This window comes from Myodes glareolus, chromosome 1 (genome assembly GCF_982192425.1).
Source record: "Myodes glareolus chromosome 1, mMyoGla1.1, whole genome shotgun sequence".
Taxonomy (NCBI): Eukaryota; Metazoa; Chordata; class Mammalia; order Rodentia; family Cricetidae; genus Myodes; species Myodes glareolus.
This window is the reverse complement of record NC_142026.1, coordinates 120473306-120761663: the sequence shown is the minus strand read 5'-3', so window position 1 is coordinate 120761663 and position 288358 is coordinate 120473306. Positions and strand designations below refer to the sequence as shown.

Sequence of the window (288358 nt, the reverse complement as noted above, 5' to 3'; positions counted from 1 at the left end):
TGCACCCCTTACACTCTTTATCCAGAAAGGATAAGGCCTCTGATGAGGAGTCAGCAAAGCCTGGCATATCAAGTTGAGGCAGGACCAAGCTCCTTTCCCCTGCATCAAGGCCTAGCCAGGCATCCCACCATAGGGAATGGGCCCCGAGAAGCCAGCTCATGTGTCAGTGACAGATCCTGGTCCCACTGCTAGGGATCCTACAAACAGACCAAGCTGCATAACTTTCATCCACACACAGAGGGCCTAGTCTGGTCCTGTACAGGCTCCCCAGCTATTGGTCTAGAGCCCATGGACACCTGTGACCTCAGGTCCACTCTCCCTGTGGGTTTCCCCATCGTGTTCTTGACCCTCCTTGCTCATACAGTTCATTCTTCCTCTCTTCTATTGGATTCCCAGAGCTAAGCCCAATGCTTGGCTGTGGATCTCTGCATCTGCTTCCATCAGTTACTGGATGAAGGTTCTATGGTAAAATTAGGGTAGTCATCAATCTGATTACAGGAGAAGGCTAGTTCAAGCACCCTCTCCTCTGTTGCTAGGAGTCTTAACTGGGGTTACCCTTGTGGATTCCTGGGAGTTTCTTTGGTACCAGGTTTCTCCCTAACCCCATTGTGACCCCCTCTATCACGGTATCTCTTTCATTGCTCTCCCTCTCCATCCCTCCACCAACTCAACTGTCCCCATCCCACATTTATAACATTTCTGGTGTGCTTTTTTTTCTTTTACAATCTCAATTTCCTTTCTAAATGTTTCTTTCATGCAGCTGACTTTTCCATTCATATTACTGATTTTCTCAACCATTTTGCCCTTTTCCTCTGTGTTGCTATTTTTTCCTCTGTAAGTCCAGGTTTGAATTGCTCTAATTGTCTGTGTCTTCTTTGAGGTCATTGGTCCAAGTGCAAAAACAGTTGACTGCAAGATAGGGCAGAAATGAATGAAATAGATACCAAAAGAACATAAAGTCAATCAAATTAAAGAGGGCTGTTTAAAAAGACGAACAATATTGGCAACTTCCTATCCAAACTAACCAAATTAAAGAGAGAGAAGACCAAAATTGGTAAATCTAGAGATGAAAAGAGGATGTAATGTATTTTAGTAAAATGTAAGGTACATTGAAAAATAATCTGAAAAATTTTGCTTGCAAATCTCAAAAATTTAGAAGAAACAGATAAAATTCAAGGTACATATGACCTAAAAAGTTAAATCAAAGTAGACAGTGCTGTAGATAATACATACTTGAGTCATAGAACGTAGAGAAGTCAGCTGGTATTGATCTAAAAGCTTCATCCCTGCTAGGTGGCTTTCATAGTTCTCTAAGGTGCAATGCATGCTATAGGAGAAAAAGGTAATCGGAAATATTACCCAGCTATGAACCCCCTAAACTACAATAATACTTGCCTGCCAAGACATCCCAACTAATGCAAGAGAGCCACAAACACCAGGGCAGTAAATAATTGCTTTCAGATTGGATTGAAGTCCCATTCCCCAAGATGAAATCCATACCTGGTACCATTATTAGGCCAAGAACACATGGGCAAACATGTCACAGGCTCTACGCTGCCAAATGGATGTAGTATTAAAGACTCCTTATGATTTGTCTTTGTGCCCCAAACTCAATGTATCTCTCAGCCCTCGTCTGAGAACTTGTCTTTGCAATAGATGGTGCTTAATACAAAAGACTCACAAATGGCCGAGGTGCAGATGACAAGAGACTGCAGAATGATCAGCTAGAAAGGGAACTTATACCCTGCACCTCCTCCTCCCAAGGCTCAGGGATCACTGTGGAAGAAGCATTTCAAGAGCTGGAGGCAATGGATGATTATAAGGAAATAGTGTCCTTTGGACACAGTGACACAGCAGGGCAGCTGCACATGAGAATTCACAGTATGCACAATACCCATACAGATCCAAGACCGACCAAATCCCAGCATAGGGTTGGCGTGGGTTAGTGAATCCTGTCCATAACCATGTAGCTTTTGGAAGCTCCTAGCTTCTGAAAGAAGGAGAGCTAATCTTCTCTAAGTGTATGGTCCTGGTAAGTAGACATGCTCCTGCAAAAGACTACACATTGAAGATTATTTGGGCAATACAAATTTGGGTAGTCTTGGCTGATAAAGAATTTTAAAAAGGACACAAAGTTCTACGGATTGAGAAGAGAGGATGGCTCTGGAAAGAAACAGGGGGGGGTGTTATCAAAATACATTGTATGAAACTATTAAATAACCAATAAACATACATAAATAAAATAGTAATGGTTTAAAATATTCTCAATAAAATACTTGCAAATTGAATTTAAGAACATATTAAAATCATGACTCATGACCAAGTTAGTTTTATCTCAGAATTCAGAGTTAATTCAGCATATGTTAACTAATTAGTGTGATACAAAATTAGATATAAGCACAGAAGTCACATGATTATCATTAAAAACAGAGAAGACCTCTGACAAAGATCAACATCTTTTCACAAAGTCAAAGGGAGCTAGGAACAGAAGGCCCACATCTCAATAAAAGCTGTCCATGAGAAGTCTATGGTCAAAAATGGTAAAAAAACCCCCAAAAAACAACAATCTCTAGTCCTAAACATTTTCCTATAAATGTCATGATTTCACTTTCCTTTTTGGCTGAACAAACTTCTGTCATATATGTGTGCCATATTTCTTTATCTATTTGTCTGCTGATGGGCATTTAGACAGCTTTCATTTCTTAGTTATTGTAGATAATGTGGAGTTAGAGTCTTTCTTGCTATGATAGCTTAACCAATGGCTTAGGCTTATTTCTAAGCAGCTCTTATAACTAAAATTAGCCCATATCTTTTAACCTACGTTCTTTAATGTGGCTCGGTTACCTTTACTTTCTTATGCCCATGCTGCTTGCTCTGCTTCTTCTGGCATGTCCTCCTTCTTCCCAGCATTCTCTCTGGCCCCCCCCAATCCTGCTTGGCTATTGGCCGTCCAGCTTTTTATTAAACCAATCAGAGTGATACATATTCACAGTGTACACAAAGATTATTCCACAACAGTGTGACAATAACCTTGTGTGCACATTTATTTCTGTGCTCTGTTGGATGCATCCTTTGAATGTATCAGAAGTGGGCAGTGAGATCATGGGCTTACCTGCAGGGAATAAAGATTCCTTCTTCTCCACATGCTGCCATTCTGTTGTTGTTTGTTTTGTTTTGTCTATTTTGGCTTTAATTTGTTTTGTATGACTATACTGACCAGGGTAAAAACTTCACAGTTTGACTGTGTAAAAACTGATGTAGTTTTACTTTGCATTTTTCTGATGGCTAGGGATGTTGAATGCTTTTGCAAGTTTATTCACCATTTGTATGTCTTCTTGGGGAAATGCCAGTTCTGTTCATTAGCCAATTTGGAAGATTTCTTTTTTTCCTGTTTTTTTTTCTACAATACATCTTATAGTCTAGATGTTAACCCCCTACACACACACACAGATACACACACACAATATCTCGTTTTAGTTGGCAATGACTTTTTTCTCATTCTGTAGATCATCTTTTAACTTTGATGAATTGTTTTTCTGTGCAAAAGCTTTTTAATTTCATGTAGTATCACTTGTCAATTATCAGAAGTTGCTTCCTGTGTGATGAGAGTCCTTCTCAGAATGCCCACGATTGTGCCTATGTCTTCAAGTGTTTCCTCCGTGTTGTGCTGTTGTGTTTCAAGCTCTCATTAAGGTTTTTGATCCACTTTGAACTGATTTTTGTGCAGGGCTAGAGAGAAGGCTCTAACTTCATTCTTCTACATGTGGATATCTGTTTTTCTAGTACTATTTGCTGAAAAGACTCCTTTTGTCCAATCTAGGTTCTTGATATCCTTGTAAAAATTTAGTTTTTTTTTAAGCTGGGGGCATATTTCTGAGTCCTCTGTTCTCTTCTGGAGAACATGTTCATTTCTGTTTTGTGTTGGTATCATGTGATTTTGGTTACTATGACCCTATAGTATAATTTGAGGTTAGGTGTTGTAATGTATACAATATTTCTCTCACTGCTTAGAACTGTTTTAACCATTCAGGGTTTCCTGTTTTTCCATATGAATTTTAAAATTGTTTCCAGATCCGTGAAGAATGTAACTGTAATTTTGATGTCAGATGCATCAATTCCACAGATACCTGTTTCTATAATAATTCTGTCAATCCCCAAGCAGGAGTGCTCTCTCCATCTTCTAGAATCTTCATCAAATACTTCTTCAATCTCCAAGTTTTTAATCATAGAAGTCTTCCACCTGTTTGGTTATATTTATTCCTATGTATTTCTAAAGCTATCGTAGGTGACACATTTTTACTGGTTTCTTTCTCACCAAGATCACAATTAGTTTGTAGAAAGGCTACCAATTTTCATATGTTGGCACAAATGTGTGCTTATCTAAATTTACATTCTGCGTATGAAAGAAAATATGGTATTTGTGCTTCTGAGTTATACACATTTATATGTATCTGTTACATGAGTGTATGCACCAAAGGAGAGGCTGAGTCATGAGGATCTCAGGGACATTCTGACCAGACAGTCTTCAGTGAGAGAGCCTATCTCAAAAAAAAAAAAAAAAAAAAAGACAGTGAGTGATGTAGGAGGACATTTAGCATTGACCTCTGGTCTCCAAACAAGTGCTCACAGATACACATGTGCATACACTCACACCATCCCCCCAGAGGAAGGGGAAACACGACAGAGGGCAACTGTATCTATGTGGTATGAAAGCAGAAGAAAGGACTATTTGGTGGAGACTTGGGAGGATGGGGAAGGGAGATGTTTAAGAACAGTGCATAATGACATGACATGTATAAAAGTGCTGTAATGAAACCAGTCACACCACATGTGAATGTTAAAAAGTAAGAAAAAGTAGCCGGGCGGTGGAGGCTCACACCTTCAATCCCAGCACTCAGGAGGCAGAGGCAGGTGGATCTATGTGAGTTCGAGGCCAGCTTGGTCTACAAGAACTAGTTCCGGGACAGCTAGAACTGTCAAAGAAAGAAACCCTGTCTCAAATCAAAACAAAACAGAAAACTAAGAAAAATTAACAAAAAGAAAAAAAATAATATTCTTGGCTTCTACTACAGTTTGGATGTCCTCTCAAAGGTCATGTGTTGGCTAAACCCATGTAGTCATATGTAGGTGGCATTTGGAGAAGGGGATATTAGAAGTAATTAAGATTAGAGTACGATAGGGTGGGACCCCATCATAGCGCTGGTGGCTTTTCTTGAAGATGGTAACCTGAAGCAGCGTGATTTCATTCTCCCTAAACCTGGGTGGTATAGTCAGGTGCACCATCAGAGCCCCAAGCAAACACTAAACAAATGTTAGCACAATGGCCTTGCATCCCCAGTCTCCAGAACCATGACCTCAATACAACCATTCCTCATCAGTTCCTGTATTTCAGACGTTTCCTGATAGAAACAGCAAGCGAACTCTCTCCAAGTTACTTTAAATTATTTTTACTTTTATGGTTTTTCATCCACGTGGAACCACAGACACTTTTTTATTTTTATTTTAATCAAAACTACTTTTCATGAGGAGAAACTTTAGAACTGTAATGACACATTAACAGCAACCAAAAGCTCAGTATGGTCAGTGACAGTGTATAATAAAAAGAAATTCCTAGTAGAAACAAACCACTCTGCGAGGAGAGGGAGTTGAGAGCGCTGGCTCAGGGATGTTGAGTTTAGGAAGGACCTGGGAAAGAATCAGGCTTGACATGAAAGAGTGTCTAAATGGAGCTGTCATTGACGTGGGCGTGAGTTAAGTCTTCATAGCTTTGGCACTGTATTGAAGTTAAAATGGTCCCCAAGTGCTAGCAGCCTTGGAATGAAAGTGAGGAGCCAGCCCTGGGGGAGCTGTCTGCGGATGGATGCTCAGGGAACACCGTTCACATCTTCCCCGACAGGAGAGCTCCCGGGATTTCACTGAGGACAGATGTATTCTCGTCTGTGGGTGACAGTCTTGAGCCATGCAGTCTTAGCAGCTATGGCCTTGTTAATGAATAGTCGTGCCAATCTTGATAACATGTAACACAGTCTCTTCAAATCATGATGGACAAGATAAAGGCACCTCTTGTTGAATCAGGGATTCCTTTAACCTCAGTTGTGGCATTATGTTTTTGACCGAGTTTGCCAGGTCACAGAGCCTTGTTAACCAGCCTGAAAGGCTTTCTTTGGCATACTGCTTTTTGGGCTGTAGTAGCGGTTTGTTTAGCTCTGTGGCGGTATCCATGAGAATGGCCCCCATAGGCTCATATATATTGTAACTAAGCATTCGATATATAGTTGCATCAGGGAGTGCAACTGTTTGAAAGGATTATAAGGATTTAGGAGGTGTAGCCTTGTTGGAGTAGGATGTGTGTCACTGCTGGATGGGTTTTGAGGTTTCAAAAGCCCAGGTCTGGTCTCAATCTCTGTCTGCAGCCTGGGTATCAGGATGGAACACGCTGGGACATTCTTAGCTATTGTTCCAGTGCCATGCCTGTCTTTTTTCTGCCATAATGATCACGTCTAACCTCTGAAACTGTAAGCAAACTCTCAATTCAATGCTTTCTTTTATGAGTTGCCTTTGACTTGATCATGGCGTCTCTTCATAACAATCTAATAGTCACTAAGACTAGCCATGGCCAGTGGCTCCTAGCCCATAGGAATGTTGATTCCCTTTATTTCTTTGTAACTCTCTGTCCCCTTGGAGCTTGAAAACGCTTCAAACAAGCTTTCAGAGGTTATTAAACAGGAATTAGAAACTTAGTACTAACACCCACAGGGACTGCTATCAGCTCTCATGTGGGGTAGGAGCTGTGTTTGTATGTTTGGTGCTTTTTTTTCTCTAGCTTCCTGATGTCTAGCTGCATTTTGTGCAGCTTTCTGGAGGGTTTTGGAGAGTATACTTTAAACCAGAGGATGACCACAAAGAGCATGACCTTATTGTAATTTGCATTGGGGATCCCAATACACTGTAAGCATAGTGAGGGGCAATGTCCTCTGCCTTTTTCCCCCAAGTAGCTGAGCACTTGCATATTTGTGGTTGAGTCTTGGGGAGGGGGACATGTGACTGTGAAACCGATTTACTTGGGCGGCTCCAAATTGGGTGGAAACATAACTTCTTCTCCGGATTCTAGTGTGACCTCAAAAAGAATGGTCCACTTCCTTGAGTTTTTTTCTTGTTATTTTTAATAGATTGTACATTTGGAACAAAACATAAGATTTCTCTAGTTTAGCCAGGCAGGGTGATATATGAGGCTTAATCTACATAGTGAGTTCTAGGCCAGCCAGGGCTACCTATCACAACAACATTTGGGCAAGAAACTGCTCTTTTCTGGATATGCAGGACCCATAGAGAAATAGTTGCTAAACATGCCTAAAGGTGACATGATCCTTCAGGGTTCCTGTTTCATGAAAGAGTCTGTGAGACATTCTGCAGGATACAGAAGAAAATGACTTAACTGTCTTTAAAATTTCCTGCTTCATGAAAAAGTTTGCTGGATACTATGGGCCTGTAGACTGAAGATGGATACCCCAATGCTACAGAAAAACTTTGGGTGACTGTCCAGGCAGCGAGATGTCTCTGTCAATTCTAGAATTTTGGAAGTTGCCTGCAATGCACTTCCTGTTTACTTAGGATTATTATATCCTTCTGGAGTCTTTGATGGAGTTGAAGACTAGATAGTTATTATTATTATAGTTTTCATCAGTTATAAAAAGATAAAATAGATATAAATATTGTAATTGTAGTTTTTGCTTGATACCTGTTTTGTTATATGTAATTTTACTATGTTAAAGTTAAACCTTCCTTTTTGTTTAAACAGAAAAGGGGAAATGGTGTAGGAGTTCCTTCTGTTTGTGTGTTGCTTTCATTGGTTAATGAATAAAGAAACTTCCTTTGCCTAGTTGATAGGGCAAAACTTAGGTAGACAGGGAAGATATAACTGAATTCTGGGAGGAAGAAAGGCAGAAGCAGAGAGAAACACCATGGAGCCGTCAGAATCAGACATACCAAATCTTTCCTGGTAAGCCACGTGGTGATACATAGATTAATAGAAATGGGCTAAATCAAGGTGTAAGAGTTAGCCAATAAGATGTTAGAGCTAATGGACCAAGCAGTGATTTAATGAACACAGTTTCTGTGAGGTTATTTTGGGGCTAAGCTAGCTGGGCGACCGGGACGAAAAAGCGGCCCTCTCCTTTGCAACAAACAACAAAACAAACAAAAACTCATATTCTAGCATAACACTCTGAACTGTGAACTTCTGTTTAAAACACTTAAGATGCAGGACCTGTGACAGACGACCAACTGGTAGATACCAGATCCAGTGTGTACCTAGATCAGATGTCAGGACAAGAGAAGTCAAGTAAATTACCCGGCCCTCTCTCCTCAGCACCGATGTGACAGAATGAGACAGGTCAAGTTATCTCTAAGCACCACCTTCCTGGCCCCATAACCTTTCGTCCAGTCACTATGAGGCAGCTGAAGATGGGAGGGGGCAGCCTCTGCCGCAGCACAGAACGCCTCCGGACTGACCTCTGAAGAGAGTAATTGCAGTGCAGTCTCAGTCAGTCAGGCTCTGGTCGGCCTTGTGCTGTCTGGGCCTCACAGTCCCCTTCCTGGTCCGAGCACATTAAATACCATTCAGCACGCTCCCTGCCCCTTCAGACTCTGCCATCTGCACGTCGAGGCGTGACGGCATAGTTAACGCATCCTCCGAATCTTCAACAGATTTTGTTGTTAACAAAACTGACAATTCCATGCATTTTAAAAGGAAGAAGGGTGGGCGGGCAAGCATACATTTTACTTTCAACATTTTGTCGGAAATGAGTGTGATGCAGGCTGGAGATCAAATCCCGGCTGTGAAGAAATGACATGGTACCCAGGATTCTGTACTGTCACAGGGATGGAAAAAGCAGGCAGCTTCTTTCCAGAGCTCCAGGGCCTCTCAGTCTGACTGGATTGGAATAAATTTGAGATTCCCCCATCTCCTTTGGAGACTGTCTGCAGCATACACACACCAGACGTGGTATTTCAGGAGAAGCACCGAGAGTGTTGTATGCCATCTGGAGAATGCATTGCATCTGAAACTTGGCCATCGTTCATGACCACACACATGCTTAGGAAATGGAATATACACGCACGATTTGGATAGTCACGGCACAGCATTATGCTTAGGGAACTATATGTATAAAAGGTAGCAGTCTAAGGGAAGACCCCCAAATTCTCAGCTGGGTGTGTCCGTTTAAGAAATGCCAGCTACATACCTTGTTTTGATCAGAGCTTATCCAATAACTAATACCACAGGTGTTCTGAGACCTGGGAATCCCACCAGGATCTATCCCCTTTAAAGCTTATTTCATCTCAGTCCCTGCCTTGCTTTCCTATTAAATACATCAATAAAGTTCACTGTGAATTATAAGACTCCCTAATACTAGGTTATCCTACATCTGTAGAATGCCCTTTCTAACGTTTCTCTCCATGAAACAAATCATCACTGTTTTCTTTCTTTCTTTCTTTCTTTCTTTCTTTCTTTCTTTCTTTCTTTCTTTCTTTCTTTCCTTCCTTCCTTCCTTCCTTCCTTCCTTCCTTCCTTTCTTCCTTCCCTCCTTTCTTTCATTTGTTCATTCTTTTTTGTACACAAAGGACATATTTTACATATATTACAACAGACAAATTATGTTGTCCTTTTCTTCCTCTTTTGAGATTTTTGACTCCAACATTTCTCCCTTCCATTTTCTCCTGACAAACCTTTCATATACCTCTCTCTGCTTTCCTTCAAATTCATGCCCTTGGTTTTTTTTCATTGCTATTGCATGCATACATGTATATACATATGGACTCCTAAATATAATCTGCTCAGTCTGTATACGGTTACTTTATGTATGTTTTCAGGACTGGAGAGTCACGTGCTGTGCTCTTCCCTGGGGAAGCCCACGTCTCCCATTCCCAGCCGTCTGTAGTTCATTGTGTTACTCTCTTAGTTTGCTTCTGTCCCTAGACTGTGTCAATATCAGTTCCCCAGGACCTTCGCATTTTCTATTCTTTCTGCACGGACTGTGCCTCTCATATCCAAGCCTAGCAGTTCCTCCCTCTTTCGAACTTCTCTGTTTGCCGTCACAGCTCCCAAGTGGTCTTTCCTAATTCCCCATTGTGTGCTGCTCTCGCCTCACTGCCTCATCACCCCACTCTTCCATTTCTTTTTTCAAGTCACTTCTGTGTCATTTCACAGCCCAGCAAACCTCTTGCCCCTCCCCACAGCAACACGCAAGCCTCAAGGCTACAGAGACACGGCTGGGACTACTCAAGACCCCATACCAGCTAGGTCCATATTTGTAGACCCAGGGGCTACCAAGGTCCTGACTGCAAGTCCCGGTGTCTGTCTTGAGAGTCAGATCGACAAGAAACACTCAGCTACAAAAGTGCTCTGCCAAACAAGTGTCTCCCACCAAGTCCTGAATCTGCCCCCTCTAGGATCACTTGCTTTTTGGGAAGACGAGAAAGCAAAATGATTGTACCTCACAGAGTTTTCTATAAACAACTCATTTTCTCAGTTCCCCTGCTTGGTCCTTTTGGACCCACCATCAGCCTGATTAAGACCTCAGATGCCCTAGGAAGCTGCCCACAGCCCTCTCCTCCCTCTTCCCTGGACTCTCCTAGCTGCCAGGAGTAAGCATCCAATTTACCAAAGGTTGTAAACTTGAACCTGTAATATCATTCTCAAGAAAAGCTTTTGGGTGTATGTGTGTTGACAGGGAGGGTGTAGCAGGCATGTGTGTGTTTCTAGGTATTTAAGAATAAAACTTTATGAGTTTATTTTTCTTTAAATTTTTTCTCATTAACTGGTATGAGAGTCACCCATGATTTCCAGGGACTAGGCCTGCCATCAGATTTAGGGAGATAGTACTTGCTGAGAAAAGCAATGCAGTCTCATGTCTGTGGCCTTAAGTTTAAAATACCTAATGGATACGTACACTCAGAATGATCTGCTACTACAGTAGAGGACAATCCATTCTGTGACTCTGTATGAAGTCACATACTCTCGTGAACCCCAGGGTTGGATGACCATCTTGGTTGTCTGTGCCAGCCTGCTACCCTAGGATGGGCCTGAGGAGCCTTTCAACACAGTAACTGAGGCGGCAAGAGTTAGCTCACCCTTTCTCTGTCTCAGGAGGAGCAAAACTAAACAGCCCTAAGCAAGCCGAGGGTTTTGACAAGATGTCTATGGGCTCCGTTTGGCCTTTGCTGTGGTGTTGAGGCATCAACAGACAATACAGGAAGTCAGTGGTTGAACCAGCCCAGCCAGGATCCTCAAGGCCCCAAACCAGGCAACAAGAACTGTCTGCATTCCTGCTGATTCCATGGAGGCCCAACATTTGTGTGGGTCCTGTAATACCCAGCAGAAGCTCACACTGAGGTACTGTGGCAGTCAACTGGTGCCAGGAAAATACAGCCAGTGCACTCTCCTAGCAGGCTGCTGCTCCCCACGTTCTGGTGCTCTGAACCTGGAGATTTTCGCAATCAGCCTCACTCAGCCTGACCTGTTCTTTTTGATTATGTAATTAAGCAGGGATTTAGAGTCTGCTGTGTCCATACTTGTGGGGTGCTGAGCTGCACAGCACAGGAAAGAGGATGGAGTAGAGGCCAGCAAAACCCCCCTCCCCCCAGAGCATTAGTTCTCAACCTTCCTAATGCTGCGACCCTTTAATACAGTTCCTCATGTTGTGGTGACTCCTAACCATAAAGTTATTCTAGTTGCTACCTCAGAACTGTAATTTTGCTTCTGTTGTGAATCCTGATAGAAATATCTGTGTTTTCTCTAGTTCTTACGTTGACCCCTGTGAAAAAGATCATGAGATCCCCAAAGGGTGGCTACCGGCGGGTTGGGAACGGCCGCTCTCAACAGTCACTTCCTCCCTACGGCTCTCATATCTGTCTCAGCACACCCTTGCTTTGTCCTCACCAAGGATCCATAGCTTAAGGAGTAAACGTGAGGGCTCAGGAGAAAACGTGCCTGGGGTGTGGGATGCTGGACTGCCTTCGATCTCCTGGGTGGGACTCACGGAGTGATGAGGCCTCACAGCTGCCACCATGGGGACATCACCATACTTCGGTCAATGACAACATCTGGGCTGAGGCAGCCCACACCCGGGTTGGTGGGTTTACATGTGCATGTGCGGGTATGCGGGTGTAGGCAGGGAGGAGCATGTGGGGAAAAAGGCTGAAAACTCAACCTCCAAAGAGGATGTTTTAATTCAAGAGACTTCCCACTGAAGAATCCCTGTACAGAGCTAGAGACAAACACGTCGTTTTTGTCAAGAGCTGTTGCCAAGAAACATGTCAAATCCTCGTGCTTTTCATTCAGACTTAGCGTCAAGTTGCAGCTAATGCGCTCATTAAGGCTGTTAAATAAGATTCCAGTCAGGTCTACTACATTAAAAAAAAAAAATCTGCCAGGGTGGCCTGTCCCTGGCTTTGTGACCACTGTTTTGATGGCAATGTAATGATCCCTATCAACTCTGAGCTTGCTATTGCCTGTCCACTCCCTTCCCCAAACCATCTTATTTAAAGGGTATCTCGTGTCTTCCTAAAGAAGAGGGGTGGGGGTGGGGTTGGTGAGATGTCACCATTGTCACCGTGGCCCCTGGTGGAAAGTCACAGATGCACTTACAGTCGGGACACATACATAGCAGCATGACAGAGCCAAGGTTGTCTGCTTGGCTGAGTGACGGGTCAGAGGGAGCAGCCCCATTACCTGCAACCTCCAGCTGCCTGTCCTTTCATGCATTTCCAGCCAGACTTTGCAGCGTTATTATTTTATCGCACATTGCAAAAGTGATTGCCAGGTCATTCTTGAAAGCCTGGGTCTTCTTGCTCTTATTTGGTCAGCTCAGCTATTGACCGACCGGTTACATTTTCCAATGTGAGAAGAGGGGTAAATGAAATGGATCTCCAATTTACTTCCAAGAATAGATGGCATTTTAGAGTGATTTGGATCAATTTAGAAATGAACGCAGTTGCCTTTTCTGCTGCTTTGCTAGTTAAGAGAAAGAAGTATCTTTTGAACCAAGATAGCCCTAGATCCATGGTGTCTGGTCCAGTGCTGTGGCCTTGAGTCACTACAGACTTCTCTCAGTCCTTGGTCAAGGAAATGAAGTCACCGTGGTGACCTGACCCCAAATTCTCCTCCTTTCTTCTAACTGTCCTGGTCTCCCACGTGACTTCTGCACAGCAGAGACCTTGGTGTCCCGAAGGAGGAACAGCACCAGGCCTGGTGCTGGGGGTGAATTCAGGACAGGCTTTCCGTCATTGCTCTCAGTTTCCTAGGTCTTGTCGTTCTAAGCCAGATGCTTAATGCTATTTTAATGCAGTTGTTTTGTGTGTGAATAATATGTTTCTGCTGCCAAACCTCAAAGCCTTGGAACTAAGATCTCATAAAAATGCCGAGAGTCCAAAGCTAATAGCAGTTATTCATCTGTTATGGGGTAGAGCCTAAGTACTTTTGTGTTGATGCCCTTTCTCCTCTCCATGGAATCGGGTGACACAAACCTGTGAGGTTGAAGAGGTAGATGCCCACACACCTGCTGTGCCCCACCAGTCAGCCTCGGGTCACTGTTCTATCTCCATGACTCTCTGTCTTCAATCCTAAGGGGACGCTTCCTCTTTTGGGGTTCCCGACTCTGAGAACAACCTCCCCTCCTATCCACGTTAAAAGTTTTAGAAGTCATGGTTAACAACCCCCAACGCCATCTCTCCATCATTTCTGCTACCACTTACACACTCATCCAACAAGCCTTCCACGATGCGTGATAATAAAATCCCAGCGTGCTTGTGAGAGAGTGTAGGGGAGAGTCACAGTCAAGACTTAAGTCACATAAATGGCTGAACATTCTAAATGCAGCAGTGCCTGGCATCTGATAAAGGCCATAAGTATGTAAACAACAAAATAGCAAGGGGGAGAAAAATGAGAGACTTTACGTAGACTGGGGACATGGTTGTCTGAGTATAGCCACGTGAGCTTTGGGTCTGAGCTGAGGTCTGAGGACCGAAGCTCTCCGGAGCTCTCTTGTCCTTTTCCTAGGACCTCAGTTCCCCCTTGAAGTGTCTTCCTTCCCTGTTTTCCCCCAAAGAAGCCAGTGAGGTTTACCTAATGAGTTAGTTTGACTTCGTTTTCTACACGTCGTTCTTTAGTGCTCCCCGAGTTACCCCAGGCTTCTGTCCTGACTCCTCGGTGGCTTCTGCAGCCTGCATTATTTTTCTCCCAGTAGCATCTCGTTCCTCTTCCTCTTCACCTTCCCACTGGGAACACACTGACACAGACTGTATTCCAACCCAGAGACTCCTCCACATTTCTCTGTATGTGGCCCAATTTCTGGCCCCATTGTTCATTGTGTTTTCTGTCATTTCCTGTCTGTTTCACCTACCCGGTCCCTTGTGGATACCTATGATTCTCCAGACCTTATTCCCTCAGGGGAAGCCTCCTTGGGGTGTATGAGGGAACTTTTTCCTACCTGTGTTCATCAACAGCCTTCCCAGGGACAGAACCTGTTGTCACAATCATCACCTTATTGATCCTATAGTTTTCCTTCACAATCTATATACCTCTTAGAGGCCTGTAGGGAAACAGAAACTTATTTGGTCTTACGTCCATCATTGGGATTCAGACAGTGCCTGACCCATGACAGGCTTTCAAAAAAATATGTTAAGAATCGAACTGTGTTCCCCAACCCCTCATACATACCTCCGTATGTATGCTTGATCCCAGCATCTCAGAATATGACGTTCTTCAAACACTGAGTGGCTGCAGCAGAGGTAATTAGTGAGGATGAGGTCATATTGGAGTAGAATGGGTCCCTAATTCGATACGACTGAGGTGCTCAAAAAAGACACCATATAGAGAAACACACAGGGAGAGGGAACATGGCATGAAGTCACCATGGGGAGAATGAAGGAAATACCCAGTTCAGGGCCTCCAGTCACACCTTGCAGAAGAAACTAGCCCCCAGATGCTTGAATCTTGAACTTCCAGCCTTCATCGTGAACTGTGAAAGACTAACAGCAAATAACTATCCTTAAACCATCTAAGGCATGGGTCTCTGTAACAGCAGGCCAGCAAGCTCAGATAGCATTTCTTCAAATGCTGGGTTTCCAACACTTTTAAATGAGTTCCTATATGTAAGGACTTAGCTTGTACACAAACACACCCCAAACAGCTCCGTATTCCACAAATAGATGGAGCCACAAGAACAGCAGGCCAGGTGGCTGTTAGTCACTGTGGCAAGCAGCCAAGAGTAGCTTCCTACAATCCCCTTCTCCCTGGATATTCCAAGAACGTCACCCAACTGGGCAGGAGAGGCGCCCCTCTTGGCAAGCCTTCACAGTGGGGCGGAGTGAGTTGGTGGGCAAGCAGGTGCTTATTTTCCTCTCCCAGCTGAGAAGCAGCAGAAGAAGTGGAGGGGGGTCTGGGTGAGGAGCAGGGGAGAAGAGGAAGGAGAGCAGGAATGTGGAGCCAGAGTCATGCTTGTTCTGGACTCCAGGGCCACCCCACGGGATGTCAGAGCAGGCTGCACAGAAGCCAACGTGTCAGGCAGGAATTTCCCCCCTGCTTAAAAAAGTTCTCCTCCTCCATTTGATTGCGGCCCCTAATAAGCAGTTCTTTCACATTTCTTCTGACTTCAGAAGTTCAGAGTCTGTGGAGCTGAAGACACACCAGGCTCATAATTGTGGTTATTATAGGGAATGGTGTGCCCATCACCAGAGCATCTGGCTGTAATCACACACTTAATGGAAGGCAAGATGATCCGCTCTCATAATGGACAGTTTCCGAGTCAGGCAGCCACCAAGTGCCCACCCTCTCACTTGGAGGCCCAACAGAGCAGATGTTTGATGGAAGAGAAAATGCTATGTCTGGAGGGCCGGTGATCCCAGGGACAGAGCCAGGGAAAGCAAGTTCCACGGCCCTGTCAAGGACCATGTATGCTCTCTACCAATGAAGAAGCTTTCCCTCAGTGCTGGGTGCCTGGAAGGGTAGAGCAGGGTGAGTCCCATCTTACAGATGGTGCCATGGAGGGACACGACCCTGGGCATGGACCATCATTTACCCTTAGTAGCATCAAGCACTTGGCCCTGTTCTCCAGAAATGAAGACACCGACACACACTGGAGAAGTCAGAATGGAAACGTTTCCATCCAAACAGTTTCTCTGTAGCAGAACATGCTTAGTATGAAAAGTGATATGGGCTGGGTTCTCTGCAGTAGAAATTTACCCAACACTGTCCTTAAGACTGGGGAAGATAAGATCAAGTGTTGACAAATATGGTTCTTAATATGGTATTTCCCTCTGTATGCTGTAATTACCATTGATTAATAAAGAAACTGCTTTGGACCTATGGCAAGGCAGAACTTTTCAGCTATGTGGGGAAAACTAAACTGAATGCTGGGAGAAAGAAGGAGGAGTTAAAAGAAATCATGTAGCCCTGCCAGAGACAGATGCCAGAACTTTACCCAGTAAGCCACAGCCACGTGGTGAAACACAGATTACTAGAAATGGGTTAAATTAAGATGTAAGGGTTAGCCAGTAAGAAGTTAGAGCTAATGGGCCAAACAGTGATTTAATTAATACTGTTTCTGTGTGGTTATTTCAGTTCTGGGCGATCCTCCTACAACAGGTTCTTGGTGAGAACACAGTTCCTACTAGGCTCTCACACAGTGGAGCCTCTCCCATCATGGAAATGTTACCCTCATGACCTAACTAAAACCTAAAACCTTTCCAAAGGCCCATTTTCTAATCCTTTATATGAGGTATTAGAACTTCAAGATATGAATTTAGGGAAACATCGAGTTCTGAAAAGAACACTGATTAGATAGATTAGTTCTGTAAAAGTGTATGTCTGTGTCATTCTCACCTTCAGAGTGAAGGTTTGAGTCAAGAAACCTAATAGCTAAGCCGGCTTCTGCTGTGGAACAATGGTCTTTTATACTGTCACTTGTATTATTTTTAATAAACACCGATTGGCCAGTAGCCAGGCAGGAAGTAGAGGCAGAGCAATGAGAACAGGAGAATTCTGGGAAGAGGACCCAGACAGAGGGAAAGCAAGATGAGAATGCCTCACAGATAAAAGATAACAAGCCACATGGCTAACACAGACAAGAATACTGGGCTAATATAAGAAAGAGTTAATAAGAAGCCTGAGTTAATAGGCCAACCAGTTAATGATTAATGGAGACCTCTGCATGTTTCTTTGGGACTGAACGACTGTGGGACTGGGTGGGACAGAAATCTCAGTAAACAGGCTTCATTCCCTACAGATAGAAACCTTGAGACCTCATGCTCCAGACTGCAGGCCACCATGCTTCCTCTGAGCCCAATGCTTACTGTGCTGGGTTTTAACTGCTGGGGCCTCAGATGATGTCCCCAGTGAGTGTCTGTACACTGGCATTAAGAACCTCAAGGCCACTTGTTAACTATCTGCCAAACATCCAGCTTTGTCTGCAGTCAACTAACGTCCAGCATCCCTTGGTCTGTGGTCTCTGTGCTTCTTTTTACTATACTGATCTGCTCCTGCTGCCTTCCTTCTGGGGCTCCAGGGTAAAGGACCGACTCTATTTCCCCTACCAGTTTTTTTTCCTGTTCTATTAGTTTCTTGTTTTTTTCTTATTATTTTATTTTAAATTTTTTATTCATTTTAAATACCAATCACAGTTCCCCTCCTCTTTCCCCATCCTCCTGCTCTCCCCATCTCCTCCCCACTCCTCCCCCAGCCACTCCTCAGAAAGGACAAGGCCTCCCATGGGGAGTCAACAAAGCTTGGCACATCAGGTTGAGTCAGGACCAAGTCTCCCCTGCCTCAAGGCTGAACAAGGCATCCCACCATAGAGAATGGGTTCCAAAAAGCCAACTCATGCACCAGGATAGATCCTGGTCCCACTTCCAGGGCTCCCACGAACAGATCAAGCCAACACACCCACATGCAGAGGGCCTAGTTTGGTTCCATGCAGGTTCCCCAGCTGTTGGTCTAGAGTCCATTATCTCCCATGATCTAGGGTCAGCTGTTTCTGTGGGTTCCCCTCTCCTTCACCCCACCCTGTCATATCCTGATCCCCCTTGCTCATACAATTCATTCTCTTTCTCTTCAACTGGAGCCCAGGACCTTGGCCCAGGGCTTGGTTGTGGATCTCAGGATTTGCTTCCATCAGTCACTGAATGAAGGTTCTCTGATGACAATTAGGGTAGTCACCAATCTGATTACAGGAGAAGGCCAGTTCAGGCACCCTCTCCGCTATTGCTAGGAGTCTTAGCTTGTGGGAATTTTCCTAGTACCAGATTTCTCCCAAACCCCACAATGGCACCCTCCATAAATTATCTCTTTCAGTGCTCTTCCTTTCCATCCCTCCCCCAACTCAACACTCCCTCATGTTCCCAACCCCATCCCATCTCCTCTCACTCCCCCCACCTCTCCCACTCTGTCTCCAGTTAACCCAGGAGATCTATCTCATCTCTTTCCCCTTCCTAGGGCGATCCATGCATGTCCCTCTTAGAGTCTTCCTTGCTACCTAGCTTCTCTGTGGCTGTAGACTGTAGCCTGGTCTACATCTAATTTCCACTTTGCTTTACATCTAATATACACTGATGAGTGAGTACATAACCATTTGTCTTTCTGACTTTGGGTTTCCTCACTCAGGATAATTTTTTTTTCTAGTGTTTGCTTTAGTCAGAGTCTAACCTGATCCAGGCTATCCCAAAATTCACTATGTACTCTTTCACCAATTCTATATCCAAAATTATACTGTGTGACCCCACAGGTGCCTTAAAGCCAGCATGGTTAACAATAAACATTCACCAGCCCTTGGCCCATCTTACCTCATATAAACCTACGTCTTTTTCCATTGACTAGCTCAGGTAGCAATACCAATGGCCAATGGCCTGACTTTTGTCTGACATCCCACCTTCCCACTAAGTCCTGCAGTGTTTACCATAGGATAAGGCATAGAGGAGAACCCAGCATTAAGAGCAGATTCTTTCTTCAAGATCCAACTATTTTAGGGGGAGGGGTAACTGTCAAAACTCAAATATCTGCATTTTAAAAGATGCATATTTAAATTATTAATTTTACAATGCATGCATCTTTAAGTTCCACATAGTATATATGAGATTAAAATTTAAAGATATTTCCCTCACATTTCACAAGGCGATTGTATTGAAAATCGTGACTTGTAATTTTGACTTCGGGAGCTCCGTACCCCTCAGGACCTCCTGCAGCGTTCATCATTTTCTAGAGCAAATCACTGTCGGTTCTGTGGTGTTTAAGACACGGCAGTTTTAGAGTCCAGATGTGATTCTGTGTCCAGAAATATTTCCTAAAGTCACATGAAGCAATGGAACATCTGGCTTTCCCACTGTAAATTACAGTCCTGACTATGTAATCACATAATAGCTTCATCTTAACTCAGTCTTCCAAATACTTGTACATAACACCATCTAACACTCAGGAGATGTCATCCCGGAGCAAAGGAGGAAGGCTGCAGCGTGGATTTTGTCTGTCTACCTATCCCCCTCCTGCTGGAGACCAAACTCCTTCAGTTTTGTTTTACATATTTATTTTTGAAGCCAGATCTTGCTATGTAGCCTAAGCTAGCCCAGAACTTTCAGTCTTCTCTAGTCATGGGATTTACAGATGTGTGCCACCCTGCTCCTGGTGACTTTTGTAAATACCCGCGCTAGGACTGATTCAAGTCCTTCAGGTGAATGTACCTTTCCCAAGCATTCATCTACTGGGCCAGGAACACTGCTGTCATAGTTAGTGCCTAGTTTAGATCATTGATCTTTCCACCAATTAATTAAGTCTGTTACTCATGTAAGAGGACTGCCCTAAAAGGAATCTCTAAGAATTCAAACATAAGACGATGCCATCTCTTTTGTTGGATGATGTGGGGATGGGGGAGTCACGGATTAGTAGTGCTTTTCATTAAACCCCATGGTAGCATCCTAAGCACTTTCTGTGTCTCTTTCCTTCAGTTCTCCTTCTTCTGTGCTGTTTCTTCTTGCTCAGGACACCCCAGCGGCTGATGTCAGGCTCCTTACTACAGTTTATACTGTCCTCTTGGTCTGGATCTCTTGTTTTTCATAAAACCCACTTCCAGCCGTTCTTTATATCTTAACCTTTTAAAATGCTTTCACATCTCAATCTGTTGGAACCTCTGACTGTGACCTTACTTTAAAAATAACCCCTGAGCTACAGAGATGGCTCAGCAGCTAAAGCACACGCGACTTGTGGTGGTTTGGATGAAAACGACCTTCATAGGCTCACAGGGAGTGGTGTTGCTAGGAGGCGTTGCTTTATTGGAGTAGGTGTGGCCCTGTTGGATGGAATGTGTTACTAGGAGGGGGCTCTGAGGTTTCAGATGCTCAAGTCAGGCTTAGTGTCTCCCTCTTTTCTGAATGCCTGCGAATCTAGAAGTAGAACTTGTGGCTACTTCCCCAGTAGCAGCCATGTTTGCCCGTGCGCCACCAGGCTTCCTGCCGTGATGATAATGGACTAAACCTCGGAACCTATAAGGCAGCCCCAGTTAAATGTTTTCCTTTATAAGAGTTGCTGTGGTCATGATGTCTCTTCATAGCATTAGAAACCCTACCAAAAACACTGCTCTTTCAGAGGACCCGAGTTTGGGGACAAGCACCCATCTCAGGTGGTTTGCAATAATCTGCAACTACAGGATGACCCATCTGATACTTCTGGCTTCTGTGGGCACATATGCACATACATGTGCATGTGCACACACACACACACACACACACACACACACACACACGCACGCACACACACACACGTGCACACACACGAGGACAAAATTAAAAACAAACCCCACAAGTCTTTAAGTAAAAGCTAACCTCACTGAACTGTATTTTCTCGATATTCTGTGATTTTATTCACTTTTCTCTGTCTTTTGCTGTATTTTATGGATATTGTCTATACTACCACCTTTGGTTTGTCCAAGACACTTTGGTGGAAGGACACTATGTGATTTGTTCTCCTAATTTCATGTTTAGTTGGTGCTTAGCACTTGTTTAATTATTTTTTAAAATGTGCTTAAAGAACTTAATTTAGCCAATGTTTCTTGAATACCTACTTTTTTCTTCTCCATATCCAATGATTTGGAGAAGAAATTTCTATGTTCACTATTATATTTTACAATACACTGGGAAATGTCATTCCACTAACTGGAAAGACATGAGTCAACAACCAAAGAATTCTAGGTTTCGCTCTTTTCCTTTCAGTCTGGGTTTTAGGAACTTTGCCTCAGTGTGTCCTGAGGAGGGCCCCTTTTACCTGGACTCTTTCAGCAGAAATACCAGAATCCAGGTCCAACACTGATAAGGCTAAAGGGAAGCACCCATGGGAAGGGTCGTAAGCTGGAGAAACATCAGAGCAGAAGGTGGGTTGAGAAGAACACGCTGGACATAAGAAAACCACTTAGAAGGCTAACAGCAAACTGAATGAAAGGCTCCAGTTCTGTTCACAGGTAAAACAAGCTGGAAATGCCTCAGAGCCACTGCTGCCTCTGCTGTAGGTTGGACTTTTCCTCACTTTCAAAGGCCTCCCTGTCTTGACGTATCAGTTCACTCTGCTTCTTCCCCTGGCATACCATTCTATGTCATTCTGCCTGTTCTACACTTGAGCCCACACATCCCCTGAAGTTCAGATGTGGGCTAATCCTTTCACACTTGGGCAAGGGGATGAAAATAAGCCAGCCCAACCCTCCATTCCCATAATAGCATCTGCAGGTGAACTTCCTCCAAGGTGGAACCAACCACACTTTCCCCTACCTTCTCCAAAGAAAGCAGCCGCATCCTTAGAATGGTGATGGGTTCTCCTCCAGAGACCTGAGAACGTTCTCTTATTGACACACTATTTAAATTTGTTCTCTTTATATAAATGAGCAATTATAATGCTGTTCCCTAAGTATTATAATTTTCAGTCTATATGAGGCTTTGACTTGATGCTTTCAAATTATGGGCCAAGGGCTGAGCCTTTGATGTGTGAGTTGCTTCCATGTAAATCAGAAGAGAATGTATATATGAACTCAGTCTTGAGACTGAGAGTCTCTTTATCACCAACATTTAATATTTAACAACAAAATCACAGAAAAATATGAGGAGCAGCCCCTCTGTAAAGACAGAGAACTGATGTGAAGGACCGTCATGAAGGTTTCAGGAGCTGTAACAACCACACATTCATTGCACACATGGGAAAATGACTTTAAAGTTCTTCACAGGAAGGGGCAACGTTCCCACCACCTCTCTTCCTGCTCAGGAAGCATTTGTTCTGCATTTGGAAGTCCCTACAGGTAAGTGTTCATGAGCAATGAGGCATTTCAGGGAAAGACAAAGTTAAAATCACTGGACTGGGAAGATGGGGAAAGAATGATCTCTATCCAGGGAAATCACAGACTGTGGCCACCAGAGGACAGGATTTTCATATAGATTTTTTTTTTTTTTAGATCTAATTCAGATCTCATCAGGAGACAGAGTTTTTATGACTGAATTTATAGTAAATTGAGAGAGAATTTTCCCTGGAGTTGTAGAGACCTGGGCTATAAGTTTTATTTCAATTCCTGGGGACTTGGTCATCCTTTAACAGCAAGAATTGGTTTTTTTTCTGTTTTTTTTCTAAATCTATTTATCATGGAGAATATCTTAAGGTTCCTTCTGGATTTTATGTCCCAGTTCTGTTACCTGGTACTTGCTAGCATATGAGGTCTAGTTTAGTAGTTTCATGGTCTATAAACACCAAAGCAAGCTATTTACCTGGAGACTGTACTCCAGCACTGAGCTGTGCAAAAAGGTTGGTGGGATACCAAACCCAGAGCCTTTCAGCTGGCCCACCTCTGCTTTGTCATCATGGGCAAACTGCAAACTACTCTGCTTCTCAATTTTCAAGTTTTCCATAAAGTTAATTCTCTGTGGTTGAAGCTGTTTTTATAAAGGAGAGAGAGAGAGAGAGAGAGAGAGAGAGAGAGAGAGAGAGAGAGAGAGAGAGAGGAATGGAATCTGAGGGTGATTTGGGTGATTTGGGATCTGGGGATACTAACATTCAATTCATTGGAAGTAGCTAAACCTTTCATTCTATTAAGTGTTGTTCACTATATTTCAATACATTGCCTCCAGTATTTCACAACTATCTTCTAAACTGCAATACCCTTTAATAGAAGAGGAAACAGATGGATTATAGAATTCACTCAAGGTCATTCAAGAAGTGATAACGCCAAGACCAGAAGCCAGGGTCGCCTGCCTTCATAGCTTTTACTCTCTGCATGTCATGCTAATTCCGAATAGATCAAATAACTATAAAAAGAACAAATCCATAATTATCATTGCATACTGTTCTTATTATTATATTTTGTGTAAAATACATGTGGATCAAACCTCACAATAGCAAGTCTTGAGAAAACACAAGTTCCATTGTGCTTTAGAGTAAAAGATTTATAATTGTGTCGTTTACCATATTGCAATGAGCAGACAACCAATTGAAAATTGAAAAAAAAATAAAGTGAGTTTTTAGGTTAGCATAAAATGTGATGTGTTTCATCAGGACATCTTCATTTCATTTCTAATTTCTAAATAAATGACTTCATTTAGTGAATTTTATAGGCTCTGACATTGCTTTATTACACACAGGCTTTCTTTAACACAAGCATAGCCAGCATGTACAGAACAGATTCGTTTTTAGATTTGCTTTCGATTGTTGATGTCTTCCTATTGCCATTTTTCTGAGACCCAGTTTATAGTCACATTTTCACCTCTGCCCCTGAGTTTGTCTGATCCATGTATTTCCATATTCCATGTCACACCTCTGCAAGTGAAGATATCTCAAGACTCAGAGAGAGCCCTCACCAGAACTCAGCTGTGTTGGCAACTCCATCCTAGACTTCTGTTTGCCAGAATCATAAGAAATCCCAGAGGTTTATAAGCCAACAGACTGTGTTATTTTGTTACAACAGGTCAAATGGACCAAAACACTATTTAAAAATTGTAACTAACTTTATTCATTTCCTGTGTGTATATGTATGGGTAAATGGGTGTCATGGTGTGTGTGAGGAAGTCAGATGAAAACTTGTGAGAGTCAGAAATTTTTCCTCCTGCCAGGTGGGACTCAAGGACTTCCTCAGGTCTTCAGGCTTGGTAGGAAGTACTTTCTTTACTCCCTAAGTCACTTTATGGGCCGTTGAAACTACATGTTTTGTTGTAGTTTTCTTTTAAATCACGTTCAGTTGACCTGGATATAGCAGTACTTCCAGCTACTCATCAATATGGAAAATAAATGAGAACCTTTTATCCTTGTATAGACATGATAACAAGTTGTCTCGTCTTTGAGATGAAGAGAAGAAATACTGTTATTATGAACACTCAGTGCTATGATTCCACACGTGACTAGCAAAAGGAAACAACACCAATTCCTCATTCATTCTTTCTAAGGAAATTTTAGAAGCTTCTCTCATATTAACAAGGAATTAAATTGTTAAAGAAGACAGAGTCTGCACAACATGAACTCTGTTTTGGGAGAGGAGAAAGTACAATTCCCAGATCAATGGAGATAAAACACTTAGGATGTCACCCGAGGGACCGGCAAGTGATCAAGTGAAAGGGAAGGAAGTTGGGATCTTGGAGAGAACTTTCAAGAAAGGCATTGAAATGAAGAAAGATGAGCCCATGTATCTGATTGTATGTCCTTACTCAAGACTGGGTGTGCCTTCTGGTGATGAGTTAGTAATCACCAGAGAGAGAGAGAGAGAGAGAGAGAGAGAGAGAGAGAGAGAGAGAGGAGAAAAGAAAGGGAAAGAAAGTCAACCTGGATTCTATTAAGTTCAAAGAAGAATTTTCTTGGAAGGTCATTACAGATATCACCAGGTTCAACAATGAAAAGTGTGAGGATTGTCATTAAAATGTAATCATTAGATATGTAATAATTTAACAATGTTTTATTAAGATAGAAGATAGATATGAGGGGGAAGCTAGGCATAGGTCCTCACTGACCATGGAGAAAAGTAGTAAGTAGGAAAAAAGCAGGAATATCATGAAACTAAAATTTGAGCCTGCATTAGAAGCATGGTGCTGAATGTCAGAAGAAAGAATGAAGAGGTGAAGACCATTGCTCATACAGCAAAGCTTCAACAATAGGAGGGCTGGAGCCTTATAGTACACTTGATTTTAAAACTAAAATTTAACATTATCCTTTGTGATGGTTTTAATAAAAATGGTCCCATATGTCCATAGCAAGGGACACTATTAGGAAGTGTAGACATGTTGGAGTCGGTGTGGTTTTGTTGGAGGAAGTGTGTCACTTTCTCTTCCTGCTGCCTGTGAATCAAGAAGTAGAATCTCAGCTACCTTTCTAGCACTATGTCTGTCACCATGCCACCATACTTCCTGCCATGACAATAGTGGACTAAACTTATGAACTGTAAGCCAGCCCCAACTAAATGTTTTCCTTTGTAGGAGTTGCCATGCTCATGGTGTTTCTTCACAGCAATAAAACCCTCACTAAGACATCCTTACTTTACTTTGGGTCCAAAGTGTTTCCCCAAAGTCATGTGTTAAAAGCTGCATTCCTAGTCTATGACACTAGTGGGAGGTGGTAGAACCTTCATGATGTCATGGCTAGTGAAATCAAGTGAGTCTCCTGGATATGTGATCTTGAAGAAGACGGCATTGGGATTGGTGTCCCTCCATTTCTCTGTTTCCTTAACCACGAGGTGACTAGCTTCCCATACCATAACTTCCCACTAGTATTTTGTCAAAAGAATCAAGTGACCATGAACTGAAACTTTTGAAATTGAACTCTTCCTTTGAACTTGATTGTCTTAGGCATTTTGTCACAAGGATAGAAAATTGTTATAAGAGGTCCATTTGTTCATTACCCAGCCACCCAGACTTCCAAAATAATTACACAAAACCATATTATTTAAATCACTGTGTGGCCAATCATTTAAGTGTATTGCTAGCTAGCTCTTATATCTAGAATTTAACCCATTCCTACTAATCTGTGTATCTCCACGTAGATATGGCTTACCAGGTAAAGTTCCAGCGTCTGTCTCTGACAGGGCCACATGACTTCCTTTTACTCTGCCTTCTTTCTCCCAGCATCCAGTTTAGTTTTCCCCACAAAGATCTACTTTGTCCTATCAGGCCAAGCCAGTTTCTTTATTCATTAACCAATAAAAGCAACACATAGACGGAAGGATCTCCCACATAATTTCCTCTTTTCTATTTAAATAAAAGGAAGGTTTTAACTCTAACATAGTAAAATTACATATAACAAAATAGATATCAAGTAAGAATCACATTTGCAATATTTGTATCTACTTTGTCTCTTTTCATACCTAAGGAAAACTGTAGTAAGAGGAGCATGCTGCATCCTGCCTGGCTCCTGGACACCTGACTAGCTTAGCCCCCAAAATAACCACATGAAAATTGTATTAATTAGATTACTGCCTGGCCCATTAGTTCTAGCTTCTTATTGACTAACTCTCACATCTTGATTAATCCATTTCTATTAATTTATGTTCACCATGAGGTCATGGCTTACCGGCAAGAGTCTAACCAGCATCTGTCTTGGGCAAGAGAAGCATGGCATCTGCCATACTTCCCTTCTTCCCAGCATTCTGTTCTGTCTACTCCACCCACCTAAGGGCTGCCCTGTCAAAAGATCAAGACAGTTTTCTTTATTCAACCAATGAAAGCAACACATAGAAAGAAGACCCTCCTACACCATTTCCCCCTTTTCTGGTTAAACAAAAAAGAAAGGCTTTCATTTTAACATAGTAAAATTACACATAACAAAACAGTTATTAAGCAAGAGTTATAGACTCTCTGTGTGACTTTCTTTGGGGGCTTTCTGGAGGTGGGGTACCAGGAGAGACAGAAACACCAACAAGCTGGCCTTCATGTTACAGAATGTCACCCAACCTCATGTTACAGAATGGCACCCACGTGGATACCTGCATCCACAAAAAGCCTGAAAAAGCTTGGGAAAGAATAGAATAAAGCATGTTTGCTTGGTAGCAGCAATTTCTCAGGTCTGCTCTGCTTGCTAGAGGCAATCAAGTGCTCTCATCTAAGCGAGGCTTCCTGACTCAGCTTTAGTTGCAAAACCCTGCAGCTCTTTTAAGAGGTCCTGCCACGAAACACTTAAACAGAGTTGATGAAAAGCTGACTGTATGCTTTTTGGTTTTCAGCCATAGCAGGAAAAGAGCTGTGTTGTTTTAACATTCTAGCTCTCTGGACCATCCTGCCAGGGCAAACTTTTATTCTTTCAGGCAGGCAGTCCAACTATGAAGCACTCGAGTGTGGTCTGTGAGCAGAATGCTGAAGCTTGCTTGCTGGTAGGGACCTTGAAACGCCATAGAGTTGTGGCAATAAACATAGCCACGGCTGGTACCTCTGCCATGAGAAGGCTAAGGGATGGGCTGAATCCAGCCATCAAAGTCATGGCTTTAATCCTACTCATATTGGTTAGTAAATTAAAGGCTCATGTGGTCAGATAAAGAGAGAGAGATATACAGTAAAGATAGATTCAAAGATGAAGAAAACCTCTAAATGGTTTACTATGTGTTAAAATATATGCTGGCTAAAGATTAAAGTCCTTAAAAAAAGAAAGAAAGAGAGTAGTTGGGTGTGGTGGTACACACCTTTAACCCCAATGCCTGGGATACAGAGGCAGACAGATTTCTGTGAGTTCAAGGTGTGGTGGCACATGCCTTTAATCCCAAAGCTTGGGAGGCAGAGGCAGACAGACCTCTGTAAATTCAAGGTGTGGTGGCAGTCACCTTAAATCCCAGCACTGGGGAGGCAGGGACAGATGGGTCTCTGTGAGTTCAAGGATAGCCAGGTCTATAGAGGGAGTTCCAGGAAAAAGATACACAGAGAACCTGTCTCAAAAAGTCAAAAGTTAAAAGTAAAAATAAAAGAAATACAGGTAAAGCCACATAAAGATGAAAAACACACAGAGAATCTTGATACTGTATGCTATTATGCTCTCTTTGAATTGTTTAAATGCCAAGGAAGGAGCAACAGCTGCTAAAAGAGATTTGCTTATAAATGCTGGTGAATTAATCCAAGATAGGTATTTTGAAAAATACCTTGGCTTCAAAATATGTTACTTTGGAGAAGAGGATTTGCTTTTGTTTCCACAGGAAATGGGAGGCTCTAGATTCATTCTGAGCTAAGAAAAATCAAGTTTGATTAAGAAAGACCACCTGAAAAATCTCTGGTAAGAACAGATGGCCTAGATGTCTAAGTTCTACATCCAGAACAGATTCAAGACTGCTACCTGATATGATCAAGACTCACAGGATGCTCCAGTCAGGACTTGATGATAATTCTAAATTTTCTTTAGGTCCCCATAAGATTATTAGTGCCCCCAACCAGCCGGAAGTAGCCTGGAATACTATGCCCACATTCCCAACAAATGGACTATGAATATTTTCCTTTGTTTAAAAAAAGAGGGGAAAGTGGTGAGGGAGAATTGTCTGTATTCTGTCAATCATGTTTTAAAGAAATGCTGATTGGCCAGACAGAAAGTATAGGTGGGCCAACCAGACAGGAAGTAGAGGTGGGGTGATGAGAACAGGAGTATTCTGGAAAACAGGAAGTTCCCCCTGCAGTTCTGCCCAGAAAACCAAAGAAGCAAGATATGAGCTGCCCCTCTGAGAAAGGTACAGAGCCATGTGGCTAACATAGATAAGAATGGGTTAATATAAGCTACAAGAGCTAATAAGTAGCCTGAGATAATGGACCAATGGAGATCTCTGTGTGATTTTCTTTAGGGCTTGCCGGCTGTGGGCAGGACATAAATCCTAACAAGCAGGCCCCTTCATGTAAAAGAAAACTATAATTATAGATATCTATTCTTCAATTCCATCAAAGACTCCAGAAGGATATAATGTTACATAAGTAAACAGAACGTGTATTGTAAGCAGCTTCCAAAACTCTAGAATTGACAGAGACGTCTTGCTGCCTGGACAGTCACCCAAAGCTCTTCTGTAACATTGGGGCATCCATTTTCAACCTACAGGCCCATAGTATCCAGCAGACTATTCCATGAGGCAGGAAGTTTCAAAGACAGTTCTCTTTATTTTGGCAGTTAGTCAGTCGCTTTCTTCTGTGTCCTACAGAATGTCTGGCAGACTCTTTCATGAAGCAAGAACCCCTAAGGATTGTCTCAGCTTCTTAAGGCAACTTCAGGAGTGATTTCTCTGTGGGTCCTGCATGTCCAGTTCATACAGCAGACCATCAAGAAGTTCAGGCAAGAGCAGTTTCTTGTCCAAATGGCTAACAAACACCATACAGAGCCTTTTCAATGTCCATCTTCCTCTTGAAGTAATTGGTGCTGCCAGGAGCAGATGTATCTCATTGTCATGATAAGTCCTAAGTTCTTAAAACATTTAAATGCCATTTTCTGGAAGCCTTTGAAAGGTTTGAAGAATATCTGTCTATCTGAAATATATCTGTGTACATCTAGAAAACCCAACTAGCATGACTACTAGCTTGATGATTGCAGATGGCTATCTATTAACCTGTATTTCTTAATTATACATCACATTTTAAAATGAACTGGACAAACACAATACCTTAACCAAGATCAGAAATATATATATACTTAATATAACAAAATTGACCTTAAATTTGTATCAATAACCCAAGATCCATACCAATGCAAATATCTATAGCAGAAAATGAACACAATTTTGATGCATAAACCAAATAAACAAATGCATATAGATAGAAGCTATTCATTTAAGAGACAGTTCCTTTAAGAAAAATAAACTTACCTCTGAGTAATCCCACCACTTAAATTTAGCTGTAGTTAACATTTCAGTGTTTTGTCCCAATGTATGTTTTCTTCACAAAGTAAATATATTTGTATATACTATCTATACCTATATATTGAATAAAATATGTTCTTTTACTAACATCATAGGGATTTTATTTTATGTTATTAAAACCCTTTTCTGGCTTTTTTGCCAAATGTTCAGTCATATAAAGATAGTTTGGCAGTTTCTTGCTGATGGAAATTTCATTTTTGAAATGTATTGCCTCATTTATACATTTCAATAAACATTTGAGTAACTTCTCTTTATAAGTTTTGTTTGCCAAAAAGGAACCCTGAAAAGATCACAGAGTATTCTAAGATGAAACACTGTTTTAAGTTCTACAGAAGCATTGCATTGTTCCCTCAAAATTCATATGTTAAAGATTTAACCTGGCATCTCAAAATATGACTGAGTCTCCATATATGCTATTTAATGAGGCATTGTTTCAATTTGTTTATTTGTTTTGACACAGGGTTCTCTGTGTAGCTATTGTTGTCCTGGAACTTACTTTGTAGACCAGTCTGATCTCAGACTTACAGAGATCTGCCTCTCTGAGTGCTGGGTAACGACGTATTAATTAATGGAGTCTTTAGGATGAGCCTTAATCCAATAGAACTGCCATGAAACAGAGATTAAGGCTAGGGAGATGGTTCAGTGGGTAAAGTGCTTGCCATGCAGGGTGAGGACAGACGTTAAGATCTCTTAAACTTATATAAATGCCCAGGCAATTTCAGGACTCAGACATAGAGCCACAGGACCTCCTAGAACAAACTGTCTTGCTGAATTAGTCATATTGTTAAACTGTGGGTTCAATTGAGAGATCTCGCTTCAATAAAGAAGATGGAGAATAGCCAGGAAAAACACCCCAGTAAACAAGCTTGGGCCACCACTGCATGTGACCACACTTACACGTGCACTAAAACACACAGATGCGCCCATGCCTTCTCTCTCTCTCTCTCTCTCTCTCTCTCTCTCTCTCTCTCTCTCTCTCTCTCTTTCTCACACACACCACAGATCCACTTGTGAGAGAGGAAATTAAAAGAAAGCTACAGGGAGAAAAATTTAGGTGGTGCTTTGAATGAGACTCCCCTTGGTGTGGGAAGTCCTCCTGTATATATGTTGCTTTTATTGGTTAATGAATAAATCTGTTGGCCAGTGGCTTAGCGGAAGAGAACAAGGCCGGAATTCCAAGCAGATAGAGTAGGAAAGAAGACACGGAGTCATGGAAAAGTCATGTAGCAGCTGCTGGAGACAGACACTTCCGCTGGAGCCTGCCAAAACTTTGCCAGAGGCCACAGCCTTGTGGTGATGCACAAATTAATTGAAGATGGGTTAGTCTGGGATACAAGAACTAGTTAGGAACATGCTTAATCTATTGGCCAAACATTATTGCAAATAATACAGTTTCTGTGTGATTACTTGGGTCTAAGCTGCCAGGGAATGAATGAGCAGCCTCCAGCAACACCTCCTCCATAGGCTCATACAGATAAATCATTGGTCCCTGTTTATGGAACTGTTTGGGAAGGATTTGAGTGTGGCCTTGTTGGAAAAGATGTATTACTGGGGGTGGAGTTTGAGGTTTCCAAAGCCTACTCCATACCCAGTTAGAGCTTTTGCCTTGTGCTTGCTGATCAACATGTAAGTTCTCATCTCCTGCTCCAGCACCTTGCCTACCTTCCTGGTGCTACACTCCCTGCCACGACAGTCATAGAGTTTAAACCTATAACTGTAAGCTCCCAACAAACTATAAGTTACCTTGATCACAGTGTCTCATCAGAGCAATATAAAAATAACTAAGATGCCATGTGAAGATATAGGCAGAAGGCATGAAAGATCTCAGAAGTCAACCCCAGGGACATTTTTAAACATCCAGTCATCCGAACTGCGAGAAAATAATTTCTGTTGTTAAAGTCAGGTGCTCCAGGAAATTCTGTTATGGCAGCTCCAGAAAACCAACACATGCATCTGCTTCCATCAGTCACTGGATAAAGGCTCCATGTCAGGGTAGTCATCAAACTGTTTACAGGGGAAAGCCAGTTCAGGCATCCTCTTCACTACTGCTGGGGTCATTTTTGTGGATTCCTGGGAATTTCCCTAAGGACCAGGTTTCTTCCTAACCCTCTAATGGCTCCCTCTAGCAAGATATCTCTTTTATTGCTCTCCCACTCTGTCCTTCCCCTAACACAACCATCCCATTCTCTCATGTTCTCATCCCTCATCTCTTCCACTCCACCCTCTCCCTCCAGCCTGCAGTTTACTCAGGAGCACCAGGCTAAGCTCTGGGAGTTCATCCAGTCAAAGAGAGTGGGGAGGAATTATACGAGCAAGGGGAGGTCAAGATCACAACAGGAAACCCACAGATACAGTTGATCAGACCTCCTGGGAGCTCATGGACTCTGGACCCACAGCTGAGGAGCCTGCATGGGACCAAATTAGGCCCTGTGTATGTGGGCAACAATTGTGTTGCCTACTCTGTTTGTGGGACCCATGGCAGTGGGATTAGGATCTATCCCTGCTGGATTAGATAGCTTGTTGAAACCCATTTCCTGTGGTGGGATGCCATGTTTAGCCTTGATGCAGTGGGGAGGGACTTGGTCCTGCCTCAACTTAATGAGCCAGTTTTTGTTCACTCTGCATGGGAGGCCTTACCCTTTCTGAGGAGTAGATGGGAGGTTGGATTTGGGGGTGGGTAGCGAGGGGGAGTGGGAGAAGGGAAGGGAGGGAGAACTGTGCTTGGTATGTGAAATAAATAAAAAAAATTTAAAATGAAAAATAAACTAAAACAAAAAAACAAACAAAAAAGAAAAACATGTCTTTATGTTATATTGCCAGAAAGGAAAAAAAAATCTGAGACAAAATCCCTATCTTTTGAATTCAGATTTCAGATCCCACGCTCATTCTCTGATATTGTGCTCACACACACACACACACACAGACACACACACACACACACACACACACACACACACAGAGAGAGAGAGAGAGAGAGAGAGAGAGAGATTCTAAGAAAATAACCTATCTTTATTTAAACAAGACTTATTTTTTTGATGTTCTAATCACTTCCCTTTGCTTTTTCCTCCTCCGACCTGATTTCCAAACTCTTCTGCCTCTTTCCTTTCTTCTGTGTTTTCCATGGGGAAGATCTTCCAATCACAAACACATGTTTCAGACTGCCATTGGGTCTCCTCGATAGCATGATTTGTAAATAGTTTCCCTGCTGTTTCCTTAATTCAAGGCATACCTGGTGGAGACCATGCCACCGGGGCTCTCAGGTCCTGACCAGGATGTACACGACAACGCCACAGGATGCTGTTTTCTATACTATGGACCCACACAGATCATGACAGAAGAAAGCCAAGAGATGCAGACAGCTTTTAGCCTGAGATATCCTTGATTTGTAAGTCTCACAGTACTTAGCTTGTTTCCCTTGGGGCATTAGTGTTTTTCTCTTGACAAAATTCTGCCTTCTCCAATTTCTAAGATAGTTAAAAAAACACGACACTTTCTGCTTGGCACAACGCTTGCCTTTATTTCAGCAGATGCTAAATAATTATAGGCATGCTTAGCATTTCAAGAGTGTGTTTCCTTTTAAGTCCCTAGAACACATATTCACACTTACGTTTCCATTTCCATGAGGAGAAGAAACAAAATAATGAAAATTGAAAGCCCCTAGTCTTAACAAGCTGCTAAATAGATGTGGGGCAGGGGCTGAGGAGATGACTCAGCCATGAAGAACACTTGCTAGGCTTGCAGATGGCCCAGGTTTGTCCCGGCAGTTTTCAACTGTTCCTAATTCCAGTTCCAGAGAAGACAATGTCACCTTTTGACTTCTGTGGGCACCAGGTGCACACATGGTGCATAGACATACATGTAGGCAGTACTTATAAACATCAATCTAAAATAAGAAAAGGAAGTGGGACAGGTGATGGGTGAAGTTACCGTCCAGTGGTGATGAGGACTGGCCCCTCATAGCACAAAGCTCAGAGACTTTGTTGAACATCCTATGCTATTGGCAGATGTATTAATATCAGAAGATTGTCTACATCATGCTTCAATGTTCAAGGTTTGAGAATTTAAAATATATTAATAATGACAATGAGGGTCACTACACAGATTTTTTTGTGTGTGGGGGGGTAAAAGTTTTTATTCCTTTATGTTTTAGAATCTATCTGTTTTGAATGTCTTCAGAAATGTGATAGCTCCTCACAATTCTCCAGTGTTTCCTCCTAGAGCAAAATTGAAGAGTTCCACCTCACATGTGGAATTCTAATATGTTTGAATTTGCCACAAGTTCTACAGGGCATGAGAGGAGATCAACCGTTAACCAAAGGAAACTCTACAGGCCCATGGAAATAGTAATGAACAAGGTAGAACTTGAAATGACCTTGGGGTCTGATCACTTGATTTTTCTCCCCGATGCCTTGCAAGGATTCGACCTGTTAGAACTTAAATGAAGCATCTGCAAAGCAGTGGAGCGTCACAAGGGCTTGCCAGAGATGCCAAACTCCTATCATCTTTCCAGTCATCCATTGTTCAATGACAGGAAACCTGCGACGATTCCCTGGTGTGTTCTCCAGGTCTGTGACTTCGGAACTCTTACACCCTCTAATCTGGAATTTGGGCTGAAAAGCACCAACTAAATTTGGAGAATGACAATATTCGTTCTTTAAAAGCAGCAGATGGAGTGCAATCCTTGTTCAGCTTTTCTTAGACCCCATCTGGATGCCTGGGAGAAGAAATATGAAAGAAATGAAAATGTGCACAGGCATAGAAAATATAAACTAGTGAGCATGCTTCTTTGTCTCAATTCAGTAAAAACTTTCCACTCCAGGGGTTTAAAATATATGACCTGGAAAATATTTATATTTTTATTTTTCAGATAGAGTCACATCTTTAAAAAAACAAGACATAATTATATGAGGACAGGAAATTGAAGGTTTTCTGTACAGTCACAACATTTTTAATGATAAAATAATTTAAATTTACTTTTGTTAATTTGTTCATTCAACACTTACCGCTTGTGTTTGAGATTGTTTGGTCAATTAACTATATTGTCCAAATTTTGCTTTACTTTCCCACTGTCCTCTCTCACCTTAAAAGTCCTGGTAGTTGTATAGAGGGCCAACAGGATGACCCAGCATAAGTATCCCATCTCTCCAAATATATTTATCTGTAATTTTAATTCCCCTTTGCCACATGACAACAAATTCAGAAATTCGAGGGATGTTATGGTTTGAATCTGAAATATCTATATAAGGCTCATGTTTTGAGTGATTGGTTTCCAGCTGGTGGCACTATTTTATACACTTGCGAAACCGTGGAAGGTGGGATCTGGTTGGAGGTAATAGGCCACTATGGGTGTGTCCTTGAAGCACAGAATCTGCCCAGCCCTCTTCTTTGCCCTGGCTGCTCTTTTTCTACTGCAAAGAAGTGTTTCCAAGTTGTTGTTCATGCCACAGGATGTTCTGTGTCATGTCACATGCCCAGAAATGTTGGAATATGCCAGGACAGGTTAAACTCTGAAATCGTGAGCCAAATTAACTTATTTCCACCTTAAACTGTGCATGTCAGATATGTGGTTATAGAGATAAGGAACTAAGCCAAACAAAGGATTAGGACCAGTATATTATTCTAGCCTGCTTGGTTGAGTTCACTTTCACCATAGCAACTTCAGAAAAAGACGTGAAAAAGTACGGGTTAGATGACAACACAACCGTGTTCACAACGGTGTGATAAAAACCCTCATTTTGCTGTAACACAGTATAGAAACAATAACCTGCTGAGTCTGGTTTTGTTGTGAGTTTATATACGGTTTCAGGGCTGAGCACTCTGCATTGGAGAACCAACACGCAGGCACCCTCCCAAAAGAGGTTAATTCTGCTTCTTCCAGCTTTGGTCAGTGGTCTAGGGATGGGTTCCCTTGAGATTCTCCTCCTCCAGTGTTAACATGTCCATTGATACCCATTGATATTGCCGTGTTCTGGTATTGTTTATGTGGCCATTTCTAGGAGAGACTAGTTCACAGAAAACATCCTGATATTCTGTGTCTTACACTCTCTCCACCCCCTCTTTCATGGTGTTCCTTGAGTCATAGATGCAGGAGCTGTGCTGTAGATGCATCATTTGGTATTAAGCTCTCCCGCAAACCATTGATGTCTGTATTGTATCTAGCTGTGATTTTCTGTGCTGCTTTCCATTTGCTGGGAAGGGAAGCTTCTTTGATGAGGGGTGGTAGTTACACTTATCTCTGGGTATAAGGATAAGATTTAGAATGTAGTCATGACGTAGGCTGGTCTACCGAAGTGGCAGTAGTAGATTCTTTCCCAAGGTTCATGATCTCACCAGCCAGGAAGCTGGCTAGGTTTTCAGTATCAAGCATGATTTCCCTTTTGTTGAATGGGCCTAAACTACAATTAGACAGCTATTGGTTGCCCCAGGTTTGTAAGTGCCATTTTTACACCTTGACGCATATCTTGCAGGCTTCATAGTTGTTCAGCTGGGTTCATAGGTGAGTAATAGGTGTTGCAGCTGGGTAGGACCATATAATTGCTTCCCTCCACTGGTAACTTGCATAGTGTTTTCTAGATCTCTGTAAGTTAGACCCCAGGGAAGAGGCATTCAGATCAGATTCTGCTTGAATGATCTCAGTCCTATGTCCTAAGCATATAGTGTCTTCAGCAATCAGAGCCGAGGTTACCTTGGAGAGGAAACCGAGGAATAAATTCTTAATCTATATTTTTTGGGGAGACCTTTGGACTACCTATCATCCAAAGCATGTTTCTTGGGCCTTGTACTGGGGGTTTTGTTGGTCTGGTTCTTATGGGGAGCATTGTCGGCCCAGGTGGCTTAACTTCCTGGCTGAAGGAACAAGGCTGTGTTCCTTGAGGCAACCCAGACACAGAAAGACACACAGCACATGTTCTTTTTCATCTGCAGTTCCTAGCTCTCAGTCCTCAGATGTGAATACACATTGTGGTGTAACAACAGAAACCAAAAAAGCTATAAAGGTGGTAGTGGTGGTGGGGGTTGGGAAGGAAACAGAATAGAGTAGGCGTGATATGAAGTAGAAAATGGGATAAAGAGGAGTGGGTTCCAACTGAAGAGGAGGGATGGAGGTCAATACAGTAGGAGGAAGACCAGGGGACAATTAACAAAAAGATTGCTCAGTAAAGCTTAAGGAATCATATTATTTAATATTTATCTAAAATTGTACACAATACACATGTACATGTATGTTGATTAGGAGCGGCAGGCCGCTTTCTGTCGCCTGGCTCCCATTGTCCATCTAGCTTTACCCGAAATAATTACACAGAAACTGTATTCATTTAAACACCGCCTGGCCCATTAGTTCCAACCTCTTATTGTCTAACTCTCACATATTAGTTTAACCCATCTCCATTAATGTGTATTGCCATTTGACTGTGGCTTACCGGCATGAGTCTAACCAGCGTCCATCTTGGAGAGGAGAGCCATGGCATCTGCCTGACTCTGCTTTTTTTCTCCCAGAATTCTGTTCAGTCTACTCTAAATTCTGCCCTATTAAAAAGCCAAAGTAGTTTCTTTATTTGACCAATGAAAGCAACACATAGAAAGAAGACCGTCCTACACCATATGTATACACACATCTCTAATCTTTTCCTGAATTATATGATTTAATGTTCATGTTTATTTTCAGTTAAATTGTGAGTTACTAAAGAACAACAGATAACTTAGACACTTCCAATTAGTGTTCTGTGCCACACTGCACTGAGAACGGAGTGCTGTCTACACCCTTCCAATTCTTACTGTTGGACAGCTCAAACACGCAAGAGCCAGTCATGAAACGAACACTGAAGAGGAGATATCTCATTTCCAGACAGGAAAACTGAGGCAGGGTGGGGTCGATATTGGAATCCCCTTGTCAGTGATCAACAGCTGTGTCAAAGCTGCACCTGCTGGACTGTATAGACCATGCTCTCTGAACTTTGGTGGTTTTCTTTTCGTTTTAGACATAATAGTGTCCTGTCAAGCTTATCAAGGTGAACTTGAGCACTCATCGGTGAATAAATATATATATTCATTGTCTGTTTGTTTTCTGGCCTTTCAACCTTTTCTTGTCCCTGCACTTAATTATAATTGTCCCCTCTTACAATCTCAAAAGACCCTGACTGTGGCAGTGAGAGCAAGGAGGGGACTTCAGAGGATCTTGGGGAGCTCTCAGGTCCCTCGTAAACACTTAATGTGCTCATTCCCAGTCCTCAGGAAATTTAGCTTGTGATACGTGTAACAGTAAAAATCATTTCCACTTCAATTCCCACATGAAGGGCAGCAGGTTAGAATGTCGGCAAGGCTGGTTAGAGGCCTGGCAGGAGCCCAAGACCACCCTGTCTGCACACCCACGTCCTTGTCACTGGCACTGTTGCCTGTCATTTATCTACAGGAAAGAGGTCAAGGTTCTCAGCGGCAGGGAACACCCACCGCTCCCAGCGCCTCCTGGGAGCCTCACTCTCTCAAAGGAGGAAAATGAAAATTGTTCCGGAAGTGGTGTTGTGGACAGACCCAAGAAGCAGAGGCTAAAGGGTGATAAAAAGACCAAGAATAATGGGTTGAGATACTGGTGTGCTAGACAATTAGTGAGAGGACGGAGGAGGTTCCCACGGAGAATGGGAGAAGGCAAGAGAAAGAAGGAAGCCCAACTAAGGGACTGAATTGTGTGTGGTCCCCAACAATTCCCAATCTATCATGAGACTAGTTCCAAATAGATTTGCTTGTACTATAGTTTGAATTATAATGCAGTCAACAGTTGTCCGGCAATATCAATATTCCTCTTGACTCTATCAAGACTGAGAGCCCTCACTCACCTAACTTTTGTTAGCGTGTTGTAATAATCAAACTACTTCATTACTGATTATTGCTGCTAACCTTTTACTGTGCCTAATATATAAGTTAAATTTCATCATTGTTGGATATGTATACAAAATGTTATATATACTGATATCTATATATATAGATATTATATCCATATGTATGTACCATCCAGTTCAGATGTCTATCAAGGTTCTCAGAACCTCCTATTCTCTTGTGGACGAGGTAGACTACAGCAATGCCTAAAATTATGGAAGCATGAATATATAAATAAAACACAATTCAATTGATGTAAGAAACAAAAATCTATGTGAAGACATATTAAAATCAAAGCAAAACAGAGAAAATATTAGATTATGCTAGAGAAAAATAAATTACCTTTTGTATTTTATCTATTGAAAGTCACATACAAAAACAAAATACATGAAAAAGTATCACGAGAGGTGGCAAGATTGATTCTCATTCTCATGAATAAGAATATTTGTTTTTCTCCTGGATTTTATGGCTTTGGAAGTTCTTGGCTTTGCAATACTAATAATTTGTGCTGACCAAATGGTAGAGTTAGTGCTTATTTGTTTGAGTTTGTAATTTTTATTACATCCTTTTTATTTCAACAGAGGGCCCCAAAAGAGATTAATATTCTATGCTATTACACTGCATCGACTCCCGAATTGCTAACAGAAGGAAAATAATAATCTCTGTATATTGAATTCATGTCTCAAAAATATATTTCTGAACATCTCAATATGCAAAATAAATGTTCTTTTGTTGATAGTGGCAATAGCATTTCAAAAAAATTTTTTTAAACAGCACCGAACACAGTTCCACGGAATGAAACCAGCACCTCTGCATGTAGAGACACCTTTCTGTGGAGAAAAAAAATGCATGCTACAGAGACAAATAGGAAAACAGTTGAATCCTAGGGTCACCAGGGACCAGTGGTGGGTCCCAAAGAATGTTGCTGGTCCTCTCTCCTTTCTATTCTGGGATGATGGATGATGTGGATCAGACCCTTCTGTTCAGAGGACCCATCTGCTAGGCACAAAATGGATACTTCCATTTGTCAAATGATTTTTTCTTTATAGTTGAGATTTATTTCCCTTGTTTTTTCATTAAACCAATATGATAAATTGACTCATTTTATTAAACCTTGTACTATGGTGATGAATGATTTTTTTGTGGAATATAATCCTTTTTAGGAGATGCTGGCTCCACCTTGCTCTGTTTTATGAAGAATTCTGAGAGGGTGGTTTTGAGATTTGCTAGCACGTAGGCCTCTTTTTCATATGATGTATTTAGTTTGAGTGTTATCAGGAATGTCTTTAGAGCATATGAAATATAGAAAATATATTTCCATATTTGAGGAAAAACATGAACTGGGCACGGTGACACCTTGCCTGCAGCATCAACACTGAAAGTATGCAGCAGGAGAATTGCAAATTTGAGATTAGCTTGAGCTACGTAGAAATGCCACGTCACAAAACAAACCACATACTATAAAACTCAACATAGTCCTATGTTGAAGATTTGGAACGCAGCTAGGGAAAAAGAACTTTCTGTTTGTTTATTATCTAATGCAAGAACAAAACGTCTCTTTGCAGTGTTCGTCTCTTCCTAGTTAGGTCCAGGAACTACCGCTTCCAGGTCTTTATTGTCCAGAGTGCCACTTCTGGCTCATTTCCAGCCTCACACTTTAAGAAACCTCAGCGATGCTCATTTATACACAGTGTCAGAACTCAGCTGCACGGATGCAGTGAAGATCTTGCTACCTCCGCAGTTCCCTACCGCCGGTCACTTCAGTCCTCACCAGGCTCCTGCTGTCTGCTGCCCAGGAATGCTGGCTTTCAAAAAGGCATGTGGAAGGCACCTACTAGGTTCTGTTATGATGAGGCTATATAAGTAGGTATTTCCAGAATCTTCAGGAAACATGAATGATAATTTGGTTTTTCGTTTATGTTGAACTTGCTGATTAAAATTCTCTAGCCTCCATAGGGAACTTGCTTTGTCTTTTAAAATATTTATTTTATTCTATGCTGGTGCCAATGGAACCAGAAGAAGGCACTGAATCCTCTGGAACTACAGTTTTGGGTGGTTGTAGGACTGTTGTCCTGTGTACTGGGAACCAAACTTAGGTCATCTGGAAGAGCAGCAAATGGTCTTAGCTGCTCAGTCATATCTCCATCCCTTGTGTGGAACTCTTCAGACTGTAACAGTACATTCGTAGACTGTGTTCTCTATCTATGTTGACCCCACTGTTGCCTCTTCAAACACTCCTCTAACAAGGGAGAGATGGATGAGCCGTAAGTAGGGCAAGAAGGCAGTTTAACTTCTGCACAGATGTCTGTATCTTCCCTACAAAATTTAAAACTGTGCTCGGAAAGCACAAACACATAAGTCAGAGGCAAAAGAGAGTAATAACCTCAAAGGCTGCAGGAGTAGGGAGAGCCACTTTAAGTGAAGTGTAGAGGCAGTGGAAGGGATTGGGTACCAAACTAGCTTTAGATGCAAGAATATACAGGGTCAAATATGTTTGAGAATAGCACTGCAGTCAGAATATAGATAGACAAGAGTCAGGGCATGTGAACAACTGTGTGGCTCAAAATCAAGGCTGACAAGGAACTCTGGATAGCCCTGAGTCTTTCTCTTGTCTTGTGTTGACTTCAGAGAGCCACTTATTGCCTGCATGTCAGCACCATCTTGGAGAGCCAATGCCGTGCTTCCCATTCTGAGTACTACACATCATCTTAAGGTTCTTAGTAAGCAATCTGCTTCCCAGACCTCACTTCTGTAATAAGAACCTGGCCATGAGGTTCAGGGACAACACCAGAAGGGTAAACGCTTTGCCTTGTGAGGGAATCTGGTTGACCCAGTATGCAAGGTATACATTCAGAGACTGAAGAGTCTAGAGCAAGGGGCCATGAAAATCCTAGAACAAACTCAATGCACTCAAAATCTGGGAGATAGCTAGCCTTATTGACTTCTAGGTAACAAACGGTTTTTCTAAATGTTAAGTCTGTATCAAATGGAGTGACTTAGACTTATAGACCCAGAGATAGGGCCTAGTTTGCAGCTTTACAGAACAAGGGGGAGACATTATCATTCCTCTGTTGTTCTCTGTGTTTGTATGAGGCTAGGGTCAAAATTGAAATGACACAGAGTTGTTCCTAATATTCTTATTTTGCATTTAATATCTAATGTTTCTTGGATCATGCATGTAGGCATTCACTCTTCATTCTGGCATTTTGAAATGCTGTGATAAGGTGTGGGTACATTTATGATCATTATCTTCTGAAGGGGGAACCTTCTGTCTTGAGGACAAAAGCCTTTGTTGTGAAGTTATCTTGTCTAGTATTAAAACAAAGCACACTTGCACTTCCCCACTCCTATTCTTCGTGCAGGTTGACTGTTTGTTTGTTTCAAAAGCATCAAGGAAACTTTATACAAAGTAAAGGGATGCCATAGATTGGAAGGAAATATGCTGTCAAGAGTGGCAGTGGGTCATATGAATGAGAGTACGCAATGCTATCAAGAGTAATGGTAGTCCCCATGAATAAGAATACTCAAGGGCCATTATTATTATTATTATTGTTATTGTTGTTGTTTGAGGCTTATTTTTACTAATTTCAAGAGAAGGAGAAATTTGGGTGATAAAGGGTGTTATTTGTTTTGATTGACAGACGTAGACTATTTTCATCTATTTTAAACAACAGTAAATTGTCTTTTTTCTCTCAACATTCAAAAATTGTAGTTTTACCCCATTCCTGCATAAAATTATATGTATTTAAAGATTAGATGGGCTCCTATGTGAATTTTTGGGGTCCCTTCTCACCTTGAACTGTGTTTCACAGATTTAAGATCTCACTGAACATCATCGCGCCATGAGTCATTGTTACTGCCAGGTTCCTCCGTGCTACAATCTGGAAATTTCCACTAGGTAGAAACCCAAGGCTTACCGGTGTAATTCTCTTGCCTCAGTGTTCTTGTTTTAAGCAGCTGTTGATAAATTCTTACAATTATTGCTTTTAAAACATTTTCTACTTATTTATAGATGTATGTGTATATGTGGTGTGTGTGTGTGTATGTGTGTGTGTGTGTGTGTGTGTGTGTGTGTGTGTGTTGGTCCCATATCCATAATCTCAGAGTTTGTTCTCAGTGAAGCGTTTCCTCCAGCAAGGTTGCACCTCCTAGATTTCCCCAAATGGTGCCATCAACTAGAAACTGAGTGTTCAGAGTCTATCAAAGACATTTCTCATTTAAACCAGCACAGTTACTATCCAAAATTTATATATTAGGATAAAATATACAAATTGCCAATTGCCTCACCTTTGAAGCTCAGAGAAAGTCTTTTTGATGCTGGTTGTATGCTGTGAAATTACTCACAGAAAGCACCTGTCATAGACGGTTTCTTAAACCCCAAACTTTTGAATTATTCCTTTACAGAATTAATCATACATAGGGACAAGGATGTGTGATGTGGGATTCTCCTCTGTATGCTGTGAATACCATTGGTTAATAAAGGAACTGCTTTGGGCCTATAGCAGAGTTATAGGGGAACAGAGCTAGGTGGGGGAAACTAAGCTGAATGCTGGGAGAAAGGAGGCAGAGTCAGAGAGATACCATGTAGCCCTGCTGGAGACAGACACTGAAACTTTAGCTGGTAAGCCACAGCCACGTGGTGATACACAGATTAACAGAAATGGTTTGAATTAATATGTAAGAGTTAGCCAATAAGAAGCTAGAGCTAATGGGCCAAGCAGTGATTTAATTAATACAGTTTCTGTGTGATTACTTTGGGCCTAAGTGCAAAAGCAGTCTCTTACTACAGATGTGATTTTTTTAAAAAAAAAATAAAGAATTTATGAAGATTTCCCAAGGCCTTTTGCCTTGCTCTCCCATTGATTCCCTCAGTTGAGGGCTTGGAAGTCAGAGCTCAAGGAAGTTTCCCTTTGTCCCACTCTCTTCTCTTGGCCTCTGTCTCCTCCACTTCCAGAAAAAGCTGTGGGAAGGGTCTGTAGCTGGGGGAAGTGTTGCTGACAGAGCATTCAGTGGTTTTATAGGGGAGAGAAAAGACCCCATGAAGGCTGTGTTCCTTGGTTTGACCAGGCATGATGAAGGTCTATCAGGGAAAGTAGTTGGGACTTGTGTAAGTGGAGATTTCTGGGAGGATTTCCTGTTGCCATGGTAACGAGGGAAGAGGACTGGGTCCATGTGAGTCCTTATGGAGTCACAATCTCATCTCTTCTCAGAAGCCATCATAGTCTTAGTAACGGACCAAGAGTCAGAGAAGGCATTCATCACCTTCCATTCTTGGAAAGCCTAGACAGTTCCTCCTCTTTCCTAGGCATAGGGAATAGTGGGGGGACAAGAAGTTTTGATAGCTTGAGTTTCAAAGGCATTGGATGAATACTAAACCTGAGGGGTATGAAGAAATATTTCTGGCCTAGTCAAAATGCATAGTTGATGCTTCAAATTTTTGTGATGTTTGAAAGTGGATAAAGTTCATTCTTACATATATTTATGTTGAGCCTGCTTAATCAAACAATGTGCTTGTACAAATATGTAAAACCAAACACAGCACTGAAAGCTACTTCGACTGTGGTTTGCATTACATACTTTGAAAATTCTCTTGAGAGAAGTTCCCAGATTATTGTTTTGACTAAGACTTTAAAGATATATTTCCTGATGAAAGCTTGACCTGACCGTAGGATAGCTCCCTCTCTTCCTAGCAAAGCTCCCTTTAACAAGCATAGACATTTACAATTACTATAAAATGCCCTGAATTGTTCTCAAAATTAGGGTCATCTGTCTCAAAACTTTGCATTGCTTTGCTGGGGGGATGGACAGGAAAGCACTCATGTGCCCTTGAATGGCAAAGGCTGCTCAATAGGAATTCTTCAGTGATCTCAGAACTTCCTTTTAAAGATGATTCTCAGTGTGAATTATATAATTTGGCCTATGGATGACTAACAACATTGGCCACGCAGCAAGTAGGAAGTACGTACGTAATCAGTTTGGCCTATGGAAGGTTAAGAGCATGGGTCACTCAGTGAGTAGGAAGTTCATACACACAGGTTTTTAGATCTTAATCATGAGGCAACTATTACTATTTCAAATCTAAACATTTAAATCTAAACAAAACTAAACATTTTTAATGATATGAACACATTCTTTTCCTAGTGCTAATGTTAAAAACAGCAGTGGGACCTCATGAAGCTGAACATCTTTTGCATGACAAAGAACATCATCATTTGGATAAAGCAGCAGCCTACAGTCTGGAAAAAGGTTTTTACCAGCTACATATTCAAAAGTGGGCTAATAACAAAAATATGTAAAGAACTCAAAAAACTTGAGTTAAATAAAACAAATAACCCAATTTTAAAATGGGATTCAGCTCTAAACAGAGAATTATCAAAAGAAGAAACTCAAATGACTGAGACACCCTTAACAAATTGTTCAGCATCCTTAGTCATCAGGAGAATGCAAATCAAAGCTACCTTGAGATTTTATCTTGTACCTGTCTGAGTGGCGATGATCAGGAAAACAAATGACAGCTCATATTGACAAGGATGTGGAGTAAGGGGAACATCCACCTATTCCTGGTGGTCATGCGAACTTATAGAGCCCCTGTGGAAATCAGTGTGGCAGATACTGAGAAAGATGGGAATTCATATACTTCAAGATCCAGCTATGCCACTTTTGGGCATATACCCAACGTATACTTCATCTGATCACATGGATACTTGCTTAACCATGTTCACTGTTGCTCTACTCATAATAACCAGAAATTAAAAACAACATAGATGTTGTTTAATAAAAGAATGGAAGGAGAAAATATGGTACATTTGCACAATGGAGTACTATTCAGCTGTTAAAAAAATGAAATCCTGAAATTTTCAGGCAAAAGGATGGAACTAAAAAAATTTGTTGGCCAAAGGGGTTCTGTGGGAACCTCCAAATCACCAAGGCTGTTGCCAAAGACGGTAGGTTGCTCTCCACAAATGGATAGCAAGTCTCCACTGCTAAAGATAACACTTACAGAACTTTTGTTTGTTTTGTTCAATTCCAACCTGTTAGTGCTTTTTTTTAAAATCTTATCTTACTTTATTATTAACCCTTTGAAGCCTGTTTATTTTCTAATGATGGACCGTAAAGGGGTGGATTCACGTTAGAGGGGAGGTGGGATGGAACTGGAAGGAGTAGAGGGAAGGGAAATAGTAATTTGTTGTAAGGAGGCTGCGAGTTAGTTCCTGGCCACTTAGCCCCCAAATAATCACACAGAAACTATATTATTTAAATCACTGCTTGGCCCATTATCTCTAGCTTCTTATTGGATAACTCTTACATATTAATTAACTCAATTCTATTAATCTGTGTATCACCACATGATAGTGGCTTACCGGGTAAAGTTATAGTGTCTGTCTCCAGCAGAGCTAGATGGCTTCTCTCTGACTCTGCCTCCTGTCTCCCAGGATTCCGGTTAGTTTTTCCTGCCTACCTAAGTTCTGCCCTATCAACAGGACAAGGCAGTTTCTTTATTTGCCAATGGTATTCATAGCATACGAAGGGAAATCCCACATCAGTAATTAGGATATATTATGTTAGAAAAAATTCGTGTTCAATAAAAGGGAAACATTAAAACAAAGTAAGTAATCTAAAATGTGAATGTTTTTACCCAACAAGAGTCAGAACATGAACATATTTAGGGAATAGGAAGTATTAGCAGAGCATATTTACTCAAGTAAAAAGAATTAGTATGGGTTTCAAACATTTTTAAACCATGCAACATTTTTGAGCCCCCTCCCAACTTTTAGACCACTTTTGTTATGTCTCAATATTTATTGCTTGCTAAGTCCCCTCTAGATTTTCTGATTTGTTCTTTCAAAGACTGCAATTTAAACACTCCTTACTCAACATTCTTGTCTAGTGAAATTATTCTAAATTGAAATTTTAAATTGATATGTATTTTAAATACATTTTTATTAATTATTTGAAAATATACAATGTAGTTTTACCCTGCGCTCTTGCCTCTAATTCTTCCCAGATCTACTCTCCCCATTTGTCCATCTCTCTAAGTTTTTGTCTTTAAAAACCACCAAATCAAATTTGTATTGCTTATACATTTATGGATATGGGACCATCTTCTGGAGCATGGTTGACCTATCATGACTTAAAGAAAATTGACTTACTGTCCCTCAGAGACCATCAACTATTACTAGCTCCTCAGTTTGGAGCTTAATCAACTGTTAATAGTGACTCAGTAAAAGGTTTAATCAACCGTTAATAGTGCCTCAGTTAGGGGTCTGAGCTCCTATGTGAATATTGATGGGCTTTATCTTATTCAGAGACTGCGAACATAGTTGAGCAAATGTCCTTGGCATGATTGAGCATTCTTTGGGTATATGTGCAAGAGTGGTATTGCTGGGTCTTGTGGTAGAGTGAGTCCCAGTTTTCTGAGGAACCACTTTACTGACTTCCAAAGTGAGTGTACAAGTTTGCTATCCACCAGCAATGGAAGAGTGTTTCCCTTACATCACATCCTCTACAATATGAGCTCTCACTTGTGTTTTTTTTTATTTTAGTCATTCTGATAGATGTAAGATGGAATCTCAGAGTCATTTTGATTTGCTAATGCTAACCCTCATAGCCAAGGATGTTGAACATCTCCTTAAGTCTTTCTCGACCATTTGAACTTTTGATGAGAATTCTGTTTAGATATGCACCCCATTTTTAATGGATTATTTGGTTTGTTCTCATCTAGTTTTTTAAGTTCTTTATATATTTCAGAAATCAGCCCTCTATCTCATGTTGGGCTGGTGAAGATCCCTTCCCATTCTGTAGGCTGACATTTTATCTTATTGACAGCTTCCTTTGCCTTACAGAAACTTTCCAATTTCATGAGGTTCCATTTATTAATTTTTGATCTTAGTGCCTGTGCTACTGGTTTTCTCATAATCATTTCTGTTTTTTAAATGTTTTATTGTTATTTCTTTTTTTTATTTGTATGGTTTATTTAACTTTATTTTATGTGCACTGGTATGAAGGTGTCAGTTCCCCTATAACTGGATCTTCAGGCAGTTGTGAGCTGCCATGTGGGTGCTGGGAATTGAACCTGGGTCCTTTAGAAGAGCAGTCAGTGCTCTTAACCACTGAGCCATCTCTCCAGCCCCTCATAATCATTTCTGAAGTGTCTTTTTTCTTTTCATAAAATAGATTTTTTCACTTATTTCCACACCATTTATTGAATATTTTATTATAACCTTATTAATTCAAAATTCCATCTTTACTTATTTAGTACATTTTAATGTATGGAGGCCTGTGTCTGTATTTTCTATCTACTTTTATTAGTTTTCCTCTCTATTATTTACCCACACCAAACTCTTTCAATGACTGCATTTTATAATATATTATAAAATGTATCATAACAGCACAAATATACAAAAGTACTTGTCTTTTTTCAGGACCTTCTCCCTCAGGGTTACCTGTTTGTTCTTCTATTGAGCTTTTCAAAATTTATTATTTGGAAATTATAGTTATATATGGCATAGGTGTTTTGGTCATCCATTGGAGGATCACATATACAAAGGCGATTCTGTGAGATTGTCATTGAGGAACAAATTCCTCTTGCTTGGTAACATCAGAATGCAGTTATGTTATAGCATATTCTTCACATCTGTGATGATGCTCATGTAAGCAACCTGTCCATTGTGTAATGATGTATCTCATCAAGTTATGTATAGCCTGTGCCACTTGATAGTAATAATAAGTGATCACCACTAGTTTATTATTTTGTATATGTTTTATAATTATTATTGAAGATTGAACACTTTTTACTTGCCAATAAGCTTTCTTAGAAAGCAGTCTGTCATGTCGAGTCAGGACCAGCCTCAGACATCTGTCTCAAGTATAACTTTATTGGTCAGGATGCCATGTCTAGTAATTGATCACCACCATGCTGCTTTGAGGAAGTGCACACTTTGATGTATACACAGTGAAGAAATGGCTGAAGGAGGTATTTCTTAGAACTCATACCCTTCACTAAATGACATGTGGTTGTATCTGGAAGCAACAAAACCCACAACAAACAAACAAACCAACAAACAAAAATGATATTCTCAAGAAATGGACTCTTCTAGAATTCCATGTGTCTTTTTGTTTTATTAAATCTTTAAAAGCCTCTTAAGAAAAGACTATTTGGCTGTGGAAAATTAATTTTATTATAGAATTAATTTTGTGCTCCATATATATATATACTGTGGTTTGTTTAAAGGGGTATGTTAAGTCAGTGGTACAATCTAGAGAACTTTTTGTTGCTCTGCATCTTTGGTCCAATTTTTTTCTTAAATCAATTCTCATTAATCAATAATTCATTTTTTGTTTTCCAGGAGAGGAGCTAGAAGCTCTTTCTCTCCTGAATTGCGGCTTCTTGGCTAGTCTTCACACACACAGGTATAAACATCCTTCAGGAAGCAAGAGTCTCCAAAGCAAAGGGAGAGATTGCTAGTTGTTTGTTCTCCTCTCAGTCCTTGAAGCACAGCAGGTGAATTCATTCTCAGGGCTCTCTGCTCCTGGGCACCTTTAGATGGGCTGCACCTGCTGCAGGGCAGCACCAGCTACAGTGTGGGCGTGTCTTGGTGCATCCTGAACACCTGTAGAGACAGGTTGTGCAAGTCACAAAAAGTGTCCTTCAGGTTCAGGGGCTCTGGTTCTCAAAGCTAAAATAACCCTCTAAGAGAAAACGGAACACATCAAATCTAAGCCATAGGACATGCAGCTATGATGCACAAATGCCAGAGTCCTACTGTAAGGTCGATCAGCTCCATGCTCAAAGTTCACAGGGCTCTGGTTTTGTAGGTGTCAGTTTAGCCACTGAATCAGAAAATGTTTGCTGAATAAGATAGTAGCCACTGTTCCTAGTGTTCTCTCAGCACTGATCCTCAGCTCATTGGCCACTTATGTGTTTCTGTATTAATCACTATCTGTGCAGTAAGAAACCTCCCTGATGAAGCTGGGGCACAGCACCGCTTTTTTTTTCTTTCTTTTTTAAATGGCAGAATTTGTTCATCTTATTTTGCAAGTATTGTAGTTCAGTCCCAATTAAGAAGGGTTTTTCTACTTCAGAAAAAAATATGAAATTTGTTCTGATACATTATCTTAAATGTCAAATTCTTGATCAATTCAAAATTTATCAGGATTAAAGGAATATTTGTGGATTCAACATATTTTTACCCAGATGGCTTTCTAGTTGGTCTGATGATACTTGTCAAATAATCCATGTTTTTCTCACTGTCATGAAGTAAACTTTTATTGCATTTTAAGTTTCTTCATGTATTTGTTTTTTATTACCAATGTTTCTATTTTGCTTCCCCTGAAATCTGGTGCATTTATAGACAGTCCCACCTTGCTTTGCTAGCAGGATCTCAGTCTTTGGTTGCATTAGTCTTCTTTTACTTCATTACTTGTTTTTCTCCTCAGAAGTTGTAATTTTTTAACTTTTATTTTTATTTCTATGCATGGATGTGTTGCTTGCATGCATGCCTCTGCATGATGCAGATTGTGTTTCGAGAGGCCAGAGACTGTGATGGAACCCATGGGACTGTTTCAGACAATTGTGAGCCACCACGTGGGTGCTAATAATCAAACCCAGCACCTCTGGAAAAAGCAACCAATGCTCCTAATCACTGAGACATTTCTTAAAACCAGTGTACATATTTCACTAATAAACAAATAACATGGTTCATACTTTTATTGAGTTCATGCTGAATTTATAAAGCAACTTGAGGCTTGGCATGCTGATGAGTTCTCAGATGTTTCCACTTTTTAAAATCCTATTTTGCATTTGTTTCATAATTTTCATTATAAAGTTATTACTACTGCAAATGAGACTTCCCCCCACTATTTCCTATTACATCTTGTATGCCAATCATCATATATTAATTTAATGTTTAATTCTCTTTTAAATTATCTTAAATGTTTTATCTTTTTATTTTTGTTTTTTTTGAAAATAATTTTTTTCTTGCATAATATATCCTAATAATGTTTTTTCCCTCCCTCTACACCTCCCAGCTCCACTTGCCCTCCCATCTGGACCCATTCCCTTTCTGTCTCTCATTACAAAATCAACAGGCTTCTATGAGATAATAACAAAGTATAATAATATAATATATGATGTGATAAAACAAAAACTAACGCATCAGAATTGCACAAAACAAACAAACAGAAGGAAAAAATGCAAGAAAAGGCACAAGAAACAGACACCCACTTATTTTGCACACCCAGGTATTCTGTAAAATTACTAAGCTGGAAGCCAGACTATATATGCAGAGCACACTCCTCTTCAGCAGGGTTTCCTGAACCCTGAGAGGAGTGATTTGATGGAGATATTCTGGTTAGGGCTGAGCGTTCCAAAGACTCTCACTCTGTACATAGTATTTGGCCGTGAGGCTCTTTGCTATTTGTTCTCAACAGCTGCAGGAGGAAGCTTCTCTGATGACGACTGAGCAAGGCACTCATCTATGGAGAATGTCACTAGGAGTCATTTTATTGCTATTTTTTTGTTTTGTTTTTAGACCAGTAGTATTTGGTTTAACCCTGGGACCCTAGTCATGAAAGGAGTGTCAAGTAAGGTTTCCATCTCCCGGAGTGGGCCTTCAGCCAAATCCGATATTAGTTGATCACTCCCACAAGCTTTTTCCTTCATGACCCTCACACATATTTGCAGGCAGGACACCATTCTTAATCTCATGGTTTGAGGTTGGGTTGATGTTGATGTTGTGCTGTTCGTAGAGAGCAGAACACCTTCCTGGACCAAGGACGTCAGAATGTGAGGCTACATAGGGCTCCATGTAGACATGAGTTCAACTTCTCTCTGTTCATTGAGTTGTCTTCAGCAATGCAGTTTTACCTTCAATTTATAGAGAGCAACCCATAGTCTTGATGCCAGCCAGGCTCATTTCGGGGTTCCCATGGGGTTCCTTTGACCAACAACTCAATGAGATGTAACCTAGTCCTAGTGCTAGAAGCTTCATCTGGTGACAAGAGATGGCCAGGTGGAGCTCTGCTTCCCCTATTATTTGCTGATTTCATTTAGATCATATCCACATATGTATATATTTAGGAAGTTTCCACTGTATTAGGCTTTCATACTACCCCTCAAATAGTCTGAAATGTTAGCTGTCTTTCCTGATATTCCCTTCCTCATCTCCCTTTTCATTTGCCATCTCCACTTGATCCTCCTGCTCCAGACCTCCTCCATCTATAACTATCTATTATATTAAATTCCAACTTATCTTCCAGCTTGTCTTAGATGTGCGCAGCCATGTCCAAAGCTTGATGCTACTATGCCCTGATTACACATATTCTTTTTACCATGTCATATTTATGCGTCTCCATGAAGATGTGGGTTCTATGTTTCCATCACTTGTATCTGTGCAGGGATATGCGATTTCTGCTAAGTCATACTAGGAGATGTATTCTTAGCTTGGGTCTGTAGGGACCCAGCTGTCAAGTTGTTGCAAAGCCAATATAAATATGTCAGGCATGAAGGGAGAAGCGGTAAAGGAGTGTAAATCAGGTGGGCAAATATGAACAGAGTGCATGATATGTATTTAGGAAAATGTCATAATGAAACCCATTATTTTATAGCTAACTAAATTTAATATAAAGCAATGGTACAGATAAATATTGGAACAATTCTTCTAATTATATCATATGGGTGAGTAAAAGAATTATAAAATAAATATTCCAATTTTTAAAAAGGACATATTTGGGTTGGAGAGATAGACTTGTGGTTAGGAACACTGGCTGTTCTTCTAGAATTTCCTGGGTTTCATTCCTAGCACCCACACAGAAGCAGATAGCTGTCTGCACCTCCAGTTCTAGAGGCTCTAACACTTTCTGGCCACTGTAGACACAAGTCACAAGCATGATGTGCGAACATACATGCAGGCATAACAATCACACACATTATGTAAAAAAAATGACAGGTAACCATAGGATGAAATTGAGGAGTCACTTGGAAACTCGTAGCCTCAGAAGGTCACAGTTCATAGGCAGCAGCCATCTGTGGACATGTGTAGTGATAGGAGTGGCTGGCTGCAGCCCGGCTCCCTGCTAGCTTTACCCGAAGTAATTACACGGAAACTATATTCATTTAAACACTGCCTGGCCCATTAGTTTCATCCTCTTCTTGGATAATTCTCAGATCTTGCTTTAACCCATATTTAGTTATCTGTAAGCTAACTAAAGATCTTAACCTGCATCTGTCTCGGGTCAGAGAATCATGACATCTGCCTGCCTCTGCTTTCTTTCTCCCACAATTCTGTTCTGTCTTCCCCGTCTACCTATGTTCTAACCTATCAGGCAAAGCAGTTTTCTTTATTAATTAACCAATGAAAGCAACAGGTAGATAGAAGACCCTTCTACATCAGACATGCAAGTGTATCAGTCTCCAAATGGTTGTAGCCATCAGCTCTTAAGTCACTCGATCTGGTATCAGTGACTCATGGACAAGAGCATTCTACCAAAATCCTGTATGTTTGCGAGCCAAGTAAACACAAGTTGAACTCATTGGGGGTGATGTTTTATTGTGGCTGTTAGCGGTAAGGAATAACTGGTCCAGATTTTGTGTGTGTGTGTGTGAGGGTGTGTTAAGTCATAAATCAAAAATTCATGATCATTACTACTCTTCACATTTAGTTTATAGGCTTTTAAATTTCCTCTAACTTTATTAACAGGTAGGAACCCCACACTCAGTATTTCCTTCAAAATCCAGGAAGACACACCAATCAATATATCTCTTTCCTAGTGAGAATGCCTGGATAAAGCATTTAATTTCACTTGAGAAGATGTCTATTAAGATATATCATTTGATGACTGAGGCCTGGATATTTCATAAACATGAATGGTCTGATTATTTTAGTTTTGAAGGGGCATAATCAGTGTAACGGAAGCTTGATGCCCTATGGAGTATCAAACTATCAAGGCCACTGATATTGAGACACAATTGTCATCACCTTAAAAATGCTGTTGGCATTGCATAATTAAAGAAAATTTTAATAGCTTCATATCACATACCAGCATCTGTATTGGGTTACTCTGGCAAAACTAATCTTCTGGAACAATTCCCATTAAGTGTGGTCATCATCTAAATAAATTCATTATGTTGTTGTCTTCCTCCTCTTCTTCCTCCTCCTCTTCTAAACCCATCAATATTTTGCCCATAGGCAGAAGTAGTTTACTAGGAGTTGCATAAGAAAATACAGAGTGATGACTTCAACAAAGGACATTTAGCATCCTCAGCTCTGGAGGCTGAAGTCTAAGGCTGAGACCGTTAGAAGGTTTACATTCTCTCCATGGCTTGCAGTTCCTTAGCCCTCCTATGGTTTTTCCTATGCAAGTCTCTGATGTTTCCAAATTTCTACTTATGACAAATTTATCAGTGATGTTGAAATAAGGGCCTCTCAATGACCCTATTTTAATTTAGCCAATCTTTAAAGGTTATCTCCAAATACAGTCACACTCTGACTTACTAGACACCGAGACTTCAATATCTAGAGTTTAGGGAATATAATTCAATTCATACTTTGCTTGTTCTTTGTTCAAACAGCTGAGTTAAAGGCAGTTGTGATGGTAACCACCAACTAAGGATCCTTCTATCTTTGACAATTTATAGGAGCTACCCCAAGGATGTGGTATCTCCTTGCCTTTCTGTTTCAGAAGATTTTTTTGCATGATCTTTCCTATGAGGTAGAAAACCAATATAGTGATGCTTCTCAGGCCATCCATATTGCTGCCAAGCATACTTCTAGAGATGAGGCTTATAAATGAGTGAGTTCACCATCAAGGAAGTAGGTCTGGATTTCAGAATCCCTTGTTTCTTTTGGTTTGCTTCTTCCAGATGTCCTCTTTGCAGTCTTGCAGGATGAAGACACTTTGTGTCTACTTTGTGATGTACAGAATAGACTTGTGTTTTCCTTTGAAAACTGCTCTGAAATCTTTTTCTTTCAGTACATAAACTAAACTATTTTGTGGTTATCAATATTGATATGTTTGGAGTTCTTCCAAAATATTTAATGATACTTGGTAGATTTTTTTTGGAGAAATCAATGCATACATTTATTTATTTTTCTGTGATTTCTTTTCTTTTTTTGGTTTTTATCAAGCTATATATTTTTCTTCACTTCCCTCCCTTCTTCTCCCCTCCTCTTCAAACCCCTCCCATGGTCCCAGTTTACTCAGGAGATCTTGTCTTTTTCTACTTCCCATGTAGAATAGATCCATGAATGCTTCTCTTAGGGTCCTCTTTGTTGTCTAGGTTCCTTGAGATTGTAAATTGTAGGCTGGTTTTTCTTTATTTTATGTCTAAAAGCCACTTATGAACGAGTACATATTACATTTGTCTTTCTGGGTCTGGTTACCTCACTTAATATGATGTTTTCTAGATCCATCCATTTACCTGCAGATTTCAAGATATTATATTTTTCCATTGTGTAAATGTACTACATCTTATTTACAATTCTTTGGTCAAATATACCTAAAACTGCTAAATAAACAGAAACAGTCATCAAAAGTTTTCGTAAATATATTTTTTTAAAAAAAAATGAGTATAGTTATTAACCGAGTTTTTCCTTCTGGTTGAAATTTTTAATAAAATACTGTTTAAAACTGGATATACATTTTGTAATGTATGTATGAACATATTCAGTCCTAAAGCATACGTCTTTGAAAATCTATTAATAAATCACCAGGAGCCTCATAAAAACATTCTCTATTTAGGGAGTCCTGGCCCCTTTCCAGTAGTCAATGGGAATAAACAGGCTCTTTTATGAAGAGATGGCTGTAGATAAAACAAAAGAGAACACATTCAAAGGTGTCTATGGGGGGTGGATTTCCTAGCACTTCCTAAGTTGTATCACCAATTAAGTCATTTTTAGAATAAATGGTTTTGTATCACTTGATCTACTTTAGGATGTACAGCCAATATTTATACTAAGTATATAATTACTTTATGATTGATATGACACTGCTTTCTACCTTTCAAATAATTATGGTCAAGAGTTTATAAGTTAGATTTTAAAGTGTTCTTTCCAGAATGAAGACAACATACCACTGTTAAAATATGAAAGTTACAGGAATGAATGAAGTACAGTCAACAGGTCTGCTTCAATAGAAATAAGCACAGACACTTGGACCACGTGGTTGAGACTGAGATGAACCAGGCAGACATCAGGCTTGGTTGGTGGATCTTTATTAACAGTAATGTTTGCACATGGGAATTATTCACAGATTAAATAAGGGATTCAAGCACACTCAGGGTTTCGACAAAACTGGTACTATTTATTTCTAACAGTGCTCATTCGAGGCAACCATTGCTGTCACACAGGAACCACCTCTCCTGCCTCCTCTGGGGTCCATATTGTGTCCCAGAGTCATTACTCCAGCCACATTTAAGACTAAATATGAATATCTGGATCCACATCTGCCCCCTGCAACTTTATTATATTCCTTAACAAGAAACACGGTTGATTTTTCTTCAGTAAATGGAGTTATTATTGCGGAAATGGAGATTCGATGATTGACTTTAGTTTAAAACTAGAAAAGAGGGAAAATGTCATCAAGAATGAACTTGGAATAGAGTACTTCCATCAACAAGCGTGAGTTATTTTCAAAAGCAATGCCTCCTATTTTGCACATATTTGAATATAAAAGTTGTCTTCCCTCAGGGTCAGGGAGACAGGGTTGATGCCATGGCCCCTTTGAAGGTCTGTCTCCTCACTGCTGGTGCCCAGGGCCAAAGGGTAGCTTTCAAGGGTAGCTCCTTCCTGCTTTCCCTTTTAGACTTGGATCTCATTCTACCTTAGGCTTCTCTTTCTCTTCTTCCATACCTAGAACGACAAAAAGCTTTAGTTGAGCATCACATGCAGAGCTATGTGGGGGCTGCTCGTAGAATCTCTGACTCCCGTAGCTGACTTCTGTCCACTCCCCTCCCCTCCCCGTTTCTCCTAGCTAAGAAGAAAAGTAATTTACAACCATTTCTAGAAACGCCCTCAGTGACCTCTCTCCCCACACTTTCCTGACATCTCCGTGACACAGCCTGGTTCTCCTGCTTCTGGGAGTCGGACCCTGGGGCAGGATGACTCCTGACTCATTGGTTTGCATGATGGAAATTCCAGCAGGATTGCTTCTTAACCAGCCCCCAGCAGCAGGAGCCATGCAGCTGATGCATTTAAACAGCTTCATTTATTTTTCACTTCAGTCCTGTCCATTCTTAAGACCTGAATTTTGGTTTTCTAGATGCCTTAGAGTTGTTCTTTTTAAAATTTATTAATTTTAAAAAAGTTCACAGAGCTCTAATTAGCCACAGGAGCTATTTCTGCTAATTTGTAACACACACACACACACACACACACACACACACACACACACAACCCTGCCCCTTACCCCACGCTAGGGCATGAACCCAGAGCCGCAGGCATGCTAGAAATCACTGTAGCCGTGACTGTACTTCTGGCCCCAGAGTTATACGTGCTGAAACTCAAGTCCTGCCTGCAGGAGCCAACCCATCCAGATCGGCTTTTCCTGAAGGACATGCATGTACTGGATCAGCAAGGCTTTGTCTGTTGTCTGCAGTGAATGGTTGGTGATGGTTCGTTTTCCTGGAGATGAAATTGTTCAGACTACTCTTGCAAGTTATACTTAAATGCAGAAATTCCACCCGCTTCTTCCTTTTTTCCTTTTGTTTCTTGATAAACATTTTTTGAATCTTCCCCAAAGTCCTTGAATGCTTCTTGTGGTGTTTGTTTCAATCGCAATAATGAACAAAGGAATTTGAAATACTGCCTATCTGGTCCTGTTAGTATTCTTTCATAAATGTGTAGACCTCTAAGGGCAGAGATTTTACTAATCATAGCCCTAGTGTTTGATGGTGTCTATTATATGGTGGATACTCAGCTAATCTTCATTGTTAATAAATGTACTTAGGGGAAGTCTCTGAAAACTGAACTAGCAGAAAAGCAATGAACAACATATAAGACCCCACAGTGATCAGTATTAAGCCCAACCTCCAAGGGTTGCAATTATTCTAAAGGTAATGAGGGATCCCCTTCCTTCACCAGCTTTCACTCCCAGCTAGCTTCATGGAGTCCAGAAGAGGCAACACAATGTGAGTCAATACTCTGAGCAGGTATCCTCTCTAATGGTCAATTTCCACAGGCAAGGAACTGGCTAAGATATAAAATAGTTTCCAAAATACTTCCCATGGATCATGCGTGGGAAACATCACACCTAAGAACAAGGGCTCGAGGAGAGAGGAGCTGATTGAAAGGAAGTGTGTACACTGTGTCTCCATTGTTGGGTGTGTAACCAAGGCAAAGACATTTAACAATGCAGGCTCCCTTCAGACAGCCCTCTCCTAAGTCCCCTCTTCTGTCCTGTGTTCTCTACACAAGAGTAAAGATGCTGGGAGTGGATGGGATGAAAAATCTTTTTTTTTTTTAAATCTCTTTGTTCTCTTCTCTCTAGAACATTTTGTTGATGAGTTGATGCGGCAGCAATGGTGGAATCATCAAAAGAGGACAGAGGTGGAGGATCTGGGCTTCCCTGACTTGGAAGAGAAATGGCTCCTCATATATTGGTTTTGCAGCCATGAGGAAGAGGGCAAAAATCACACAGCTAATAATGGAAGAACTCAATGCATTTCCACAAAAACCAAACCAAACCAAGCCCAAAACCAGACAGAAACCCATCAGAAAGTTGAGGTAGGCTACACTTGTGGAACACAGAGGCCAAGACTGACCCCGCGGGAGGTATCCACAGATATTCTCAAGCAGGGAGACAGCTTCCACTAGGGAGTAGTGCTCAGAAAGTGAGAGCCTGTAGCTTCTGCCAGGGGCCAGGCAACCTGGATGGGCCTTATAGAGAATGGATCTATTCCTGCACATGGAGATCTGGGTCTAACTCCCTCCTCGGAGCCCCTCTTTCCAATTTTTTTTTCCTTTTCCCTGTCTTTCACTCTTAAGCACTGTTGTTTCTGGTCTTAAATTTCGCCTCTGGTGAGAGCAGATGCCCTAGTCAGGGTTGCTGGAGTTAGAGCAGTCTTAGCTGAAGGACAGACACGCTTCAGGTATCATGAGCTGAACACTACAATCCGATGCCAAAGTCCTGACCCACAGTACTTCAAAACGTGAGAGAATGTTCAGGGTGAGGCCAGACAATTGTTCCTTCAATAAATTAGGCTTCTGACTCATGGATCCAAGCAATCGCCGCCGGAGAAACCAGAATGAGCCACAGTCATCCAGGAAAACCTTCCAAAGGACCCTCTTCTGATGGTGTGGGTGGGTCTCCTTGAGATGCAGGAAGAGACCAGCATTGTTTTTGAGAGTTTTATGCCCAATGAAAGTACAAGATCAACTCCAAAAAATCAGTTTCCCTCCTATACACAAAGGATAAAGAAGCAGGGAGGGAAATCAGAGAAACTTCACCTTTCACGATAGCCACAAATAGCATAAAATATCTTGGGATAACTCTGACCAAGGAAGTGAAAGACCTATTTGACAAGAACTTTAAGTCTTTGAAGAAAGAAATTGAGGAGGATACCAGAAAATGGAAAGACCTCCCTTGCTCTTGGATTGGGAGAATCAACATAGTAAAAATGGCAATTCTACCAGGAGCAATCTATAGATTCAATGCAATCCCCATCAAAATCCCATCAAACTTCTTCACAGACCTTGAGAGAATAATAATTAATTTTATATGGAAAAACAAAAAACCCAGGATAGCCAAAACAATCTTATATAATAACAGAACGTCTGGAGGTATAACCATCCCTGACTTCAAACTCTATTACAGAGCTACAGTATTGAAAACAGCTTGGTACTGGCATAAGAACAGAGAAGTCGACCTATGGAATTGAATAGAAGACCCAGATATTAACCCACAAACCTATGAACACTTGATTTTCGACAAGGGGGCTAAAAGTATGCAATGGAAGAAGGAAAGCATCTTTAACAAATGGTGCTGGCATAACTGGATGTCAACCTGTAGAAGAATGAAAGTAGATCCATATCTATCACCATGCACAAAAATCAAGTCCAAATGGATTAAAGACCTCAACATTAATCTGACCACTTTGAACCAGATAGAAGAGAAAGTGGGAAGTAGTCTACAAGACATAGGCACAGGAGACCACTTCCTAGGTAGAACCCCAGTAGCACAGACAATAAGAGAATCAATGAATAAATGGGACCCCCTGAAACTGAGAAGCTTCTGTAAAGCAAAGGACACCGTCAGTAAGACAAAAAGGCTACCTTCTGACTGGGAGAAGATCTTCACCAACCCCTCATCAGATAAAGGCCTGATCTCCAAAATATACAAAGAACTCAAGAAACCAGACAATAAAACTCTAATTAACCCAATTAAAAAATGGGGTGCTGATCTGAACAGAGAATTCTCAACAGAAGAACTCTGAATGGCCAAAAGACACTTAAGGTCATGCTCAACATCCTTAGCGATTAATTAGCAAATCAATTAGCTATGATTAATAGCGATTAATATGATTGATAGCGATTAATTAGCAAATCAAAACAACTATGAGATACCATTTTACACCGGTCAGATTAGATAAACTCAAAAACACCAATGATAGCCTATGCTGGAGAGGATGTGGAGAGAGGGGAACTCTCATCCATTGTTGGTGGGAATGCAAACTTGTACAGCCACTGTGGAAATCAGTGTGGCGGTTTCTCAGGAAACTGGGAGTCAACCTCCCTCAGGACCCAGCAATTCCACTTTTGGGAATATACCCAAGAGATGCCCTATCATACTACAAAAGCATTTGTTCAATTATGTTCATAGCAGCACTATTTGTAATAGCCAGAACCTGGAAACAACCTAGGTGCCCCTCAATAGAAGAATGGTTAAAGAAGGTGTGGAACATATATACACTAGAGTTTTACTCAGCGGTAAAAAAACAATGACATCCTGAATTTTGCATGCAAATGGATGGACATAGAAAACGCTTTACTGAGTGAGGTAAGCCAGACCCAAAAAGAGGAATATGGTATGTATTCACTCATAAGTGGATTCTAGCCATAATTAAAGGTCTTAGAGCCTATTATTCGAGATCCTAGAGAAGCTAAATAAGAAGGTGAACCTGAAGAAAATCATGTACTTATCCTCCTGGAGATTGGAAATAGACAAGAGTCCCAGGTAACTCTTCCTCCTGGAGATTGGACTTATCCTCCTGGAGATTGGAAATAGACAAGAGTCCCAGGTAACTCTTCCGAGGACAAGAGTCCTCGGGTGCAAGGGGGGGGTGGGTGGGAGGGTTGTTGGAAGGGGAGAGGGTTAGAGAGAAGGGAGTAGGGGAGGAATGGGGAAAACTCGGGGGACTGAGATGCGGGGAGGGAGGAAGGATGGATATGGGACCAGGGAAGAATATATCTCAACTAAGGGAGTCATTTTAGGGTTTACAAGAGACTTGATTATAAATGGGATCCCAGGTCCAAGGAGAGATCCCCAGATTGTTCTCTAGACAGAGGAGAGGGTGCCTGAACCCGCCTTGGCCTATAACCATACTGATGAAGATTTTGCTTATCACCATAGATCCTTCATCCGACTATGGATGGCAATACAGACGGAGACCCACATTGGAGCACTGGACTGAGCCCCCCATGGTCCAGATGAGGGGCAGAAGGAGGAAGAACATGAAAAAAAAACTCAGGACCGCGAGGGGTGCGATCACCCACTGATACAAGGGGACTGATCTAATGAGAGTTCACCAAGGCCAGTTGGACTGGGATTGAACGAGCATGTGATCCAACCAGATTTTCTGAATGTGGCCGGATTCTCTGAATGTGGCTGGCCCGGAGCCTTTCTGAAAAGCCACTGACAATGACACTGGGACTTGTTTCCTCTGCATATACTGGATTTTTGGGATCCAGTCTGTTTGGATACTCACCTTCCTGGACCTGGAGGGAGGGGGGAGGAACTTGAACTTCCCACAGGGCTGGAAGCCCTGACTGCTCTTAGGGATGGAGAGGGAGGAGGAGGGGGAGGGGGGAGTGGGAGGGTATTGGGAGGAGGGGCGGAAATGGAAACTTTCATAATTTAATAAACTTTGAAAAAAAAGAGAAAGTTTTCCTGAATGAAGGGCTCAGACACAGCATGAAATGGAGGACTAATGAGACAAGAGCACCTCCTCCCACCCCACATGCCATGATCCCTATCCAGGATTTGGGGGAGGGCGGATCTTCTGTTCTCCAGGGCTTGGAAGGCAGGGCCCAACCCCTCCTTGTGAGCCTCAGGGCTACAGCATCTAGCCAAAGAGGATTATTCCCAAGCCTTTAAATAAAAGGAAATTTCTCCTGCTTGCTTTCAGACTTGCTTGCAAGCCGTGAGCCCTTCTGCCTATTTGTAAGGGGACTGTACACTCTAGGCCACCATGCTTTAGGAGGAGGTAACTTTTTGTCTACTTTTAGAGGTTAGCATGAACTTGAAGAACAATTTTGCTTTGGGATGAATTATGACCATATCCCACCCACAGTTGGTTTGTAGGTTTACATCATACTTCAGACTCTTCTGAAAATGAAAAAGAAAATCTTTTTCTTCCCTCCCTCCCTCCCTCCCTCCCTCCCTCCTCCTCCTCCTCCTCCTCCTCCTCCTCCTCTTCTTTCTTTCTTTCTTTCTTTCTTTCTTTCTTTCTTTCTTTCTTTCTTTCTTTCTTTCTTTCTCTCTTTCTTTCTCTCTTTCTTTCTGTTGATGCCAAAATGGCTTTTTGGGGATACTGGGGTGAGGGAGGAGAAGACATTTTACATGTGCCAAAGGCATTTATGGTAGAGGGACTATTACAGGATGGATTATATAGAGTCCGAGATCTGTGACGTCCAGTTCCTAATCCCCACTGTCTCAGAAATAACTTGAATTGGTTGAAGTCATCACAAAGTTAATACGAAGCCATTAGGGTGAATGCTGTCAAATATGACTGGTGTCATTCTAAAAGGGGTAAAAATGGAAGATCACATCACATACACGGAGCACATCTCTGCGCATAAAGATGAACAACTTCTAGCCCAGGCTAGGCCTGTGGTAGACTTTCCCTTAAATATCTCATGTGGAACCAATCTTGACACCATCTTGCTTTTGAACTTGTGGCATCTACATATGTCAGACAGTCTCTTCCTATTGTTTAAGATGCCCAGCTTGTGGTATTTTATCAGTGCAACCACAAACAGTTCTCACAGATCTACCTTTAGCCACTTTATTTTAAAAAGAGCAAATGCCGGACTATTAATTTAACTTATTTTAAGGGCTTGCATTTCCTAACAGGTGGGCCTGTTTTGTGTTTCTAAAACACCGAGACATTCTGATAGTTCACTAGAAGTGACAAAGGGCTGACGTTTGGGTGGAAGACATTGGCTTTGGTAGTGACTGTTTCAGAAGGTCCCTCACAGGCCTCAGCTGCCTTTGTAAAGTGGAGGATGCTTTCAGATAATTTCTAGGCCTTCCCTACCTCCAGCTGTCATAGTCTGCAAATTTCTTTTTCAACTTGAAGTTGTAGCATAAAAAAACCAGAGGATTTGAGTTATTGAAAACCATTAAGGAATTCAGGAAGGCATTTTATACCTTGCATGCATTATTCCTCACTGTGGAATTTTATAGTGACTGATTTGTAGCAAGAAATTTTATTTATTTATTTTATACCGTACTAAACAGTAGGCAACATGCACATGCAGATATACAAGCGTATGTTCAGGTGTGTGAGCACACACACACACACACACAGAGTTGTGGCAAGGCCAGCAGAGGGAAGATGCTGGTTTGTCACAAACATCAGCTCCTAGGGGCTCCACTAAATAAATGTAGACAAAATTAATCTCTAACCAGAAATAAGCTATAAATTGGTGACTGGTTTTCATGCACGCCATGGAAGAAAACAACAGGGACCAGCTAAGCTGCACAAACAGTTCAGAAAACTCAGTGTTGCTTTTCATCTTTAACTCCTTATTCAATGCTGCTGGTAAGCGACATTCTCTAGTCTGGATTGGGTATTTATCTCTTCTGTCACTCAGGACATCTTCTCAAGGCAGTAGCAGAGTCGTGGTCACATGTCTACTGGAAGTGAGCACATCCAGGGGATAGAGGAAGCCAGAACTTTTTTCCTGAACTGCACATCTTAGTTTAAATCTAACTATAGGCATTCTCTGAAGATGGCGAGGAAACAGTCTTGCATTTTATTTCAGGAACATTAAGGTACCAAATAAGTCTAAATTCAAAAGAGAAGGATTCCTGCTTCTGTTGAATGGAGGAAACGTCATGAAAAGATTACTGTCTGGTTCTCCAAGTCATGGTTGCAATGGATTAAAAGGGGGGCCACCTAGCATTGGCTGACGCGCTGACACACACAGTCTCAGAAGAAGCACGCACAAAGCAATCGGATGCAAGGACTATGCAAACACTGCTTTATTAGATGAGTGGACTGAGCTCCTGCAAAGCAACTGCCTTCAGCCAGGTGCTCAACATTGGTGGCTCACAGTCCATTTACAGATCATCTCTAGAGTAGCGGACCGTGTCCAAGGGAGATGTCCAGATCTCTCTGAAACCCCTACACCAGCCTCTGGGTGTGTTTTCATGCAGGATTCAGATCACTACATGGCCAATCCTTGCCTTTCCACCTTCCAGCGGTTATGTATTCTTACATAGATTTTGGACAGGGTTGCCACAGCTTAGATAAGATTGTGTGTCTTGCCAAGAAGGAGGCTTTGCTATAAATAGAAACAGAAGAGAAATCAAGTCAAAGGTTAAGGGAGCTTTAGCAGCAATGAAACATATCCTTTAATGACTGCATCTCTCTGTGACCTTCCATTCTGGCAAAGGGCGGCCACCTGGACCGTTTACAGTGCTGGCTTCGCGATCATGAGATTCCTCTGAGACTACTGCATCCATGAAAAGACGACATGAAGAATGAGATCTGGTGACTTTTAATGAGGCTCTTTCAATAACTTACTATTTAATTTAGGGCCCTTTCACTTTGGCAGAATTCTGTTAATCATAGCTGGCTTCACTTTTGTTTTCCTGTTAACACTGTATTTTTTTTTCTATATAATTTTATGAGCGTGCTTCTTTTATCTTCAGGTTTGGATGTTTTACTACCTAATAAGACCAAGTGAGAAATAAACCTTTCAGATAGCACTGCCAGCAGCTCTTAAATTAATACTGTAATAAAAAAAAATTAAGCTTCCGTGGAGAGCCTGGGTGGAAGGCTGAAGGGGAGGCTGCCGCAGAAGCCTCCCTCGGCCGTCGCAGAAGCCTCCCTTGGCCAAGGCTCTCATAGGCAGGGCTGTTGTATTTGCGCCCTCAACGATACTCACTCCTCTGTGTATCCCAAATGTAGCTGTTCAGGACTTCTCCCAGCAGGTACAGGAAATTCATGAGGATTGTTGTTGACCCAAAGAAGATGATCCTGGCTCCTGAGCCAATGTGTTCCAGGAAAGGGTACACCCACATGCCGGTGACATGATGTATCCAGCACACCCTGCATTGGAATCGGAGAGGACACAAAGATGGGGTCACGGCCATGGCAGATGTCAAAACTGGTGTGTTACAAAGGGAAGCCCATCACACTAACAAGGAGCTCCTGTATGACCCACCCTCACCCTGTTAACATCTTGTAAAATTCTAGGACAGTTACTCCAAGCAAGAAGTCATCACTGGCCCGTCAGTACCAAACACTGCTGCCTTCCTCTGTTACGTCCTTCCTCTGACCCACAAACAGTGTCAGGACCCCACACTGCACCGAGTGACACGTCTCCCTAGTCTCCTCCTTCCTGGCAGCGTCTTCTCGTCTTTAATGACACTTAAAAGGTTTGGGTCAGGTATTAGAAACTGCTGGGTGATTTAATACTGTTATACAATCCTGTTAATCTCTTCTTTATACAATGGAACAATGTAGCGTTAGGCAATCAGCCTGTAATAAAGCCTAGTGAATGTATGCCAGGTATCTTGCCACAGCGCCTTTCAGTGAGACGGGACAGGAACTGCGTGCGCTGGGGCCGCCACCCCATCACCCGGCAGATGCAGGTTTCCTGCTTCTCTGCTCTGCAGATCCTGCACTCACTTCCCTTCTGAACATCTGCGCATGCTTCCTCATAACCATCTTGTTTCTGGGGCGGACGTTTCTGGCTCGGCAGTAACAGCAGCACCAACCAGCACTGTTTCCCAGAGCTTAGTTGCAATGCCAGCCTCGCCGCCTCCACCCTGCCATGGCTGCTGGTAGTGGTTTTCTGGATTATTTGGGGTTTGCTCTTTTACCAAAGAGAACCAGTTTTGAAGAATGAATAAAATACAAATAACTATTATATTGGGAAGAAAGGTTATTTTCTACACTTTAGTGTCAAAGAATGTGGACACACCCATCCAAAGGCTTCAGTGGTGGCGGGAAGCCATGGAACTTCCCTTCAGAGTTTGTATTATCCATGTGGGCAAAGTCCCAGTCGCCATGGAGGTGAAACACTCTGGCGGTGATGCTAAAAGAATTTCACTTTTTAAATGAACGAAATACAAACACACAAAGCCCAAATCATAAATAAACACATTCACATGCCTGTAAACATACACGGCACATTTATAGCCTCAAAATTTTGTGGTTTAGAATTCTGTTTTATCTCTAGAATATTTAAAAGTTGAGACTGTAACACATCAATTCACTAGCACTCAGAGCAGCCAAATGTTTGAAACAACCCATGTCCATTCAGAGGTGAATTTAAGCACAATCAATAAAAACTCAGGGAGAAAAACTGGGGTTCAATATGAAGATCTGAAAAGCAAAACAGCCAGCCACTGGCTCTTAACTTGAACTCAGTCTGAACCAGTGATCCTGTCACCCAGAATCTCAGAATGAGACTGTCCCTGAGAGCTATCTTCCCCCATCTTATATTCCTCTTTAGGGCTTGGATTAAAGGCGTACACCACCAGGATTAAAGGCATGCACCACTTGATTTCTATGGCAACTAGGGTGGCTCCTCGGATTAAAGGTGTGTGTTACCATAACCTGGTCTGTAAGGCTGACCAGTGGGACTGTTTTACTTTCAGATTTTCAGGCAGCCTTTATTTATTAAAATATAATTGAAATGCCACTACAATAAATGAATACGCAAAGGGCTGAATATAATACACAATGGAATGCTGACTTGTACAAGGAAGACTAAAACTTTAGTACACACCACAACATACTGAACCTTGAAAACATGATAAATAAAGAAGTCAAATCACAGGGCAGTTCCTGACGATTCCATCTGCATGAGACACTAAAGCAGGCAAACGAAGAGACAAGGCACAATAGAGATCACCACATATTACATCTCTATCAAAAAGCTTTCCCCTCAGCCCATGGATTGAAGGCTCGGTTCTCAAAGCAGGAGTATCCTGTGCTGAGGTCCCTCAGAAGGGAACGAATCATGTGGACTTTGAGCTAATGAGAGGAAGAACCCACCCATCGATCAATTCTTAAGTCAACTGGGAAGTTGAAGAGGTTATAAGATGTGGAGTCTAGTTAGAGTAAGTAGGTTGTTTGGGCAAGATCTTTCTTCTCTCTCTCTCTCTCTCTCTCTCTCTCTCTCTCTCTCTCAGATTTATCTATCTATCTATCTATCTATCTATCTATCTATCTATCTATCTATCTATCTATCTATCTATCTATCTATCTATCTATTTAATATATACAGTGTTCTGCCTGCAGGCCACAAGAAAGCACCAGATCTCATTACCAATGGTTTTGAGCCACCATGTGGGTGCTGGAAATTAAACCCAGGAACACTGGCAAAGCAGCCATTGCTCTTAACTGCTGAGCCATCTCTCCAGCCCCTGGGACAGCTTTTGAAGGGTATACTCATCCCTGGCCCCTTCCCTTTCTCTTCCTTCCAGTTCCTATAAGATGAGAATTTTCTAGTTCTGTTTGTTCCCTCATGAGAGCTGTCTGTCAGGTGACCGTTTGGACCCTTTGGAACTGTGATGGACAACCGTTTCCTACTTTTAGACTGTTAATCTCACAGCAATGGAAAGCTGACCAATGCACAAGGGTCTGAGGGGACCAGAGGAGGAATAGAGCGTTTGTGTTGGAGATGATGACAAGTTTGAGGGCTACACATAGTAACTATGACATATAAGTGTACATCTAGAGATGGCTGTTTCCATGGCACTGACTTACTCAAACCAAAATAGATCTATTAAAAAATAATAAAAAGTTAGGAAAACAATTTTTTTCCTTAGGATGAAGCACTTGTGGAGACCAATAGAAATTAAATTGTTAGAGTGTGGAGTTTGATAGGACCTGTTCTGTTAGTTCATAAATCACTGGCAGTCAGATCTCCCTTGTCTAGTTTTAACTAAGGTAGGGAGGTAGTGTGGCAGCCACTAAGTGGCATCCATGTAGAAAATATGAAATATACCCCCAACGTAATGTCATCGGATAGTAAATTATTTTTACACATCAATTACAACACCGTGACCTGACTCACTGTAAATGCTTCCTCCATGAGGCAAACTGGGGGCGCGATTCAAGTATAAACGTTAATTATACCCTGCATCCCTGCTCCTGGCTCTCTGCTGGCTTTTGGTGGACCGGGCCTTTCATTTGCAGCTCATAAAGATCACTTCTGATGCCAGGCCTGAGCTCTGGTCCGCAGAATATGTAATGCACTTTTGATCTCCAAGCAACCAAAATACAATGCCAAGAGATATAACCACGGCTATATAGTATGTGTCGTTAGGTAAATCCTAAATCTGTCTCTCCAGACTGGATATTTCCTCAAACTTTGGAATTCCATAACTGTTTACCACATCCACATCACTTTGGACAAATGATAATTCCAACTCAAGGTTTTCATGCTTCATCCCTGTACTCTGGATCCTGTGCAATTAGGCTGCACATGGTGCCTTCGCAGGTTATATTTTTATTTTTTTACCTTATAAAGTCCCCTTTAAGAGATATTTATCCCCATTTCACAAGTAAAAAAATCTGAGGCCAAGTTAAATACCCCCCCCCCAAAAAAACTAGGAAAGTCAGGAAAGAAATATGTAATTGATTGCCCTTCAAAATATTTTAATTATTCTTTGATGAATCCATACATGTATAGAATGTATTACAACCATGTTTATACCCCACTAACTACCCTTCCTTATCGCCCTCTAGTTCCTTTGCACCCTTTCTTCCCCTGGTTCTACCTTCATGTCCCTCCTTCCCTTGAATGAGAATAATGAGGATTGTTTGCATGAGCATGGGTGCGGGGGGGGGATCTATGCTGGAGCATGGAGAACGGATCAGCGGCTACACTACTGAAGAAAGAGCATTCTCCAGCCCCCAGCAGTCTTCAATTGCAAATAGTTCCCCAATTAGGAGAGGGGCCCCAAGTGCCCTCTCCCATCCATGCTTGATTATTCTTTTGTTGTCTGGACTTATTTTCCTCAAGGCACGTGATATTGTCTTAAATATTCATATTTCTCCTCCCTTTCAGACTTTTTTTTTGACTTGTTAGGTCATCAAATTATCCAGGTATAGATGCAGAAGTTCTGTTATTTGGGGTTACACCTGGATTAGTGTGAATGATATACCCACTTGTCCTAACAGGCTGTGATTTCATCATTTGTTTCCTTGATATTATCACAGTTAAAGTCTCTGTGCAAAGATGACTCATGGCCTTGCTCATCTATGAGTGGAGAGTTCTTCGTTCTTGGGTTGCTTTCAATTGCTGCCTCACTTTTAAAGCTCTCTCATCTAAGTGCCCAAATGCCTATGCTTAAGGCAATGGCACTTTTGCTAAAAATTTTATCCTCAGAAATCAACAACCATGGTATATGTGTGCGTGCATTCATGTGTATACACATATGCACATATTAACTAGTATTATAAGGCTTCTGCATTATCTGCTTTATTAAGTATACTTCTCATCCATTTATTTGAAGTTCCAAGTTTTTAAAAAAATGACACTTATCCATGTCACCCATCTGAGCACTTTGCAGAGATCCAGCAGTAAACTTGTGAGTCCAGCCTGGTGGGCGACCAAGCTATTACAAGAGCACCTGCAGCGATGGGCACAATTGCAGAGGTCAGGTGCTGGAGCGGTGGCTTACAACAATTACAAAGGCCAGGATAGGAGTGCCGCCGGTGCATAGGGATTATTTCCTGCCTTTACAAGGATTGCTCATGTACAACTAGTCATCCTTGGATAGTCTCTTGTATATTCAGCTTTCTGTTAAGCTATTCTTTCATAGCTGAAATGTTCACACGATGTTCATCAATGTACAATAAAAATGTTTTCAATGATTTCACAACCATCGCTCTTTCTCTCTCCTCTCCAAGGCAAACTCTTACCTGGTGAATACTCACGGCCTCATCCTTACTTTGTATTGTTCTTCTGCCAACACACTTTAACTATCCTTAAATATATAATCTTTATTTTATTTTATGTTCTTGAGGATTTTGCCTGAACGTTTGTCTGTCTGTGCACTATATGTGTACAAAGCCTATGGATGCCAGAAGAGGGCACCAAATCCTTTGAAAGCAGAGTTACAGAGAGTTGTGAGTTGCCATGTGGGTGCTTGCAATCAAGTACAGGTCCTATAGAAAAAGGCTCTTGACTACTGAGCCATCTCTCCAGCTCCCCAGCTTCATTCTTGATGTCCCAATAAAGCATGCTGGCTGGTCTGAACCTCTCCTCCCCTCCCACCACTTTGACCACTCTTTGTTTTCCTTCTGTTAAATTACTCTACATTAAATGTGAATTTTATAGCTTGACTGTATGTCCAATCCTGGTTGGTCTGCATTCATGGAAGTGTACCATGTGTTTGTCTGAGGCCTTCAGAGGCCAGGAGAGATACCTTGGATTGGTGTTACAGAGGTTGTGAGTCACAAAGTGCATGCTGGGAACTGAACCTAGGTCCTCTGAGGGAGCCATAAGTACTTTCAACGCTCTACAGCCCTGGACTTTCCCCGAGGCTTAGTTTGTAAAGTCTCCCCCTTTTCAACATTCCCTGTTGATTCATCCATGGCCATGGCTTCACACCCACCACATACACAGATATTCCGCAAACTTGTATTCCTGTCCAGTTTTCTTCTATGGTCTAGAATATATTCTCAGTTCTGATTGCATCTCGTTTTACACATCTGAAATGCACTTCCAACTTAGTCTATCTGCAGCCAAAGCTATTTCTATTTCTCACCAGACCTCCCAAATTCCTCATCTCTGAGAATGGTTCAGTTGCAAATCCAACACCTGTCAACATTTTTCCCTTTCACCATACAAAACCCTGCCCTGTCTGATCAAGGTTACCGCAATTATCTCTGCAATACATTTTTTTTTTTTCAATTTCTACCATCATCTTAAGTTGTATGAAAATTATCTCAGCCCAGAAGACTGTGATAGTTTCTAGTTTGTGTCTTCTTCTCTTTTCCCCCTTTCCTGATGGTCACAACGGGCACAGTGAGTTTTCTCAACCAGAATAAGAACACATTGTTACCGCATGTCCATGCTCCTCCATTCATTTTTGTTATAGACAAGCAGGGTAAACACCTGCCTCTCACCAGCCTGCATCTGTCTGTCTGGCCTCATCTCGCTCCTTTCCCTTGCTGCTCTTTACCTCAAGTCATACTGACTTTCATGTGGTTCCCTGATTTTCCACGTTCCCTCTTGCCATGTGGATTTTTGTGTGCACCTCTTTCTACCTAAGCTGGTAGTTACCCTTCCTACAGACTAGCTGTATTCATCTTCAGACATCTTAGTTCTGCCGTGGTGATTGTACAGCAATCACTTACTCAGGAAAGTTTCCCCAATTCTGCCAGGTTAATTCAAATGGAGAAAGTTCTCGGAGAACCACATATCTTGATTTTTAGAGCTCTTTGATTAGTACTTAAATTTGAGTGATAACTTTACCTGAACTAGAGCACTCATTGTGTGAGGTAGCTTTACTTCTCTCTGTCTCCTTAGCACTTGCCACCATGTGTGTCACAGGGTAGGACAGTAAGTGATTGACTGGTTGAGAAAGAGTTTGCTGATTAAAGATGGGAGGAACAAATTTTCTAGCCAAAAGGAATATCCAAAAACCCAGGAAAAAGGAAAAACTCTAAGAGAGTCAAGGAGAAAACATTCTTGCTGAGATCAGGGACTGAGTACAGGAGGGGCTGATGTCAAACTGTGGGTGGTCTTTTTAATCATTCAAAAGTTAGACTACCGAGTGTGGAGAGAAAAAAGTCTTTGAAGCATATTAAATAAATGTGGGCAGATGGAATTGAAAACCAATTCTCTCTGAAAACAGTGGTGGCCTAGATAGAAGTGGTAGTTAACGAAAATAAAAATTAATGGATAGCTTTTCAGAAGATATGGAGACCAGTATCTATCAAAGTATAGGTCATAAGCAGTGACATGTTGGTGGTGGTATGAAGGCTGACTGGTACATATTTAGGAAGTTGGTTAGCTGGTTACATGGTAGCCTGGATTCAACCATAGTGAGACACAAGGACAAACACTATGCATCAGGTGTTCCTTCCGTTCCCTGAAGCACTGGTTGTTCAGTAACTGCCAGTAACCATGGGTTACAAACATTGAAAACAAAGCCAAGATAACAGAATAGAAAAAGTCAGAAGGACTTGCATATGATGAGCAAAACTGCTTTGCAAAATGGAAGTTTCAGTCATATGGAAATGCATGTGTGAGTACACACACACACACACACACACACACACACACACACTCCTGGATAGGTCATAACACAAAATGTGTTCTTTAAAAATACATAGTAAAAATTAAAAGATGAAAAAGTACTAATTTAAGAGAAAGAATTAGAGGACTTGGTGATTGACTGAGCTGATTTTGAGAGGCCACCGAGATGAGTTAAGGATTAATCATAGATTCCTGGCTTGATGAGCCAGGTAGGGAGAGCTGCCATTTCCGGAGATAGGAAATAATGCTCTCACCTAGCTGTCTTCAGGGGATGAGGAGTTCTGTTTGGACACGCTCAGTTTGAATCTTCAAATGATATCCAAGCGGACTTGTCCTGAAGGCTGTTAGTTACATAGGTCTGATGTAGCAACACAGGCCTCGAGCTCACTGGCAACAAGATGCTAGTGGGAGCTAACAGGACAGACTGTGACCATCCAGATGAGAGTGGATAGAAAGCATCAGGAAAATGGGTTCATAAAAGAGCTGCCCAGAGGGTAACGTTGGGGCAGACCAAGGAGACTGAGGCGAAACAGTGAAACTGTGGGATGTGAGCTAGTGATGTGGAAGCAAGAGAGGCAATGTGGTTTCCCAAAGCTAGGGAGTGGTTCAAAGAGTATGCCTACAACACAGAAACTGAAGAGCAAGAGTTACTAGAAAAATGGTTTCCACTAGGAGCACAGAAGCAATGTGTGTGTGTGTGTGTGTGTGTGTGTGTGTGTGTGTGTGTGTGTGTGATTGAAATCTACTTTGAATATTGACTGCTTATCACATTTTGATGAAGAGTTAAAACAAACCAACCTTCTCAAATTCCCTAGCTTATTTAGCTACATGGGCAAAGATCACCTTGTTAGAAAAGTCATGAGTTGGGGCAGTGAAAAGAGTCTGAGAGACCACGGTGAGGGCCACATGCCAACTTTTCCTTTTCTGGCTGGTACCCTTATTTATCCAGAATGGACACAAGTAGTTATTGTACCACCAGGAACCTTTCTATTTTCCTGATTATTTAAGAAGATTATAAGGTTACTATCCAAATTTAGATAAGGAGCTAGGCAGCTTAAAAGACACACAGGATATAGACCCATGTTCAATGGCAGCTTACAGTCAACTACATTTGTAAGGCCAGTGACAGGCTCCGTGTTTTACAGGACCCATTCTTGGGGGGAAGGTGTTATATTTATGTCACTTTACAGCTGAAGACACTGAGGCCCAGAGAGGTTGAGCAGTGGGGAAGCTGGGACACACGTCTCAGTAGTAAAACTCTCAGCTTGTGTAGCTAGTTCATCCACTGCTCCAGATGCTAGCCAGTGATAGATGGCAACGGGACCCCAGAAAGCCTTTAATATACGTAGACCCTAAAAGATGATTTAGGCATGAGATCTCTCCATAAAGTCTTTCCCCCCATCTGACTATAAAAGTAATTCACATGATCATTATGGAAAATGTGTGAGATGCAGAGATGTTGCAAAATGCAAGATGAATTACTTTTAGTGAAGTTTTAACACAAGATTGAATGTCTTATAAAAGTCAAGGACCAGATTTTATAGCTTTCTTTGAGGAGGGGAGAGCACTGCAGGGATGAAACACTCCTTCAGAAAAGGCAGTGACTTATCTCCTGAACAGTCACAGCATATTTAACCTGGGGGACTCACTACACTTGTCAGGCCGTGGTCTGTGTTCTGGGTAGGGCAGAGTCTGGATGTCAGCTTCTGGCTTACTGTTTCTCAACTCTCCGATGCTTCTGAAGGATGTTTCACAGGTAAATCTGGCTGTCAGCTCACATATTGACTGAACTGGATGTAGATATGTTCAATTTGAGAACTATTCTGAAGGTCCCATGGACTTTCTTCCCAGTACTGATTTCACCGGGACCTGTTTCACTGCATTTTGGAAAGTCTGGAAGTTTCATTGTTTGTTCCAAGGAGGTACTTGTTGGATCCTGGCCACTTAGCCCCAAAATAATCACACAGAAACTGTATTAATTAAATCACAGCTTGGCCCCTTAGCTCTAGCTTCCTACTGGCTAACTCTGACATATTAATTTACCCCATCTCTATTAATCTGTGTATCACCACATGGCTGTGGCTTACTGGGTAAAGTCCCAGCGTCTGCCTCCAGCAGGGAAATGTAGCCGCAGGGTGATTGGTAAAGAAAAGTCCCCAGACTATATTGATACAAAATATACAGCTTTAATAAACAGAAGTAAGACTTACAACAGCTTACACCAGAATCCAAACGATCCGTACGGATGCAGGAGCCAGGTGAAAAGAGAGCTAGCGGAGCACTTTTACTAGGTTTATAGGCAGGCTTTTGCCTGAGGACGGCACGCCCCCAAAACAGAATATGATTGGCTGAACTCCCCTATCATCTCCCCCTTTTTTCTAAAATAAGACAGAACCAAACCACTTCTCTCTGGCTCAGGCCTTCTTCCTCCCAGTATTCAGTTTAGTTTTTCCCGCCTAGTTTAAGTTCTGCCCTGCTATAGGTCCAAAGGAATTTCTTTATTCATTAGTGGTTATCACAGCATATAGAGGGGAATCTCACATCACCTCCCCTTTTCTCTTTAAATAAAAAGGAAGGTTTTAACTTTAACATAGAAAAATTACATAAAACAGTTATCAAGAAAGAATTACAGTTATATCTATTCTATCTTTTATCATAACTAAGGAAAACTATTTTATTATTATCTATTCTTCCCCTATGTATGCTGTGATTACCATTGATTAATAAAGAACCGCTTTGAGCCTACAGCAGAGTAGGGAAGAACAGAGCTAGGTAGGGAAAACTAAAGTGAATGCTGGGAGAAAGGAGGCAGAGTCAGAGAGAAACCATGTAGTCCTGCCAAAGCCAAACGGAACTTAACCCGGTAAACCACTGCCTCATGGCAATACACAGATTAATAGAGTTGGGTTAAATTAATATGTAAGCGTTAGCCCATAAGAAGTTAGAGCCAGTAGGCCAAGCAGTGATTTAAATAATACGGTTTCTGTGTGATTATTTTGTGAGTCTGGGCACTGGGAAAAGAACAAGCAGCCTCCTCCAACAGTTGTTGTTGTTGTTTTGTGTTTGGTTCATGGGTTCCTCCATTTGTTTAACACACGAGTCTCCACTTGAGGGTGAGCAGTAGTGGCATGTGTAGGTGTGGTTATGAGACTGTGGTGTGGTAAGTTTGCCAAGACTTGCTACTGAATAGGTAGAGACTTGGATAATGTGAATGGATGCTTTCTTAGATGGGAAAGTGGACTCAAAAGTTCTCTCAAGGGAGGTCTGAGCAGTGGTAGGAAATGCATCAGTTATAGACAGACACCAAGCAGAGAGAGTCACTCTGAGCAGTGTGGAAATACCATTTAGTTTACAAATACAATGGCAGAAGCCTGTTTTTGCACATTAGGCGTATTTTCCAAGGAAATACCTTAAGACAGAATCATAATGTAATACTCATTAAAGATTTCTTGATTACTTTCAATGAAGCTAGTCCCACAGACCCTGGGAAAGCTTCCTGGGTGTATGTGCCATGTAGTTTAGTTACACAGGACTCAGTGCTCAGAAGGTCCTAGACTTAAATTAATGATCTAGGATCATCAGTTGGCAATTTTTAATAATTCTTTTTTTAAAATTACATAGTCCTGTGTGAGTAGCTTTGCCCTCTACACTGTGGAACAACTTCTAGCTTATTTATGTATTTTCGGGTCACCTTGAACACTATGGAATGTCTGTGATCCTGTTTCCAGGTTACTAAAGAAATGTAAACACTGCCTAAAAATATGAGCTGAATGTGTGAATGAGAGAGAAGTTAACACTGAGAATAGAGAACACTGCAGAAACATAGGACTAAGTACATAATTAATTAGTGATGTGATTGGCAGATAAGATAGTTATTAGCACCACCAACTTAAGTTAATTTTTTTTAATAGCCAGGCAAATCAAACAAATGACCACAAAGCCTTTCCAGTGTTTCTCCTTATGTGGAAGTATATAACATTTTCCTGTGCTCCACACAAGAATATTTCCAAGGTTACAAGTCCCTCCACCCATCCCTAGGGAAAGAGGCGGATTGTGCAAGCCTTTCGGAATGAATTCCTCTCATGAGGTCATGAGGGAATGTGTTTTCTTCCTGATTTTAAATCACAAATATCGGAGTGATTTATCCATGAAGGCAGGCCAAGAGTCGACTTCAGAAAGCTCTCCTTTAACACATCTCCTGGCACGTGCCTCAACGGGTCGCGAAGGATTCATTTCCATTGAGTCCTGCTCCCTCCAGTCTACCTGATTTTATAAGGATGTTTTCCTGGAGAGAATTCAATCTGAATTTCCCTCAATAAAACTCATGGCTGGTTCTTCTTAACTTTAATCACTTGGAACTTCTCAAAGCACACAGGTGCCAAACATCAAGCTGACACATTGAACACCGGAGGGAACATGTGTTCTTTCAGGAGGGGGGTGGGGGCTCAGCAAGGGACCATTACAATCCGTGTGATCATCAGGGTTGGCTGCTGATGGAGCCACACATTCAGACTGGGAGGCAAGGAGGGGCTGCCTGAATTCCACAGCGGATATCATAGTTTTCCACACTTCTGCTGAGATCAACTTCGCTTACTGTTCTGCTCCTCAGCGACACTAAATGCATTTCATTAGAATAATTAAAAACTCCTAGTTGTCCTCTTGATTGCCCGCTCCACCCCTCATTTCTCTGGATCAGTGGTTCTCAACCTTCCTAAAGCTGTGACCCTTTAGTAAGTTCCTCATGTTGTGGTGATCCTCAACCTTAAAATTATTTTTATTTTTACTTCATAACTCTAATTTTGCAACTGTTATAAATCCTAATGCAAATATCTGATGCATAGGATCTATTATCTTGTATGTGACCCTGTGATAAGACTGTTTGACCCCAAAAGGGGTTGTGACCCACAGGTTGAGAAATCCTGTTCTGGAGACATCGGGAGCTCCTGTTTTGAGCAGCACCCAGTGTCACGCTGTATGGTGAGGGCACCTCTGCCATTGCCACAGCATTTCTTCTCCCAGTGAGAAACGTTCGGTTATTTCGTTCTCACCCAACAGATATGTAACAAGCCTAAGTGGTGTCAGAGATGGGAACGCAACAGTTTGTGAAGCAGACACGGCCAGTGACCCAGAACCAGCGTTCCCAGTCTCAGAGCAACACGGCCCTTATGTGACATGTGACATTCCCACTACTGTGCAGGATAGCTGTAGAGAGCTGCTGTTTCTTTCTAAAGTTGATTTAATGTTTATTTGTTACTCCGAATCAAGCAATCAAAAGTGATAAGAGCTTTGTATTTCAAAAGGCAGAAACTCCGTGCCTCCAGAATGGTGCCCTTAGCCCCCTCCCCATGTCTGGCTCTGCCCCTCAAAAAAAGCCACACCCAATTCTTTCAGTCCTTGCTTCAAGCTTTTCATTCCTTTCTTAAGCGTGTGCTATAGTCACAGCATCACTAGCTGAGGAGCACTGCATTTGATAGTTGCTGTGAGAACACATTCATTTTTCTTTACGATGTGACCTAGGATAGGATGGTCACACACCAGGGCAGGCCCAGCTCCCAAGAACAGCTGAGCAACATAAACTAGAATCGGTGGGGAAAGAAGGAGAGAAAAAGAATTAACCTCAAATTTGTATGGTGTCCTGCCTAGTTTTATGTCAGTTTGATACAAGCTAGAGTCTTTTAAAGAGAAGGAATCTTAATTCAGAAAATGCCCTGACTAGGTGGGTTTGTGGGCAAGGCTGTGGTCCATTTTCTCAATTAGTGATTGATGTGGGAAGGTCCAGCTCACTGGGAATGGTGTCACTCTGGGGCTGGGTGCTATACAAAAGTACATGCTGCACCTCGCCATGACAACACAATAGAGCCAACCCTGTTGGCAAGTGAGCCAGTACCAAAGCTGTGAGCACGGAAGAGCTATCCCTGTTACTCATTTGTCTAGTGGTGGCATGGGTAGGGGAAAGCTGCATCCCCCATCAACGTCTGGGACAGGTAGGAGAGCTGGCCCTGTGGTTATAAGAGTGGGAGAGTCAATCCTGTTAGCGCACGTATGGGGGAGCCAGCCCTGAAGGTGCAAATTTTATCCACTTCATATCTGGCATGACATGACTCGCCGTGCAGCTTCCATAATGAGATTTTTAAATCCCCCCCTTTTAAAAAATTTTTAAAATTTAAAAATTTTAAAAATTTTTCTTTTTTTTCTCTTAGATTTTGTCTTAATTTGGGGATATGCAGGGGGCAAAAGGAGGATGCAAAGGGATGGGCAATGAATGGGATAGAGATGCGTGATGTAAAAGACACATAGAATAAACACACAAACAAGTAAATAAGTAGAAAGCAGATTGAGCAAGCCATGAGGAGCAGGCCAGTAAGCAGCATCCCTCCATGGTCTCAGCTTCAGTTCCTGCCTCCAGGTTCCTGTCCAGGACATATATGCAAACCCTTTCTTTCCCAAGTTACTTTTGGTCATTGTGTTTTACCACAGCAATAGAAACCCTAACATATGCAGGTGGAAAGGGGTGGAAAGGTGGTAACTGGAGGATGTTGGGCTTGAATATGTTTAAATTTTTGAAAAAGAAATACACTGTTAAATACAAAGAAATACAATCGTTTAAAGAAACGAAAAAGCGCAAGGTTGGTATGAGATGGGACGATCTGTGAGGTCCACAGATCTCCAGGGCTGCTCAAGTCTGACCACGCATTCCTCACTTTCTGTCTTCTGTCTATTGATACTGAAGTACTGATGTGTCTACAGTGACTGCATTGCTATTAATTGCTCCTTTAAGATGTGCAATGTTTATTTAACATAGTTAGATACTTGAGTGTTAGGCAGATAATATTTATAATATGCTAATTCCTCTCACTGAGATGATCCCCTTATAATATGACGGCACTCTCTGGCTCTTGGAAGCAGAGTTTGACTTCAGGTCTGTTCATATGTAGCTTCTGTTTATTCCCCTCTTTCCTTAATTCTTCTCTTATTTATTTTTGAGATAAAGTCTGAGCTCATACTGATTTTAAATTCACAGTCTTGTTGCTTCTGCCTCACAGTGTTGAGATTACAGGTACATATTGCCACATCCAGCTACCTTAATTTTGATAATTACTTGCATGTCGTGTCTGTTTGTACCCCCTTTATATTGAGCCCGTGTCCCTAAATCTAGGCAAGATCCTTGTAGACAACATACACTGTATGCATAAATTGCATCTTATTTCTTTTAAAATCTAGTTAGACTCACTATATGTATTTTGATTTATGAGTTTAATACATTCACATTTAAAGTAGTTAGTGATGGGTAAAATAGCATTCTTACGTTCTGTCTGTCTGTCTTCTCATTAGTCTTTTGCTTGTTTTCATATCTCTTTTGTTGTTCCTCACAATGGTTTGAGGGCTTCTATTTTTTTTTTTTTTTTGCAGTGGCATGCTTTTATTCCTTTCTCTCTGTAATTATGTTGTTGTTATGAGCCCTTTCCTTTCCTGGTTATCAATAATCTTGCTTCAAAATTCTTATAACTGTCCATTTTGAGTCGATGACAGCTTCACTTCAATAACACATAAAGTTACGCCCTTCTCCTGCCACCATTTATGCCACTGACATGGGAGCCTTGTTTCCTTATGTGCATCTAATCATGGCTTCCTGTGCTATGTTCTCAACACTTTCTGCCTTTCCCACTAGTGATATTTGCTCCTTCGTATGCTTCAAGTCACTGGCCACTGTTTGTTCCAGTTTGATGACTACTTTTATTATTCTTGGTAAAGCTTGGCTCCTGGTAATGAACTCCTTGGTGCTTCTCTACTTTCTTTATGGGGGAAAGACTTTTATCATTTCTTCATCTGTGAAAGACAATTTCTCTAGGTATAGTATTCTTGGCTGAATTTTCTTTCTTTATAGTAGTTTGAATGGATCATTTTATTGAGAAATCTATTCGTTTTGTAAAGAAATCACTTTATGCAACAATTTGATTTCTTCTTTTTTGCTGACAAACTTGTCTCTTTGATGTTGATATTTTGCAATTAGAAAGATTCTTGACTTAGACTTCTTTAAGCTCACTCTAAGTATAAGCTTTATTAGGTTCACAAATGTGAGCATTTATTTGGGGGAGCTTTTAGCTACTATTTCTTTAAGTAATCTTTATTCCTCCATCCCTTGCTCTTCTGGAACTCCCACACTGCTTATATTAATTTAGTTCCTGTAATCCCCCCATCCTGAACATATCTTCACTCTTTCATTCTTCTTTTTCTTTCTCTGATCTGGGGGAATAATTAAACGACAACTTGTGTTTGTGACCTATTCTACTTTTGAAGTTCTATTAAAATCTTCATTTCAGTTATTTTGAATTCTTCAGAAATACTTATTCCTCCAGACTTGTTTACAGTGATTTTTTTGAGTGGTGTGACATTTCCTTAACTCTTTCTGATTCTTTTATTGTCACTTTGGTGTCTGCACACCTGAAGATTCAGTCATCATTTCCAATCTTTCCTGGCTAGCTTCAGTAGGTAAAAAACTTTGCCTGTCTTGTCAACCCACCTTGGACCTTTAGGCAGCCCAGTTAGCAGAATCTGTGGCTACTAGAACTTTCTCCTGGAGCCATAGAACCCACTTGTAACATGAGGGCCGGCTTGTTGGGGTATCTGTTCCCGCCCAGTACCCCACAGCCGGCAAGTCCCAGAGAAAATCAACCACACAGAGATCTCTATAAGTTATAAAGCTGATTGGCCCATTAGGTCAGGCTACTTATTAGCTCTTATAACTTATGTTACCCCATTATTCTCATCTATGTTAGCCATATGGCTTGGTACCTTTTTCAGCTGGGCAAGTTACATGCTGCCTCTTCAGTGGTCTGCGCAGGAGTGGCGGAGGGAGCTTCCTTTGTGTCCCAGAATACTCCACCCCTACTTCCTGTCTGGCTTTCCCGCCTATACTGCCTGCCTGGCCAATCAGCATTTTATTAAAATATGATTGACAGAATACAGACAATTCTCCCACACCACCCACGTTGAGGCTTTGTGGTTGTGCAGGTCTGCTGTTGTTCTGTGGCCAAAGTAGTTGGCTAGCATGGATCTCTGGTACAGCAGGGCTAACTCAGCCACAAAAGGGACTGTTGCTGAGGTCCGCAGTTGCAGTGGGCCTGACTGAATCCTCGCGGTCTCTGATCTGGTGGAATAAGCAGATTACCTCATCATAAGTTAGGACCACAAGGCAGTGGTTCAGAAGAAGAATGTTTCCACTCATGGCCGTACTCTATACACAGGACAATTCTAACTCTCTACTCATTAGAAAAAAAACCCAATTTTTGATAATCCGTTAAATAGGAGAACGGTGGTATTTGCACACTTCAGAAAAATGTAAGGCTTCTTTCTTCTAAAAGACTGGTTAGTCTCAATGTTAGGTTTCTGAGGGTAGTGGCAAAATCTGAGCCTGGCTTTCCCTCAGGTGTGGTTCTGGATGCTCTGCCTCTGCACCCTATTGAGATTCATGCCTTTCAATGGCTGAATGGTTGACTACTATCTGTTAGTGCATGGGTCTCCTGAGTTTCTAGTTCAATTGACCTTCAAGAGAGTGCTCTAATGGTGTTCCATCTGCCCTAAAGGTGCATGGAAACTTCCAGACAACTTCAAGCTAGAAGCCTTTATCCTCTGATTTACATTGATACCACAATCCTGGGTCCTTAACAACCCCATTTATACCTAAATACCTATTAATTTCTATACTCCATTCTACTGAGGTTTTCATGTTTAAAATATTAAAAAGATATAGTTTCTACATGACAGGAACTTTTATATATCTTCATGGATATAGCACCCACCTAAGCCATATATATTGAAGATAAAAACTGTAAGTAAAACCACGCCATGAATTTGATGGATTTCATGACGAAAGTAGCAGAAACAGGTACTGGTTCATACATGTTTTCAGATCTCCCAGCCTATCAGAGGCAGGAAGGAAAATGAAATGAAATCAGATTAAGAGTTTTATTTCTCCACTCATCGAAGTAAGAGTTCGGTGTGATGCTTTGGGTGACTGAGTAGCAGGACAATGTTGATCCCTGGTAAGTCCTCTTTGGTTGATGACTGAATAATATTTGACTTCACTGTTCACTTCTTGAAGAATAAGAAGGCTGCACAGTCCCTCCCAAATATGCAACTAAATGATAAAATCATCAATTTACATCAAAAGGGAGGTGATAAGAAGGTGGATTTATTTTAGGTAATAGGAACCATGAGAAAACTCAGGTATTGAGAATCTGGGAAAAAGATGAACACATACTTTCAAACATTTTCATTCTTCTCTATTATCATTTCATTCATAGTGTTACATTGATTTCTTACTGTCTTAGAATGGCAAGCTTGTCTACTGTAAGAGGTAGCTTTGATGAAATGGTTTTACTTCGCATTTAGTTCTACTTATTTCTATAGCAATAATATGAGATGACTGGAGGTCATTAACATGTAAGAAGATCAAAGAGACACCAGTCCTTCTAAGCAGAACACTGCTTGAAAAGAAGACCCTAGCCGACAACCTACCTCACCTTGGTGGAGCATCTGGTGACCAGCCGTGACTACTGGCGCTACCAATATTCCATTTTCTTTTCATTAAGCAGTAGCGCAGTGAGCATTCAGATTCGAGCTGTTAGAGACAGGATGACAAGAGAAGGCTGCTACTATGGAAACCTACCTGATGGCCTCTGTGGTGAGCTCCCTGTTACTCTGATGCTAGCAAACTTCATACAGTACAGGGCCGGTCAATGTTAGCCATGCAGCTCCCTCACAAGGGCCCCGATGATTAACATCAATGAAGACCTTGAATGTGGAGATCTGAAGGAATATCATTTTTATCTCAGCTCACCATCAGCTAAACACAGGGGACCATGCCTTAAGACATACTTTGGACTGCAAAGCGAGAGCCAATTCAAGACTATTTCCTGCTATCTGTCTCATAAAAACAAGCTACATCATTGCTTTACAGAATGCCATACTGAGGAATAAACTATTAAAAGCAAACAGAAAGAGAACCATTGCCTGCTTTGATTCAACAGATCAAGTTCCCTTAATTATTTGTGTATCAGTTACTTTTATATGATGACCCCCTTCAAGGAAAGGGCGTCTACTCAAAGGCTTACCAGACAGTGTTATAAATCTAACTTTATGTTCTTTGTGGCTATTTCATTTACTCAAGTCTAGACAGCACTTCTATTGATTCAGTATATGATTAAAAATCTTGGTTTTTCTATAATTTGGTACCTTTAAAAAGTAAGTGTGTACAGTCAAATTCTTAACTGAGTCAACCAGTCTTTGTATGTGACAGGGGCAGGCAAACTGATAGTAAATAGTAAAAGGCATTTCATCCTCTCTGATGTCTGTTAGGATATATTTCATCCTCTCTGATGTCTGTTAGGATATATTTCTATTATTATTATTATTATTATTATTATTATTATTATTATTATTATTACATGCCATAATCTGTTCACTGGAGAGACGGCTCAGCAGTTAAGAGCATTGCCTGCTCTTCCAAAGGTCCTGAGTTCAATTCCCAGCAACCACATGGTGGCTCACAACCATCTGTAATGAGATCTGGTGCTCTCTCGAGGAAGAGACCCGGTCAGTCCTCATCAACTTAAACCTTGAAACCCAATCTGGCCAAGTTCAACAAAACCACCATATACTGGCTGCCCATGCATGCTTCAGCATTGCAGGGCATACATTTCATTCAAATTTCATACAATGTAAGTATGGATACACTGGGTGTCTGTCTCATCTTCCACCTTTTGAGACAGGGTATCTTGTTTGCCAAACTATCTGGCTTGAAAGCTTTTGGGGATCCTTCTGTCTCCACCTCCTAGCTTCCTATAGGAATGCGGAAATTACAGATGCATGCACTTCCACATCTGTCCTTCTGTGGCTTCTGGGGATTCTAGCTTCCGCTTGCATGGCAAGCACTATACCTAGGGAGCCATCATCCTAGTCCTGCAGTGGCCATTTCTAACGATGGGTCACATGTGAGATCCTGGCTACTATGGTGCAGGGCTCTGTCAGTCTGCAGCTCTGTAAACAGCCTCTTTCCTCCTCCCAGGTGTGTGTAGACATTATCACCGAGAACGGAACACTCGGTGTGGACAACGAGAGAAAAGGAGAGAGCTGATAATTTAGTCATTTCTAAAGACTCATTCTCAACACTTTCCAGAGAGACAAATATGTTTTGACAAACATTACTTACTCTAGTTCTCACTTATTTTTTAAAGACACAGAAATTCATCTCTGAGGAAATGCAGCTGCCAGCGTGTGGGAAAGGCACCTGCCATCTGTTCTGCCCTACATCTCGGCTTCTTCAATGTTCATGGATTCAAGTCATCTATTTGTTGCTGCCCCCCCCCCTTTTGAGACAAGGTTTTCTTTTGACATTGACATGATAATCTTCCTGCTTGGGCCTCTAAGTGCTGTGTGCACTGTGATGCCTGCCTGGATGAAGCTTTTGACAGTCTACACTATCTCTTTGTTCCACTATTGCTGACTTTGACTGAGCAAGCTCCCTCCAGACAGCAGGCATTTCCCCAGGCCATGTGGCTAATGGCGGGGAGTACCACAGCGCTTGCTCCTGAGATTACAGGCTGGCTGTGGTGTAGGTAGGTGTGTGGGTAGATCAAAGTTGTGTCACTGAAGATGTTGTGAGTCCTTGGAAGGGGAACCACAGGTGAGTCACGATGTCAGAGAAGATTTCTTGGAGTACGCAGTATCTAATCTGAGACTCAGAGATATATTAAGAATGATGGGAAGGGCCAGGAAAAAATAGTTCAGGTAGAGAGATGAACATAACGTGTCTCAGAGGTGAGTTCATGGAGCGTCAAGTCGTTTAGCGGCACTGGTATGTAGAGCTCTGAAGAGGAGACAGACAGAACCCCTTCTTACACTGTGTTCTCCAAAGTTCAGCCAGGAACTTCCCATGTTATGAGATCACCCTGTTTCTCCCGTTTCTCCATCAGCTCCTTCTCTTTTTATAACTTGTGTTTTTGATACTTTTAAAGTTCCATCTCTATCCCCAACCCACCCCCAATTCTAACAAGAGAGTTGCTTAACAATTGAACAATGTAAAAGCAAAACATGGTATTTTGGACTGGGGTGACAGCTAAGTACTATAGTCAGTACTTATGCATAAGAACTCAGTCCCCCAGAACTCACACTTTATTTTCTTAGTGTCTTAGTTTATGTTGTCTCCTCATTCATCTCTGCATTTAACAAAGGCTCTAAGTGACACATTCTGCTAGTTGGGTTGCAACTGCTTTGGGGGTGGCATATCATATATTTGCATTACAATACAATTCCTAACAGTAGTAACATAACAGCTATGAAATGGCAACAAAATAATTTTTATAGTTGAGGGTCACCACAACATGAGGAACTGTATTAAAGGGTCTCAGCATTAGGAAGACCGAGAACCTCTGTGCTAGAAGGTCAGGCTACAGCAACAAACAGAAAAGGCATAGTCCTTACATTCAGAACACTGCTGTTTGGAAGGACGGAAGACACTTAAGGGACAAATCCAACAAGCAACTGAGAAGAGGAAACCCAGACCTAAGACAGATGGGAAACTGGGAGTTTTCTTGAAAGATGTGATGGGAAGGGTGGTAGCTAAGTAGGTCAGGGGTGGGATTGGGAGCAGAGTGACAGCTGGGAAGAAAATTGTGGAAAACATGTGATGCCTTCAGGGAAGAAAGAACGTGGCTTGTGTATCAGATGGCTCACCAGAGCCACAGAAAGAGCATGGCATGTGTATCAGATGGTTCACCAGAGCCACGGAAAGAGTGTGCCATGTGTATCAAATGGTTCACCAGAGCTATGGAAAGAGCGTGACATGTGTATCAGATGGTTCACCAGAGCCATGGAAAGAGCGTGGCATGTGTATCAGATGGCTCACCAGAGCCACGGAAAAAGTGTGGCATGTATATCAGTGGTATGGTTCACTACAGTCACAGAGAGTAATTTGTTTGGGAGGAACTGGCTCACTGATTAAGGATCTGAAAGCCTCATTGTTCACTGTCTGGAAGCCGAAGGTCCAGAAAAGCTAGTGGTATAGTTCTACCTAAGCCCATATCCCTAAGAATCATAACTTCTGAGTCCACAGGCTTCAGAATGAGAAGTTCTGATAGTTGAAAAGAAGATAGATGTCCCAACTCAGGCAGAGACTGCAGGCTGCCCATCTCACACCATACTTCCAGGCTTTCTGAGGACTGGGTGATGCCCACCTTTGTGGATGAGTCTGATACCTAGCTATCAGTAGATTCACATGCCAACTTCTTGCAAATTCACCCTCACAGAAAGCTGAAGTAATGCTCTGGTGTGGGAGAATTGTCTGTATTCTGTCAATCATATTTTAATAAAATGCTGATTGGCCAGGCAGGCAGTATAGATGGGAAAGCCAGACAGGAAGTAGGGGTGGAGAAAAGAGACCGGGAGTTTTCTGAGAAGCAGGAAGCTCTCTGCATTCCTGCTCAGACCACCAAATAGGCAGCATGTGAAGCTGACAGCTGGAAAAGGTACCAAGCCATATGGCTAACATAGATCAGAATAATGGGTTAATATAATATAAGTTACAAGGGCTAATAAGAAGCCTGACCTAATGGGCCAATCAGTTTATAATCTTATGGAGTCTTGTGTGTGATTTTCCTTGGGAGTTGCCGGCTGTGGGGTACCGGACAGGAACAGATACCCCAACAAGCTGGCCTTCATGTTACAATGCTCTGACAGCTATCTGGGTTTCTCTTAGCTCAGATTAACACCCAGTGTGTCTCAGGGATGGAAAGAAGTCAGTGTGGCTGAAGGACAAAAAGCACGTGGGTATGATGGCGTCAAAGGACAAAGGGGCACCAATATGCAGGGGCTGTATTGTGTGGAGTCTCGGAAGACCTCATCTGCTTATTTCAGCAGGGAAAAGTGGTGTGGGAGAATTATCTGTATTCTGTCAATCATGTTTTAAATAAACGCTGATTGGCCAGGCAAGAGGTGTAGGCGGGAAAACCAGACAGGAAATGGAAATGATGCAAGGAGAGCAGGAGAATTCTGGGGAGGAGAAAGCTGATTCCTCCCACTCCCGCCCAGATCACAGAAGCAGCAGGATGTGAGCTGCCCCATTGAAAAAGGTACTGAGCCACATGGCTAACATAGATCAGAAAAATGGGTTAATCAAGATGTGAGAATTAGCTAGTAAGTAGCCTGACCTAATGGGCCAATCAGCTTTATAACCTATAGAGATCTCTGTGTCATTTTCTCTGGGACTAAATAGCTGGAAGGCCGGGCTGGACAGAAAACCACAACAAGCAGGCCTCCTCATGTTACAGAAAAGTTCTCTAGAGGCTCCTGGGGCTTCATTCCTGTTTACTATCTGACTGAACCCAGGATCTTGCGTGTGGATTGCACCATCTTTTGGGCTGGAGTCAGGGGCTGAATAAAAATGAAAAAGAAAGTTCAATCCTTTGTGTGGTAAAAAAATTCCAACAATAAAGGAACCTTAATCTGAAATTGGAACTAATTTTAAGTATAAAGGTAAACTTGACAAGATGACTTTAACTCTGCTGAAACTATTATTTAATTTAGAGAAAAACTAAATTTTAAAATGTGTCCTGAATAATAGAGGATCTATAGTGGTTTGAATGAGAATAACCCTCATAGGCTCACGTATTTGAATGCTTGGTACCCAGCTGGTGAACATTTGGGAAGGATTAGAACTATGGCCTTGTCAGAGAAGGTGTTTCACCGGGGATGGACTTTGAGGCTTCAAAATCCCTAGTCAGTCCCCCCCCCCCATCTCCCTCTGTCTGCCTCACCCTTCTGTTCCCAGCTCTCTGTCGGCTGCATGTGGATCAGCTATACGCTCTCAGATACTGCTAGCACCATGCTTGCCTGCTGCATTTCCCACCATGATGGTCATAGATTCATCCTCTGAGACTGTAAGCAAGCCTCAGTCAAACACTTCCTTTTAGAGGCTGCCTTGGTGATGCTGTGTCTCCACAGCGGTGGAAAACTAGGACAGGGACACTTTCCAGAGAGATAAGGTTTCCCTCAGACTTCTCCACATCAAGACTGGAGATGAGCAGATGCTAGAAACGATGGAACAGATACGACAAGGACACTTCAAGAGGCCCGTTAAGCCGGCCAGGGAATGGCTTTTGAAACCTAGGAATTTTCAAAAATGAAAAAAGAAAAACCTAAACCTACTTGGACATTTGCTCTTGTCATACAAATAAAGAAGGAGCAATACACAAGAAAGGAATTATTTTTCCTTAAAGTTTGTTCCAGGATAGGATAGGTTAACCTGTGTTAACCTCAGCTACCTGGATATCTGAAAGGCAAACAGCATGACTACACACTGTACTCAGTTTAAAGGTTTCTTTTTATTTCCTAATTTTTTTCTATTCAGATCTTTATTATAATTATTCATTTAGTGCATATGTCTGTGTGTGTGCATGTGTGCAGACAAAAATAAGCACTCTTGTATAGACACACATGTGGGACAGGGCACACTTAGAGATCAGGGGATGTCTTGAAAACTAATGAAATTATATAATTATATTGAAATCAATTTATATTAGTTAATCTCTGAAAAATTTATACACACATGCAATGTGTCTTGGTCAGATCCATCCCCACACGCCCTCCTTCCAGTCCCTCCTAGATCCCCCAGCATATCTCCTATCTCTTTCTCAACTTCAGCATGTAAGAAAAAAGAAAGCACTAGGTCAGCTAGTGCTGCTCACACGCACATGTGTGTGCAGTCATCCACTAGGGCAGTGGTTCTCAAGCTGTGGATCAAAACCCTGTTGGAGGTCAAAATTCTTCCACAGGGTCACATATCAGATATCCTGCATATCAGACATTTGCGTTATGCTACATAACAGCAACAAAATTATAGTTATCAAGCATCAGTGAAATAATTTTATGGCGGGGGTCACCACAACATGAGGAACTGTATTGTATTAAAGGGTCGCAGCACTAGGAAGGCTGAGAACCACTCATTAGGGCATACGCAGCCTACCAATGGCTGACCTCTTCCTCTCATTCAGCAGCCACCAACTGCCATTAGCTATTCTGATAGGGGTGGGTACCCAGAGCCCCATCCCCATCCATACCAGAATTTTATTTTTCTTGTTCTTGTTCTTTTGGAGGTCCTATTCAGGTCACAAGAGCTGTGTGTGTTCATGTGTGTGACTGTCAGGTCATCAAACTTGAAAACATGTCCTTTCAGCCCTCTTGTTTGCCCAATAATTTTCTAAACTTTTAAGTAGATTTTTGGTTAAAATTTCATATATGTGGTGGGTAGCAAAGGGAAACCAAGATTCACGTGTTTCTGACAGCGACTTGTCCTGAAGTGACAACTCTTTGGCTCCCTGACAGCATCTCATGAGCTCCTCGTCTCTCTAGGGAATGAACAGAGCCAAACACAGTCCTCATGACAATTCTTGGATTTCTCAAGAGGCTGACAAGAATTTATGAATGAATTTTCACCTTTTTCTTGCAATCTCCTAGCAGAGCTTAGAAAACAGCTCATCTAAACCACAGGATTCCACCTACTTCTTATCCAATGTTTTTCCAACCAGATGCCATGGGGCTAAGTCACTTATTGCTCTTGCAAAATGGTTTGTATTTGTACCTGCAAATTTATGCATTGTTTCAACTTATGTAAGATTTTTGTATGTCATTCTCAGATTTTAGAGGTGGCTTGCACATTTGCTTTTTCTATTTTCATGTGAAAATTTCACAGCCCAAGGATACGTCATCATGCAGAGAAAAACAAAAGTGGTAACAAAATGGAAATGTCCCCCCAAAACTTCCAACTAGGAAAAACAAACTGTTAGGGGTGTTTTAAGTAGGACTAGAGCATGACAAAATCTGAATTTTAAAAACAAACTTTCTTGCCAAAAAGTGAAAAATGCACAGGAGGCTGTAGAAGGTTGTAAAGAAATTAGAGCAATGGGGAGTCGGGATGAAAGAATAGGACCTACAATAATTGGATATCAACACGTAGAAGGATGAAAATAGATCCATATCTATCACCATGCACAAAACAAATCCAAGAAATTGGTCATCAAAAGAACAAATAATCCAATAAAAATGGGGTACAGACCTAAACAGAGAACTCTCAACAAATGAATCTAAAATGGTTGAAAGACACTTAAGGAAATGCTCAACATCCTTAGCCATTAGAGAAATGCAAATCAAAACAAACCTGAGAGTCCATCTTATACCTGCAAGAATGGTCAAGATCAAAAACACTGATGACAGCTTATGCTGGAGAGGATGTGGGGTAAAGGGAACACTCCTCCATTGTTGGTGGGACTGCAAACTGCTACAGCCCCTTTGGAAATCAGTATGACAATTGCTCAGAAAATTAGGAAACAACCTACCCTAAGACCTAGCAATACCACTTTTGGGTATATACCCAAAGGGTGCTCAATCATACCATAAAGACATGTGCTCAACTATGTTCATAGCAGCATTATTTGTCTTAGCCAGAACCTGGAAACAACCTAAAGGCCTCCTGATCAGTGAATGGATAAAGAAGATGTGGTACATATATACAAAGGAGTATTACTCAGTGGGGGAAAAATAATGACATTTTGAAATTTGCAAGCAAATGGATAGATCTAGAAAACATCATACTGACTGAGTGAGGTAATCCAGACCCAGAAAGATAAATATAATATGTACTCACTCTTAAGTGGCTTTTAGACATAAACCAAAGAAAACCAGCCTACAATTCACAATCCCAGAGAACCTAGACAACAAAAAGGACCCTATGAGAGACATAATGGATCTAATCTACCAGGGAAATAGGAAAAGGCAAGATCTGAGTAAATTGGGATCATGGGAGAGAGTGGGGGGGGGCAGGGGATAGGATGGAAGGGGAGCAGACAAAAGTATATAGCCCAATAAAAACAATTACAAAAAAGAATAGGACCTGCAAAGCAGGCTAGAGAGTTGTCACCAAAAATGGGTAGCATAGGACGGGGCTAACACACCCACTCACGCAGTCAGTCAACCACCAACCACTAGAGAACCCACTCAAAGAAAGATGTTGTCATAAGACCGAAAAGAAAAAGAAAACAAAACGAGCAAACAAACAAATAAAAAAGGACTGAGAAGATGGCTTGGTTGGTAAAGTGTTTGCTGAACATACATGAGAGTTTGCTCTCCAGCATTTACACAAAAATATCTGGGCCTGAGGAAATTATCCGCAATCCCAGAGCTAGGGAGGAGGCTAGGGCAGGTGGACCCCCGGAGTTCCCTGGCCAGCCAATCCAGCTGGATTCAGGAGTCCTAGCTTCAGCGAGAGAACCTCTCTCAGACATCGAGGAGGGGGGTGATTGAAGAAGGAACCCAAAGTTAGCTTCTAACCCCAGCTTGCACATTTACCTGTAAACACACACACACACACACACACACACATACACACACACACATGCATGCACGCGCGCACGCACGCACTCATCATTACTGGAGAAAACTGAGGTTGAATTTACACTGCTACAATTATGTAAGTGTCAAAAGTTCTTAGCTCCCACATCTTTGGCTGTCCAATGGTGACCTTCTCTCTTTTGTCAATAGATCATCTTCCTTTCTCTGGACCTTGCAAAGTCTGATTCTTGTTCATCCTCAGTGGAGCATCACATATGTTACTTCCATGGGCAAGATTTACATTATCTTTTCATGACCCCTAGGTAGGTCAGGAAACCTTGTTTTTTATTTTATTGTATCCTTCAGAAGACTGCCATCTTCTGAACAGAGCAAAAGCTTCTACAAACTGTTCGCCTTCCCCCTCTACCTGCTGTCCAGTATATGGAAAGCAGTCAGTACATGCTTGTTTGAGAAAGTTAATGAACTTTGCTCTATAGCAACATATCTAGATATTTCTGAATATGGAAGAATAAAAATAATATCATAATGCTTTTCTACCTCTACAATTATGAGGGGAGAGACTTTTTTAACTGTATGTAGTTCGGGTTTTTATGGTGATTGGAGAACAAGTTTTGCATTTTTGTTGTTGTTGTTGTTGTTGTTTTCCGTTCATTTCTACTTTACATTCCACTGAGTCTTGGAAGTGCATTCGATTGCATTTCGACTCCAGTACAGCTTTCTGTTCTTCTGAACTGGTAACTTTATTTTCAGTTAATTTTTATTTGGGACCCCCCCAACACTGTTTAATGCTATAAGAAAGGTGTCTGTCACCCTCTGGGTTATTGCTGGCTGTTGGTGCCATGTGGTGAGAGGGAGCCTGGGCAAGCCTGGAGCCAGTGTAAAGGCACACAGAGAAACCCTCACACGCAGCCCACCAGAGGACATGCTTGAGATTTCAGGTGCTCTCATGGTCTCAGAAGCCCAAGAGCTCACCTCAGGGAAGCTGGGAGGCTGTCAGTAAGTAATATCCTCCTCTACTTGAAACATTTCCAGTGCTTAAACTGGATCACCTCCCGCATGGGCTGTCACTCCCGCCGAGTGTGGCCTTCGGGGTTTCTTCTCGAAGTTTATGAGCTTCTATTGGCAATTTAAGCAAATCAGGCAGGTGGGAAAAGAGACAATTAAGCTGAGATTCAATCTTAGAAAAATGGGTAGCAGGGACATTTTAGACACTTTATGTGGTTACTGTGGAGCAAAGTGTAAGACAGGTATGATAAATGTACATGTAATATATTCATTTCCATACTTTGCTTTCATTTAAAACTCACACACCATCATAATTTCTCTTATTAAGCTAATGTAAGAATATTTTCCGATATCATTCTGTCTCTTGTCATGTCTAAATATTATTAACACTTAGAACCTGTAGACAATGAGGCTCTTTATTTTCTTTAAGATTTTAGATCTTTTTTATTTTACTCTGGACAGTGAGGGGAGGGGAGGGGACTTTGAGGACAAATATTGAAGCAAAATCAAAACTCCACGACTCTAGCTAGTTTCAAATCCCTGGATGGAAATTAACAAGACACCAATAATGCCCCACAGAGAAGCTGAACCAAACATGGGACATGAGAAAAGGCTTCCTGAAAACAAGACACCAAGGCTGGGGCCCGAATGATGAGCAGGACTTATAGAGACAAGGGCAGGACTCCCTGGGAGCGCAAAGTGTGAGGTTTCTGAAGATGCTTCATCAATGCTGGGCAACTGATGGCCTATTTTCAGCACCAGAGAGATGACTTCAGGATGCCCAGTGTGTTTCTGGCATGAATACCAGGTGGGTAATGATGCTGGGGAGAGGGATGAGAATTTGTGGATGGGAAAAGGAGATCAGGTATGGCCCGAGGTGGTTTTGTAATTGCTAAATGAGTAGATAACGGCCCAAGTTTAAGAGAGTATCCGACCTGATGGTCTGGGATGGAGTTATTGTGGTCACAGGAGAAACAGGCTGACGTGGGGAGAATAAATGAGGATCTGGCCCTGGTCTCTGAAGAACTCTGGCACAGATGTTTGGGGTAGAGGCAGAACTCACCTGACCTGTGACCCACTGCACACTTCGAGGGACCCAGAGCAGCCACTTTCAGCTGCGACACCCTCGGTTGTCCAAAGAGGCTTCTCGTTAGAGCATAAGGAAACAACGCTTTCTCAACCAAGTGCTTGTGAAAAATGAGCAGATTGAAATAATGGGAAAGCAATGACATTCTCAAGTCTCGGGGGAGAGCTGAGCGCTGGAAATAACTTAATACATGAACCATAGGAACATTTCAGAAAAACGCTTTATGCTTTCCACATCCCTAATAAGCTGCAGAGACACACTCAGCACGAAGGAGGAGTAAGACCCATGAGAAGAACAGGGCACAAAATGAAAATAAAAAGTTTGAGGATGAGAAAGGATGTAGGCATCCAGGATAGTTTTCTTTTGCCTAGAGAGAATGCACAACTTTCCTGCGGGTCCCTGTGTGTTCATTAATCTTCACAACTCTGAGAGACAGATGCTTAGCTTATTCCCATTTTATGGGGGGGGGGGATGAGGCCAAGAGAGGACCAAGGGTTTCCCCAAGATCCTAGGAAGAAGAGAGATGAACTTCTGAAACACATGTTTACCAACGTCAGGACGAAGCCTAACTTCTGAGGAATGAAGAAACAGGTAAGGGAACCCAGTGACTCAGGATAGAGAACAGAGAGGCCAAAGATGGATACTGCATGGAGTGCCAGTCATATGGTGGCCAACGTATGTCAGTTTCTCTAATTGGTGTGTGTGTGTGTTGGACATGTGTGTGGTGTATTCATGGCCAGGGCAATTTGTCAGGTCTTCCTTCCTCTATAAATTTTCACCCCTTACTGCCCTGAGAGAAGGTCACTCACTGAGCCGGAAGCTCATCATTTTGAATAGGCAGGCTAGCCAGCAACCTCTCAGGATCTGTCTCCGCCTGTCAGTGTTGGGGTTTGAGGCAAGTGGGGTTATGCCTAGCTTTTCCCGTGTGTGGTGAGAATTCAAACTCAAGTGCTCATAATTACAAAGCAAGTGCCCCTTCTTACCCACTGAGTCATTGTCCCAGTCTGCCATTTTTCTGGTCTCATGGAAATCCTGACTAACTTCCTGTCAGGGACACTGAGGACCACAGGGAGACATGGCTGCCTCCCTTGACCTCTGACTGTGGCAGCACACACACTCCATTGCTCACTCTTGCAAAATTTCTTGCCTCGAGGCTGCACTTGTCATTGGGCCACTGAGACATCTCAGTGCCAAGCTTTCCTCTGTGAAACCAGATTCCCATGAAGCTTACCCATCTGTAGGACACAACTGGAAGAACAACGGCTGTCTCCAGTCGCCGTAGTCCCTCCCGGTTCAGGCAGGCAGTCCCATGGCTGCCCCCTCCTCTCCCCTACCATGTTCTTCCTGACTCCTATGGGACAACTGAGGAAGACTCCTAGATCAGATTCCCGCCTCAGCTCTACCATTTCTCAGGGGTTCTCTCATGCTTGCCCTCAGTGAGTGTGTGGTGGCGCTCCCTTCTCAGAAGGCTCCATAGAACTCAAACTCAATCAATGGCACCCTTCCCCTTTCCAGGCTAGGCTGGGAGCAGAGAGTTGGGGAGATGGCAAAGAGAGCCCTGGTGAAGAGTGGGCTGTTTGGTGAAGGGGACAGAAGCGGAGTCCTTGACTACCTCCTCCTTCTCAAGCCCCAGGAGAGGCATCTCGCTCCAGAATGGGAGGCACTTCTAAGTCAACTCTTTGAGGTTGGGCCCAGTTCTGCAATACCAGAAAAAAAAAACCCACCACCAACAACAAAAAAAACAAACTCAAATACTATGAAAGACATAAAAGTTAACAGGGAAGGCCATTATGGTGGAATAAACTGTTTAGGGTGATCAGGAAAAAATGCAATCTTCTGATCAAAGAACAACTACATGTCGACCATATTTGTTCAGCTAATGAAGAAGCAGCCTACTGAATAGGGCTTTCATGTGATCTAAAATTCCACTTTCTTTCTAATTTTTTTCATGTCTAAGAATATTATATTTTAGAGTACATTTTAATTTTTTGTCAAAAGATTTTCTGAGTTTGAAGACAATGCATATAAAAAAATGTGTTTGTTTTCAGCAAGAGCTTGAGAAAGTACGGAAAGGCGCCAATAAGAAAACAAGACATAATCCAGCATTCTGTGGTGAGAGGAGTTTGGTGGGACATAGCATTCAGATCTGGAACCATTCGGGATTGGATCATAAAAGGGAAATCACACTGCATTCTGATTTTACTTTATTTTTTTTTATGTTGGGAAGTTGTTTAATGAACCCATTTTGGATAATGAGATTTGGAATATGGAATATGTCAAAAACCATCAGGGCTGTGAGACAATAAAAATGCTATTTTCATGTCCCTTAGAGTTGTTTTGGATTTCTACAGTGAAGACAGTGTGAAGGAGGAAAGCGAATTACAGAGTGGGGAAGAACTGAACGCCCTGACTAAGATTCTCAAACCCTCAAGAAGTAAACATTAGGAGCTTTTATTGCTCTTCGCCTTGATGCCTCTGAGAACTGACTGCAGCAGACAGGAAGTTTCTATTCTGATGGCGGCCTTGTTCTCAGGCTCCGTTAAAGAATGGGGTCCCCGCAAGCCCTGCACATTCATACCATCCTCTTCCATAATTTCAATCCAAGGAAGCTGGGATCCAAAGAGGTGAGGCAGGGGAGTGGGTCCAATGCAGAAAAGGGGCTTCATTCCTAGACTTGATGTTTTCTTCAAAACATCCAGAAAAGCAAAACCTTCCATAATAGCTTCATCTACTAGACCACTCTTCACCCAGGAGGGGCAGCATAGGGCATGGTTAATGGTGTGGACTCTGAGCCGTGTACCTGGGCTTGTACTATTATTGTTTGGCAATAGGTCCGTAGTTTGTCTTAGGCAAGGTAAATATCCCCTGTGAGCTTTCATTCCTTCTCTGAAAATGGGTAAGAAATGCCTATGCTGTAGAGCTATCTGAAGGAACTAGAAGAGGATCTGAATAAACACATATAGAATGGTGTCCATCTCTGTGGCTCTGCTGAAAACCAAGGGTTCCCTACTGCATGCTCAGCATCTTATAAAAGAAATGTGTAGGAGGTGATGGCAGCGGGGCGGAGTTTAAGAAAGGAGTTGAGAACTCCTCGGAAATGGGCAGGAGGATGCTTGTGCCTCAAACATTTGGCTAAGCTTGTAGAAGACCCACATGGGGCTGGGAGATGTCCACACTCAGTGGTACCAGTGAATAAAGGCATTGCTTTCCTCACTTTCTCAACAATCCTATCCAAACCTAGGGGAGAACAAACAAGATGGAAAAGGACACTTGGGAAATCGGAGAACCAATGTACAACAAGAGTAGCCAGGCAGCCTGGCCAGCAGCCCTGAGGTGTAGTCAACTTGCCATTCCCAGCATTGTAAAGAAGACCCATTTATTTTATAATTAGCACATGATAAGAGGAACGGTTTCTCCCATCTTGGCGTGAGGTTCTGGAATGTTCAGTCACAACACTGGTATGCTATCTGAAGATTTCATTTCCTGAATCTTTCACCGCTGTGTCACTGGTATGTTAGGCTCCGAGACAGTCTGGAAGGGAGCAAAAGCCAGTACCTTTTTGACAACAATTAAACCCTTGGATTTATACAATGTGACATGACTCGAGGGGCATTGTTTAGCTTTTGGCAGAGCTGTGAATGCCTAGGGCAGAACACCAAAGGGAAAAAAGTCTCCTTTGAAAGCTCCCTCAGAACAAATCTGAGGGAATTTGCTGGTTAATGCAAGTACATGTCTAAACAAGTACTGGTTTGCTGAGGGAGTACATGGGGCTGGCAAGCCTCACTTGGCACAGAGCACACGAGTAATGCTTCATTTTAACGAGGGATCTTGGGGGTCTATAATGAGGACTGTGTGGTATTTCCCATGCGTCTCTTTGGAACGTGGGCTGATTGTATACCCAGTGGAAGAAAAGCCATCAGAAAGAACATAGTTTGTGAAACCTCCAGGCTCTGCAAGATCATTTTGCAGCACATGAATAAATTCTCAGAAATACACCACAGCTCCCAGAGAGAGCTTCCTTGTCCCTCACATAAGCCCATGCACTGTGGTGATGAGCTTGTGGAAGAGTGTTGGGGAAGAGAGCTGACTTTTAAGGCCAAGGTAGTTTCAGACAGCACCCCAGAATGACTGTGCATCTTCCATATTTGATTCTTTGGAAAGCTAACAATCTTTGAATGCCAAGTTCATATTTACAAAGCACATACGTTCACTTCTGAGATACAACATCATTTGTTTACACGTCACCAGTGAGACAAATCTCTTGGACTTTTTCTATAAGAGAAAGTCAATACTTAAGATTCTGGATAGGAAATTAAAAAAAAATAACAAAGCAACAAAAAACCCCCATGTATAAAGTAGGTGATTAGGGAAACAAACTTCTCAAGTCTTTATGAAGAGCCTTTCGCTAGTTGGTGGTCTGGCTGTAGGCAGAAGGGGTGAACTCTACTGGCTGCTTATTCTGAGGTCTGTACTCTGAATATTACTTAAATTCAGTACATATTATCTATTCCTGGTGGTTAATGTTCTTTCTTCTCAGGTCTGGGATATAATGTCTTAGTTTATATGAAGCATGTAAAGTCTTATACTGACTACCCTCTTCGCCATCTCTAGGCTGGCTGGAGCAAATTGCTCCACGGAGACCGTACCTCCAGAAGAGTGGAGATTTGAGCAGGATTGTAAACCATTGTGAGGTATTTGTAAGAATGTTGTCCAGAGCTCCAGGTCTAAGAGAGGGGATGGTGACCCCAGAACCCAGAACAAGAGAGTCCCAAGAGGTAGAGATGCTTAGAGGAGGAATGGCCTCTTTCTGTGCTAACATATCAGAAAGGACTTGGAATTATAAAAAAGAAATTTAATTCTCCATCGTAAGATAAATGAGTTATCAATTGCTGAAACATGATAAAAACACAAGTTAACATGAAGCAAAACTTCTTATCGGGTAAATTTGGCACCACAAGCTTGGAACTTCAGTTTGCCCCACAGATCACATGGCGAACTCTTGTGGTTTATTTCCTCCAATATCAAAAAACAAGTAAGCTAAATGCATTCTACTTATAACAGATCGTTTTTGAGTAGGTTTTAAGTAGGCCCATAAAAGTGTACATTTTCGTTTACAGAGGTTGGTTCGTTCGCTTTCGCTTGTGTTTGCTGCAACCTCCACTCCCCCAACGAAAGCAACAACAAAAACAAAATCCCCAGCAAAAGAAAAAGCCCTTAAGCTATAAAACTAGTGTCCAAGAAAAACATTTAGTTTGAAAACAAGTTGAAAAACGTAGCTTGGAAGGCGCACTGCTTACATGGGATTGTTCAACAAATTCCTGCTGTGTGAGGTTTGGCATATATTTCTAAAAATATAAGCATCTGGGGAAACAAGACAAAGCCCAGGTCTTGGATCAAATGAGACACGCAGTGTGAATCTGTTAGTGATTATATCCATAATGCAATATGTGCCCATATTTAGCAGTGTAGAATCTAATACAGTACGAACGCCCAGCAGGCACGATCCTTACCATAATATATAGCTCACGGAGAAGGTGCATATGGCGGCGAGTCCGCTGCTCCTACTGGGATACTGATGGTGGGATGTCCTCATCTCGATTAATATAAAGGGTAAAACCGTCGTGTGCTGGAAAAGAACAGGGAAGACTAGATCCTTATCATTGCTTCTTTACAGTAATTTCTCTCCACAGAACGAATGGTGTAAATTCCCCGGAAAGACCCACAACAGAGAGCTGTGCATAGCTCCCCCAGGAGAGAATGGATATAAAAACATGTACTGCAGCAACTGCTCCATTAGTATTTTTGTGTCTGTACCTAAAGTTTTGAAGCTTTATTTTATCTGATATTCACAATGGGAAATTTTTATAACATAAAAAGACATACCAAAAAAAAACCAAACCAAAACAAAAGGGGGGCAAAAGAGAGAGAGAGAGAGAGAGAGAGAGAGAGAGAGAGAGAGAGAGAGAGACTTAGAGATAGACAGTTAAAGACCTTCATGCTTAGCTCACTCTCTATTTTATATAGTCAGAATCCCCTGCCTGCTCACAATTGAGATGGGTCTCCTCACACCAAATAACATAATCAAGATACCTGCCCTATGCATGCACATGCTGTAGGCATGTACAGAGGCCCATCTCCAGGTGACTCTAGATCCTGTCAAGGTGACAACGAGCACCATCAGTCACAGTGTGTGTGCTAGCCTTTCTGTACACAGTTAATACAGTTTTGTTTCGGGCCTACCACTGTGTTGTGGTTTAAGAATAGTTTAAAGTTGAAGTTCCATATGCCCCCCCCCCGTGTGTGTGTGTGTGTGTACGTATACATATATATGTATGTATGTATAAATATTGCATTTTTCCTTTTTATTAATTACTTTTTCTCTTCTCTGCTTCTCCTGGTTCTTCGTCATCTCCCCTTCCATCTGGATCCATACCCTTCTTGTCTCTTGTTAGAAAATAAACAGACATATAAGGGATAATAATGAAATATAACAAGATAAAGCTAAGGAAATGGGAATAGGACAAAACAAACAAACAGAAGTAAAAGAATCCAAAAACAGGCACAAGAAACACATACAGATGCAGAGACCCACTGGCTCGCACACTTGGGAATCCCATTTAAGTTCAAAACTAGAACCCATAACATCTAAGTAAAACCTGTAGGATAATAAATAGATAAATAAATAAACAGAATGAAAATAATAGAAGCTCTGACACCATCTGCATGTATTTTTAAATTAATACAAAGTGTTTCCCTATGGTCTGTCTCTTAAACATCCATACTGTTATTTCTCTTTCTTCACCTCGTACCCTTCCTTTCCTACATCCAGTTAAGTCCTGTCTGAGTTTTCTCCCTTTTCCTCTTCAAAACACTTATGATCTACTATTACTCCCTCCTAGAGCTCTTTCTCCAACTCCCTTCTCCCCACCGCCATTTTCTACTTTTCCAGCTTCCGTGGTTGCTCCAGATTATATATTTAAATCTACAGCTTTGGAGCTGGAATCGACAAATAAGAGAACATACAGTTTGTATTTCTGGCTCCAGGTTACCTCATTCAGTATAGTACTTCCCAGTTCTATCCATTTACCGGCAAACTCGATGATTATATTTTACTTCACATCTGAAAAGAATTCTATTGTGCATTTGTACCCCATTTTCATTATGCATTCACCAGTTGCCAGAAATTTAGTCAGCTTCTATTTCCTGCATATTGTGAACAGAGCAGCAATGAACATGGTGAAACAGATCGCTGTAGTAGGATGCTGAGTTCTTCAGCTATGTGCCAAGGCGAGGTAGAATTCAGGCATATGACAGATCTGTTTTTAGTTTTTTTGAGAATTCTCCACACAGCTTTTCACAGTGGTTGAACCAGCTTGCATTCCCACCAACAGTGAATGAAGGTTCCTCTTCCCCACATTCTCGCCAGCATCTCTAGACAGTTGTTTGCTTTATCTTAGCCATTCTGACTGGGGTCGGATGAAATCCCAAAGTAGTTTTGATTTGCTTTTCTTGATTGCTAAGGCTGTTAAATGCTTTCAAAGATATTTTTCTAATCATTTAAGAAATTTACTGTGCTTCAAGATAAAAGTCCTAGACAAAATAGGCATAGAGAGAATGTATTTCAACATAAAGTCTATGTATGACAAGCATCCCACATCTTCCGAAATGGAGAAAAACTTGAAGCAATCTCATTAAAATCAGAAACTCAATGGGGCTGGTTACTGTCCTGGGTCCCTTTTAACATACTGCTTGAAGTCCCATTTAGAGCAGCTAGGTAGAAGTAGGAAGACAAAGGGGTACAAATAGGAAAACAAGTCAAATTATCTCTGTTTTCAGGGGACCATGTCTAAAGTTCTATGAGAGAGTTTCTCGAAGTAACTAAAACTTCCATTACAGTGGCCGGATAGAAACCCAACTTACAAAATCAGCAAGCTTTCTATTTACTAGTGAGAAAGAGGTCATGCAAACAGCACCATGCATAACAGCCTTAGCAACATCTAGGCATAAACCTAATGATGGCAGGGAAAGACCTTTCAATGAAAACCTTATTCTTTGAGGCAAGAAACTAGGGAAGACATTTGAGAATTTTAATATGTCAGTTTGGAAATTCTGTTAAAAACATCAATCTTGACTTAAACTAAAATTTGATATGCGGATGTTCTCAAATTTATATAACCCATTCCTGTTCTCAAGTAGTAAGTAGCAAAAGCCTTTCAGCTTTTCTTTGCTTAGAAAGGGCATGCTACACATCCCTTCTTTTGGACATTAGATTGATTATTTAAAGTGAGGGGCAGTGAAGACTTCAAGGCTCCTGACACATGTGCAACTCGTGTGTTGCAGCATCATGGGGGGAAATGCCGAGTTCGTACTAGTTCACACCGTATGGTAGCTGCAGATGTGACATTGGAAAGGAGAATCCCAAAGAGCTGAATGGAACAGTCTTTGGATTTAGTGGCTACTGTATATACCAAGCATGGTTGGCCAGGACAGACACAGAACTGACCCCATTCAGAAGGCCAAAAAGAAGAAAGCCGCCAAGTTTCTGAATTCCCTGAAGATCAAAGACACTTGGTATGGGAACCTAATGTAAAGTCATATGATATGGCCTGAGGTTTTATGGAAAGCTGCATGCTCCCCATACCTCCACATGTTTGGAGACATTTTTGAGAGTGCAAAGGTGGCAGAACTGGCAATAGAGCCATCAGGAGGTTTCAGTTCTCTCTAGCGTCCCCTGAATAGCAGTGAAAGAATTTTGTCCTGATCTTACTATATTGTCTGTGTGCTGTTCTTACTATATTGTCTGTGTGCTGTTCTTACTATATTGTTTGCGTCCTGATCTTACTATATTGTTTGCGTCCTGATCTTACTATATAGTCTGTGTCCTGATCTCACTATATTATTTGCATATTCAAGGAAAAGGCAGGAAATAAGATGTCCTGATTTTCAAGCTCTAACATTTTAGCACGATGGGATCAGGTGGCAGGTAAGTGTTGGCAGGTGAACGAAACATTAGGGGAAAACAAGGTAAGTATCTTTGGAAAGTTTCTGGCTCATATTTCTAAAGAAAATAGAAAGACGTGGTTTTGTAATAAGTATTAAAGTGCCGGACATTCTTGGCCTCAGCATGCTCTTCTGCAGACCATCTATCTCTGAGTATTGTTTAGTAAGAGTGTAGGAGGCATGACTGCACAGACGGCTAGCTTTATAGTTCGTCTTTTATCTTCCCTATTATTGTTGTTATTTTGAAACAGTACATTCTGTTCTGTAGTGAACTATACAAGAGGTGCTGTGTGCTATGTAGAGATAGAATGCATTTCAGAGATGTATTTTACTGTTTTTCCCCTTTTAATCTAGTTACTTCAGATGACATTGACTGGGAATTTCACCAACAGCTTCAGATATCAGTCGTAATATTACAGAATAAAAACCAAAATGCATATCTCATCAAATGTTACCCGGAAAGAGATCTGCAAACTACTCTGAGCACAAGGTAGACCCTGAAGGCCTGGGTGGGTTATAGGTAACAGCATTATGGTTTGGGCTGGTTATTCATGAAGCAACTCCTAAACTCTACTTTTTCATTCATTGATCCACCGTGCGTAGGAAACTTGTCACTTTTCTATGAACGTAGTGCAAACAACCAACCCCAATACGCTCAGTTGCCCAGTTCCTTTCTTGTACCTCGCGTGCCTGATGATAACCAGGTGTTGTGCTTGGCAAGGCCATGGCGTGCTTTGCCGATGCCGTACAGGAAGTGGTTTGAGGAAAGGAAGATCTGATAACCCACTGCCTCCCTGGCATCTGCTGTATGGAAAGGGGGCAATATATTCCATCAGGGACATGACCACTGACAAGAAGCCTCCAGGTGACTCACTGCACATGTGAAGTTGTGGCCAGTGGCAAACTCCAAGGGAAAATTTTTTTAGCAAGCTAACATTCATCACTCATAATTTTCACGCACAAAAGAACATAGAGTGCATCATCCAAACGTTTCTGGTGCAAATTATTCTTATTTATAAATAGTATATATCAATAAAACAAACACAGTGTCAAGTATTTATCCCAAACAGAAGTATTGACTTATAGATAATTAAAATTTTATGAATGAAACCAGTTGGCAAGTTATGTGTGCTCCAGCAGTAACTGAGCTGGAAGGTCAAATCTGGAGCAGCAGAAGGATGCTTACTTTAGATCTATATGTATAAGGACCCCCCCCCGCCCCGCCTCCAGGTCCCTATTTACTCCCAGGTAGCACTCCATCTCAAGGACTTGAGCATCAGGATATATTTTCAGTTAGGACCATGGCTGAATGGGAATGGAGAGCTTGCAGTTTGCTTGCTGGGATATCTGTAGCACTCAGAAAAGAGCCTGGCACATAGGACACCTTGATTATGAGGCCTTGCATGTGATGGGGATGTTAACAAGTAGGAGAGGGGCATTAAAGAGATGTGAACACAAAGTAGACTTTCCTAATGGGATCAGAAGGACAATGGAAACTATCTTTCACTATGTGATTTAGTTACATTTAATGCCAGGGCTCTGTGCCACACCGCACACTCCTAGGGCTATGCCTATAAGAAGGAGCTCGAAGCTCCCCCCAAAAGGCCATGTATTAAAGGCTTGATTCCCAGTTTGAGGCTGTTGGGATATGACAGAAACCTGAAGAGGTGGGATCTGGCGGGAGGTATCCAGGTCACAGGGAATGTGCACAAGAGAGACACTGCGGGAACCTGGTCCCTTTTCTTTCTGTGCGTCACTTCTTGGCCATGAGGTAGTTAGTGGCTTTGCGCTGCCTCGCATCCCTGCCAAGAGCAGCAGGGCCAGTTAATTACGGACTGAAACTCCAAAACTCAAAGCCAAAACAAACCTTTACTCCTCTCAGTTGATTACCTCAGAAGTTTGTTAGACTAACCATGCGCTGGTTAGAGAAAATACAGTCTGCACACTCGGATACCTGAGAAGAGGTTGTTGGTAAGTTCTAGAACTACCAGACAATTTGTGAATGGATGAGTTTTTTTTTCCTGCCAAAAATAAGGAGAGGTGTGCAAGCAGCGAGTCCAGGTACTTATGTCGGAAGAAGGTACCGATATTTAACAGTGTTGAGGAAACAGGTTTATTTTCTCGTGATTTTTTTTAAATATATTTGCTCATGGATACGGACTCTCAGGCCTTTATGACTATTTGTGAGGGAAACCAGCAACTTATACACAAAGAGAAGTTTTAAAAAATATTATTATTGGCTCAGGAAAGGATAAAACTACATGTGGTGGCACAAATATCCGGGGTGCGAGATGGGTGGATTTAAGGACATACCAAGATCACTTTCGGAACCTAGAACTGACAGCAGCAATCCGAGCACTCCAAGCCAGGGATAACAGAGACGATTCGGAGACTGCTCGCCACCATTTCTCTGCTCCTTCTCTTCTACAAAACCACCCACCCCCACTGGGGAGCACATCTCTCTTGCCATGTAGATGCTAGACAAGTTATTTCTTCATTAGAAGAAAGGCCAGCTGTGGAACATGGGGCATAAGAAGCTCTGGTCAGTAATAGAGATAACGTGCTTCCGTGTGCACCTTTGGACATCTGGAGGGCACGGGCAGGCTCTGCGGATTTCTCACAGCCAGAGGCCCCTCACTTACCAGGGAAGGATGTTCCTCTTTCACGTTAGGGCATCTAGGTTTCTTACATCTTTATGACAACAGACGATCACAGATAGAAAGAAGTCCCTGCACACATGTTTGGGAACATCCCGGTGTGCTTGCATATGGCAGCGTGCACCTGGGTACCTCGGTGCAGACCGAGGCCAAGGGCATGAGAGGACAGGGTGAAGGAGTCCCTGACGAGGTCCATCAGGGTTACAAGTCCAGGGAAAATAAAGCAACGTGAAACCCTGCCCTAGTGCATAAAAAATTGCACATTCACAATACAACTTGATTTTTTTTTCTTTTATCACCTTGGTCACTGACATGATAGAAGGGGATTCAATTGAGTAACCTTTATTTGGTAATAAATAGGAACGAACTTCCAGGTTTAAGAAATAAAGTCACATGATTTGAAGTGATAGAAAGGGTAACATCATAAACGTGGGAAAAATCACAAGATACTGGCTGATTCACCGTCCCGCTGACTTCTGCATTCTGAATGCGAGCCCAGTGCTGGACGGGCACAGGAAAAACTCTTGGGGTCACTGTGAATTCAGAATCAGCGAGGCACCTCTCCTCTTTCGGGGAGATGGAATCAAGACCCCAGGCTGCTCACTCCAGGCAGCTTGGAAACAAACTGATGCAGGTTCATTTGTGCAAATTGAAATTCTCAGGGCGTGGTTGTGTGGCAGGGGTGGGGATGGGGGCAGGAGTGGGGTGGGGAGACATACCCGTGTTAAAGACTCTGCAAGACTGACTGACTTATAATAACGTTGTGATGATGGTGAGCTGAAATGTTGCCAGTCTAAAGTCTATTGATTTAGGGCTCTCTTCATAACCCCCTCTACATCAGCCCTAGCATCCTTGAGACAACCAAATGCACTCTTTTTTGGGAGACAGAAATAAAGGGCTAGTGTCCATCAATCCAACAGCTAAAATATGTTACCAAAAAATACCTTGATTTATGACTTTGTGTTCTGTTACTATAAAATCATCATAAAATGTCACCGTGTCCGACACATGACTTGGGGTAACCTGAAATGATGTTTCTGTGCCATGGTTGCTCTTATTTGACTCCACATAGGTTTTCCTTATTCTCCTTATGGTAAGAGCTGTGTGTGCCCATGGGAAGTAGCAAACCTGAAGTCTTACTTCTAAATCTGACTAAATGTTTTATTCTGAAATTGTTGTTATTAATTCTATTAAATGGTCAGGTTAAGGTGTGCCACCCCCAAACAGACATACTTTATAGAGTCCATAATGGAAGAAACTGTCAGTTCCAGACACTTTCTTTTGTCCTAGGTGTGAAGGGACTGGTCTTAGCTGGTAGTGTCTGTAAACATGACGTAGACTCTATTTTGATGGTGTCTTTGTGACATAGTGTGGACCGTCTGTTTCTGCTGCTGTGACGTCGTTAAAGGACTTTTGACCCAGGAGCAACCTCCTGTTTGAATCGAGGTTAGAAATCGTGACCCAGGGTCAAAAACTGGGTTTCGGTGGAATTAACGCCAGAACCAGAATGTTCTAGGCCCTTGCCAACTCCTTTATAGCCTGAGTACTCAGTTTTGGATGCATTCAGCTGACACCAGTCCCAACAACTCCTAGGATATGGTTTTAATCACTAGAACAAATCAACTAAGTAGTGTCACACATTAAACCCAGACATGCATATTTTTTGCATCATGGAAACAATTACACTGGGACAGTAACAAACTAGCGGGGCTGTTATAAAAGATACATTTACATGTAATTTTAAAAGTGAGTTAAGGCGTAGTAAATTTTTTTGCTGAATCTTCCTAATAATTGCATTTATGAGGCGCTGAGGGTCTATGGCACTATATTGGGAGGTACCCCTGTGTTATACATTTTCTACTCATTTGCAGCCCAGTATCTTATGGACCAACATTTAATTTTTCCTTAATGGATGCCAGCGATGGTGCACACTGTGCTAGAAAATGTTACAGTGGAGTGCTCAGTGGTCTAGCTTTTACTGCTTCTGGGAACACCCCACAGTTAGCACGGTAGTTCTCACAGCCTAGCACCTCTGCTGGCTACTCTTAGACAGAAAGTGAGGAGTGTGGCGAGCTCCAGGCATGGGAGACATGGTGCAAGGTCCCCAAACCTCTCATTCGATTTGGTGGCTCACGGAAAGATTTCACAGCAGCACACCTCTGAGCTGGGTTTCTACAAGGGTCTAGGGGTGACATGCAGAAAAAACGGGAAAGGGAAAGAGTTGGTTGACAAGAGTAAAAATAAGTCATGTGAAGGCACGGCACAATGCACCAAGGGGACGTCACCACTGTATCGCCTCAGAACGCCCGAGTGAAAGAAACGATGAAGGCAGCTGTAAGCTGAATGATGGGGGCTTTCTTTGTCATGCACTGTGCCAAATTCTCCTTCCACCGTAAGCCCAAATTTCTGCTGTGGATTTAAAGTACGTGAAGATAAGGGAAGCCAATTAGATATCAATAATAGAAAGTCCAAGCTTGAGGCAGAGTGGACGATGGGACAAGGAGGGACTTATTTGCCTCAGCGGCCCCTCTCCGGCTTGCTTCTGTACTTTTTTTTTTTTTAAACCAAAGAAGAAACTCAATGCTCCTTAGGGCTTTGTCTCTTTCTTGGTCCCCTTCTAAGTTTCTCACTTTTCCTACCTCTTGGTCTCACCTTTGAGTCTCTTTTCTGCTTTCTTCCCTCTTTAACCTTCTTAATAAATGTGATATACAAAACAAACAGATGAGGAAAAATACCTGTTGGTCTATGACTTTGGCTAATAACTATTTGAACACATAGAAATGAGACTTTTTCCATCCCTCTGTGTCTATAATACTTCCCTCACTTTTAACTGATGTACATGGATATGGTATCTATAAAAGTAAGGATAGCTGCCATCTACTGAGCTAATGGATGCTGAGTTTAGAGTAGACAGTTTTCACTTTATTCTGATTTAATTCACAGGAAAAAAATCTTGTATAGTGGTTATCTTCACCTTCATTCTCTACGTGTGGAAGAGAAGATCAGGGGATTGACTTGTTAAAAATAGAGCAGAATTCACACATTGTGCAGCCAGTGTTTAACCAGAGCTCCCGAACCCATAAGCCCACCTAGGCTTTCAACCGAGACATATGTTTCACCTGCTCTTTGGTTCACTCATTCGTTCATCCGTTCACTTAGTAAATATTATCCTGATGGTGCCTAGCACAATCTCAGATACTTAAAATGGGAACTCAGACCACAGTATGTGGAGATTTTTACAGGTCAGCTGTCACTAGGAATGTCTTTTAATTAGCCAAATACTAACATGAAGTCTCTCACCTTGGTTAAAAATATAATTCATTAGGGTTGCTAGCATGAGAGTTTATGATAGACTGGCTTATGCAATGCCAACAAATAGTGATTGATTCTATGAATTCCTTTCCTTCATGCCAGGGGCTGTTTACATAGACTAAAACCCAGTCATATCTCACAATAACCCTCTAAGCAACATTCATTATCACCATCATAATCAACTCTATTTTATATAAAATAAAGCACAGGAAAGTTAGGAAACTTTCTCAGATTTACCCAAATAAAAGATGCTGGATTTGAACTCAGATTTGGGTGGTCCTATTGTGAACCTTTATGCTCCATGTTATCTGTGGGACACCAGGAAATATGGCGGGGTGACAGTCAATTGGAGATATTGTATTACTAAGAAAGGGTAACTGTCACTGTCATGAAGTGTCAGAGATAAGGAACATGTACCGTTGCCTTATCTTGTCAGGTTGACAAGATTCCAGGGGCTCAGGACTGTCTGGACACCAGAACCTTCTTGATGCTCCTACAGGGAAGCAAAGCTCATGTATACAGAGTCTTCCTTTAAGTTTAGGGGGAGGACAAAAGTACCCCAAGGGCATCACCAGGGAGGCGCACTCAGCCGTGGGTAAGCCTTTCTTGTCTCTTCAAAGTTCTGTTCCCTTAAAAGTATTGTGAATGGGAAGGAGAACACAGGTAGGTAACGGTGACGAGGCACGTATAGGTGGAAGGTCGGAGAAACAGTATTGCTTGAGTGGTAAGAGCACCACAATACCTCCTTCAGGATCCTGAGGAGATGGGTTTAGGTAGGGCTACGAAAACTGAAGAGCATTGTTGAGAGAGAAGAGCTAGCACATTTAACAACATACGTAACACAGAACAACACACATCTGTGTTTTCTCGGGAATTACTTTCTCAGCAGAATCCACCCATCCAGATGTATTAGCATCCGCCCACACCAGGGTTTGGCTCTAAGAATATGATTTTGATCACCTGACTCCGTTCTCAAACAGCCATCCGCTACTTTCAAATGGGCTGATTCTTAGCATGGTCTTCAAAGGTCCTCAAAGTGGGGATACAACCTACTTTGCAGATCAGTTTCTTATCATTCTGGACTAACAGCGCTATCACTAAAAGACCTTAGGTTTTCATGCGTTTGTTTAGGTTCGATGAACTTTTCTTTGCCATGTGTACTACAAGCAATGATCTTCTCATTTCTCATGCTAACATATGTTAAATCCTGGATTTTAATTAATGGAGGTTATATGGACATTTCCAGATTGGTATGTTTCAAGCTGCTGTGATTTTTTTCTCTCTTCTCTGCCATACTGTACTGAGACTTTAGATGAGGGGACCTCAAGATAGATTCCATCCAAATCTCTGAGTTATAACCTGGAAGGGAATTGCCCTGAGAGTCAAGCAGCCCACTGAAGACTTTGTATGAGTGAGGAATAAATTCTGTACGGCTGATCTACAGAGAGTTCAGAGTTACACTACTGTATCTTAGGATAAACTGCTCTATCCTAACTAATGGAAGTCCATATTGCCAAACTTGCCTTAGAAATACTAGACCCTGTTTTGATTTGCACTGCAATTGTCTACCTACGTGAGGATACGGGTTCACTTTATATCATAATTGTGACTATATAAATGCATCAGTAATGTAGTACATAGTGCTATAATCAGCCTGAGGGAAGGTGGCCTTGATACACTGGGCACAGGGGTACTTTAGGAAAAAAATTAAACCTAAGAGACTACAGTAAGCTCAACTTTTGTTGTAGGAATTTCTAAGTTTCATACCCTGAAGCAAGTCTTATTTTTCATTAGTTTTTATTAGAATCCCACCTGCAATTCATGAGAAATAAAGTAAGTTCCTGAGTGTAATATATAACAAGTGCTTTTAAAAATGTATTCAGTTTTAAGGGATAAAATTTATAATTGTATATTATAGGAAAGAGGGCAAATATTTTACTCCAAATCATAGTCAGATGGGACTAAATCACCAAGTAAAAGCTACATATGCACAAAATACAGAGAAGCATTAATTTTTGAGTGAATAGTATCATCCTTCCATTGCTTTTTAAAAAATGTCATCGCAGCTCTCTGTCACTGAAGCGAGATTTCAGAGAATCTAAAGGTGCTTTTTCACCAAGTCCTCAAGTATAATGATTTCAAATGGTTTTAATTTAGCCTTGTTTATGCTCAAATAAATGCTATTTTGATTGATTGGCAAACATCTACGATCAGCAATAAGAACAACTATGCTTGACATGGAGACATCAGAAAATCTACAGCCCAAACCTTAAAAGCCTGATTTCAAATGTCAAATCCAACTTATGAGAACCAGTTATAATCCTGCTTCATGCAAAAAGCATTAGGTTAATCTGGAGCAAAGGATTGTTGCCAAGCATGCCCTGGCATAATTAATCAAGGATATTTCAGACACAGATCGTCTCCAAGAGATTATTGATTTGCTGTCACGATGAGTTTTTCTCGCGGCTGTGCTGGCGCTCTGGAGCTAGGCTACACTGGCAAGCATCTTCCTGTCGCTAAGCCTTGATCTGTCCTCCTGGACTCCTGCCTTCCTCGTGCTGACATCTGCAAACACTCACACTTGACAGCCTCATGCCCAAGTGTGGTGGCTTCCAAGTTGATTAGGATTAGTTCAGAAGGGTTTTGGACTATTCTGAGTATAATTGAAAGCAGAGAGCCGTGGGTCTTGAGAGAGTAACATGCACTCACAAATGGCATCATATTCAGAGGATGTGTACACATACACATACACACACACACACACACAAAACATACACCAATGCAAAGGTGTGAAAATACTGCACAAACATTTATGCTCATTCACATACATGGAAGCACTACGCATAAACATATAAGTACACATCCATGTACCTATGAATACATGTGAAAACATGCACTCATCTCATCCATGTACATACATGCAAGTACAACCCATGCATACATCTACAGAAATTGATGCAAACACACATGCACGCATACTCCCAAGTATAACATATACCTCACGCATACCCATGTAGCAAATAATACCTATGCACACATACACGCACGTGAGCACACAACTATGTATGCAACTGCACACATACTTGTATAAGCACACCTTCACATATTCAAAGACATACATACAAGTGCATATGCATATATACAAATGACATACCCATGTAAGAAATGCACACACATGTGCTAAATACTTAAGGAATGCAGAAGGTTTCAGTTTTCATCTTCAAGGTCATCTCTCACCTATTAGACAAAATTAAAGGGCCTAGAGAAAGGACTATTCTAAGTAAGGAAAGCCGCTATGACTTAGCTCTTTCCCACAATGGTGCTGTGGCATTTGATCAGGCTCTCAGAAGGGCTTCTTAAAGCACAAAGCAGTAAAGTTTCTCCCAAGATGACAGGGGAAAATCAAAATGGAAAGAGACATTTAGATCACAGCTCAAAAAAAAATTCTCTCTCTACTTTGGTTTTGCAAGGAGATGACAGATTTCAACATAAAGCAGTGTTAATGGGTCCAGCAGTACAGACAGGCAGATAGTAGGCAATAGGTGGGTAAAGGCCTCTCAGGATGGACGCTTCCTCTGTTACACTGAACACAGTATATCAAACTCTGATGCCTTTTCCTCATCTCTGCCCCTACACATCACATGCTTTGCTTAGGCAACCCATATGCTTATGCAAACAACACTGAGCCCACATGAAGGTGGGAAGAGGCTTAAAACCAAAGGCACTCGGCAGTCTTCAAATCTAGGACAGCTTCATAATCCTGCTTGGGCCTCTGGATCCCAGACTCGGCATCTGTAACACCCTACAGCAGTACACAGGAAGACTCAGGAGTTAGTCTCTGGATCTTGGGTGATGCACTTGGTTGTCTTCTGAGCCTCTACCCATGCTTCAGCCTTTTCCAAGTTTGAGTAGAACACATGTAAAGAAAAAGCCGGGTGGTTGTGGTGCACTCCTCTAATCCTAGCACTCAGGAGGCAGAAGCAGGCAGATCTTTGTGAATTCGAGGTCAGCCCGGTCTACAAGAGCTAGTTCCGGGACAGGCACCAAAGCTACAGAGAAACCCTGTCTTGAAAAAAACCAAAAAAAAAAAAAAAAAAAAGCAAAAAAAAGAGCAGACTATGGGTAAGCACTCAGAAGCCCACTGAATGTTCACACAAAGTCAACTTAAGTCTATAATCAAAACGTGGATCAAGAAAGAGCCAATGTCCCTAGACAATCACCTTCAGGCCCCATTATGTCATGGCTAATCCTCCAAAGCTAACCAATATCCTGACTTCAAGGAGAGCAAATCATTCTTGTGCGATCTTGGCATTTTTATGAATGGAACTACTCTTGGGCATCTTGCTTTTGCTCATCATAATGTCTGAAACTCGAGAATACTGTAGGCTTTCATTCTCATTACCGAACAGTGAACTGAAACTCCCAGAGAAAGCCACACCTGTGTTTAACACTCTTTTAGGCCGACTGACTGATTAGGAGTTCAAGACTATGGAGAGTTGGCATGTTAACAATCCAGATCCAAACTATCTCCAGCTATCTAGTTCCTTACCAGTTCTCCACTGCTTATTCCTGTGTCTGATCTAGCAATCTTTTGCCAGGTACCACATTCAGAAATATACTAACTGAACCTGTAACTAATTCCCCCAACCCAACAGGAAGAATGCTTTCAGGTAGCATCTCAGGCCACAGCAGAGACTCCCACTCTACTGTAATTAACCCATGTGGGGGTCTCCACCTTGCATTTGAAATGTGCCTTGATTTATGACTTCCTGTTGTTCCGTAACTATAGAAGTATCGTGACACCATTTCCACGTTGGAATGCTTTTGGGGCCAACCTGAATCTGTGTTCCTGGGCCATGGTTGGTCACTCATTCTTGGCTCAAGAACAAGCGCTGTCTCTTATTCTTGTGAGGGAAGAGCTGTGCTTTATGTCAACAATCTCCTGCCTTTGTGTGACTACGGAGTAATTTATGAGACAATTCTATCCTTAACGACATTGGTGTTCTTTCCGGATCTGTGTATTCAGAAAGAACGCTTCTGCATCTGCTCTTGGGCATCCTTCTTTTGGGGACAGTTTGGGTAAAGCCGTTTCCTCTGGGCCTTACATGACTAGCAGCTTGGTGGAGCAGAGGTTACAGTAGTGACCCACACAATACTGGGATCCTTAGTTATGGGGATGAAATAAACAGGATAATACAGTGATAACTGGGTCACAGTAACAGCAACTGGGCTTCGACGCTTACAGAAGGAGTTGGGGTGTCACTGGACCTGCCCCTGAGATTCCAGCATTCGTGTGCTCGCCCCACTGCTTCATATGATCTTAGGGGGTTCTAAAGTAAGCCTTCAGGAGGTGGAAGGAGAACAGGGGGCAGGACTTCCACAGTGTCACCTTTATGAGGTCATCACCCATGCTGGGTGGGAGTTTCCAGTGATGTAGCTGTTTCTGCACCACCCGGCCATCTGTAAGTAACCCTTGTCCATGTTCTGTAAGTCAGTCTAAAAAATCCAATGGTCTCCCAAGGCGGACTCAGGTAGCAGCGACTTTTTTCTTTTTTTTCCTGTTGTCGGTGCCCTCTCTGGAGCTATCCAGTGTTTATTCAGGTCTCCCTAGGAAAGACCGAGTAACAATGGACTCGTCTGCATATCCTGGAGCATACGCTGGGATGTGGAGTTGCTGAGACACATGGCATGATCCAAGACGCTTGCAGTAGTGGATTCAAGAGATGTTCCGATGAATTCATGAAAATGACCAAAAGGAAAGAATGACTAGGAGAGATAGGGATGATTAGACATTCCTGATATCAAGGGAAGACACGGCTCTGGACTCTGACAAGACATTGACCCCAAGAACCCCTGTTATACCCTAACTCACCAGGATGGGGAACGTGGACCCTGAGAACCCCTGTTACACCCTAACTCACCAGGATGGGGAACGTGGACCCTGAGAACCCCTGTTACACCCTAACTCACCAGGATGGGGAACGTGGACCCTGAGAACCCCTGTTACACCCTAACTCACCAGGATGGGGAATGTGGACCCTGAGAACCCCTTTTTTACCCAAACTCATCAGGATAGGGAACATGGACCCTGAGAACCCATTATACCCTAACTCACCAGAATGGGGAATGTGGACCCTGAGAACCCCTGTTACACCCTAACTCACCAGGATGTGGAATATGGATCCTGAGAACTCTTTCTACACCCCAACTCACCAGGATGGGAAATCTGCCCCTCTGTCTTGGCTACAGAATGTGTGCAAAGATGGCAGAATGCTGGACTGGAGTCCTTCAGGTCCTTACGCATGCATGTTTGCAAATACAGATGGTGGGAGGGAACGGAAGAGGAAGTGAAGAGAGGGAGGGGAGGACAAGGGAAGGGAGGGGGAAGAAAGGAAGGAAAGGGGTAAAAACAAAGTTAGGAGGAGTAATATTTTTCTGGCTCATATGTGAATGGCTTAAGCTTAAGTTCTTTGAGCTCCACTTGAATTAGTTCTTGATTGCATAGTCCTTGCTCAATCGATGATTGCCTTTCCACCTTCACTGAAGTATGATTGACAAAGAAAAATTGAATACAACTTGATGTTTTGATAGATGTATATATTGTTTTTTAAAATTTGTTATTCAAGATATTTATATTTAATATGAAGTTTCGCCACTGGCTAGCCATCAGTCAGATCCCAGATATTTACTCTGCATACTCTTACATTATTTATCCTTTCCTGTAGGAACATTAACTTCATTCTGTTACTGGCCATTTTCTTGCCTATGCACCCATAAAAATACAAGTTTCCCAAAGGCAGGGGATATGCCTCTTGTGTTCGTCACTGGTTGTTGTTCATTGGCACACACTGTGAATCTACAATTCTCTAGACCTGGTGCACCAAGATGCTCAAAGGATGAGTGTTCCCTTTGCTGGGCTTTAGATTCTGTGTCGAGATGCAGGACTGACTCTGATCTTTAAATAGTTCTTGTGTGACGGGGAGAAGAAATCCACAGTTCATCCTTCCTTCCTCCCTCCCTTCCTCCCATCCTCTCTTCCTTCCTCCCTCCCTTCCTTCCTTCTCCTCTTTCCCTCCCTCCCCCTCTCTCTTGCTCTCTCTCTCTTCCTTTGTTGAGATAGTATAAGGTAGTCCAGGGCTGTTTTATATTTGCTATTTATCTTATGATGCTCTTGAATTCCTGATTCTTCTTCCTGCCTATACCTACCAGGTACCGGGATTACAGGTGATTGTCACTGTCTTAGTTATTCTTCTATTGCTATGAAGAGACAACATGACCAAGGAAATTTAGAAAGTATTTAATTGGGAGCCTGCTTATAGATTTAGAGGGTGAGTCCATGGGCATCACAGCAGGGAACAGGACAACAGGTAGGCGGGCCTGGTGCTTGCGCAAGAGCTGAGAGCTTCTATCTTACTGGCAAGTTGGAGGCAGCGAGATGGAGACTGGGCCTGGCATGGGCTTTTGAAACCTCAAAGCCCACCCCAATGACACACCTCCTCCAGCAAGGCTAACCCTTCCTAAATACCGTTCCACCAACTGGAGACCATGCAGATAAATGTATATACTGTAAAATTGATAGTCAAAATCAAGCTAATTAACATATTCATCACTACATGTAAGTGTTTTATGTGTGTGTATGGAATACTCAAGGCCCACATATAAGGTCATCTTGGGGGCCTATTGTTTAACATGAGGGGACTAGGCTATAGTCCTATTTTTATTTCCCTTTAGCTCATCACCTTGGGAGTATCACAGATAAGCAGGGTTCTAAGTCAGGGTGAAGAAAATAAATGTTACTGAATGACACTTAGATGCCCCTGGTTTGGTGACAGCTAATCTTCAGGAAAGCAAATTGCACATGCTTTCTAAGGCTGAACTTCATGGCCTCTTGGGGACAGAGAGGAAGAAATCAACTCAGAATTATCAGACACAAGTGGCTTCTTAATGCATTTTTGCGACGTGAGGGCATGGGTGAGGCCTGTGCGGACACACCGTGGACGCAGAAAGCATGACCCGGTGACTTTCTGTCATTTTAAGTTCACAGGGAGGGCAGAGGGATGCCTGGTCCTTACTGCAGGTCTCTCAGCAATTTGTCTCCTCCCAGTGAAGTAAATTGTGTGCAGTCCTTGCCAAACTTAAATTGCATCCATGTTGCGGAGGAAAGAGGCTATAGCACATTCCTTTGGGGGAATGGGAGCAATTTATTTTGTTTGTTTCTAATGGAGAGGGTTAGTTCCAGAATCTCACTGTGAGGTCTGAGAGGCTGAGTTGACGACCGCCAGGCAACAAGAGGGAGAGAGAGAAGCAAGGCAAGGAGAGGCGTTTGGACTTTATCGGGTGATGGAGACAGCAGGGGCATCCATTTCTAAAGCCAAGTCATAAAGTATAGTTCCCGAATTTACATCAGGAATACATTAAGCCCAATACTGTATGAAAAGGAGCGCTTTCCTGATTCTATTGCTTAGAAAATAGGTCAATAAATAGATCATGTGTGTGTCTATGTCTCTCTCTCTCTCTCTCTCTCTCTCTCTCTCTCTCTCTCTGTGTGTGTGTGTGTGTGTGTGAGAGAGAGAGAGAGAGAGAGAGAGAGAATGTTTGTATGATTGTGTGCATGTGTGTTAATAAGTATGTGTGCATATGTGTAGTGGGCATTTGCTCTGCCCATGATTATAAGAGGTCGCATAGGTAGACAAGAAGCACCACTTCCATCAGGCTAGAGAGTCCAAGGCCATGGGCAGAGCGAATACCCACTACACATATGTATACGTGTTTGCATGTAGAAGCCAGAGGCCCACACATGTAGAAACCCTCACTCCCCACGTTATGTTTTGAGGCAGGGTCTCCAAAGAACCTGAAGCTCACGATTGCAGCTAACTAGCTGCCTAGCCACTGCGCCTCAAGATCTGCCTATCTCCCTTCCTCCCTAGTGACTCTGACTCCTGTTTTTATATGGGTGCTGGGATCCAAACTCGGGGTCCCATTGCTTTCACGGCAGCCACCTCCCCAGCAGCACCATCTCCCTAGCCTAGGAGACTGCTTTCTGCTTTCAGGCTCCACAACCTAGCACAATTAACCGCAGCATCTTTGGGGAGAGTGTGGGGCAGTGTGTGTGTGTGTGTGTGTGTGTGTGTGTGTGTGTGTGGTGCTTTGCCTTTTCTCTCAGAATGTGATGCTGCTGAGCCCGTGGCTTGTCCTCTTTCAGGGGAAAGGAAAAATCAAAAATGCAAACTACCTCGGTGAGAACATGAATTTGAAAGGACTCAGCCTTCCCAGCAAGAACTGGGGATTAGAAACATTAGTACAAGTTCTCATCGCCTGGTTTTCCTGGCAAGCCGGTTTTATAATATAATTTATTTTTGAAGGGTGGGCTCTGTCTCCTAATAGGAGAGGCGTGTTGTCACGGAAAAGTAGCGAGCGTCAGTATACCGCTTCAAGGTCAACACGGGTGGCACAAGGAAGAAGAAAAACATCTCCCTCTCAGCCTTCTCAAGCCTATAATGAGATGCTGGTGGCTCCTATGATAGATGGCCCTTTTTGAGTTTCAGCAGAGAGCAGTATGCTTTGGGTCTTTGGAATATTGTTTGATAGCTTCACAGAAACCAATCAATAACACACAGGTAACATTTTCTACAAGGCACATAAATCCTAGCCTAGGGAGACCAGCTGTTGTGAGATTCTGGCTGGGCTCCAGTTTCCAACCAGGGAGTCTCAAGGAAATGATCCTGAATGTGGGGCTTTGTTTGGATTTCAATGGAACATAATCGGGTGACATCTGGTCCCCCACCTTGTGCTGGCTTGGCCACACTTCATCCGCCATGGCTCTGGGCACCTCCTGCAGGGCTTCCTGCTAGTGCCAAGCACCAGCGCCCTGCCCATCACCAGCTGCCAATCAGTTTTTCACAGTGGGGGACAAAAAGCGAACTTGGGGCCTTGAACACGCCTGCTGGGAAGAGCTCATAAAAATGATCTTAAAATGCAATTTGAATCCCACTGCCGCCCTACAAGTTACTGGACTTCAGACAAAAGAGAGTCACAAAAATAACTTTGACAGGAAGAAGAAGGATCAGTAGGGAACAGGGAAGGGACTGGAGACGAGCAGAGCGGGGTAGCAGCCGATGGAGAGGGAAGGACTAACGGACGGAACAGATAGCAAGCACACAGAAACACACGCTCTCATGCTAACAGTTACCGCTCTAACGTGCAGAGTCCACTGACCCATCTTTGAAAAGAAAAGCACCCGGAGAGGCAAAAATGAGGTGAAAAGCATGTGGCTATGGCCACTGGACAAAGAATATGCCACAACCACTCTCTTGACAGAATATGTACCCCATCATGAAGGGTCTTAAATCCCATCCCAGGACCGTCACGCAACGTCTGGGAACCTATGCTAAGGAAATAACAATCCGCCTACACTAAAGAAACAAACACGAGATAAGACACAGACTTCCTCAGCTGCATCAGCAAAGATCTCCCTATGTTTTACACGCTAGCAAAATTATGAAAAAATAATACTAATTATTCATAAGGAGCAAAGGGCTTTTAAATTAAGATATATTTACTTATGGACCAACAAGATATTAAAAAATGTAGACACTGAAAACTAGTTATTAAATTCAGTTTAACTGATCTTGCTTGTGAAACAGTCTAAAATAAATGCAATTATAATATCAACAACTAGTAACATTGATCTTTCCTGTTCTTTCATACATGTGTACACACAGGTGTGCCATGGCACATGAGCGGAGGTCAGAGGGCAGCTTGTGGGACAACTCAGTTCTCTCCTTCCACCATGGGAATCCAAGGACCTGAACTCAGGTTTCAGGTGTGGCTGCAAGCACCTCGATCCTGCTGAGCCATCTCGCTGGCCCTGTGTTTTATATCTTACAATGCTCTTTATAACACTATTGTTATAGATAGATTAATAAAAAACCCACTGAAAACACTAGACATCTATAGAGAAAGGAAGGAGGGGGAGTTAAAAAAATTATGAAGAGACAGGGCAGGGTTTAGAAAATCCACCGAGAAAATCAGTAAACGAGGGAGCACAGGGAAGAAATTCTCAAATCAGAAATAAACTAGGGTGAGAAGCAAAACCCAGTATCGGATACACGGAGAACAAATGAAGAAAATCATAAAATGAAAGCGCTGTAGCTTACATGAGCCACCTTTCCTCTGTGAGGCTATGTACAGGTAAGCGCTGCAGCTTACATGGGCCGCCTCTCCTCTGTGAGGAGCTTACATGGGCTGCCTCTCCTCTGTGAGGCAACTGTCTACAGGTCAGTCTTTGTATGTGACACCGGCTGAGGGCTGTTGGGCACATCTAATTTCCCCTTCCTTGCACACAATCATGGCCCAAAGAGTCATTTCAAGTTCCAAGTGGATCTCTTGAGACACCAGTGCCCTAATACATATTCCTGTGGCTGCCAACTTGATGATTAGCCTCCTGCTTATTTCTGGTGTTAGTTTTGTGACACATCCTTCAGGCTAGCCGCGCACATTTGTTTGAGCGGGTAGCAGCAAGAGAAGAACACTAGGAAGGATTATAATAACTATTTATATTAAAACGTTCTGAAAAAGTGACCACAATGGCAAGGCAGAAAAGTGAAAATTGCCTGACTTTTGTCTGTGGTTCCCTCGCAACCGTTTTCGATCCCTTGACTGGCCCCCTGGGAAACCCTAATGCAGTCATTAATTATTATGTGTTCAAAATATCTACTTGCTAGATTATACACCTTGAACACTAAAGAAGGGAAGCGAGCTGGGGCTGGCGCAGTAGGCAAACTGCTTGCCGTGTGAGCATAACGACCCTGTTTCACAACCCCCATCACCATGGAAAAAGCTGCTTTGTCAGAGTGTGTCTGGGGTCCCAGCATGGGAGAACAGAAACTGCTGCATCCCTAGGGCTAACTGGCAGCCAGCCTCGCTGAATCAGTGAGTTCCGGGTTCAGCGAGAGACCTTACCTTAAACAAACAACAACAAAAAACCAAAGTGGAGAGTAACTGAGGAAGACACTAAATGTTGACCTGTGTGTGCGCACATGCAGGTGTGTACAGACGTCCGCAAACACATGCATCGCATACCACAAACACACCCACATGCCATACCTGCACACACACATGCACGCATGCACATGTACACACCCATACATACTCTCACACACATGCATACATGCACAGGTACACAAACACACACTCTCACACACATGCATGCATGCATAGGCACAAAAACACACACTCTCACACGCACATGCATACATGCACAGGTACACGAACACACACTCTCACATATTTGTACACACTCCCACATACTCACAAATGCATGCATGCACACATATACACTCACAGACACTTTCTCACACACAACACACAACACACACACAAAGAGTCTTCAATTTCTGTTGTGATATACTTTGACTTCCTCTACCTTTTCCTAGCCTATGTAAAATCCCTTCAACCATTCTAGACACCTGGCAGCGCTCCTTCTTGTTATATTTTTGGTTGTGAGCCCGGGCTTTATCGGCTAAGCCATCTCTACAGCCCGCTCCCCTACTTCTTAAAAGTCGTGCATTTTCAAGTGGTAACTTAATGCGCTTCCCGGCTTCCTTCATGTACAGGTAATGGCTTCTCAGAATTCCCTTGTTTTCTCTCTGTTCCCATTTTTCACTGCAGTTTGAAAAGCTATGACGTGACAAATCCGGCAGCTCTTGTCTCCCAGCTCTCCCATAAACACAAGGAGGGGTCGTGAGTACGCCGGAGCCTCCCCGGCTGCAAGCGGTGCCTCTTCCATGCTGATGGAGTCTTCACTTTCAAAAGGAAGCTGTACCTTGAAAATGACGTCACTGTGTTTTGACAGCATAAAATATTTGCTATTTCCTATACTATTTGGATTGCACCTTCGCCGGCACAGCTTAAATTCGCGAACGGATTTCATAACCAGCCGCTTGTACAAAGTGATACCAGGAAATGCTCTCTATTGCAAATCCTTCTGTTGTTTATTTCACTAGACACCTGAGCTGCAGTGGTTGCTGACGGCGTCTTAGCAGCCGCCCTAGGAACACCTCATCCTATTCGATCTCTCAAAAGCAGGGTACGACAGAGGCTGGGCCTCCTAACTCACACCTGGTAAAAGACAGTCATTAAAAGAAATTGACCGTAAGCCTGCAATTGTTTGCTGATCTCAGAGTCCAAGGGTTATTGCCGAACTTAAACAAGTTAAACACTAGAAGCAAGGCGAGAAAAGGCCTTCCAAAAGACCCTTAGCTTGCGATGAGCTTTGTTGTAAGGGGTCATTGAGCAGATTTCTTTTCTTCCTATGAATGGGCAGTTGTTTTTGGAAAGTAATTCCTTTTCTTCGAGTGAGGCATTTCTTGACTGACTGGTTACAATTTTGGACCTGGGACCCAGGGTCTTGTTCCTGCTCAGCAAATGCTCTATCATTGAGCAACGTCAACTCTATATGCTGACAAACTTAAAAGCCGGGTGGGGGAGGGAAGAAAAACTAGGACTGCAACCTGTGTGTATTTTCCAGTAGCTATCTTATTTTCTCCTAAATCTTCACATTTAACGGAAGCTACTCATGCTTGTTTAGGCCAACGCCATCATTCTTCACCCATCTTGGACCCCTCCGGCCTCACGTGATTTAAAGACAAGAACACTCAAGAGCTACCAGGCTTCTTTCGCCTGTTCTCTTCAGGAACATCAATCAGGTTCCAGTGTGGTTCTCACAACGGTGCCCAGGCTGAGCGCCTGAGCACCTGAACCTGAACTGTCTATATATTGAAATTCCACTTCCTCCTTCTGAAGTGAAAAAGTTGAAATCAAGAAGGATCCTTTGTTGTGGTGGTTGCTGTTAATGAGCAAAAGGAAGAAAGTGGTCACCGTGGGACTTCCCAAGGCAAAGCAAAATAAACTACTCAACGAAAGTTGTGGACAGCGGAAGGGCCCTGAAGTACGTTCCAAGTTGGAATTTAACATTCTATTTATTAGCTTTGTGAACTTGGCCAGATACTTCACTTCCATAAGCCTTGGTTTGAACAGCTATAAATTGAGATTAAGAGGAATATGATAGTTGGCTTTTTTTTCTTTGCTTGTTTTTCTTTTTTCTTTTTTTTTTTTCCTGTCAGCCTGACACAAGCTAGTCATTACAAAATGCTTCCATAAGATCAGTAGGCAAACCTGGGTTCTACAAGAAAGCAGGCAGAGGAAGTCATGGGGAACAAATCAGTACGCAGAATCCCTCCATGCCCTCTGCATCAGCTCCTGGTTCTAGGATCCTACCCTGTTTGAGTTCCTGTCCTGACTTCCTTTGATGACGAACAATGATGCGGAAGTGTAAGCCAAATAAGCCCTTTCCTCCCCAAGTTGCTTTTGCTCACTGTGTTTGATCCCAGCAAGGGAAACCCTGACTGAGATAAGGAGTAGCCGTCTACTTGGCAGCACATTAGCTTGCACATACTAGACATTCCTGAGAGGGGCTGGCAGGCAGGCACCACAGAATGCCTGTGTTACCATCATTTTATTGCTTTAGCTAGTATTTGCTGGATTCTTCCTTGTGACCATGGCACGCCAAAGATTTCCAGGTGACCTTAAGAGAGACTAGATTTAAAGAAGAAAATTTCGAGTATTAAAAAAAATAATAATGTTTATTTGCATGTCTGATATATGTGTGCATATGTGTTGTGTGCACACATGGGTGGCTTTCTCAATGGCTTGCCACCTTACTTTCTAAGACAGGGTCTCTCACTGACCTTGGGGTTCAATGATTCAGCTAGGCTGATGAGTCAGTGAGTTCCAGGGAGTCACCTATCTCTGTCTCCCATCCCAAGAATTACAAGCATGCAGGGGCTAAACCATCCAGTGTTTACCATGGGTGCTGAGGATCTGAATTCAGGTCTTTATGAATGCATGACATGCATGTCAGAGACTGATCTAGCCTCCAAATACTTAATAAACACACATCATAACTGTGCACTGGGCTGATGTAGTGGGGTGGGATGGTATGTGGGGTCATACTATGTAGACGATCCTCACTGTCTCTGCAATGCAACTTTAGCCTAAATTTACCGTAACTTTCATTTGGCCTCCAAGTCTTTAAATACAAATTCTGTAGTTCAGAAACCTCTCGCCAGCTCCAGTGAAGTTAAGTCCAAACCTAAATTCATGATTGGTCCTTTTGTTCTTTTGCTTCATTATCTGAGCCATTGCTCAACTGACACCTAAGGAGTCATTCTTGGCTTCCTCCTTTTGGGAATCTGGCCTGTAATCCTAGACAGGGGACCCCAGAAGTAGAACAGTGTGGGAGGGATACTAATTTGGGTTATAAGCATGTTAGAGGTGAGGAGACATTTATGAACTGATTCATGAGGGTCTAGAGATTGAGACACACGTCTTACAGGGAGAGGGGGCGGGATGAAGGTTTGGATATGCATGTGATTCAGAGAAAGATTTTCATGAAGATGCAGGAGGTTAGGCACTGAAGAGGTGGCCCCCAGGCTAAGAGTCCTTGCTGCTCTTCTAGGGATCTGAATGTTACTTTCCAGCTCTGGGTTCCACTCCGAGCATCACAAATAAAACAATGAAGAGGACTGGAAGTGTAAGAGCAAACCTTAAGAAACTGCATGTTAGTGACCAGGTGGCTAAAGATAAGCTTGCAATACTGACTGAACAGAGAAAGGGCCAGAGCGATGGGGGAAAGACAGAGGGCACAGCATCAGGGGTTTCAATAGACGGAATGAAGAGAAAGAACCGTCAGGGGTGCTCCTAGAAAGGCAAAATGGGGACTGAAAAGTCTCTCGATGTCTTATTCCAATGGAGCTAGAGACCCTGTCAAAGTCTATTCCAGCTGATTCTGGGGGTGGAAGACAAAGGCACAATGGCTCCCGTCAGTCTCTATCCCTCCTAAACTCTTGAGTCTAGAACTTAAGACCTTCCAGCAATACCCAGATTCTTGTCAACTTGATTTATTTTTTATGACTGTGAGCACAGCAGCCTCGGACAACACCAAACTCCTCTACGTTCCCTCTTTGTACTCTGCACATGGCCCTTTTCGATTTTCTCTGCCATCTAAGACCATGAGAGATTTGTACCCATGATCAGGGGCTGCTGGACAAGTCGCACTGAAGAAGAGAACAATCTTAAAAAAAAATAAAAGGTTGAATGAATTTTCCAAAAGAGCAAAGAGCATGGATGAGAAAAGACGATACCGTGTTCTTCAATGCTAGCAACAGCTATATGGTGTCTCTATGCTGCGGTCACTTGAATTCTGCCGGAATCACTGCAAACAATTTTGTTGGTGATCTCATTCTCAATGTGCTGGTAGTTGCTTTCAACTCATGAAAAGCCTGAATGGATACGAGCTTTTGTAAATCCATCTAGCCACATCCACCACTCTCCCCACAGATCTGTCCAGTAAGGAGAGAGACTGTTCTCTCCTGAAGGAGAACCTTAGGGCCCCAATTCTCTGGCATCTGGGTAGAAATGCCTCAAGCTCATGTGGAATGCCTAGTTTTTGTGTTTGGGAAAAACTAAACTCAAATATCACCAATGCTCCTAAGTCAAGTTAGAGGACCCTGGACATCAACATTAATTTTCTTCCTTTTTAGTTTTCGTTTCTTTATCCACCAAATGGGGATAATAATATCATCCTTGTGGGATTGTTGTGAAGATTAAATGACATAAATCCATGTCTTTGTTTGTAACAGGCAGTCAGCAGTTACTAGCTTCTTCTCCCTTCTCCCCTTCTTCTTTTACTTATATAATTCCAATTATTCTAAGCAGAGCCACCGCACACAGTACTCCAGTTTGTAGGCTGACCTGAAATGAAAATCTAGGACCTCAACCTTTCATTAAAGCACACACTTTATAGAATAATCTCCTGCAGATGCCCCTAGGTGCAGGTGAGAATCAGAATATATGGAGGGGTTATGAAAGTTTATCCCAGTCGTCAGGACTTGTGTGTGTGTGTGTGTGTGTGTGTGTGTGTGTGTGAAGAGAGGAGCCTCGGCTATAGTTTCATGTCTGCAGAACACTTACTACTGTACCCAGAACCTTAATGATAACTCAGGATACAAACGTCCATGTGTTGATAAGTTAGAATAGCAGACTGAAAATCCAGCTTACAAGCTCTTCAAAGCCTAGAACAAATAACTGAAAGCATGCTGCCTTTATTTTCTGCTGGGCCTTTGGAGTTGGAAATGCTAGAAACAGAACAGTAAAGCTACCCCCCCCCACTGAAAGTTAAAAGCAGGTATAGGGCTGGAGAGGTAGCTCGGTGATAAAGAGCATTTGCTGCTTTCGCAGAAGACCTAGGTTTGGCTCCCGGCACCCACATGGTAGTTCACAACCCAACCTCTCCAGTTCTAGGGCCTCTGAATACCTCTTCCAGCTCTGAAAGCAACACACACACACACACACACACACACACACACACACACACACACACACACGGTCTACACACATGCATACAGGCATACATTAAATAAAAACTTTAAAAGAAATCAGATACACTGCAGAAGCCATGCCTGGTGGTGATTTCCTCGAACCTCAAATTCCAGACGTGAAGGGATCAGAAATTCGAGGTCATTCTTGGCTACATTCGAAGTTAAGGCCAGCCTGGGCTACATAGGATCTTGTCATAAAAACAGAAACAGAAACAAAACAAACAAGCAAACAAACAATGACAAGGGCCATTGACATAATTATTTTAAAAATAGCCATTCATGAGCAAGTCACAGTATATCTTAAACATATAGGTTTTGTCCCTCTACTTATGTGCCTTTGGTGAAAATAAGATTAAAGATTAAGATGCTACCAAAACCAATCATAAGATTTTAAGATTCACAGTCCCTCCTTTTCACTGTCCTAAATAGAAAGAGGGACGTAAGAATTATCTTAATTTTCATTTGACACTTTTATAAGGGTTATGGTCAAAGAAAGGAGATAGGTTCCTGACAGTTTTGCTTTTTAAAAGAAAACATAGTTTTTTCCTTCTGATATTTTAGTATATGCAAAGGGTGAAACAAACAGGGCAAGAACCTGCTACACACTAATGATGTAACGAGGAATTATATCTTGGTAGCTCGTCTCAGAGGACCCTCTACCCGATTTTCTTTCAGCAATGGCCGTTCCATTTTTATTTGCTTGGCATCTGCAGAAGATTTTGTTTGGATTAAGAGCTCAATAACTCAAGTAGAAATTGAAAAATCACTCCGTGAGAAACACGGCTAAATCTATCAAAATGGAATTTCTTGATGGCAAATACAAATCCATTGTTTGGCTTGAGATGTCTGTCAGTCAGTCCTCCGAGTGTGTAATAAACTAGTACCGCAGAGACGAGTATACAATACAAATGGACCCAACTCAAGTTGTAGGCTTGAAAAGAGAAGAAAGGAGACAGCAGGGGGAGTAATTTAAACCAGACTGGAACCTGCTTAGCTTCCGAGATCAAATGTGATAGGATGCATTCGGGGTGGTATGGCAGAAGATGGGAATAATATTTAAAGCAGTATTCATATTGAATTTCTTCATTAAAATGTCCATGGGACCCACTTCCCAGCTACTTGTCTTCATCCAGAACTTTATACGTGAATACACTGTCTTTAGTGCAGGAAGAGCCGCACAGGGCAATACGACTCTAGGAATGGCTTCCTTAGCAGACAAAACAAGAAACTCTTTAATGTAGCTAAAACTGTGTCTGTGTATAGACTTATCCTTCCATTCATCCACCCATCCTTGCAACTCAAATCGCAAAACAAACCATAATGACAAAGTTAACTGGACAGACCAGAGTAAACACTTAAGAATGTGAGAAAAGAACAAAGAAGAAAAAAAAGAAGAGGAGGAAGAGGAGGAGAAAGAGGAGGAGGAAGCAAAACACCCCAGAGTTTGCACTTTAGGTTGTGTTTAGAGACAGTTGAGCAGACCTCCAACAGGAAGTCCAGGGTTTGGTCTCCTGGTGGTCTATTTACATGCTAGAGGAAAGTCCCCATTTAAATGGTTTAAGCTGTTTTAAATTTCCCATGATCCCCCTGGGAAGCCAATCTCCTCGGAAAGTTTCATTTAAGCATGGGTAATTTTAGGCACTACTTTCTGTGGCATGAAGGACTGGCGAGGACCGGCATGTTAAACACCCTTGCCTCTAAGTCACATCCTTCAAGTGGCTTTGTTTTCTCATCAGTATTTTCTCCAAGTCTCTCAAAATTAACCAGAAATCCCTTATTCTTCTTTTGTTTATTGCTTCATACATTGGAAGACCCAGGTAATGTAGGAACCTGTCACTTTCAAGATGTGTTTTCTCATCGAACTGAAGGGAGCAGGCCTTTGAAGAGGAGCTGGTCAGCAGGAACTGAGTTCAAAGAACTTCCCAATCGTTAGAATGTCTAAAAGAAAGAAAATGTATTCTGTTGCATTTCTAGAAGGCAGAAATCATACAAGACAGTACTGCGGGGTTGCTACCACCCAGGTCTTGAGGAGACTAATAGTTAGGGTGTAAGAGAAGACTTCAAAAACGGGGAGAGAATATGAGCTTGCTTAGTCTGGATTCTAGAGGATGTTGGCAATCTTGGCTTATAGTGGCAATTCTATCTCAACGGTGTGGTCTGTGGACTCCAACTCCTTTGGATATGCCTACTTTCTCTTTAGCTTTCTCATAAGAAGACACTTGGGATGTGATGCAGGAGGGTCATCTGTCTATGTGTTACTTTCATTGGTTAATAAAGAAACTGCCTTGGACCTTTGATAGGACAGAAAATTAGGTAGGAGTAGTAAACAGAACAGAACGCTGGGAGGAAGAAGGCAGTGAGGCAGTCACCATGACTCTCCTCTCCAAGACAGACGCAGGTTAGGATCTTTCCTGGTAAGCCACTACCTCGTGCTGCTACACACATTATTAGAAATGGGTGAATTAATATGTGAGAGTTAGCCAATAAGGGGCTGGAGGTAATGGGCCAGGCAGTGTTTAAAAGAATACAGTTTCCGTGTAATTATTTCAGGTAAAGCTAGCCAGGCAGCGGGAATGCAGCCTGCTGCTCCTTCTACAGGGATGGCTCCTTTCCCAGCCCCCATCTGAGGTTATCTAGGATAATACCTTCTCCTTACAGAATCTTCAACTTAATTCTATGTTTTACCACAGACAGATTATATTCCAGGTTCTGAAGGTTAATATATGTAGATTGGTGTGGGAGAATTGTTTGTATTCTGTCAATCATATTTTAATAAAACGCTGATTGGTCAGGCAGGCAGGCAGGCCAGGTGGGAAAGTCAGACAGGAAGTAGGGGTGGAGCAAAGAGATTGGGAGTATTCTGGGACACAGGAAGCTCCCTCTGCCATTCCTGCCCAGACCACCAAAGAGGCAACATGAAAGCTGACAGCTGAAAAAGGTACCAAGCCACGTGGCTAACATAGATCAGAATAATGGGTTAATATAAGTTACAAGGACTAATAAGAAGCCTGACCTAATGGGCCAATCAGCTTTATAACTTATAGAGATCTCTGTGTGATTTATTTTCTCTGGTACTTGCCAGCTGTGGGGTACCGGGCGGGAACAGATACCCCAACAAGCCGGCCCTCATCTTACAGTAGATGCCTTTTTTTTTTTTAAAAAAAAAAAAGGAAATGTTTGTGTTTCAACATAAACTACCCACAGGATACCCTGAGGTTAAAATGTCCTGTTTGGTATTTTACTGTCCTCATGCCCAAACCAGAGCACTTGCTGTGACAACATTTAAAACAGAAAAGACAATATGATTTTTTCAAGGACTGAAAGAAAGGGATGAAAAGATTGGAAGATGCTAGGGACAGGGCTATAAAGGAAGGCACCTAAGAAACCAGGCTGTGTGCACAAGGCTCACAGCAGAGGACCTTGCTGGGACAAAGGTAGCATTGCCACTGAGGGAGTGCAGCTCCCTCTGGAGAGTTACAGTAGTAGTGTCCCCCATTCCCTCCCCTCTCCTTTTTTCCATTTCCTCCCTCCTTCTTTTCCATCCCCACCCTCTCTCTTTCTCTGTCCCCCTCCCTTCCTTGTGGTGATATTTTGTTTGTGCTGTATCAAATAAAGCTTGGGGGAAAAAAAGGATGCATTCTCCTTAAGCTGCATAAAAACTTTCAGAAAAACAAAACAAAACAACAAAAGCTTTCCTAAAGTTCAGAGTGTGGAGCTAGCCACACTAGTTAGCCATAGAGGCCAGGCAGTGGTGGCACACACCTTTAATCCCCAGTACTCGAGAGACAGAGGCAGATGGATCTCTGTGAGTGCAAGGTCACCGTGGTTGATATGAGATGAAATCAGTCTAAAAGAGAAGCAGAGCTCACGCCTTTGATTCCAGCACTTGGGATCACACCCCTTATAATTATTCCGCTCTCTGCCCAGCCATGTCACTCCTGTCTCCACCTTCCTGGTGCTGGGATTAAAGGTGTGTGCCACCACAGCTTGACCTCCACGGCTAACCAATGTGGCTAGCTCCGCACTCAGATCTTTAAGCAAGCTTTATTGGTTACAGCACAAACAAAATATCACGACACTCCTTCCTCTCTCTTTCTTCTCTCGTTCTCTCCCTGTGAACCCCCAATCTTGCTGTTTGCTCATTCACATTTGTTTTGATGACTGAACCTAAAACTGGACGTATCAGGCAAACCTTCCTCCACTGAGCTACATTCCTCAGCTCTTTAAAAACGCTTCTTATTTTTTATTTTGAGACAGGTCTCATTAAGTTGCCTGGGCTGGACTTGGACTTGCCTCAGATTCCCAAATACTGGGGACCGCACGGCATGTGGCACTAGGCCTCACTCACCAGCGCTGCTTTCCGAGAAGCTCCATGGTCCTCGCCAAGCACACACCTTCTCTTTTTTAGGTTTTGAATGCATGGCTTTTCAGGCAGTATATCTTTAGTTCCACTTTCTCCGTCAACAGCGGATGGAGGCAAAACCCGTACTTCACCCGCAACAGCCTTCTGCATACAGGCAGTGTTTCATTGAAACCTGATTATTGTACTAGAAACTCACTGGAGGGCAAGCTGTGGATCATGCCTGGTGACCTCAGTTACATTCTTATCTTTAGAGACGTCACCTATCTGACACTCAAAGAGCATTAACAAGTGTCAGGGATGCAGCAGGGGGCACAGAGGGTGGCAATCAGCAAATGTGACAAGACAGGAGTAGCTTTGAAAGCTACACAGTGGAGAAATACTCACAACAGCACACCAAATCCTGGACCCAGAGAAGGACAGGGATGGAAGAACTGAGATGGGAACTTGAGAAGCACCCAGGATGCTGGTGGGTGACCAGAGCAAGCAGCTGCAAGCAGCTTGGGCCCAGGGTTGGCCTTAACGACAATGACCTTCACTTCCCTAGAAACCTGGCTATATGATTTCTCTTATTTTCCCACCTACCTCGTCTGTACTAACATTAGCAACCAATGCTATTTTTTTCTCACAACCTAGAAGAACTGCATACCCTCTTTGGTGTCAACAAATACTGATTGATTATGCATGCCACCCATGACAGTATACGAGGAAGCCAGAAGCTGAGCTGCACTAACCAAAGAACAAGAATGCCTGGAAGAGACTTCAGGGTGCTTCGCAGCCATGGCCATTAACGCCCAGTGTGAAAACACTATAAAAACCATAACAGGTCGATAAAAACTCAAATTACTTTGTGGCACGCTTACTGCAACTTTTAACATGTTCACATGATTTAATGACATGTTCTTTCCTCTTTAAGTAACAGAAAAGCCCCTCTTACAAGCCCAAGCTAAACATACATGGAAGTCAGCTGTGCCATTTCCCCGTGAAGAAGGGAACTGCCTTCCAGGCTGGGAGCTACCATTAAAGAATAGTTTGTGCTGTCCCCCGTCTTCCGGCAAGCTTAAGAGTTTAGACGGGGGCATCATTTCAGACCTATCATCCTTGTGATGAATGGGCCCCATGCTTCTGAATCTCCCATGGAACTGCAAAACAAATCTACCTCCTCATGGACAGTCATTGGGAGATTTTGATGAAGGGCTCCAGCTATCTGGTGATGTGAGGAGGAAGTGGAGGGAGAAGCACACTTATTGTTTTCTTTTCTTCTTTATTTTTGCTTTATTTAACCCACAGAGCTTCATTCCTGCCCAAGGGATGAGCTGGCTTCGCACATGGCATGGCAGCTCTGTGGGTGGGTGGTGCCCGCCCCTTTGGTTTTCATCAATGATCCACTCTATGTTTGCAGTGGTTTCCGAGAAAAGCTGGTCTCTGAGGGTGGTGGGGAGTGTGAATGTCCTCCCACTAAACTCCCAAACACTATCTGCGCCTGACAAGTAATTGAGAGACTGTCTTTAAAGAAACATGCTGTAGCTTGGTATCTATTATTACACCCTAAATTTCAGGGTATTGGAGAAAGCCTCCAAGATGTAACTGTGCATTCAAAACTAGGGACTGCATTCCGTACACACACAGCTGAGATGTGCCCGGTGCAAATTGATGCCAACCCTAACTCTGTCTCCTTAATCACAAGACCATCACTATCATCTGGCTTTAAACCTGCAAGATGATGTTGATATATTCTGGAATGCCCCCATGCCCACAGAAATATTGGTGCCACAGAAAATATTATTATCAAGTCTAACGCAAATTTATTCACTCTAACTGGATTAAGGCACTCCCAGGAAACCCTCCAGCTTCACTGTTGAGACAGTTGCTAGTACTAAAGGCCTACTTTGCTAGTGGGGGCTTCTAGCAACCTCACCTAGGAAGCAGTAGGAGTCTATAAACAATGTTCCGAGAGACCTTCACACCTTTACAGGAGAGGAACACAAAGAGATCAAGAGCCCATGGATCAGATCCACCCAGGCTCAAATCCACAACCTACCATTTATCAAAAGTTTGCTTTCCTGAGAATCGGTGCACATCCCTAGGCAGCAGAAAGCAATGTTTCCATGCCCTTGGGAAAGACAGCTTGGGTTTGGGTCTTGGCTTTCACTTGCGAGCTCAGAGTTTCATGGCCACTCAGTATCTCCATTTCTTCATCTATCACGTGCAAATAACATTAGTAGTGAAAACTCAACCTGGCTTAGAGAAGTAGGCCATTGCCTTTGGGTATTGCTCCCCAAGCCCTTGGAATGTCCTGCTAATAGAACTGATTTTGTTTGTCTGAGTTTTAGACAGTTTCATAATGTGACTTACAATGAGGACTTGGGGTCACTGCCATTGTTTGAATCTTAAATGGTCTCCAAAGGTGTGTGTGTGCACGCTAAAGCCTTGGCATCTACTGGGATGAGGCAGAAACTCCCTAGGACATGGGGCCTTTGGTGTGGAAGTTAGATCATTGGTGGCACATGCTTGAAGTAGCTATTGGGAGCCTGGCTCTTTCTTTCGCTTCTTTTGCTTGCCAGTCTCCATGAGGTGAGCATTTTGCTTTGCCAAATGTTCCTTTCGACTATTGTCTGCTCTCCTGCAGGCTCCAAAGCAGCAGAACCAGCTGCTTGTGGCTTGAAACCTCTCAAATCATGAGGCAAAATAAAGATTTCCTTTCCAATTATCTCAGCGACTTGGTTGTCGTGGTTAGAAGGCTAACACAGCTAGCAACAGTTCACCTCCAGAAAGAACTGAAAACTAAAGGTAGGTCATGTCCCTTATTTGATTGAGTTGCTCCCGAACCCAGGCTCCCAAGCTCACGAGAGCTTCCTACTTGGCAATACTCCATAAAGCAAGGACAAGTGTAAGCCCAAACCTGGACTCTGCTGGGCTGTGCTCCCCAGGCCTCATTCACTGGGTGATGTTAGCAGTAGCTTTCTTCTTAATGAGCCACAGCCATGGACACCACAGCTTTCTTCCAGCAGATCTTTGGAACTCAGAGTGGTTTGGAATTCTGCACTAAAGGTTGGTATTGGATGTGAGGATGACCCTTTATGAACACTCTTTCCTTTAATTTCAACTAGCTAATTGTTGAAAAAAAAATCGGTTCTCTCTGGTGGTTATCGAGAAGACGATCTGAGTTTGACCACATCAGACATATTTCAGTTCCTCGGCAAATCTATTGGTTGATGTACTTCACACAGCAACATTCACTACTAATTTTTGCATTAGTCTTTACAGTATATTGGTTTCTGTGTGAAATGGTGTAGATGAATCATCGAGTTTAATTCCTAGCTAACTCCGGAGAGAAACCAGAAGGAAACTCAGAGGACTAAAACAACTTGCCCACAAAGAGGAGCCTGGTAAGCAGCAGCCACCACTCAATCTTTGTGACTGAAATGCAAGCCCTACATCTTGGAAGTTTATCCTACCAGTTGATCGGCTACATTCCTTCATAATACAACCTTGCTGGAGGCCTGCACCAACCATGCTACGACTGTTGAAGTATGCAGACGATGCTCACAAGCTCACAGACCATTGAAGGCGAGAAGGAGCTCTTGTCTTTTCAGTGTTTTTCCTTGCAGGGTATAAAGTCAATCCACTGCAGGGTATAAACTCAATCCACTGCAGGAGAATCTCGATGAAGAGCTGCTTCGCTGGCTGATGGTAAAGGCGAACACCCTCATCCCAAATTTGTTTATTTCTTCACAAAGCAATTATCACTCTGTACAAATGGAGCTTCCAGAGGGGCAATAATTTTTCTTGATTGGATTTTGTACTGACATATGAAATGAATAAACATTTTAGTTTCTGAATTAGAGTGTATCAAATTCCATTATAGTATCAATAAAACGAAAGAAGCAGTACATTTAGTGCAAAGCCCCAGGGGAGAAAATTCAAATCACCATGAAATGCTGCATACTTAGAATTTATTTGAGCTAAGAACTTCCCCCACTATACTCATGCGCAAATACACACACAAACACACATACACACACACACACACACACACACACACACATCTCTAGATATCTAATTCTATCTGATCCACAATCTGTATCCATAATGCATTTTAGTACATTCCACTGCAGTGTTAAAGGGAAATAACAATAAGTCTCTGGATTCTTCTCTTTTTGGCCGACCACGCTAACCACACTTATCACCATCCCCCACCCCAGGTACCAGCCTTTGTCCTTTTCAGTCAACCCCACTCCAGCCCGTCTACTTACTTTAGTTCCTTATAAAGTAGTTTCTTTTTCCACCTTGCTGGAATGAATTTTAATCCTTATGAAAATGTACTATGTTCGTGACAACATTTCAAACTAGGATAGTCTCTCAAATGTCATGCCACTTAGGTGTGAGTGGGGCATTAATTTTTACTTGGTTCATCTTGGAGTGGCTTACACACCATGAACAGTCAAGAAAGAACTCTCGCTAACTCCATATGACCTATATGTGATTTATGTGGTATGAGATGTGAAAGGTTAATGTATTTCATTTTCATTGTTTCCAAATAATCACTACAGATAACCTGTCAATCCTTCCTTTCTCAATGTTTTATAGACTTTTTATTTTTCTTTTTAAATAACTTATTTTTATTTTATGAGCATTGGTGTTTTGGCTACAAGTATTTCTGTGTGAGGGTGTCAGATTTTGAAGTTATAGACAATTGTGAGCTGCCATGGGGGAACTGGAAATTGAACTCTGGTCCTCTGGAAGAGCAGTTGGTGCTCTTAACCACTGAGCCATTTCTCCAGCCTAATTTTCTTTCTTTTCCTTTTAAATTTAGACTAAATATTGGATAAGGACAATATTTACCACTGAAATAATGTAACAAAACCTTCCTATTGACTCTAGGTAGTTGTGAGCAGCCAATGAAACACGTGAGAGAAAGTATTTGCTAACAGTCTCATATAAACGCAAGAGATTTTTCTGATATTAGTTTGAATCATGTTGGTGACTAGCTCTCAGACCTAAGTGGCTTTAGGAGGTGTGATTATCCTATCGCCCACATGACATGGGCATAAGCTGGTGTTCTGGAAGATATTAGCTAGTGACAGCAAAGTTATAAATTTGTTCAGACTTGTGTCTCCCTCTCAAGAGTGGACATTACCATTTCCTTCCCAGTATATCCATTTAACTATAATGACTTTGCTTTGGTAAGTGAATGTAAGTTCAAGTGTCCTGTGCTGTAAAAAAGCTCTCCCAATAACAACTTGTGATTTTGTGAATCTCAAGGCAAGTTTCTGTAATTTGTCAAAAATCTCCTTGTTTATTGGCTATATCACAAAACACCCTAGTGTGCAGTCCAGGGCTGTCCTGGAGTCTCTACAGTTCCACAGGTCACCCAGACACCTCGGGGTTGAATCACCTCTCCACTCTGCATGCCGCTGACCACAGTATTTTGTTTGTGGTGTGTCAAAATAGAGCACTGAGGACAGAAGAAGCCTTCTTCCCCGTGCCTCTTCTACCGCTATTGGTACAAGCTGTGCATGTGCGCAGAGGTGACGTCACTGAAGTACACAGCTATCTAATGCGTTTTCTCTACTATCAAAGGCTACTCACCACTGTGCTGTGAACATCGAGCCATTGGGAATACCTCTCAGCACCCAAGGGAGTCACGTGCTTCTGACTTAGGTTTTCTACAAGGAAAACCGTTAACAATCTCTGGCAATCAAAGAGGTTATATTCTTGACTTCACACCTATTCCCCGGCTCCAGCCAGTGCCCTGACTAAATTCAAACTCAGAAAGGCCTTTCCAGGCCATGTAACTTAGGCAGCCCAAGTTTCACCCACCTTGACTGAAACGGGAACTCCCTGGTCCTATCAGTCTCATCCAGTCTCATTTCCTCTTAGAAATACTCTCCCTTTCCTTCAGAAAAAACATCTGTTATTCCTTTATCTGTATGACAACATCACTCAACATAGAAAATTCATCATTTTCCTTCCTTCTATTGTAGTAACCGTTGCCAGGTCTGTTTCGTGCGCTGTGTTTTATTCAGTTTTATTATTATTATTATTATTATTACCAAGGTCACACAGGAAAGGTAAACTTGTTTCAATTTATGGGCCCCCTGGGAAGGTTGGAGAGGACCTTTCTAGAGCACTGCGGTGACAGGATTTTTTTTTTTTCACCTAAATCCAAGCTTGGCAGAGAAGAGTGTTGTGATTGATTAGTTATGTCTGTGTTGGGAGCAGGAGGGAAGACGTGAGGTGTGAGTGCCATATGTGCATCCTTCCTAGAATGGTGTGCATCAAATCATGCCTGTTGCGTGAAAGGAGTTTGCTTTCTGCTTTAAAGTGAATGAGCATCTAAAATTAATGGACGAGCCTGGAAAACAGATCATAGATATTGGTGCTGGTTCTGCCCCTTCACCTCTGTCCAGAAAAATGCTCATTCATTAAATTTCTTCCCCCATTAACCTTTACACCAAAGAAGACTTCTTTTCCTATTCTACCCTCAGTGTTCATGAGGCAATTCTTTAGAACCATATGGCCAGCTAGCAACTAAGAATTCTTTCTCTTCTTAAAGATATCAATGAAAACCTTTTTCCTCTACTGATTATTGCAATCAATACATTGACAACATCTACGGTATCACCATCTGTCACCAAATAAAATATACGAGTTAAATCGAGGTAACTTAGGATCAGGTACCATGCAATAGGAGAGATTCACATGGTTTAGTAAGTGCCAGGAACACTTTATCTGGCTATTTTTAGTTGCCATGTCGCTCTAAGAACGATAAGGATAGGATTCCATGCAACTGTTTAATTATGGGGAAGCACCTTGCAAATTCCAAGAATGCAAGGGCTTCCTTTTGGGGGAACTCCTCAAGTTTATGTTCATGATTCGTTTGGCTTTGCAATAATATCACTCCAGCTGACTCATTTTCAAATCACTTGGTTCTTACTAACTTTTCATTGAATTGTGTTAGACAAACGGTGACTATGGATACAATAGTAATCCTATTTTCCATGAGATTACCATCTATCTTCTCATGTTTCTTCCTAATCGATGTCTTGTTTACTAAGGACTGAAAAGAAGCTGGATACCGAATGATTCTAAGAGAGAAAACGAAAGCATACACGCTCTGTGGAGTAATGAAAACACTGTCTAGCCTGGCTTCACGGATCAGTTCCTTGAGACCACGAACTCTATGTAGATCTAGGATGGAAATAATGCTAGTGGCACCCAATAACCCTAGTGGGTCATCCATCTGGGGCATCAGATAGGCAGGAGGCTCAGTAACAGCCTGCTGTTTCCCATACACCACATGTGACCTGAGGCAAATAAAAAAAAAAGTAGTAAGATAAAGACAGGAGACGCAAGAAACTCAACAGACACATGCCCAATATGCCTCTTACAGAGGCATATAAGATATTACTGCTTGTCTGAAACACAGTGTCCAACAGTGAATTAATGGGTGCTAATAAACTTTCTTATATTCTTGTGATTGTTAATTTTGCCTGGGCCTTAAATCTAAAAGCACACATTGGTAAAAAAAAATCCATGATTAGGCCTTGACAGAGCTGGGTATGAAATTAGGCTCTGGTAATCACTGGCTATGAGAACACGAGTAAGTTCTTTAACCTCACTGAAACTTTACTTTTTCACATACAAAATGAGGCTAGTACTGCCTCCTCCACACAGTTATAGGGAATAGATGCTACGTACATAAATGGAAATTCAAATTCAAATTCAAATTTAAAACGCATAGCTACTTTATTAATATTATCCTTCTTATCGTATATTTTCATGCCCTGGGATATGAGTTGGATATAAAATATAATTTTGATTCTGCGTTGCTGGTTTTTTTTTCTGTATTGTGTCCCACCCATTCCTGTTTGTTTTTTCTTACCAAAGAGAGACTTGGATACCTGTGTTCCTTTCTCCTTTTAGCACTCTTGTCTCTCTTGGACTGTTAAGCTTGACTATAAGATAACCCCTGCAGCTGATGCACTGAAAGTGTGGTACCCAGTTGCTGGTGCTGTTTTGGTAGATGATTCAAACTTTAGGAAGGGAACATGCTTGGAAGAAGCAGGTGACTGTAGATATGACCGGAGACATGGAAAGAGGCAAGTGGTCTTTCCCCACCCAACTTCCTGCATACCACTAGGTAAGTAGCCGCTCTCCACTATACCATGAGGTTTAATTTCATCTCAGGCTCGAACCTGTGTGCAACCCAGTGACCACAAATTGATATTACTGAAATGATAAGTCCACCTGAATCTTTCCTCCCTTAAATTGCTTTTCTGACGTATACGGTCAAAGCAGAATAGGGGCGAGACTAACACACAACTGCAGCCGAATCCTCTCTACTCTGCCAGAACGAAGCACTCGCTATAAGTTCTTCTGATTTTTCTTCTTTACTACTGGAGAGAAGAAATGTAGATGGGATCAAAACCTACCCATAGAGATATATGATTATAAGGATATATGAATTGGTAGACAGATGGGCAGATATTTATGGATGTGTGAAATATTCTGTGCAATTGTTTCCTCATTCATATAAAATAGCGAGCAGACTAGGCTCTTCCTAGGCTTACACCTGAGGATTAAATAAGTTGATATTTGCAGTTCCTTAGGCTAGCGGATGATGCAAAAGTACTCACTGAACAAAGAGAGAACAAGATGGAAGAGGAAAGCTATAGTCAGAATATGCAACAACAGTGCTACACCCTATTTTCTTCTTCGCACCCCAATCAAGCAGTGGTAAAATGAAGATGGCCCAACCGCAGCATGTACATGGAGCAAAAGTTGGCAACCAGTAAGTCTGGTTTCAGCAAGGAATGCAGGCTGAGGTGAGGAAGGGCTCCTCAGAATTTGAAGGTGGTTCTGTCTTGTACATGTCACTAGAAATTCCATACAGGGACCTGGGAAAGGTCTGTGTTCAAACTGGTGTTTCTACAATATGCCCAGATCATGTCTCCTTCAAGTAATCACTTGAGACTTTCAAAGTTCATGTTTTCCTTGTGCTTAGCCCAGGATCGGGTGTAGAGGCTGTGGATTTTTGTTGTTGGATATTTTCGGGTCAGGTTTTAAGTGTTGTCTGATCACAAGCCGTGTTGAAACATCAGGTCGATGTTCATAAAGGAAAATCTACAGAAGACTGAGTAATTTTTCCATACGCTGAGAGCCGGTGGGAACGTGTGCTGTTTCCACCTGAGCAGTAAGTCTCTGCAGGAGTCCTGAAACTAGATGCTGAGAGTCCGGGCTGCGGACAGGGCACCAGACACACGTACAGAACTGCAAAGAGAAGCATAGGCATTGTGACTGGCACGTAGAAATGTCTCTAGCAACCTTCTCGAAGAATTTAACTATATACAATGTAGGACTTGAATTCCATTTGACCATTTTTCATTTTTGAAATTATTTTCATTACATATTTTGAAATGTTTTTTATGTTAGATCATAGTTTTTTTTTTTTCTTTTTTGAGACAGGACCTTACTATGCTGCTCAGGCCGGCCTAAAACTAGCTGTGTACACCAGGTTGGCCTCAAAGTTAAAGCATCCTCTTGCGTTGGCCTTCTGAGTATGAGAGTTGAGATTACAGAGGCATGGGTTGAAATTTAACCAAACCGGGCTAGATTAAAGATGAACAAAATAAAACACAACAGACAAACAGAAGAAAACCCTACAAACCAAAAACCAAAGCAAATGCTCTACCACCCATTTTAGAAAACTCTGTTTACCATTGGTCTAGATAGAAGGAGAAAGGATGGGATTTGTGCTCAAATCTGTGATTTTTATATTTACATAATTCTGGAAGAGAGGGGTGCCTGTTGACTGTGGTGTTAAAAACATCAGTTAATGCCTCATAAAGCACTAGCTATTCTCTAGTCGTGTCAAGATTAGACTTTTTAGTAAGGGTCATTTGATGGGTAGTATGGACTTAATATAGTAGAAGCTTCTATATATGTACATGTGAAGGTGTGTGTGTGTGTGTGTGTGTGTGTGTGTGTGTGAAGGCAAACTAAGTAAAATCCCCAATTAATAGAGAAGACAGAGCTCCAAATCATATTTGTCACCAAAGGAAGCTTTCTATACCAGGACTGAGTTACATCTAATTAAGTTGTTGATCAAAGGGACCCCATGGGAACTCCAAACAACTCACGCTGCTGCCAAGGCTATTGGTTGTTCTCCACAAACTGATGACAAGTTCCATTGCTAAACACAACACCTACACAACTCATTGACCATGGAAAAGTTGAGCTGGTGCCTACACAGGACCATCACCTCTATGTTCTAGAGTCTTAGGTACAGGAAGGTGCTCTGCTCACTACGAAAGGCTAAATATAAACATCAACGCAGCCTCATACTGTATGATCAAGAATGGTGTCCTGCCTGCAAGATATGCTTGGGCCATGATGGCACAAAGTTGGTGAGAGTGACCAACTAGTATCTAATTTGGCCAAAAGTCCACTCCATGAGATGGAACCCATACCTGACACTATTTGGGTAACCAAGAACCTGACACTAGATAGCCCAGGGTCCTAGGGTAAAATCAAATACTACTGTTCTAAAAACAAAAAACAAAATACAATAAATAAAATGACTCCTAATGGCATTCTGCTAAACTTACAGATCAGTACCTTGTTCAGCCATCATCAGAGAAGCTTCCTCCTGCAGCAGATGGGAACACATACAGGAAGACTCGCAGTCAGACTTTATGCAGAGAGTAAGAACACTGAGCCCTAACCAGGATGTCTCCATCAAATCCCTCCTGCCAGGGCTCAGGGAGCCATGTTCTAGAGTAGTGTCCTTTGCATATATATAATGGATTCCAGTTTAGTGGTTTTATGGGATCCCTGAGTGTGCAAATGGTTGCCTGTCTCTTTCTAGAGTCTTTTCTTGGACTCTTTCCTTCTGTTTGTTTTGCCCAATCCTGATAGGTAAGCTTTTGATTTGTTTTATCTTATTATATCATATTTATTTTATACTTTATTTTTATTCCTTAGAAGACTATTTTATAATGAGAGACAGAAAGGGGGTGAATCTGGATGGAAGGATAGTTGGGCAGGGGAACTGCAGGGATAGAAAAAGGGGAACCATAATTAGGTTATATTATGCGAGAAAAAAAATCTATTTTTAATGAAAGGAAAATCAAAAATCATTTCTTGTTCCAAAATTTACAAAAGAGACAATGTTTGTTGCTCAGCATAATCATTTATAGTTATAACAATCTATATGTATTAAGTAATAAAATATAGGTGATGCCTTTCTGTATATGTGTTACTTTTATTGGTTGATGAATAAAGCTATTTGGGCCAGAGGTTTAGCAGAGTAAAGTCAGGAGAAAAATCAGATCAGAAAGAAAGAGAGAAAGAGAGAGAGAGAGAGAGAGAGAGAGAGAGAGAGAGACAGAGACAGAGAGAGACAGAGAGAGACAGAGAGAGACAGAGAGAGAGACAGAGAGAGAGAGAGAGAGAATGCAAAGTCAAGGAGAGGAGATGCCATGTATCTGCTGAAAGAGAAAGACACCCAGAACACTTACTGGTAGAAAACAGCCTAATGGCAATGCACAGATGAATAGAAATGGATTAATTTAAGATGTAAAAGTTAATGAGAAGCCTGAGCTAATTGGCTAAACAGTGTTGTAATTAATATAGTTTCTGTGTGATTATTCAGTTCTAGGTGGCTGGGAACTAACAAGCAGTATCCATCTACACATAGTAAAATAAAATATAATGAAACAAAAACTATCAAATTGGAGTCAGATCACACAATAAGGAGGAAAAGAGCTTACGATAAGGCACACAAATCACAGACCCATCTATTTGCATACTAAGAAATACCATAAAAATGCTAAACTGGAAGCCATAATATATACAGAGAGGACCTGGTACAGACCTATGCAGGCCCTGTGCTTGCTGCCTAGGTCTCTTAGTTCATATGGGCTTTGATCATGTTGATTTAGGGGGCCTTGTTCTCCTCTCTGGCTCTTACACTCTTTCTGCCTCCTCTCTGCAATATTTCCTGAGCCCTAAGGAAAGGCATTTGGCAATGGAGACATACCATTTAGAGCTGAATGTTCCAAGGTCTCTCACTCTCTGACTGTGGGTCTCTGTATTTGTTCCCATTTTCTGGAGGGGGAAGTGGGAAGCCACTTTGGTTGCTTAGGGTCAAGGAAGTACAGCAGGAACCATGGAGGAATAGTTCATGCTGACTTGCATGCCGAGCTCATGTTCAGATAGTATTCTTATATAGTCCATGACTATATTCCCAGGGAATGGGTCTATGAATATACAAAAATGGTCAGACCTATATTTTAAGCCCAATATTCTCACTTACTACCCAGTTGGCCTGAGTCAGATCCTCATTTAAATTCTGTAAACTTTCAACTTCTGAAAGTGTGAAAAAAATTACCTCTTATGGGTTACGGGGTCAGCACAGGGTGAGACATTCACTATGTGTGGTATGTATAAGTGTCTGAGGGACTGCATATATTTATGTTTATCTTTATAATGAGTAAGTATAGACAGTTATTGTTTTGATTTCTGTCTTTCAGATAAGAAACAGGAAGCATAGAGGCTTGACTGATTTTTCAGTACAGCCAGGAGTATGTTCATAAAATGTTGGCTCATTGTTTCTTCAACGTCTTTGTCCATGGCTGGTGGGCTTAGGTAGAGGTTCAATTCCACCTACCCTCTTATGTATTAGATGTACCTAATAATAGGGAAACCTGCTACCAAATCCCCACTTCTGGTCATATTTTAGAGGTTCCTGAAAGGAGAAGCATCCATGAAGACTGGATGATCACTGGATAACTTGCAATTATGTATGCAAACAACATGAATGTCACTATTTGCCAACATGTCATCTTGTGTATTTAATCATATGTGTGATCAGCATCGATGCTTAAACATTGGTCATGTGTCAGACCTTATGCTAGGACACAAGTATGTCAAAGGTGCAGTGGTACACACTTCAGGGTTGAGGGGAAGTTCACGGGGCATAGCAGGCCTAGTCACACAACTGTGGAAATGGGAAAATGAGAGGGAAGAGACATGGGTAAAGAAGTGGGGATTTGAACACACAGTCTTGTCTGCCTTTTTGAGGGTCTCCTTACCTACTTCTAAGGCAAGGAAGCTCCTGGGCCCAGCAGCAAGCAGCCTTCACTGGGCATTCACTTCCCATTCTCTAGCTGTGGTCACTTTCTGTCCTAACACAGTGAAAGAGCGCAGGCTGTTCTGAGGAGTGCTGTAAGGACAGCCCTTTGGGTCCTACAGGTTTTAAGATTAAGACTGGCTCAAAAAATGATGACTTTAATCCTGTTATGAGGTCCCTCTGGATGAGACTGTCCCCTGTTGATGTGAGACAATTGTCTATATTCTGTCAATTATGTTTTAAATAAATGCTGATTGGCCTGTAGCCAGGCAGGAAGTATAGGCGGGACAACCAGACAGGAAGTAGAGGTGGGTCAATGAGAACAGGAGAATTCTGGGAAGAGGGAAGCTCCCTCTGCAGTCCTGTCCAGACACAGAAGAAGCAAGATGTGACTATGCCGCTGAAAAAAGTACTGAGCCATGTGGCTAACACAGATAAGAATAATGGGCTAATGTAAGTTATGAGTTAATAAAAAGCCTGAGCTAATGGGCCAATCAGTTTATGATTAGTGTAGACTTCTGTTGTGATTTCTTTGGGACTTAATGACTATGGAAACTGGGCAGGACAGAAACCCCAACAACACCCTGTTTCATCTCTAAGTGTCTCCTCCCATAGGGCTCATCTCAAATTGTTTTTTAAAAATTATTTTATTTTTATTATATGTGTACCAGTGTTTACCTGCAGGTACATATGTGACCACATACATGTCTGGTGCCTGTGGGAGCCAGAAGAGAACATGGGATTCCCTGGTTTTTTTTAAAGATTTACTTATTTAATATGTATATAGTTTTCTGTCTGCGTGCCAGGAGAAAATACCAGATATCATTATGGATGCTTGTGAGCCACCATCTGGTTGCTCGGAATTGAACTCAGGACCCCTGGAAGAGCAGCCAGTGCTCTTAATCTCTAAGCCATCTCTCCAGTCCCATCCATCTCAAATCATGCTCTTCCACTCTATGAACAGAATTAGTCAGTCCTTCTTGGGTGTTTTAAGGTGCACTTTCAGCAGACGGTGTATTGCCTAAGTATACAGTTGGGGAGCATAGACACCTAAATCTCTGCCCGTGAGTTGATGTGTCTCCATCAGCTCTGCAGCATGCTGTCCAGGGAAATAAAGACTTTTGGATGACTGATGTTCTTCTCTGTTGCTCTGGGGAATGTTTGTATTTAACATGGTCTGAATTGAAGATGGAATATAAGCTACTTGTGGGTGTTCACTGGCGTTCTCTTTCCTTTTTCTCTTATGGGTGATTTCCCCTTATAACAAATCTTTGTAGACAATGATAGTTTTACTCCAGGATCTGCCTCAGTAGTAAAGTGTGGAGTGTTCTTACTCATCACAGTTTCTCCAGTAGGTGATTCCAAGACTAAGCATCCACGGTTATCCATAGTCTCTCACTAGTTCTTCTTCTTCTCTCTTTTTACCTCACTGGTCTCTTGCAAATGTATTATGACTTCCAGTTTAGGGCTCTTTATAGGATTCCCAAGTATGCAAACAAAGGAGTCTGGATCTATATCTGTTTCTTGTGCCTTTTCTTAGACTCCTGTTTTCTGTCATCCATGTCATATGAGCCCTGTTAGGACAGACACCATTAATTAGCTGCTCACTTTCTTCCTTGCAAATTAAACACAGACTTCACAGCTTCTGGGAAATCCCAGGATTGCAGAGGAAAGAGCAGCAACTTCCATCCTAGATCTAAAGGATGGACTGTCATTGGCTTAGAACTTGGCATCTGACCTGGTTCTAACTAGCGAACTAAAAAGGAGACTGGTTGGGGATGGCTCCCTTTCACAAAGCGAAAAACAAAAGCAAATGTCACAGCAGGAGGAAAACCCTTCTTTCTTAGATCTCTCTGCTTGGATAGTTATGAAAAAAATAAGTCTGGGACTAACAGGGGCATCCTGTGGGCGCAGAAGAAAGAACGCAATGATGGAGGGCTCACACACTAAGGGTGGCATGTCAAAGCTAGAGAGAAATAACATCCTGGCAGCACTGTTAGCAACTGAAATAACACTGAAATATACCAGTGAGTGAGAAAAGAAGTTTTTCAAACTGTTGGCCATCATCCTCTCTGCTATCCACAAGCGAGATTTTCTGGTAGATGCCGTCGATTCTCCAGGACCCTTCGCCTTGTGTCTTTTCCCTTCCTCCACATCTAAATTGCAGTTTTTCTTCAAACATGAGGTTTTATAGAAATCAGTTATGTAGAACTGAAGGTGATTCAGAAGTTCTTATTAAATAACAGGAGAAGACATGGGAAAGAGATGATCAGTGATTTTGGTAAGGTATCCATACCAAATGTGGGCTCTACTGTCCAGCCATGAACCCCAGTGACAGCACCTCAGCCTTGCATGTTATGTGACTGTAGCTTTGCAGGTCGCATGACCTATAGAAGGGTGATCTGATGAGAAGACGCATCCACAAGTTAAGGCTTCCCAAGACCCAATTCATACTGTTGTGTCTTCAGGGCCCTACATAATGCACTGCACACAGCAGAGCTCTAAAATACCTTTGGATAGATGAATGAGGAGCATCGTTCATGGAAATATGATGTTGTATTGAAGCTTGAAGGGTGAGTTCATTAAAGCACTGAAACTCAAAGCATGGTATAGTTAATGCTAAGAACTATCTCAAACAGCCAAACTCTCGCTTTCTGGAGACAGGCATAGAGGTGTAGCTTAGTCACATGATCACAGCAAGTTACTCCACTGGTTGGAGCCCCAGTTTCCTTAGATAGAAAAGCAAAGAGAGTTACTATCTCTCTTTCAAGGGGTAAGATGCCTGCCCTAGTGAAGCAAGAAATTAGAATGTGGTTCACTACAGAAACAGCATCTAATGGGGTTGTTCTGAAGCAAGTGTGGTTGAGTTAGCAAGTATTGGGTTGGGGGTGGGGTTGGTGGCTCATTTTGCTTACTGTTTGAAGAGGGGACAAGTTAAGCAGATGGTCAGATCAGGACTGGAGCCTACTGTTGTTAGAGGTTGTGAAAGTGGAGCCTCATGGCTGCCAGCTTGGCTGTTCTTCAAACAAGTCCTACAAAGACTATAAGTGGCTTCCAAGGGGGTAGGCACTCAGTGGGATGCTCTCCAAAGGGCAAAGGACAACATCATTACATCCACAGCAGCTGGATGCAGCACTAGCAGTGGGCTCTGGCCACAGGCTGATGAGAAGGCAACTCAGAGACTTGCCATCAGGGCACCTCACGTAGGGGTGCCAGAGAATGAGTCCTCTGAAAATCCTGACTCCAGAAAAACGACAAATTACCAACAGATGGCGTGAGTCACAGCCATGGAGTCCAAATGAGGCATCCGCACACGCAGGCAGAGGCCCTGTCCTGCTGAGCTGAGCTGGACGGCCACAGCTCCAGGCCCAGATGGCTGCGAAGGTCACCAGGAGGGACACCAGCCGTATGTGCTCTACTCCTGAGAACTGGCACGCCTTCGAACCCACACAAGCCTACAGGATCAAAAAACCAAAGTGTCCAAGGCAGGTGGAACAAATTTCTTTTGAGCTAATTACTTACAAGGTGTTCAGGATATGCAGCTTCAAAATACTCTATGCTAAAGGTATGGGGAAAAATGGAAGAATCGGGAAGGTCACTAGGTTCATAGCCAGTCTCTTTTCTAAAGCTAGCCATAAACTTGGGAAGTATTTTCTGGCTTTTCTTTGAAGAAGGTGAAAAAATCTCCACCAAAGAACTACATCCTGTCCCCCTTCCCAGAAGAAAGGCACCAAGATTCCGAGCAAATATGCCTTTCTACACTTAATTACCATGGAGTCACACTTTGTTTTTTTAATGCAGTCATATTAGTCTCTAGTTTTCATCAACGCCAATATTAAAAGAAATGTACAGGTTTATCTGTATCTTGGTTCCCAGTTTTTTAATGAGACTCCTGTGTCATGGAAAACTTACATATATTTGTAAGTGTTTCTTTTCTTGATGCATTTTTACAACATGGGCCTTATTTGTGAGTCTAGATTTTTGCTTTCCGATGAATGTAGCAGGGGAGAAAACAGTGAGAAGAGGAAGTCGGGAGCATGGCAATGCCAGGAAGGCATTCCGCATGAAAGGGCACTATTTTACTTTGAAGCATATTGGATGGACTTCCTTTCTCGTAACTTGGTTATAAGCCCTACAGATATGCACATTTCCCACGTCCTTTCTTTGCCACTGTTCTACAGCATAAAGCACACAATGAAAAACTTATCTATACAAATTTCAGGTTGGTTTTCTTCTTCAATCACTACAGAAGCACAGTTCTAACACAAAACCTCCCAGAGACCCACAGCAATGAAAGGAAATACTAAATTTTATTCAGAAAAAAATCCCAATCACATTGCCTGGGAGTTCTCACAGAATCCTGCCTGAAGGAAAAGCCTGTCTTCTGGGTTTCTAAAGCAGCTTACACACAATACAAGGTGGCTGCCCTGCAGGAAAATGTCCCTGCATATTCCTGCCCCAGAATCTTCAGCTGATCATATACTCTTACCTTTAAATTATGAATACTGAGCACACAGGTTGTTAGAGGACCCTCAATAATAACAGATGGAGGGAAGATTGAATGAACAAACAAATGTAAATAAGCGAGTCTCTGTAGTCATAGTTTGAGTTTCTTGTCCCCCTCAAGGGAAGTGCATCATGCTAAGGGGGACAGCTCCTCATGTCATAGTTCAAGAGAATCTGACTATAATTCATTTCATCACCTTGTAACCCAAACTTTTAGGGAAAAAGCTGGCAAACCCCAACAGATTACCCTTGGCCACCCTTCCCAATATACCAACTAAACAGACTGATGAAGTAAAAAAGCCAAGAAGAGACATGAGCAGATCAAGTGACCCCAATTCTGTTTCCTGGGTGCTGACTTGGGCTTTGGGTTTAGGGAGAATTAGGACAGGGAATGAGGTTTGCATCAGTTAAGAGGTCCTGGCCTAGGTTCAGTCTCATTGACCACTGTCTCAGATCCAGCCCTATGAGGTGGTCTGAAGAAGCCCATGTTGCTTAAGGAGACAAGGCAGTTTTTGGGGGATGATTACACCTGCTTCTGGGTGAGGTTTTGCCCTCAAGCATAACTGCCATAGGTTAAGGGTGCTCTGCCCTGCTAGGTTCTGCTTGCCCTGGCACCCACGGTGACAATGACCTCTATCTCCGTTCCTTTACCTTTGAAAACAGATGCAACTGGTTAGACACACACTCTAGAGTACTGACGTTAGTTGAGAGACTAGCCTTCTCTACAGAAGGAGGTGACTTAGGAATAGAGAAAGACAGAGAGACAAACACAAAATGCAGGTAGAGAAATGAAGAGTTTTTACCCTGTGCTTACTACCTCGCTTTATGAAGGATTGTTTAAAAAGCAGAAGTAGCTTCTTTTCCCTCTCCCGTTTAAGCAAATGTGCCCATTTCCATCTCCTAACTAGATTTTGCTCATGTTATGTTACAGATATTCACCATTACGCTCGAAAGGCCATTCTTTAAATCAAATTTTACACTTTTCTTTTCCACTCATTAATGGTGTTGAAATTTAAATTCTAGAGAGGAGGGGAGAAGCGAGGAGGGAAAGGAGGGGAGGGGCAGAGGCAATCCCAGGAGATTGGGCTCTTCCATTACTATTTATTTCTCTAGCATGCAAAAACTTCATTTTTCACCTAAGGACAAGAGATCCTTGTCAGAGTTCAATGAACACTTCCTTCTCCTTTGAAACAGCTCCTGAAATGCTTTGTGCACAGAGCCAGGTGGAGGAAAGTCTGCAAGGTTCTCTCTTTTCCTCTTGAGACCCCCTTAGGGGTACCCATGGGCAAATCGCCAATCACCCTACTCTATCTTTGAAAAAAAGAAGTCAGTGACCGAAGTCACGGGTTCCCACAGCACCGCTGCAGGTCTCCAGTATGAACGTCCTTTTTCTTCTGTGGAGCATCTGTGATGAAGGGAAGGAAACCCGTCTGTGGAAAAGGCTCATTGCCCAGTGAAAACAGAGCCCAAGTGTTCCCTCCACTTGGAGATAATGTTCTCAACACCAGGACAGACAGACTTATATCCCTGAGAGTCATTAGCTGGGTGACCCTCAAGCACCATGGACAGAGGTCAAATAGTCAGGGGTTGGCTTCCCAACAGAAACTCAAACTATTGATTCTGTTCTTAAAACGAAAAATAAAAGGACCTGCTGGACATCTTACTCACTAAGTAATATGTAGAGAAGAGTAACTGCTGTTCACACTGGGCACAGCAAAGTGACAGTGTCCACCTTATGGGATTAAAGCCTACTTAAAAATGTAGGTTGGCTAAATGGTTTCACGTCCCATTGCTTGCTCTCAGCCTGTGATTCCCTTCACACGGCTCTGTCTGTTGCCTACTCTCAGTCTGTGAGTGTTTTTCTCTCTTAAATGCTTACTTTGGTCATGTTCGATCTCATCCTTGTGAGGATCTCACGTTCTATCAAAAATTCAGACTATCATCTATACTATGCTTTGTGTGTCTTGTCTAAATTCCTAGAGATGACAAGAATGAAGGAGCATAAGCGAGGCCAACAGTAACACTTGTAGCTTCCGTCATGATTTTCAGGGAAACTAGCAGAGGCCGGGGAGCACAGAGGACAGAGGAAAGAGCAGGGCCAACGTGCCACTCTGCAAGAACGTCACTTCCAGTTCCTCTGCTCCACTCTGTACATATAAACATGCATTGCTATGGAACACTTTGGACAAAAATGGGTGGAACTCAAAGAGTATTAGGAGGCAAAACAGCAGAAAGATTGATCAAAAAGTATAAGGAAATGACCCTGCTAGGTAGGTAGAAGAAAATCCAGGATGCTTATCTTTGGCCTTAAGAGAACAGAGATAGAGAACTCAATGAGCAGTGTGTGATCATCAAATGCATGTCCTACTCAAGACATCTGCCATTTCACAAAAAGATGGTAAGTCAATTTTATCAGAAAGGAAAGGCATTATTATCTAGCATGCTTGCAAAGAGGGATGTGATCGTGTATCTCCCACATATAGGACACCTAGCCTGACACATGGACTTGGTGATGACACACTGCATGTGCTGAGAGACTTAGTGGAGGACTCTCTGTCTAGGAAATATGAACCATATCCCATCTGGCATGTACATAATGGTGCCCATATCCAAAGATTCCTCTACCATATCCTTAATTATCATTAAAGTCTAGAATATGATTCAAAAATCACTGAAGAATTGAAATGCCTGTTCATAAATATGGTTTATTTATTATAAAACCCTATTAAGCAGAAGCACAGCAATTGAGAAGCATCTCTTTGCATCACGCCACCCCAACCCATGCTCATACAGTTGCCAGAACAACTTCCCAGATCTTCAGATTATACCTATATGAAATGTTTTAAAAGCATCAGAGGCTCCAGAGTGTCTTCACGGGTACACTCAACTTTGCTGTCTTGGCACCTGGGGCTTCACAGCCTGGATTCTGCCTATCTTTCCTTCTGCTCTCCCAGCACCCACATACAACCCGTGCTATAGGCATATCAAAGAACCCATGTTTATCCAGCATCCAGTCATCCTACCAATTCCAGTGGGTACCGGACACAAGTGAGCCACTGAGCATTTGGGAAATGGTTAGGTGACTAAAACAAGGACAATCACTGTGAAATAGACACCAGATTTTGAAGAACAAGCAAAATAAGGAATATGAACTATTTTGTAAATATGGGTTACCTGCTTTTTTTTCTGCGGCTGCAATAAAATTCTCTGACCAAAGCAACTGATGAGAAAAGGGTTTATTTTTGTTTATAGTTTTAGAAGGATAGAGTTCATCATGGTGGGAAAGGAATGGTGGCAGAGCGTGCTTGTCACATTGCATCAGCATTCCGGAAGCAGAGAGGAAACAGGAAGTGGGCCAGGCTATAAAACCTCAAAGGCATTTGGCAGTGATGCATTTCCTCCAGGTAAGCTCTACTTTGTATAGGTTCTATAATTTATTAAACAGCACCACCAGTTAAGAACCCAGTGTTCAAACACACGAGTTTATGGGGATAATTTTACACTAAAACCACAACACCTCCTAAATAAATGATAACACTTACCATATGTTGAATAAAATATAATAGGCTATTTAAGTTCAACCCATTCCTGAGTACTTTTGATTAGTCTACCTTGCATTATATTTCTGTTGGGTTAGACGATGTTGGCCTGCAGTTATGGTCATATTCTCAGCTGAGAGACCCTCCTGTTTTTGAATGAGAGATGGTTCCAATCTGCAAGACTCAGCTTCAAGGGTTGGGGATATAGTTTAGTCAGAGGCATGATGATTGCCTCGCATGTACCACGTCTAGACGTGATCGCCCAAAACTACATAAGCTGGGCATGGTGGTGCAAACCTGTGACCTTAGGACTTGGGTAGCAGAAAGATCAGAAGTTCAAGTCATCTGTGACTATATATGGCCTGGGATACGTGAGACTGTGTCTTAAAAACAAACATACATACATACAAACATACAAACAAACTTTGCATGTGCATGATCTCTCTAGGAATGTTTCCTAGCTGTGTTACTGTCCCTTATTCTTATCTCTATTAAGCCACAGTTAGCATAACAATGTAATCATCCTAGACCTATCTGCTGGGGCTGATGGCAATTCCTTTATTTTCAATGGTTTTAGTTTTTTCTTTTGGACAAGTCCAATATGTTTAAGTGACTTTCTTGAGATCATGCATATGTGATGCAAGGAAGCCGTTACTTTAACTCAGGAATGGGAAGTATAAAAGTTAATTACATATTTAAAGAAAAGCCAATAGTCCCAAGTGGCTGAAGTGAAGGGAAGACAGGAAGTTACAAACAAGCTAGGGAGACAAATTTATCAAGTTGCTAATGCTTCTTAAGGTTTAGTTTTGCCTTTATGGCTTTCCCATATCTGAGAAGTCAATTTTAAATCGACTCACTTACCTTTCCTATCATCCTAAGCAATAATATCACATAATAAGATATTTTTCCTGATTTCTTTCTGATATGCTATCATATGATATATATAATATATATTCTCTTATATAATACAGCCAAACATTAACATGCATTTCTATTTTTCCCAATACATATTTAATAAACATGCAAATAGTCCAAACATTCTGTCCTGTGATCCTAACCTCGTTTGCTGCATAACTAGAAATAGTCATTCCAGTCAAGGGGAAACTACAAACACTGGGATTTATGGGAGGACTTTAAACACAGAGGTGACATCATCTGAAATCTAACAGAGTTTCAGGCACTGATTGCAAGCCTTCTGGCAAAAATGAAAGAATGATGAGGACAGAATCTGTAATTAATGACTTAAGAAAAATCTCTGAGCTTGGAATGTTATTTTTAATTAACTTTTAAAGAAGGGAGATCAAGAAATAGCCTGTAGAGTCTGATGTGCTTTTATTTACTATCTCTAAACGATGAAGCCTTGGGAAATCTGAAGGCTGTACATAAAGTGCTATCGCATAATAAACAGCAGCAAAATTCACTCCTGACTATAGCCAGAGAAAATTTTTCTGAAAGTCTAATACCAAAATCATCTAAACATTAACACTATTATAAAAAAAAACCATGAAGAAAAAACTAATGGCACTGTCCTTGTCATCATTTCACGGAGTGAGTAGACCAAGAGCACAGTATTAACTACTAAATACAAATGACAAGGCCACATTGCCATGGTGCTCAGCCATTTGAGACACATCATTAAAAGCGATATCACTGGACTGTGAAGATGGCGCAGCAGTTAAGAACACTTGCTGCTGTTCCAGAGGACTGGGGTTAGGTTCCCAGCACATATGTCATGTGGCTCACAAACACCTGTATCTACAGTTCCAGAGGCTTGAGTGCTCTCTTCTGGCCTTTGGGGATACCTGCACACGTGTGGTGTACACACAAACAAGGATACACACACACACACACACACACACACACAGGTAAGTTCTTAAATTGTTTTAAGTGGCATGCAGCATTGATAATCATTTCTATGGTCCAGTGAGATTTAAGGCATTAACTTTCAAATATGAAGATGTACATTATATAACAAAGTATATTTTCATACATCTTCCAATGAGTTGTACTTCTGTTTGTGGGTGAATATCAATAAGACTGTAGCACAATTAGTAAAAACTTGAACCCCAGTCAGCAAAGCAAAACAGCCAGTCACTGGCTCTCACTTCTACCTCAGTCCAAAATGGTGATCCCGTCACCAAAAATCCTCAGACTGGGACTGTATGAGAGCTGTCTCCTCCTGTTTTATACTCCTCTCTAGTGATGAATTAAAGGTGTGCACCACTACCGCCTGGTTTCTACAGCAAATGTGGCTACTGGGATTAAAGGTGTGTGGAACCACTGCCTGGTCTGTAAGGCTGACCAGTGTAGCTGTTTTACTCTCTGATCTTCACGCAAGCTTTATTTATCAAAACACAAATGAAGTATCACTACAAACCTTTGGGAGAACTGATAGTGGGGTGTCGTGAATGGCTTAGAGGAATTCTCACCCTGGAATCCAGCAGTTGCGGAAACAGACAGGCTGTGTGGAGGAACACATTACGTAAGAAGTCTCACGACAGTTAAACTATAAGTCTCCTCAATCTAACGCCATATTTGGAAGCGAAGGTCTTTACACAGGAGAGGGAGGACAAACAGCTTTAACTACACGTGGGACTCAGCTGTTTCTATGCTCCCTACAGAGCCGTAAAGGCACATTTGGCAGGGCTCCTGAAATCAGACGTTGTCCCCACTGAAGCCGGAGGGCCACATTCTGCTTCCTACATCTGAAGGCATCCCAGTTTCTTCCACTGGCTCCAAGTCTGTGTTTCTGTCACGGTACCAGTATCTTTGCCTGGTATGCCTCTTAGGCATGTTTCATGGGGCTACAGAAGAAACATGTGCCTTTCACAGGGACCACACGTTGAACTCTGAAATGAGGAGAGAGTGGCTGATGTTTCATACCGACACCTTGAAAAGAGAAAGGACACATTTGAATCTCCACACCTCCCTAGGGAGACAGGCGAGGGTTACTCTTCTTTTCGCTGTTCTCCAGACCAGACCTACCTTGGGACCCACTAATGTTGTGGACGGCAGCTGTTTTTGCATTTGGTGTGGAGACTCCAGTGGTTCTCAAATTCAAACTCCTCAGCAGCCTTCATTTGAACAAGTGAAGCCACTTTAGCTCTCATAATGGCTGCTTAGCCGGGATCTCAGCTGTTCTCTCCTTCCTGGTGGCCTGTCATGGCTGCATGATGCTTCTACTCCACAATTTCCAGAGTACTCACTCCGCTGTCTTTGCAGCTGGAGTTGGTAGCTACGGAGCCTACTGAGAGCCACTGCCTTAGCTAGCCAAATTTCCCCTTCTAACTGGAGTCAGAGTTGGCTGTCTCACTCAAGCACAGTCCCGTCTGAGGGTCAGAGTTGATCATAGGTTACCAAATAATATTTCAAGGCCAACTTGGGATACATGAGACCCTGTCTTAAACGAACAGCAAACGAGGAGGAGGATGGAGAAAGAGCAGGGTTTGAAGTGTTTTCCTCATTAAGCAAGAAGAAAACAGAAATGGAGGGGTAAAAATTGAATAACTGATGTCTAATGATAGAGGAAGATGAAGTCGGCCTCAAAGGACAGAGGGTGCTGATACTCCTGTTTGACCTGCAGCTTGTCTGCTCTGGGGTGCCAGCTCCTTCCAGGCAGTCTAGGGCCCCATGAAGGCAAGAACTTACACACTGCTGCTGCCCTAAAGCAGCCGAGTAGGTCTGGGTTTGGGGAAAGAATCCAGAAACATTTAGAAGGTTTCTCCACGTGGAAAGATTTTAGCCCAAAGATATAGGTAGCTCTCTTAGACATGACCTTCACCTGCTTTTACTGTGATGTTTTAGGCTCTAAAAGAGCCTGTTTGGTATGGTTTTTGTTGTTGTTGCTTGTTCGTTTGTTTAGTTTTGCTTTGTTTTTTTCTCAATTTTATAATCTCTTACATCAAAGTTCACATTCCTCCAGGTCCCCAACTACAGAAAACATACCATGTTTTTGCTTTTTATTTGTAAACAACTTCCTTCTGGTACCATCCAGGCAAAATAAGGGTGAAGAAGGAGCTTGGGACAGAGGCACTGGTGCAACCATGACAGCCCCTTTCACATAAACACTACGTAGCATGGTCAAGTCATGCTTGCCAGATTCCCATTGCATCTTTAGATCTTCATCTGGTACCCGATGTGGGCCCAGCACTGAATGGTCATTTTTTCACTGTTAGGTTGACTGGATGGAGCTAAAATTCTTGCCTTCTGAATACAACTTGCTATATTTTACCCTTATTAATAATACTAGCTTAATGGTTCATGTTTAGAAAGTAAATTAAAAGATCATTCTCGAGCTAGCCCTGTTGCACTGCTGAGGAGCTCTTCCCAGAGAGGTGAGTGGGTGCTCGCCTGGGCAGCCTGCCTGTCCGGGAAGAGAGCACAGCCCCTCCCCTCTCAGCTTCTGCGGCAGGGTCTTCGGTGTTCCAAGGGACCCCTCACTCCCCCCACTGCTGTGGGCCCTTTGTCTCCCGGGTCCTGGGAAGACCAGCTAGCCCTATTGCACTGCTGAGGAGCTCTTCCCAGAGAGATCCTTCATCTGGCAATAGATGGAGATAGAGACGGGGACCCACGTTGGAACACTGGACTTAACTCCCTAGGTCCAACCGAGAAGCAGAAGGAAGAAGAACGTGAGCAGGGAGGGCAAGATAAGGGAACCTTCATCCGGCGATGGATGGCGATGCAGACGGAGACCCACATTGGAGCACCGACTGAGCCCCCCAAGGTCCAAAGGAGGAGCAGAAGGAGGAAGAACATGAAAAAGCAAATCAGAACCGCAAGGGGAGCGATCACCCACTGACACAAGGCGACTGATCTAATGAGAGTTCACCAAAGCCAGCTGACTGGGACTGAAGGAGCGCTTGATCCAACCAGATTCTCTGGAGGAGGCTGGATTCTCTGAATGTGGCTGGCCCGAAGTCTTTCTAAAAAGCCATTGACAATGACTCTGGGACTTGTAGCCTCTGCATATTCTGGATTTTTGGGGATCCAGTCTGATTGGATACTCACCTTCCTGGTCCTGGTAGTTGAGGAACTTGAACTACCCACAGGGCAGGAAACCCTGACTGCTCTTAGGGATGGAGAGGGAAGAGGAGAGGGAGTGGGGGGAGTGGGAGGGTGTTGGGAGGAGGGGCGAAAATGGAAACTTTTATATTTTAATAAACTTTGAAAAAAAAAACAAAAATAAATGTAAGAAGTAAAACCTAAAAAAAAAAATCTAGAGAGTGATGATGGATTGCAGCCTTGCCAATAAAATCCATTAACTATTATATGAACATCAAAAAAAAAAAAAGATCATTCTCCAGAGAAGGCTGACAACAAAGATATGGCCAACCTTGACATTCAATAGTGCCCGAGGTGCAATATGAATGAGCTAGTAACTCTAGCAATATTTGAAGGGCCACTCAAATTAAGCAGTTTCTATATAACTGTCATAAAACTGTGTTGATTTGGAGGATCAGCATTGGAAAGTCAATAAAGTAAACTACTCATATTTGTTAATTCCAGAAACCTATGCAGACAAAGAAGTGATTTAAAAATATTCCCAATAGTAAAAAAATTATTTGAACAATTATTTAATGCAAGGAAAAGATTATGAACTAAGGGGAACTAGAACTGTCCTTCCAAGGCAAGACTCAACAGATGACACCCTCTTCACTATGCTAGAGTGTGTCCCCAAGTCAAACACACAGGTAAATATTGCAACAGGAAAGTGCAGAGAATAATGACAGGATTCCTCTAGGCAGTGTTGCAGAGATTTACAGCAACTCCCAACTGTCTCTTTTCAGATCCTATTTTCTACAAGAGATTTGGAGAAAATATAAAATGTCTTCCTTTTAATGTATAAAACTGAAGTTTTAGGGGGACTGGAGAGATGGCTCAGCAGTTTACAGTGCTTCCTGATCTTCCAGAGAACCGGAGCTTGGTTCCCACCATCTACACGGGATGACTCCAGCTACAGGGGATTGGATGCCCTCTTCTGGTCTCTGTGGGTACCAACATGCATATGGCATATACCTAACACACATATGCCTAAGTTTATGATTTTAGGCATATCTTAACCCCAGATGTTCTCTTGAAAAGAAACAGTTGAGTCAAATGATCTTTGTGCATATGTGTATTTGCATGTGTGTTCATGTGTATGTCTTGTGTGTGTGTGTGTATACATACATTCTTACATGTGTATGAGCACTGTGCACTGTGTGCATGCACGTGGAAGTCAGAGGGATTCCTCAGGTTTTCATCCTTCAGGCACCATCTTCCTTGTGTTTTAGGCAGTCTCTCTTACTGGCCTGGACTGAGCAAGTGCGCTAGGCTGACTAACAAGTGAGCCCCAGGGGTCCTTCTTGTCCCCCTTTCCCCAGAGCAGGAATTAGAAATCTGCCTCTGCCCTGCATTTTCACATGGGTTTTGAGGACTGCATACCTGCAAGGCAAGTACTTTGCCAGATGAGCTATCTTCCAGGCCTTGGGTCAAGGTACTCTACACCTCACATTGAAGTCTGGGGACAGCAACTTAGTATTTTTTAAATTACATTTATTATTACTAGAATTCTCTGTAGGAGAAAGAGTAAATGTGCCATGGTGTATACGTGGAGGTCTGAGGATAACTGTCGAGTCAGTTCTCTACTGTCTTCTTTACAGGGTGCCTACAACTGAACTCAGGTGATCAGGTTTGAGTGACAAGTACCTTTACCCTCTCAGCTGTCTTTCCAGCTCAAGACCAATTTTAAGAGCGCTCCAATACCGATCTGTAGGAAAACACCCAATTTTCACCACATGCATATGCAAAGTTTACAAATGATCCATTCTATTATCAAGTAATTTTCTCCTTTGGAGAAAATAAGGCGAATAACAATGCAGAGGTGTAGGAAAGAGTTGTGTGTAGTTTCCAAACTTTTACTCGCACTAAATAGTTTCAAACCATGACTAAGAGTTGTTTTTTTTTAATATTTATTTTATTTCTTTTTAACTTTGTGCGTATGGCGGGTGACAGTATTGGTGCCCGTAGAGGTCAGAGGCTTCAGAACCTTTCAGATCTGGGGTTACAGATGATTTTGAGCTGTCTGATGGGGTGCTGGAAACAAAGTTAGGTTCTGTTGCTCTCTTAACTGCTCAATAATTTCTCCAGACCAATTAATTGATAGCTTTGACATTTTGTTTTATTTATTTTTAATGTTGTAGTTTTAATGTTGTAAAGAAGTAAGATAAATAAGAAGTCTTGTTATATTCTTTAGGGAGTTTCTTACTAGGGAAAGCAATGACAGTATTCAATTTCTGGTAAGACAGAAGTAGCATTCTTTCAGTTCATTCAATCAATCATTCATTAATTCAACAATCCTTCCTACTACTTAGAATTATCTCAGCTTAAAATGCACAAGTCCATACATTTACTGTCTAGCATCCCTTTTTTACGTGCTAAGGCATAAACCTGATTAACTATAAGAAAAAGGAGAGAGTATCAATGCTTAGGCTATGAAGGAAACACTGCTAGAAAAGTCTGGAGGTAAAGGGAGACTGGGAAAAAACACACTTCAGCAAGAAGGAAAACCAGGTTGAGGCAGGGAGAAGACTCCAACCATCAGGGAAAGTATCTAGGCAACGATACAGAGGACACAAGGTGGGTAGGAAATGGTTGCATTTGCCAAGAACATGGAAGGAAGAACAGTCCTTGGAATTGAGCTGAATTAAGTTATTAAGCCCAAGGGACAATACTGAAAGGCCATCTTGGGAAGTTTCAGCTGTTTTGTGGGCCATGAGAATTATCAAGGGATCTAGAGGCAGAGGATGGATTAAGAGATGGAGTTTCAGAAGATCAGTCTGACAACAGTACAGGGAAACATTAGAAGAAAAAGGGAAACAAGGAGTCAGGTGGACACACACCACTGATGTCTCAGGAACAGGTGCTGAGGATGTGGAGACAGACAGGGTCCTTCGGGAAAACTGACACAGAAGGAGAATCCAAAAAGTCTGGAGACAAACACCATCAGAGCAGGGAGGGAGGGAAAAGGAAAGACGGCTTATGGAGGACCCGCCACATAGCACAGCACCATCCACGGGTGAGCACCACTGCTTGCATGGCATACAGGTCAAATGTATGCCATGGGATAACTACCAATCTGGGCACTTTCATCCTCAATGTGTGCTGGTTTGAATAGTATATTAAAGACTCATGTTTATTTTATTTACTAACTTACTTACTTCTTAATTGCAGTATTGAGAATTGAACCCAGCATGAGAAGCAAACGCTCTACCACCAAGCTATACCTCAGTACCACACATTCTTGTGTTATCCCATACATTCCTTCTTTTTTTTTTTTCTACAAAACAACCCACCAGCTTACATATCCAGAAGCTAATGCTCTGACAAGCGAGTTATATAATGGCGTGTGGCTGGTTGGTGGTAAAATGTGGATATGACTCCAGGTCTACACTCTTCCTCAACCTATGACTTTCCATCAGCTTCTATTTAAGTGGGTGGTTGTGACCTGTAGCATGTAGGGACATCGGTAGGAGCAAAGGTGTATGAGGGTGGTACCTCCTGGTTGGAGGTGTGGTCTCTAAGGCTCTGGAAGGACATTGAAGCAGTTGGAGATATTGGCTGGAGCTCAGTAGCAAAGTTACATTCTTGTTAGAGATGTTTCAGCTTTCTACATGAACAGATGTGGGAAGTGAAGCCCTGGGATCAAACGGCATCGCCACACATGAACCATGGGACAAAGGGTATGACTCTGATGTCTGCAATAGCCAGGCACACATAACACAGTGAAGAACAAGCAGGAGACACCGGGGAGGGGAAGGAAGACTTGTCTGTAAGAATGAAGGCATATCTTCCCTATAATGATTTGAACTTTGAGGCAGAAATAACACGTGCACTAAAACGAAGGCTTATCACTTTTAGTTAGTATTTTTTAGAAATCATCTCACTACGTAATCGGCTCCAAATCCCCATGATCCTCCTGCCTCAACCTCCCAAGTTCTAAAGTTATAGGAGAGTTGTAAAGAAGGTCGCTTGTTTGTATCCTGGCCACCCAGCAGCTCAGACCTGAAATAATCACACAGGAAGTAGATTTCTGGCCAATCACTATTGCTAACTAACTCTTACATCTAGTAGTAACCCATTTCCAGTATTTTATATTTTACCACGAGGTTCGTGGCTTACTGGCAAGGTTCCAGCTTCTGTCTTTGGCAGGGCTACATTGCTTCTCCCTGACCTCGCCCTCTTTCTCCCAGCATTCAGCCTAGCTTTCCCCGCCTAACTATAGGCCAAGCCAGTTTCTTTATTAACCAATGGTATTCACAGCATACAGAGGGGACTCCCACATCATGGGAGTTCCTTACCATGCCTAGCAGTAGCACACTCTGAAAAATATTTATATTTATTTAGTGTATGTGTGTTTGTATGTACCAGGCTACAGTGTTCACACCACAGCAGTCACGTGACCAGAGGACAACTTGAAGGAGTTGGTTCTCTCCTTCCACGTGGGTCCTGGGGACAGCACTCAATTCATCAGGCTTGAAGGCAAGTGCCTCCACCTGCTGAGCCATCTTGGACACTCAGCAGCTCATTTCTTAATAAAGTTTCACAATCAGAATACTTTCTCATAATTTGATTGACAAGAAATTGCAATTTCTTTACTTCGAGTAATTGTAAGTACCACTAATAGAACATTGGAAGCTATACTCACTCCATTTTGCTCTCTTTTTCATCCTGGGCTATATAGAATCAGGTATGGAAAGAATGCAAGGGGCTGCTATCAACATCACTAGCACCTTTCAGGTGGGATGAGACAAAATGAAGTGCTTTACTGTCCAAGCACAGATGCGGACAACTCAGATGCTGTTGTCATGGATGTGCAGTGAGGATGAAAAGGGAATTGAAGACAGAGGAACAAAGTAGGGAAGACATTTAAAAAGCAATACCAAGGCCAGATATGCTGCTTTGTGCCTGTCATGCCAGCACCTAGGATGCGAAGAACACTCACTATGAGTTCTAGGCAAGCCTGAGGTTTGTAGTTTATTTTCAGGAAAACCAATAAATCAATGAATAGCAATGCCCTCGAACTTAAAATTCACCTACACTGGAAAAAATGACTTTCTTATCGAGAACTTGAGTTGCAAGCTTTGTCATTACTTCATACTATAAACTCAATGGCAATAAGCCCCTGTGAGGCAAAGGTTCTCAAACATGAACCAGATCGCCCAGATCGTCACGAGGATGACCTCGATGGCTGAATCACATCTCAGGAGGTTCTGACTCAGTTGGTCAGGATGGTCCCTGAGAACATCTGTCTCTAACCAGGGACCAGGAAATGCCAGTGCTCCTGGTCCAGGGACCTCACTCCCCCAGCCACTGCTTTACACTCCAGGGTGTGAGTCAGGCAGAGGCTGGCTGGCCGCTGCTGCCTTCTGCAGAATGACAATGGAGCACATGCACCCACAAAGGCTGGGCCTCTCATGGCACTCTGGAAAATGATTCAACAACATGACTTGCAAGAGAGGGCCAACTTTTTGCCTCATTGTCTGTGTTCTGACTCCAACCTAGCTTAATATTTTGGAAAATGTTACCCTTTTCCGTACTGAGCAAAGTAAATATTTGGTCAGTTGTTAAGGATGAGCTGCAGAGCAGGACCCAAGGATGTATCCAAATTCAGCAGGGAGGCTGGGAGCTGCTTTGCAGCTTTCTCCAGACCGTGATTTGTAATGGACTTCAGCAGCCAGCAGAAATACCAAACACTTGATCTATTAAGAAAAGGCTGAATGAACCTTTTCACAGCAGAATATTTTTTTCCACACCAACTCATTACCCTTGGCAGTGAAAGGAGAAAGGGGAGACCAAATGCTTTTCTGTCAGGAGGATTCTATATGGGCATTGTTTTCAGAGGGCTAAGTCAGAAGCGGCAAGTCTCAAATTGGAAGAAATTTTTAACAACCCATGTGGTTTGACAATCGACAGAACTAGGGCCCAGGGAAGGTCGATGCCATTTACCAGAAAAGCAGACAGTGACAGAAATGAAGCTGTAATAAAACTCAGAGGCTCCTGACCCTGGACCAACAATTTTCTTACCACCACCCCCAACTCTCAGAGATAAGAATAACAGTGAATTGGGCCACTGAGATGTCTCAGCAGGTAAAGGTGCTTGTCAGGAAGCCTGGCAGCCTGAGCTTTGTCCCTGGTATACACAGTGGAAGGGAAGAACCGTGTCCCACAGTGTCCTCTGACCTTTGCACAGGCAGTATGGCATGTGAGCATGAACACACACACACACACACACACACGCACACGCACGCACACACACACATACATGCGTGTGCAAAATAAATAAATAAACATGATATTCAGTTACAGCAACAGAAAATTTATTTACATACATAAATTTTAGAAGAATAATGAATAGGTTTTAAAGCTGAAACCCAAATTCTTCTGACTGTATGCTTTATGAAGCACATTCCCTGATAATCAATAACCCAGTTGGTTGTAGATGTTGAGGGAGTTGATAGGTGTCTGAGAGTTCTTTCCTTCCCTTCTCAGCATGTTCTAATTTGCATTCTACTGCGATGATCTGGACCTCTTTAATGTACTGTGTGGCTACGAAGTATAGAGATACAATTCTAATTATGACGACATTCACATTTCATCAAGAAACTATCCGAGGAGATGGCATGGGATTTATGTATCTCTGGCAAAGCACATGTGAGAAGCTAAGTCCTCAAAGTTCTGTGTGGAGGTTGAGATTATGTTCTGAAGCGAGGTCGCCGAAAGAAAGTTGGGACTCGATAAGGCCCACTGAGTTGAGGCAGTGCCCTGGCTAATCTTGGTTGTCAGCTTGATATGTCTGAGGGACAATCCAGACTATTATAGGGAGCGCCATCCTGAGGCAGCCGGGTCTGCACTATAGAGGAAAAGTAGCCGAGTGTGGGCCTAGGAGCAAGTGAACAGTGTTCCTCCAGGGTTTCTACCTCCGCCTCTGCTTGAGCTCCTGCCCGAACTTCTGTCAGTGACAGACTGTGACCCTGGAGTTGTATTCTGAAACAACTACTTTCCTCCTCAAGTTGCTTTTGGTCACTTTTCCATCACAAAAGCAGAAACCAATCTAGAAGAGGCCTTCAGATGGCGTGGGCGATGAGAGCAACAGAGACCCGAGCCATTACCATGGAATGCCCTCTGCCACACGACTGTCATGTGTTTGGACATCTCATCTTCCATGAGCATGAGATTTATAAATCAACTTATTTATAAATTACTTGGGAAGATATTCCGTTATAGCAACAGAAAATTGACTAGAATGGGAGGACACGTAGGGGGTGAAGGATATTATGGCAAGGGACAATAGAGCCATTTGGTCCTACAATCATGCATTTCAGTTCAACTTGGGAGCTAGAAAGAGTCCCCTGCATTGTTATGGAGGAATAAAATGGGATCAATGCCATAAAGCAATTTCCTCAGAACTGAAACATTCCCTCCAGGCAAGAACAGGGAGACTCCCGAAACCCTAGACGTAAACAAACTCAGCATGTCTAGGGAAGCTGAAGCTTAGGGCATCACCAGGGCCAGCTGAACTGCTATATATAGAAGCAGTACATAGGTGCTGGGGGAGGAGACTATCAAAAGCCGGGGGGGAGGGGCTTCTCCAGTCTGCCCATTGTCAAGCTGCCAGTCATGCAGGGAGCTTTCCCTAAAGAGCTTTAGTGAGTGTCCACCATGTTGGGGTGGACTCTTGGCAAGGCCACTGCGTTTGAGTCATCCCTGTCCCCCGCAGTAGCACCTCACCCCTGCCCCCGGTAGTAGCACCTCACCATATACCTACATTCAACCCCAGTAAAAACCGAGCGGTTCTCCAAGTGGGATGTTAAGAAAATCATTCTTATGTTCTGCCACGGGTCCCCATGTGGTGTGTGGTGGCACTGTGCTTTGTGATTCCCCAAGAAAACTCCCCTAACAAGGACTAAGCGAGGGAAGCATGATTGTAAACCTTGGCTCAAGATAGGAAAGAACCCTGGGAAAAGGAGAGGTGCCCAATGTTGCCTTCCCTGAAGCTAAGAGGAAGTAGGATCTAAGGCTGATCAAAGAGAGTCCCTGGAGCTCCTGGAGCTCCCAGAGCAGCAGGAGTGAGCAGGGATTGGCATGATGAAAGCAGTCAGTAATTTACTCGTGTTCCTGCAGGTAGACATTGGACACCAATGACAGATGAGACTGGATGCACGAGAGGCCAAACGCAGTCAAGATCTATTCTCAGGTTAAACACGACTTTGAATCCAGATTCTCACATTCACGGATGCTGTGACGTTGGGTTGTCAGGCAATCTCTAATGCCCCATTTTCTTCACCTGCACCACAGGTGAATACCTATTTCTCTGTTTTGCTGAGTCACTCTCTAGGTACTTACAAAGCATCAGCCATGAGTTTGGCATTTTTTTCAAGGTGCCAGGTGATAGGGAAGGCAGCTAAGCTCTCTGTGCTTTGTGGATTCACACTTCGGGGTGCGCAGAGGGATTCAGAACATATTCAAATATGATGAGTGAATTAAATTCATCGACAGTCGCTAAGGCTGTGAACAAGACGAAGCAATGTCTCTTAGAAGGTGTTACGCATGGAAACCTGTAAGAGCAGGGCCAGCATTGAGACACTCTGGAGGAGAGCAGTAAAGGCCTGGTGACCACAGTGCCCGGCCCCTGCTGCATTTGTGTGTCCTGCGTGGAAGTGAGTACTCCATGATGCAGCTGGTGGCAAGCGCTACGGGAGAGAAGGTCAGGTAAGGAGGGATGACTGGTAGCAGAGCTCACAGTACAGAGGAACCATTATTAGTCATACTTTGTAAAAGCTTCCATGACTGATTAATGTCCCCTGTAAAGCCAGACACAGGCCACTGCTTTTCCAACCTGTGACATCCACACCCAGGCCTTGCTCCATACCACTTGGTTTATCTCACCCGCTCAACACAAGCCCAGCCTGACTCTATTTTCACGAGCAACGCATACAGGTTTTAGACTTGGAAATGATGTTGGTCTGATGGGATTCAATTTTCACATCATGACTAGATGTTTGAAGGTTTCTTGGAGCAAAAGCCTTAGAAGTCCCAAGGAACAGAGGGTTAGGGGAGGCGAGGAGGGCAGGACTCCAGATCTCTGGGTCATATTTCAACCAAGGGAGTTCCAAAGGTGTCTATTTTGTGTTTTATTTTTCGCTAGAACACTGAGTTGTGCTGATAAAAGACACACAAACACAAAAAAATGCCCAACAACTGAAAGTCACTAATTGACCCTCAAGGTTCCTCGGGGTCATTAGGTAACCAGAGTCGATGTGAAACTAGCACACCTCCTGATTCCTGCCTTCTCTGTGTGCTTTGTGATGTAACAAGGTCTATTTTGATCTTGAGAGATAGGGAACTTAACGCTCGACTTTATATTCATCAGAATGGACTGTCTTTCACGGATACATCTTCCTGCGTTCTGATGTTCTCCCGAGAACCACTTCTATCTCATTAGCTTTTACAGCAAACAAAAGACTTGTTTCTAGTTGTCTTGTAATTCACACAAGCTTCGTGAGAATCAGGGGATGTTTTAGTTAGAAGATGTTTGAAGGAACAAGAGTAGTTTATAGAAAGATTACAAAAATGTTTGTTGCCTTGCTTTTCCCCACTTGGGAGGGGAAATTAAGGATGAAAATTGCTGAGAGAGAACACTACAGAATATGAAACAAGAAAGCAGCAGAAGTTTAGGAATGCAAGGGCAGCCATGATTTTTAAATGTGGAGAATGGATACGGGGTCCTCCAAACAGGAATCAATAACTTGGAATACGGGAAGAGTTTATATTTTGTCTAAACTCAAGTTTAGAGGTGGGCCACCCATTTTAAGAGTTTAGAATCAGGGTTAAAGAGATTATGAATTTTGCAAAGATTAAAAAGACATGTGTTAAACACTTGCTTTAGGGACAAGAAATAAGGCAAGAGATTTGGGTCACATGGTAGCAACTCTCCTATTTGAAAAAGAATTGTAACAATGGAGAAAATATATCTTATGCTTTCAATCACAAAAAGCAATACTGACATTTAAAAAGGGCATTCTACCATGCTTCCCAGATCAGTTGCCTGCGGTTGTCTATGCTACTGTCCTTTGGTGACATTGCAAACTCCCACAGAAGACCATCCTAGTAACCCACAGTACTACATTTATACTCTGTGTCTTTCTTTCAAGTTTCTCAAGAGTAGTAAATTCACAAGCCAGAAGATGCAGCTAGCAATACACACATTGGAAATGGGGAGAGTCAAACAAGCCATGCTTCCTCCCTTTCACATGAATGCTGGTAGGGGTGTGAAGAGTGTAGCTCATGCATGGCAGAGGGTGTCAGGGGACAGTCCAGTCCTGCTGGAACACAGTTTGGTAACACACACTGAGCTAAAAACATGGCCAGACCATGTGGCCAGTAATCCCACTTCTGGGAATGTATCTTAAATAATCAAAAGTATAAGGGAAGTTCCATACATAAGGATCTTTAAAATCACAATTTTAGAATAGGTAAGATTATTTTCTTTAAAATTCAGTTCAACTCTCAACAGAGGACTCTAAAACGGTTAAAAGACACTTAAGGAAATGATCAACACCCTTAGCCAACAGAGAAATGCAAATCAAAACAACTCCGAGATTCCATCTTACACCTGTAAGAATGGCCAAGATCAAAAACACTGATGACAGCTTATGCTGGAGATGATGTGGGGTAAAGAGAACACTCCTGCATTGCTGGTGGGACTGCAAACTGGTACAGCCCCTTTGGATATTAGTATAGCAATTTCTCAGAAAATTAGGAAACACCTTCCTCAAGACCCAGCAATACCACTTTTGGGTATATATCCAAAGGATGCTCAATCGTGTCACAAGGACATGTGCTCAACTATGTTCATAGCAGCTTTGTTTGTCATAGCCAGAACCTAGAAACAACCTAAATGCCCCTCAACCAAAGAATGGATAAGGAAAATGTGGTACATTAACACAATGGAGTACTACACAGCAGGAAAAAATAATGACATGTTGAAATTTGCAGGCAAATGGATGGATCTAGAAATCATCATATTGAGCGAGGTAACCCAGATTCAGAAAGACAAATATGATACGTACTCACTCATAAGTGGCATAAAGCAAAGAAAACTAGCCTAGAATTCACAATACCGGAGAACCTAGACAACAATGAGGACCCTAAGAGAGACACACATGGATCTATTCTACATGGCAAGTAGAAAAAACCAAGATCTCCTGAGTAAATTTGGAGCATGGGGGACCATGGGAGAGGGTTGAAAGGGAGGGGACAGGAAGGGAAGGGTGCAGAGAAAAATGTATAGCTCAATAAAGTCAATTTTGAAAAAGGGGAAAAAATTCAGTTCAATAAAAGATGTGTGGATACTAGGAACTCAATATAGTAGAAATTCTATCCTTTAATAACTCATATTTACAACTTGATACTTGAGGCCTTTGGAATCTCACACAACCATAGGAAAGGAATCTGTGGAAACACTAAGAGACCAAAATGTATATGATGAGCTAAACTTAAAAAGTCAATCACCAGCAACCAATTTAACAAAATGCTTAGGAGAAAAAGAACGTGGAAGGATCCAGAAGGAAACAGTAAAATGGTCACATTGATGGAATAGTAGGTAACGTTTCCCTTTTCTTTATTTTCTTATAATTGTGCTCTCCTGCCTTTTAAATAGTAATAATAGAAGCAAGAAGAGAAATCCTGAAAACCAAGCAGCAGCAGAAGGGAAAGAAAAGAAAAAGTTGGAGATAAAGAACAAATACACTCGAGAACTTTTTATGAAAAATTGCTCTTGTTATATTTCTTCAGCAGTCGGCTAATAGTGATGATTTGTTAATTCAATAAACTAGTTTATTTTAGATGGGGACTTACAATGAGCGGCGATGAATTGGAGATTTACTGTGTCCCGCTCATGGTGGTCCTTGGAGTTTCACATAAGCAAGAGTTCCTCTGTAAATGAGCTAAGGGAACACCTAAACATAATTCACAATGAAAGCAAATAAAACAGACCTACAAAGGGTCTGACCAATTGGCCGGCAAGGACTCAAATATCCACTAACACAGTCAAATACCCTGTAACAGGCCAAAGTTCAACGCTTGCAATTAAAGAACAAGTGATATCCTGGCATCTCCACCAACATGGGGCAACTGCTTTCCTCTCCAGGTGATGAGATAAAGAGGGAAAGGGAGCCCAAGGAGGGGAGGAACTGCCAAGGTTGAGAGAGAGAGAGGCTCATGGTGGGGGAGGGGTTCACAGTGGGGGAGAAGCACCAGTATCCCAGTCTTCCTAAGAACCTGGCTCTGCTTCTCTCAGAAGACCTGGAGGTCAACTGAGAATGGGACTTGGCCGCACACTTTGATGAACCGCATGATAGGGTTGTTTGGGTCTGGACGATTTGGGGTTGGATGCTTCTGTTTCAAGGCCATATTTACAAATTGTATTCCTTATAGGGCCTTAAAAATTCCTGGATTTCTCTTCTGTCTTTAAACAAGCACAGTTGGATTTGAGCTCCGTGTTCCTTGTAGCCCCCTTTGTCTTCTATGGTGGTTGTCGTCCAAACTCTGACCCTGGACGGCCCGCTGAGAGCAGGTGACCTTGCTGTCCTGAACTAGGTGGTCCACTAGGTGCTGTATGCTGCTGGCACCACATTCTGGATGTTAAGACATCTCTGCATTCAACCTAGTCTACACTATCAATTCCGGATTCTCTTTGTCCTGGGAACTTGTTTCTCCAGATCCCCCTCCCTAGGAATTTCCTTCTCAACCATTGTTCCTATCTACAGGCAGAAGACACTGACCCAGACATCATTAAGATAATTAGCAGAAATCTGGGATTATATGATATAATGGAGTCTGAAGGTTTAATAAACTGCCAAATATGTAGAAGTTTTGTAGTGGGTACCAATTAATCAAGTATCCCATTAACAAGTTCATTCAAGCTTTGTGCCAGGAAAAACATGTATATAGATATAGATAGATAGATAGATAGATAGATAGAGATATGTGTGTATGTGTGTAATTAATAAAATGTATAAAAGCATTTCAAGCTAATGTGTGTAGTACTACATAGCGACAAGCCACTGATGGCTGCTATAGTGGCTTTGTCATTAATGATTCTATCGGTAGTGGCCACTTCCTTTCATCTATTCCCATGTACCTGGAGATGACAGAGGTGAGGAAGTCCTAGCCAATGGCAGTAAAACGCAGATGCAGTGCCAGAGTCCCCTTGCACCCCAAGGTCCAGTTCTCACCACGTGTCAGCTGGCATTTGCCATCCCTGCCCTGTTCTCCATTGTTCTGCTTTTAGGGATGAGCTAAACCAGAGAACCCAAGGCATCCTGACAACATCAGACAAAGTCTTTGCTGAAAAGAATCTCCAAGAGCAGATCTTGCCCTGCTGCTAAACATCAATTCAACTTGTACAGTCTCCCTGGTAACAGAGAAGAGAGTAATAAGTGAGCATCCTGGCAGCTGAAAGTTTGGTCACATAATTCAAACAGGTTTTAAGGCCTCTCAGCACGATGCTTTTCATTGAGTTCTTACAGGATGAGCCTTTTGTCCGCCATTTCCCTGTCCACACACCTGATGACTTCCCCATTCATTATTCTGCAGGAATCCTCTAAAACGAACACAATGAAACTCAGAGAAGCCCAGAGAAGCCCTGGACCTGATTCAGCTGGTCTTCATAATCAAAGGGCTCTCACACAGACATGTCAGAACTCTGGACAGAATGGGAGAAAGGAGAAGACGTCTACTGAAGGGAGAAAAAAAGAAAAGAAACCAGAAATCTGCCAGTTTCTCTATTTAAAATCAAGCTTCAGCTTAATAAGTAAGATGTATTCACCAGAGCTGGGGAAGGCGACCCGTCCACCAGAATGACTCAAGGTCACAGTGCCTCGGAGCAGGGATCGGCAAATGACAGCAGGTGGGGAGAATCCAGCCTGCCGCTTGCTTTCTAATTACAAGTCTGTTTCAGCATTCGCTCCTCTTCTGTGTCTTTGCCGTTCCTGCACCATCACCGAAGTGGACAGGTAGGACAGCGACCATGAGGCCTGCAAAGCTTGAAATATTTAGTATCTGTTTTTTTACAGGACAAACCAGCTAACCACAGTGTATATTTATGTTTCACATGAGGAAGTACAGAGGGCAGGGCCATAGGTCACATGGGGCCACTAAAGGCAAGACTATTTGCTTTTGTCACGGTTTTCATCTCTAGGTGACTTCACGGTCCACAGTAGCTACATGGGCTATAGACACAAACCTAACATTCAGGTCAGAAGCAAGATGGAAAAGAAGATGGTTTGGGGGTCCTTTCCTTCTCCCCGAGAGTCAACTCCCCCATTAATTGGCCTTCCTGATGATTCCATAAAAACCTCTTTTTAATTTTGTTTGCCAGCACCCTAGTAATTTTCTGTGTCTCCCTGAAAAGGGCATGAGAGATATAAAGACTTTGCTTGTTGGTTAGCTTTATTCTTGATGATTATACACTCAGCTAAAAATAGGAACCTATTGTTCTGGAGAAAGGAGACAGTAGATGTTGAATTAGGCCCACAACAAACTTTGTTACAAATTCTGGCTTGTGATGTCACAAGTAGCAAGATTTATGTGTAACCCATACCCTTTACATTTGGGAGTAGAAATTTTTAAAGAAGGAAGAATTGTATTCTAAGTATGATTCCTTCTGTCTGGTGCTCATCACTCGTGCATATTAACCAGTAATGTACTGTCAGCGACTGAGCAGTTAACTCCTTTCAACGGGACAAACTGAGAATCCACCATAATCCACGTACAGGGTGAGGGACATAAAGTGTAGTCATCTCGAATTTCTGTTCTTGGAAGTCCTGAGTCAGTGTAGGAGCATGACCTGTGAATATGGGATGGCTGTATGTAGGGACACGGGAGGAATGTTCCCTGAGCTATGCATCCTGGTCCAACAGAGACCACACATAAGGAAAGTGTGAGACTAATTGTATGCTGAAGAAACAGTTGGGAGGAGATGGTGGGGTAAGATAGAGGCATATGTATTTTAATATTAGGAAGCAGCGTGTATAGAAGCCTGTAGAGTCTGAAAGCACAAATATATGGATCCCAGACAGCAGTGGTATGTAATGGAGGGGTGGGAGTCAGTCTGAGATAGGCGAAGACCACTCCCAGGACAGAAGCGAATTTAGCACAAAGACCTGGCATTTAATCTGGGTATTAATGAGCATCCACTGAAGGCTCTTGTGAATAGACTTGTGTAATCAGTGTTTCAGAAGGATCATTCTGGTCAGTGGGGAGGGCTGAGGTGGAACAGCAGGTAGGAAGACAGGGAAGACTTCAATGTGCCACTACCACACATTGTGCCCTCGCCCTTGAAGAGGGACTATATGTTGCTGCATGAGATGTACTCACGTAATAGCTAAGTAAAGAGATACAGCTGACAGTAAGACCCAGGATTTATCTAATCCGCACAGTCACACTAAGGAGCCTTATCCTCCAGACAGAGTAACCTGGGCATCAGAACACTGGAGCGCTTTGCTTCTGTTCGCACAGGCGCTGGGCAGTGAACAAAGCTTGCATCGAGGTCTTCTGAGCCCAAGACCAGGGCTCTTTCTGAGGCATGTCAAGAGCAATGAACATTCCAGACTCAACCTGTCACCCATAAATCCAACCCAGCCAGTCCTATTTGCATGCCTTGGCAGTCACATATCCTAGTGGCATTAGTGTAGGAAAACGCTGAGGCATTTCCCTTCCACTGCTTTCTGAGGCACGACATCAAGAGGATTTTATTAGGATTTGGCAAAGTCTCTTCATAGGAAAAATCAAGCATATATTTCATTATTCTTTTGTCTAGTGCTGTGGTACTTATTCAAACACACATAAAACGTCGATTTCTCTATCATCCCAACTCTCTATTTGATTGTAGTCCTCCTTCCGTCATTTATGTGAGGAGCCATAGAGACCCTCATTTCCCTTCCTTAAAGTTTTTAAGTCAACAAAAATTTACAGTATTTTAATTTGGGGTTATTCTTATAGCTTTCATCTCAGAAAAATCATTCCAGATATCCTTTGATTCTCAAGCTCAGTTTCAGTTTTAAAAATGCCCCTCATTTACTATGATACACAATACATCTTCAAAGCATTTAAAACCCTGCCTATTGCTGACCATTTCTGCCTTTTTCCTGGCTAGACGGTAAAATCCTTACCCTTGCTTCTGCACCAGTGGACTCAGTACACCGACGGTGAACATGAGGAGGTCTGGAAGAGTAACTCAGCAGCACAGAACATACACAATAGGCACCAATACTATCTTCTTCCAGGAAACAAAACAAAACAAACAAACAACAAAGCCCTGCTAGTGTTAAACATGCATAAATGACTCCTCTTTGCCATTAATCCCAAACAGCAGGGAATAACAATTTGTACAGAAGCTACACTGGATTGAATAACACATATAGGAATGTAGAAATGTACATTTTGTTATTGAAGTGAAGGCTGTAGGTCATTACAATGTAATGCTGAGTATTCACATATGCAAACACGGAAAAGGCACAACAAAAGTACTCCAGGACAGAACATTTTCAACCTTACTGTCATCGACTGGGATCATAGCTGCATTCATTGCCCACCGATGAGCTACACTGTTGCGTGGTCTAAGATTGCAGATATTTGTGGGTGACAAAGTATCAAAAAGCAACAATAGGGTTAAAGCAAAGATCTGCCAGGCTCAGAGATGCACCTCTGCAATTACCCATACATATGCCTCACACTCAGGAGGCTGAGGGAAGAGGATCCCGAGTCTGAGGCCAACCTGGGCTACATAGTGAGACCCTGTCCAAAGGAGGAAGAGGAAAGGAAAGCTGTACACAGACTACCAAATTAAGAAGGAAAAATAACATAAAACACCATAGTTTTCACCAACCAGACATTTAGAAATGGATGCTTTTTTTAATACCTAAGTGAAATGGAAAGGTTTGTTAATATTTATAGGGAAAAAGCACTGAAAATCATAACAATCGCATGTGTTGGCCACATGGATTTAAATTCACAATAAATGCTCTACTGAGCTTCTCTGTTTTGTCCGGTTTCTTATATTTATCACTACAGGCTAATTTCCTTTTTATTATCTCCTGATAAAAATTGACTTGAGGCACTATGGTAAATCACCCTCAAAAGGAACTAGACCGCCCTCTGTGGTTGAACTCCACCAGTCTTCTTCCTGAGGAAAAGCTACTTCATATCAGTTTTACATTCTTCCCGATCACAAAGCTCTATTAAGCACAGAGGAAGTTTGCTTTCTAATTGTTTGATAATTGATATTTTCTGAAACTTTTATCTTCTACTCCTTCCGGTTCCTGGTCCTTCACTAATTTTCTGTTTGTTTGTTTCTTTCCTGTGTGTGCATTTGTGGAAGCCCTAGGGAGGGAAGTGGGATCGATCATCACTCATACACGTGCATAATTATTCACAGGACACTGAAGAAGACTGCAGAGCGGCAAGGTACTGCGGAGCTCTGTTCCCAGAGCCTGGAATACAGAAGAAAGCACAGCGAGGCACTGCCTTCCTTGAATGTGAAGGAGGAAGACTGGAGAAGCTAGTGAATGGGCTGGAGAGAGAGCTCAATCACATGCTAGAGTGGCAGAGAAAGGAGGCTCCCCAGAGCTCCCTGGCAAGCCCATCACCCCAACTAGATGACACCAAGGACAATGAGAGACCCTGCCTCAAAAAGAAAGAAAAGGTAGACGGTGTCTGTTCAGCGAGCCAGAGGTCGTCTTTTGGTTACCACACGCACAAATGTGCGTGTTCATATGAACACATCCAGTCATATATGTTAATCCAGTGTGTCAAGGTGGCTAGTGAACAGAGAATTTTTAACAGTGCCCCGAAGGAAATCAGCTGCAGGGTTGCATTTAGTTCCTATGACTGCTGCAACAAATTTTAACTGGAAATGGCAATTGGTGACTGCAAAGTTCTGGAGGTTAAAGCCAAACAGGCTGCAATGCGATGAATCTAGAGTGATTTCCGTACCATGTTTCTTATGAAAGTACTAGAACAAAACTTTTTTTTTGTCCATCCTGCATTTGCCTCTACTGGGAACCTAGGCCCCTTGATTCCCCACCTTCTTTCATCTTCAAAGCCATCGCTGGCCCATCACTTACTCTTCTCATAGTAGACACTGATTACACAGGGCCTGCTGGACAACCCAGAGCTGATTAGCAATGTATATTTCACCCACAATTCCCTTCTTCTTTGTGGACATAGGGTCTTGCTATGAAGCCCAAGCAGGCCTCAACCTCACGAGTCTCCTGTCAAGTGCTACTGTCACAGGTGCGCAACACCTTCAACTTTTACTCTTCCTTTGTCATATATTCAAAGATGCGGGTGTTCAGACAACAAGGTCTTTGGCGAGTCATTCATCTGTCTCCTACAATGACACAATGGGACTATGATTTTAGGACCTTACTCCAAATGCAGAGAATAGAGGCTTCATAAAGCCAGTATTTGGTGAATGAACCAGAACTATATATTTGCTGCTCAGAAAATGATGAGGCTTACCGGAGGAGCTGCAGAGGTGAAATGGTTGCTTTCAGTTTTCCAGATTAACTGAATATTGCCAATGCAGAGAGAGCTCCTAGCAGCCAGCTGGGAGCTGTCGGTCAGTGCAGGACTATGGCGGTATTCTCCTCTCCTAACCTGCCTTCCCTCACAGCTTCCCTCTGGCTGCTGCTTCCCTGAGAGCTTCCTCACCCTGATTTCTGCTCACCTCAAATCTCCCTGAATTATAAATGGGGGATTTTTCCCCCCTGAGATCATTTTCCAGAAAAGAAGACTAAGTTTGAACACGGCTAGGGAAACTCAGATAGTTCAGAGAGGCATCTGAGAGGTGAAGGACGGGCTCTGCTAGTTTCTGTGTGGCTCCTTTGGTGAGCATGAAGGTGCTGAATTTAAATTTTAATGTCTGCAGTGGAGGCTTGATTTTATGATGCTACTATGTTGCTGGATGGAGATGGAGCACCCTATTCCTCTCTTCTCACTGAATAGCAGCCTTCTGTTCCTAAAAAGGTCTCATAAGGATTAAGCCTTGACAGTCTAACAACACCTAGAGGCAGTGACCCTTGCTGCCCCTGGTTATATAACACTGCTGGCAGTGTGTGCGACACCCTGCTTCACTTATCTGCAGCCATCCATTTCGCTGTGGATTCTTGGCTGTGTTTTCCAGGCAACTGCAAGCTCTCCGCAGGAGGACGGAAGCAGCCCATCTCGTCTGCTGCTGCCACTTCACACAGTGGCGTCTGAGTTCTCTGGCTAGACGCTGCTGCATTTGGTTTCATAACGGCTGTTGCTTCAACATAGTATAGAAAGAAATGATTTTACCTCCTTCGTAGCTTTTACCTGTGCAATGGGCTATGGGCTGGGCCCATCGGGAAGATGTTGGCATTCATGTCTGAGGAAATGGGGGATGAGAAGGTACAGGGGACCATCCCAGAACAGCGCAGCAGCCATGTGATCAACATGCCCTGTAGTGCATATCTTAGCATGTTTTCTCAAGATACCATTCTCTTTCCCCTTTCTATTGATCAAATTAGACATACGAACACTTATACTGTGCCACAGAATGAAGAAAGCACATAATATTTTAAAGCAGAGAGTCTATCTACTCAAATTTTGAGAGAATAAGCCTTCCGAGCTAAATGAACGTGTGCATCCATGTTTGGTCTATGTTCAACCAGCTAAGCTATGAAAAACTGGAAATAGTCCCTGACTCCTCACTAATCTGTCCTTGAGTTTACCCTCAGGATTAAATGCCAGTGGATACTCATTTATTGTGTGTTCTATGGCCAAGAACAAGAGTAGCCTAGGGTTTTGTTTTCTGCTATGAACCCAAAGAACTAATGTCATTTTCTAGATATTAGGGTCTAGCTAATTACATCAAATGCATAACTACAATTAGAAGGGGGTAAGTGTGTGTGTGTGTGTGTGTGTGTGTGTGTGTGTGTGTGTGTGTGTGTATTGTAATGGTTTCAAGAGACCTAAACTGAAACCCCCTTCACGAAGTTATAGCTCCCTTGGATGGTTGCTTTCTGTAAACATGCTTTCCTACAAAGCTGCAGCTTGCTGCTATGGAAGCAGTGCCATTAACAGAAATAACAGTGGTGCCACAAATCTTCAGGGATTTTTTTTTTAATGGAAAGGAAAATTCTAAAACTAAAAATATACTTTTTATTTGCAACTATGGGAATACAAACACTAGAAAAACACAAGAGGACTATGTAATTAGGACATGGAAGGTATTCTATGGTGGTTTTAAAGAAAGGAGAGTCATACAATGGAATCTCTGGGGCAAAGAAGGAAAAAGAAAAAAAATTCACAAAAGAGAGAGCTGGGAGGGTGTAACATTGCCTACATGTTTCTTCAGACTACACCCATCACAGAATTTCTACAGATGTGGGTAGAGCTGTGACGCACATACACCCCAGTGCCTTCAGGGTTTACATTATGGTGACACTATGAACTCTGCACCCACAAAGAGAAACAACCACCTACCACAGAGACCCTAATTGTTAACTATCCACTTTGATTGACAAGAATTTTACAGAACCCGCTCAAATGTCTCAAAGTATAAAAGTACTAAAATACAAGAGATACACCCTCTTCTCTTTAGAAAAGTAAGTTTTATTTCATTTAGTGTGTGTCTGTGTGTGTGTGTGTGTGTGTGTGTGTGAGAGAGAGAGAGAGAGAGAGGACACTGAACAAGCATGGAGATCAGACTAATGGTCTCAGTAGTCACCTTTCCATTCATCATGTTGGTCCCAGTGATGACACTTAGGTCACCACACTTGGTGGCAGGCACCTTTGCCCTCTTATCAGCTCAGTGGCTCAACACCCTATTGTTGTTAATATTATTTAAAAATTTCATGCATGTATATATTGGGTTTTGATCAATTCGACTCCCTACCCCTTCCTGTCCAGCTCCTTCCCTTCCCTCTTACCACCTTGCCCATCCAATATCATATGCTCTTTTAAAACCTACTCAGTCCACTTACTGATGCCTGGATGTGAGTGGGCGTGGGAGCATGTACTGGAGCTCGGGCAGCTTACTGGGAATCACATCCCTGAAGAACACTTGCTCTCTCCCAGCAGCCAGATGGAAAGAGCTCCCCAGCTTAATGTTGGGACTTCCCAAGCACCTCTCTCTCTCCTTTCTATGCTAGGGTTGTGGCTGACTTGGTTTTGCGCAGGTCTTAGCAGTCAGACACAGGTGATGTGAGTTCATTAGAGCTCCCTCCTCTGTATCTCCATTCTATACACCAACCCACCTTGGACTTCTGAAGGCACACTATCATCATCAGTAGTCTAACTCATTTAAATAATGCCTCTGTTAGCATTATTAGCAGAGCCCAAAAATGATGTTCTACATGCTCAAACTTAATAATCTTATTATGCTGGCTGTAAATTATTTATACAAATGTTCATTCATTGCTAAAATTTTTCTCTTAATTAAGCAGGGTTTTGGGGGGGAGGGGCAGGTCTTTTGCTTTCTTTGGAATTCAATTCTTTCTGATGATTAAAAGGAGCAGCTCTATTTTCTAGACCTAAGTCACTGTGAGGCATGGTAAAGTTGTAGGGGAAAAGCAAAGGTTTCCTTACATTTTTCTTATCAAATAGATGTTTGAACCCCCCCAAAATCCATGAAAAAATGGGAGCACTGGCTCTATGCCTTTCTGCGAGCAGTCTGCCGGTTACCATTTTATTTACAAAGCTGAGTGTTTTCTACCCAGGATGTTTTGATTCATTTAAATTTTCAACAGTCAATGCATTTAAAATATTATTGAAGAGTTTTGTAACAGGGAAAATATAGTTAATGATTAAAAAATACCCCGAGAAAGAGGGGGGAATAAGGTAGTTATGCCTTAAATCAGATGTAGAAGTACTCTGCCAACATTACATCCGTGCGGCGGGGAAGGGAGTTGCTTGCCAGCCACGTGAAGAATTCAACTTTAATTTCAGCAGCCAATCCCATGTCACACACGTGGCCATGCCAGCCTTCGCTAACCTCTTGGATCTTACGGTACCACTGGGCAAACAACTGAAGCAAGGACACACTTCGAAAGAAGAAGAAAAGTGTGGCAAACACTGCCCTGGTGCCTTGCTCCTCTAAAGAGAGATAAAATAAAAAATACATGCAGACGATGTGGAATGATTTGGAAGAGTAACCCTACATAGTAACTTCACTGTATTTCTATTGGCAAGTCCATCCGAATTGATGCCTCAAGCATTGTGCTACCCACAAATCCCCTGGCTGGTGCTTACCATCATCATCACCACCGCCATAATTATTTTATCCCACAATCTGTATTTCATTAAAAACTTTAGTTTGCAGATTTCTTTGATGTTAGCTGGAAGACCTCGTGGAGTCCCCAGAGTGTTGCAACAGCACATTAATACAATATTACATTAATCAATGACACCACAGGCACAGACGCTGTTAGAAGAAAACAACTGTAAGAATCCACATCTGTGCTGTATGCACAAGTGTGATTCTCATTTGGCAAAATGTCACAGTCTCGATTCAGCTGTTCTGAGACAGATCCAGCGTGTGTGCTTTGTGTCAACAACAGAAAACATGGATTGGCACATCCGTCACCTGTCGCCAGAACACATAACAGGAAAACAGCCAGCTGCAGAGCCAGAGACAGACATTCCTTTAGAACTAATTAGCAGGCTTCTAAAAATCGTTATCAAGAGGTCGCAAACAGGCAGAGCTGCAAGCACCCTTCTACTGAGCAGCTATAGGACAATCCGCCATTGGGGCAGCTATGAATACTTGCAGCCTGTCACCCTTGTGTGGCTGAATTTTGTATCCAGGAAAGGGTTGTTTTAGAGGTTACTTGGATAATCTGAAAACAGCAGCTTTCCCATTTTACCACTCAGGCCCTCAGCCCACGGCTGGCCGGCTCTGGGAAGTATGCCACAGATGAGACTATTTTCCAGGGATATCAAGATATCAGGGCCTGTATGCTCCACCACCCTGAACTGCCCAAGACTTTGACAGGCTTCATGAGATGACCCCCTAGGTGGCCTGTTGACAGCAGGTAAGCAGTAGAGCCTTCATTACGTGACCCGTGTCCGGATAGCCCTGAATGGTTTGAACGCTCTGGAAGTAAGTTCTTCCACCTTTCATTTTCACTACCCTGAAACCTCCTGGTGAACTTTTCTTATCTCCAAGGCAAACACAGACTTCCATTATTCTAGAGGTAAAGTCTATACCTTTGCTCTGAATTTGAACACACACACACTCGTTAGAATCTTTTACCATCTCTACGAGAGATAGACAAACAAAAGCTATGAATTTATTGCTATGCTTCCCACTATGACTCTAGAGGTAAACTCTACTTTTACCCTGGGTTTAACCTCCTCATCCCCCCTCACGCTGGTAAGGAACTTACCAGCTCTAAGAGAGGTAGAGGAAGGCTATGAATTCTTTGCTATGCCTCCTACTGAGAAGAAACTTCTAGCTCCCTTTCCCTTGAATCTGAGCTGATCTAATGGATGAAGAGTTGTACTGAAAGTGATGCTCTGGGATTCTGGGTAGGTCTTCAAAAACACCGCAGTTTGGTCCAACCTCTTGGAATATAGCCCTGGGAATTATAAGCTGCCAGTAAGAATGTGAAATACCCCAACGGGCTGCAAAAGCATGTTACAGGAAATCTGGCCAACAGAGCTGTACATATCTAGCCATTCCAATGAAAGGCCAAGATCATGCTAGCAAAGTGCACCCAATGTTGATGAAATCTGCAGGAGAGTCACCGCACAGAGCACTGACTCAATCAATCACATGCCCATGTAATCCTGGGATAGAGAGAATGGTTGTTTAAAGCTACTAACTTTGGGGGCACAATTGCCCACCTTATCCACTGTTCACTTCCCACACTTTTAGGGTTTATAGTCAATAGTGGTCCAAGCTTTAAAATTTCAGAAGAAACAATTTACAGGTTCTAAATAGCATGCCATTCCGAGTGTGCCGTTTATCCAAATCCAAATTCTTATGTAAAAAATGGCATATGCTTTCATATCATTGTAAGAAGCCTGAGTAGAGAGAATACAAAGGGTATTCTGAAAGTTATTCACTCATCTTTCATTACAGAACACAGCAACTGCTCTAGCTTTAGATGTTATTATTTCTTACAGTTCCTCATCTATCGAATAAAATTGCCTGGTGGTATAAATACAGAGAGCAGAAGCAATGCACTTATGCATAATTACAATCTGTAGTAGGAAGGATGCTTGTTCATTTCCCAGCTGCCCAGACTCCCGAAATAATCACACAGAAACTGTATTAATTAAATCACTGCTTGGCTTATTAGCTCTAGCTTCTTGTTGGCTAGCTCTTACATATTAATTTAACTCATTTCCATTATTTTATATTTTACCATGAGGCTTGTGGCCTACCGGCAAGGTTCCAGCTGTCTGTCTCCAGTGGAAGCTCTATGGCTTCTCCTTGACTCCGCCTCCTTTCTCACATCATTCAGTTTAGTCTTCCCCACCTACCTCTACCCTGCCAAATCAACAGGCCAAGGCAGTTTCTTTATTCACCAATGGTATTCACAGCATACAGAGAGGAATCGTACATCAACTATCTATAGTTTTAAGCATCTATATAATACCCTTAATGCATCTTGATCCTGTAGGAAGGAATATCGCAGTATGTTATACACTGATGCTAGAACAGAATACTCACTAACTTTGAGCTTTTGTTTTTTTCAGATAGTTCCTAGTTCACTTGCAAATCTGTTCAATCATCTCCAGTATTAAGTCTTCCCACCAGCCTGCCAAGATATATAGTACAAAAAAATCTCCTTCCCTCTATGGTAATCTCAATCAGTAATCTTAATCAGTAATCAGGAGTCTACAGCATCTATGGCCTCACTACCCACTCTTTAAACACCATATGTCCTCAAATGAACTCCCTTCCATGAGGTCCCTTCTCAGTATTATGTGTCTCAAAAGGTGCTATAATATCTCAAGAGACATGGCACTTAGGTGTCACCTAAGGATGCTCATTCTATCTTTGGTTATCTGAGATGGCAAAGCACAGAGTTTTGTCTCTTATGAAGTTCTACTAAAATGTAGACAGATGGCTCAATGAGTACAGGACTTGATGAACAAACATGAAGACCTGAGTTCAGATCTCTAGTACCAGGTCCAAGCCAGGCACAGAGGCACACACATTGGGAGTGGGCTGACAGATCTCCAGGATTCATTGGCTAGTAAGTTCTAGGATCAGTGAGAGAGCCCATATGAAAAATAATGCAGAAAAGTGGATGAGGAAGACATCCCAACACTTGTGTCTGGTGAAACACACACTGCACAATCGAGTTCACCACCCATTCCTCCACGTGCATGCATGTGTATACCACCACCCACTCCTCCATGTGCATGCAAGTGTATACCACCCCCGTGGGAGAAAGCCGCTTGTTGGCTCCCGGCTGCCCAGCACCAAAATAACCACACAGAAACTATATTAATTAAAACCATGCTTGGCCCATTAGCTCTAACTTCTTATTGGCTAACTCTTACATCTTAATTTAACCCATCTCCATTAATCTATGTATTGCCACATGGCAGTGGCTTACTGGCAAAGTTTTGGCATGCCTGACTCTGGCCGCGGCTCCATGGCATCTCCCCAACTCTGCCTCCTTTCTTCTAGCATTCCATTAGTTTTCTCCACCTAGCTCTGTTCCCCTACAGCTCTACCATAGGCCCAAAGCAGTTCCTTTATTAACCAATGAAAGCAACACATAGACAGAAGGACCTCCCACACTGCACCCCCCTCTTCAAGGTCCATTCATTGCTGTGAATTTCATGGGAAAATTTGAAAGCCACAGTCAAGTAAGATATGGATTATGTTGCAGTGGGACAGATGGAGAGAAGGGACCACATTTCACACCTCTTCTCTAAAATATTTTACTATTATTACATCATAAAATTAGTGCCAATAGTCATAGGGTAGATGTCGCGGTCACTTCAATTTCTACAATGCAATTTAACTGAGATCTTGAGCCATTCTATCAGGTTGTAGGAAACAAGAGGGAAGCAGAGCTGAATCAAGAATGGTATAGGAACAGCCTGGCCATTTAGAGCATGCATATAAAAACCAGACTACCTGGCTGTACAATTTAAATGCTTGTTGTATAACTGTGTGGCTTTCAGTCACTTAGCCTCTAACACTACAGCCAGGAAAGGAAATTCAATCATTCAGTTATTTCTGTCAAATTCCAACTTAAACATAGTCAACTTGACATTCTAGTTCCCTTTCCCTCTTCCCAGTCCCCTTTCTTTTTTCCTTCCCTGGCTCTCTTGTGGAAGAGAATCTAAATTCTAAGAAGGGCCGCATGCATCACTGTAGTGTGGGAGCAGGACTGACTGGTCCATTAGTGCCCTGGGCTCCTTTGTGCCTTCTAATCTTTGCTGAACTTCTACCCATGCTGCTTTAACTGATGACATTCCTTGGCACAGAAAACCTCATTAAACTTGTTGACGGTATTCTCTCACCAGGACCTTTAGGCCCTCTGTTCCTCTCCCAGGGCAGTATCTGGGGACATCGTAAATGCAGACCCATCTATGCTGCCTGGACTCCTCAATCCATCATAAACAAGTTTTTCACTCTGCTATGGTGATGCTTCCTTCTTCAGGAGAATGTTTCAGAATTCAAGATCCAGGTCCTCCATACTGGGATTTCCCCATTGCTTCCGATGTTTCCGAAGGTATAGGGAGGCAGCACAAATGTGTCAGTGGGGTTCTGTATAGGCTGCTGGAGAATGAGTCAGCTATTTTATGGGCCTTTCTTTCTGATGGAATTTGGGAGACCTGAGGTCAAATTATTGGATTTAGCATACAAGAGCCCAGGAGGCAAGCAACCAACCACCTCGGTTATTCTGGTACTAGACCCACTCATATTCCAGAAGCTCAGAAGTGAAAGTGATGGACAGGAGGCACCAAAGCCTCTAAACTGCAGAATCTCCTCCTAGGAGTTAAAGATCATCCTTGGCAAGGGGGCATCCCCCAACATCATGTTTGCTTCTCAACTCTCCTGCTGATGGGGTTGCCAGGCTCTCCCTCTCAAGGAAAGAGCTTTTATTTGTCTTTCAAAAAATACCATATAATTAAAAAGTACACAAAACAAAACGCCAAGTCTCCAATCCCTTATGAGTTGGGAGACCCAATTTCAGAAGTCAATAACCAAGAATTTACCCATTTTCTGCAATTAGTCTGTCCCTGAAGCTGAACACCTTAAGGTAAAAGGGAATTACAAAGAAGAAAATGGTACTCCTACAATGGTAGGAGTTTTCAAAGATAAACCTGGTTTAACTATACTAGATTTAGGAGTGATTATTCTATTCCTGAAAACGATTATGAAATTAAATGGATGGCACATCTTATATCAATGGCACAACAGCAGTGATGTGGGAGTTCCCTCTGTGTGCTGTGATTACCATTAATGAATAAAGAAACTGCTTTGGACCTATAGCAAAGCAGAACTTAGGTAGGTAGGAAAAGCTAGGCTGTATGCTGGGAGAAAGAAGGACAGAGTTAGAAGAGGGATGCCATGGACATGCTGCTGGAGACAGACATGCTGAAACTTTGCTGGTAGACCACGACCTCGTGGTGATACACAGTTTAATGGAGATGGGCTAAGATGTAAGAGTTAGTGAATAAGCAGCTAGAGCTAATGGGCCAAGCGGTGATTTAATTAATACAGTTTCTGCGTAGTTATTTTGGTTTTGGGTGGCTGGGACAAACAAGAGATCTTCTCTAACACAGCAGTGAGGAAAAAAGACATTTCAAGGCATTCTTTCTGCAACACAGTATTACAAGTGTGCAAGAGGCTGAATTTGAAGCTGGCTTGGCATTACCTTCATATGTGGGCTATTCACTAGCTTCTCGGGTCTCAGTTCTCTCCCCAATTAAATGGCAACACAATTAACTTAAAGGTTCTAAGGGCTAAATGAGCTCACTCAGGCAGTGTCCTGGTGCCAAGGGACACCCAGGCAACAATAGTTATGTTTGACATGGGAGAAGATGGAGAAAAAGAAAGACATCATTAATTTGTTTTACAATGTTTTGCTAGCCCCCAAGGAAGACCTAGAACTTTCTATTTCCTCCAAATCATTGTCTTTCCCAATATCACAGTTGTGTAAGGTACAGAAAAAAACAAGCCTGCTTCAAACTGCATTCCCCTCTGTTATGGTAGACTAGGAAGAAAATGACTTTCTATTCCTCACCAGAGAATAACAGCAGGTTATTAATTTCTAAACAAGAAGAACATCCCCATCTCTCAGACAGATTTTTGAGGTCCCTTCCACTTTGGGGGCCTATTGAAACTAATCCTGTCACCAAATATAGTTGACTATTCATTCTAAGTAGCCCATAGCATTCTTTCAAAACATAAACAGCCAACCTCAAATTTGAAGTAAAAGGTCATATGGGTGCCTATATGAAACTGCTGGGCAACACACAGTGAAGTCACATCAGAGACTCTGTTTTTAGGGCCTGTACAACTCAGTTACATTAGGGAACATTCTGGGCAAACAGCATTGCAGAAAGCAGTAGCATTTGCGCAGGGCTTCCTAGTGGAGTGCAGTATGGAGTTCGTCTTTGTAAACTCATCATTCACTTTGAGGGCTCGAGTAGGAAAGTTGATGGTGGTGGTATTTGCTGACACAGAGAAAAGGTTTGGGAGGGACACAAGGGTCCATATTCCAACTTTGGATGCTACACATAAAACGTCCTTGAAGTCATGGTGGGTCACACTTGTAATCCCAGCACCGAGGGATTACATGGTGGTGGAACAGGCAGAATTCTTGTTGTGTGATACCATCCTGAGCTACATGGTGAGTTCCAATCTGAGTGAGGTGGTTTCAATTTTTTTTTAAGAGAATGAAAGTTGAGAAAGAGTGAGAGTGAGAGAGAGAGAGAGAGAGAGAGAGAGAGAGAGAGAGAGTGCTCCAAGAGGCTCATGAGGTAGAACCAAAACTTAAGTGAGATATAAACACAGGAACTTCCTGGATACTTAGGTGAAGCCATGGACCAGCAAGAGGCCCTCCTGGAGGCCATAGGAAGAAGCCAGCCATGGTCCTGAGACACTCGGCTTGTGAGTGTTCCATAGAGGAGGGACCTACGAGGAAATCGGACCAGTCTCTCGAAGAAAACCGGAGGCTGCAAAGACAGACTCCTAAGGAAGAGTGGCGAATCAAGTTCTTAAACATTGCTCAAAGAGTTGAGGGAAGTACTGAGCCGCACAGCAGCACTTCACATGGCAGTCCCTGATAGCACTGCCAGCCGGGACTGGCAAATACAGGCCTCGGCTGCTTGCCAGATCAGCCAAAATGCACAAGCTCTAAGTTCAGTGAGAGACCCTGCCTCAAAGGGATGAGGGGGGAAAGGAAAAGAGGAGGACAGCTGACACCCCACTCTGGCCTCCGTGGGCACAGATGTGCACACCTGCACACACACATACACAAAAGATGCTCTAAGAATTCAGTGTGTGGAGGAGGGGGAGAATACAGAGATTCTCCCATCAGTGGCTCTGATCATCTGTAGTGTCAACCACAACCGTTACATCATTTCCATAGCGATGCCGTCATCAGGACTCCCATTTGCTAACAACGCTGGTTTGGCAAGCACTCTTCCCCCAACCTCTTTAGTACCAGACTCCTCATCGGCCTCCAGCTTCAGCCACCAGCGTCAGCCATCCACCACCCACGTGAATCTGATATCCCAACACCACAGGTGGGATGGATTTTTCATCGGAACTCTCACCAGAAGCTCACTCAATGCTACGGGTCCCCGTACAAGCGTCCCTCCAGCAAAGCCTCTTCTTTATTTACTGCTTTCTCTTTAATTGGGACAGCCAGGTACGCGCACTAAAAATCCCCACGCCTCTGTCTGCTCTCAGCAAGGGGCCAGTTCATGGCCTGGCTCACAGCCTCTCTCTTGGTGGTCCCCGCCCAGGCCTTTCTCCACACCACCTGCCTCTGGCCAACCCTACTCCTCCCTCGCAGTTTACCAGCATCCTTGCCAGGAAACTTTTGCTGATCTTTTCATTTTGATGTGATCCCCCCCCCCCCCCCCCCCCCCGCCACAGGCCGTCTGGTTGATTTCTTTCCAGCGAGGTTAGAAGGAATGTCTTATCTTCTAGATTAGATTTTCTTTGCCGAAAAGAGGCCTCGTCACACTCCCGTTTGCATTGCCTTATTACTGCATGCAGTACTCATGAAATTTTTATTTAATTAACTCAGAACAAACTGCTAACCAGTGCTGTATATAAAAATAAAATTTATGAAAGGCAGCCACCCTCTTGTGTCTTTCCCAATAAATCTCTTGTGTGAAAAAAAATAAAATAAAATTTATGAGTGTATGCACTCACGCAGAAGAAGCGATAGCAGGGAAAAGGACTTAACCAGAGTACAGCCCTGAGAGCATATGAACACTGAGGCATAGCCAAAGACTGTTTTTATTTCTTGGAACCAGAATTTATTTAACTTTTATTATGAAATAGTTCAGACATACATAAAGTAAGAAGAATAGCTCACTGCCCAGCACACAGCTTACATCAATGGCGTGTTCCCAATCTAGTCTATTTTGACTCCCTGAATTCTTTCCTTCCTTTTTCTGCTTCATGTGTTCTGGAATTTTCTTAGCATCTTCAATACAGAGTGGGAAGGGTATGTCACAGGCTGCTATCACCCCACATCATCTCTTAACCCCCTCTTTTACAAAAGCAAAACTACTGGCACCCAAAAGTGCCATTTCCTAGGACCCCCCCCCCCACACACACACTGTTACGTACCTGTGGAACCAAGCAACTTCGATAGGCAAAGATAATGTGCAATTTTTGGTTCATGCCTTAATCAGAAAGAAGGGTGCTTTCTCCTTCCTCGTGCCCCCTACACATGGCTTGTATGGAGATAAAGAGCAAGCTCAGAGGATGCAACAGCAGCCAGATGCAAGAGCTTGGCCCTAGAACCGTGTGAGGAAACACAGGCTACAGCTGCTATTCTGAGCCTGTTGCAACTGCTGTTCTGACATCTGAACTAAGAGAGAAAGTCATACTCAGCAACGTTGGGACTATTAGGTTCCAACAGCTGAACAAGAGTTTCTGTTCCCCCCATCACAGGTACCAAACTTGGCTTATGTGTCCAGTTCCTACAAGCTGTTATTCTGTCCTGGGGGCACAGTGGTCAGCTGACTTGCAGTGAGTTTACAAAAATGCTGTGAGATTAGAAATTTGGCTATGTTTGTGTTCTGGCACAATTTGTTTGAAGTTCCTTGCAGATCTGTGACAATATTATGTAATAAAAATATATATTTCATATAAAATATACAGAATCTATAAGACATTTCAAAAATCTATAAAATGGCCAGGCAGTAGTGGCACACACCTTGAATCACAGAACTCGGGAGGCAGAGCCAGGCGGATCTCTGTGAGTTCGAGGCCAGCCTGGTATACAAGAGCTAGCTCCAGGACAGGCTTCAAAACTACAGAGAAACCCTGTCTCGAAAAACCAAAAATAAATAAATAAATAAAAATCTACAAAATGGTAGATATTCCTATGATATTAATTATGTAAAATAAATAAGGCTGTTTATATTATGAAAGTGCACAATACTTGGCGATATATACAAAATATTAAGTGACAAATTTCCCTCCCGTTGGTCCTCAAGTACACCAGAAAGTCAGACACTTTCCAATATCTGCTATCAAGGAACTCTTATAAAACAGCAGATTTATCATTGAACATTGATTACGGGACCTTGGAACTTACAAAGCTAGTTTGCCTTTTAAAAAACAGTAAAAGTAGCTATGGAAGATACTTACGGACAAAAACCTTGGGACTTCTCTACGGGTAATGTCGCCCATTTTAAACTGGCGCTTATCAAAGGCACATTTTTTTTTTTAAGTTATAGTAGTTGACATAATATGCAACCCTATTCATCTGGAAATGAGATTGGTGAGGTCTAAATGGGAAGCTCTTACTGCTTAGACCAGCAAGGATGATACAGTCATCCCCTGGGGGCTGGCTCCTGGGCTGGAAAACAATAAAATCTAACCGCCTTAGCCCCTTATTTGAAATGGCACCGTATTTACCTAGAACTTCTTTGTGTATATTCCTGTATGCTTCAGTCTCCTCTAGTTTACTAGCATACAAATACAACGGGAAAGTCTGAACATGACCAGTGCAGATGCGTTTTTTTTTTTCCCAAATGTTTTCAACGAAGAGTTTGTTGAATTAGGTATGAACAACCCATGGATCCAAAGCACTTTAACAGCCAATCCCATGCCAGTGTCCTATGAGTCACATGGTTACATCTCACAGCTGGAAAATGTAGCTGGCTTAAAGGCCAGGAAAAAGAGCAGAGGACAGGGAGAGCCATTAGCAACCTCTGCCACCGTAAGCAGTCAGCATGAAAAACAATTCAAAGAACTACGTTATTCAGTGTCAACTCTAGTAGGAGGAAGACACACTTAGGAAACTTGTTCAAGGATTACACTAACAGTATCTTCTTTGTCTCATAGCCACACTGATGAATATCTTGCATATCACCACAGAACCTTCATCTGGCGATGGATGGAGATAGAGACAGAGACCCACATTGGAGTACTTGACTTAGCTCGCAAGGTCCAAATGAGAAGCAGAAGGAGGGAGAACATGAGCAAGGAAGTCAGGACCACGAGGGGTGCGTCCACCCTCTGAGACGGTGGGACTGATCTAATGGGAGCTCACCAAGGCCAGCTGGACTGGGAGTGATGGAGCATGTGATCAAACTGGACTCTCTGAATGTGGCTGGCAATGAAGGCTGACTGAGAAGCCAAAGACAATGGCACTGGGTTTTGATTCTACTGCATGGGCTGACTTTGTGGGAGCCTGGTTTGTTTGGATGCTCACCTTTATAGACCTGGATGGAGGGGGGAGGACCTTGGACTTCCCATGGAACAGGGAACCCTGACTGCTCTTAGGACTAGAGAGTGAGAAGGAGGTGGGAAGGGGGAGGGAAGAGAGAGGTGGGGAGGAGGTGGAATTTTTTTAATAAATAAATACAAAATAAAAAACATTAAGCCATCATATGTAGAAGTGGACACATGCAAATATTAAATTATTTAAATCCTTGCCAAAAAATCCCTCTTACGGAGTAGGACAAGAGTCCCAGCAGCTGAGAGCACTCACTGTTCTTGCAGAGCAGCTAGGTTTGGTTCCCAGTACCCACTGCAGCTTACAGTCATCCTCGTCTCACGTTCCGGGTGATCCAGCTCCCTTTTCTGCCCTCCCTGGATACCAGGCATCCATGTGGTATACATACATACATACATACATACATACATACATACATACGTACATACATACATGCATGCAGGCAAAACACAGTCATAAAAATAAATAAGCAAATATGATTTTATTCCCTCTAATGATGCAAGTAATAAATTTAATAAATATAATTTGTTAAAGAATTGGTCAGGACAAACGAACACACCATCCTGAACTCCTCGACATAACTTCTCTACATAGCATGTTGTTATTTTAAAAAAAAATGGCTTTTGTATATAAAAATCTAAAATATTTTAGTTACAAAAGGTTCAATTCTTAGTTAAAAAGAGGAATGCTATGTTTGGAGAACATCTGAACTTATTACCTTCAAGTTCTCTTTTCCTGAATAGTGAGTGTCCAAGTTACTGGGCCTGCAACACATTGGCAGCCCTGAAACCACACGCATTCATCCCAGCCATTGTCAGGGTCTCCGAGCCACACTGGAGAAACTTGCTAAGAGTCTGCAGATTATTATGCTTCGTAATGATGTTTCCAGAAATGAAGGGAATTACACATTAATAAAACAATGACGCTATGCAGGTAACCATAACAACTGCTATAAACTCAATAACATTCCATGTTCCTGAGGTTTTTTTTTTCTTTTCCGTTTCCTTTTAATTGTCAATAGGATCAGAGAAATGGTGAGAAAGCATGTATGTCTCGTCTACATGCTTAGACCACGGTGACACTAATGCCAGGAACTTCAGATCGTTTCTCCTGCTTGCAAACATGCAAACATACACCCTGAAGAACAACAAAAACCTGGAACCTTTGCCCAGTGTCTGTACAGAACTGTGGCCAGGGAACTATTTCCCCAAATTGAGTCCTGTTTCATTTATTTCTCACTGTTTGAAACTCCATAAAACCAAATGGTTTATCTCCGGACGCACATCATTAGAAATTTCTGAAGGTTCCTAAAGATCTAAATCACAGACTGGAAAACTTCAAAGGAGAAGGATCATTCAAAACTTCCTTTCACAGTGTCTGACTTCAGTGAATCCCGAGTCCCGAATTGGTCAGTTCTGAGTACACACACACACACACACACACACACACACACAGAGAGAGAGAGAGAGAGAGAGAGAGAGAGAGAGAGAGAGAGAGAGAGAGAGAGATGAGATCTTTTCATTGCCTTCTGTCTGGGCGGGCTCCCTTTTCTTGGCTCCTTCCTTTGCAGTCACTGGCCTTTGCTGTGCAGTTATGCACGCAGCTATGCAAGCGGCTGTGTCTTTGTAGCCTAGGAATGCTACAGTGGCTCAGCTTTTCTGGAAATGTTCTCCTTCTTAGTTTTCCAGGGACCTCCTCCCAAAGACAGTCCTCAGTCCACGCAAAGACCCCTTCCTAGTTTCCCTTCTGCAGCTCCTCTGCCACCCACCCCTAGTGCAGACACTGGCCAAGGCTCCATGCTTACCCTCTCTCCCTTCCCCAACCTTAGCTGCCCTCTTCCCCTTCAATCCTGAAGGACGAAGTCTTGGAAAAAGATTGGACCATCTTCCACTTGCTCAAGCTTTCCCATAACCCTCCCAGCTGGCAGGATGGTACTACAACTCTCTGGCCAGGACACAGGGTGACCCCAGGGCTTCCCACTTTACAGGTCAGCTTCAGGAGGACCATGATGCTGTGCTGTTCCCAACACCGCACACACACAGGCTGCCATATGGGGTCACCTTCCCTTTCACAGTCTATCTAACACACACATACACAGACACACAGACAAACATAGACACACACACACACACACACACACACACACGTATCCAAATACCTTGCTCATGCAGGACTTTCACTAGCCTCTTGTTTCTCGGAAGACAAATCCTAAACCTCTGGTACATAGAACTGTGGCAGATGGGAGCCTCTGCTTATTTTTCTCACCACATTTCCAGCTACATCCCCCAACTTTCCCTCCACTGTCCGTTACGCTGGACTAAAGTTTCCTCATCTCAGCATAAATGGAAATTGTTCCTCAAATCATTTTATCATTCCTGCCTTCAGCTGCTAAGACATCACCATGGGGCTTCATCACTCCTTGGAACATTCATTTCTCATTTGGGAGCTGCTCACAAGGATAGAGTAGCTGCTTCAGAGCAGCTACTGAGCAAATGCATCTGAGACCTGTTGTCTTAAGTCCTTGTAAATCGCTCCGGACTCTAATGTTCTCGCAACAACTTTTTCGCAGAGATGGATGAATCACAACCGTAAACATATGACGGCAGCCCTTTCCGCCCACTGAGCACAAGCCTCGCAGGGAGAATGGTTCTTCCTGCTTTGTCTGAGAGCACGAATGGCAAGTACCATCTACCTGCTAGGTTCTAGCGGATGGCATTTGTCCCATCAAGATGCAGAGCAGGAAGAAATGAATCATGGTTGTTGAGGACCCACTGAAGTGGCCACTTTGGTGGTCATGCACAGCTGCTCCCTTGATTGACACTCTCAAATAAACACATGAGGGATCTGAACAGCCGCCGGCTCCCCAGATCACATCTGTTTCCCCTCCACTGCCAGTATTCAAGTTGAAAGATCCTAGAGATTCCAACAACTGATTTTATTGCTTTGATGTTCCTCATGTCTACCAGGTTTCAACTGTACAGTCTACCATTCAGCACTGCCAATGCTCAAATCATTCACCTTTAGACAGAATGGAAAGAATGGATAAGCTAGTCTTGAAAATTAATTACCACTTATATAACAAAATTTTTGTAGGCAAACTATTTCGTGTTAAAAACTGTGTGCATGTGCGCATGCGTACACACACACACACACACACACACACATATGCATGCACACACACACACAATTCAGAGACTCAACTCATTTGCACTTCCAGGATGCCTAATACATATCAGTAAAATAAAACCTTCACCTTTATATTGCGTTTAAAAGCAAATGTGATCCAAACCAAATATTCTCCTTCCTTCCCCTTCCTTGCTTCTTCCTCCCTCCTTTCCCCCTTCTCACCTCTCCTTCATTCTTCTTCCCACCCATGCTTTCCCAAGCAGACTTTCCTTGCAAATCTCCTCCAGCCTAAGCTGCACTGGCAGGAGACCCTCCAAAACAGCGTTCAGACGATGAGTCACTTCACTGTAATTCTGCTTAAAGGATTTATGGAAAAGCAGTGGGATCCAAGAAAATAAAATAAAACTTTAAAAATCCCTCTGACAAGTTAAAAAAAAACCTTTTCTAAGGGAAATAGAGTTATATAAAAGATTTATATTTTGTTTCAAGTAACTCTGAGGAAACCCATATCCCCTGTTAACTGCAGTCTCTAATTAGTTACAGACCATTGAACCCCATAAATATTTTCAAGGATTAATAACAATTGACACATTAGTATACTTCTAATCTTTAATAAGTGGTAATATTAATTCATTTTTCCTAACATCGAGACAGAGTGCCAGTCAATCAGTCCCGTAGAAACCGAGGCAAAGAAGCCACATTGTTAACCAACCCACTAGAGTCGAGTGTGGCTGGGTGTCCTCACTTACACATGTGTCTCTTTGCCACCACACTTCCATCCAGTTCAGCTCCAGATGTCACCAAGATGACTTACCTCTTTGTTTTATCCCATGACTTCAAGGATGCTACAGAGACAAATAAATCCGAAGGTCCTCAAACCTGCTTCAGAACCATGTATGGAAGGGAACATTAAAAAACCACAGATGGTGTGCAGGTCTTTTCAGAATCTGTGAGATCTTACGAAGGGGATGCTTGGGCCAACTGTGGCTGGCCACCAGGAATGCAACACTAAGGACTCGGAAAAAGGAAAGATGCCTGCCGTGTAGATCAGTACAGATGAACCCGGCTTTGAAAGGAAATGAGATTTCAGTAGGGATCATATTTCTTTTAACATCTGTATTAGTATACATGCAAATGAAGAAAACAGAAAATTTCTGACAGATACAGTACTACCCCAATGGTTTATTTTCCATTATATATGGAAAATATATTTATATTTCCATTCTACTCCTGGTAGATGCATGAAACCTCAGCTGATTCACAATGATAAGTCATGAAGGAGAGGAGAAAGAATCACCTTGTTAGAACAGGATTCAGAAAGTCTTAACCTGGGGCCTGGCCAAGGAGGCTCCCGTTCACTTTGGACCTGTGCAAAGATGTCAAAAAAAGTCTTTCAATAAAATCCTCCAAGGACTCAGGAGATGCTCCATTGGTCAGGTGCAGGTATGAGGACTGAGTCTGTTCCCAATAAGCTACGTAATGAAGAAAAGAAAGGCAGCCTATCATGGAGGAGCATGTTTATAAGCCCAAGGCTGGGGAAGAAAAGGGCAGATGCCTCTGCCTTGTCAGCCAAACAGCCTACCTGGTGAGCTTCAAAGCAAGCATGAGACCCTATCTCAAAGACCAAGCAGAACAGCTTGAGGAATGATACGCATTTCCTCTACATGCACCTGCCCACATATGTACCTCCCATGAAACACAGACACACATAAATAGACACAACCAAAATGTTTTACAGTTGGCTCTTGTGTATAATCGATCACTTCAAGAGTCTAAAAAACCTAGAAGAGTGAAATCCTGAATATGGTTTAAATGTGAAGTACTATTTGATTCCTTTGAATAACAACCAGCTCCCTTCTTCCCGAACACCTAAAATATTTACTAAAGAGATACTGAAAAGACCAACAGGACAAGAAAGGAAGTGGGATTGCTGAGGTCATCGGGAAACTGAGCACAGACCCTGGGCACTAAATCTCACTGCCTGGTCCTTCTCTTTTTACGGTGTCTCCTGGCTTTTCTGAACTATGGTGTGTGACATCGAATACCAGAATTTCTAGTGTTCTCTGCCTCCCTTTCCTTACTCTCCTCTGAAGAAGTATAAACATTTGTTTTCTCTCAAACATTTTAGGTTGAAAGTCAAACCCATGAAGTGACAGACAGGGCAGAAGATACAGTCTTTGGAGGTGACTAGGTCATAAGGGCAGTGCACTGGTGTAGGGATTAGTAGCCTTATAAAGGGGCTGAGGGAACCTTTTGAATTTTTAGCCCTTTGAAGGCACAGTGAAAAGACAGTCTGTCACCCAGAAAGGTGCCCTTATTGAGTTTTAACCATGATGGTATCCTGACCTGGACTTCCAGCCTCCAAACTGTGGGAAACAGCCTAGCTTATTATCCTTCGCAGAACTTTAGGACAAGCCACCCAGCTTGACCTCAAAATAACAGCTGTGGTTTTGTGAACGCATGGTTGTTTGCTTGTTTGCCTGCCTGCCTGCCGGCCTCCTTTTGTTTCTGGGAGACATGGTCTCATGTAGCCAATGCTGGCACTGGACTCTACAAAGCTTAGGATGACCTTCAGCTCCTTATCACACAACGGCCATCTTCTAGGTGCTGGGGTTCACGTGTGTGGCTCCACACTCAGCAGCGTCCCCGGTCTGAACATGCTACTGCAGAAAGTGAGCAGCTGTGTAAACCCCCACGAAGCGTCATTTTGATTAGCTCAGCTGTGCGACTTAGCGAACACTAACCATGATACGTAAGGAAGACTTGAGCTTAGAAGGAAAAATGACTTCATTTCTGGGGCTCCAATTCGAACTTACAGAAATACAAAATTACTTATTAAAAAAGAAAATCCCAGATGAAGTAACAAAGGATGTCCCAGAAAGCTTTCCTGCAGTGTGCCTCCTTTGTTACACAGAGGTACACCTACCAGGACAGCCCCTGGAAAGCTGTCGTAACTGCAAAAGCACAAGTGACTTTGGTCTCCTCAGATTTCAAGGCGAGTTGTTGAATGGTCTTTGTTACCTTTTTATAAAAGAAGTGCATAATCTTATTTTGTATAAAATGGAGAGCTGTCGTGCAAGACATGAGAACATTCAGTTCTGCAGTGTTCCTCTGCCCTTCCACTATGCCTAGCCAGACCTCAGACAACCTTGGCCTCACCACAGGTCTACAAGCAAGACCCCAAGAAGGTGAAGTGGAGACAGAAGAGAGAGGAATCTGCAGAGTCATGTGAACCAGTCACGTGAACAAGGTTAAAGCAGGGTTTTATTTTATTCTGCTTCTTGGAGTCGGCATACTCTCCAGGATGAGAAGTGCATCCGGGTTACATCATGTGCGACACAGATAGCGCTTGGTAATGTGGGAAACAACTGGATAGTAACTGCGGTCGTCATCAACTAATGTGTTTCAATAGCAACACAGTTTACTGCGCAGGTAAACACACTGAGAGAAGAAATTGCTCTCTTCCTGGAGCCTAAATCCAATGGATCAAAATTCCACCCACAAGCAGCTTATAACTGAAAAGAGAGCTACCTCTTCCTACTTGCCTTGCCCACTAATTGCATCTTTATCTTTTTTTTTGAGAGTCACATTCATTTTAAGTCCTCATCTACACACACACACACACACACACACACACATTGAGCTTCTCTACTTCCTCCAGCAAACGGTTGGGAGAAGTGGGTGACTTACCTAAAGGAAACAACAGTAAGATATCAGTTTTCCTCATTACCAAAGTTTTCTAACATTTTACAATGTGCATCTTCAAAAGTCAAATGCAAGCATCATGGCACAGAGACATTAAGATCTAGTAATCCACACACCCAGTTCAGAGCACTGGTTCTGATAGCTCCGCGCACATTCTCCAACTCACTGGAGAAATGGTACTTCTTGAAGGCCCATATTTCACTGACTTGGCAAAACTCTATTTCAAGGTCATTTCCAACTGTTCTTGTGCAGAGCTGTGTGCAGGGAATAGCACCAGCAGGGTGCCAGGTCCAGGCTCCAGTCATCATAGGAGCAAGCGCTCTGTGGCGAGGCAGTCTGCTTTAAAAGTACAGTAAGAAAAGCCAAAGATTTGAAACGTTATGGAGAAGAAGGTCACGATGTATCTAATGGCCTGCTATCCTTGCAGAAGGTTGCTTTTCCCATTTTAGACAAACAGTACAGGTCTACCCAGGGTGAAAAAAAAAAGTTTTTTGTTTTTTTTTTTGTTAAATGTGGTAAGTGAGTCTGTGCATATGTCTTCAATTGAGTATGGTGCTGAGTGCCAAGAGTCCACCAAGCTGATCATACTGTGGGTCTGTGCAAAAGCCTACCATGGTGGAATCTAGTTGCTATAGCTGCAAATCAAACAAATAAACGAGACACCGTGGAATGTAGCAAAATAGCTGTGGTCTGAGTAGGCCGCATTTGCCATATGTGTGAAGATTAGCAGTCAAATTTGAATCTAAGCAGCACTCTTTCCAATAGGGGCAATGAGGAGAAATGCTTAAATATGCACAAGAAAGAGGTGAATTCTTTGTTCAAAGACAAATGCCTTACGTCAGATACACACTTTTTAGAAAATTTTGTCATCTTTTCATGTAAGAAGTATGTAAAATGCAGTGTTTCTGAAATTTTAAAATTTCTATCAGCATTTTCCTTGGAATTTCAGAGTTTCACATTAACTCACTACTGATTATATGGTAAGTAAGAATTCTATAGGGAGGATTTATATTTTATTTTATAGGACTAGATTTATAGGATCTACTATGTATCATGCCCTGGGATTTGCATGCCTATAGTATACTACATGATTTCCACAATATACTGTAAGTTCTTCATAATGGAATTCAGTTAAGACATGCAAGACTTTGATAATGAACTCTATTTTGACCAACCTCATAAATCATTTATATCAAGCTATTTTCTAAGAATAATAAAACCAGGGAAAATTCTAGAGGTTACTTTGTTCAGTCCCTCTTTCCAGATGGCTCAAAAGTAGGTAATTATGAGAAGCGCATTCTGGAGAAATATGTAGGCATCTTTTGGTGTCAGTTAAAAAAAGAATATGAAAGTCTCATTGTTGTATGTGTAGTGATGGCAACAGAGTCGTAGTACATGCATATAGTAGCTCCACGAACAACAGTACCTGGATATGTAAGGCAATCAGGTGACTATAAGACCAAATAGATCAATGAAGATAAGGACAAGAGAGATTGCAATTAAGGGAAAACAATTCCATCAATCAGAGCTAATTTTCGTTCTTCTGTTAAAGTAAATCTTAGTTAGTGCACTTTGTACAAACTCATCCCTAGCTGTGGATCCAAAGATGGGAAGAACAACAGGGAATTATTGTTCTTGCTTAGATGGAAAGTAAAATCTATTTCTTGTTTATCAAAAGTATAATGGATGCTTGTCAATGTCCTAATATCAGACACCAAATCCTTAACAGTGCTCCAGCAAAAGACAATTGATGAGATAGACAATAATTTGTGCTTAGACACATCACCTTAAATGAATGTTAGAAGGTTCTGAAAAGACTTTCCAAGAAGCAAACTGCCAAACAGGGAGTTGCATGGATCACTCCCAGTCTGAACTGATGTGGGGTTCCCCTCTGTATGCTGCGAATATGTTTTATTACCATTGGTTAGTAAAGAAGCTGTTTTGGTCAATGGCTTAACAGAGTAAAGCCAGGAGGTAAATCTGAACAGAGATATAGAGAGAATAGGCGCAGTCAAGGAGATACCCTGTAGCTGCTGAAGGAGAAGGACAAGCTGGAACCTTACCTAGTAAGCCACAGCCTCATGGCAATACACAGATTAATAGAAATGGGTTAATTTAAACTGTAAGAGTTCGCTAGGAATATGCTAGAGTCAATGGTTAAACAGTATTATAATTCATAAAGTATCTGTGTGATTATCCAGTCAGAAAATGAATGAGCAGTCTCCACAAACACTGAACACCTGAAAGAACTGCACCTTTGGACAGGTTGTCATATCGCCACTTGAAGGCTGGTACACATAATCCTAATGTTAAGAGAAAAGACTGGTACTGGAGATGGTTGTTGGTCAATGAGTTCAGCATGAATGTTCAAGGCTTGAGAACAGATTACCTAGTGAATAGATAATAGAACATGAAAAGGAAATGGCAATGATAAAGTACCATCTTAGGTCCACATGAAGAAAACAGTACAGGTTCAGTACAGGTAGTATTACCAGAGTGGGAAAGTGAGGACACCTATTCATTTACTCAGAGAACATTTCCTGAGTGCTACTATACCCTAGGTACTGAGTCAGATAAGCCATGTCAGATATTTAGAGAAAGCTGAGACCTGTGTAGCAGAGGTACTTGAGGGGTAAAGGGGCTTGCAAATCATGGAAAGTCAAGGGAATGGTGATGTTTACATGGGTAGACTCGGTGAGTAGGGTGTTGGAAGAAGTACCGGGAATTGGTATAGACTCAGTCCTGGGGACACTTCTGAGGAGACTTGTGACTAGGGTCCACTGTTACTGACAGTGTTGTAAGGGAGAACATCAAAGGCCAAGCCTTACCCTGTGAAGAGCATAAATGAGATCAAGAAAGACAGACAAGCATATCTATATCCCCAAAGGATGGAGACAAATTGAGTATTTAGTATCAGAATCAAATGGCCATGGGGAGTGGGCAGGAAGGCAGCTAGGGCAAACACTGTGAAGTGGGTTTCTACACTCTGTAGGCCTGGTTAAAGAAGCATGCATATGTGTACACATATCTATTCCCTGTGAATATGAAAATCATGTTTAGTAGCTGTTACTGTATCTCAATTTTCCCTTCTGTCACTCCACAACTCTCTGTATCAAATGTGCATGTGACAAGGTGACCATGGAATTTATATTTTCTACTTAAAATGTCAACCATTTTCTTGTTGATTTTATGCACCTCTCCCCTACAAGCAACTTCAACTCAATGATACAACCATAGGCACCAAAATACAATGCAAAAAGTATTATTTTGTTAAACTCCAATATATTCACTCAGTGATCAACAAATTCTTTATACTGTGGATTCTCCATAAAGTCAGCCTATTTACATTGATTCTGACAACATAGAATCTGCTAGAAATATATGTAAGAGCTCTACAGTTGAGATAAGAAAAACAAAATATCAGCAATGATGCTAAATGTTATTCGATTCACGTAAAAGGCATAAAAGTTTGATGTAGAGTGTAATTAACCTCAAAAATGTTACTGAAAGTTTGGACAATACTAATAAGAAAAGACAATGGTTATATTGTTTTATTGTGTGTTTTACAAAGGTCATATGATACTGAAAAATGGATACAGGCAAGATGAGACATGGTATGAAAAGACATCATGATCGGGAAGGGCCTCTATTTCATTTCCTCATTAGCATTTACTGAGTGTGCATCACTTTTAGACGGTTTTAGAAAGGATTTGGTGGGGGGGGGGATAAGGACTGCTGTCCCTTTTGGCTGAAAGCCTCTGTGTGAGGTAAACAAGTAAATAAATGGAAAGCTAACAATGCATGGATAAAGCCATGTGGTGCAGTTAAGAGCCCTTTTGACTTAGGAGACCAAGATTCCCTTCACTCACAGTTGGTACCCGTGAAGCAATTGACTGGAAGCCACTGGATTGTACATTCTCTGTGAAGGGCAGTTTAGGCTTCCAAATGGAGTGACTAAAAATAAACAGAGGTAATATGAGATGTTCTTCTGTATGTGTGTTGTTCTTATTGGTTAATGAATAAAGCTGCTTTGGCCTATGGAAGGGAAGAATATAGCTAGGCTGGGAGAGATATAGAGAGTGGGCAGAGACAAAGAGGTGTCATGTAGCTGCCGAAGGAGAAGGACACACCAGAAATTTACTGGTAGGCCATAACTTGGTGGCGATAAACAGATTAATAGAAATGGGTTAATTTAAGACATAAGAGTTAGTTAATAAAAAGCTTGAGCTTACAGGCTATGGAATTAACATAATTTAGATGTGATCATTCAGGTCTGAGAGACTTGGGAAAGTAACAAGCAGTCTCCTTGATTACAAATGTCATCCAACAGAGGGCAACTACATCCACATAAAAATTGAGAGAGCTTGGGATGGAATTCTAGACACACAAAAAAAACAGAGTTAAGCACAGTTTCTTGGTAGCCACATTTTTTCAGATAGACTCTGTTTGCTGGTGGCAAGCAAAGGTGTGGCTCCTTTAAAAGGTTTCCTGACTCAGCTTTAGTGGCAAAACCTGTGCAAGTTCTTTAAGGGAAGGCTTCCTGGTTTGTGTTGGCAGCAGGAACTCTAGCTCTTTTGGGAAGTCCTGCACTTAAATGGGGTTTATGAGCAGTGTGCTATAACTTGCTTAATGGAGCTGGGGCGGTAAGCATGGCTCACAGAAAGATGGTGAACATATCTCTGCCATGTTGGACTGGGCAAAACAAACAGACAGTGCCACGCGGTTGGTTCTAGCCATGGCCACTTAGCATTTTTTAAAAAGGCATTCCTGGTCAGAAAATGATTACAGATGCATAATAAAGACAGGTTCAGACAAAAATAAACCTCTAAATGTGTCAAAGTGTGTTTTTAAAATGTACTAGGCTTGAGAGAGAGACGAAATAGAGTATAGACAATTAATAAAAAAGTAAGTACAGACAGACAATGATTAAAGGAGTAAAGATAATAAAATAAATATTAAAAAGTAATAGAGAAAAATAAGCCATGTAAAGATTTAAAATACACAGAGTCTGGATTATGCATACTATTGTGATTTTTTAAAATTTTTTGACTGCAGAGAGACATTTAATTCTAGGGGCTGCTAAGTTGAACCAACATAAAGGTATCTTGACTTCAAAATTTTAGTCTAAAGATATGTTGCTTTGGAAAAGGAGAACCTGTGGATTCCATCCAGACTAATATGGTTTGATGGAACAAGACCCCCCCAAAAAGTCTCCATAAACCCTAAATACACTTTGCCTAAAAAAAGACAAAATTTGGAGAAAACTATGTCTAAATTCCCAAAATGATTGTTTATAAATGTTTGTTTTCATTTAAAGGGGGATATGATATAGAGATGAATACTTAGCATTGGTATGGATCTTGATCTATTGATACAAATTTAAGGTTTATTCTGTTACACTGTGCATATGTATTTCTATCCTTGTTTAAGGTATTATGTTTGTACAGGTCATTTAAAAATGTAATGTATAGTTTAAAAATATGGATTAGTAGATAGTCATTTATAATAGTCAAACTAGTAGTCATGATAGTTAGGTTTTCTAGATGTGTAGAGATATATTTCAGATGGATAAGAATTCTTCAAATCTTAAAAAAAACCTTCAGAATATGGCCTTTAAAAGATTTTAAGAACTTAAGACTTTTCTCACAGTTTCTGCTTCTGACAGCACCAATTACTTAAAGACGATGATGGGTATCAAAGAGGCTCCTGACAGAGTTTGCTAGCCATTTGGACAAGAAACTGCTCTTGCCTGAACTGCTTGATGTTATGCTGTATGAACTGGATGTGCAGAACTGACAAAAAAAAATGACTGCTAAACTTGCCTAAAGAAGGTAAGACAGTCCTAAGGGTTTCTGCTTCATGAAAGAGTCTGCCAGACATACTGCAGGACACAGAAGAAAGCAAGAGATGAACTTTGCCATTACAAGGCAGAACAGATATTCAAATTTTCTGCTTCAAGGAAAAGTCTGCTGGAGACTATGGGCCTGTAGACTAAAGATGGATGCCTCATTGTTACAGAAAAACTTTGGGTGACTGTCCAGGCAGCAAGATGTCTCTGTCAATTCTAAAACTCTGGAAGTTGCTTACAATATATTTCCTATTTACTTATGTAATAGTATATCTTGGGGTCTTTGAAGAGTTGAAGACAGATAGTTATAGTTTTCCTTAGTTATGACAAAAAAATAAATTATATATGAAACTTCAGACTCACAACAATAGGATAGACGATCGAGTATTTTCCTTAATTTGCCAAATGTGAAGGGAGTAAAAATTGGAACTATAAGTCTTGCTTGATATCTGTTTTGTAAATGTAATTTTACTATGTTAAAGTTAAAACCTTCCTTTTTATTTAGATTGAAAAGGGGAGATGATGTGGGATGTCTTTCTGTATATATGTTGCTCTGACTGGTTAAGGAATAAAGCTGCTTTAACCTATGGCAGGAAAGAATATAGTTAGGCTGAAAGAGATATAGAGAGAGAGTAGGCAAAATCAACGAGATGCCATGTAGCTGCTGAAGGAGAAGGACATGCTGGAAATTTATCGGTAGGTCACAGCCTCATAGTGATATACAGAGTAACAAAAATGGGTTAATTTAAGATGTAAGAATTAGTTAATAAAAAGCTTGAGCTAATAGGTCAGACAGTGTTGGAATTAATATACTTTCTGTGTGATTATTTGGGTCTGAATGGCCAGGAAATGAACAAGAAAGAAGAAAGATGCAGCTGGTGGAGAGAAGACCCAGCTGCCACAGCTCAGTTGAGAAACTGAAACCTTGAACTGAAGTGGGTACAGAGACTATGAGAAGAGACCAGGGAAAATTTGGAAGATTCGACTAATGGGATTCACCTGTGGTGACGTGCGCTCCCTTGGACCACACAGAAACTATATTAATTCCCACACTGGTTGACCTATTAGAGGAGGAGAGTGAATGCAATTGATTGGTTTTAATATTTACTCTACATGTCAAAACCAGGGCATGATGTCCCACACAGGAACCAGGAAGCACCGACTGGGAATGGCTCCTGCATATACTGGCAAGTGGAAGCCATCGGGGACAGGGGAACCTGTTCAGAGAGCATATTAGAGGGACCCAGAGGACTGGTGTTCAGATCCTACAGAAAGGGTGAAGACAGTTGGCTGATCTGAATGGGAGAAAAGCCTTTGACCCCTGTGATGCCTTTCCCAAAGGCAACAAACTCCCATTGTTATGGTTCCCTGTTGGATCTCCATCCTTGGATATGCCCTATCAGAGGCTGCTGCCATAAATCATTCTGCTATGGCTCTGGAACTTTTATATCACATAGTATATGCACTGGAGGATCTTGGGATCTGGTATTGTCTGGTTCTGTGACACCAATGTGGATTTTTTCCCCCTCTTAATGTCTTTGCCACATACACTGAGAAGTTAGCTGAGGTTGGCACTTCAGTTAAAAAGGGATGGCGAAAGGATATGGGTTTGGAATTCTGCCAAGACATTGGGTTGTGACTCATGAATGATCTGTCTGTGGCATGGAGGAGGAAGCCAGTGCCTCCTGCCTGCCACCACCCCTCCACAAAACATGAAGATCTAGCAACAAATGAATGGAAAACAGATGACTTAAATTTAGTTCGAAATATCTCTGGATTTAAGGATTAAGGGGAAAGGCCTTAAGTAAACCACGCTTTGTGTTTTGATAGCCCCAATAACCCTGACTAGAACTTACAGGGCTGTTTTGAACTAATACCACTTCTGGATCTACTCATATTTTAAATGAAGGGGGGAAGTGACTTAAAAAAAGAAGAAGAAGAAGAATTCAATCCCAGTGTTAAAATCTGATGCTGCAAAAGCTAACAGGAGAGGATTGGACTAGGGAGAACAGATAGTCACAAACGAAAATTCACAGTAGAGGAAGCGATTCCTGCAAAACTTGATGCTCCAATTGTGCATACAGAACCCTTGCAACCTCCTCAGAAAGTATCTGTCATAGAGTTCTCTGTACTTTAGTTTTCAGGGACTTATTTGTTTGGAGGACTCCTAAGAAGCTTTTGACCTCTGTTTGCATTTCTAATTTTTATTTCTCAAAATTTCAGCTCTCTTCTAGTTACTTGTGAATGCCAAAAAAAAAAAAAAAAAAAGAGAGAGAAAAGGCAGCTCTTATCTCTGGAGTGTTTATAACGATCCTCTTTCCACTAGCAACTCCTTTCATGAAGTGTCTAGTATGAGGGGGCACAGACTCTATGGACCATGAATTGCACAATCTGTGAATCCTAAGGCTGAAAACATTCCATAAGTCATGTTATCTACCAAAATAATGTCAGATCTTGAGTTCTTGCAAAACCAACCATAATGCAAGTAGCACTTAATGCCTTCTCTTCTGGGAAAACCAGATGTAGAAAGCCTTTCATAACTACTAAATGTCAAATAATATTGAACAGGATAAATACTGGCCTAAATTATGCCTCTTGTGGGGATCAGTTAAATATAACAGGACATGACAAATCAAGTATAAGAAGGGGTAGGGGTTTTTCTTTCTTCATAAATTACATGGGGAGTGAACATTCCTGCTGTGATTATTAGAATATAAAGATTTTGCCAGCTTTAGGATCTATTCTAATAATAATGATGATAATAATAATACCCTAACTTTCCACATGGTTTCGCCTTCTCCTGGAATTTTAAAACATTAAACTAGGTCATCCACAGCAGAGGCATGTCTCGTCATTGGTTCTTCTTGTCGGAACACCACTGAAAGCCTGCAATCTTCCGCGATCTGAAATATTTATGTATTGCTTTTCATGACTCCATTGACAATGCCTGAAAAGTCTAATTAGATGGAAAGAGAGGTTCCAGGCTCAATTTTCACAACCCACAGACAGATCAGAAAACGTGAGCTTCTCTCTGTCAGAGCAAAATGGCCCTCCTGAGACTCCTCGGACCTTGCAGCACTGTTTTCTACTTACTCCTCTCAACTTCAAACACACCATTTGCCTCCTTTGACACTGTTCCTCCTCTGCGCTTTTCTCATTCTATAACTCCACGATGCCCAACAGCCTGCTGTGCATGAAGGTTTTCAAGACATGCTTTCTGGGTTGTAATAGCCTTCAGACTCCACTAGTTGAAGGCCTTGCAAAGATTTCAATTACATCTGTCCAGGACCAAAAGCAATTGTTTTGGTACTGTGATGGTTTGAATAAGAATAGTTCCCATGGGGCCATATATTTAAATGCGTAGTCATCAGAGAATGGTGTTATTTGAAAGGATTGAAAGGATAAGGCGGTATGGCCGTGTTGGAGGAAGTATGCCACTGTAGGTTGGTTCTGAGGTTTCAACAGCCCATGTCAAGCCCAGAGTCTGTCTCTCTCTACCTACAGACCATGATTGGATCTCAGGTACTGCTCCAGTGCCTGCTATCCATATGGTAATAATGGGCTAAGCCTCTGAAACCACAGGCAAGACCACAGCTAAGTGTTTTTTTTCATAAAAAATTGATATGATCATGTTGTCTCTTCACAAACACAGAACAGTGATGAAGACAGGAACCAATCTAGATGCTTGCATGTCCTTCTTCTTCTTCATCTTATGTGTTCGTCAGTGGTAAAAAGATATAAACATGAGTGTAATTCTTCTGGGTATTAATGGCAAGTACATCAATAGCTTTCCATACCAATGCTTAGAAAATGTCTTATCAATGTCATCTATGGGTGGAGTTGTTGGGAATATATATACAAATCCGGGTTCAAGGACAGAACACATTTATATTGCATATCAAACAGTGGCTGACATAAAATATGCTAATGTATAGTTTATATTTTTGATTATAATAAACTAAATTTAGGGCAATTTTGGAGAGCCCAGGGGCAACTTCTTAGCTATACAAGGAGGGTGAATTGGTGTTGTAATTTACTTATTGACCCATTTCCCTGCTGCCATTCAAATAAAAATTAGGACCAGTTCCTCTGGACAACAGGAGGAGATAAAACACTCTTTGGTTAGACTCGTGTCTAACTTTTGCCATCGCTAGCATAAATCAAAATAAATAACGTGTGAATCTCTGGTCCTGCAAGTCCAGAGTCTGTCAATTGAATGATTTTATGCCCAGCACCTCCATGTTTAAATTCCAGAGTTGGCGCTATTCTTTGAGATGGGGCCAGGATTTACTTATGAGCTTTTTCCCAGTTTTGAGATCCCTGTGCTCAAGATCCCCAGAAAATATTTGGAGACTCTTTAGTGAATACCACAAGAACAAGGTACATTCTTTCTTGGGGTGATTTTTTTTTTTTAACAATCTTTTCTCATTTTACACACCAATCTCAGTTTCCACTCTTGGGTTGCTTTTAATTATAAATAATTAAATAGGTAATGGTAATCTATTATAACCTTCTTGAATTAGTGTTTTACTGCTCTTTTGACATTCCTCATAAATAGGTAGTATATCACCCATGTCACGTCTGGTGCCTGCCAACAAGGTCGTCTTCTTGTTCTGATTTAACCAGGATGTTGATGTTCTACAATGAAACCCACTCACAACTATCGCTTGTCTACTCTACCTTTATGACTAACATAAGCATTGAACCTGACAGAAAATTTGATTAGTCCCTAGGAGAGGGTTCCTCCCATTTGGACCCTGCTCGTCTGGTTTGCCAGGACTGGAGCAAATAAGAACCTCTTACATTTACTCTGCCTCTCTCAGTGAGACTTCCACAACCATGTTAGGCAAATCCTTGATGACTCCAACAAGGAACTTAGCTTTCCCACTGACAAAAGAGGCAAACAGACCTAGAAAGCCAGTATTATTACAGGAATACTGAAAAGTTATTAGTTAAGCAAATAAACAAAGACGTATTATATCTTTCTACATTTCCAAATGTATATTCATAAAACGAACTAGAGAAATTAGTGATTGACGGATATAGATGTTTGAATGAAAAATGTCCCTCATAAGCTTGCGTATTTGCTCATGTTGTCCTCACGTGTGGGTACCGTTGGAAAAGGCTGTGGACCCTCAGGAGGCAGAGCATCGCTGGAGGAAGTAGGTCATTGGGAGCAAGCTTTCAGAGTTTATAGTTTGCCTCACTTCCTGTCTGCATTCCCAGTTTCTGACTTGTGTTAGAAAATGTAAGCTCTCAGCTTCTTGCTCATGCCTGTGGCTTGCTGTGTTCCCTCCTGCTATGACGAACGCCTATCCCTCTGGGACTGTAAGCCCAAATACACTGTTTCTTCCTTAAGTTGCCTTGGTCATTTTATTACAGCAACAGAAAAGTAGCTAACAAATGAGCATTACAGAAATGACAGCAGCTATACTTTAAACTACAAATGCAATATTAAAATATTTAAGAGTTTAAAATTTGAACAAAAATGAAAACAATTAATTTTAAAAATTGCATACCTCTTATAACACATTTTTATAAAAATTTAGGTTTTGTGACTCCAATCATCAAACTAAAGAACCAACATAATATTTTATTTAATTAATATCTACAGTAAAATATGTATGAAATAAGAGAAAAGTGAATGAAAAATGTAGGGTATATCTCAGCTACTGTGTATAAATTCTTTGGCCATTAATTCTGGGATCATGAATTAGAACAATGCAAGGAAATGGTCTTTTATCTCTGCTGGGAAGCAAAATTCACTGCAAAAGAAACTACTGAGCTTATATTACCTCAGAGAATTTGACAGGTTAATTAATTTATCCTTTCTCTTTCCTAAATCTTCGGGTCATTCAATTCCTTTTGTGTTTCTAAGTAGCCCCACTGTTTCCAAAATAAAAATCATTAACAATCAAGGGAGCTAAGAGAAAAAACTGAGCCAAGTTCTAGTTCCAATGGCTATACATATGGTTAAGAAGCCATTTGTTTGAAACATTAAAACTTCAGAACAAGGATCTACAAATGAATCCAATAATTCCCTGGTCTGAAGGTAACACTGCAGTTCAAAGATGCAAATAATAAGCCAAACAGGACAAGAGTGAGGTTGATAGTAATGATGTAACTATGTTCCCAACTAAGACCTCCTAACATTACAGAGATGCCCAGTATTTCCCTACTGGAGGGAGGCAGTCATTTCAGGGATCTCCCTTTCCTAATCCACTCACTTTGGCTTCCTAATAAAGCCATGAGCTCCTGGCACTCTTCCTCAGATTTGGAGAGACTGTGACAAAATTCGCTTCATGTTTGAATAAGAATATGCTTGTTGATGACCAAAACCTGTTCTATTAAGAGGACGTGACAATGTGTTCTGGTTTAGTATCTATAGTGGCAAGGGCATCTTTGTTTATATTCTTGCTTTGAAGAATGGCAAATGGCAGAAAATATTTCTCCTAAAATGCCTAGTTAATTGTCAACTGGTTTTTCTTCAACAGCTGAAATATGCTAAAGCATTTGAAGGAAAACTTCAAAATATTTCTTTGCAGTTTTTACCTACAATTGTAAAAGCTATAAAGAGTAACATTTTTAAAGAATTAGTTAATGTTTCAAATATTCATACAAAACACAAACCAGTAAGAAGTATATATATTTGAAACCAAACAGGCATGAGTTCAGATCTCATTGCCATCACCATAGCTAAGTGATTTGGAGGGAGTGTATATACTTTGTGAGTCTTGGTTTCTTCATTTATAAATGAGATAATTGTTCATAGTCGCACTGTGAAAAATTACAGACACAATCACTGTAGAATGCCTAGCACACGAAAGTCTGAAGGAACAAAAACAATGAGATATAAGTAGGAGAGAATTGTTAAAACATTCAGTACTTAATTAATTCTTCAATATATCAAGCACATGTTGGCATATGCTAGACATCTAGGTAAAGAGCTTAGAACTGAAAGGCTGATGTTTTGCAAAGGACCTTAACATTTTTTATGGTCATAAACACACACACACTCAGACGCACATATGTATTAGAAATAGGGTAGTGTGTGCAAACACGAAAAACAGAAAAACTAAATATGTTTGCTTGGGGAGTTTGGAAATGCTTCATAAGACAATAAAAAATTGACCTAACTAAATGGGCAGAAGTGTGGTGGTTTGAATAGGAATGGCTCCCATAGGCTCGTATATTTAAATGCTTAGTCACCAGGACTTACAACTATCTGAAAGGATTTGAAGGATTAGGAGGCGGGGCTTTTTTAGAGAAGGTGTGGCCTTGTTGGAGGAAGTGTGTCACTGGGGATAGGCTTTGAGGTTTCAAAAATCCAGGCCAGTCTCCACCCCCTCCATCCTGCTGCCTGCTGATAAGGACATAGAAATCTTAGCTACTTCTCCAGCAATGCCTCAATGTTCCATACCATGATGATAATGGACTAAGCCTCTGAAACTGCAAACAAGCAACCAATTAAATGCTTTATCTTACAATAATTGCCTTGGCAAATGGATGGAATTAGAAAAAGAAATCATCCTGAGCAAGGTAACCTCAACTCAAAAAAGGATAAATATGGCATTATGCACTCATATGTAGACATTAACTCACAAGTAAATGATAACCAATCTATGATTTGTAGACACAGCGAGGTTTGCTATAAAGGAAAAGACTAGGGTTAATAGAATAGACTTTAGAAGTGGATTGGAGAATGGGAATGGGAGGAGAAGATGAGAGAGGGAGTGTAGATAGGGTTGAGGGAGGGAATGTGGAGAGGGTTGAGGGGTGGTATAGACATTTAGAGAAGTGCAATCATCCTGAAATATGTGAAAGCAATTATAATGACAGACCCAAATAATGGGGGACACAGAGTCCCACTGGCCATTTCTTGTAGCCAAGTGAGGCTTCTAGTACAGGGACTGGGTTATACTCGATTGAAATTTTTGGCCAAAGAGGTCCCATAGACATCCCCAAACAACCAAGGTTATTGCCTAGACTATAGGCTTTTCTCCACACACCGACAGCAAGGCTCCACTGCAGAAGACAACAGCTACACAAACTCATGGACCATGGAGAGCTTGAGCTGGTGCTGACATAGAACCTTCGCCCTTATGTTCTAGTGGCTTTGGTATAGGAAGGTACTTGGCAGGTTACCAAAAGGAAAATGTAAATACCAACCCAGCCACAAACCCTTTGATTTTCAGTGCCATCCTGCCTGCAAAATAGGCTAGGGCAACAGTGCCACAAAGCTTATGGGAGTAACCAATCAACATCAGATTTGACTTAAAATCTACTACTCTACATGATGGATCCCATACTAAACACTGGTTGGTTGACCGAGAAACAGAGACTAGATAGCCCAGGTACCTGACATAAAAACCAAATACTGCCCTTTAAAACACAAAGGAGTGATAAAATGACTCCTAATGATATTCTGTTAGACTCATAGATCAGTGCCTTGTTCAGGCATCATCAGAGAAGCTTCCTCCTGTAGCAGATGAGAACAAACACAGTCAGACACTATGCAGAGTGAGAGATCTTGGAACACACAGCTCTAAATGGGGTGTCTTCACTCAACCCCTACCTGCCGTGCTCAGGGAATCCCTCAGGAGAGGAGGTAGAAAACCATGTAAGCGCCAGAGCACATGGGAGACACTAGAAGAACAAGCAACCACAGGGCCTGTGGGGTTTCACTGGGTCTTCTGCATATATATTAAAAAAAGTTTCAGCTCAGTTTAGGATTTTTTATGAGTGTGCGAACAAGTGGATCTCTCATACTTCTGCCTTTTCTTGGGCTTTTTTGCTTTCTGTTGATTTGCCTTCTCCAACTTCCATGTGGTAAAAGTAGAGAAATTTCAAAGTCAAATAGCAGGAGGGTGACTGCTACTAGGAAAATTTTCATAGAGAAAGGCAATGGTTCTTGTTTTAACTTACTATATTTTGTATGTTGTATTTTGTTATTAGCTCTTAGAAGCATGTTCTTTTCTAATGAGAGACATAAAGTGCCTGGGATCTATATGGGAAGGGAGGTGGGGAGGAACTGGGAGGAGTAGAAGAAGGAAAAAGTGTAATCAGGACATATTGTAAATCTATTTTCAATAAAAGGGGGCAGAGAGAATTGCCATGGTCACGGTGTCTCTTCATGTCAATAAGAACCCTGAGTAAGGTCCTTAAGTAAGACCCTTGTCAGTAGAGAACATGAGGGGTATGGGAAGGAAATGACAAACACTAACAAGACCCAGCTTTTATGTAGGAAATTAGATCAACAGGATAATTTTTCAACAGCTCGAACTCCTATCAAAGAAAATTCCAGTTATCTGATGCACCACTTTTGATGTAAGAAAAAATGGATCAAAGTGCCTCTGTACAGTAACACGGGTTAGAACATGTACTTTGTTTGAAATGTCCTGCAACTGAGGGGGGAACGAGAAACCACAGAAAAAGCTGTTACTTTGGACCTAAGATTTCTAGCTCTTGCTTCCCCATAATTTCTGTGATGGGTCATCCTTTCCAACAGGAACATCCTGGAATTATTCTAAAAACTGCCTTTCATTAATATCAAAGCCGTGTTCAATTTTAGAAGCTGAAAAGAGGGTACATAACTTCTCTATAGAAAATATGACCCTCAAACCTTGAAAAGTGGTGAATGAACCACCCAAAGTGTTTGAATTGAAACAGAGCAATGTGACACCGCCAAAGTGCCAGAGAGAACTGGGCAGGAAAGAGGGAAAACATCTCAGGCAAAACTTCAGGTGAGAGTGGACCATGGCAAGGCAAAGAAGTCTGCTGCTAATGACGTCCTCATTGGTGCATGGAGAGATGGCTCAGCAGTTAGGAGTGCTTACTGCCTATAGAGACTCTGGGTTGGGTTCCTATTGTCTACATTACATGGTTTACAACCTCCCATAATTCCAGTTCCAAATATCTAACACCCTCTTCTGGCCTCCAAAGGCTTCTGCACATATGAGGTTCACATAAACTTAATGCAAGCACCCACACGTGATAATGAAGATATATATATACTTTAATTTATACACACACACACACACACACACACACACACACACACATATTTACTTTAAGTTTTAAAAGAAACATAAACTCCTCAAATGTCTATCACAGATCTTCAAGGAATAAACCAGTCTTGCTGTGTCTCTGAGAAAACTGCCCAGTGCAACAGCTACTTCTAACATAGGTCCTCTGCAGCAAGGTGGGGGTGGAACCCAGTCTCCATGGCTGGACAGGTGGAAATGAATCCTTGAGGTAGGATGACAAACTTGTAATGGCACAGAGACCATACTCATCCAGGAATGAGTTATTTGTATGATTTAACACCACTGGTATTCTTACAAATGGATTCATCAACCACATAGCTTACACAACGACACAATGTCACAGAAAGAAATCCTATTTACTATCAGTATTTTTCTCTTACCATAATCATCCAAGATTTCACTTAGGTCCCTTTGGGGGCGAAGTTCGAATTAGTGAAGAGTTCTTTAGTAGACTTTCATTTTATCAAAGGTAACTATTTATTTTAATCCACTCACCATTCCATGGTTCAGCCACCCTGGGATAAAGTTGTCAAGCAATTTTGGGTATATCATCTCTCTGTCGTAGGCATAGATGGTCCAGAACACCGCCACAACAAACTGGAAGGGAAAGGAAATCTTCTGTTTCAAGTTCATCTTTTACAGCACATAACTGGTTGGTTATTTGTTTTAAAAACCCAAGAGTTTTGGAATTTATGCTGTCAGAAGCAAATCAACGAATCACTAGAAAAATGGTTCCCACTTCACTCTGTAGTGTTCACCACAGGGTTGTCAAGTCCCCTCTCTGATCTTCAGCTATGTTCTTTCAGGCAGAGGAACCTGCCTGAAAGGGAGAGAGAAACGAAGTGTTGTTGGGAAGAACACCATCTCGGGGCTAACTGTGCCAGTCTGATCCCTCTCCACATGGGTTTATACATTCACTTAGGGATATTTGTAAAGAAGTTCCATTCCCCACTAGAAAGAGCATGCATCCCAAACAACGCTGACTATGCCCATCTTCCTTGATCCTGCCATGCGGTTTTGTGTTTGCTTCTCACCAATACCAGCACTGAACCCATTGCCAACCAGGTGCCCTCTGGTCACATTTAAGGGAAGTGCATTAGTGCATACAGCCTAAGCCAAGGCATAGCAGCACTGAGAAGCAGAGTGCAGAGTGGGTGAAGGGGAAAGGGAAGATTCTGAATTCCCTTGGAGTAACTAAACTTTGAAGTGTATCTGAATTACAGAAGCTTCTTTGGGCCCAATAGCAGCACAGTAATCCAGAGGAAGTAGTAGCAGTATTTATTTGACTTATTATTTCACCATTCTTCAAATGAACAGTAAGAATCAAGTTCAGATTAAAATAAAGCAATGAAAGGCCCATGGCCTTAGCCCCCTCCCCCACACACCTATAAAGAGTGATTTTTAAAATCCTACAGAATTAAAACAATGCAGAATGAATATAAATAATTTTGTTTCAGTTTTTATATTTTATAAATTATAGGTTATCTGTGCTCCTTTAATGCAAATAATAAGGATTTTAATTCTACTTTAAATAAGATTTTAGGTAATACTTGGTAACACAAGACTAGTAATCAAAAAGTTCCAAAATTCTTTCCCAACTCTGTTTGCTTTGAAATCTGGGTAATTTTTCCTTTGAGACCTAAGGTGATGCAAATATTTATTATTTTATAAAATGTAAAGATTAATTATTACATAAGGTGACTGTAAATCTCTGTATATTGTTTTAGAACCAGAGACGTCCCCTGTAGTTATTTACCTTGTTTTTAGATGAACATTTTTTTTACTATCTGCTTTCAAATGTATAACAGTAAAACAAAATAGAAAATTAATTCTTAGCTCAAGGAAAATTATGTTAACTTTTCAAGAACAATGAGTAATTTTTATGTTATCCATCATTTTGAATTATTCACCATCTTAGACTTCAAATGGACTGGCTATTCATAATAATCACACAAAGTAGATATTTTAAAATTTTTAAGTGACTTATTTATTTTCTATTTTATGTGTGCTGATATTTTGCCTGTAAGCATTTCTGTGTGAAGCTGTCAGATCTCCTGGAACTAAAGTTACAGGCAGTGGTAAGCTACCACTGGGGATTGAAGCCAGGTCCTCTGGAAGAGCAGCCAGTGCTCCTAACCACTGAGCTCTCTCTGCACTCACTGGTTTAAAATTTTATTACATTACCTGTCAACATTATCACCTTAAAGTAGGCAGGAATATAGGTTGTTTTGTTTATGCATGCTACAAATTGAGAAATCAAGATTTTCATTTTTGCTTTAATCATATTTACTGGTACATAAGATTCGACATATCGTACATGGAATGGACTCTCAAAATAAACATTAGTTCTGATCTCACCAACTCTGCTAATAATGTGAGAGAATCTGCAAAACAATTACTTTACCTCTTTATTATGAATAAAGAGTGCTAAGGAAAAACTGCAACTATTCAGATAGATAGACAGACAGACAGACAGATGATAGATAGATAGATGATAGATAGATAGATAGATAGATAGATAGATAGATAGATAGATAGATAGATTCCTGTAACAACAGTAAAAAGTAGGTCATTTCTCCCCCAAATGATCTTCAAATTGGTAGTCTAGACAGTTTGGTAATGTAAGATCCAGACTGTAAGAACAAGGTGATCCTGGGAGCAGGGAGGAACAGTGGAAAAGGAATCCTATTTATAGTGGGTTGGGAGGGATGGGAGAAGGACTAAGTTTTTTTAAATGGGTGGGGTGGGGATCTTGGGAGGTGGCTAGAAGTCTGAATACATGGAAGACAGAATAAATGAGAAATAAAGCTCAGCAGAGCATGATAAGAATGAGCATCTGCAAATGGACCCCCTTCTCTACAGTGAGAGGAAGCTGGCAACGGGAAAGGGGGCTGAGCCCAGAATGACAACGATCTGAGGCCCCTGCAGTGGCTGATGTGTGAGGAAGTTGGTCACTGAGAACATGTAAAAGGAAGACTCTGATGGTCACGAGGGCTCCCCTGAGACTTGATGACATGTTTTTCTAGTAGAACCAACCAGGATATTTCCCAGGGCTGTGAGGTCTGTGAGAAAGAATTCAGAGGGAGGATGCTGGGGGGTTCAAATTGCTGCAAGTTAGACAGCTGAGAAGATCTGAGACGAAGAAGCTGTGAGAACGGGGATATCCTTTCATGACCAACCAGCCTTTCAAAACTGCTATTTGGGGAGTGGTAGTTGCCAATAGGTTACGTGAGAGGCCTCATATAAAACCATTTTCAAAACCAGACTCTCAATGAAAGACAGAACTTTTCTATTCTCACTTCATTCTTTCTGTATATATTTGACAACTGAGTGGGAAAAAGTCCAAATATAGTTGGTTCAATGCCTCGGTGCCAGGGATGCAGTACCAGGTCCACAGCCATGCGACTCCTAAACCCAGGCACATGCTTTACAGCCTGGATATTCAGTGTGGTCCATGAATCAACAGCACCCACATTCAATCTGTCAGACATGAGGAGCCCAGGGTCTCACCCTGCAGTAATCTGATCCTACATTTTAATAAGATCTTGAGGCTGTTTCTGTTTTGAGAGCTATCTGCTGCCACTGCATGTTTCCTGCCTTCCCGTCGGAGTGTCGATATCTCAGGTCCTACGGCTTCTCATTGAGAACCTCCGTCATTCTCCCTCTAGACACACTCAGATGACTTCACTCGGGGAATCCCTGCCCTAATACATAAATATGTACCAGGGCTTCTTTCTCTAGTACAGTAATTCATAAGTCATTTGTATTAAATAAGGGTTTCTTAGTTACTTTCTCGCGGCTCTGATAAAATACCCCAACAAATGAAAGTATTTGTTTTGGGCCACACTAGGAGGTTACGGTTCATCCTAGTGGTCATACTGGTGAGGTCACAGCAGCAGCAGGAGCTTGAAGCAGATGTTCACGTTGTCTCCACACTCAAGAGCTCCTCCACCCCAAGGAGCAGGGAACATCACGGAAGCCGAGACATAGAGTATATAAGAGGATGGAGAGAAATGATATGAAATGCTGTCCTCTGCATATGACATATAAGTGTTTACACACACACACACACACACACACACACACACACACACACACACGAGTTTGGTTTGCTGCACAAGACCTGTATAATATCAAGTCAGTTAAAGTTCTCGATTGGGTCAGGGGAGGGGCCATGGAGGCACTAACTCCGGCTGAGTAGCCATTGGTAATTGATGTCAGCTGGGGAGAGACACTCACTTTCCCTCAGAGGATATGGCAACTAGTACATTGCCCATGCCCAGTGATTCACCCATGCAAATACAGCCACACAGCACTAACAGGACGAAGGAGGAGGATATGAAATTGGGAGAGATATCTGCTACATGGGCCTAGGGAAAGCTAGAAAGGAAGTAGGGGGCCAGATATGATCAAGATACCTTGAACCTATGTATAAAATATTCAAATAAACACAAAAGCAATGAGCCTGAATGTCTGTGTTCAGCCTACTTTCTCCTTTTTATACAGTCTAGGAGTCCAGTCTAGGGAATGGTGCCACCCACCACAGGTGGGTTTCCCCACCACAATTGGCCTAATCAAGATAATACCTCACAGGCAGGTCAAGGGGTTCACCTGCTAGATGATTATATATCCCATCAAGTTGACACCAAGATTATCCATCACGAGTGGTGAAACCATGCCTATTTCTGTGGGGTAAGGATTTTGGCTAGGTGTAAACACATAGGCATGGAGCCACATCAGATTAGTGTGAAGCCATTGGTGAAAACCCCTTCAACTCTGCTGAACAGCACAATCTAATCATGAGAATGGAATTCCTTCATATTAAAGACCCTTTTCCAACTCAACAGGAGAAATTATAGAGGTCAAACCAAGGGGCAGAATTTTGGGACCATATTAAAACTCTTTTTGCAAGTCCCTACATTGTCCATTGCTTCAGAATGGTCCTGATGTACTTCGATCCTCTGCACATCCATTTAAATGCTAGAATCTCAGATGTTAAATTTTTACAGGTATCTTGTCAGAATACCCAGTGTTACTGTTTGAGAACTGACCTCCTGGCTACACTGAGATTTCGTACACGTAGCACAGTCCATGTACTAAGGTTGTCTTTAATTTCTCTCAGAAGTATTTTAAGTTAATAATGTACAGATATTCACAATATTTCCTAAATCTTTATATATATTTTATGTTTTTGGAAACTACTGTACATTACTACATTTTTGTGTATTCTTTGTTGCTACTTTATAAAAACACAAGTTTTAAACAGTGGCCTTGCTTCATGTACCTTTACTAAATTTGATTACTAGTTTTCATAGCAGCTATTTTAAAAATTGTTTTGGATGTGTGTGTGTGTGTGTCCAAAGTAACAAAATTCTTTTACAAACTACATGTTTTTTGTTCTGTTATTTCAGTCCTCAGCACAAAGTTGAATAGAAGTAATTCACAGTGAAAGCCTTTATCATTTTCTCTGCTGCAGAGAAAACATTCAATTTCTCAACAGTGAAGTTTGACATTAGCTGCAGTTTTTCTTAGATGTCTTTTTACAAGTTGAGTAAAATCTCATAGAATTTTACTTGGGAGATAAACACATTTACTGTAAGTGATAATATTTTTTAGATGATTTTGTTGCATCCCTTGAGACAACTACCCAAAGATTTTCTTCCTTATTCCGTCATTCAGTGACCTATTAATTGCTCTTGAATGCCAAGCGAGCAACCCATGGCTGCTTATCTTAAGTTATAGGCATAGGTTGCTGGATTCCACTTACTGATGTTTTGTTCAAGATTAGGGTTTTATTTTATCTCTGTTCATAAAGCATACTAATCTATAAGTTCATTTCCTCAAGGTGTCATCCTCTGATCGTGGTAGGATAAAAATGAATGGGTCCAAAAGAATGAGTTGGAATTATTCCTTCCCATATTTTCTAGAGAACTTTGTGCAACAATGGTGCTATTTGTTTTCTATCCAAGTGATAAACATTTCTAGTAAGGCCAGCATAAGTGGAAATCACGAATTCATTGGTTTTATACAAATTGGACAATTCTTTTTTTTTTTCCTTGCACTGATTTTTAACCATCTTTGCCCTTTAAGGTATCTCCAAACTTTATCATTTTGAGTGGAGAGTGGTGGGGCTGTGCTGGGAATTCAAGAAAACATGCTGCTCCTGAGCTACATCCTCATCTAAGTCTTTATAAAGCTGCTTATATATTTTATCACGGAAATTGCCAAACTGTATAAATCAAGTATTTCCCCCAGTGAGCTGATTCTCACACATTTGTTAGCACAGCACCACTGGGAACCACTCTCTGTTTATAGGAAATGACCGTTCCAGATAGGTAGCACTGTGTGGTTCTTGATAGTGAAGGCTGCGCTCCCCATCCTACCTTGAGGGAACTTATGCAGGTTATTCACAGTGACCTTCAAGAAAGTGTGAGTCACCTTGCGAGGTGCCGCATTAGAAGGCCAGGAGGCACAGATAACCGAGCAGTCAGTCTTCCAAGTGAGTCTTTAGCTACAAACACAGCACAGATGGTATGAACCTGGCTCCCTGCACTGATAGTCTGTTGGTGGTATGGTCATCAAAACCCAAAATAGCTTTGAACTCTGCTACCAGGGCATGAATAGGGAACGACTAGTTTCCCATGACGATCTGAATGACACAGGAACATTCTGCTATTGCAACCAAGCTCCTTTGTTGGCCAGGCCCAAAAGCCAGCTACCCCACATAGTACACACGCTGCTCCTCAGCAGCCAGGACCAGAAGACTGTACACGAACTGAGAGTGGAAGAGGCACGACCACTCTACAGATCTTCAGAATTCAAAATCAAGCACTTGAGTGACAGCTAGCATTAACATACCACTTAAAATTACTAGAAATTGACACCCAAAGAGACCTAGACATGATGCAAGGCCTACATCTCTTTGAAAGAAGTTTCTCATGCCAAATCAGAGAGAGACCAAAAACTTCAGCTTTAGTTCACGTTAGACAATTTCTACAGTTGAAGTCATAGTTGAATCTCACACACTGATACCTGGAGACTTCAGTAGCCCACTCTCACCAAGAGACATGTCATCAAGACAAAAATGAAACGGAGAAATGCCGTAGGTAACTGGTGTTATAAACCAAATTGACCTAACAAATATTTACAGAACATTTCACCTAAACACAAAAGAACACACCTTTTGATCAACACCTCATAGAATGTTTACCAAAACTGACCACATACTCAGACATAAGCAAGTCTCAACAGATACAAGAAAACAAGACATTGCACCCTGCACCCTATCTGACCACTTCAGATTAAATTGGACATCAAGAACAACAGAAAGCTTACAAACTCATGGAAACCGAACAACTCACTACTGAATGGGTCGTTAAAGACCTCCTAGAAATGAATGAGATTAATACACAACATACCCAAGCTTAAGGGACACAATGGTTCTAAGAAGCAAGTTCATAGCACTGAGTGCCTGCATTAAAAAATATTGCAACTTAACATATTAGTAAGTTAACAGCACACCTGAAAGTTGTGAAAAAAAATAAAAATGAGAAATCATACCCCAAAGGAGTAGATAGCAAAAAATAGCCAAACTCAGGGCTACGATCAATGAAAGCAAGCAAACAAAGAATCAATGAAACAAAGAGTTAGTTCTTTGAGAAAATCTGTAAGACTGACAAACCCTTATCAAAATTAACTAAAAGGAAGAAAGAATACACAAACTAACCAAATTAGAAATGAGAAGAGGGATATAACAACAGACACTGAGGGAATCCAAAGAATCATGAGAAAATATTTTAAAGTCCTGTACTGCACCAAATTGGAAATCTAAAAGAAAAGATAATTTTCTTGATACATACCACTTACCAAAGTTAAATCAAGATCAGATGATCAACTTAAACAGACCTATAACTCCGAGTGAAATAAAAGCAGTAATTAAAAGTCTCCAAATAATAATACCACAAATAACAATAATAATAATAACCCAGGGACAAATGGTTTTAGTGCAGAATTCTATCACACTTTAAGAGTGGAGTTAATAACAATTCTTCTCAAATCATTTCACAAAATAGAAACATGAGGAATACGGCCAAGCTCATTTCATTAGACATTTGACAGAATGACAGAAAATGACAAAGTGGTAGAAAAGAAATTTGAGAAAAAAAAATCCAACACTACTTCTTGATAAAAGTCCTGAAGGTATTAGGGATACAATCATTATACCTCAAAATTAGAAAGGTAATTTATATCAACCCCATAACCAACACCAACTTAAATGGAGAGAAACTCAAAGAAATTTCACTAAAAATCAAGAATATGACAAAGTGCCCACCTTCTCCATACCTAGTCAACATACTTCTTGAAGTCTTAGCCCTGCAATAAGATGACTAAAGGAAATCAAGGGCATACAAATTAGAAAAGAAGTTTAAGTATCTCCATTTACAGATGATGTGATAATATATGTGACCTTACAATTCCACCAGGAAATTCCTACAGCTGATAAACAATTTCAAAAAGTGGCTGCAAATAAAATTAACTCACAAAATCAGTATCCCTTGTATATACAAATGATAAATGTACTGAAAAAGAAATCAGGGAAACAACACATTTCTCAATAGCCTCAAATAATATAAAATATCTTGGAGTAACAGTAAACAAGCAAGTGAAAGATTTGTATGACAAAACCAAAGACATCAGAAGATATCAGATGATGGAAAGTTCTGAATTAATATAGTAAAAATTACCATCATACTAAAATCAATCTTATATTTGATGCAATCACCATCAAATTCCAGCACTATTCTTCAGTTCTTGAAAGGACAATCTTGAGTTTCATACGAAAACATAAACACATACACACACGATAGATAAAACAATAACCAAAACCCCACAGGAGGTATCACCATTCCTGATTTCAAGTCATACTACAGAACTATAGTACTAAAATAGCAAGGTACTGGCACAAAAACAGACACACTGATTGATAGAATCTAATTGAAGACACAGACACACATCTATACACCTACAGACTCCTGATTTTTGATAAGGAGGTTAAAAATACACACTGTATTTCTCAATCTTGTCACCAAATGAAGCTTCTAATACCAACAGTGAGTTACATCGATTTGAGTTGCTGGCCAAAGGGGTCCCATGGAGTTCCCAAATAACCTAGACTGCTGCCAGGACTAAAGGTTGCTCTTTACAGACTACTGCCAAAGGCAACACCAGAAAAACTCAACGGACATAAAGGAGTTGTGCTGGAGCCTACACAGCGCCATCATCCTATGCTCTAGTATCACTGCACACTACCAAAGGAGAGATGTAAGCACCAATCCAGCCACAAATTCTTTAACTACAATGGAGTCCTGCTTGCAAGGTATGCCAGGGCAATGGTGGGACAATGCTTGTGAGAGTGACCAACCAATAACTGATTTGACTTAATGCCTGCTCTACAAGATAGAACCCATACCTGACTCTGCTTGACTGACCAGGAACCTGAGACTAGATAGCTCAAGAACCTAGGGTAAAACCAAACACTACTTTCTAAAAAAACAAACAACAACACAAACAAAATATAACAAAAATATAGCAATAAAGTGACTGCTAGTGACATTCTACTAAACTCAAAGGTCAATGTCATGCTCCGCGATCATCAGAGAAGCTTCCTCCTGCAGCAGACGGGAACAAATACAGAGACCCTCAGCCAGACACTATGCAGAGTGAGAGACCTTGGAACACTCAGATCCAAAAGGGATGTCTCCATCAAATCCCTTCCCTCAAGACTTCAGAAACCCTGCAAAAGAGGAGGCAGAAAGAGTATAATAGCCGGTGGGAATGGAGTACACCAAGAAAATAAGGCCTGCTAAATAACGTGATGGACACACGTAATACTCACAGCGACGGAGGCTACGTGCACAGGGCCTATGCAGGTCTGCACCAGATGGGGTCCTAGAACTGAAAAGAGAAGCAGACACATGCCCCATCTCTAACCCAGAAGCTATCTGTAGTTGATAACCATGTGCCAATGAAAATTCAGTTTCCTCCAAGGGAATTTCATGGGGTAAACAAACTACAGCTTGCGCGCCCAGCAGTGTACAGCTAACAAAAACAAACAAACAAACAAACAAAAAAACTCAATGGCATCTTTGGTGGTTTCTTGTCTCATAATGTCCTGTCAGAGCTCTTCCTTATTTTTTTATTTAATTTATATATTTTCTTCTATTCTCACCCTACAGGTACTTTGTGTATATATTATGGCTTCCAATTTGATGCTTTCTGAGATTTCTAAGGGCTTGTAAGAATAAGTCTCTGTTTCTTGTGCCTTCTCTTGGTCTCTTTTCTCTTGTTTTGTCTAATTCCAATGTGCTTGTTTTTGTTTTATCTTATTATACTTTATTTTATTATCATTCTTTAGAAGCCTGTTTGTGTTCTAATGAGAGACAGAAAGGGAGGGAGCAGACCCAGAGGGGAGGAGAGGTGTCGGCGGGGGAAGACTGTGAGTAGTAGAGAGGGATATATTATGTCAGGAATGATATCTATTTTCAATAAAAGGAGAAAATTTATGAATCTATAAAGAACAGTGCTATCTTTATCCTATGTATTCTGATCAAATTATTTTAAAGATAGCATCTTTCTGTGTAAAGTCTCAGAAGTGTAAGTTGATGTTATGTTTTTTCTTTTTTTCACCATTCTGCTTCCACCTTATCGGTAGCCTTCTCACCTATCTGTATTTATTGACATTGGTCCTTAATTATCTGCAGTGAGTTATGTGAGAGTGAATATGTTATGAAAGAGTCATGTTAGACTCTTAAGTCACCCACATGGTCTGTTTCCTTTCTTCCTTTCTAACCTCAGCTTTTGATTCCTACACTCCATCTAGCAGTCTGATTCTTCCTAAAACCCACTGTGCTTTCTCTGGCTTCAGGGACACTCATCCCCTTTTCTACTCTTGGCCAGGAATGTCCGTTCCCCCTCCCCCCGCACCACCATTTGCTATGGCTCTATCTCCTATTCCTCAGGGTCCAGTTTAAATAGCACCTCTACAGGGAGTTTCCACCACACATTCCACGATGCTGCCATTTCCTATCACACAGCCTGGTAGAGAACAGACTCCTGTTGTTGTTTCCTGTTGTCTCCAATTGATCACAGTGTGGCTCCTCTCTAGGTAGCGGAGTGCCAGAGAATGGGAACTTAGGGTCCTCTGCTGCTTGTTCCCCACAACTGGCACACAGCAGGCATGTAATACAAATTTCGGAAATAAACTATGATAACTACCCTAAATGGGCTATCTCTCACATCAACCACAAGGACAAAACCTTTTAATGTACCAATCAGTTTTCTTCCTGTTGACCAAACATTTCTTCTTTCTACTCTCTGTGGGGGTTTTGCTCTCCAGTGCATAAGGAAGGGAACACTATACTCACAGTGCAGTCCTTCTCAGATCTCTAGGAGAAACCCTTCTTTACCTGCTTAAGATTTCACTCATCCTTCAGTAATCCTTAGACTTCTAGAGCAAAAAGAAAGACTCAATTCTGTCTTTCCTGAAGTCCACCAAGCATAGGGAGACAGAAATAGAGATGGAACTCAGAACAGTGGAAAACACCCAAGGACGGAAACATCACTCTTTAAGAAAGCTGCCTGAGCGCTGTTAGGAAAGCTGAGCATGGGGGAAACTCAGAGAGAAAAAGCAAGATCTTGTTTCTTCATGGTTGAGTCGCAGTACAGAGAGCGCTTGGGATGATAGCCCCTAACAATCATGAAAGATCTCCATGAGGGAACATGATGTCTATATGCATGAGAATTCTGGGAAGATGCTGTGATCCCTGTTTGGCTTTAGGGGTCACCGATGATGAGGCTAAATGTGGGGACAGACCAATGTGTCTTCTCTGTACCAGCAGATGTGGGTATGGTAAGGACAACAAGAAAAACTGGCTGTAACAAGTCTGATCATACTTCCCATGCTCACCTTACAAGGAACAATCTACATGTCACCAGACACATGGGCAATTATAAAAGGAAATCAGGGAGAAAGAAATCAGTTGCGGGTAGAAGGAGCTATTCTCTAGGATGAGGTAAGAGGGAAACAGGAAGAGTCTACCTTCCCTGGCTCAGTTCCTGTCTCTGGGGAGAAGGAGCTGCCCTAGAAGAACCAAGCCATCTAAAGATGGGTAATCACTAGGAAAGAAATTGTGTGTGATGTGTTTTTTGAGATACTATAATAAAAAGCATATAGAGGAATTGGGCTGAGAAGGCAACTAAATTCAAAGCAGAAAAGTTATGTCAGAATAACAGTATATCATCAATTAGTTCTCCATTAGACAAAATTGATCAAAGAACAGATATAGAAATTTAAGAGATGACAGCACTTTGGAAAAAGAATAAAACCAAGAAGAGACAGTTAAAGTAATAAAGAACTAAAAATAAAATCAAAAGAAGAATGAGAAAAAGTTTCCTTTGGTGAAGATAGTTGGGCTTTAGCTTCTAAGAACTGTGGAACATGCGAAATTTATTTTGTTATTAATTTCTGGTTTGAAATGCTAGGTCCTAATAAATTAATAAAAATGTGTCTTTAAATGTATGGCTGAGCACAGAAGCAGCTCATTAAGAGCCAACAAAAGGAAAAAATTACAAAAACAAATAGTAAAAATAACCAAATAGTATCAAACACAGAAATTTATATGTGGTCAGTGAGGTTAACCAGAAGGCCCTGGACCCATGCAAGGTGGTACATGGGGTCCAACCCATAGAGGAGTTGTGCTTTTAGTAAAAGGCAAGATAGAGAAAATTCTGTTGGATAGGATAAATAAGTTGCCCTCTATTCCTAACTGTAAAGGTCTTTTTTTAAAAAAAAAAATAGTGAATTTAATAGACCAATTTTTGAACTAAGAAATTATTTTTCCTTCTATATCTTCATATTTGTGAAAGCAAAATGTAGTAATTAGATGCAGTCTGCAAAATCTGAAAATGGGTTTTATACTTATGCCAATAACCAGAGGGTGCTGTAGTGTTTCTCCTGGCTCTCCTCGTCAGGGCATAGACATCTAACTTAACTATCCCCAGTATCAGTTACTGGCAGCTCTGAGTTCTAAACCTTACTGACAGTTGCCCTATGTCTTAGGTAACTGCTTTGCTGAAGGTCATAATCCTTTCTTGAAGGCAGGCCAAATCCAGTGACAAGTTGGAGCAAGAATACAAAGATCCAGCCCTTTCCTGTTGGTTCTGGACAACTGTGAAGGCCCACTTTGGTTATTGTGGTTTGGATCTTATAGCCATAGAGGCCTATGTGCTAGAGTCTTAGTTCTCAGCGTAGCAGTGTTAAAGGGTGATTAGATTAGGAAGGCTCCGGCCTTGAAATAATCTAAACCATCTATGGATTCCCAACTTAATGGGCATTTGGGAGGAAGTAGAAATTATTGGCACTGTTTCTAGTTGAAGACAGTAAGTCATTAGGGGATATATTCTCTGAAGTGAATATTTTTGTTCCCAGTCTTTCCTTCTCACTCTTCTTTTGCTTCCTGGATGCCAAGAGGCAAGCAGTTCCGTTCTACCACATGCTCCACACCATGATGCTCTGCCTAACTACAGAACTAGACATAAAAGAGTGAACTGCCTACAGGGGCTCCCTAAACTCTTAGCAAGAATAAATCCTTCCTTCCTTTTAAACTGACCTTCTTAGAAATGTTGCTATAGTAACAGAACTCTGACAGCAGCCCTAGGGCCCTCAGCATGCCCCTATTACCATCACTATGGGGTCCAGTTCCTCTCTCGGCCTAGTGCTGCCTTCTCTTCCAAACAGGTCTCTCCCCTAGCATCCCCTTGCCTATAATTGTTCTCTCTGATATGCTCTGAATATAATGTGTTCCAACTTTCTCCTGATCTCACATAGAATTTTAATTTCCAAAATAACATGTTAAGAAAATTACAAGGGTGCAACTTAGTCCAATGATGGTAGAAGTGAGAACTTTAGCAGGAACAGGTTGAGTTAAGGTCACTCATTAGGTTAGAGCTCTTAAAGCTGAATCCTGGTGGCTTTGAAAGAAGAGGGAGAGCAGACAGACACACATACATGTGCTCCATCTTCTCACGTGACAATCTATACTGCCCTGGGATCACGTCATTGTGAAGGCTGTCACTAGAAGTCTCTACACTCAGCAACCCCAGAACAATGAGTCAAACTAGGCATATTTCTTTTATAAATGAATTTCTCCCAGGTTGTGTAACTAAAAAGAGTCAACAAGCCATCTTGAAATTGGTTCATAAGGAACCCAGGTGAGGACAATGCTATCTATGTAGACATATAGCAGGTACATAGTTAAGTATTATAAAATTTTAATGTGTAAGTATGCATAAACAACTGTATAGAAAGTAAATATTCTTTGCAATTTCAACTTCTATAGGCCAAATTTGGGTTATAAATTTCAAAATCTTTTTATATGCATTAAAACGTGTCCCATTTTTTTATACTTAGTCTTATACAACTGGAAATAATTTATTTGAGATTGACATAGTTACATTGTATATGCATGGGTATGTGCCTGCATGTATATATGTGTACCGTGTGTGTATGGTGCCCTTGGATGCCAGAAGAGAACACTGGATCCTTTGGAACTGGAGATACAAATAGTTAAGAGCCACCACGTGGGTGCTGAGAACTAAACCTGGGTCTTTCGCAAGAGCAACAAATGCTCTTAACATCTTAACATCTCTCCAGCCCTGAGAAAATCTATTTTAAGTGCATCATAGAATCTAACTGTCTGAATACACCATAACTTACTTACAGACTCACTAACAGGCCCTCACTACTCTCAACTTCCCTAGTATCTTCTTAGCTACATTACTGGCTTCAGTTTTCTTTTAACCCTACGTTTTGTCTTGGTCTCACAGTTACTTTTATAGAACTGAGCTAAAAACTATCTGCATCTCTTCCTGGCTGGCAGGACAGAATCAAAACTATCCTTGTAAATAACCCCAAAGTCTCCTTTTGGTCCCTGAAAGCCTCCCCCGGTTCCACATTCCTTGACCGCATGCACCTTCCCAAACTCACACCCTACTGAGTTCCACTTGTTCACGTGCTCCATATCACCAAAGCTCCGTTTGTTCCCTTTGCTTCAGTGCTCGTGGTTCGTCTAACCAAAGCTCTCAAGTCATTAAAAACAAATCTTTGAGACTATCTGACTGTAGTCAAAAGAACCATCATCAAGAAGACAAACACGGAAGACACTGGCAAGGATGTGGGGAAAAGAGACCCCTAATTCACAGCTGGTGGGAACTCATACTGGTGCAGTCATTAGGGCTATCAGTATGAAGGCTCCTCAAAATCCTAACAGTAGACCTACCAAAGGGTTCAGCTATCTAGTTTTCCTTAGTGGTAACATCTTCCATGGCCATGGTACATTTTCAAAGCAGAAGAGAGATGCTGTGGTATGTTATAAGCTAAACTAAAGACTATGTACAGATTGTACCAGTTTTAAAAGGCACTCTGTGTGAGGGAATGGCAAAGTACATTGTACCATGATATTTTTCATAGTACTCATATTTGTGGGGCCACTGCCAATGACCTCAACACAAAAGAGTTTCTATACCACAGAGAAATTCCCCCATACCAACCCTGTGCAGTTCACCCTCCCTGTACTTGGCAATCGCTGACTTTCACTCCATTACTATACATATTTTTTTTTAATTCTGAAATCATTTTATGAAGGGAATCTTTCTCAGTGCTTTAGTAGGGTTGGCTTAAGGGTGTGCAGCCTCTATAATATGTGGGTTTAGAGACTTTACAAGCAGGATCCTTTGTCATCACAACTATGTTGAGATAAACACTTCAAGCAATAACTACAATTATGTTTCTGGTTTTATAGGTGAAGAAATAGACTCAGAGAAATTAGATTACTTTTTCAGCATCAGAATAGATGAGTAACCAGCTCAGAGTCTGAATCCAGATGGTAAGAACCCATTAATGTTTCTAAGCTCTGTAAATATTCTCTTGTACATAAAGTGGACTGGAACTTTCAGATGGATTAATAATTGGATGCAAGAATGAATTAAACGCCAGAAAGTTTTAGAACAAATTCTGAGTCCACTAGAAAACCCTGTAGTTGGGAAGAACACAAAGAATTTCAGGTGAGTGAATGCAGCTATTGACTCTGGGTAAAGGACAGACAGACAGACAGACAGACACATTCACGCACACACACACACCATACATTTGTGCATGTACACATACACATATATGCACAGAGAGAAAGAAAGAGAACATCATACACATATTTTAAAAATCACTAAGAGGGTTCTCTAGATCAAACACAATGCATGAGGCCATAAAGGAGCAGAACTGAATGGGAACCAATAGTGAAAATCCAGTATTTCTGTTTGTCATAAGCATGCTGCAGAGGTTGAAGCATCTCAGTGAGGAATATCTGACCATGCGCATCCTCCTTCTAGAAAATCCCTATCTCTAGGATAAAGAAGCAGTATTGACTTGGACTGTCTGCTGCTCCTGATTTGTATCTGAGCCTTGCCTTGCCCATATTCCTCCTTACCCAAATGCAAGTTATTCCCCAGAATGTCAGATTGAGTGGATGGTTCCTGCTATGGTTTGAGTCTGGATTATCCCCATCACAATGCACTGAGGTTTATTCTCCAATGACTGCCTTATGTTTCATACAGTTGAGATCACACCCATCATGTGGTCATTTTACCATTATGGAAACAATAGCTAACCTTTTCAGAAAGTCACAGTTAGATCCATTTTAAATTGAATTCTGCATCGAGATAAATAAAAGAAATCCCTTTCTCCTTGATAAGTGATAGTAAACAAAATAATCAATCTGGTCTTTATAAAGCTCACACCAGACATGTTTTATGTTTGAGAACTGCTGTCAGTCAATTGGAAGTGATGTAAGCAGCTTATTACTTTTACTAAAGCAATTAGTAAACCCTTGCCCGTTGTAAAAGCGCTAATCAAGCCCCTGCTATTTCTGTATTTCTCTTTTGTTTTTAGTAAAGAGGAACTACAGTCTAGTTATATATACAATTACATTAACATGATTATCCAAAGAGAGGCCTTGAGTACATAGGAGAGCTGTCTAGCTAAATAAAACATGAACTAAAGGTTGTCATCTGAGAATAAAATTAAGAAAAATCTAATTTATATAATCTAATAAAACATAATGGATTAACCGAATTGTCCTTTTTTAGAAACATTGACCATTAGATGACTACATGTCAATGAGACCTCACACTCAGTCATTTGAAAATATACTATTATTTTAATACTGGAAGGTGAATAGCACAGCCTTCCCGAGAAAGATGGGGAGACAGGAGATGACCATAATAGTGAGTAGTCTTAGTCAAAAGCAACTCGGCCCTTACAGCTCTGCAGAAACAACAAGGGCATCTGGTCATGATCAGGAGAATTTTCTGATCTACCTAGCAAGGTGTCTTAATTAGACTTTCTATTGTTGTGAAGAGACACTATGGCCCTGGCACCTCTTATAAAGAAAACATTTAATTGGAATGGCTCACTTACAGTTTCGGAGGTTCAGTCCATTACCATGACAGTAGGGAGCATGACTGTATGCAGGCAGACGTGGTGTCAGAGAAACAGCTGAGAGTTATACACCTTGCAGGCAACAGGAAGTTGTCTGTGATACCGAGCAAAGCTTAAGCAAAAGAGACCTCAAAGCCCGCCTCCACGGTGACGCACTTCCTTGAACAAGGCCATTCCTACTACACCAATACCATACCCATTCCAACAGAGCCACACTTCTAAATAGTGTAGCTCCGTTTGGGGCTATTTTATTTCAAATCACCATTCTACTCTCTGATCCCCAAAGGCTTCTAGCCATATCATAATGAAAAATGCATTCATCTTAACTTCTCCATGGCCTATAACAATATCAAACTTTTTCAAAGTCCAAAGTCTTTTCAGAGACTCATGGCAATTGTTTAATTGTAATCCCCTAAAAATTAAAATAAAAAATCAGATCAAGATTACTTCCAGGAGTCCTTTGTTGAACAACACAGTGACCCTGGAGGCTGGAATAATATTATCTGATGTGACTTAACACCACCTCAGATCCTAGTTGAAAATGGATCAAGACATTACAAATTTACAAAGGAAAGCAGATTTGATGGCAATGTTCTTGATAAAGCAGATCAAAATGGCCTTTTAGAATTCATAGTGAAATACTTTTTGACTAGATATAATTCGTTAGGATATATCCCGTGTAAAATGAACTAGATCATTCTTTCCAAAAATACTTTTTAAAGTTGTGCAACTACTGTGGCTTTTCAGAACCATGCAAATATTTTTATACCTCATACCAAATATAATTAGCTACCTTTTAAAAAATAATGTAACTAATCCACATGCTAAAAACTTATTTTAACAAATTTTAAGAAATGCATGGGGTAAGTCTGTGGTACTTAAGTCTATATACAATTGGTGAAATGAGAAGACAAAATTGGAAATATTTTCTTTCTTAGCAAAACAAATACTTGCAAACTGTTTTATGAAACTGTGTGAAATCATGGTCTTACTAGCATAAAACAGTCTATCAAGGGTGAGCAACAACATTGCACATGAACAGTCTTTTGTCAAAGACAAAAACAGCAATTTTTGATGCTTCAGACTTCATTTCCTTATTCTGATACATCCTCCAGACTAGAAATGTTGGCTGGGTCAGGCTTAATATGAGAAACCGAGAATATCAATAAGACAAACACTGAGAAGCAAGTCTACATCTAGTGGGTTTGAATGCTTGAACTACTATTTAAGAGCAAGCACTCCTTTTTGTGAAGGTTTAGGTTCAACTCCTGTTTGATTCAGTAGCATCATTTACCAGCCAGGTGACCTCAAGCAGGCCAACTGTACAAAGGCAACTCATCTCATCTGGGAAATGAGGTGAGAATGTTGTCAGCTCATCCTTAACTGCTTCTAGAAGTAAACAGCTCACTGAGTAAAGCCCTCATTAGCATGGTACCTGGCCCACAAGGAGCACACAGGAGTTAGAAGATAGGACTTAGGTCGTTGGTAGGTCATACCATCAAGGGAAGGGAGGTGGTGAGAACCTTCCAGAAGCCCAAGAGGAATTGCTTGTTTACAGGCTAAAATAAAAGAAGCAACAGCAAAGGTCCCTGGGTATGTGATGTGTTCTCTAAAGCCCCAAGGTAATAGGGGTGGGAGCAAAGCTGCAGTAAGCATTTCTAGATATTCAGACATAAATGCTAATTGTGACAGTACGTCTGGAATCTGTTTTCCTTTGTTGGTTCAATACTGATTTAAATTTCCTACATTACCAGTGGTTCCCTGGGGACTTGCTCACTCATTTAATTCCCTGGACATAGGAAGACGGACACTTCTTTCTGTCTAGTCATCTGCACTTGTATGAAAGCATTCCTCTTATTTTGTAATGGATTTATAAAGCAAACAATAGGGAGAAGGGAAGCTCTCTAGGCTCACGTGACAATGTGGGCAACCGTTCTTAGTGGGGCTGAAGGGCTCTTTCTAGCACTCTCTATGATGAAGGTCTTCTCTTCGTCCCAACACAGTACCAAGCCTCACCAGTGCAGTCCACATTCCTAAGACATGTGTTGATGCCTATGTGTAAATCAAGTACAGACACAACCTACAGAAAAATAGACAATCTCTAGAGAGAATCTACGGGGAAGATGGCTCTTTAAAGGTATTTAGGAGGCAGTACTGCTGGTTTAGTTTCAGAATCAACAGTGCTGGTTTAGTTTAGGAAAGAATGTTGCTTGTTTAGTACCACTGAGTATAAACTGTGGCCACACTCTCTCCTTACCATCTCCCACCTCCCAGTGCCCACTGCGTTTCTTGCACAGGAGGTACAAAAAGAGATGAATGAAGGTCCTATCCATGATTGGCTATCTGTGGGAGGTGAAAAGGCAAATCACCCAGGTGGCAATTCCTGAAACTAATGTGTTGGTGGTAGATCCAGAAGGTTCTCCTGTAAGGGAGAAACACTTTTTATACCCAGCTCACATAACACAGCCCAATCTGATCTAGCCACAGCTTGTAAAGAGAAACCTCAAATCATCCACAGAAACTGTAGAAATTCCACAACACCTCCAGAGTAACATGCTTCTTTTTATATGAAGAAGGAAAGAATTGAGGTTGAAAGATACAGAGAAAAAGAAAGAATTATAAGAGGGGCAGGGTAAATGAGGAGGTAAGCAAAGAACAAAAAAAATGAAGTGTTCCATTTATTTGTTTAATCATCACTCACTGCACCTTTAACAAAGCTGTACAGTCATATGTGGTAGGAGGGGCTACTTGTTGGTCCCAGGCTGCTCAGAGCACTAAAATAATCATACAGAAACCACATTATTTAAATCACTGCTTGGTCCATTAGCTCTAGCTTCTTATTAGCTAACTCTTACATATTAAATTAACCTATCTCCATTAATCTGTGTATCGCCACGTGGCAGTGGCTTACCGGCAAAGTTCCATCCTGCATCTGTCTCCTGTGGGGGCTACATGGCTTCTCTCTGACTCCACCATTCCTCCCAGCATTCAGCTTAGTTTTCCCTACCTAGCTCTGTTCATAGAGCTATAGGCCCAAAGCAGTTCCATTATTTATCAATGGTAATCACAGCATATAGAGGAGAAAGGCCACATCAGTCATATTTCTGAGAACAGGATCACCTATTTTATAATATATGCACACTATTTAATGCTATTTAAGATCAAGTCTAATTATTTATACTCTCAAATTTCAAATGTATACATTACTTAACAATTAAAATATGTGGAAGTGATATCTTCATTTTCTTAGATATTTTCTGTCTGCCTCTAGGAACCTCTGTGAAATGACATACAAAAGAATGATAATTTTCTACAAGTTCCAGGGAGAATAAAGGGAAATTGTACACATTGATTTTAGCTGTATGAAGTCCTGAGTTTGTAATCTAAACCAAGTTCTATGGGGAGTTTCAGAAATTAAACATAACCATTTAGCTAACTGTCCTAGAAATCTACTTTTCTCTCATAACGAATTCATTAAATGTCAAATTTAAATAGTTTATGTCAAAACTGAAAGTGTATTGAGATAATGTACTCAGAATGATACTGAGAATTAATGGGAAAAAATAGACTACAACGCAAAACATTCACACTTGGTCTCTCGGCTTTTCTGCCTCTATATTTTGTATCAGTGTAAACAAAGAGTAAATTATCTAAAATCCTATTCATTTCCACTTTAAATTTTATAAAGATTCTGAAAAAGCCCCAGACTTGTTCTAGCAGCAAAAGTCCATTCTTAAGGGCAAACCAAGGTCAGCTGAAGTCCTCACTACAGAGTTACTTCCTTTTGCTCCCACCAGCCTTCTTGGCTCCCCTCACCGTTCATTTTAGGAATACAATGGTTTTAGCCAGTGAGTCCTCCAGACACATCCATTCCTGGAGGGTCAGGAACAACACATTTGCCTGATGGAGAACATCCTTGGATAAGTGCCTGCAGAGTTGTGTTCCTCCTCACGCCTTGAGAACACAGGCAAAAGACACTATCCTGATTGCTTTATCAAGTATGATTTTTATGTCTTGGAACCTTAGGCAGCAACTGTACAATCAACATAGGTGGCACTGAGAGAATAGAAGAAGAAACGCTGGGGCTGGAGAGATGGCCCAGTGGCTACAAGCACACAACCCTCAAAACAGCTCAAAAGTCAATCTTCCTGGGACACCTCCCCAAACCTTCCATCCCTAATACCTTCCCCCTTTTCACACTACTTCTCTATACCTTAGATACACATCTGGACATTGTCCATTTTAACTTACATGTTAATGTGGCTAATTAAAAAGGTTGATCTCCTAAAAATGAAACGTGACATATTCAAATTTCTTACGGTGATGAGATTTTTGTGCTTAAATCTGTCTGGAAACAAATTGTAATGGATGATTTTGTGTACTTGATTTGTAATGGGTCTTCCCCTTTAAACCTACTGTCACTGGGCAATTAAACTCAATTACTCATTCTTATGCAGGAGCAAGCATGTGATTCACTCAACAGAAGATGGACCAGGTTTTGGTTAATTATATTTTCACTTATTGTGGAGGCGGCATGTATATGTATGGGCATACATGTACCATGAATTGATGGTACAAGTCCCAAGACAGCTTACTGGAATGTTTTCTATTTCCACTGTGGTTCCAGGAATTCAACTCAAGTTACCAGGATGGGTAGCAAGCAGCACTGATGCAAACCAGGTTTTACAACAAAATATTACTTGGCTGATAATATATTTTTAATCTCAAAGATGAAAGAAAGCCAAAGAGTATTTAAATGAACAAGGTAACAACAGCTAAGGCTTAAAGAAACTAGTAAAGGGTTTGATTTTAGGTACTTATATAAAAAATGTGATACAGTCTTAGCAGATAAGTGTATTTTAAAGTTAAACCCAGAATTTACAGAATAAATTAAGTAAGAAACTTCAAAAATATTTTCTTGTAAGTTTTAAAAAAAGGGAAACATTTGTTTTCAGTTGTAAATTGATGTCAACTAGAATCAAATTAATTTCAATTGTGTGTTACATTAGCACATATAAAAACTAGCATTTAAGGGCTGGCAAGCTGGCTCAGCACCTAAAGGCACTTATTCCTTGGCCTGAAAACCTGAGATATATCCATGGAACACTCTGAGCAGAAGGAAAGAGTCAACCCTGGCAAGGTGTCCTCTGATCCACAAGCTCCAAGCAAGCTACGCCATGCTTTCCACATAAGTGTGTATGCACACAAACACAGTGGAATAAATAACACGCAACAAAACTTTGGAAATTAGCAATTAATACAAATATGCATTTTTCCCACCAAAGCCAATCTTTGCATTTAAAATTCAACATGAAGAACAATGTTTCTTGTTTCCTGAATTCCAGGAGTACAGCAATTCAAATTTGCACATATCTCAAAACCTTTTTCAAGAGAGCTTAGATTTAGGTAATCGGTCAACAGACGAAGATCCCTGAGAATGACAAGGCATTCTTAGAGTTTGCATTGAGGTGTTGAAGTTAGTTTTTCTTGTGTTTCCTAAGGAAGAGATACCACACAAGTAAGAGCTTCCAGTTTGTTGGTTCATGTAAAATCTTCAAGTGTTTACAAGACAGATTATAACACCAGAAATGATTACTTGGCAAACAGCTTCGAGACTAAATTCGGTAAGAAGGACAAATTCCAGACAAGCTCATTTACGCACATGCGGGTTTGCTCTCACACTCCGGATGCCCATCCCAGGATAGAACAGATCTAAACCTCTAGGGCCTCTCCACAAACCCACTCACTTTGGGATGGCTGGGGCAGCATCTGGGCTGGAGCAACCCAAGGCAGCACCAGAACAAAGATGTACTGGTGACGAACGTGGTAAGATTTGATTATGGGTACTATTCAAACTCAGCAGCTGCAGATGAATAGGGTTGCATGGTTTGAATGAACAGAAAACATGCAATTGTTCCTTTTGCATGGATGGCAGTCAGAGACACATTTAGGGTTTCTGGGAGGGGCATTTTCAAACTCTTCATGTTCTTTTATTTTCTTTTTTAGTTAAAAGGGATGTGCTTACTTTCTCAGCTATAATGAATGGCATCTGCCAGCATGAGAGTCAAGAAACTCACGGGAGACAAAACACTCTTCCCTGGACTGCTCCTAGGGAGCTTCAGGGCTTCCAGACCACATAATGTCACAGAGTTATTTGTAATGCTTAGGGATTGAGAAATAAAGTGCACATGGTAAGAGCTGCCTCTAGAGGGTTCTCCCTGCAAAATGAGCTGCAAGGCTTGGGGAGTGGTGGTGGTGGTTTCCGGCCATTAGCATCACTAATCAAGGCCAGCTTCGCTTTTTATGGGAATCGACAGAGCGATTGATGATACAGGCTCTGTTCGCTCAAGCCATCCTGCCTGGCTTCTCTGTATCACAGTCACACTAAGACAAAAGTTCACTTTAATTATCTGTGATTGGGATACTTCATTATTTTTATATATCCTGGGGGTAAAAGGTACCACGAAGGTACCTTGTGTAAGGTCCAAAGGTCTCCAAAGACGTTTTCATTATTTCGTGCTCAGATAAAGCAATTACTGTCGGCTCACAATTAACCTTGTTCCCGCAGGAAGCATCAATGTAAAACCTAGAGATCCTGGATAGGCTCTATGGGTCTTTCCCTCTACTTTGGTTGTAGCAGGAGAGAGTTGGGGAGGGGGGACAGGGTGAGACAGAGAAAGAGACAGAAAGAGAGAGGGAGACAACATGGACCAAGAAAAACTCTGGCCAAGAAACTTTTCAGAACAGTCTGAGAAGATGTCATCTAGTTCACTACCCTGTTCCTGTGTTCTTTGCCTATAACATGTAGCAAGGAAATATGGCTTTCCCAGTAACAAACTGACAAAGAGAAAGTGTGACATAAAGGGAGCTGGTATAAAGCAGCATGGACAACTCTGCAAGGCTGGCAGTCACCTTGTAAGCAGGTAACAGAGCCAAGGACACCTCTGAGGACCCTAGGGGGTTCAAAGTCCAGCCTCTGCATATTCCACCTTAGGAGGCTCAGACCATGCCAGTGCTCCCCCGCCATGAGATAGTATTGGGATATTTTGCTCAGTGAGGTACTGTATAAGCCAAAATAGTAAAAGCTCGTGCTTTAAATACTATCCTTCATCACTTGACCTGTTAAGCATCTTTTACTACAGGCTGCTGCTGGTGTTATAACTGTATCCGTAAGATGCTAGGCACTAATGGTATCCCTTTCTACTGTTTCTACTGTCTTTGACTGTCCAGGTGAGACAACACCCCACAGGTCAGGAGCCTAGGGGAGAGTAACACATCTCTCCCAGGGATTTCTCAGAACATTGCTGCAAGAAGGAAAAGAAGAACCAAACACTGAGGAAAGACTTAAGTGATAGGAACACAGCTTTAGTAGGGTTCTAGGCCCTTTGAAGAAGAGGAGCAAAATGGAGAAAGTTACAGACAAATAGAGAAGTCTCTGAAGTCATAGCAAATACACAGGGCACTGAGAAAAACTGGAGAAGTGACCTCAGGAAAGGAGAGGTGAAAGCAAATGACAGAGTCAAGTGTTTGAGTAAAGATTTATTTTGAGCTAAAATGATGACAGCACTAAATCTCCACCATCTGGAAATATACCACACAATAAATCAGTGGGGTCTTAGAATAATCCATCTCTTAGGTGCTGTTTTCTTTTTTGATTTTTTTAACTCAAAATGATTCCTTTTCCCAGCACTGGCGTGAGGACAGCGGTAGGGCTTGGGTGAAGAGATACAAAGCCAATGACAGAGCACAGAGAGGGGAGACGGTGTGAACATCATATCAGTTTTAGAGAATACCAACAAAGACTTTTGCCAACATGGGGGAGAGATAAGGAAGCAGGGGAGAGGAGAGAGAACAAAACATACCGAGGCATTTTTAAAATACGGAAAAAATGGAATTGGGAAGTGACTCTGTAAGGGGACCGGGAAAACTGGAGACAGTAACCACTGGGGGTCCACACCAACAGGAAAGAAAGCTATATAAACTGGAGACAGTAACCACTGGGGGTCCACACCAACAGGAGAGAGCTATATAAACTGGAGACAGTATTAACTGGCGTCCATACCTACAGGAGAGAGCTATGTAAGCCCTGGCTCTATTGCTCACTCTTCTCTGAGTCCACAGAGCCCTAATCTCTTCCTACTCATCAGGAAGTACAGTGGGTACCCAGCACAGGGAAAAGACAGGGCCAACTGTCCCTAAATGACCAACCTGAAAGGGAAGGGGCATGCTCAGGCTGGGAAAGTGCAATGTGTGACCTTAGGTGGATGCAGATGGCTAAGGTGAAAAGTGCTGCTCCTCTCCCCTAAACCACGAGACAATTCCACACACAGACACTGGGTTTCAAGGCAGAAAGCGCATGTCTTTACATTCTAGCATGGGAATTTTCTTTTATGCGATTCATAGAAAGCAGATGAATTTACGTTCTGAGACAAGATTTTACTATGCAACCCACAATGGCCTAAAGCAATAATCCTCCCGCCCCAGCCTCCAGATTACTCTGATTACAAGTTTGCTCTAGCACAATGGCTAAGTATTTGAACTGTATAAAGGAAAATAAAAGAATTCATACAGACAGACACACAGACGGACAGACGGACAGACAGATGGATAGATGGATAGACAGATATCATGCAAAACATTTAAATAAGATTTGAGAGGTCTGTTGGACAGTTTCCATCTGAGCATTCACGCATTTAGAACTCAGAAGAAAAGAAGAACGAATAGGTTTATGACTGGATTCTTCTGACCCTTGTATTATTCTCAAGAGCACAGGGCTACTTCATCCATGAGAACACAATTCAGCACACAGAAATTGTCAGCTCCATGGTAAGAACATGGAAGTCTCTGCCAAGACTAACTTGGCCAATAAGAAAAAGGGCCAAAAGTAGGATTTAAAGAACTTTCTGAGTCCTCTCGTGCTGAATTTGGACTCAGTCTATGTGCTAGCCATGACCTTGGAAGTTCTGTTTGCTCCTGCCAGGATCAGGGAGCAAACAAAAGGTCACAAACTGTACTACGTAAGGTAGTTTTAACTTGTTCTCACATTCTGCGATACACAAAAATCCCCTCATTCTTCAGCTACACATAAGTTATAAGTCTATGGTGTCTTGTGGGGCCTGTAAAGAAACATGGTTTGTGTGCAGACAATGGAAAATTAAGAGACTTGTGAAGGAAGCTGAGCGATGGAGGGAACCTAGCTGAAAAGAGAAAAATCAATGGAGCCAGACAGACCCAAACACTGAGCAGCATTTTTAAGTAATTCCAGCTAATGGTGTAGTTGGTGGAGAAAAATGCTAACTAATGTTGATTTCCTCTTAAGTCCAAAGTACTAAAACAATTGACCCAGTGGGCTTATTATTTAAATTTTAGGCTACTCAAAAAAAATGTTTGGGACTGAACCATGTGCTCTGTGTGTGTGTACACGCACGTGTGCAAGATTACAAGTGCAAATCACCACGCCCTATTGGGTTTGGGTTTTGTTTTGTTTTTGTTGTTGTCATTTTTCTTTTCTTTTCTTTCTTTCTTTCTTTCTTTCTTTCTTTCTTTCTTTTTTTCATGGCAAATAGTTCACCAACTGATAAATCTCAGGCCCCAGACACTGGTCTTAATTTCCCCAGAATCTCAGAACATGGCAGTAGGTGAGGGTAAATGCAGCCACTGGAGAGTTCTGGTGGACATAATGGATTTCCTAATAAGGAGAGGGAATCAAAACCCAGACTGGCACAGGGGGAGAGAATGCAATGGTGTGAAGGCTCTTGAAGCCAAAGACACAGGCATCAAAACAACCAACTCTAGGATTTCGTGACCTCAGACATCCAGTCTCCAGCACCACAGGGGAATAAAATGTCTATAGCACTGGCAGTATTAGAAAGCAAACACAGAAATCTTGAGTCAACATAAAGCTCAGTCACATGAGCCCTTGAGGCCCTAGGTTCTGTTCCTAGTACATGAGCCCACAGTTCTCATCCTGGGTTCTCATCCTAGTACCAGCCAATGGAAGAGCTCATCTATGAAAGTCCTCATTTTTATCTTGTGTGTGTGTGTGTGTGTGTGTGTGTGTGTGTGTGTGTATGTGTTTGAGAGAGAGTTCCTCTGTGTAGTATGCAGCAGCCCTGGTTATCCTGGAGCTCACTCTGTAGAGCAGGCTGGCCTCAAACTCACAGAGATTCCCCCTGTTTCTGCGTCCCAAATGTGGTGACTAAAGGCATGTGTCACCACTGCCCGACAGTCCTCGTTTTTACAAACCAGGTCTGAAGTAGGACCCACACCGCTTCTGTGCCAAGTATATCCTGCATCATACTCACAACCCCAACAGGAAAGGCCAGCACGGCCAGCGTCCAGTCCCGGAGGGAGATGAGCTTCCTAAGCTGTCGCTCTTGCTCCTGGTTCCCGCTGTCTCTGGTCAGGAGAGTGGAGAGATCGGTCAGCACACAGATGCCGAAGAAGACAGCCTGGATAACCTGAAAGGAGACAATCACCCAATCTGGTCAGCAAGAACTGCAGAGACTGAAGCCCTGGGCACAAAGGCAGGCTGTGTCACACACGAAGAGAACATGTCCAGAGCCTCATTACGAAGCTCACTCTGAAAATGAAAACCAGAGGTTTTTGTTGTTTGTTGGTTTGTCTGTTTGTTGACAATTAATAAGGTAAGTGAGAGGACTCGTCTTAAAAACACTCCTTTCAACCCCCCACCCCCACAGCTCAGGGAACATCACAGAAGATGGGGCGGGGAGATTGTCAGAGCCAGATTATTGGCGAAAGTGTTGGAGAGCCAGAGATGGGGAGGGGCCGCTGTGAAACAGAGCCTTCTGGACTTGACAGAGCTCTGGCCCCATGAGCTCAGAGCGCTGCAGTCCCCTGCAAAGCAGCTGCACAAGATCAACCAGTCAAAATTCCAGTAGGAACAGGGGAGGGGCTTGGAAAGCCCCGCCCACAGCTGAAGCATCTGAGGGCTGCTGGGGCAGAGAGAGTCCGTTTTCATCAGGGGTGTGACCCCTAGGATTCTAACCAAGCTCCAGGGAATGGCCTCCCACCCATGCACATAAAGGCGGCAGTGACTGAATGAATGTGGTGGGTTTTTTTTTTTTATTGATTTTTATTGAGGTCTACATTTTTCTCTGCTCCCCTCCCTGCCTCTCTCCTCCCCCCTTCAGTGTGGCGGTTTAAATGAGAAGAGCGCCGGAGGCACCTACCTTTAAATGCTTGGTCCCAAGTCGGTGGAACTTTTTGTGAAAGATTAGGAAGTGTGATCATATTGGAAAAGGTGTGGCATTGAGGAGGAGCTTTGAGGTTTCAAAACCCCACACCATTCTTTCCAGTAATCAATCTCTCTCTCTCTCTCCCTCCCTCCCTCCCTCGCTGCCCCTCCCTCCCTCCCTCCCTCCCCCTCCCCCTCCCTCCCCCCCCCCCTCTAACTTGCACCACTCAAGGATAAGATAGAGGGAAGCTCCAGATACTGCTCCCCACTATGATGGTCATGTACTGACCCACTGAAACTGTAAGCAAGCCCCCACTTGAATGCTTTCTTTGGTAAGGTGCCTTCGTCACAGTATTTTGTCACAGCAAAAAAAGTACCTGGGACAGTGAGTTATAAAAAGTTGGGAGAGGGATGAGGAGGAGCTGGAGGGGGCATCTGGTTAGATGTGATCAAAATACATGAAGGAAAGTCTCAGGAATAGTTTTTTAAATTTTGCTACCTTAAAAGAGCTGCCACCAATATGCCACAACAGGGAATTTGAGTACATGAACAAACAAAACAAAACAACAAAATAAACCCCTCCGCTTCCATAAAGATGAACACACACACACACACACCTATGTAAACTCAACAGAAAGAATACTTGTCAGAACAGCATATTCACTATTTGAAAGCTCACATATGCATCTGTTTATACTCTCTAAACAATGGGCACACGGTAAATAAGAAGCTAAGAGTGGAGAGTCCATCTCTGGGCATCATTGGGCATCTTCTGCTACAGGAGTGATAGAAATCTGGTCATAAAGAAATCAAGTGAGCACAAAGATCCACTCTGACATGGAGCAACCTTCCATTATGAGCACCGAATGGCTCTTAGATTTTTAGTACTGATGATATCAAACCTTTCCCAAGTGACGTAGAGATGTTGTGAACACTGTCTCTAAACAGTTTCTGGTATTACAAACCAATTACAGATGGAATAATTCACAACAGTCAGACTTTCCTTGGGCCGAGGCATGGGGAGAACCCTGGAGAACCCTGCAATAGTGCAAACCAATAGTGTCAACCTCCTGACGTAGGGCCAAAGTTGTGGATGCTGAGTGCAGGCAGCACAACAGGGCTTAGACAAATGAGATTAGAGGGCAGAAAATATATTCCCTGGGGTCAGATCTTATCTACTTAACACCAAAGAAACGGTAGATTCAGAAGTTTCCTGACTTCTTCAAGCAGAAATAATTTACTGAGGACTTATTTTTAAAGGATGCAATACTCCTTGCTTTGTAGAACAAAACAAATACTTTAGAAGGAAAAGAGCATTTCCACATTGGCAGTGGGAAGAAGTCCGTGGAAGTTCTGTGCATGGTTCCTCACTGGGCACAAAGCAACATCTGGTTCCAGCTGTGGGCTCACCCTGTAGCACACATGTCGTTAGAAGCGTAGGTCCTGGGGATTCCCCCAAACCCTGCTATTACTAGTCTACCAAAGCCACAGTCACGCTCCAGTTTTCCTCATAATTTAAATTGGTTTTAGCTTCCATGGCTTTGACTCTATTGTCGTTTTATAAATAGCCAGAGCGGGAGAAGCCGAGATTGCTACAAGTGAGAAGAACACAGAAGTGGGGACAAACAGCATCATGTTCTCGTAATCACAGATAAATGACTCAGAGAACAATTCCCTACTTAGGAAATTTCTCATCTTATATCGTAAGGTTTAAGATGTTTGAACCTCTCTGGAAGCCCTTGCAGGGTGTGAGACATCAGAGACCACACCAGGGAATGATTTTCCCCATGACTGTTAGTCAGCATCCAGTGCCCTGTGGGACCAATTCCTAGGAGAATTCAAATTACAGCCACAATGAGATAGCATTTGTCATCAAAACCATGATACAAGTAAGCTCTGACTCAACCAGAGCTTACACTGGAACACGGTTTGGACAAACATTGTTAGAATAGACAACACCTAATAATGCTATGATTCCTAGGCACTCTTGCCATGTGGACCAGACCATGTGGACCAGACCAGGAAAGATATGTCCTGAAGCAATGACTCTCAATCTATGGGTTGCGACCCTTTGGAGGTGAAATAAGCTTTACACAAGGGTCCCCTAAGACAATCGGAAACACACAGATATTTACATCACCATTCATAACAGTAGCAAAGTTACAGTTATGAAGTAGCAGAGAAAGCAGGTTTATGGTTGGGGATTACACAAGGTGTAATTAAAGGGCCACAACAATAGGAAGGTAGAGACCCACTGCCCTACAGAAACCTTGCTCCACGTCAATACGCACACCTGGGGAAAGTCGATTTCAGCCTTTACTGTTTTACCAGAGTTGGACTCATCTACATGTCTTTTTAATATAAGGCTGAATAAATTGTGCCAGATTTACACAACAGCATTCACATCTCATAACAAAAACTTTCCGATCTCGACAACAAAATATTAAACTAAAAACAGAAACAAGAAACAGCATATTTTGACACTATTAAAATAAATTGTGAGAAATGCAAATATCAGGATACATGCACAGGCAGTAAAACAGGAGGAAACACATGGGGATTAATAACACTGAACTCGGGCTGGAGACGGTGTGTGTTGCCACACACTGCGCTTGCAGAGGACCTGAGTTCAACATCTACTGCGAGATGCCCCACTGCCTGCTGTGTTAGTTCCAGAGGGTTCCTTTGGTCTCTGTGGGCACACACATGTGGTGCACACCCTCACAGATGCACACAAATAGGTGTGGATAACAGTAAGGCTAAATATTAACCCTGAACTCAGATGCCTCTGGAAAAGAAGAGAGTAAGGCTAAATATTAACCCTGAACTCAGATGCCTCTGGAAAAGAAGAGAGTGTGGGGAACATCAGAGCTCCAGCCGTGCTGACACCATGACACCATTCCACTTCCCAACATTGATGAATGAGTATATTGACACGATATTATTTTTTTTTACTGTATTTCAGTACACAGTTTTAGTATATTGTGCTGATCTTTCAATCCTTTCCTTCTAACTCAGGACTCTCCTAGTTTTTAGGGCAAGGGAATCATGGCAGGTTTGGGTGAGCTCAAGAAGTTTAGTACTGCAACATACGAAAATACCTACAGGATCACTTTTCTCCAGGCAAAGAAAATGGAAATTTGGCTTGGTGTCAACGAAGCATAAGTATCTAGAAGTCACTCGCTTTATATAGCTTGAGAAACAAGGAAATTCACCCGGTAGACAGGGGCAAGGAAGAAGGTCTAGTTTAAGCTTCCACCATAGTTTCCTAGCATGCATGAATTCGGCACTATTCTGCCCTTTAAGACTCTAGGATATATTCAATGGCACTCTCTGTATCTTCAATTGATGAGCCAATATAAAATATTTGCACTTTTTCTATAAGTCTATCAGTCATTTTTTTCAGATACAGATGTGAAGACTTTCATACTTATTAGTTACACAGATTAAGCATAACTTACTCAAAAATCCATATGCTCCCAATTGAGAAAACTCTGAGTGTCAATATGGCACCATGTTGCATTCATCTGATTGGCTGATGTCAAAATGAAAATCTGTAGCATCCCCATGGGGAAGAGACCCTCTAAAACCCTTCATCTCAGATATGTAACTATGTTTTAAGAATCAATGAAGAATATTGTATTTTAAAAAACCTTCCAGCAGCTGACCACCCCCCATTCAGAAGAGACAGACCCACCCCTCATCGGTGTGGGAGAGATGGCCCTACAACACGGAGAGCTGGTTCTGTTCCTCTGAGGGGGCAGTCCCAGTGGCCAAGACTACCCAGCTCAGCTACCACCTAGTCCTATATAAACCCTAGGTCTCAGGTTAGCACACCAGAACATCTACCCCATCTATGACCTGCTGGAGTGCAGGAAGGGACTGGTCCTGCAAATCAATAGCTACAGGATCTCCACAACTAGAGACAATAGTAAGATGTCTGAGAGGAGTTTCAGTGAGGATCCAGTGAGGATGGTGTGCCAGAGGCCTTGAACCAGACCAATGACTATTGCAATGAGCATTTTGCCAGTAGGGCTGATTGACAAAAGGGTCTACTGGGTGACACACTGCAGCTCTCCATGCCACTAGGATGAGTGAAGAGTTGTTGGAACAATGGAGGAGCAAGGTGGGGTTTTTTCTGCTTGCTTGTTTGCTTTATTTAGTTTTTAATTAATTGGGGGGGGGTGCATGCAGACAGGGTAAGGGGTGGATATGGAGGGCCTGGGAAGTGAGTGGGATTGGGGTGCATGGTATGAAATCTCTAAAGAATTATGTAACATGAGGACCTGCTTTTTGGAGTTTCTGTCCTGCCCAGTACCCACAGCTGGTATGTCCCAAAGAAAATCACACAGAGAGTCTATATTAATGATAAACTGATTGGCCCATTAGCCCAGGCTTCTTATTAGTTCTTGTAGCTTATATTAACCCATTATTCTTATCTATGTTAGCCATATGGCTTGGTACCTTTTTCAGCTGGGCAGATCACATCCTGCTTCTTCCGTGGTCTGGGCAGGACTACAGGAAGAGCTTCCTTCTTCCCAGAATACTCCTTTTCTCCTTGTCCCGCCTCTACTTCCTGTCTGGTTGTCCCACCTATACATCCTGCCTGGCTAATGACCAATCAGTGTTTATTTAAAACATAATTGACAGAATACAGAATTGTCCCACACCAGAATTATGCTAAAAACAATATTTTTTAAAAGAATATAAACAACACAACAACAAAAATTACCTCCAAGTTAAATGCACAAGGTACATTTAAAAATGGATCTTCTGTTAGACATTAGTCCCATCCTCAGGTCAGGGTGCTGTATATATATAAACACTGCAAAAACTTGAAAAAACTCCACAACATTCATAGCTCAAAGCAGTTTTTAATAAGGCATATTCAACCTGCATCACATAAAAACTGATACCAATGAACAAACATGAGGCCAGGTAAAGGATTTTTATGTAAATAGATTATTTGGGGGGAGAATACTTTTATGAAGTTATAAAAGAAAAAGAAAGAGAGGTGGAAAATGTAAAAGAAAGGGGAAAACCAGAAATTTATTCTAGAACAGAAGAAAACTGAAAGAATTTCTAAAAACAGATGTGCAATAAATAGTATGTGGTAGCTGGTATCACAACTTGACAGAGACAGAAAACCTAGGAGACAAGACTCTGAGCATGCCTATGAGGGAGTTTCTAAAATAGGTTCATTAAGGTTGGAGACCCATCCTAAATGTAGGTGCCACCGTACAATGGGCTGGTGGCCTATACTGAACAGAATGGAGAGTGTGGGTTGGCACCAGTGTTGCTTTCTCTCTGTGTGTGTCTCTGTTTCTCTCTCTCTCTCTCTCTCTCTCTCTCTCTCTCTCTCTCTCTCTCTCACACACACACACACACACACACACACACACACACACCTTTTTTTCTTAAGCTGTCTCTGTCAGACACTTTATCACCAGGATTGACAACAGTAATTAATACATAGTCTAAACAACAGTTTGCAGAACAGTGTATCCTCACCTTCAGCAATGTGTCACCTAACACAACTGTTCCCTCACAAGTATTTGGTGGCTTCCCTTTGTCTCCCTGTCATCTTCTCAGTTGCCTCTCTCCAGCTTGCATACAGTGACCTCAACCTGACCAGAACAGCTATGAGCACCTCCCCAAGTGAGAGCTCACAGTGGGGAGAGGGAGGTACTGTTCCTGATGTCTAAGCTTAAGGAGGAGAAGGAGGAAGAACTTGCAGGAGCTGTTGCTGTTTCTTTAACACATAGACTGGGAATGTACATTGATGGTAACATCCTGTGGGACAATGGTCTTGTACTCTGTAAAGATTTCTCACTTGTATTGATTTAATAAAACACTGATTGGTCAGTGGCCCAGCAGGAGGTATATGTGGGGCGACCAGAACAGGGGAATTTTGGGAAGAAGAAAGGCTCAGTCTGCAGTCGTCACCCAGACATAGAGAAATCAAGATGAGAATGCTTTACTGATAAAGGTATCAAGCCACGTGGCTAACACAGACAAGTATTATGGGTTAATGTAAGATGTAAAAGTTAGTCAATAAGAATTCTAAGATAATAGGCCAACTAGTTTATAATTAATGTAAGCCTCTGTGTGTTACTTTGGAAATGAATGGCTATGGAACGGGGCAGGACAGAAATCTCTGTCAACAAATGGTGCCAATGTGGACAACTACATCCACATAAAAACTGAGAGAACTTGGGAAGTAATTCGAAAACATAGTTAAGCACAGCTTCTTGATAGCAGTATTTTCTTGGATGGGCTCTGTTTGCAAGAGGCAAGTGCATCTCATTTAAGAGAGGCTTCCTGACTCAGCTTTAGCTGCAAAAGTCTTGCAGGTTTTTTAAAGGCCACACAACAAGACATTTAAATGGTGTTTATGAATTGTTGACAGCATGCTTCTTGGTGGTGGCAGGGACCTTGAAACTTCATAGAGTTGTGGCAATAAACATGGTTCCTGCCAGTACCTCCACCATAAAGCTAAACTCTCAGAAAGCTAAGGAATGGGATAGATCCATTCGTCAAAGCCACGGTTTTAATGCTAGCTAGATAGCTTAGCAAATTAAAGACTCATGTGGTCATAAAAAGATAAACATACGGTAAAGATAGATTCAGACAAAAAAACTATAAATAGTTTACAAAGTGTTTAAAAATATATATAGGATTGGGAAAGAAAAGAAAAAGGATAAAGTCTTTTTTTAAAAAAAAAAGAAACAGAGTAGGTAGGTGTGGTGGCACACACCTTTAATTCCAACACTTGGGAGGCAGAGGCAGGCAGATCTCTGTGAGTTCAAGGACAGCTTGGTCTACAGAGTGAATTCCAGGACAGCCAAACATATACAGAGAAACCCTGTCTCAAAAAAAAACTAAAAATTAAAATTAAAAATAAAAGAAATTAGAGTCTAAATTAAAGCTAAGTAAAGATGGAAAATATTCATAGATCTGGATACTGTATATTATTGTGTTGTCTTTGAATTGTTTGATGGCTGAGAAAGGAACAAAAACTGCTAACAGACATTTGATTATAAACGCTGCTGAATTAATCCAACATATATATATATATATATATATATATATATAAAATGAAAAATGTGTTGACTTCAAAATTTAAATCAAAAGATATGTTACATTGGAGAAAAGGTTTAGTTTTTGTTTTCACAGGAAATGAGGGGCTGTGGATTCATTCTGAATTAAGAAAAATCAGGTTTGATGAAGGAAGACCTCCTGAAAAAAATATCTGATAGGAGTGAATGACCCTATCATTTTATTTCTGAAATGATCCAACATTTCAGAGGACCTCTGTTGGGAGTTTCCTCTGACTTCTACAACCAGAACAGCCTCGAGACTGTTGGCTGAGATGATCAAACCTCACAGAATATTCCAATCAGGTCTTGGCCATAATCCTAAATTTTCTTTAGGTGCCCATAAAATTGCCAGCACCCACAATTAGCAGCAAATAGCCTAAAAAAGCTATGCCCACACTTGTCCCCAAAATGGATTATGGATGTTTTTCTTTGTTTAGAGTATTAGTTACAAGTTTTTATGGATAGTGGTCTGGAAAAAAGTTAAACAAAGATTAGATTTAAGAGTTCTTGTTTTGAAAAGAAAAAGAAAGGGGAAGTGCTGTGGAACAATGGTCTTATACCCTGTAAAGCTTCGTCACTTGTATTGGTTTAACAGAATGCTAACTGGCCTGTAGTTATGCAGGAAGAATAGGTGGAGAGATAAGAATAGAATAATTCTGGAAAGAGGAAAGGCTCCATCTACAGTTGTCACCCAGACACAGAGGAAGCAATATGAGAACGCCTCACTGATAAAGATACCAAGCCACATGGCTAACACAGACAAGAATTATTGGTTAAAGTAAGATGTTAGAGTTAGTTAAAACGAATCCTGATAAAATAGGCCAACCACTTTATAATTAATGTAGACTTCTGTGTGTTACTTTGGGACTGAATGACTGTGGGACTGGGCAGGACAGAAACCTCATCAACATACTTGCCTGGCTTGTACACAGTTATAGGATCAGTACCTAGCACAGCTAAAGAAAAAGGAAGTGTCTGTCTTTAGCTCTCACCATCAAATGATAATTATAAAACTTCTGAAAAATTCTACCTTTCCTTGACAAATGGATTGACCTTTTGGTATTTGCTTAAAGAAACAGTTTGCCAATACTCAGACACTATTTTAGAGTTTTATGCCCACAGACAATTACAGGATACCATTGGAGACATATTACCTATATTCTTCTAATGCCTCAAAATGCCACTGTGCCCACTTAAAACTCACTACACTATCTACAATGCAGTGTCACATGGAGATGAATAAACAAGTCTGAAGCCGGGTTACCTTGAAGTATCATTTGGCTCCAACCATCCTGCAGAGCTGGCATTTCCACCCATCAGCTCAGCGTGACATGGATGTACACCATCTGGCTGTGAGCTCTTAGCAGGCTGCTTGCTCTTATTATTTTTCACCCAATGGAAATGAAATGGTTATGGAAATGATGCTGCCTAGTATTCCAAGAATATATATACTGATCAGAAAAACAAAACCATCTCAGGACAGTTTGGATTCATTCGGGTTTGCTCTTCTAGAATGTTCTCTACAGTTCCATTCCTTCCATATCATTTCTCCACCTCTGCTTCCTATCTAGAAGTCATAGCTTACTTACTGATCTGCTTTTGAATGAGGGTTCATTTTCTTGAGCATAAAAATGTAGCTACATTCCTTTCATATTTTCACACACATATGATCAATTTTAAATAAAAATCTAATACCATTTTCTTTATGATTAAACACTTTTAATACTCTGTACAATGGGAGAAATTCCCTAGACTCCTAGAATTTATTCCTAACCATTGATAATTTTTGTCCAGAAAACATTTTATTTGACTTCAATATACCACCTTCAGTATCTTAAACAAAATGAAAAATTGTTTCAAACTATAGTAGATATATTGTTTTGTTATCATTTAATTCCTATTTTGAACTGAACTGAACTCAAGCAAGACACAAAAACTGCACCAAAATAGAAGCAGCAACGCAAGTACAATAATTATTTACAGGAGTTTGAAACAGCAGAATGCACCTGTCTTGACTAAGTTTTCCTGGGCTGCCACCTACAGTGGTACACAATGGTGATGTCATGCTAAAAGTCTGGGGCAAAGAGTGCCATGGTGGTCTTGAAGATCATGTTCTTTTCAAGTCAGCATTTGCCACAGTAGACAGAAAGAACATGGAAAGGAGGGAACTCAGAGGGAAAGCAACAGGAACCGGAGTGACACAGGTCATGCAATGAAGAACTGGGGAGAGAACAGATGGGAAGGAGGGAGCCAGATTTATCGTGTCATAAAGAAAGGCCTGGAGGAGTCTCTGTGTGAGGACAAGAGCATTAATTAAGGAGGAAATGACGAGGAAGTAATGAAAAACCCTACCTGGGCTCTTCTAATTAGAGAGTATAAGGGCATAACCTGGCATTGGATGAATCTCTACATAATCCAAAGAACAGAGGAGTAGACAAGTAGGCTATATGTAGTTTCTTTATCTCTATAGTCTAAATATATGTGACACACACATGCATATTTATTATATTATACACACATATTATATATATAATGTGTTATATATCTGAAAGAAACAGATTTCTCCTTCACAGAAAAAGTAAAGAAACCATTTAGTAAAGCAGTGTAACTTTTTGTCATATAAGGGCCTGTAGTACAGGAATGGCTTTTTTTTTTTCATCTTATCAAACTTGCAGTGAACTTCTTACTGGAAATCAGCCTATATGGTATCTATGTGGTGAGGGGAGGCGGTTTTACTGACGGAGTGAAGCAACATGTGCGAAGGACACAAGAGCCATCACCCAGCGGGGCTGTAACATTCTCTCTGGGAAGAGTCCACATTCCATATCTATCTGACGCTTTAGCAATACATGAGGTCTTCTTCTGTCACAGCATCAAGAGCGAAGGCCAAAGGTCAACTAGCATCATGATGAGTGACTCAGTGTAGAGTCAGACAAGAGAATTCGGCATGGCTTTCCCCTGCATTTCTGCTCAGTGTCTTCTTCACTAGACACAGCTGAACATCTTGAAGCTATTGTCCAGTCACAGGCGTGGGCCATCAGTTACTTGGAGTCCGTGACCAGTGACATGTTTAAATGCTACTCTGCAAAGAAATCAATGCATTTTAAATTCCATAGTGCTCTTTGAAAACTCCCCACTTCCACTGAGACTATGTCCATCAGTTATACCAGCTGGTGAATTATCCTCTCCGACCCTCGGAGGTTAGCTTGACCAAGTCAACATGGACCCATCACACTAATGACTGGACCTCTTGTTTTCTAAAACTGTCATTAAGTGATGCTCTTGAAGCCCAGTCACTTTCAAGAAGCCTTCACCACAGCATTCCCGAGGAGATGAACTGGCTGCACCATCGAGCTTGTGGTTCGCAGGCTGCGACTTAGAGACCCTGCCCACGGACAGACATTGACCTCATAGCACTCTGTCTCATTACTGTAAATCGATGAAACAAGCCATCAGGCACTACTGGCAAGCAGTCCATTTAGATACAACGAAAGAAGGATAAGCCTTGCAGCCAGAAATAATGGAATATCATAAGCAGCTTGGGAAGGGAAGGCTTGGTGGGGAAATTTGTGACAATGTTTAAGTACTAAGCGAACAGTCGTCTAAAGACGGTAATTGAAAATGCTTCACAGAAGCAAGGGCACATCATGCCACGTTTCATCAAAACCCAGTAAGAGGGCAGCCAGAAGCTTCCCACCGACTCCCTTCTCTGCAGCAAATCATGACAGAAAGCCCCACCCTGCCAGTGTTCTGATTCGCTTGCACAGCTAGTGGGGAGGGGGTCTTGTTCTAATACTGTGAACGGCTCAAAAAATACGGAACCTATGGATTTCATACAAACTGTTAGTGTTGGCTAGGATCCTTTTTGAGCACTGAATTAAAACCACTATTGATTGCTTAAACAAGTATTTATTGATTGACCACTAGGTACAAACACTAAATAAACTATGAATGCAGAAATGCAGGCTGTTAAATGATTACACATTTTGCTGTCCACAAAAATACTCCCAGACAGGCCTAACCTCCAACTTAGCAGTAGCTGTATTTGCTAAATATATGAGATTTAAGTTTAAGCACAATAATAGATGGGAATTATTATGAGGGGAAATGAATGATGCATTGTGGGGGGTGTTTGTAAAAGTGACTTAAATCATCTAATACCATAAAATGCACTTCCTCCAAGTTTCACTTGCTGTGACACCATCTCAAAGTTGGCTTTGGTGCCAAAAGACATCTTTAAAGGGCAAAAAAGTCCAAAACCTAAATCAGAGAACCTCTTAACCCAAGTCAGGATCAGATGTAATCTTAACTGATAGATGATATAAAATCAAATAGCTACACAGAACCAGTGCGGGATCTGTGTCGCATACGGTAAAAGAAAATATGTGTGAAAACTGTATTAATGAAGCCAATTAAATAACAGCCCCTAAGCAGGACATGGTGGCAAACAGTCCTTTAATCCCCACACTGGGGAAGCAAAGGTAATCGGATCTCTGAGTTTGAGGCCAGTCTGGCCTATAGAGTGAGTTTCAGAGCAAGTTACAGGACATCCAGGGCTATACAAAGAAACCCTGTCTGGAAAAATGAAAAAAGAAAAAAATCTTTAGATAGATAGATAGATAGATAGATAGACAGACAGACAGAGAGATACACAGATAGGTAGATAGATAAAAGAATCCCCAGCCTTAGAAGTTTCTCTTTTAAATATTTTAAATCTATTGACATGGGTCCTTCCAACATTGAGTCTTCATAATGATTTTATTTATGTGGGTATAGATGGACTACTAGGAGAGAACTGAATGGCTAGAATAATTTGATGAGGGTAGTTCTGTCTCTAAATGCTGACCTAGACCACGGGAAACAGGACCTTCTAGGAAAACGTTTCAGGGTAAGTTTTATGAGGTTTGACACCTTCTTCGGCAGTATCTGATGTTATTAGCATATATTGGTGACTGTCCCACTATACTGACTATCACATTGAATACTTTGGAGTTTGCCAGTGCAGACATTAAAAGCACACACATAGATGAACCACTCTTTCAAGTTTACTTTTGTTGGCTTATCTATAACTACACAACATTGGCCTTTAAGAGTAGTTATTTGGTTCCAGGGTCCTTTTAGTTTAGGTAAGCATGAGGCTGGTGTTACAAAAATTCCACTACCATCTGAGTTAAGTGGCAGTGTGGATCGTAGATATATTAAAAGTCCCTAAGACACTTTACAGTTCCACAGTGATGTAAGAAGAGAGTGCCAAGGGTTCTGGTTTGAATGTGGAACACAAGTGGGTGTTTATTTCTGTGCTATCTCTTTAGAAACCAGGGGCACTTTCAGTCAAATTTGGGTCATATGGCCCATGAACAACTTTCTGTATATCTCATGAAACACAGAGAAGATGACAGCGGGCATGAGAATTAGAAGCATGCCTCTGTCCTTCACCATGACCCATTTTTTAGAGAAAAAAAGTATCTTATTAATATAGAGCCTTTATATTATATATAATATGTATAATAATATATAATATATAGTTTATATATTTATATCCATTCAACAATTTCCTAGGTAAAAATGTAAACATATACTCATACTAACTGCTCAACAAAGTTATCATTTCTAAATTATTCTGGGGACTATGAATTGAATATTAGCCAGTAGTAAAGACCCAACAAGCTCTGGAAAGAGCAAAGACACCACATTTTGCTGGGAAGCCAATCATCATCTTCCCCTTCCTATACCAGGATGCAGCCTCAGGCTACCTTGAAATTTTTGTTGCTGTGTTCAAGTGTAATGAAATCACCATGAGGGTTGCTATTTTATATGTGTCTGACTCTTGCATGTTATATGAGGATAAGATGCTGTTTAAGTTCAATAGTCTATCTCTGAGGCTTAGTGCAACATCTGGAACACAGTATTACTACACATTCCTGCAGAACAGAATTAACAGCAGTGGTAAAGACAGCAGAGTAGAGCAGGAATAGACCTGACTTGGACTGAGATCAGAGTGGCCAGAGCATGCTAAGGGCCCTACAAATGAGACAATAGAGAAATGTCTCTACTGAACTGAACTTTTTTCCCAGTAATGTTCAGTGCCTTCATTTTAGGGTCATCAATAGAGACTACTGGATGTAATGGTTTGCAAGACAAACCCAGTAAGTCACTGGGGCATAAAGGTTTCAAATGGGTAATTAGAGATGAGCATGTAGCTTAGAAGAATCACAGAAAAACCTGAAACAGGCAAGAAGCAGGAGAGTGGAGTGGTAGGTGTGAGCATCTGGATGGGAGCCTGGGGTCCCAGAATAAAAGTTAGGCTACTGTCATTAAAAAGACCCCCATATGGCCACAGCAAATAGGTTCCCAGGTAGGACAAAATACTATTCAGAGAAACAGGAAGAAGAAAGACTATGGAGTAAATCTCACACATCAATTATGTTCGTGTAAACGCTGGAGCAAAATAAGTCAGTAAATAAATAAATAAATAAATAAATAAAGGACTTTGGAACCAAAATACTGAGTAGCAGTTCCCACGCAGTCAAACCGGAGCTGAGGCAAAAGTATGCAGAGTTTTAGGCCTGCCTTGGCTAGGTATTAGGTGCTAGGTCAGCCTTGGCAACTTAGTGAGACCAGCTCAAAATGAAAATCTTTTAAAAGGTTGAGGATATAACCCAGTGACAGAGCACTTGTCTAGTATAAACAAGGCCTTAGTTTCAATCCTCAGTACTAGGGAAAGAAATTTTTAAAAAGATCATAGATTTTAAAATTCTAAAAACTTGGTATAAAACTTTGACATGTTTATGAAAGAATGACTACTAACTGATTGCTTAGAATAAATAGATATATAAATAGAATTTTCCTGCTCAGATACCTTTCTGATTAAGGTAATATAGTCTTTTATTTTTACCACATTCTGTTCTCATAAACATACAATGTGTATGCTAAAACACTAAAAGAAAACACTCAATAGTCAAACCTGCATATAATTAATAATAATAATAATAATTCTGAATATACCCTGAGAATCAGGTAGGTCACAGTGCTATTGCTGAGAATGAGAGAAAGAAATGTCAAAATCCTCTGGAGAAGATCCACCAGACAATACTACAGTAAACAGTTATTTCTTTAAAAGTAGCATTTATCTGGAAATGTTTAAGAGAAAATAATTCAAGGCTTACACACCAAGAAATAAAACACAATTTTAGCTTTTAAATTCAGTAAGAAATAATGGTGAGAGTTCTAAGATTTCAGAAAACAAAATGTAAAATTAGTCTTGACTTGGGAGCTGCATCAGCTTGGACAGAGAGCAATAATTTCGTTAGAAAAAAATATTAAAGAAATCAGGAAATAAGATGTGGGATTCCCCTCTGCATGCTGTGAATATGTTTTATTGCCACTAGCTAATAAAGAAGCTGCTTTTGGTCAGTGGCTTAACAGAGTAAAGCTCAGCTGGAAAACTAAACTGAATGCTGGGAGAAAGAAGGTGGAGTCAGGAGATGCCATGGAGTTGCCAGAAGGGAAAGACAGGAGTTGCCAGCTGGAACCTTGCCAGTAGGCCACAACTCTTGTGGTGAAATATAAAATAATAAAAATGGGTTTGCCAAAGATATAAGAGCTAGCTAGCAATATGCTTAATTGATTGGCCAAGCAGTGATTTAAATAATATAGTTTCTGTGTGATTATTTTCAGGAGTCTGTGAAGCTGGGGAATGAACAAGAAGCCTCCTCCAACAGATTGGCATGCCAATGTGGGTAACTACATCCACATAAAAGTCCAAAAGAGTTTAAAAAGAAATTCTTGACACAAAAGAACAGAGTTAAACATAGCTTTTTGGTAGCAGCATCTTCTCAAGTGGGATCTGTTTGCTAGAAGCAGCACGATTCTTTTAAGAGAAGGCTTCTTGACTCAGGGGTAGCAGCAAAAACTCCTTAGCTCCTTTAAGAAGACTTCCTGGTTCGCCAGCATGAATGGCTCTGACTCTTTTGGGAGGTATGGCTATGGAGCATTTAAATGGGGTCTGTGAGCAGAGTGCTACAATTTGCTTAATGGCAACATAGACTAACTGTGCCTGAAAATTGGGCAATGGACATGTCTCTCAGATGCAGCGAACATGCCTCTGCTTTATTGGACTGGGTGGAGCAAGCAGGCAGGGCCATTTTGACCCTAGCCACACCTGCTTAGCATTAAAGGGGGGGGGCACTTCTGGTCAGAAAATAATTACATCTACACAATAAAGACAGATTCAGATGAAAAGACCTCTAAATGGGTCACAGTGTGTTTAACAAATATATACAGCCTTGAGAGAGAGAAGAAATAGAGAGTTATAAAAAGAAGTAAATGGTTTTTTTAAAAAAAATGAAACAACGTCTTTAAAGGGACAGAGTAAACTTGTACAAAAAGTAACAAAGAAAAATAAGCCATGTAAAGATGGAATATGCACAGAGAGTCTGGATTATGTATATTATTGTGTTTTCTTTGAATTTTTTGTCTGTGAAGAAGGTAAGTAAAAAGGACATTTCATTGTACGGGCTGCTAAACTAAACCAATATATCCTGTTTTAGAGGCATCTTGACTTCAAAATTTAGGTTTAAGGATATGTTGCTTTGAAAAGTGGTTCTGCTTTTTTTCCCACAGTGGATGAGAACCTATAAATTTTTTCCAGACTAGTGTGGTTGGATGGACCAAGACTCCCCAAAAGGTCACTCTGAATACCCCCAAAAATTATTTCACCCAACAAAAAGCAGGAAGCACTTTGAAGAGAACTACTCCCAAATTCCCAAATATTGTTTATAAACGTGTTTACATTTAAAAGGGATATGCTATAGATCTGAATGCTTTGCATTAGTGTGCGCCTTGGTTTACCGAGACAAATTTAAGATTATAAATTGATTAAGGTATTGCATTTATGCAGCTCATTTAAAAATGTAATGTATAATTAAGAAATACAGATTAATAGATCGTCATCTACAATAGTCAAGCTTCTATTAATGCTAGATAGATTTTCCAGATACATAGAGATATATTTCAGTTAGACAGGTATTCTTCGAATCTTTCAGATACCTCTGGAATATGGCACGTAAAATGTTTTAAAAACTTAGGACTTTTCATGACAATGAGACACATCTTCTCCTGGCAGCACCAATCTACTCCAAGAGGATTATGAGTATTGAAGAGGTTCCTCATAGAGTTTGTCAGCCATTTGGCCAAGAATGTTTGACTGGACTTGCAGAACTCACAGAAAAACGACTGCTGAGCTTGCCTAAAGAGGCTGTCTTTTGAGGTTTCTGCTTAATGAAAGAGTCTGATGGACATTCTGCAGGACACAGAAGAAAGCAACTGATGAACTTTGCTAATATAAGGCATAAAGGATATTCAAATTTCCTGCTTCATGAAAAAGTCTGTCAGATATTATGGGCCTGTAGGCTGAAGATGGATGTTCCAATGATACAGAACTTTTGCTGTTCAGGCAGCAAGATGTCTCTGTCATTTCTAGAGCTTTGGAAGTTGCTTAAAATGTACTTCCTGTTGACTTAGGTAATATTATATCCTTCTGGAGTCTTTGATGGTGCTAATGAATAGTTATAATTATAGTTTTCCTTAGTTATGATAAAAATAACATAGATATAAATATTGGAACTGTAATTCTTGCTTAATATCTGTTTTGTTATATGAAATTTTACTATGTTAAAGTTAAAACCTTCCTTTTTATTTAGACAGAAAAGGGGAGGTGATGTGGGATTCCCCTCTGTATGCTGTTAATATGTTTTATTACCATTTGTTAATAAAGAAGCTGCTTTCAGCCAATGGCTTAAAAAGTAAAGCAAGGTGGGAGAACTAAACTGAATGCTGGGAGAAAGAAGGTCGAGTCAGGAGATGCTACGGAGCTGCCAGAGGGAAAAGATACAAGCCACTAGCTGGAATCTTGCCAGTAGGCTACAAGCCTCATAGTAAAATATAAAATATTAGAAATCAGTTAACAAAAGATATAAGAGCTAGCTAGCAATATGCTTAAGTGATTGGTCAAGCAGTGATTTAAATAATGTAGTTTCTGTGTGATTATTTTCAGGAGTTTGTGTGGCCAGGAAACAAACAAGCAGCCTCCTCCAAAACAAATACACTAAATTTTACAGTAGAACTGACACCAAGATTTATAATGTTGGGGGAAAGAATAGTTTGATAGGAAATTTTGTATATACATACTAAACTTTACCTCAGTTTACTATGTTTTTTAGATTTTTGTCCATACATTATTTACCTTTCAAACCTAGCTCCATTATCTTATTGATAAAATGTAGCTAAAGTTACCAGGTACCAAGGATTTATAGCACACATTCTCCACCCTTGAGTTTATGAATGTATATCACCAGATGAATTTTTTGGTTATTTGTTTGTTTTTTTGTTTTATGTCTGTCTGTCCTAGAAGACTCAGAGCATACTGAGAAGGCTGATTCTTTGTTATTCATCTTTATGTTTCTATGTCTAGTCTACCTGACTAGAAACCATGCTGCCTTTAAGAAAAGGCACTTTGTCTTCTGGGAAACAGTCATGCAACATTTACTGTGTGAACGTCCCATGAAGACAGGAGCTCTTTCACTCAGAAATTTCTGGGATCCAGAGTCTCATTTAATGCTGACTTGAATCTACATCAGTCTTTGAATCATTTCAACACATACCACAAAACAAGAGTAGAGCAAGGTCTGCTATCTACATCTCAAAACAACACTAACCCCAACTAACAAATACAATAAACATCCTCACAATGCATAGAGTATTGATCATTTCTGCTTCAAAAACTGAAACAAGGGTAAAAAAAATTATAGCTTTTTCCCTCATATGCATATGTGGTCAATTAGATATAAGTTCTAGGGACTCTGCCAAATAAGTTCAATTATGGTCTACTACCATAGACAGCCATTCAAAAAGACTGGAATTGTTTGGTCTAGGCGAACCAGGTCTCTTGAATTCTCATCTATAGAAGGTTCTGTTCACCATCCCCCTAACTGTGTAGAATACATGTACTATCCTAGAACAGCTCTCAACCATGAAGGGCACACATCTGGGATTGAGATAGAGGGAAATAGTTGTAAGTATCCCACATCATAGGATTGTTTTACAGAATACATCGTGTTTGAGAGAGAACCAGACTGAAAACATACAAGGCAAACTATACTTTGCAATTATACTCTCAGACAAAGTCAGAGTATTTTGACACTAAACACAGGATTCTGTCAGAGAACCTGTGAGCACACAGGACAAATGTTTACTCTGTCAAATCTCAACTAAGTACCCTGAAAATGCACTTCTGAGCGACTCTCTTCCAGTAACCACATGCTATTTCCCTACACGCAGAGCTACTGTTTGTTAAAACTTAATTCCCATGCAGTTGTCTGCATCTAAAGAGCCAGTGAACATTCTCTGGAGATGAGCTGGCAAAACTGACTACACAGTTGCCAGGGCTATTCCTGGAGACAATCTTCACTCTAAGGATTATTCGCCATGCATCATTTCTCTGGGGATGCCCGCACACACTTCAGTAAAACTCACTTGACCCAGAAGGCACTCTGCCTGCCATGTCCTTAAAACGCCTGTCATACAGAACTCATCAAACTGCACAATAATTACCTGCTGGTGCTTCTGTTTCATTTTCCAAATGTAGGAGCCTCGTGGGCTGAAACAGAGTCGTTCATCTTGGCATCCACAGAGCCTAAAATGGTTCCTACTTACAAGATCACCATGTAGGAGGTGCATACAGACATGATAGACATGTCCCTTGCCTTCAGTGATGTCAAAGTGAGATCAATGTATATAACAACATAATATATATATTGTATAAACCGACATTCATATGTATATTGTCATACATATATGCATATATACGATATTTGAATAACAATATAATCCATAGTAGTAGGGGTGATGGATGCGAAAATGTTTCCCCCAGAGTCTGTCCTATTTAAGCTGAGACTTGAAGAACGACAGGAGAGTGAGGGATAAGAATTTGCCTACTCTGGGTAAAAACAAATCAAGAAGAAAGGCAGAGTAAAGCAAGGAACTGCAATTAGAAGAAGGTCATGTCAACAGATGCGCCTGAAGGCACCAGGAGGGGGTATCATGACCAGGCATTTAAATCTATATTAAAGGTCTTTGTGCCAAAGGAAGAACCGATTTACTGCTGAGCTTAAACAGAGAAATACCATATTGGAGACATCCCGGAGAGCAGTTACTGGGTTGGCAGGTGACAATGCTGAAGGCAGACAGGCCCTTGGGAAGTAGTTCAGGCAAACCAGGTGTGAGGTTGTGTGGGAAGAGAGAAAAGGTGATTGACACAGAGAAGAGGATTCAGGCTGCAGGACGTTAAGGATGCTGAGGGAAATCCTAAGACATGATGTTGTCAGTGAGCATGGGAACCGAAAGGACCAAGGAAAATGAAAGACCACTTCCAGGTTGTAGACTTTAACGGTTAATCCTGACTGTCAACCTGATTGGATTAGAAGTGCCCGAATGACAGAAGCACATGCGTGGACAGGTCTTTCAGGAATAAATAAGACTTGGGAAAGCCTGCCTTAAATGTAAGCAGCCCTCATCTGGGGGCTCAGATGAGAAGAATAAGGAGCAGAAGAGCATGTGCTCCTACTCCCCACTCCCTGCCCTTGTTCCTGATTCTCATGAACTGAAAAACTTCACGCTGATGCTAGAGGAACCAAGACCTCTAGCATCACAAGCAAGCTGAGTAATCTCTGCTTTTACGTTATTTCCCTCTGGTATTTGTCACAGAGGCAGGCAACTGAGCAACACATGGGTCCAGCAGAAAATGTGCCAGTTGCCAAAGTGAAGAGCACACTGGAATTTCCTTGTAGTAATGTGTTAAGTTTTGAGTCGTTGGGGCTCTGAAATAAAGTAATCCAATAGAAAGTTGAACATTGGCATTTGGGTTGTTAAACAGTTCAAGATCAAACTCCAAAATCCACAGAACGCTGGTCATCAAGAAAGCCGTGTGAAACAGAAAATGTAAAGTGGACACGAGCAAAAAGGGCACGAAAGGGGAAACATGCCCCCAGCAATGCTGAGGACCCCACGAGCAGCCCATTTGTATTGGGTTTCATGGTCTGAGTTGATGAGGATGATTGACCAGTTCTCTTCCTCAAGGAGCAGGCTCCCCCGAGATACAACTCAGATGGCTGGATTCAGACTTCAAAGCATTAACAATTACATCCCAGGAGCTGGTGGGCCGGAGAGATGACTCAGCAGTTAAAAGCTAGGCTCACACCAAAGGGCATGAAGAGGACACTAAAAAACAGTCTGAGGACGAGCCTGAGGGGCGGAAAAATCGGGAGAGGAGACAGGATGAGGAAGGGTGGGCAAGGAGATTGTCACAGCGACATTTCAACAACCTCAGATAAAAAAATGAGCATTTGTTCCAATGGGGGGAAAGGGGTTATGAGCCTTGATCAGGTGAGCAGGTTTAATGGGCCTTCAAGCTAGGAGCCAATGTGGGAAGGGAATTGGAACTAAGAGTCTGAAGTCAGTGAGGAATGAGGAAACACTATTCATTCCCAAAGCATGATGGGAAATGAAAAAGGTAGCAACCTTGGGCAACTCCACAATACATTATCCCTTAAATAATGCTTTAAGTCATTCGAGTATGATTCGTTACATATTAGAGAGACTTTATTTAATGAAAAAGTACACTTAACTGTAATTCAAAAACACACTGTATTTCTTACTCAGTCATCTCGACAATGTTCAGCCATTAGCTTTAAAATGTTTAAGTTCTACTGGCTGGCAATAAATAGTCAATCAAAGATTTAGGAAGGGATAGAAAGGATACAATCCATTTGCTTTAGAGGGGTTATTTCTTTAGCATCAATGAAAGTGTATCAGATACTTAAACTGTGCACTGGTTTCTTCATTCAACTATACATGCCATAACTCAAGACATTCTGAATGCTCAATATACTCTATCATTCTGCCCACACACATCTGCTGCTTTTAAGGATATCCAAGATTCCATCTGGACAGGACATTCTGCATTCACACCTACCTCAAACCAACAACAGAAAAAACTCCACACCTCCTCCACAAGGTGAAGGACACTTCCTCTCTTCGGCTTCAAAATAGTTTTTCTGTTAACAAGCTCTAAGTGTATAAGTCTAAAGCAAGGTTTTTATTGCTAGGAAAAGGAAGGCACCTAAGAAGGGGTGAGGTTACTGGAGAAAAAACAAGAGCTGCTCAAAGAAAACTGCAGAGATGGAGGACTAGGCTACGTTGTTAGAAAGAACAGTACTGAAAAATGTCTATGATCGCTAAGTTATGGGTTAAGGGTTTTTTGCTATGCCAATTAATAGCTTAAACTTTCTACTTAAAATTTGGAAAGCTTAATCTAAAAGTAAGTGGATACTTAAGAAAAAGGTCAAGAGTAATGAAAATAATCTCTAGAAACAAAGTTGGGGGACTAACACCATGGGACCTCCTCGGCTGAGTTTACAAAGTCAATAAAGAATGTGGCATCAGTGCAAGAATAGAAAAGTAGACCAGGGAAGCAGAGTTCAGACACTGACTTACAGCAAAGCTGCCAGGGCCAAAGGATGATCATGGAAGAGCACAACAGCCCTTGACTCCTTCCTCACACCGTACACAAAAGCACCACTGGATGGACAGAAATAAATGTAAGATGACAAAACTTCTGTAAGATGGCATCAGAAAATCCCCTCATGATCTTGAATAAGATAAATACTACTTAAAAGGAAAAGAAAATCCCCACAGCAATGAGTTAGACTGATTCAGTTGATCCAGAGATAGCATAAATAGGGCTAGGGAGATGGCTCAGCTGGTAAAGTACCTACTTTGAAAGTTTGGGTACCTGTGTTCCAACCCCACAACTGCTATAAAAAGCCAGGTGCTCACACCTGGAATCCCAGTTCTGGGAAGCAGCAACAAGAGGATTAGGTTCATCTCTAGATGGTCTAAACTAAAAAGCAAGACATAGGCCAAAGAAAGACTTCGCCTCAAAACCAAGATGGTGGCACCTGAGGAATGACACTGGAGATTAACCTCAGCCTACACATCTATGAGCATACATGTGCATGCGAGCGAACACACACACACACACAATAGTACACAGATGGGGGTTAAGTCACAGATGTGGAGGAATAAATTACTGTATGTATCTGAAAAAGGATTCATATTCTTTACTTAGAAGTTGCTGTGGGACAATGGTCTGTTACCCTGTAAAGATCTGTTACTTGTATTTTAATAAAACACTGGTTGGCCAGTAGCCAGGCAGGAAGCATAGGCAAGGCAACAAGAACAGGAGAATTCTGGGAAGAGGAAAGACTCAGTTTCCACTTGTTACTCAGACACAGAAGAAACAAGATGGGAATGCCTCACTGATAAAAGGTACCAAGCCATATGGCTAATAATGGTGAATCAATCCCACACCAGTTAGGTTTTAAAGGGGTGTTTATTTTTGGGGGATAGAACTTAGATTCACACAAACCGTCAGGAAAGGAGCCTAGTCGCTGGAGCAGGAGCCGGAATCAAGCGCAGGAACCAAGAGAGCCCGAGCCGAGACTTGTGGCTCTTTTTAAAAGAGAAATATACCACGCCCCAGTGGGCTGGTATTTTCAGCGGCTATTGGCTGAAGGAGGGGAAGGTGCTCCTACAGCATTGTGGGCTCGTACTTCAGCGACTATTGGCTGAAGAAGTGGAAGGTACTCCCACAGCAGGCTAACACTGACAAGAATTATGGGCTAATTTAAGATGTAGAATTAATTAATAAAAAGCCTGAGCTAATAGGCCAACCAGTTTATAATTAATGTAGACCTCTGTGTGTTTCTTTATGACAGAATAGCTGCAGGACCGGGCAAGACAGAAACTTCTGTCAACAAATGGCATCAAAATGGACAACTGAGTCTACATAAAACCTGAGAGAGATTGGGAAGTAATTCTAGACACAAAAGGACAGAGTTAAGCATGGTTTCTTGCTGGCAGCATTTTCTCAGGTGGCTCTGTTTGGTAGGGACAAGTACGTCTCATTTAAGAGAGGCTTCCTGACTCAGTTTTAGATGAAAAAAATTGCAGCCCTTTTAAGAGACCCTGCCACAAAACACTTAAATGGTGTTGATGAATAGGCAACAACAGTCTTCATGGTGAAGGCAGGGACCTTGAAACTCCATAGAGTTGTGGCAATAAACATGGCTCAGGCTGGGACCATGAGGCTAGACTCTCAGAAATCTAAGGAATGGGATAGATCCAGTTGTCAAAGCCATAGCTTTCCTAGTCATATTGCTTAGCAAATTAAAGACTCATGTGAAAAGGAGGGATAAAGGGAAGGGGTGAGAAGAACTTGAGGAAATGGGATATCCAAGAAGGAGGAAGGACAGAGATAAGAGCAAGGAAAGAGATATTTTGATTGAGGGAGCCATTATAGGGTTAGCAAGAAACCTGGCTCTAGAGAAATTCCCAGGAATCCACAAGGATGACCCCAGCTAAAACCCTAATCAATAGAGGAGAGGAGGCCTGATCTTGACTTGCCTTGTAGTTAGACCAATGAATATCTTAAATATCATCATAAAACCTCCATCCAGCAACTGATGGAAACAGAGGCAGAGACCCACATCAGAGCACTGGACAAATCTTGGTCTTCCACATTAATATACCTTACAGACTTCGAATTTAAATGGCATTTCTAGCAATAAGGATCTTAGAAAGTTGAATGCATTTGAGTGGCCTATATATATGAGTCTGTCTGAAGCCAGTAGATACAAGTATTAATTTATTATATATATATATATAATAACCTAGAGATAGAATTATAATCTCATACCCTGAACCAGACTCTGAGCCTCATCCCAGCTGAAGTGAGGGGGGAATTCTCTGAGGTGAAAATTCCTTTCGTGTTTGTCCCTCGAACAAGAGATTAGAGCTGAAAAAAAGCAAAGCCAGGCTTTTTGTCTCATCCACTGCACTATCTAGCAGACACCACAAGCATGTAGCCACCATGATGAGGTGTTTTTCTTTCTTGCTATGGTGCAAATAAGACATCTTAAAGAAAAACTTCACCTTCCCATTTGGAGGAGTGAATAAAATGGAACATGTTTTAAATAGATTTGAGTCTACTATCTCTAACCCACACTTTGTCGCAGACTGTTTCTACGATAAGCAAACGAGAGAAAGACTTCTACAGCCAGGCCATCTGTGACCTCACAGGGACAGTCTTCAGTGCACCCTGAATGTGCCCTTTTCTTAAACACAACGCAGAGGTGCAACCCTCTGCACTGCGCAGTCATTGGAGCACAGCGTGCAGCTGAAGGTAAAGTCAGTGACTGAGCCAATGAGGTTCAGATGAACTTTCGTGTAGGACTGTGCTGTCTGTCAAATGTTAGGCTGACCAAGAATTTAAAGGAAGAATGTTCCCTCTGTCTGATGAAACATAGGGAACCGCAGAAACTGGACCATGTGATGTTTCCAAGTTATCAGGAGACAGAAGAATATTCCAGGTACCTCCAAACTTGCAGGAATGACTTTCTGATTCACAGGCCTGGGACACTATTAAAGAATCAATCCTCCTCCAGTCTGGAATTTTCTGGCTCTTCCCTGTGTATGTCATCGGTCACTCTTCTGAGCCTCCAGTCAGCTCTTGTCCCTTTACTCTCCCACTTCCTGGAAGGAAGGTTAAATTCAAGCACATAAGTGCTGAGCTTTTGGTGTCAGGTCAGTTTTGTCTTTGTTATGGCTGCTTCTCTTGTCTTATGTGTGTTTTCTGTTTTGTTTTGGTTTTTAGTTTGTTTTGTTCTGCCATAGCCTTCAATGAGAAGAAGGTTGCTGTAGGTGGGTGTCACCTGACTAACCCCAGACCCAAAGCCTAATAGTCCCCGTGCTGATTAACGAGAATGGCCCCTATATATCTGAATACTTACTCCCTAGTTGATGGAGCTGTTTGGGACGAATTAGGAGGTATGACCTTGTTGAAGGAGATGTTTCACTGGGGTGGGCTTTAAAGTTTTAAGAGTCTATGCCATTCCCAGTTAGCTCCCTCTGCCTCGTGACTGTGTCTCCAGACATGAGCTCTCGGCTATTGTTCCAGCACCATGCCCTCTGGCCTGATGCCATGCTCCCCATGATGTTTATGAACTCTGACTCTCTGGAGCTGTGAGCCCCAAACACATGCTTTGTTTTATACGTTGCTTTGGTCATGGTGTTTTACCACAGCAACAGAGACAGAACTGGGACAGTTGCCCTCCACAAAGTGACCCACTTCCCTTGTATCACTGGCTCACGGGCAGCACTTTGCTGATAGACACTGTCTCTGGAACTGTGGGAGAAATAGTGATACCACTGGACACCTTTTTTTCAATAAAACCTGCATTTTGAGTGTTTATAGTCAGTGTTGTAAAAGCACTCCAGCTATCATCCTCCTAGACAAATATTGAGGCTGATGGACGCAAGTAGCGTTGTAGTTATAACACACAGCAGACTTCTGAACTTCCTTACATGGTGTTCTTGGAAGACTTATGCTAGATCTGATCACCTCCCGATGTTCTTCCTGAAGCGTCCACCCTCCCATCCCCACCTCTGCAATGCCATGCAGGATCCACTCCTTTCCCTGGCCCTGCCTCAGTACCTTACCCTAGCCACCATCCAGCATGTGGTAGCATGTTCTTTTCTGGTCCTTGCTTTATCTGACTTTCTTAAGCTTGAATTCACCACTCAAAATGTGTCTTAGTCCTATTTGATCATGTACCCTGTGTTCCTCTCAGTTGAAACAATGGCCACTGTCCTACACAGATGGGATCTCGGAATGAGAAGAGGCACCATCTTGGAGAAAATGCCTCCTCTGCAGGATATTAGAATGAAGAGAGAGTTACAGTTCTTTATTTACACTTGTGAAGCTGCTGGCAACAAAGGGAGGGTTTTTATATGATTGCCCACGAGCAATGACACTTTTCAGACTTTCTAATTTTAGTTTTATGATTGTTTCCACAGAAAGGTCATCTGTAAAAGTTCCTAAAGGGTCACTAGGCAGGAAGTGAGCCGATGTCTCAGAGAGGGACTGAGATTAACCCTCGCCTTTATGTTGGTTTTGCATGGGTCTCAGGGCAGCACCTCCATGTGTGTTTAAAACTCAAACAGAAGGCTCTTTCCGCCATTCCCATCACAGTCAGAAGCAATGATTCCCAGAAACATGATCATTCTTTCCAGTCAGAGCAGAAAATGGAAGTAAGTTGCTCTGATGGGAGAAGAACTTTTCATCAAGTCACCAATAAGAGCTCTGTCTGTGGCCTAAACCTAGCTTAGGCTCGGGGAAGAGTTCAGGTAAGGATCCCTCAGCGGATCCAGGGGCAGAAGAAAGCAGGAAACGGTTGCTGAGCAGCACGTTAGGAAATGTCTATATTTACCACATCTCCAGTCAATGCTATAAACTGCCTCTGAGCACTAAAACAGTCTGCTTGCAAATGCATGCACATCCTTCAGCAGACAAATGCAGAAGGGATATCTGCAGTTTCACTGTTCAGCTCCTGGTGTGAGTTGACTGGGCTCAGTAACAGCTGGTAAGTGGGTTGCTTTAATCATTGGCGATGCCCTATTCTCCCTGTACTAAATTCCAGGGCTAGTTCTCAAGGGTTGCGGTCTGACATTTGGGTAGAATATGAACTATATGCCTGGCCCAGTATAACTCCCCTTTAAAATAGAGACAATAATGGTAGATGTGAACATTCCTGGGGCCCTTTTCAAAGTAGATAGTTTTGAGTCTCTTTTTATTTTTTTTTTAATTTTCTAGCTGAAACTTACAGTCAAATTAAATTCTTTGCACTGACAGACAACTAAACAGATTGGTGCATTGTGCCAGCCATCATCAGAGAGGCTTCTACCAGCAGCAGATGTGAGCAGATCTGAGATGTGAGGCCAGACATGCGGAGAGAGCCTAAATTGGAGGTCTCCTTCGGGTTCTTCCCCTTGGGCCCATGGAAAACGCGGCAGAAAATTTGTAGGCGTCAGAGGGGTTGGAGGAAACCAGAAGATGACCCGCTGAATCAACTAAGCAGAGCTCACGGGGACTCACAGAGACTAAAGCAGAAAGCACAGACTCTGCAGGGTCCTCTGCATGTACGTTACAGCTGTTAGCCTCACGTTTTCTGTGGGACTCCTAAGTTGGAGCGGGTGTGTCTTTGACTCTGTGCCCGCTCTTGGGATCCTTTTCCTCTTGTCGGCTTGCCTTTCACAGCCTCAGTGTGAGGGCTTTTTGCCTTTTCTTATTGCATTTTGTTTTGTCCTGTTTGGTTGTTGTCTCTTGGAGGCCTGTTCTTCTCTGTTGGGAGATGGTGGGGGAGTAGATCTGGGGAAGAGGGAAGGTGGTAGGGAGCTGGGAGGAGTGGAGAGATGGGAAACTATGGTTGGGGTGTATGAGACGAGAATCTATCTTCAATTTAAAAAAGATGAAAACAATAAAGTCTTATTTTCAGTTTCATTTAAAACACTGGTTGTCAGCTTTGTCTATGTAAATCATGTTAATACAAAATATAAACAGAATTATTTTTAATAAAAAATAATCTATCTTCTCTGAAAACAAAATAAACACAAGGCCAATGAAAAAAACTGTTCAGAGTTTTCAAAGAAGGCAGAGAAGTCTCTTCTTGCAAACTGAGGCCCAGACACCCAGGGGCAATGGGAAGGGACAGTGACGAGGATGAGGGGGAAGTCACAGCACAAGCAGCAGAGGCCAGGGTTACCTCCATGTGTGAGAAGGTTTCTGTCAACCAGTGAAAGCCACAGACCAGATAAGTGTATTCTCAGATCAGCAGGATACCACTGGCAAACAAACACCCTGTACTTGACTGGGATTCAACTGCGCCTGTGTTTTCTTAAACAGCTGGGCACAGGTTTGCCACAGACACTCATGTTTAGGTTTGGCATGAGGCTTCCCAAACAACAAAGCAGGTGACATTGCACAAATACACGCTTCTAATAATAATAAATCATTCTGTCAAGTTAGACGGTAACATTTACATCTCTTCCTTCCAACTCCTAATTGGCTAATCAGTTGCAAGTCCAAATTACATGGTACTCAAGGCAATAAAAAAACATAAGTGTGTAAACAGCATCACAATGGGCCATTGTGCTGTCAAGTTTACCCTGCTGAAACATGCTATTTCTGTTTGGGTAAAGAAAGACTTCATAATGAGACCATTTTTATGAAAACCCTAATCAAGCAAAACCAAGGAACACAATATTTAGGTTAGGGTACATATTATTTTAAAAAGGATTAAATCTTAGGGTGGTAAAGACTTTAAGCAGGAAGCAAAAAGACCGGCCAGGGCCAGAAAAGAAAGGTGTGCGTGTGTGTGTGCATGTGTGTGTGTGTGTGTGTGTGTGTGTAAACAGCAACGGTGGTCAATCTAGTTCCTTAATAATTTATGCCCATGTCACACACTGTTTCATCAGTAATTCTAATTAAATGTTTTCCAGTCCCCCTCTTGCCTACAATGTGCAGGCAACAGGAAAAAGAGCCCACAAGTACAGGAGACGAAGAGCAAGGTGAGCTTACCTTCTGCAGAGGGAGAAGCATGCTGATCTCTGCACCATTTCTAGCTGGATTGCTTAAGGGGGTTTTACAGGACTTGAATGAGTAAAGAGACCTGCTAATATCTATCACTATACATTCAGTCAAAACCAGATGTGCCTATTTTAAGGTGGAATTTAAAAATATATGTGGTTGTTGCTTCTGAATGATAACATAAAAATTGATTTTTTTAAATAAAAATTTTTTACCAAAATATCTTTAAGCTATTTTTTAAAAGCATGGACATTTTTAAAAAGCATGTGCTTCAGCTTATAGTCTATAGACTTGGGTCATTTCCCAAAAATGAACAGAGCATTTTCCATTATCTAGTAGCTATCCAACTGAACTGAAATCTTTAAGAGCTATACATTATTGCTGGGGTGTTTATAATTTTAGTGCAGTCTTAAAGATAAGATCGCCACTAGGGAAAATAAAGATGCTAGTGAAAATTCAATTAGTCCTTAAGTACAGGGTTACACAACAAAGTCTTGGATGCTGGTGGCATTCATTTAGATGAAGAACAATAAGGCAGAGGTGGTTTGGGGAGTGGAGTCAAGAACAGTTAAACTATAAATCTTAAAAGACAGTTGTGCAGGGGAGTAGAGGCTTAGAACAGACAGAGGCGTCAAGTTTCACTTTGGAGGACCAGCATCACCTAGAGAGCCAGGATGTAAAATGTGATCTTTCTGGAAGGGAGTCCAGAAAGATTGCTGGCAGACTTAACACTGAGGATGAAGAAAGGGAAGAGAACACAACCAGGAGGAATAAGTCAGGATGCACCACAGTGGTCAGAAGGCACCCAAAACAATACGGAGGTGACCAATTGAACCAAACATTTCTAGTAGTTTATATTACATAAGGACTCAGCAATGCCATAGTATTAGCTGATTTGGTGGCCACTAGTGGCCTTGATTAGAGCAGATTCCTTGGAACGGGGTGTTTGTTTTTTTTAACAGAATGGGGGAAGAGGAAGCTGAAACCAGAACTTCCAATTTTAGCTTTCAAGTTTTGCTGAAAACACACCCAGAGAAACTGGGTGGCATTCGGCCATTCAAGATAAAAACAAGTTTTATTTTGTTGTGTGTAAGATGGCAGATGGCACAATGTATGCTGGTGGAAATGGGACAGTCAACATGGAAACCTGTACGGAGGGGACAGGAGAAGAGACAGTCTGAGCCACACAGGATTCCCAAGGTAAGAATTTTTGAAGTCCAGTGTGTTCACAGAACAGTTGATCATTGTGAAAGGAGGGGTAGGTGGACAGCTTCGAGTGAAGAAAAGAGGGCAGATTTGTGAGTGACAAACACGTGAGCTCCCTCCGATTGATTTTATTCTCTCACTGAGACAAGAACATGGGCGCTATACTCACTGGCTGAAAACTGTGCGAATAAATGGCTGTGCCGTGCCTATCCTCAAACAGAACATCTACAACACAACCCATGCACCTAAGGCTCACGGGAACATCATCAAGGAGGAAAGAGAACGATTGGAAGAGCCAGAGAACCAGGATGTCTGCTGTGTGACAGTTGCCTCCCGAGAGGACAAGGATGTTGCCGCCATGGGCTCTTAACAACATGGCTGCCTACAAGAAAAATTTGAAGACCACACTAGTCTGCATGCCAATAGAGATGCAGGAAGAATTTCATGTGGACAAAAAATAAATGTGGCCTCACACCTGGATAAAGAGTTACAGGCAGTGAATGAGGGCTGAGGAAGGGAGAACCAGGTCTCTTTGTTTGTTTGACTGGCTGACAGGTTGGTTAGTTTATCTAAGGACAAGACACCAATCCCAAGTGGCCAACTCTAAACACATGCAAACAAGGGCAACATTAACTAATAAATGAGGATAAACACACATGCAAATATTTACATACATAACACATACACATATGTATAAAGAGGTCCTGCACTCAAAAAGGAACTGGGGAGACACTGGAGAAATAAGAGAGGAGGGTGAAACAGTGCAAATACATTGGATTCGTGTATGAAATCTTTAAATAAATGAAAAATCAAAGGTAGGTCTCTGGGGGAGAAAACAGGTTGAGAAAGGAGAGACAGATGCCCAACATACTAGGACTGAGAGAAAAATGGGTGAAAAGCATTCTGTGAGGAGAGGAAGTTGCCTAGAAGGATGCAGTGTATCACTTGAGATCTGTAGTCACAGCTGCCCAGTCACAGCTGCCCAGAAGAATCCTGTGACTTTTTAAAATATGGTTTTGCTGCTTGGAAAGGCATGGCTATGCAAGAAGTTGACTTTGTTCATGACTACCGATCTTCCAAGCAGGAAAGACTGAGCATTGAAAAGAATTAGTGCTTAAAGCTATGCTAGAGTGTTCTTCTAAGTTAGAATGTTGGCGATATGCCTTTGCAGAAAACAGTAAGGAAACTAGAAGATATAGACCTAAGAATGGTGGAGGGAAACGGACGACAGGGCCAGCAAAAAGCCAAAGAGGGACATCAGGTCATGAAGAGTATTCATCCCCATAGAAGAATTCCTTCTTTTCTTTACACTCTATAGCTCCTGAAATGGTACCTTTCGATTTGTGTTTTGAGATACTGGGGCACTTTTGTTTTTTTACTTAATTTTTTTCTCTCCAGGCATGGTGGTACACAATTTTAATACCAGCGGAGGATTGAAGAGGAGGTAGAAGTAGGAGGATCTCTGTGAGTCTGAGGACAGCCTGGTCCACACAGTGAGCTCTAGGTCAGCCAGGGCTACATTGTCCAACCCTGTCTCAAAGTATACACACATGTGCAAACACACACACACACACACACACACACACAATATTTTGAACATGTTTTTCCCCTCCCCTAACTCCTCCAAGATCCTCCCCACCTTCCCATCTACCCAACTTCATGTTTTAACTAAGGGCACTTTTAATATATCAAATTAGGTCACAACATAACAGTTTTTGTACAAAATACAGGCTTTTGGTTCCAATATGCACTTAAATCTTTTTTTTAATTTATTTAGACTTAAAAAAAATCAACCCAAATCCCCACTCCCTCCCTTCCCCCCATTCCCTCCACACACCCTCCCTCCCCACCCCTATCTAATCTTAAGAGAGGGTAAGGCACTATGTTTTATGGAAGGTCCAAGGCCCTCCCTCCCTACCACATCTAGGCTGAGCAAGGTATACATCCAAAGAGAATAGGATCCCAAAAAGCCAGTACAATCAGTAGAGATAAATCCCAGTGCCACTGCCAGTGGCCCTTCAGTCTGCCCCAGTCACACAGTTGTCACCCCCATTCAGAGGAAATAGTTTGGTCCTATGCTTGTTCCTTCCCAGTCCAGCTAGAGTTGGTGAGCTCCCATTATTAGCTCAGGTTAACTGTTTCAGTGGATGAACCCATTATGGTCTTGACCTCTTTGCTCATATTCTCATTTCTCTCACTCTTCAACTGGACCTTGGGAGCTCAGTCCAGGGTTAAATCTTGATATTATATGAAAAATTCAATATATTCAAAGAAAAAATTATTTAAAATTATCATGCCTCGTTGGTCTCCAACAAAAACATTAAATAATAATAAAACAACCATGGAAGGCCCATCCATTTCTGAATGGAGATGGAGGAGGAGTGGATAGGGAAAGGAGTAGATGGGAAAGGGGAGGGGACAGAAGAAGAGGAGGGAGAGGAAACTGGCTGATATGTAAAGTAAATGAAAAAAGTGTTATTTAAATTTTTAAAAAAAGAATAAAGCAACTGAGTTACAGCTTATATCAACATATCTGTTGGCTGCACATATCTGGTAGACAACAATATCTGAATCGAAAGACACACTTTTCTTTTTTTATACTAGTTTTCAAAAACATGGACCTCATTAAGAAACCGCTTATCAACAGTTAACACATAGCATCCACCTACCACCCAGATCAGCATGGCTCTCTGGTAATGGACAAAAATGAAATCTTTGGGGAACTCACTCCATGGGGGTTAAAGACTAAATCTCTTGTGTCGGCAATAGCCAACATTATTTAATTTAATCCTTACAAAAATCCTATATGATGGGTATTAATATTATTCCCCTATAATAAGTGAGACAAAGAAATGAAACAGACATTTGGTCCTACAGGAGGGAATTAATTTGTTCAGAACTAAGAGTTGATGGATGGAAAAGCCGGGATTGAAACTCACTCTGGCTTCTGAAGCTAACCACTTATCTTTCACGCTATATAGTCCGATACACACATAGTGTCACTAATATTAATGGGCTCATACAAAGTATATAATTGCCCCCCCAATAAATTGGTGGCATAATTGTTGAATGGTCATGTTTGTCATCATCATTTTCTACTCAGCTATAAAGAAACACTTTGTGAAACAGAGATGCTAGAACAGAGGGCTGAGCTTGAATTAGTAACTTCTCTGTAACTGGGATGCAATGCCAGGACAGAAGCATTTTAAGGAAGAACACAGTTCCAGGGGGATAAAGTCCATAATGGCAGGAGCAGGAAGTTGAACGATATATGCCATCACACAGAAAGCGGAAAGAAAGAACAAGAAGTGGGGGCGAGGCTATAAACTTCAAAGTTCACTCCCAGTCCCACTGATGTACTTCCTCCGGCAAAGCTCTGCCACCTAAAGGTCCCTTAATCTCCAGTGCCACCAGCTGGAGACCAAATGGTCAAATACCTGAGCCTATGGGGGACGTTTCTCTTCAAAGCACCACGGGGCCTTTGTTTTCCTCACTTAATTCCTGAAAGGACCGTGTGCCATGAATGAACACACAGGCTCCTCCTGCTGCACTGTCTGGCGGTGGTGGCTCCCACTTTCCAACCTGCAAGGGTTATGCTGAGTTATAACTTCTATGCTTCGTACACCTAGGTCAATATTTCCTTAACTACACTTATTCAGATTACTTACTTGTAGTGTTGCGAAAATCCTACACAGATATAGAAGTGATCTGTTTGAACAAGGAATATGCCATAGCATTTTTTAGACCTACCGCATGTGTGTGTGTGTGTGTGTGTGTGTGTGTGTGTGTGGCAGTGCCTGCTTACATGTAATCATGTGGAGGCCAGAGGTCAACTTTGAGTGTCATCCTTCATTAGCCATCTACCTAGTTTTTGAGATTAGTTCTCTCATTGGCCTGGGGCTCACCGATTAATTTAGATTGACCAGCTAGGGAGCCAAGAGCTATGGACCAATGTCTGGCTCTCTTGCGCTGAGGTAACAGACATCCAGATCATGACATCCGCCATCATGACATCCGCCATCATGACATCTGCCATCCTGCCTGTTTACTTTCAGCAAGGCCTGGAGGATGAAACTCAGGTCCTCATGTTTGTGCATCGAACACTTTACCGACTGAGCTCTGTCTCCACTCCTTGAATGCTTTTTAAGAAGAGCGAGGATATGTAAGAATATTACAGACAGGCAAAGAAACTTTCATCAGACTCCTAATGCTGAAGAGCCGGCTTTGCAAATTGGACCTCATAAATCACTCCAGCCCATGCTAAGTACGTCTGAAATGGAAGATGAACAGACTGCACAAGCAGACACATGGTGGCCATGCACAGAAAGCCATTCTAACCTCTTCAGCCTTGTTGCTTCTCTACTAATTAGGATTAGGACATGAAGATTTATGCTTGGCGCGAGCATTTATGAGCCCAAACCGAACGTAGCTAACCACTGGTTTTATAAGCGCAGAGTTAAAGACAGCTAGTCACTTACGTTTATGAGATCCGTGGTGAAAGGTTTGCAGCGCCTGGACAGGAATCTGCGAGGCTGAAGTGCCTGGAGTGGTTGTGGCATTCATTAGCATAGACATTCCGCTCTAGGAGGGCTAACCTTTGCTCTGGTATTGGAAGGATTGCAGAGTGATCTAAAGCTAAGGCATGCTCTTAATGACGCAGTATTGCTATTCTGTGTCTAAGAATTTATCCCAAGAAAACAATCACAGCTGTGCATAAGATTTATCCACTCACACATTTGCTAGGACAATCACTAGACACGCCCGCAGGAGGGAATATGCACTTACTTAAATGTATAATGGCACGGGGAAATGTTTACAAAGTATTTTGCTTGGGAAACAGGTATTAAAACCATATGCAGGCTACTTCTGGGGCTCGTCCAAATACAGCAAGCTGCTATCACCTGCCATTCCAAGGGATCACTAAACACTGAACAGAACATGAAAATCAGCCATCAGAGAAGTTTGGAAGCTACACGATGGCAGGGAGATAGGATGTTAACGTGGATGTGAATAAGGAGCACAGGGTGAGCTCCAAGGCCTCGCAAGTCTCCTCTGTTCCCCAGGTGTGAACTGCGGACAGGCTGACTCCAGGAACTCAATCCACAGCAAGCACCGACAGCGGAAACTTCTCAGGAAACCCTTCTTCTCAACCAGAGGACAAGCAAGACTTCTGTGTTCTAGAAATAGGAAGTCCATCTCTCTGCCCCTCTCCCCACTTTAGCGAAATACCCACTCCTCTTAGCCCCTCGCCACCCCAATAAAATCTTTCCTCTGTAATATACAGTGGAAAAAAGAATTTGTCCCAAGAAAATAAGCACCCAGAAGGTTATGAAAGAGGGCATACTTTAACTCTTTTCTTTTTCAGAGTGAAGGCACATGCCTCTTGTGTGAACTGCATGGCAGCAGGGGAGAGTAAAAGTTGAGAAGAGGCCATCCTTCAAGGCAGGTAAGCAGGACACAGAGCACATAATAGACACGACTGGAAGGAAAACCTGAAGAATGTCAACACACAGCGCAGAAGAACTGACATCAGTCCCAGGCACAAACGGAAAAGACCCAAAGGAACAGAGTGGTGGTTTCAAAACAGAAAACACCTCCGAAATCAGTGCTCAAGTCCCAGCTAACCTGAGTGGTATGAGAGCCTGTCAAACTCCAAAAAGCAGAGAGCACATTGCAAACTCTAAGGACACCAGAAACCTTCATGAGACAGATTATAAAACTGCAACCCAAACAGTTGGGTTTGCATTGGTTTAGCTACAATAAACCAATGAATTAACATTTCCATACAACTTTGAAATGGCCCAGAATCTCACACAAATAATTTTTTTGCAAGATGGGGGTATTAAACCAAAAAACTTGATGTGCATAAATCCACAGAAATATAAGACATACACAAACATACATATTTTTTTAAAAAAATCAGCAGAAGCCAAATTGAAGTTTGTCACGATCGCCTCAACCAGCAAGGAAGACGCAACACTTGACTCTTCTTTATGTGGTTTATTCAGGAACCTTGAACAATCTTCGGACCCTGGGGAAAGCCAACCCACAGCTTAAATAGCTTCTGGGTAGCCAACCCCAGCATGTCACATGGGAGATGCAGATAGGTCCAGATATGCGGAAGCAAGCCAGATCCTTAGCCTTAGCCATATATGGAATTATTTACAATGGAGAGCACTCACCATCGGGGAGGTGGAAGGCAGAAACCAGCGCCATCTTTAAGGTACTACGCAGCTCTCTACAGAAGTTGGTTCAGACATTGGAATATCAAGGGAAGGAGCTTAAGGCAATTCTCTGGAACTATTCTTTAGGTAAATGTGAACACTCTTGAAATGGATGACAAGTAGGAATGTCTTCCCAGCAACAGCAAGTGTAAAAAGGAACCAGATGGCCATTCCAGATCTAAAACATCCATTATCTGTTCCGAATGAGTTTATTGTCAACTTGACATGTGCTTGAGTTGTCTGGAAAGGGGAGCTGCAATGAGACAATGCCTCCATCCAGATCGCCTGTGGGCAAGTTTATAGCTCACTTTCTTGATTAATAATTGCTGTAGTACCTTAGGGTTTCTATTGAGGCAATGAAACACTAATCAAAAAGCAAGTTGGGGAAGAAAGGGTTTATTTGGCTGACACTTCTGGATCATAGTCCATCACTGGACGAAGTCAGAACAGGGACTCAAGCAGCAGGAACTGGAAGCTGGAGGCAGGAACTGATACAGAACCTACGGAGGGGTGCTGCTTACTGAGTTGCTTTCCCTGGCTTGTTCAGTCTCCTTTCTTACAGAATCCAGGACCACCAACCCGGGGATAGCATCACCCACCATGGTGAATGAGAAAATGTCTTACAGCTGGATTTCATGGAGGCAAATACTCAATTGAGGCTCCTTCCTCTCTGATGACTCCAGCTTGTGTCAAGTTGACACCCAACACCACCCAGTGCATGTTGACAGGTCCATCTCACTGCGGCCAGTACCAACCCTGGGTCTTGGGTGGTAAAAGAAACTAGGCTTAAAGGTATAAGCAAACCATGAGGAATAAGTCAGTAAACAGTGTTCCTCCATGTCCTCTGCTTCAATCCACACCTCCAGGCTCCTACCCTAGGTTCCTTTCCAGACTTTTCTCACTGTCAGAGTATAACTTGAAAGTTGTAAGATAAAATAAACCCTTTCCTACCCAAGTTGTTTTGATCAAGGTATTTTATCACAACAATAAAATCCCTAAATAAGACAATATTCATACTTTTACAAAAACTAAATGGATGTGCTCTGTAGAAGAAAATGGGTGATAGAAGACTTGGTAACCAGAAATTATGAACCAAATTATGCAACCAAAAAAAAAAGACAAAACTGGAAAAAAAGTGGTAACTCATTAAACTGTGACATATTAATCAAAAGGCCAGAGACACAAAGAAATTTTACCCAGCACTCGGAGGCAAAGGCAAGTAGATCTCTGTCAGTTTGAGACCAGCCTGGTCTACATAGTGAGTTCCCAGACTTGCCAGAGCAACATAGTGAGACCCTTGTCTCAGGGAAAAGTAGAAGGAGGAGAAGATGTGTATGAGCTTCCATAGAAATATTCTGAATCAAATAAGGCAATTCCAAACAGTCAGAAATGTATGGTTCTAGTTAAATAACATTCTTAAAATGATTTTTTAAAATTATGGCAATGGAGGGCAAATTTAAGACTGCCAGTGATAGGGATAGAGTGGAAGACAAAGGCTACACTGAGGGATCCGTGTGAGGATGGGCAAGGTCCATATTGTAGGATGGACCTTTTCCATACCTTGAATGCTTCAGCACCAGTCTCTCTGGCATCACTGGGGAGAACTGGGTAGAGCCTTCTACAAGGATTCGGCTGTCTTATAATCATCAATAAAAGAACTGGGTATAGACTACCACAAGGATCCCGCTGTCTTTCTTAAATCGTTGATAAACAGATAAAATAGAAGAGATATCCACATACTGCAAAGGACAAGGCTGAACTCCCACATTGCCAGGGCACAGGCACTCAGGAAATCACTGTGCTGCTCTTGTGTACAGCTAAACGTGTGTTTACAGTGGCCAAGCAATCGCACTTCAGGCACACACCTTCTAGGAAGGAAAATTTAGGTTCATAAAAAACTGGGACACAAGTGTTAACCTCAGGACTTCCCCCCTTGTTACTACAAACTTGCAAGGCTCAAAAGCAATTCCATGTGTTAAAAAAGAATAGACAAACTGGCCTGAGAGATAGAGTCCAGAGGGTTAAGGCTCTTGAAACTTAAGAATGCAAGTTGGGTGTCCTAAGGTTCATCCCTGGAACCCACATAAAGACAGAATCAGAGAACACCACAAGATTGTCCGCTAGTCGATACATATGTGTCAAGGATCATGCACACACATACAGAAACACACACACACACGTAAAGCTAATAAAACTAGGTTAAATAAAATTGACAAACTGTGGTACATCTTACAACATGGAACACACTAGTGGTGCAAGGCAGCGTTCATGAATTTGAAATCCACTACTGTAAATACATTTAAAAAAGAACGGAACAAAACCTATACGGCAACCACTTTATTCTGTTCCTAGGGAAAGGTAATAACCAACACCGGAAAAGAACATAAGTAGCACTGAAAGGCAAATCTGTGGCTGCAACAAATCAGGGGAGTGTTGGGCTCTGAAGAGGTAAAAATACGAAGCTATGTTTTGCATAGTCATGATAATAATTACCAAATTCTATGAATCTGTCAAAACCTAGGAAAATTACACAAAAGTGTATTTAATGTATGAAAATTAAGAATAAATTTATAGAAAACATATGCAGATACTGATCTTGTGTTTATAATAATATACATATGCCTGACAGAGTAAATATTAAAATACTAACATTGGTACCTAAGTAACATTTGTAATTTGAAAATAACATAACATGAACAATGTTTTTTATCTGGCACACATGTACATACATGCATACACGCATACACATACCTGTAGTCTAACATTTTGTGTAATTTTGTGGGCAAATATTCAAAAAACATCTAGAGACACTAAGATGTAAAGAAATTAGGGAGAATTAAGATGGAAACACTTTCCTTCCTACACTTTCCTGTGTTTTCCAAATATTTCCCCTTTTAATACTTCTTAAATTAAAAAATAATAATTTTTGTGCACACATGTACAAATTTTCTATAATGACTATGCACTATAGTTTTGAAGTTAACATGTCCCAGGATATAAAAGCCTCACAAGCGTAAGTATGTGTCACTAGAAGAAGTCTGGCATGTCTCCATCCACCCCCACACCTCCCAGAACAAGTTCTACCCCACAATGGAGCCTGTCAAAGGGTGCGTCTCTTTCCAACAGAGCATTCTCGCTGCACTGGGGCTCAGTGCTCTGCAGGAGAGAAATGAGCCCTGTAACAGCCTCCCACAGGCTGCACAGAGAAAGCCCTGCTAGTACAGAACCCCAGGCAGCCGGATTTTTCCAGGCTTGGTTGGCTCACAAGACCATCTGATTCAGTGTGGAAAATTGTACTATTGTTCGCTCCTCCGCAACACAGACAGACAGACGAAAACCCTCAAAAGCAGCCACCAATTTTGCTAAGTGCTATACCAGGCATGGGGGAAGGGCAAGGGTGAGGACAGGGTGACCTCAACCTTTGCTCAGGTGACTTTCTACAATCTCAAGGCCATTCTCTGCTAACAGAGGGGAACAGGTGAATAAATCAGCCACCATTTGCCACCCCCCGACCAAAACAAGACTTCTGTTCTATGCCTAAACCAAAAGGAGTCTGCAAATGAGAAGGGGGGCAGGGAGAAGAGACTAAATGCAAACAATTATTCTCCTGATTTTTCTCTTAGATTAGAAAGAAAAAAAAAACAACTATTGGATCATTCAAGTGTTCACTCACACTTGAGTGGCCTGCAGAAGACCAGGCAGTCACATGCTCTGTTTAATATCTTAAAGAACAAAAACTAAAAACAATTAACTTTGTTCACCAAGTAGTAATGAAGCAGTGGCCTCCACATGGCATCTGAGGCTTTGATTAGCAAAATGGCACACCGTAGTTACATAACAACATACAGAATGGCAAGATATTTTATTTGCTATTCACATTAAGCCATGAACTGCAGTCAAGAAGGTACTTGATAAGCATGTAAATGAACATAAGACTAACTCAAATGCAAAGTGCGGTTACGTGGGCATTTTAGTATGCTGGCCTTAACATTTTCATAAATGTCAAAAATTTTCATGCCCAAAGTAAAATATGTATACTCAGGAAAATTGATTTGATTATCTCCTGCTCTTTGAAATGTCCAAGACTTTCCATACCAGCCTTTCTTAATTTGTTCCTTCTATGATTTTCTCGAATTCTTTTTGCAATAAATAATAGATTAGATAATGATAGCAACAACGTGAACTGATCCTTGATTCATTCACTCAGATAAAATATAAGGCCTTGTCTTGATCTTTCATAAAATTACAAAACATCAACCTTAAGGATGTTTAGTCAGTTGGGTGTGGGAGCACATGCCTTTAATCCCAGCACCGCGAAGGCAGAGACAGGGAGATCTCTTTGAGTTTCAGGCCAGCCAGGGGTACACAGTGAGACTTTGTCTCAAAAACAAAGCTAGCAAGCAAAAGAATGTTGAATTATAGTACTTAAATGCAATTAGCTGTTATGCTACTAGTGTCCTAAATATGAGGATATGAGTGATAACTTCCAAGGGTCAGTGCCTGGAAGAAACGTCCCTCTGGTAGGTTGCTAAGCTTCCACTATTTCAACTCCAGGGACAATAAGACAGTGTAATTTTTGTACGTCTTGGCTCCCCCAAAGATTATCCCGATATGTTTTTCAGTTGTAGTAACTAGCCCACCACTGATGTAATAGTACCTCTTTTCCTCTTCTATTCTCGAGCTGTAGTCCTTTGCGTGTTTTCACTATGTCATAGTTCAAGGCACCATAAGCATATATAATTAATTATATATGCTTTATATATATGTATTATAATAATTACAAAATTATTAATTTTGTAAGCATGTATAATTAGTATATGCAGGCATTCCTCATTAAATTACAAAACAGTGCAGTCCGGAACATCATTTATCGAATTAGAATATGGGCAAGCATCACCGGATGATCTTATAAAGATGTAAAGTCTGGTTGAGAAGGTGCTGAGGTTTGGATGTGGATTGTTGCCCATAGGCTCACATGTTCGAGTGCCTGGTCCCTGCCAACTCATCATGTTTTGGAAGGTTATAGAAACTTCAGGAGTCGGAGCCTCTTTCAAGAGTGTGGAGGAGCCTTAAAGATTTGCTGCCCAGTTCCATTCTCTGCTTCCCGACATCAGAACGTCCTGTGGAAGCACATTCTGCTCCTTCAGCCAATAGCCTTTAAGAGACCACGTCCAAGCCATGTGACCCACTACACACATGTACTTGCCAACGTGACTTTCCCTTCATGACAGACTATACCCTCTCTCACACACTGAGATCCAAATCAAACTGCTAGTCCCTTCAATTTCTTCTTTGGAGGTATTTTGTCACAGCCAAGGAACAAGGACTCAAACGAAACATGTGAGTTACAGACTGGCACCTGCAGAAGGCTGGCCCTGCGGATCTCCGTTCACACTGTGAGAATGGGGGATGAAAGAACACGTTCTGTCAATGCATGAATGAAAAGTCAGTATGAAATCAATGAGCAAAACACTGCCATGAGAAACAATAACTCTACAAAGGCTAAGAAACAAAACCAGAAGTGCCTGAGAACACCAGGCCTCATTTGATTTTTAGGAACTTGAATCCAACATCGTTGCTAAGCTTTAGTAACACATATCCAGATCATGTTTTCAAAGAAGCAGATTCTGACTCCATTATTAGACATTCTACTGTACACACCTAAACCACGTTCGGGTGGGTCAAAACACTTTAAAATTGGCTTTGATATTTTGGAAGGAGGGAGGAGAAGAAAAGAATACTCCTAAATTATTTGGAAAGAGATCATTCCCGCTTGTTCAGACACTTGCTTACAACGTATTGCTCCAGGCATTACCAGGAGGGCTCATACAACACAGTTGCCTTTAGTTTAATTTATGTGGCTTCTATTCTAATCCTTTGTTTTAATTATCTTTGGGGGAAATTACTATGCGAGCTGAAGAAAAACCATGCAGCTTGTGAATACAGGCATGAATCCTGATCATGCGAAGAAAATTCCTCAGTAAATACACTGACTAAGAGAATATCCAAATAGTTTGTTTAATTTTTTTCCAGCACATTTACAATTAAGAGTAGTATTTCTGGCTCAGTTCTTCAGCAATAGCTTCTGAGATAGTTAATAGCAAAGAAAAGGCCTACTCTTCTCCGTGTTGTTTGGTCTTTGAACCATTTCCCACTGCCCAATGTTGCACATACACATGCTCCATGTGATGAAGGATCTAAGATCCTATGTTTGCATACAATCCAAAATGAAACAGTTGTCTAACGGACATAAAGGACATCATGCATAAAGGACCAGCAAAATCGCTGCATTCAGCTATGAGGATATTTTCTCTACCAGAGGCTCTACAGCCAAGAATATTCTTTTTCTATTGCTGCTAGGACAAGCTACCAAAATGGTAGGGCCCTAACCTGCACGAGCTTAGCATTTTATAGCTCCAGAGGTCAGAAGTCCAAAACAGGTTTCCTTGAGGTAAAACTCAGATACCAGCTGATGTGTACACCCTCCAGAAATGCTAGGGGAAAATTCAGTTCCTTGCCCCTTTCTGGCCTGAAGGTCCCCTCGACCATCTTCACAACTGACAGTATTACCTACCACTCTGTCCTTCACTTATGGGTAACATCTTCCTCTCCCTCGTTTTGAATCTTCTCCTGTTTTGTTATTCTGCTTTTAAGGATGTTCACGAGTACACAGAACCCAGTTCATTATTCTGCATATTCCAGAAAGAATTAAGCTCAGTTGCTAAGCGGTGCAAATTCCACGTGCGGTCTTAACTCCCCTCTTGTCCAGTAATTTAACCTAGTCATGGATGCTGAGCTTTAAGAACTGAAAATCTTTGTGTCCCATGATTCTCCCTAACACATCAAGGTGGTCTTTTCCCACTTACTAACCTGAATTCTCCAATAACACTCTCATTCCCTTACAGTCTTTCCACACTAAGAAAAGCAACTCTTGGGCAATAATGATCTAAGAGTACTGGTAGCAACAAGCTAGGTTTCAGCATTTGACCACAGGTTTTGAATCTGCTAGAATGACTCTCCATTAGGCCAGCATGGCCACCACCACATAGCCATCTGCACCTGGATACTAGAGACCAAGTTTCCTGACTCCTTCTGGAGGAAGCTGATGTGGCAGAACCAGAACCCAAATACGGCTGTCAGGGTTAGTGCCCTTACCTGCCATCCAATCCAGGCTGGCCAGAATGGGGCCTTGTCATGGAAATTGTGAAAAGCAACTGCCCTCTTTGAAAATGGGCTAGAATCATTAAAATTGCTCAAGATGTTAGTAAGTAAAGTTTATTCACTGGCATTTAAAAACACAGAGACACACATAGACACACATGTGTGCACACAGTCATAAAATCAAGTGGTAACTTTCATTAGGGTCCTTTTTAAATGGTATCACAAGGGTCAGACAGGTTGACTATCTGAACAGGTGGACAATGCCCCAAGGACTCTAACCTTCTAATTAACAGTCTGCATGCGTTTTGGACTATATTTTAGATGGGGTTTCTCTTAAGAACTATTTGTTCAGTGTAATTATTCTACTGCATTCAGTAGCCACAGAACCTGACATGCTTGAATGACTGGGTTAAGACGCGAGATAAACAGGGACTAAAATATAAATGTAAAATGAAGTTAAAACCTGAGTTTAATACTGGACTAAAAAATAAACAAACCTGCATAGTTAAGTGCTATTAAAAAGAAACAAGTCCAACCATTGAATACAAAAATAGAAAGGGCACGGCAGCCTATCCGACTCTACTGCTGTCTCAAGTCACACGAAGGTTAGCAGCAGGGAGATTGTTTCTTGTGAGCCTTGCTTCCTAACTCACAATAAGCAATGCCAATGTGTGAAGCAGAAATCCTGTCTTGGGTTGACCAGCACCCCCAACTTCTACCCTGATTATCCCAAGACCTGTGTCTCCGTTCCCCACACAAGAGCCATGTAAGACAAAAGAACAGTAGAACAGTGTTCATGAGAGCATGTAGTTCATATAGAGCTGGCAACACTCAAATGGGCCAACTCAAGGGAAGAGCTGACTCAGGAATGAGAGAAGGCCTTAATTCTAAAGGACTCTGAAAATCTATGCACAGATTTTTTTCTAATGGCATGTGAGCATCACTGATGTTAGCAGGAAACCTCTGTAAGAAGAGACATGATGCCTTGTGCATGCTCTAAAGTCTCTCTACGTAACTGCCGGGGCCTGACTCTGACAATGTGAGCATCTGCTGTCCTACACATCTGGCAAAGCCAATCTCCACTGACTAGCCAATCAGCTCCTCCAGGATAATATTGATAACTATCTACCCAAAAGATACAAGGAACTGGGAGCAAAGCCCCACCATGTGCTCCCCAGGTGGACAGGCATAGGAAGAAAGGAACACTGGTAGGGAATTCATACGTTCCAAGCAAAGTCAATTCCAAGGAGTTGAAATATCAATTTAGGTAACACTAAGCAGTCTTGTGCCTCAAGGCAGCTGGGAAAAAGGCAGTACATCTTACGTAATGCAAACTGAAGGTCTCTTGAAAGCATCTAGCTGTGTTCCTAAAGATATTCTACACCTCTGGAAAGATCTTCAAATAGGTTCAAATTTGTCAAGATGGAGAATCAACAAAATCTGTGAGAACCTTGTGGATGGGCCAACTGTATAATCTCAGATAGTCCTAGCAGTCCAGGAATTGGTTGTATTTTTTTCTCTCTCTCTGTAATTTTTAAATGGCTTTTGTTTCCCTACACTGCCCATGTTTGGTGACCTTTTAGCTTTGTCTTGGTGACTTTTCACTGAGAAGTTTCAGGTCTACCTCATGCCATGACTGGGCATTGTGTCCACCCTCTGATTATCTGCAAGAGTATTTTGGGTGCCCGTGTAGGAAAACTTTAAACTAGTAATTATAGTCTCCCACATCTGCTTACAAGTATCACATGTCAACCGAAGAGATGATTACGCAAACTACAAACTTTCACTGTGGAAGACTGGAAGTTCCAAGTATGTCAGGTCGAGCCCAGCCATGAACTGTTCTCTCCCTGTTTTCTAGTGGAAAGGTCAGAAACACAATGTTGACAAGGGGCAGAAAAGGCATGTGCAAAGAAGGTTTTATTGTGCGATTTCTCTCCCTCCGACAGAGGGGTTCCGGTGCTTCTAAGCCATATTCCAAGAAACCAGACAATACTCAGAATCCCGCGTGAGTGTTGCAAGTTTACCTTGGCAGGTGGCTTTAGAAAGCACTTCCTGAGGCGAATAAACCTGAGGACACTCAGGATCAAGGCTGACAGACGCTTTTGGTGGCAGAATCCTCTTCTTATGTCACTTCTTAGAAGCAGACCTGTGCCCATTTGGCTGTGCCCCATCTTTTTACCTCCCCTACCTACCAGGTAAAAGGTGAGAGGGGCATCCAGGCCTTCATGGGAGCCCAGCCAGCAAGACTGTTGGTGGTGCACACACGCTGGTGCTTGTGAGACACACACACACACACACACACACACACACACACACACACACACACACACACACCCCGGGGCGGGGGCGGTGCAGGCTGGACGAGGGAGAAACAGCACAGCCTATGGCCTTACCAGATCAATGAAGGTCAGGAACTTCCAGCTCCCCCCATAGGTCTGATGAGAGGGCATTTCGATGGCTTTGTAGTTGCACAGAATGGAGCAATAGGACAGCAGGATGGCCACCCGCAGCACCTGGCAGGGGACAAGCGCCATGTTCGCGCGGCCTGGCCCGGCGGGACTGCTTGCAGGGCAGGCGGGTTCTTTCGCGGTGCCCGGCGGCGCCGTGGGAACCGGGGCGCGGTGCGGCGAGGGGCGGAGCGCAGGAGGCGGGGCGTGTCCCCTGGGACGGACGCGGCTGCGAGCGCACCGGCGACCTGCGCGGGCGGGCGGGGCGGGAGTGAGGCGGACGCGGGCCGGCGGCCTGGTGTCATCTCTGGCGTCATCTACGTCATTCTGCAGCTGCGTTCGCAGCCCGGGCCGGGCGCCCCCTAGGCGGTCCTCGAGGTCTACCGCCGGCCTGCGTGCGGGAGCGCGGTCCAGGGGGAGCAGGGCCAGCATCCCCGGGCTGCTGGCTCGGGAGACAGATGCTCGCTGCCACAGCACCCACTGGGGTCAGCCGTCTTCCAGTGACACCCATTAGGATTCAGTTGAGGGTTTAAAGTTGATCAGCATTTACGACTGTGAAACCCCTTATAAATATTCCACAAGGCTATGTTAATTTATCAATATGTAACAGAAGATTAAGCATGAGTTTTGAACAAGTTCTTTTAAAACTTTTTACTATGTGCACACGCTCTCGTGTGTGTGTGTGTGTGTGTGTCTGTGTCTGTGTCTGTGTCTGTCTGTGTGTGTGTGTGTGTGTGTGTGTTCCATAGGACAAGTGTGGAGGCCAGAGTAAACAGCTGGTGTGAGAATTCTCATTCCACAACGTGGGTTCCCACTATCAAACTCAGATCATAAGGCTTGGCAGCATGCGCCTTTGCCAGCTGAGCCATTTCAGTGACCAGAAGAAGTTTTATAAATAGAAATCTATGATGATTGCCATTACTGCTATGAGACTGCATTCCATTTTAAAAGCCAAACCACCCGGTGGATGTAAATCTCACCCACGCATGTGTGATTTAATACAAATCGTTCAGAGTTAAAATTCCTTTTGCTCTTCGACATTTCCCCCCTTATACTACAGTATCACCGATCAATGGAAGGAAAGTAAATCTAAAGTTAATTCCCTCAGCCTTCCAGTAAATGTTGTCAAAGGGAAGTTGCAACAGTCTGTGGGCAGCGCAGTTATTTTATTTTATTTTACTTTTTAAAATCATGATCATGTTTCAGCCAACCAGATAAAGGGTCCGGTTATGAGAAGGCCACATAGGTATTTCCTGTGGATCCATTCACAACAGGTGTCCCCTTCAAATAGTCTCTGAGTCAGAGTATGAGGGGGCGGGGAAAGCATAGTCTAGGAGGCAGAGAAGCCAGCAAGTCCAGCATGTACTCCTGAAGTTTTCCAACCAACAAGGGAAGA

The 288358-nt window shown here is 41.9% G+C and overlaps 1 protein-coding gene across 4 annotated transcripts; it reads right to left on the bottom strand.

Moving 5' to 3' along the window:
• Positions 1-55916: 55916 nt before the first annotated feature.
• On the bottom strand, positions 55917-287164 carry Aig1 (androgen induced 1). Of its 4 annotated transcripts, none has more exons than XM_048425191.3 (6): positions 286909-287149; positions 240391-240546; positions 213034-213135; positions 99395-99510; positions 65051-65214; positions 55917-56569 (listed from the first exon to the last, which is right to left on the bottom strand). In XM_048425191.3, exons 1-6 carry the CDS (start codon positions 287047-287049, stop codon positions 56532-56534), a joined length of 717 nt encoding a protein of 238 aa, XP_048281148.1. In that variant the 5' UTR covers positions 287050-287149; the 3' UTR covers positions 55917-56531. The 4 variants fall into 4 exon arrangements, with proteins under 4 accessions (XP_048281148.1, XP_085544802.1, XP_048281147.1 ...); XM_048425190.3 differs by lacking the exon at positions 55917-56569 and adding an exon at positions 64114-64444 and having other exon boundaries at positions 286909-287154; XM_085688676.2 differs by lacking the exon at positions 99395-99510 and having other exon boundaries at positions 286909-287156.
• Positions 287165-288358: the final 1194 nt, after the last annotated feature.

Coding starts and splice junctions, on each gene's coding strand:
- Aig1 (XM_048425190.3), bottom strand. CDS start 287,049: ATGGCGCTTGTCCCCTGCCAGGTGCTGCGGGTGGCCATCCTGCTGTCC. Junction 240,547..286,908: donor TCCTGACCTTCATTGATCTG/GTAAGGCCATAG, acceptor GTCTCCTTTCAG/GTTATCCAGGCTGTCTTCTT. Junction 213,136..240,390: donor TGGCCTTTCCTGTTGGGGTT/GTGAGTATGATG, acceptor TTTCCCTTCCAG/TTTGTTGTGGCGGTGTTCTG.